General features: G+C 48.2%; 81 protein-coding genes and 4 non-coding genes across 85 annotated transcripts; 44 read left to right on the top strand and 41 right to left on the bottom strand.

Moving 5' to 3' along the window:
- Positions 1-408: 408 nt before the first annotated feature.
- BO70DRAFT_400530 (acetyl-CoA synthetase-like protein) lies at positions 409-3,186 on the bottom strand (the record flags this gene model as incomplete). Its single annotated transcript, XM_025546930.1, has 1 exon — positions 409-3,186. One exon carries the CDS (start codon positions 3,184-3,186, stop codon positions 409-411), a length of 2,778 nt encoding a protein of 925 aa, XP_025395164.1.
- Positions 3,187-4,020: 834 nt separating this feature from the next.
- Positions 4,021-5,137, top strand: BO70DRAFT_417721 (NAD(P)-dependent oxidoreductase; the record flags this gene model as incomplete). Its single annotated transcript, XM_025547427.1, has 4 exons — positions 4,021-4,065; positions 4,128-4,452; positions 4,510-4,609; positions 4,685-5,137. 4 exons carry the CDS (start codon positions 4,021-4,023, stop codon positions 5,133-5,135), a joined length of 921 nt encoding a protein of 306 aa, XP_025395163.1.
- Positions 5,138-5,752: 615 nt separating this feature from the next.
- Positions 5,753-7,557, bottom strand: BO70DRAFT_432894 (o-methyltransferase-like protein). Its single transcript, XM_025548366.1, has 4 exons — positions 7,058-7,557; positions 6,865-6,991; positions 6,241-6,801; positions 5,753-6,178 (listed from the first exon to the last, which is right to left on the bottom strand). Exons 1-4 carry the CDS (start codon positions 7,196-7,198, stop codon positions 5,862-5,864), a joined length of 1,146 nt encoding a protein of 381 aa, XP_025395162.1. The 5' UTR covers positions 7,199-7,557; the 3' UTR covers positions 5,753-5,861.
- Positions 7,558-7,888: 331 nt separating this feature from the next.
- On the top strand, positions 7,889-9,884 carry BO70DRAFT_345250 (uncharacterized protein; the record flags this gene model as incomplete). Its single annotated transcript, XM_025541494.1, has 2 exons — positions 7,889-8,026; positions 8,088-9,884. 2 exons carry the CDS (start codon positions 7,889-7,891, stop codon positions 9,882-9,884), a joined length of 1,935 nt encoding a protein of 644 aa, XP_025395161.1.
- A 763-nt stretch (positions 9,885-10,647) lies between these two features.
- BO70DRAFT_345248 (cation:proton antiporter) lies at positions 10,648-12,727 on the bottom strand (the record flags this gene model as incomplete). The annotated part of the gene is made up of 4 exons (XM_025541493.1): positions 10,648-11,538; positions 11,594-11,709; positions 11,739-12,413; positions 12,469-12,727. The coding sequence occupies 4 exons, from the start codon at positions 12,725-12,727 to the stop codon at positions 10,843-10,845; spliced, it is 1,746 nt and encodes a 581-aa protein (XP_025395160.1). The 3' UTR covers positions 10,648-10,842.
- Positions 12,728-13,453: 726 nt separating this feature from the next.
- Positions 13,454-15,272, top strand: BO70DRAFT_390435 (MFS general substrate transporter). The gene is made up of 4 exons (XM_025546154.1): positions 13,454-13,898; positions 13,958-14,172; positions 14,240-14,416; positions 14,488-15,272. Exons 1-4 carry the CDS (start codon positions 13,492-13,494, stop codon positions 15,129-15,131), a joined length of 1,443 nt encoding a protein of 480 aa, XP_025395159.1. The 5' UTR covers positions 13,454-13,491; the 3' UTR covers positions 15,132-15,272.
- Positions 15,273-15,668: 396 nt separating this feature from the next.
- BO70DRAFT_366221 (Isochorismatase hydrolase) lies at positions 15,669-16,957 on the top strand. The gene is made up of 2 exons (XM_025544284.1): positions 15,669-16,188; positions 16,258-16,957. The coding sequence occupies exons 1-2, from the start codon at positions 15,888-15,890 to the stop codon at positions 16,551-16,553; spliced, it is 597 nt and encodes a 198-aa protein (XP_025395158.1). The 5' UTR covers positions 15,669-15,887; the 3' UTR covers positions 16,554-16,957.
- An 870-nt stretch (positions 16,958-17,827) lies between these two features.
- On the top strand, positions 17,828-19,555 carry BO70DRAFT_366219 (MFS transporter). The gene is made up of 3 exons (XM_025544283.1): positions 17,828-18,510; positions 18,617-19,186; positions 19,251-19,555. Exons 1-3 carry the CDS (start codon positions 17,857-17,859, stop codon positions 19,503-19,505), a joined length of 1,479 nt encoding a protein of 492 aa, XP_025395157.1. The 5' UTR covers positions 17,828-17,856; the 3' UTR covers positions 19,506-19,555.
- Positions 19,556-19,905: 350 nt separating this feature from the next.
- BO70DRAFT_374505 (uncharacterized protein) lies at positions 19,906-22,326 on the bottom strand (the record flags this gene model as incomplete). Its single annotated transcript, XM_025544970.1, has 5 exons — positions 19,906-20,665; positions 20,721-21,159; positions 21,204-21,622; positions 21,680-22,120; positions 22,223-22,326. 5 exons carry the CDS (start codon positions 22,324-22,326, stop codon positions 19,906-19,908), a joined length of 2,163 nt encoding a protein of 720 aa, XP_025395156.1.
- Positions 22,327-23,081: 755 nt separating this feature from the next.
- BO70DRAFT_356276 (uncharacterized protein) lies at positions 23,082-23,648 on the bottom strand (the record flags this gene model as incomplete). The annotated part of the gene is made up of 2 exons (XM_025541929.1): positions 23,082-23,208; positions 23,266-23,648. The coding sequence occupies 2 exons, from the start codon at positions 23,646-23,648 to the stop codon at positions 23,082-23,084; spliced, it is 510 nt and encodes a 169-aa protein (XP_025395155.1).
- A 1,527-nt stretch (positions 23,649-25,175) lies between these two features.
- BO70DRAFT_390432 (class I SAM-dependent methyltransferase) lies at positions 25,176-26,331 on the top strand (the record flags this gene model as incomplete). Its single annotated transcript, XM_025546153.1, has 2 exons — positions 25,176-25,600; positions 25,659-26,331. The coding sequence occupies 2 exons, from the start codon at positions 25,176-25,178 to the stop codon at positions 26,254-26,256; spliced, it is 1,023 nt and encodes a 340-aa protein (XP_025395154.1). The 3' UTR covers positions 26,257-26,331.
- A 1,203-nt stretch (positions 26,332-27,534) lies between these two features.
- Positions 27,535-29,016, top strand: BO70DRAFT_432886 (phosphoesterase superfamily protein; the record flags this gene model as incomplete). The annotated part of the gene is made up of 2 exons (XM_025548365.1): positions 27,535-28,095; positions 28,142-29,016. The coding sequence occupies 2 exons, from the start codon at positions 27,535-27,537 to the stop codon at positions 28,937-28,939; spliced, it is 1,359 nt and encodes a 452-aa protein (XP_025395153.1). The 3' UTR covers positions 28,940-29,016.
- A 736-nt stretch (positions 29,017-29,752) lies between these two features.
- Positions 29,753-30,451, bottom strand: BO70DRAFT_400517 (uncharacterized protein; the record flags this gene model as incomplete). The annotated part of the gene is made up of 5 exons (XM_025546929.1): positions 29,753-29,787; positions 29,837-29,945; positions 30,017-30,155; positions 30,208-30,278; positions 30,308-30,451. The coding sequence occupies 5 exons, from the start codon at positions 30,449-30,451 to the stop codon at positions 29,753-29,755; spliced, it is 498 nt and encodes a 165-aa protein (XP_025395152.1).
- Positions 30,452-30,838: 387 nt separating this feature from the next.
- BO70DRAFT_400516 (Creatinase/aminopeptidase) lies at positions 30,839-32,262 on the top strand (the record flags this gene model as incomplete). The annotated part of the gene is made up of 7 exons (XM_025546928.1): positions 30,839-30,965; positions 31,063-31,299; positions 31,352-31,450; positions 31,564-31,624; positions 31,702-31,810; positions 31,858-32,037; positions 32,077-32,262. 7 exons carry the CDS (start codon positions 30,839-30,841, stop codon positions 32,260-32,262), a joined length of 999 nt encoding a protein of 332 aa, XP_025395151.1.
- A 360-nt stretch (positions 32,263-32,622) lies between these two features.
- On the bottom strand, positions 32,623-33,599 carry BO70DRAFT_390430 (uncharacterized protein; the record flags this gene model as incomplete). The annotated part of the gene is made up of 5 exons (XM_025546152.1): positions 32,623-32,670; positions 32,743-32,908; positions 32,969-33,143; positions 33,196-33,438; positions 33,470-33,599. The coding sequence occupies 5 exons, from the start codon at positions 33,597-33,599 to the stop codon at positions 32,623-32,625; spliced, it is 762 nt and encodes a 253-aa protein (XP_025395150.1).
- Positions 33,600-35,066: 1,467 nt separating this feature from the next.
- BO70DRAFT_417668 (uncharacterized protein) lies at positions 35,067-35,920 on the top strand. Its single transcript, XM_025547426.1, has one exon. The coding sequence runs from the start codon at positions 35,071-35,073 to the stop codon at positions 35,872-35,874; it is 804 nt and encodes a 267-aa protein (XP_025395149.1). The 5' UTR covers positions 35,067-35,070; the 3' UTR covers positions 35,875-35,920.
- A 475-nt stretch (positions 35,921-36,395) lies between these two features.
- BO70DRAFT_417664 (FAD-binding oxidoreductase) lies at positions 36,396-37,899 on the bottom strand (the record flags this gene model as incomplete). The annotated part of the gene is made up of 3 exons (XM_025547425.1): positions 36,396-36,544; positions 36,667-37,723; positions 37,771-37,899. The coding sequence occupies 3 exons, from the start codon at positions 37,897-37,899 to the stop codon at positions 36,396-36,398; spliced, it is 1,335 nt and encodes a 444-aa protein (XP_025395148.1).
- Positions 37,900-39,078: 1,179 nt separating this feature from the next.
- Positions 39,079-40,141, bottom strand: BO70DRAFT_382883 (copper acquisition factor BIM1-like domain-containing protein; the record flags this gene model as incomplete). The annotated part of the gene is made up of 3 exons (XM_025545556.1): positions 39,849-40,141; positions 39,690-39,761; positions 39,079-39,617 (listed from the first exon to the last, which is right to left on the bottom strand). The coding sequence occupies exons 1-3, from the start codon at positions 40,048-40,050 to the stop codon at positions 39,079-39,081; spliced, it is 813 nt and encodes a 270-aa protein (XP_025395147.1). The 5' UTR covers positions 40,051-40,141.
- A 1,485-nt stretch (positions 40,142-41,626) lies between these two features.
- On the top strand, positions 41,627-42,773 carry BO70DRAFT_366216 (uncharacterized protein). The gene is made up of 3 exons (XM_025544282.1): positions 41,627-41,969; positions 42,099-42,316; positions 42,396-42,773. Exons 1-3 carry the CDS (start codon positions 41,825-41,827, stop codon positions 42,558-42,560), a joined length of 528 nt encoding a protein of 175 aa, XP_025395146.1. The 5' UTR covers positions 41,627-41,824; the 3' UTR covers positions 42,561-42,773.
- A 497-nt stretch (positions 42,774-43,270) lies between these two features.
- BO70DRAFT_417662 (uncharacterized protein) lies at positions 43,271-45,044 on the top strand (the record flags this gene model as incomplete). The annotated part of the gene is made up of 1 exon (XM_025547424.1): positions 43,271-45,044. The coding sequence occupies one exon, from the start codon at positions 43,271-43,273 to the stop codon at positions 44,813-44,815; it is 1,545 nt and encodes a 514-aa protein (XP_025395145.1). The 3' UTR covers positions 44,816-45,044.
- Positions 45,045-45,451: 407 nt separating this feature from the next.
- BO70DRAFT_366215 (tannase and feruloyl esterase) lies at positions 45,452-47,466 on the bottom strand. Its single transcript, XM_025544281.1, has one exon. The coding sequence runs from the start codon at positions 47,352-47,354 to the stop codon at positions 45,621-45,623; it is 1,734 nt and encodes a 577-aa protein (XP_025395144.1). The 5' UTR covers positions 47,355-47,466; the 3' UTR covers positions 45,452-45,620.
- A 4,285-nt stretch (positions 47,467-51,751) lies between these two features.
- On the top strand, positions 51,752-52,687 carry BO70DRAFT_156688 (uncharacterized protein). The gene is made up of 2 exons (XM_025538245.1): positions 51,752-52,122; positions 52,195-52,687. The coding sequence occupies exons 1-2, from the start codon at positions 51,911-51,913 to the stop codon at positions 52,544-52,546; spliced, it is 564 nt and encodes a 187-aa protein (XP_025395143.1). The 5' UTR covers positions 51,752-51,910; the 3' UTR covers positions 52,547-52,687.
- A 111-nt stretch (positions 52,688-52,798) lies between these two features.
- On the bottom strand, positions 52,799-53,927 carry BO70DRAFT_345220 (zinc-dependent alcohol dehydrogenase family protein; the record flags this gene model as incomplete). Its single annotated transcript, XM_025541492.1, has 2 exons — positions 53,379-53,927; positions 52,799-53,325 (listed from the first exon to the last, which is right to left on the bottom strand). The coding sequence occupies exons 1-2, from the start codon at positions 53,887-53,889 to the stop codon at positions 52,799-52,801; spliced, it is 1,038 nt and encodes a 345-aa protein (XP_025395142.1). The 5' UTR covers positions 53,890-53,927.
- An 885-nt stretch (positions 53,928-54,812) lies between these two features.
- On the bottom strand, positions 54,813-56,864 carry BO70DRAFT_300978 (uncharacterized protein; the record flags this gene model as incomplete). Its single annotated transcript, XM_025539691.1, has 1 exon — positions 54,813-56,864. The coding sequence occupies one exon, from the start codon at positions 56,862-56,864 to the stop codon at positions 54,813-54,815; it is 2,052 nt and encodes a 683-aa protein (XP_025395141.1).
- Positions 56,865-57,969: 1,105 nt separating this feature from the next.
- On the top strand, positions 57,970-60,717 carry BO70DRAFT_417652 (beta-glucosidase; the record flags this gene model as incomplete). The annotated part of the gene is made up of 5 exons (XM_025547423.1): positions 57,970-58,113; positions 58,172-58,376; positions 58,423-58,494; positions 58,546-58,717; positions 58,769-60,717. The coding sequence occupies 5 exons, from the start codon at positions 57,970-57,972 to the stop codon at positions 60,699-60,701; spliced, it is 2,526 nt and encodes an 841-aa protein (XP_025395140.1). The 3' UTR covers positions 60,702-60,717.
- A 579-nt stretch (positions 60,718-61,296) lies between these two features.
- Positions 61,297-63,486, top strand: BO70DRAFT_417646 (sodium:solute symporter family protein; the record flags this gene model as incomplete). Its single annotated transcript, XM_025547422.1, has 3 exons — positions 61,297-62,202; positions 62,282-63,306; positions 63,379-63,486. Exons 1-3 carry the CDS (start codon positions 61,302-61,304, stop codon positions 63,484-63,486), a joined length of 2,034 nt encoding a protein of 677 aa, XP_025395139.1. The 5' UTR covers positions 61,297-61,301.
- A 1,822-nt stretch (positions 63,487-65,308) lies between these two features.
- On the top strand, positions 65,309-68,211 carry BO70DRAFT_432878 (OPT family oligopeptide transporter; the record flags this gene model as incomplete). The annotated part of the gene is made up of 8 exons (XM_025548364.1): positions 65,309-65,602; positions 65,653-66,213; positions 66,274-66,390; positions 66,520-66,801; positions 66,853-67,116; positions 67,174-67,351; positions 67,422-67,711; positions 67,876-68,211. The coding sequence occupies 8 exons, from the start codon at positions 65,309-65,311 to the stop codon at positions 68,209-68,211; spliced, it is 2,322 nt and encodes a 773-aa protein (XP_025395138.1).
- Positions 68,212-68,884: 673 nt separating this feature from the next.
- On the bottom strand, positions 68,885-73,621 carry BO70DRAFT_432877 (ABC bile acid transporter; the record flags this gene model as incomplete). The annotated part of the gene is made up of 3 exons (XM_025548363.1): positions 73,262-73,621; positions 72,408-73,202; positions 68,885-72,361 (listed from the first exon to the last, which is right to left on the bottom strand). The coding sequence occupies exons 1-3, from the start codon at positions 73,595-73,597 to the stop codon at positions 68,885-68,887; spliced, it is 4,608 nt and encodes a 1,535-aa protein (XP_025395137.1). The 5' UTR covers positions 73,598-73,621.
- Positions 73,622-74,352: 731 nt separating this feature from the next.
- Positions 74,353-75,106, top strand: BO70DRAFT_366210 (nuclear transport factor 2 family protein). Its single transcript, XM_025544280.1, has one exon. The coding sequence runs from the start codon at positions 74,424-74,426 to the stop codon at positions 74,859-74,861; it is 438 nt and encodes a 145-aa protein (XP_025395136.1). The 5' UTR covers positions 74,353-74,423; the 3' UTR covers positions 74,862-75,106.
- A 1,244-nt stretch (positions 75,107-76,350) lies between these two features.
- On the top strand, positions 76,351-78,292 carry BO70DRAFT_374489 (MFS general substrate transporter; the record flags this gene model as incomplete). The annotated part of the gene is made up of 4 exons (XM_025544969.1): positions 76,351-77,352; positions 77,405-77,578; positions 77,648-78,135; positions 78,265-78,292. The coding sequence occupies 4 exons, from the start codon at positions 76,351-76,353 to the stop codon at positions 78,290-78,292; spliced, it is 1,692 nt and encodes a 563-aa protein (XP_025395135.1).
- A 424-nt stretch (positions 78,293-78,716) lies between these two features.
- On the bottom strand, positions 78,717-79,753 carry BO70DRAFT_356255 (uncharacterized protein; the record flags this gene model as incomplete). Its single annotated transcript, XM_025541928.1, has 3 exons — positions 78,717-79,076; positions 79,132-79,588; positions 79,659-79,753. The coding sequence occupies 3 exons, from the start codon at positions 79,751-79,753 to the stop codon at positions 78,717-78,719; spliced, it is 912 nt and encodes a 303-aa protein (XP_025395134.1).
- Positions 79,754-80,131: 378 nt separating this feature from the next.
- Positions 80,132-82,076, top strand: BO70DRAFT_366208 (alpha-keto acid decarboxylase family protein). Its single transcript, XM_025544279.1, has one exon. It carries the CDS (start codon positions 80,150-80,152, stop codon positions 81,845-81,847), a length of 1,698 nt encoding a protein of 565 aa, XP_025395133.1. The 5' UTR covers positions 80,132-80,149; the 3' UTR covers positions 81,848-82,076.
- Positions 82,077-82,193: 117 nt separating this feature from the next.
- On the bottom strand, positions 82,194-82,480 carry BO70DRAFT_156610 (uncharacterized protein). The gene has a single exon (XM_025538244.1). The coding sequence runs from the start codon at positions 82,440-82,442 to the stop codon at positions 82,260-82,262; it is 183 nt and encodes a 60-aa protein (XP_025395132.1). The 5' UTR covers positions 82,443-82,480; the 3' UTR covers positions 82,194-82,259.
- A 3,056-nt stretch (positions 82,481-85,536) lies between these two features.
- Positions 85,537-86,155, bottom strand: BO70DRAFT_432872 (uncharacterized protein; the record flags this gene model as incomplete). The annotated part of the gene is made up of 2 exons (XM_025548362.1): positions 85,728-86,155; positions 85,537-85,639 (listed from the first exon to the last, which is right to left on the bottom strand). The coding sequence occupies exons 1-2, from the start codon at positions 86,117-86,119 to the stop codon at positions 85,537-85,539; spliced, it is 495 nt and encodes a 164-aa protein (XP_025395131.1). The 5' UTR covers positions 86,120-86,155.
- Positions 86,156-88,690: 2,535 nt separating this feature from the next.
- On the top strand, positions 88,691-89,760 carry BO70DRAFT_417630 (uncharacterized protein; the record flags this gene model as incomplete). Its single annotated transcript, XM_025547421.1, has 1 exon — positions 88,691-89,760. A coding segment is annotated over one exon (864 nt), but the record flags the coding sequence as incomplete, so codon positions are not given.
- A 1,830-nt stretch (positions 89,761-91,590) lies between these two features.
- On the bottom strand, positions 91,591-93,039 carry BO70DRAFT_323526 (uncharacterized protein). Its single transcript, XM_025540594.1, has 2 exons — positions 92,875-93,039; positions 91,591-92,794 (listed from the first exon to the last, which is right to left on the bottom strand). Exon 2 carries the CDS (start codon positions 92,552-92,554, stop codon positions 91,658-91,660), a length of 897 nt encoding a protein of 298 aa, XP_025395129.1. The 5' UTR covers positions 92,555-92,794; positions 92,875-93,039; the 3' UTR covers positions 91,591-91,657.
- A 660-nt stretch (positions 93,040-93,699) lies between these two features.
- BO70DRAFT_300894 (putative isomerase YbhE) lies at positions 93,700-95,066 on the bottom strand (the record flags this gene model as incomplete). The annotated part of the gene is made up of 3 exons (XM_025539687.1): positions 93,700-94,020; positions 94,148-94,631; positions 94,711-95,066. The coding sequence occupies 3 exons, from the start codon at positions 95,064-95,066 to the stop codon at positions 93,700-93,702; spliced, it is 1,161 nt and encodes a 386-aa protein (XP_025395128.1).
- A 1,110-nt stretch (positions 95,067-96,176) lies between these two features.
- BO70DRAFT_432869 (GMC family oxidoreductase) lies at positions 96,177-97,994 on the top strand (the record flags this gene model as incomplete). The annotated part of the gene is made up of 1 exon (XM_025548361.1): positions 96,177-97,994. One exon carries the CDS (start codon positions 96,177-96,179, stop codon positions 97,992-97,994), a length of 1,818 nt encoding a protein of 605 aa, XP_025395127.1.
- Positions 97,995-98,242: 248 nt separating this feature from the next.
- BO70DRAFT_390418 (transcription factor domain-containing protein) lies at positions 98,243-101,024 on the bottom strand (the record flags this gene model as incomplete). The annotated part of the gene is made up of 3 exons (XM_025546151.1): positions 98,243-100,755; positions 100,824-100,878; positions 100,937-101,024. 3 exons carry the CDS (start codon positions 101,022-101,024, stop codon positions 98,604-98,606), a joined length of 2,295 nt encoding a protein of 764 aa, XP_025395126.1. The 3' UTR covers positions 98,243-98,603.
- Positions 101,025-109,579: 8,555 nt separating this feature from the next.
- On the top strand, positions 109,580-111,757 carry BO70DRAFT_366204 (MFS transporter). Its single transcript, XM_025544278.1, has 6 exons — positions 109,580-110,759; positions 110,807-110,956; positions 111,002-111,310; positions 111,359-111,453; positions 111,503-111,580; positions 111,632-111,757. Exons 1-6 carry the CDS (start codon positions 109,754-109,756, stop codon positions 111,644-111,646), a joined length of 1,653 nt encoding a protein of 550 aa, XP_025395125.1. The 5' UTR covers positions 109,580-109,753; the 3' UTR covers positions 111,647-111,757.
- Positions 111,758-112,629: 872 nt separating this feature from the next.
- On the bottom strand, positions 112,630-113,961 carry BO70DRAFT_432866 (TauD/TfdA family dioxygenase). The gene is made up of 3 exons (XM_025548360.1): positions 113,829-113,961; positions 113,169-113,748; positions 112,630-113,119 (listed from the first exon to the last, which is right to left on the bottom strand). The coding sequence occupies exons 1-3, from the start codon at positions 113,920-113,922 to the stop codon at positions 112,687-112,689; spliced, it is 1,107 nt and encodes a 368-aa protein (XP_025395124.1). The 5' UTR covers positions 113,923-113,961; the 3' UTR covers positions 112,630-112,686.
- Positions 113,962-115,520: 1,559 nt separating this feature from the next.
- Positions 115,521-116,907, top strand: BO70DRAFT_390415 (glycoside hydrolase family 28 protein; the record flags this gene model as incomplete). Its single annotated transcript, XM_025546150.1, has 4 exons — positions 115,521-115,781; positions 115,827-116,249; positions 116,299-116,428; positions 116,479-116,907. The coding sequence occupies 4 exons, from the start codon at positions 115,521-115,523 to the stop codon at positions 116,799-116,801; spliced, it is 1,137 nt and encodes a 378-aa protein (XP_025395123.1). The 3' UTR covers positions 116,802-116,907.
- A 1,880-nt stretch (positions 116,908-118,787) lies between these two features.
- BO70DRAFT_300914 (NAD(P)-binding protein) lies at positions 118,788-119,369 on the top strand (the record flags this gene model as incomplete). Its single annotated transcript, XM_025539689.1, has 1 exon — positions 118,788-119,369. A coding segment is annotated over one exon (582 nt), but the record flags the coding sequence as incomplete, so codon positions are not given.
- An 805-nt stretch (positions 119,370-120,174) lies between these two features.
- Positions 120,175-122,020, bottom strand: BO70DRAFT_323504 (putative MFS multidrug transporter). Its single transcript, XM_025540593.1, has 4 exons — positions 121,798-122,020; positions 121,236-121,730; positions 120,488-121,155; positions 120,175-120,432 (listed from the first exon to the last, which is right to left on the bottom strand). The coding sequence occupies exons 1-4, from the start codon at positions 122,011-122,013 to the stop codon at positions 120,297-120,299; spliced, it is 1,515 nt and encodes a 504-aa protein (XP_025395121.1). The 5' UTR covers positions 122,014-122,020; the 3' UTR covers positions 120,175-120,296.
- Positions 122,021-123,249: 1,229 nt separating this feature from the next.
- BO70DRAFT_366201 (uncharacterized protein) lies at positions 123,250-123,862 on the top strand. Its single transcript, XM_025544277.1, has 4 exons — positions 123,250-123,388; positions 123,449-123,522; positions 123,586-123,630; positions 123,681-123,862. Exons 1-4 carry the CDS (start codon positions 123,308-123,310, stop codon positions 123,784-123,786), a joined length of 306 nt encoding a protein of 101 aa, XP_025395120.1. The 5' UTR covers positions 123,250-123,307; the 3' UTR covers positions 123,787-123,862.
- A 373-nt stretch (positions 123,863-124,235) lies between these two features.
- BO70DRAFT_432860 (tyrosinase family protein) lies at positions 124,236-125,649 on the top strand. The gene is made up of 4 exons (XM_025548359.1): positions 124,236-124,343; positions 124,397-124,522; positions 124,637-124,759; positions 124,809-125,649. Exons 1-4 carry the CDS (start codon positions 124,246-124,248, stop codon positions 125,518-125,520), a joined length of 1,059 nt encoding a protein of 352 aa, XP_025395119.1. The 5' UTR covers positions 124,236-124,245; the 3' UTR covers positions 125,521-125,649.
- Positions 125,650-126,037: 388 nt separating this feature from the next.
- Positions 126,038-126,790, bottom strand: BO70DRAFT_417603 (uncharacterized protein; the record flags this gene model as incomplete). Its single annotated transcript, XM_025547420.1, has 1 exon — positions 126,038-126,790. One exon carries the CDS (start codon positions 126,788-126,790, stop codon positions 126,038-126,040), a length of 753 nt encoding a protein of 250 aa, XP_025395118.1.
- A 415-nt stretch (positions 126,791-127,205) lies between these two features.
- On the bottom strand, positions 127,206-127,667 carry BO70DRAFT_374477 (uncharacterized protein; the record flags this gene model as incomplete). Its single annotated transcript, XM_025544968.1, has 1 exon — positions 127,206-127,667. One exon carries the CDS (start codon positions 127,665-127,667, stop codon positions 127,206-127,208), a length of 462 nt encoding a protein of 153 aa, XP_025395117.1.
- Positions 127,668-129,185: 1,518 nt separating this feature from the next.
- On the top strand, positions 129,186-130,409 carry mep20 (putative penicillolysin/deuterolysin metalloprotease; the record flags this gene model as incomplete). The annotated part of the gene is made up of 2 exons (XM_025547419.1): positions 129,186-129,405; positions 129,456-130,409. 2 exons carry the CDS (start codon positions 129,186-129,188, stop codon positions 130,283-130,285), a joined length of 1,050 nt encoding a protein of 349 aa, XP_025395116.1. The 3' UTR covers positions 130,286-130,409.
- Positions 130,410-130,886: 477 nt separating this feature from the next.
- On the top strand, positions 130,887-131,914 carry BO70DRAFT_356237 (uncharacterized protein; the record flags this gene model as incomplete). Its single annotated transcript, XM_025541927.1, has 3 exons — positions 130,887-131,118; positions 131,320-131,381; positions 131,693-131,914. The coding sequence occupies 3 exons, from the start codon at positions 130,887-130,889 to the stop codon at positions 131,912-131,914; spliced, it is 516 nt and encodes a 171-aa protein (XP_025395115.1).
- Positions 131,915-132,527: 613 nt separating this feature from the next.
- BO70DRAFT_400478 (uncharacterized protein) lies at positions 132,528-132,998 on the top strand (the record flags this gene model as incomplete). The annotated part of the gene is made up of 3 exons (XM_025546927.1): positions 132,528-132,573; positions 132,619-132,759; positions 132,826-132,998. 3 exons carry the CDS (start codon positions 132,528-132,530, stop codon positions 132,996-132,998), a joined length of 360 nt encoding a protein of 119 aa, XP_025395114.1.
- Positions 132,999-134,263: 1,265 nt separating this feature from the next.
- BO70DRAFT_156465 (uncharacterized protein) lies at positions 134,264-134,875 on the bottom strand. The gene has a single exon (XM_025538243.1). It carries the CDS (start codon positions 134,843-134,845, stop codon positions 134,411-134,413), a length of 435 nt encoding a protein of 144 aa, XP_025395113.1. The 5' UTR covers positions 134,846-134,875; the 3' UTR covers positions 134,264-134,410.
- Positions 134,876-136,091: 1,216 nt separating this feature from the next.
- Positions 136,092-136,879, bottom strand: BO70DRAFT_262392 (protoglobin family protein; the record flags this gene model as incomplete). The annotated part of the gene is made up of 3 exons (XM_025538932.1): positions 136,092-136,335; positions 136,401-136,671; positions 136,798-136,879. Coding segments are annotated over 3 exons (597 nt in total), but the record flags the coding sequence as incomplete, so codon positions are not given.
- Positions 136,880-138,963: 2,084 nt separating this feature from the next.
- Positions 138,964-139,976, top strand: BO70DRAFT_366197 (uncharacterized protein). Its single transcript, XM_025544276.1, has 3 exons — positions 138,964-139,164; positions 139,333-139,451; positions 139,575-139,976. The coding sequence occupies exons 1-3, from the start codon at positions 139,041-139,043 to the stop codon at positions 139,686-139,688; spliced, it is 357 nt and encodes a 118-aa protein (XP_025395111.1). The 5' UTR covers positions 138,964-139,040; the 3' UTR covers positions 139,689-139,976.
- A 336-nt stretch (positions 139,977-140,312) lies between these two features.
- On the bottom strand, positions 140,313-142,365 carry BO70DRAFT_345174 (sugar porter family MFS transporter; the record flags this gene model as incomplete). Its single annotated transcript, XM_025541491.1, has 4 exons — positions 141,940-142,365; positions 141,491-141,878; positions 140,648-141,429; positions 140,313-140,566 (listed from the first exon to the last, which is right to left on the bottom strand). Exons 1-4 carry the CDS (start codon positions 142,058-142,060, stop codon positions 140,313-140,315), a joined length of 1,545 nt encoding a protein of 514 aa, XP_025395110.1. The 5' UTR covers positions 142,061-142,365.
- A 1,590-nt stretch (positions 142,366-143,955) lies between these two features.
- BO70DRAFT_356232 (glycoside hydrolase family 11 protein) lies at positions 143,956-144,738 on the bottom strand (the record flags this gene model as incomplete). The annotated part of the gene is made up of 2 exons (XM_025541926.1): positions 143,956-144,421; positions 144,473-144,738. 2 exons carry the CDS (start codon positions 144,736-144,738, stop codon positions 143,956-143,958), a joined length of 732 nt encoding a protein of 243 aa, XP_025395109.1.
- Positions 144,739-146,307: 1,569 nt separating this feature from the next.
- BO70DRAFT_400472 (uncharacterized protein) lies at positions 146,308-146,740 on the top strand (the record flags this gene model as incomplete). Its single annotated transcript, XM_025546926.1, has 2 exons — positions 146,308-146,610; positions 146,690-146,740. 2 exons carry the CDS (start codon positions 146,308-146,310, stop codon positions 146,738-146,740), a joined length of 354 nt encoding a protein of 117 aa, XP_025395108.1.
- A 529-nt stretch (positions 146,741-147,269) lies between these two features.
- Positions 147,270-147,857, top strand: BO70DRAFT_400471 (uncharacterized protein; the record flags this gene model as incomplete). The annotated part of the gene is made up of 1 exon (XM_025546925.1): positions 147,270-147,857. One exon carries the CDS (start codon positions 147,270-147,272, stop codon positions 147,855-147,857), a length of 588 nt encoding a protein of 195 aa, XP_025395107.1.
- A 114-nt stretch (positions 147,858-147,971) lies between these two features.
- Positions 147,972-148,299, bottom strand: BO70DRAFT_366192 (uncharacterized protein). Its single transcript, XM_025544275.1, has one exon. It carries the CDS (start codon positions 148,285-148,287, stop codon positions 148,123-148,125), a length of 165 nt encoding a protein of 54 aa, XP_025395106.1. The 5' UTR covers positions 148,288-148,299; the 3' UTR covers positions 147,972-148,122.
- BO70DRAFT_366190 (carbon-nitrogen hydrolase family protein) lies at positions 148,205-149,793 on the bottom strand. Its single transcript, XM_025544274.1, has 4 exons — positions 149,271-149,793; positions 148,724-149,214; positions 148,350-148,655; positions 148,205-148,299 (listed from the first exon to the last, which is right to left on the bottom strand). Exons 1-3 carry the CDS (start codon positions 149,416-149,418, stop codon positions 148,404-148,406), a joined length of 891 nt encoding a protein of 296 aa, XP_025395105.1. The 5' UTR covers positions 149,419-149,793; the 3' UTR covers positions 148,205-148,299; positions 148,350-148,403.
- A 358-nt stretch (positions 149,794-150,151) lies between these two features.
- Positions 150,152-152,958, bottom strand: BO70DRAFT_432853 (putative C6 finger domain protein). Its single transcript, XM_025548358.1, has 9 exons — positions 152,771-152,958; positions 152,510-152,724; positions 152,284-152,458; positions 151,673-152,210; positions 151,588-151,626; positions 151,485-151,535; positions 151,131-151,399; positions 150,528-151,084; positions 150,152-150,468 (listed from the first exon to the last, which is right to left on the bottom strand). Exons 1-9 carry the CDS (start codon positions 152,857-152,859, stop codon positions 150,326-150,328), a joined length of 2,076 nt encoding a protein of 691 aa, XP_025395104.1. The 5' UTR covers positions 152,860-152,958; the 3' UTR covers positions 150,152-150,325.
- Positions 152,959-153,896: 938 nt separating this feature from the next.
- On the top strand, positions 153,897-154,367 carry BO70DRAFT_156189 (uncharacterized protein). The gene has a single exon (XM_025538242.1). The coding sequence runs from the start codon at positions 153,981-153,983 to the stop codon at positions 154,242-154,244; it is 264 nt and encodes an 87-aa protein (XP_025395103.1). The 5' UTR covers positions 153,897-153,980; the 3' UTR covers positions 154,245-154,367.
- Positions 154,368-156,437: 2,070 nt separating this feature from the next.
- BO70DRAFT_366187 (alpha-hydroxy acid oxidase) lies at positions 156,438-157,889 on the top strand. Its single transcript, XM_025544273.1, has 4 exons — positions 156,438-156,546; positions 156,617-157,500; positions 157,610-157,771; positions 157,826-157,889. The coding sequence occupies exons 1-3, from the start codon at positions 156,465-156,467 to the stop codon at positions 157,760-157,762; spliced, it is 1,119 nt and encodes a 372-aa protein (XP_025395102.1). The 5' UTR covers positions 156,438-156,464; the 3' UTR covers positions 157,763-157,771; positions 157,826-157,889.
- A 373-nt stretch (positions 157,890-158,262) lies between these two features.
- Positions 158,263-159,885, bottom strand: BO70DRAFT_345158 (FAD-dependent oxidoreductase). Its single transcript, XM_025541490.1, has 2 exons — positions 159,547-159,885; positions 158,263-159,474 (listed from the first exon to the last, which is right to left on the bottom strand). Exons 1-2 carry the CDS (start codon positions 159,866-159,868, stop codon positions 158,312-158,314), a joined length of 1,485 nt encoding a protein of 494 aa, XP_025395101.1. The 5' UTR covers positions 159,869-159,885; the 3' UTR covers positions 158,263-158,311.
- A 924-nt stretch (positions 159,886-160,809) lies between these two features.
- Positions 160,810-162,723, bottom strand: BO70DRAFT_366184 (CRAL-TRIO domain-containing protein). The gene is made up of 4 exons (XM_025544272.1): positions 161,838-162,723; positions 161,746-161,787; positions 161,599-161,698; positions 160,810-161,517 (listed from the first exon to the last, which is right to left on the bottom strand). Exons 1-4 carry the CDS (start codon positions 162,546-162,548, stop codon positions 160,988-160,990), a joined length of 1,383 nt encoding a protein of 460 aa, XP_025395100.1. The 5' UTR covers positions 162,549-162,723; the 3' UTR covers positions 160,810-160,987.
- Positions 160,846-160,920, bottom strand: BO70DRAFT_t290. Its single transcript has one exon. It is a non-coding gene; the product is annotated as a tRNA-Val (tRNA).
- Positions 162,724-163,406: 683 nt separating the features above from the next.
- On the top strand, positions 163,407-164,906 carry BO70DRAFT_345152 (cytochrome P450; the record flags this gene model as incomplete). The annotated part of the gene is made up of 1 exon (XM_025541489.1): positions 163,407-164,906. The coding sequence occupies one exon, from the start codon at positions 163,407-163,409 to the stop codon at positions 164,904-164,906; it is 1,500 nt and encodes a 499-aa protein (XP_025395099.1).
- Positions 164,907-165,529: 623 nt separating this feature from the next.
- Positions 165,530-166,816, top strand: BO70DRAFT_417584 (ankyrin repeat domain-containing protein; the record flags this gene model as incomplete). The annotated part of the gene is made up of 2 exons (XM_025547418.1): positions 165,530-165,773; positions 165,847-166,816. The coding sequence occupies 2 exons, from the start codon at positions 165,530-165,532 to the stop codon at positions 166,713-166,715; spliced, it is 1,113 nt and encodes a 370-aa protein (XP_025395098.1). The 3' UTR covers positions 166,716-166,816.
- Positions 166,817-167,261: 445 nt separating this feature from the next.
- On the bottom strand, positions 167,262-167,333 carry BO70DRAFT_t289. Its single transcript has one exon. It is a non-coding gene; the product is annotated as a tRNA-Gly (tRNA).
- Positions 167,334-168,369: 1,036 nt separating this feature from the next.
- On the bottom strand, positions 168,370-168,932 carry BO70DRAFT_400462 (uncharacterized protein; the record flags this gene model as incomplete). Its single annotated transcript, XM_025546924.1, has 2 exons — positions 168,370-168,466; positions 168,532-168,932. The coding sequence occupies 2 exons, from the start codon at positions 168,930-168,932 to the stop codon at positions 168,370-168,372; spliced, it is 498 nt and encodes a 165-aa protein (XP_025395097.1).
- A 1,426-nt stretch (positions 168,933-170,358) lies between these two features.
- BO70DRAFT_345147 (MFS general substrate transporter) lies at positions 170,359-172,463 on the bottom strand (the record flags this gene model as incomplete). Its single annotated transcript, XM_025541488.1, has 5 exons — positions 170,359-171,415; positions 171,471-171,611; positions 171,659-172,006; positions 172,056-172,153; positions 172,206-172,463. The coding sequence occupies 5 exons, from the start codon at positions 172,461-172,463 to the stop codon at positions 170,575-170,577; spliced, it is 1,686 nt and encodes a 561-aa protein (XP_025395096.1). The 3' UTR covers positions 170,359-170,574.
- A 1,179-nt stretch (positions 172,464-173,642) lies between these two features.
- Positions 173,643-173,732, bottom strand: BO70DRAFT_t288. Its single transcript has one exon. It is a non-coding gene; the product is annotated as a tRNA-Pro (tRNA).
- A 441-nt stretch (positions 173,733-174,173) lies between these two features.
- BO70DRAFT_417576 (arylamine N-acetyltransferase 2) lies at positions 174,174-175,358 on the bottom strand (the record flags this gene model as incomplete). Its single annotated transcript, XM_025547417.1, has 4 exons — positions 174,872-175,358; positions 174,517-174,777; positions 174,222-174,486; positions 174,174-174,185 (listed from the first exon to the last, which is right to left on the bottom strand). The coding sequence occupies exons 1-4, from the start codon at positions 175,294-175,296 to the stop codon at positions 174,174-174,176; spliced, it is 963 nt and encodes a 320-aa protein (XP_025395095.1). The 5' UTR covers positions 175,297-175,358.
- A 1,632-nt stretch (positions 175,359-176,990) lies between these two features.
- BO70DRAFT_300988 (MFS transporter) lies at positions 176,991-178,668 on the top strand (the record flags this gene model as incomplete). The annotated part of the gene is made up of 2 exons (XM_025539692.1): positions 176,991-177,275; positions 177,418-178,668. 2 exons carry the CDS (start codon positions 176,991-176,993, stop codon positions 178,666-178,668), a joined length of 1,536 nt encoding a protein of 511 aa, XP_025395094.1.
- A 4,014-nt stretch (positions 178,669-182,682) lies between these two features.
- On the top strand, positions 182,683-185,001 carry BO70DRAFT_300824 (uncharacterized protein; the record flags this gene model as incomplete). Its single annotated transcript, XM_025539686.1, has 2 exons — positions 182,683-182,872; positions 184,088-185,001. Coding segments are annotated over 2 exons (1,104 nt in total), but the record flags the coding sequence as incomplete, so codon positions are not given.
- A 916-nt stretch (positions 185,002-185,917) lies between these two features.
- Positions 185,918-186,412, top strand: BO70DRAFT_366178 (EthD domain-containing protein). The gene is made up of 2 exons (XM_025544271.1): positions 185,918-186,105; positions 186,192-186,412. The coding sequence occupies exons 1-2, from the start codon at positions 185,950-185,952 to the stop codon at positions 186,378-186,380; spliced, it is 345 nt and encodes a 114-aa protein (XP_025395092.1). The 5' UTR covers positions 185,918-185,949; the 3' UTR covers positions 186,381-186,412.
- A 66-nt stretch (positions 186,413-186,478) lies between these two features.
- BO70DRAFT_382845 (MFS general substrate transporter) lies at positions 186,479-189,190 on the bottom strand (the record flags this gene model as incomplete). Its single annotated transcript, XM_025545555.1, has 12 exons — positions 186,479-186,909; positions 186,958-186,968; positions 187,058-187,097; positions 187,164-187,354; positions 187,433-187,736; positions 187,787-187,950; positions 188,006-188,178; positions 188,226-188,324; positions 188,371-188,444; positions 188,491-188,690; positions 188,743-188,836; positions 188,888-189,190. 12 exons carry the CDS (start codon positions 189,188-189,190, stop codon positions 186,571-186,573), a joined length of 1,992 nt encoding a protein of 663 aa, XP_025395091.1. The 3' UTR covers positions 186,479-186,570.
- A 799-nt stretch (positions 189,191-189,989) lies between these two features.
- On the bottom strand, positions 189,990-190,829 carry BO70DRAFT_300916 (NAD-dependent epimerase/dehydratase family protein; the record flags this gene model as incomplete). The annotated part of the gene is made up of 1 exon (XM_025539690.1): positions 189,990-190,829. The coding sequence occupies one exon, from the start codon at positions 190,827-190,829 to the stop codon at positions 189,990-189,992; it is 840 nt and encodes a 279-aa protein (XP_025395090.1).
- A 1,413-nt stretch (positions 190,830-192,242) lies between these two features.
- On the top strand, positions 192,243-193,512 carry BO70DRAFT_390398 (alpha/beta fold hydrolase). Its single transcript, XM_025546149.1, has 4 exons — positions 192,243-192,609; positions 192,658-192,764; positions 192,823-192,923; positions 192,981-193,512. Exons 1-4 carry the CDS (start codon positions 192,278-192,280, stop codon positions 193,440-193,442), a joined length of 1,002 nt encoding a protein of 333 aa, XP_025395089.1. The 5' UTR covers positions 192,243-192,277; the 3' UTR covers positions 193,443-193,512.
- A 290-nt stretch (positions 193,513-193,802) lies between these two features.
- Positions 193,803-193,874, top strand: BO70DRAFT_t291. The gene has a single exon. It is a non-coding gene; the product is annotated as a tRNA-Cys (tRNA).
- A 444-nt stretch (positions 193,875-194,318) lies between these two features.
- On the bottom strand, positions 194,319-195,932 carry BO70DRAFT_390397 (sulfatase family protein). The gene has a single exon (XM_025546148.1). It carries the CDS (start codon positions 195,912-195,914, stop codon positions 194,391-194,393), a length of 1,524 nt encoding a protein of 507 aa, XP_025395088.1. The 5' UTR covers positions 195,915-195,932; the 3' UTR covers positions 194,319-194,390.
- Positions 195,933-197,428: 1,496 nt separating this feature from the next.
- On the top strand, positions 197,429-199,092 carry BO70DRAFT_390396 (hydroxymethylglutaryl-CoA synthase-like protein; the record flags this gene model as incomplete). The annotated part of the gene is made up of 6 exons (XM_025546147.1): positions 197,429-197,511; positions 197,561-197,663; positions 197,733-198,127; positions 198,160-198,696; positions 198,771-198,902; positions 198,955-199,092. Exons 1-6 carry the CDS (start codon positions 197,455-197,457, stop codon positions 199,090-199,092), a joined length of 1,362 nt encoding a protein of 453 aa, XP_025395087.1. The 5' UTR covers positions 197,429-197,454.
- Positions 199,093-199,750: 658 nt separating this feature from the next.
- Positions 199,751-200,401, top strand: BO70DRAFT_366174 (uncharacterized protein). Its single transcript, XM_025544270.1, has one exon. It carries the CDS (start codon positions 199,766-199,768, stop codon positions 200,276-200,278), a length of 513 nt encoding a protein of 170 aa, XP_025395086.1. The 5' UTR covers positions 199,751-199,765; the 3' UTR covers positions 200,279-200,401.
- Positions 200,402-202,834: 2,433 nt separating this feature from the next.
- BO70DRAFT_417537 (glycoside hydrolase family 28 protein) lies at positions 202,835-204,047 on the top strand (the record flags this gene model as incomplete). Its single annotated transcript, XM_025547416.1, has 3 exons — positions 202,835-203,047; positions 203,127-203,534; positions 203,589-204,047. The coding sequence occupies 3 exons, from the start codon at positions 202,835-202,837 to the stop codon at positions 204,045-204,047; spliced, it is 1,080 nt and encodes a 359-aa protein (XP_025395085.1).
- Positions 204,048-217,595: 13,548 nt separating this feature from the next.
- On the top strand, positions 217,596-217,769 carry BO70DRAFT_300899 (uncharacterized protein; the record flags this gene model as incomplete). Its single annotated transcript, XM_025539688.1, has 1 exon — positions 217,596-217,769. A coding segment is annotated over one exon (174 nt), but the record flags the coding sequence as incomplete, so codon positions are not given.
- Positions 217,770-239,448: the final 21,679 nt, after the last annotated feature.

Here is a 239,448-nt window from a genome sequence, read left to right as displayed (position 1 = left end):
CCTAAACCCTAAACCCTAAACCCTAAACCCTAAACCCTAAACCCTAAACCCTAAACCCTAAACCCTAAACCCTAAACCCTAAACCCTAAACCCTAACCCTAACCCTGGTTTTGAATACGCTGTATTTTGACTTATACAGTACAAAGTAAATATAGTATTATCGCGTGAAATTCTGGCTATTGAGACAGGGTGTTCAACATGGAACTCGTGCCCTGCTGGAGAGACCGTTCTTTATCATTTTTATTGACCTACTCCAAGGTATTGTGCGGCATCTCTATATATAACTTATATCCGACCATCTCCCGCCCAGCTACCGCGGGACAACACAGAACCCGGTCCGGCACAATACCGATAGCATTACAAATTCACCCACCCTTTTTAGATCAGGCCCGCGCCTGGGTGCCCTCCTCAAAGCCCCCGATTCTCCAGGGCCTGCCGCAGGGTCTTCTGAAAGCTGAACACATGCTCCGGCGACAACATCGTATAGTGGGCACCGTCCACGCCATGAAACCGGGGCGCCGAGCGGGTGAAGTCGGTCCACTTACTCAGATGCTCCTCGAGCCACTGCTGTTTGGACGAGGCCACCACCGCCAAGGGGATGCAGTAAAAGCAATCGAGGGAGGCCACGGACCCGGACGGCTCGTAGTCGACGGCCATGCTCTGCAGGCCGAACGCGAGGGTGGCCCATTTGAGCAACGCGGCCTTGGACAGGGCCAGCTGCGCGGCGCGGTGCGGATCCATGTTCTGCATCACCACCGCCAACGCCTGGTCCTGGGAGGCCCCCTGCAGCTCGCTGGCCAGCTCCCGCGCGCGGGCCTCGGTCATAAGATCAAGAAAGTACGACAGGTGGAGGAGACACTCCTTGAAGTCCAACTGGCGCATCCGGGCTTTGATGTGCGGCGGCAGGTTGAAGGAGCCGACAAACCCGACGGTGTCCCCGTTGCGTTCCAGGACCTTCCCGACCTCGAACGCCAGCATGGACCCGTACGAGTAGCCCGCGAGGGCATACGGCCCCCGGGGCTGCTGCTGCTTGATGGCAGCGTGGTAGATGGTCACGGCCTCCTCGATGTTGGCGAACGGCTCCTCGCCCGGGTTGAAACCCCGCGCGCGCAGGGCGTACACGGCGCGGTCCTTGATGAGGTTGGCCAGGTTGAGGAAGACGAGCACCTCGCCTACCCCGGGGTGCACCAGCCACAGCGGCGTCTTGGTCCCGGCGCTCTGCAGCATCACCACCGGGTTGTAGCCGCGCGGGGCCTGCAGCTCCCGGAGAGCCTCGCTGAGGGCCCGCACGGTCTGGTTCATCAGGAGGACGGTGATGGGAACCTCCTCGTGGAGCTTGAGTCGAGCATCCAGGTCTTTCTTGAGCTTGATCAGTTCGATGGAGGTGATCCCCAGGTCGAAGATGGGCGTCAGGACCCCGATATCCTCGTCCAGTCCGAGGGAATCGACGAAGATCGCCAGGACCGTTTCCTCCAGCTCGTCACGGGGTGGCTCGCGGGTGCGCTGCCGGAAATCCCTCACGACCTGATCATTATAATCCTGATGGGCCTGGTACTCGCCCCGCTCGTAGCTGGCCTTGATGCGGGCGCGGGACAGCTTCCCCAGGGCCGACTTCTGCAGGAGGGAGTCGTTGAGGGGGATGATCCGGGGCCGCGCGCCCGCAGACATCATCACCACGTTGGCAATGGCGTCGGTGGTCTGCACCCGGGCCTCGACGTCGTTGGGGTCGTACGTGGGCAGGTACACCAGGCAGATCTCCTCCGTCTCGCCCCCGGGGGGCAGGGAGGAGAAGCAGCAGTTGAAACTGGCCGCCAGGCCGGGAATCCGGGCCTCATCCAGGGCGATCTCGATCGTATGGGGATCGTATTTGACCCCGTTCACGATGATCGTATCTTTGGCGCGACCCATGAGGTTGAGATACCCGTTGGCGTCGATGAAGCCGCGGTCGCCGGTCTTGAACCAGCCATCACTCGTGAAGCACTCGGCCGTCACCGTCGGGGTGTTGAAATATCCCTTGAAGACCGCGGGCCCCGTCACTTCCAGGTTGCCCGTTTCGCCCGGCGCCACGCAGACGTTCTCCGGGGAGCCATCGGTGATGCGCATCTGGATCCCCGGCATACAGGTGCCCAGCGAGGCGAACTCGCGCTGCTGGGCCCGATCATACTCGGGGCACCACATATTAAAAATGGCCCCCGCACAGGTCTCCGTCATGCCAAACCCCGGCACGATCACATTCGGGGGCGCCCCGTACCGCACCAGCACGGCCGTGACGTCTTCGCACGTCCGCGTCACGTTGGCCTCCCCCCCCGAGTTGATGCAGTGCAGACAGCCGAGATCCCACCGGCGGGAGGGGGCCGGGGTGACCTCGCCTTCCAGGGCCGTGCGGATCTTGGCCAGGAAGAAATTGGGCGCAAACGTCCGCGCCACGCGGTGGGTGTCAATCAGGTCCAGGAATCGGGTGGGCGTTGTCAAGATGTCTGCCCCCTGGGCGTGGACCTGGTCCCCGCGGGCAAGCATGGCCAGCAGATGGATCTCGATGATAGCGGCCACATGGTCCAGACTGATCCAGTTCATGAAGCACCTCCCCGGCAGCGGTGCGACGGCCATCTTCCCGGCGATGGCCGCCAGGATCTGCCCGTGGCTGAGGCAGACAGCCTTCGCGCTGCCCGTGCTGCCCGACGTGAGCAGAATCACCCCGGTGTCGGCCAGGCCGGGGTTGATGGGCGTGTCGTCCCCGGGGGACACCTTGGCCAGATCGAACGACTCAATGGCCAGGGGCTGGATGGCGTCTTGGTGGGCAAACTCGGGGAGGATGCGTGCCCGGGTCAGGCACAGGGGCCCCTGGAGGGTTCGGGAGAGATGGGCCAGGTGGGCGGTCCGCACGGATTCGTTATTGGAAAGGGCCGTGGACATGACCGGGACGCCGCCCGCCAGCAGCACCGCCCAGAACCAGACGATATGGTCCCAGTGGGATGTGAAATGCAGCAGGACGGGCGATCCGGGCCTGATGCCGGCCGGGGCGGTGGCACGGAGGGCCCAGCTGGCACGCCGGGCCTCCTGCAACAGCTGTGGGTAGGAAGCCGAGCTGGGGCTGGTGGTGCTGCCCAGGGGGTAGCAGATGATGCGGCCACTGCCCCCCTCGGCGGCCACCTTCTCGAGCAAGTGTTGAAGGTTGCGGAAGGACATAACGGTAGGAGAATGTGTAGCGCGGTGATGGTTTGCAACAGCCGGTTCGCGTCCCTTGGGCTCCGGGACCTGCCCTGGGAAGATACTATATGCTTCGGGGGAGAACCGCAATTCCTCTCCGCCATGGCATCAGGGCTATGCATCCCTGAATACGAGCCGACAGATGGAAAGGGTGCCCTGCAACGTGCCGCATGTCACCGTTCCGAGGCCTCGGAGCGTACAGGAGGCAATTGACGGTGAGGCTGTCGCCTCGGGGCTCTTGCGATAACCACGTTCCATCCCACCCTGACAAGCAACGTGACAAACACCAGGATAATGCTTCCTGCCCCTTCGGACCGACACGAGCCCTGGATCAGGGTGGCCACGGTCATCAACCGCGCTCGGCGCACGTCATGACAACTTACGTGCATTGTATCCGCCGCTGCGACTCATGCCCCGGCGCCAATCGCCCCGTTATGAATCTCTACAGTCAGCCTGGCCAGCCGTGGTTGCACAGGGTCCATATTCAATAAAATCCAAGAGCCCCCTGATTCCAAGATCGGGTGGTCAGGCTTAATCCCGCACACGGACCGCCGGTGTCACAGCTACAAAGGGAGCAAACATTAGGGCCCATCCTGGAGCGATCCTATCACGCCTCGGTAGGACACGTCCCCCCCACGGAGAGAAAGCAATTCGCGCCTGCGCAAGCGCCTGCCCGAACGGTCCGCGAGCAGGTGTGCCGTCCAGATCGGCAGAGAACCCGGCCTGGCCGACCACTTGCCCATAAATTGCTCCCCTCGGAACGGGGGTACGTCCAGCGGATACTATCCAGCACACCCTCGGACGACCGCGAGAATGTCTCCACGACTCGCCTTCATTGGCCTGGGACGCATGGGCTTGGTGAGGGCTATCTGGGACGTCCTTCCCGGAACATTCGACAGGCTAACGCGCATCCTTTGCAGGGCATCTCGGAGAATATTCTTCATCATGGCGACATCGACAAGCCGCTGGTGCTCTACAACCGCACCATGGAGAAAGCCCTTGACCACAGTCGCCGGCTGGGAGACTGTCAGGTTGCCGAGTCAATCCCCGCGGCGGTTTCTGCGGCGGATATCGTCTGGCTCTGCCTGCAGGACCAGGAGGCCGTGGAGGAGGCCTTCGACCAGATCCTGACGACGGATCTCCACGGGAAGCTCTTTGTGGACAGTTCCACGACGACTCCAGACACGGCCAACTCGATCGCCCGGCGCGTCTGTGACGCGGGCGGCGAGTTCGTGGCCGCACCAGGTATGTCGGACAGGGCTCGTGCCCGTGCAGCGTGTGTCAGACTAAACCTTCCTGCAGTGATGGGGGGCCCCCCCATGGCCTTGACCCGGTCTCTGATCTGCATCGCCAGCGGGCCCGCGGGGTCTGTGGACCGTGTCCGACCCTACCTGAACGGCGTGTAAGTGCGATGCGAAGGCCCCGGGGCGGGAACTTGTTGCACGCTGGGTTGCTGACGGACGGACGGACGGGCCAGGATGTGTCGGAAGGTGGTCGACCTGAGCGGCGAGGATCCCGGCCGCGGGTTGCTGTTGAAGCTGATGGGCAACTTCCTCATCATGGCGACCATGGAGACGGTGGCGGAGGCGCACGTCTTCGCGGAGAAGAGTGGCATCGGCATCGACAACATGAACCGGCTGATGTCCGCGGTGTTCCCCGACCCGCCCCACGCCCTGTACAGCCGGCAGATGCTGACCGGGGAGTACCATTCGGGGACGCCCCTGGTGGAGGTATCCAAGGCGCTGACGCTGATGGACGAGGTGCTGGATCTGGCCCACCAGTGTGGCGCCTCCATCAAGATCTATGAGACTGCCCGCGAGCATATGCAGGCCGCGCAGGAGCTGGGGGGTCCAAATACGGACATCGCGGGGGTCTATGGGGCGGTGCGCGTGGAGAGTGGATTGCCTTTTTGGAACACCCCGGAGTAGCCGGTCGCCAGTGAATGATGGAGTAGTTAGGGTTACGCTGGGAGAGGAATGGACTTGTTTCCGCCCATGGCTGATGCCTTTGTCGACGTCCCGCCGCGGTCGACCCAACCCCTCTGGGGCAAGTAGAAGGTTGTACTGAAGCTGTGGGCTAACAGGTGCTCAGGCATGCAGTGAAAAAGTCACCACGAAGCTAATGTATATCGAGTCTGGCAGGAAGTAGCTTGGAAGACGGGTCGACAGCATGACCATCGTAGGAGCCATTCTCGCCATGCGTGCGTCGATCCGCTTCCTGCAACTATACCTGATGGAATAGATGGCCCTTTCAACACTTCGCTACATGAGCTCTTGAGGAGCTGTAGATCTGTAGGCCGTGGCAGTGACATGGCTGTTCTTTTGGTACGGAGCCTCGCTAGTTTCCCGTCACCACCAGCCATTCACCACCTTGATTCCGATTCCGATCCAGCGACACGACGTGGCGTGGGAATGGGTTCGTTCACCAGGCGAGTAAGAGAGTCCAAGGAATTGCAATTAGGGTTATTTTTTAATCAGGCCCCCGGGGGGGTACGGTCCCCGACACCGGCTACGGGAGAGGATATGTTTATTTCCAGCGAAGAATCCCGGCTTATAATTCATTGGCAATTTAGACCTGCTCTGACCATGTCTACCTCGCTGACCATGTCTACCCTCTAGCTAATCCATTCCGCGGCGATCGGGAGCTGTCCGCCATCAAACCGCCTTGGTGGTGACCATGATGGCCTGGTACGCGTCCAGCCCGTGCGAGATGATGTCGGTCACCCGCAGGCCCACCGACTCGAACAGCGCCAGCCACTGGCTGCGGGTGCGTTCCTGGGAGCCCAGATTGGCCATCATCTTCAGGTCCATCTTCGTCGCCCCCCAGTGGACGTTCTTGTCCGGCAGGACCATCTCGTCCACCAGGATGGACGACTCGGGCCCCATGACGGCCACGGTATTGCCGAGGATCGTGCGGGCCTTCTCATCGGTGAAGTCATGCAGCACGCCGCGGAAGTAGTAGAACTTGGCGCCTGGGGTCTGTCTGTTAGTCCCCGTCCGTCTCGGTCTGTATGTCTTCGAGGGGAGAACTTGCCTTTCACCGGCTGCGGCGTGAAGAAGTTGTAGCCCAGCTTCTCCACCCCCGGGATGTCCTTGGCCGCCTGCATCACCTCGGGCAGGTCCTCCACGATCATCCGGCCCTGGAGGTTGGGAAAGGCCTCGCGGAAGCGCCGGCTCTGGTGGCCCACGCCCCCGCCCACGTCGACGAAGAGGATGTCGCCCGGCACCGACTGCTTGCTCTGGACGAGGGCCGAGAGCTTGTCCCAGTTGGTGATGCGATCGCGCTGCACCTGCATGTGCTCATCGAAGAGCGCCGCCTTGGTGGGGAAGGCCTTGAAGTAGGCGAACAGGTCGCCCTCCCAGTGGAAGGCATCTTGCAAGGGGAGGTGCAAGGGATCCGTGGGATTCACGTAGCCGGTCCGCTGCAGGAATCGGGGCAGCTCGTACATGGCGGGGGCCACGAGCTCGTAATGCACCCGCACGTAGTTCTTGCCCTTGCGCGAGGCCAACACGTGCGTGACGCGGTTGGCCGTGAAGGTGTCGGCGTCGACCTCGGCCACCATGGCTACACTGGCCCAGTACCGCAGCAGTCGGCCTAGACGCGGTCAGCAGGGGGGGGGGGGCCCGTCTGGGGGGAATGGGCTCCATGTACACTTACCGAGCAAGACCGGCTCGGCAGACGTGGCCTCCGCCAGTTGGGCCAAGGGCAGGGGGACGGCGCTGGCAGCGAGGAGCTCGAAAACGCCCAGGTCGACGCCGATTTGGGCCGTGAAGGTCTCCAGCATCTAGGGAAGGCCGTCAGTCAGTTGCCTCGGCACAGGTGGACAGGTTTGGGGGGGGTGTCGACAGACCGCATACGAGATCCTCTCCACGGTGTCATCGGCATCCTCCAGGGAGACCATCAGGTCCCGCAGCTGAGCCATGAGCTTTTGGCGCGCGGCGCCATCGGCCTGGGCAGCCAGAGATTTGATCTGAGTGAGTGCTTCCTCCATGGTGGGTTGTTGCTTGCAAATGGCGATGTCCGGGAGGAAGGACGAGCGCAGTAGGGGGCGCTTTTAATGATCAAAGGCCTGCGGCAGCGCCGAAGCCCGGCGATCCTCATTCTACCCGAACAGCATGGGTTGGTCCCTCGGATGGCCCCTCAGGTATCGGTCGCACGAGGGTGGACACGAGCCTGTCCGACAAAAACCCCCCGGGGCATGCATCCATGCATCGTCACCGGTATTCTCCGAGGCAATACGGGCTGGTGGCACGGATGCAGTCCGGTTGGAAAGTGGGCATGGCCGTGATGGCCCGTCCTCGCATATGGGGCCCGGATGTGGCCCCAGACCGGTTGCACGAGGGCCCGAGGACGGGCTCCGGGGGGGGGGGGGGGGGTCAGGAGGGGGTAAGAGCATGGCCAGCCGCAACAGCAGAAACCACCGGATGCTGAGTCCGCACGCATTATATGGAATGCGGCAGGTCACGATCGCCGGAGTCGGTTGGGGATGGGAGGGAGGGCTCATGCATGGCCAGGCCGGGGTGGCACTGTGAGACGATATATCCCCCGTGCCACCTGCAGAGCCTGCCCTTTTCCTTCCTGCTCTCTGTCAGATCCTATCCTCGACTTCTCACGGATCACTACCACCCACGACTGCTCCCACCGACCCATCACGATGTCGGGGACCAGCACTCCGCTCACCATGAGCCGCGAAGTCGCGCTGGGCCGCCTTTATGAGCGTGCCCTGGCCACGCCCTTGCCGGATCGCAACCCCCACCCCCACCCCCATCCCCCTGCGCCGTCGTCCGAGGAGGAGAGCTACGAGGTCGTCATCGCCGGGGTAAGTGTCCCTCCCGCCCTTGCCACTCCCTCGGACAGCGGTTAACCGGTTCGCCCGCCAGGCCGGACCCGCCGGGTTGGTCCTCGCCCTGCTGCTGGCCCGGCAGGGGCTGCGCGACCCCCATGCCATCCGCTGCGTCGACCCCCGCCCCAGCCCGCTCCCCTGCGGCCGGGCGGACGGACTGGCGTCGCGCACCCTGGAGACCTTCAAGGAGTTGGGGATCTATGAGGAGGTCATGGCGATTGGGCTGGAGGTGGCCGAGTCGGTGGCCTGGGCGGAGGGGCCGGGGTCCGCCGGCATTGCCCGCACGGCCCGGTACAGCACCGGGCTGCATATGCCCTCCAGCCGCGTGCCGCATCTGGCCTCCTGCCCCCAGGGCCAGATCGAGCGGCTGCTGGCACGCGAGCTATTCCGGTATGCGCCGTCGGCCCTGGAGCGTGGGACCCAGGTGGTCGATGTCCAGGTGCACGAGGAGGATCCCGCGCGGCCCGTGCGGGTGACGCTCCGCGACGCGTCCGGCCTCGACCGGGCCGTCCGCTGTCGGTTCCTCGTCGGGGCGGACGGGGCGCACTCGACGGTGCGGCGGAGCGTGGGCATCGAGATGCTGGGCAACTCCAGCGCCTCGGCCTGGGGGGTCATCGACTTTGTCCCCGACACCGACTACCCCGATATCCGCCGGCTGGGCAACATCCACACCAGCCACGGCAGTGTCCTGCATTTCCCCCGCGAGCGCAACGTCGATGGCGGCTGGCTGTGCCGCTTCTACGTGAATATGAACGACCTGGACGAGGACCATCCGACGGGGGCCGGGGGGGCCGCGGTACGAGTGACGCCGGAAGGCATTCTGGCCCGCATGGCGCAGATCCTCGCCCCCTACCGCATGCAGATGAAGCCGGGCACCCAGATCGAATGGGTCAGCACCTACGAGGTCGGGCGCCGCATCGCCTCGCGCTTTGCCTGCCCCGATGCCTCTGGTCTGCCGCGCGTCTTTCTGGTCGGGGACGCCTGCCACACCCACAGCCCCAAGGTGGGCCAGGGCATGAACGTCAGCATCGCCGACTCGTACAATCTCGCCTGGAAGCTGGCGCATGTCCTCCGCGGTCTCAGCCCCCGCGCCCGCTGCCTCCTGGACAGCTACGGGAGCGAGCGCCGCGCGGTGGCCGAGCAGCTGCTCGACATGGACGAGCGCTGGTTCCGCTACGAGTACGATGTGAAACACGCGGACCGGCCGGACAACTACTCGCAGGGGCGGACGGAACTGCTGCGGTGCATCACCGGCTTTGCCAGCGGCCAGGGCATCCAGTATGAGGCCGGCTATCTCACCCATCCGGCCAAGGGCCCCTGGACCGCCCGCCCGGGGACTCGCCTGTCGCACGCGGCCCTCCAGCGCTTCGCGGACGGCCTGGCCGGGGATCTGCACGATGAGCTGATCCCCGACGGTCGCTGGAAGGTGGTGCTGTTTGCCAGCACGGATCTGCTCCGGACGGACGGACGCTCCGCGACGGCGTTGGCGTCGCTCTACGAGGAGGTCATTCCCGCTTTTGTCGCGGGCGTGCTCGTAGGGGTCACCATCCTGCCAGCAACTGTCCACGCTGCGGGGGCCACGGACACGGCCACCGATGTCCCGACAAATGACCTGGACTGGCGGTCGTTGCCCGATTGTGTCAAGCGGGAAGCGGAGATGAAAACATTCATCGCGCCGAGATCCACGTACGATTTGTATGGCATTGAGATGGCGGACGGAGCGGTGATGCTGATGCGGCCCGATGGAGTGGTCAGCATGCTGGTGGGCCTGGACGAGGTGTCGCCGAGGGGGAAGCTGGCAGACATGCTGAAGACGGTGATCCACACGCGTTGAGGTGGAGTCTGAACAGGTCATGACCATGTAGTTCCTGGATTGGGCCGCAGAAGGCCTTCGATACCCATCTGCGCGGGATCGGTGAGAATTGAAGCCAGTGTGATAAACTTCTACCTTATGAAGAAAGAAACGTAGCGTATCATGCACGATCTGAGTCAACATCCAGTGCGCGGGGGGGTTTGAAATGCGGTTTTTGATCAATGGTATCTGATTATATATATTCTTACCCTAACGGGATCCACCGCGAAGTCAGGGCAGCCGCCTGATTTACATTGCGCCACAAAGGCCCCCACCGCTCCACTGGGTTATGCATGACCATCCCAGTGACGACCCCATGTGTGATCACATACAGAAGGTTGTCTTATTACTCGCCGTGATGGTGGTGGTGGCGATGCCGGCTGACATGACCCGTCTGCCCCGATATCGCCACATGGTAACCCCGGGCTCGGGCTATCAGTCGCGGGCACCCCTCCCGGACCCTCCCCCCCGGGGGGCTATTGCCTCGCGGCGAAAGAGCGAGTGACGCAAACCAGCCAGCCCATGACCCATTTTCTGTTCCTGGCCCGCCGTCTGCGCTACTGGGTCGTGGACGAGGCCGGTCTGGCCACCGGATTCATCGCCCGGCCCGAGTTCGACGTCAACGGACAGCTGGCGGTGGAATCCCGCTGGTGGGTGCACGACGTGCTGCATATCTCCCCGTTCGTCCAGGGTCTCTGGCATACGACGTGAGAGATCGACCAGCGCTTCAATCGCCCCGGGGGGGGGGGATTATGATCTCCGACATCTGATGAGACATTTCGGGTAGCCCGCTGAGATCAACCCTTGCCCTGGTATTTCACAATCGCCCAGCGGCGTTCTCAGCGCCCCTATGAGGGTTCTCGGGGCGGAATATGATGAGACGTCTCCAATACATCCCCGGGCGAGCTTTGTAGATCCAGAGTAATAACCCGGGGGCATTTCAGATCCCCCACGCCCCCAGCGGGTCCACGCCGGAGTCTGCCCGCGCCTGCTGTAGCGTCCTGACCCGTCGGACCAGCGTGCCCACGGCGACGGGACCGACGAGGGTGCAGAGGGAGATGGCCCAGATGATAATCAGGTAGACGTGGGACGTGTCGCCAGACTCGTCCCGCGCGAACAGGCCCTGGCTCTGCGCCAGTGAGGCGATCAGGTAGCCCACCTCCCCGCGCGCCACCATCGCCAGGCCGAGGATGCAGGGTGGGTAGAGGGTCTGAGGCTTGGGGGGGAGGGACAGGGTTGGGGTCGCGGTGGATGGCTGTGGGGATTCGTTCTTCGGTTCTTCCCGACCAAGGGTGCGCCGCGAAGCTTCCCCGTTGGTAGTGGTCTCTGTGATGCCCGTGGTGCTCGCTGAACTTCCGGTGGCGGCGTCAGGAGCGGCATGTTGACTTTCAGATGACTTTGGTGGTTCCTCCTGTTTCCCACAGTCTGTTGCTTTGGACATGCACCGCAGACGAACGAGGGCAAATGGCCGGGTCAAAGTCCCCACCACCTTCAACCCCGGGCCCAGTGACAGTCGGACCAGCCACAGCCCCGTAATCATCTTGCCCAGGGCCATCAGCAGGGCATACACGATGCCGCGCCAGACCACCTCCCACTGGAACATCTCGGTGACGGGGATGGAGAAGCCGATCGATGCCTGCAGATCCATCCCGTCAGTGTGAGAATTGGCACAACGGGGTGGGGGCACTCACGAAGAACAAAGGAAGCAGAATGCGGTTGACGGGCTCCCGGTAATACTGCTCGTACACCCTCTCCCCGGTGGGTGTCTCCTCGTCTCCAATGCTGGACGGGTTTTCGGGGGTTCTTCCTCGTGGGAGTCCGTGCTGCCTCCCGAACTACCTCGATCCGAGGGTCCGGGTTCTTCTGGTTCTGCTTCAGAGACGGTCCGAGCCCCATGCTGTGATTGTTGATCCTCTGCCACGCACCCGTCCACCCAGGACACCAACAGACCGGCCAGATAGGCGGCGAAGAGGCTCGAGGCGCCGGCATAGGAGGCGCCAGCCACGATCCCCACGAGGCAGAGGGTCTGGGCTAGAAATGCCCATTGCTGGGTTTTCAGAGAGGACGGGACTTTGTCCTTTATCGCCAGCACCCGGGCGAGGACGGGCCTGAGGCAGCCGGCCGCGAGGAGAAAGAGGCCCAGGACGAAGGCGACGGACACCCCGATCGGTCGCAGGACCGTCCCCACGCGGATGCGAGAGCCCTCCCCGCCCAGGTTGGTGATGATCTGGACCATGACGAGGCCAATCACGTCGTCGAGCACGGCGGCGGTGGTGGTGACGCTCCCCAGGCGGGTGGCGACGAGGCCGGTGGTGGACAGGATGGTGAAGGTCGTGCCCAGGCTGGTCGCGCTGAGGGCGGCCCCCGCGGCGAAGGCCTGCCGGGAGCTGGCCGCCGTGAGGGCTTTCAGCACGAAGGACAGGCCCATCGGGGTCCCGATGCCGGTGAGGGCGACGGCCAGCGACAGCAGCCCGTTGGCCCGGATGGATCGGACAGCAGTGGACAAACCACCTGTCACTCGGTCAGTGGACGCGCGGGGAAAGAGGTGAGACCGGCGGGGACCGACCTTCGTAGACCAGCAGGATGAGGCCGAGGTATCCCAGCTGCTGGATGACGGATTCGGTGTTGCGGTCCAGCCAGCGGGCGCCGGGCGTGCCCCAGAGCACGCCCAGCAGCACCTGGCCGATCAGGCCGCAGGACAGCAGGCGGTCGAGGGCGACGCGGGCGAGGTTGAGGGCCAGCAGGAAGCCGGACAGGTTGAGGAGGGTGGCGATGGAGGGCTCCTGGTAGGGCAGGGCGGCGGACGATGCATCGTTGCCGGCCATTCTGCTGCTGTTAGCCTGTTGTTGACGAAGCTGCCTGCAGGGGAAGAGCCTGGCTGTCTGGGAGGGTGATATGTGTTACTACGAGTGGAACATGATTGTTCCATCTCCGGCTTACCAAGAGTGGAACATGATTATTCTATCTTTGACTAAGTATATATTTTAATATCTTATAAAAAGAGTCTGTCAGTAATCACTAGCTAGAATTAGAAATCCTCAAGTACTGATATTATTAATATCACAACTTTAAGAAGGATTATTTCTCTTATTAGAGACCTTCTGCAACGGTCATAGGCCGTGTACAGGTCAAGCGTCCGGAAGCCCCTACACCCCTGAGAATCCACTTCAACCGTGAATTGCCCTCGCCTGCCGTCAACTGGTCATCTTTCAACTTTCGGTGTATTTCCTTTCCTCCTTTCCTCCGTACATTCCCCGGGCATTTTTTGCAACCCGCGGAGGGACTGGAAGCCAAGGGGACAGACAGGTGATGGGAGGTAATAAACCCCCTTGCAGCGACTTGCAGCGACTTGCAGACTGAGACGCCCTTATCAGCGACCGATCCCCGATCCCATCATCCGCACCGCATCTCTCGCCATTAGTTATCGGTCAGACAGACTCGAAGAAATTCTTCGTGCCGCCTGGATGGCGTGTGGCCGCCTCCTGCTCCTCCTCCTATAAAGAACCAACCCCCAACCCCCAACCCCTCCACCCCTCCTCGCTGACAATCCCGTCGTGATCGACTGCCGTGCAAAAGACGAGACGATCCGATGCCCTCGACCCGCACCCGGCTGGCCATCGGCCTCTGGGGCCCCGACCCCCCCGATCGCGCCCTGCTGGCCAAGCTGGACTGCACCCTCCTGCCCTACTTCTCGCTCATCTGGTTCCTGTTCGGCGTCACCCGCGCCAGCTACTCGTCCGCCTACATCAGCGGCATGAAGGAGGCCCTGGGCTTCGAGGGCAAGGACTACAACTACATGAACACCGCCTACCTGGTGGTCTACGCCGTCTGCCAGATGCCCGGCACCAGCCTGCTCACCGTCGCCCGCCCCAAGTACGTCTTCGTCGCCGCCAACGTCACCTGGAGCGTCCTGACCCTCATCACCTACCGCATGTCCCACGCCTGGCAGGTCATCCTGCTCAACGCCCTCGAGGGCGGCTTCTCCGCCATCGCCTAGTACGGCCCCTTTTTCGTGTGGTTGCACAATATCGGGAATCCCCCGCTGACCGACGCAGTGTGGGCGCCCAGTTCATTCTTGGCTCCTGGTACAAGAAGTCCGAGCTGGGTATGCGCGCCGCCGTCTTCTGCGTCTTTGGCCAGCTGGGCACCATGGCGGGCAGCTGGATCCAGGCCGGGCTGCTGGCGACCCTCGCGGGGAAGGGGGGGATGCCCGCCTGGAAATGGATCTTCATCATCGTGTCGGTCATGACGGTCCCGGTGGCACTCTTCGGTGAGACTTTCTTGGTGATGCGAACGGCTCGACGAGACTGACTGACTGACTGACTGACTTCTCCCAGGCTGGGTGTTCATCCCCGACCTGCCCGCCCATCGCGCCGCCTGGTATCTCACCGACGAGCAGAAGGACCACGCCATCGCCCGCCTCGGGGCGGTCCGCAAGCAGGCCTGGGACCGCACGGTGTTCCGTCGCGTGCTGCTCAGCTGGCAGTTCTGGCTCCTGCCGTTCATCTTCATGCGTAGGCCTTCCCCATGAACCCTAATTACTCCCCCCCCCTTCCCCCCCCCCCGGCTGATCCGGTCAGTACAGTGTACTCCCTCTCCATCCAGATGCTGCAGAACAACGTCATGGCCTACTGGATGGCCTCGCGCGGGTACACCACCATCCAACAGAACAACTACCCCACGGGCATCTACGCCACCGCCATCGTCGGCACCATCGGGTACGCCATCATCTCCGACCGGCGGCAGTCGCGCTGGGAGGTGTCGGTGGCCATCGGGTTGACCTTCGTCGTGGGGTCGGCCATCCTGGTGTCCAGCCCGGCCACCGACGCGGGCTACTTCGTCGCCTTCTACCTGCTGGGCACCACCTTCGCCCCGCAGGCCGTCTGGTACTCGTGGATGGCCGACGTGACGAGCCACGACTTCCAGCTGCGCGCCATCACCACGGGCTTCATGAACTCGTTCGACTTCGCCTTTGTCACCTGGTGGCCCCTGATCTTCTACCCCGCCACCGACGCCCCCCACTTCCGCAAGGGGTACATCGCCAGCCTGGTGACGGGCGCGCTGACCCTGCCACTGGTCGGGGTGATCGCCTATCTCGAGAAGCGCGACACGGCGCGCGGCATCATCGGGCGGTTTCCGGGGGAGGACCAGCAGGGGCTGCGGGGGGACGAGCAGGGCAAGCCGGGGGAGGATCCGGTCAACGTGCGGGCGACCGAGGTCGATGTGTAGGTCCATCTGGGAGCAGTCTGTCAACAGAAGGGATGGGGTGTGGGTGCCTCACTTTCGTCCGACTCGGACTCGGACATGGCATCATTCCCCCGGTAGTCCGAGGGCGCATCGCGTCCCCCTTGCGCATACGCATGATCAGACCCTATTTTATATACCATCACCACCACCATCATCATCATCATCATGCTCCCGTGGCGTTGACTTCTGCACGTCCGCCTTTCCTCCTTCCAGACCGTTCGTAGCAATCACCTCTGCTGTCACGCCCACGTGGGGACGCGTCAATCCCCCATTCGAGGCACGCACGGAGAAACGCCTGTCGCCGTGATGAAAGTAGCAAGGATGGCGACCGACCTGTTCGATGCCCCCAGTCCGAGCCCTGTCCATGTGAGAGTCTGACGAACAGCTGTGTCACTGTCACATCCATCCATCCCATGTCGATCCCCCCCCAATTGCTGCCCGACCCTCCAACCAACTCCGATCTCCGACACCCCCCCTCTCCTCTCCCTTCGTTCTCCTGCCCTAGATGCATCTGGCCCTCATCCCTCGTCAGCACTAGTCGCCTTCCATCTGACCGACTCTCTGCTCTCCGCTCGTCAGCGCACACACTAGCTCCTTCCTGGAGTAGCTCCTTCCTCTTCTCCAACGGTCCAGCCGGGGTGGGACGATACAAGAATCCGCGCCCTTCCTCCCCTCCATACCCCCCTCCCTCTCTCCCTTCATCCACCCCATTTGACCCTGTGCAACCCCATCGCTACCATGGCATCCCGCAAGGCCCTCTTCGTCATCGACATCCAAAACGAGCTCGCGACCGACCCCAAGACCCGCGTGCCGCATGCCGCCCGGGTGACCGCTGCGACCGAGGGCATCCTCCAGGCCGCCCGATCGGTCATCGACGCGCATCTCGCGCAGGACCAGCGGTCCCCCTGCCTCATCGTCTTCGTCCAGCACGAGGAGTCCGGTGACGATGCGACGATGCTGAAGGGCTCAGAGGCGTGGGAGCTCGTCTTCACTCCGCGTCCGGAGGTCGGCGAGGAGATCCTGGTGGCTAAGAATACCGGTCCGTGATGACTCCTGGCCTGCCATCTCTGGGTCCGTCCCCCCTACTGACTCGATCCGCTGGCCACAGGAAACACCTTCAAATCGAACCCCGGGTTGGCCGCTCGCCTCCGCGCCGCGGGCGTCACGGAGATAATCGCGGTCGGGCTGCAGAGCGAGCGCTGCGTGGAGGCCACCTGCAAGGGCGCCCTGGCCGCCGGCTTCCGCGTCACCGTCCTGGCGGGCGCCCATTCGACCTACGACGCGGACGGGGCCACGGCGGTCGAGATCGAGCGCCAGGTCGAGCAGCGCCTGCACACCCGCGGCGTGCGCATCGCCCGGTGGGAGGAGGTGACCACGGCCTGGGTGCGCGAGGGCAAGGTCTGAGCACGGACATGCGGATGGGAATGGGGACTTTGACGTCGCGATGGACGTCTTGTTTATTAGTAGCCCCAGAAGCCTTGCTCCCCCGACGCGGCCAGGGCCTGGGTGCAGGGCACGGTTAGGAGGGATATCATGCCTGACGGAGATATACCGGACAACGGTTCAAGTCAGGGCTTTGCCAGCAGGTATGGGGGGAGGGCCCCGGGGAATCAGGGTTGTCCGCGGACCTATATCATGATATCTTCTCGACCGGACGCCGCACGCTTCGGAGTAGGAGGACATGCGGCTTAGCCCGGGTGATATTTTATAACTTCGTGAAGTCAGGGAATTCGCAGAGTAATATAAGAAGCTTGATCGGCCATCGTCCTGATATAATGCCCCAACGTGTGCCCGATAATATGGTAGTATGGCAGGAACCGGCAAGCATGGTTTTGTTCCCCTGTAGCGACACCCTGGTTGGCAACGCAACCCCTCCCTGGTGGAGCAGCTTTGCATGTAGATTCTGTACCGAAATCATAAACAACATTTATGTCCTCGTCCTGTGGATTTCCATTGTTCCAAACCGTGGTCCTTCGGTGCACCGTGGCCACTAGATACTCTCCTTGGAGATATGGACCGTTGCTGCGAGCTCTGCCTCTTCGGACCTTTTCGGACCCATCGTTACTCACCCAGATCCAGGTTGTGGGAGCTCTCTCTAGCCGTTTCATGAAGACGGTCGATCATTTTTAGGTATATGCTTTTCTCGCAGGCTGACCCTATATATACATATCCTATGGGACCGGAGAATGTACTTCTTTGGCAAACCTCGTTAACTGTCGGTTGATATTTCCCCGCAGTTTCGGTCGACGCAATATGATATATATCATGTTCGGCGGGAAGCGGCCAGCCCTAGCCCTGCCCTCGATGACCCATTTGTTTCACAAACCCCTGTATCCACTCTGCTATTATGCACAGTATCAGGATTTATGCGGTTCCTGGGATCGGCTCCTTCCGAGCCGGACCCTAACTTGGCCTGGTTTTCTGCTTGATCATGATCTGGATTATTATTGCGAGATTCCATCCGGCGTCCATCCTGATTCCAGACATCCTCGGCTAGCAAAGTGGGCCGGAACCACCAGGAACCGGCCCACCCAGGCCCCATGGTTCGGCCAATGGCGACGGACAAACTCCGGCATAAGACACTGTGCACGGGAAGAGATCAAGTGCATGGCATCCCCCTCCTGATCGGGGTCGGCTTTAAAACCCCCTCGACCCCGGGCATCGGCCCACCAGCACCACCCCGACAAGCCAAGACTCCATCCCCACGATGAGTATGGAGAAAGAGCCCAAGACGAGCGGCAATGACCTGGAGGCTGCCGCCGTCACGGTGCAGCAGAAGGAGGCCCCGTCCGATCCCTTCCTGGTGGACTGGGATGGCCCGGACGACCCCAACTACCCGATGAAGTGGCCCCTGCGGAAGAAGGTGCGCCAGCTGGCCGGCATGGGCTTCAACAGTCTCCTCACCCCCCTGTCATCCTCCATGTTCGCCCCCGGTGAGGCCGACGTCCTGGCCGAGTTCCACACCTCCAACACCACGCTGGGCTCCTTCGTCGTCTCGATCTTCCTGCTGGGATACGTGGTGGGCCCGCTGATCATCGCGCCGCTGTCCGAGATCTACGGCCGCTGTCAGCTGTACCACATCTGCAACTTCCTGTTCCTGATCTTCACCGTCGCCTGCGCGCTGGCCCACACCCTGCCGCAGCTCTTTGTGTTCCGATTCCTGGCCGGCATGGCTGGCAGCTGCCCCATGGCCCTGGGGTCCGGGACTGTCGTCGACCTGATCCCCAAGGAGAAGCGCGCCGGCGTCATGGCCATCTGGGCCATGGGGCCCATCCTCGGGCCCGTCATCGGCCCCATCGCGGGTGCGTTTGTCTGCGCCAACATCGGCTGGCGCTGGGTGTTCTGGATCATCGCCATGGCAGTGAGTGTCCCCATCCCATCCCTCCACGGTGTTCACGACCGTGGCAGGGTCCAGTCCATACTCCACCCAGTTCCTTTTAGGGAGCTTGCGCTGACTGTTCATGCAGACCGGCGTCATGCTGGCCGTGACGATGCTCTGCTACCGCGAGACATACACCCCCGTCCTACTGGAACGCAAGGCCGCCCGGCTGCGCAAGGAGACAGGCAACCCGCAGTACCGATCGAAGCTGGACCGCGGCCTGACCCAGCAGCAGATCTTCCAGCTCGCGGGGGTGCGCCCGTTCAAGCTCCTCTTCCTCTCCCCCATCGTGCTGCTGATGACCCTGTTCGGAGCCACCTCCTACGGCGAGCTGTATCTGATGTTCACCACCATCACCTCGATCTTCGAGAGCGTCTATGGCTGGCGGCAGGAGATGTGCGGACTGGCCTACCTCGGTTTCGGGCTGGGATGCATCGTGGGGCTGCAGGTGACGGGCTGGGTGGCTAACGATATAGCCGCGAAACACACGGCGCGCGGCTGCTTCGTGCCGGAATCTCGTCTGATTCCCTGTCTGTACGGCTCGTGGCTGCTGCCGATCGGGCTGTTCTGGTACGGCTGGTCCGCCGACAAGCATCTGCATTGGATCATGCCCATCATCGGCACCGGCATCTTCGGCTGCGGGCTGATGGTCATCTTCGTACGTTCTTTTACCTTCCACTACCCACGCGTGAAAGCGGCTTCTAACACCTCTCACATCGCAGCTATGCATCAACACCTACCTGGTCGACTCCTACCTCCGCTACGCCGCCTCCGTGACGGCCGCCAACGCCGTCACCCGCTCCCTGGTCGGGTGCTTTCTCCCGCTGGCAGGTCCCTCGATGTACCGCTCGCTGGGGCTCGGCTGGGGCAATTCGCTGCTGGCCTTCATTGCGCTGGTGTTCTGCTTCTTCCCCGTGTTCTACAGTCGGTATGGGGCGCGGATCCGGACCAGTCCCCGGTTCCAGTTGAATTTGTAGGGGTCGTTTCATTGTACATTATTTCTATCGCCACTCGCGCGTATCCCTGGTAGATCCGTCATATCAAAAAGATATTCCTTTCATTATTCGGTAGAATCGAGGTTGGGTGCGGCCATGGTGAGGACCGCTGGAGCACAGGGAGAGACTCTTTCCCATATCCGTTGGATGCGATAGATGACGGTGATGTGTCAAAATCTGTATCATTATCATCATCATCATCGCACCCCGGCTGGTATCTCGACACTTTTATAGTCGGTAGGCTTCCTTCGCCTGATGACTAGGACATGGTCGCGATCTCCTTTCTCGCGCTGCACCTTGGTTCCGGGAGGGGTCTGCACATCCCTCCGATATATTGCTTGCGTGTCTAAACTGAGTGGCTGTCCAGATCGTGTTGTCCGCATCAGCGGTAGAATCGAGTCTCGGAGGGCCGAGTGACCTCGTGTGACGTAAAGGTGCAATGGGAATATCCCTCGATCCGCTCGTCCTCCCCCGTCACCTCCCCCCACATCACGGCCCTCCGACCCGCGTCGAGATCGTCCGCGGGTGGGTGACAGGCGGCACTCAGCGCGACGCTGCAATGGGCCGCCAGCGGCATGGGCGCACGGAACCTCCTCGCCCCGAGCCCGACGAACACGACGAACACAACCCCCTGGAGCAGGAGACAGACGAAAATCGGGATAGGGGAGAAGCCTAGGCCGTGGATGGCCGTACTCGTCACGAGCTCCCCAAGGATATCGTACTCGAGGATATTGACATAAAACAAGCTCTCCGACAGCAGCCAGTGGAAGACCACCCCCACGATGAACAGGGGCACGCCGTAGCGATAGGGCACCGAGAGGAAATAGGACGTGCGCTGCTCCCCTCGCGGCCACGACACTCGCAACGGCTTGCGTTCGACCGCATAGTCGTTGTATTCGGCGGTGACCAGCATGCACGACAGGACACTGCCGCACAGCCAATTCAGCACGGAGAGGAAGAGCTGCGGGATGTTGCTGAACAGCAGCGCCAGGAGCAGTCCGACACCCCCAGAGGGGAACTGCAGGTTCGTCTTGTCGTTGGCCTGGCCGAATCCCAGCTGCCACTCCTCGGTCAACGACCAGTCATCATCGTATTGCACGTTCCAGTAAATGAAGCCGGTCAAGAAAATACAGAGGAGAAACCTGAGTCAGTCAGGGGATGGCCTCGTCAGCACCACGGGCGAAAGGAGAGACTCACCAGAGTACCGAGGACACCCATCGCGTCACACTCGCGGCCTGGAACCATCGCTTCCTCGGAGGGATATCGCGCGTCCGAAGCGGAGGCGTCAACATGCGTCGGTTCTCCGAGGACTCCCCCGGGGGGGTTGCTCGCCCTCGTCGGCGGAAGAGTCGGTTCCTTCGCGGCTCCGGCTGCCACTGATGCGGGCCCTGTGCCATGTCGGCCCGCGACAGCAGGCCCTGACCGGCGGTGGCAGGATCGGTATACGCCAGGAAGGAGGCGAGGGCATCGCCGACCCGCAGGAAGATCTCCGTGCGGCGTGTCCGGGCGGTCCAGTAAATGCAGACCACCTTGATCAGGTTCAGTGCCACCACCGCCAGCGCGATCGGGGGACTGAACAACAAGCGACAGTGCTGGGGGACCGTCTTGGTCATGCAGCGGGTGATGGTAACCCGACCTATCAGTTCGAGCCCGATGCATCGTAGGTGTCTCCCCATTCACTCACATCCCCCGTCCACGGCATCCCCTCCGCGGTCCAATTGCCCGTCCGGATCTGCCGTGCCGCCGAGACCTTGCCCACGTTCTCAACATAGTCGTAGACGGCGGTGTACCCGTGCAGCCGCGCGGTGAGGCTGTTGGTGTTGTTTGGGAAGTACAGCCGTTCCGCCAGGAAGACAAGCGTCCCCATGCGCGTGTTATACTCCACGTTGTACTGCTCGAGGCACTTGGCGTTGCTGACATTGCCGAAGGTTCCGTTAAACAGCTCGGCCTGGATCACCTCGGGCGAGCTGCCGACGGCCGCGAGGAATGCCTCGGCGCCCAGCGCGGAGACGAGAGATTCCTGAGGCGTCAGGTCGTCTGGGACGATGATCATCCCGTAGTCCAAGGATGAGCTGGAGGAGAAGATGGCCGAGTTGTATCTACCGACTGGTTAGCATGCCACAGGGAAACACGGGTCTCCCGTCGGGGTTCCGCACATCATGTGGATTGGGAGGGAGGTTCCCAGCAGAACGAGCCACAGCAACTTTCGCCGGACACTCATGACGCGGAAGTTGCGGACGCTCATGACGCCGATATCGAGCCAGCGGCGGCGACGGTGCGCCTGATCCACCTCGGTCCGGCAGGGTGCGGTCAGACATTGCATCGCGTAGCCCCCGGACTCGAACAGCGCGCTGGACAAGAGGTTGATGACGATGTGAAACCCGGTGGCCCAGTCAGTGGCACGGGTGCAGTTTCCGGCGTACAATTCCGTGGACAGAAACGCGCCGCGATTGACAGTTCGGGAGTAGCTCAGGCCCAGGGCGATGAGGGTCAGCACGATATTGAGGATCAAGACGGCCCCGACGACCCAGGCACTGCGCAGGACCTCGGGGATCCACGCCTCGTGTGCGTGCGGCTGCTCGTCGACGGATTTGTTTCTGGAGCGGCGGAAGGTGCGGGCGATCCGGGAACAGATTCTCGCCCACCAGGAGTTGTTCCCCGGTGATACGACATATGGGATGGGGTCCGAGATCTCAAACGAGACGACGTTGGCGTATTTGGCCTGGCGCGGCCATCCCCAGGCGGATTGGCGGGCCTCGGGGGTAGCAAGCTGTGGATGGCGGGCGATAAACCTGGGCCTCATTGTTGAATGCCAGAAGTAGGTGGTTTGTCGAGACCCCTGTTTACTCCAGTGGCGATGGTTTAACACTCATGGCGTGAACCACGGGTGTGACAGGAGTCAGATCCAGCAGATCGAGCAGATCCGTGCAATTCACGAGTCGCGGGTCCTAGCAGTGATGGTCTCTAGATAGTCTCCAGGCTCGGGTCGGGAGGAGTCGTCAGCGGCGGCACTCAGGGGGCTGATTGGAGACGGTCGAAAGAAAACCGGGGATGCCAAACCCAATGCAGCATCGCGGGTCCACCGAAGCGTCGTAGCCAGGCCCCGCCAACTTTAAAAAAGGAAAATGTGCTGGCTGAGGGGAGGGGGGTCAGGGGTGGTTTGTCCATCGCCTGTCCAAGGTGATTGCGGAGAGGACATGGTGGTTGTAGAAGAATGGAGAATGAGGAATGAAGAGGAGAGGAGAGGGTTTTCTACTCTGTCGCCAGGGGTGACCAGTTCGGTGTTTGTGACGTTTCGGGGGGAGAAATAGGGCGAGATACCTTCAGCGGTGGATGGAATGAGAGGTTAAACACATCATCCAGCCAGGAGCAAAGTCTAGGAGGAGTATGGAATCCATCAACCACTCTAGTATGGTTGCACATAACTCTTCCAGTTGAGGAAAGCCCATCCCGTCCCATTTCTGATTCATGGTGGCCCTTGGAGACATCCCTCCGGTCATCTCCCTACCAATGCCAACGCCTTCTGCCATCCTCCATTGTCGCCACTTGCCATCCCGGCTACTCGCTATGCACGGCCTCTTCGTACTGCGCCCAGGGGCAGTCGTCGCCAACCTCGTCTGGCCATTGCCGTCGGGACATGAATCGTGCTCGGAGCCAGTGCTCGCCATCCCAGGGGCCATCGGATCTATTTTGGCATCAGTCGCGCCTTTCCGGCCTTGCCAGTCTGAGTGGGGACACCCACCTGAGCTGGAACTCGGCCGGAGCCAGCGTGACGGCACGCAACAGAATGCATGACACGGCCATGTCCATATCGCGCCGCGACATGCAGACCACCCGAAGACTCGTCGGTCCGGTGCGGGTGATCTCGAGGTTGTCGCGGGCGCTGTCGCCGCGCCAGTCCACGAAGATGCCCTCGTCGCCGATGATGGGACGCTGTGGCAGCCAAAAAGAGAGGATTGCCTCGAAAAAGTTCCGAAGGTCGAGGACGAGGCGCGGCCAGGCGGCCTGCCACTCGGCGCTGGTCGGGTCGCGCACGCTGTAGTAGTGGTTGTATCGCGGTCCCGGGGGTGAGGGAGGATCGGACTCGGGGGGATCACACTCAGGGCGGTCCTCGGGGGGTGCCATGTCGTCGTGGAGCTCGAGTCGAGACGCCCCGGTGGAGACAAGCGGTGGCATGAGTGAAGTGGCCGAAGTAAGAGAGAGATGGGAAAGATTTGACACCAAATGAGCGGAAAGATGGAGGATTGGAGAGGAGGAGAAATGAGGGAGAAAGATGTCCCAGAGCCCTGAACATTCACTTCTTTCCCTCACTGGAAGGATATAGAGTATTCACTGGCACATCGCTCCCACAAAGCAGGCGCCCCCGGCATCTTGGACCCGGGCAATCAGGCATACGAAGAGCAAGAGCAGTAGTCTGGGATGGCCCGGTCGAGGGTGTTCACCGTTCCCTCCACACTAGACTGCCACTCAGGGGGGATTTCCAGCCCCTCACGGCGGCAAAGAAACTGACCTCCTTCGACAAGCCGGCTCGGCGGTGGCTCTTCAGATGTGGATGCCCGTTTTCCCGAGCCATCGTGGTATCAGGGTCAGAACAGACCGTTTGCGGTTAATAAGGGGTAGCTACAAATAGGGCGTCCGATGTTTTCTTGCAGCAGGATGGCAAGATATTGTCGGGAAACTCCAGTTGCAAAGGGAGTGACTCTACTTAAGCGGCCCAGTCGCAGTCATCGGCGCAATGAACGATTCAGTATCCTCGGCTGGACGCCTGCCCCTGTGGTAACCCGACCTATCAGTTCGAGCCCGTAGGAAGATTTGATTTTTTTTTTTCGCCAGTATGCAGTCGGTTCATCGATTCAACGGCATGGCGGAAGCGACTGCCACCCATGTACCTAAGCCGTGGGCTGTATGCGGAACTCATCTGCTTGCCACGGCGATGATCGACCTCATCGATACCCGGGAAGCGATAGTACAGGCGCATTTATCACATCTCCCACGCATAAAGGTTTGCTTCGTCCTGATCTCCAGCCTGTCAGCTCACGTCCGCCAACCTCGATTCGGCCACCGGTATACGTCTGGAAACCCGGGGCTGACCTCGCCGGCGGGAACGATGGGAGGATAGAAATGCAGATCCGCGGACGTCGTAGGGGAAATATATCTATTCTCGTTGGGATGGCCCCCTTTTCTCGGACAGCCGCAGGGGTGCGGCCCGATTAGGGCTGTGCCGGCAGTCAAGTGTCAACAGCGTGGCAGGGATGCGGTGGAGACCGTCCGACTGGCAGTTCTGCACGGCATTTCTATCCCCAGAGCCCTGAGTCAGTCTTGCCAGGACAAGGGAGCTCTTGCCCGGGGCCATCGGGTCTGGCCGGGGAGGGGAGCGCCGGGCATGACTCGAGTTGATGGATCACACAGGCCGGGGACGGCCGTGCCCTCGGCCGTCTGATTGCTCGGATGGAATTCCCCGCTGCTCGAAATCGCTCTAGTTGCTGCTAGTCTGGCCGTCGGGCATCCCACAGCCGATGTCCGGACCGCCTGGACCATCCGGCACCGAAGGGTCGTCACTCGTCCGCATCCTGATTATCCCCGTCGCTCCCTCCGCGGACTCCCCTTCTTCCCCGGCAACCCGCCCCTTCACGAGATCCATCGACATCAATCATGACGGCCCCCGCTAGCGACGACGGGGGCACCGGGCCCTCGGTGCCTCTGGAGGGCTCGGATATCGAGGCGGACCCGCAGCTGGACGACCACGACGGCCCCGACCCAGATTCCCTGTCCTTCACCTCCTCCCTGGCCTCCAGCCTGAACGACTACGTCTACGAGAATGGCCGCCGCTACCACTCCTACCGCCAGGGCGAGTACCTCTTCCCCAACGACGAGACGGAGCAGAGCCGCCTGGACATGCTCCATCACATCTTCCGCCTCATGCTGGGCGGCAACCTCTACATGGCGCCCCTGGCGGAGGCGCCGCAGCGCGTCCTGGACATCGGCACGGGCACGGGCATCTGGGCCATGGACATGGCGGAGGAGTTCCCCGAAGCCAGGGTCGTGGGCGTCGACCTGAGTGCCATCCAGCCGTACCTGTAAAAACCCACCCGGGCTCTCAGACACAGGAGCGCGCGCGCAGCTGACGGCATCTAGGGTCCCTTCCAACTGCGACTTCTTCGTGGACGACGTCGAGGATGAATGGCCGTATAGCGGCGACAAGGCGTTCGACTTCATCCACCAGCGCAACATGGTCGGGGCGATCAAGGACTGGGACCGGCTGTTCGCGCAGGCGCTGGAGCACCTGCGGCCGGGGGGCTACTACGAGATCCAGGAGTTCCGGGTCTGGTTCCACGCGCAGGATCCCCCGCTGCCGGACGACTGCGGCATCGCGAGGTGGCAGCGGCTGCTGACGGAGGGGTCGACCGAGTTCGGCAAGCCGCTGAACGTGGTGCAGGAGCTGGAGGCCAAGATGGTCAAGGCGGGCTTCGAGTGGGTGGAGGAGGAGGTGCTGAAGGTGCCCATCGGGATGTGGCCCAAGGACCGCAATCTGAAGCAGCTGGGCCAATGGATGCAGGCCCATGCCATCGACTCGGTCGAGCCCTTGACCCTGGCGTTGTTCCTGCGGGTGTTGGGATGGCCGGAGAAAGAGTGTCGCGAGCTGATGGCGAAGGTGCGTCAGGAGTTTGGCGATCGCAAGCAGCTCTACGTGTATGCGCATTTTATCCACGGTCGGAAGCCGGAATGCGATTGAGGGCCTGGAAGGAAGATTGCAAGCTGGAGAATATATGTTTGGGTTTACGAATATCCACCCAAAAGGAGTACGCGGGGGGGTTGTCGCCACCAGAGATGCAATGCAGACAGACAGGTTCAAATTTCATTGATTCCCTTTCGCCGTAGTACCATCATCATCATCATCATCATCATCTACAGAAGAAGAACGGCGGGTCGGAGATCATCTGGCATGGCCTTGAAGGTGGTGTGGTTTGAGGATGGGATGATTGGCTCGACCGGTCGGATGGTCCCGGAAGGTTGGGCGGCTTGCCCGATTTGGGCAACACTGCGGGGCGGGTGCTGCCGCCAACCCTTGCTGCCTTGCTGCCTTGCTGCCTGCTGCCTATGTTTGCAATGCACACAACTGACCCCACGTGAGTAGCATAAGTGTTATTATGCATGTATGATGCTGCATAGTATCCATGTGTATCACCTTTCTATGTGTGGGGGGGTGTTATATATGTGGGTGTCAAGCGGCAGCACTTGATATTCATGAGTCTGATGTGAACCTGAGTATGGACAGATTTATCGATTCAGTGGTGTTGGCAACCTGTGTGTTTGCAAGGGCGGCAAAGATATAGTACTATACTGAGACCCACCCATCCATCTCCATTCACTGTGATGGGAACACATTCAACATCCCAGGAGAGACAAGAGCTGCAACAACAATGGTCCTCTTGCTGGCACCCGAGCCAGGGTCTGCTGTGCTGCGGCCGATGATCTCCTGAGGTGCTCCCGCTCTGGAGTTGCCCTAACTACCCACCGACACCAACATAGCAGCGCAGCCACAGTGCAGAAGCCTGGGAGAGCATATGCGACAGACCATCAGGCGGGCCTGCCCGTCCGCATTGCGGCCCTCATTCTTGAGATGTCGCACAGAGTGATCATCCCGTGCAACCCTCCGGCTCTCGGAGCGGTCCAGCATGACTGTTCACCCTCAGTATTAGGCCGCCCATCCAGATGACGGCCCTTATCTCGTGGGACAGCTCGCCATCCCCGTGGCCCTGCAGATCCGTCCCATTGGAGACGGATCGTCAAGGAGGGCGGCCTGGTGGTGAGAACCGGCCTGGAGCGTGCGACTGGAAAGAGTCCTTTTTGGATTGGAGATGAGCCCCCCTGTCGGATGGCGGGGATGGGGAGAGGCACCGTGGCACGGGGCAATGGAGGAGCGGCAGCTATAAGAATTGCGGCCTTCAACGTCCCCTAACCAGGCACATGGTATTCTCACAAGAGCCCCCCCCCCCGCCTCCACACGACGATGCAGGCCAGTGCTCTCCTCGGCCTGCTGGCCTTCACGGCCGCAGCGGCTGCCATCCCGGCCACCCCCCGCCAGGCCCATTCCGATGCCTCCATCCAGAACCTCAAGACCCAGATCAAGAACGTGGTCGTCCTGGTGATGGAGAACCGGTCCGTCGACAATTTGCTCGGCGGGCAGACCCTCAAGGGACTGGAGAATCCCATCCAGAACGGACCGTACTGCAACCCGTACAACCTCACCAACCCGGCCGAGGGCACCGTCTGCAGCGCCTCCAGGGACTACGACTCCATCACGGACGACCCTGACCACGCCATCTACGGCAACAACTTCCAGTTCTACGGCTCCTTCACCCCGGACAATGCCCGCATCGCCGGGGGCCAGCTGACCCCGAGCCAGCAGGGGTTCGTCCACGAGCAGCTCCGCCTGTATAGCGCCGCCGCCAACCGCACGGAGCTGTCCACGCAGGTCATGAACTACTACACCGAGCAGCAGGTGCCCGTCCTGACCACGCTGGTGCAGAACTTTGTCGTCTTCAACCACTGGCACTCGGACATTCCGGGGGTGCGTGAGCCCGACCACTGCACCGGAAGATAACTGACAGACGCAGCCCACCGATCCCAATCGGGCCGCGCTGGTGTCAGGCACATCCTATGGCCACGGCAGCAACGACATGGCCTTTCTCAAGCATGCCTTCCCCCAGCGGTCCATCTTCCAGCAGCTGACGGAGACGGGGCACTCATGGATCAACTACTACGACACTGCGGGAGGCACCGGTCCAGATGCCGGGTTCTTCAACTGGACGTACAACACCAACAACACGAACAAGATCCGGCCGCTGAAGAACTTCTACAGCGACGCCGCCGCGGGCTCCCTGCCGGAATTCACCTACATCAACCCGTCCTGCTGCGGCGTCGGCACCAACTCGATGCACCCGAGCGGGCTGATCTCCGACGGCGAGCGACTCATCAAGAGCGTGTACGACGCCCTGCGCGCCGGTCCGCAATGGAACGACACCCTCTTTATCCTCAGCTTCGATGAGACGGGTGGCTTCCACGACCACGTCCCTCCCCCGCTGGCCCTCCGACCCGACAATCGGACCTACACGACCAGAACCCCGAGTGGGGAGAGATATACCTTCGAGTTCAACCGCCTAGGGGGCCGGATTCCCACCCTGTTGATCTCCCCGTGGGTTGGTAAGGGGTACGTGGAGCAGAAAGGGAGGGATGCGCAGGGGAAGATAGTCTCGTACTCGGCCTCGTCGATCTTGCGCACTCTGGGGTATCTCTGGGATTTTGCCCCGTTTAACGCGCGCGTGGAGGGTGCGCCGTCGTTCGAGCATCTCGTTCGGACGAGTGCGCGGAGTGATACCCCTGTTGTGCTGCCTATTCCGGTGCCGTTTAGATAGATGGAATTGTCATACGGTACTGGGACTGGTACTGTGTTAATGAGAGGGATCATTCATGACAAGAAGCGAATATTATCAGAATTCTACCGGTGTTGCGTCTACTGTTTCGTCTCGTATGGAAATGAGACTTGAGCTGCCTGGCCACGTATAATCCTATTCGTGTCATAGTAAGACATAAGTTTCAACAAGATAGTCGCTAGTACTGATGGAAAGCACCCGAGGCAAAACGACAACTCCTAGCTCAGAACTTCCCAGGAAGTCCGGACAGTACCCAGATTCTCAATCAATAAAAAGCCGAGTGTCACCACGGCACCTCCGAGTGCGACCAGCATACCGAGAGAATAGGGATTGGTGTGGCACATGAGCTTTAGCTGTCACGAGGACTCCTTTGTCCTACGATTGGTGTTCTGGGAGCCAGCCAGCTGCAGCCCTGCAGCCGTTGTGGTCATGTTATCCTGTCTTCATGTATGTAGCATAGCTGGCATGGCCTAACCACCAACCATTCCTCTCCTTAGTTCCTTGCTCCACCCCTCCACGTATTCGTGACAGGACTCACTGTGTCATCTCTACGGAGGTAGCGAAAATATCCAAAGTTACAGTGACCAATTATTCATGGGATCCTAAACATGAATACATGGCATCTCCCGACTCATAGCTTTGAACCCAACTTCATCCTGCTCAAGCCTGTGTCTCAGCCGTCGCCCACATCAGCCCATCCTGGTTGTGTCAAAGTGTCGTCTCGAATGAGCCATGACTGAGGTTGAGGCGAAAGAGAAGAAGTTGGTGATGGTCGAACCGGTCTGGTAAACAGGCCTAGGCAGTGGCCGTGACTCCGGATACCCTGATGCCTGGTTGACTCTCCGTTCCTCATCGCGATCGGGGACCGGAGAAGCTTACCCTTAACGGTGCCAACCGCCTTATCGTAGAAGTTTTGGCTCCGCTGTGCCTTGAGCCGACTGGGCATTTCGAGCGTCCCCGTCGACCGTCGGGTGGGATACGGCGAGTCCTGAACCGACGATCCGGGCGAGGCCGTCCCATTCCCATTCGCATTTGCGACGACCATCGACCGCATCTCACAGCGATACCCCCCCTCGGGGCGAAGTGTCGAGGGTCATCGAGTTGACGGTCATCCTTGAAGACGGACCCGCCGCCCTCCCCGTGCAGTCCGAAGGACGATTCCGCGGGCTTGTTGGCGGCTCTGGCAAGACTCCATGTTCTGGCGATGGTAGGCATGGTTGGGAGATTGAGATGAGACTGATGATACTGACAGATTCCTCTTGAGCAAGCTCGAGATTGCCGATGATGGAGGAGTTGAAGCCATCAGAGCCGATGGCGAGGCCTGAGAAGACGACCATCAGCAGAACGGACAGTTTGGAGGGAGGATTTCGGACGGGACGAGCCCTCGATGAATGCCGCATCATCCACAGCATCGTGAGCGGCTATGCGGACCTCCTTTTTCTCGTCCAGAGGCGATCTATCCTCCCCATCTGTGTCTGTGATCTCGATAGCCATGCTGAGCAGTGTCAGCTTTCAATCGCCGAACAGGCAACCCCATCATGGTTATATGGCCTGTCCGTATCGCTGCCCGTCGGCCGATCCTGTCTATCCTGTCTATCCGGCAGGTACTGACGATCATTGTTGATAAGCCTCGGACAGGACAGCCTATTTGGGACGAGGCGTAAGCTCTCCATCTGTCCGAGGAGGGGCATCGACCAGCCGCGGCCACGTTGATAAGCCTGCAGCCGACGGGAAAAGGCTTTGTGTTCCTTTCTTTCTTCCCCTCTCAAGCCCTCGTCAGCTTCTACAAGCGCTCGGATCTCTCAGACGGAAAAGAGCCCGCGCTCACAATAAAAACGACGGTGTTGGCCGATGGACGGTTCTCTCGTCCGTCGCAACACCATGTCTGAGAAACAAGCCTATTCGCCTGTGGTGCAGCCGACGCGGCCTCGGAATCCCTCGCGGTCTGCCTGGCAGTACGGGAGTGCGATTGCTCTCTGCCTCGGCATTTACACCCTGTTGCAGGCAGGTTGACTTCGGGCTGTCCAGACCAGTCTCCTCGCGGAGTTTATGAGTTTATATTAACAGCCCGCAGAGCTTTGATCCCCTCCGCCACCCGTATCCAGCTGCAATACCGCAGTACGAGGAAGTCGAGCAATGCTCCATTCGAAACCTCCACGAGACGGGATACTATTTTCTCAACACAGCTGCGCCCATCTCCGTTGATGCATTTGAGGAGCGTCGCAACCGTCTCGCGCGGGCTCTGCTCGCCGATGGGGCGGACGCCTTTGTGGTCGAGCCTGGGTACACGTTCAAGTACTTTGCGATCGTCAGTCAACTCGAATGGGAGGTCTGGGAGGTAGGTTTCACCCCTTTATATTCCAGCATTAATCCTGACGAATGCGTATATGTTAGGTCTGTACCCCGGATTGACGGAGAATGAGATCGCCACGGTGTTGGATAATACCCTCCGGTCGGCGGGGATGGAGCCCTTCTTTGATATTGTCTTGTTTGGTATGTTCAACTGGCTCATCTTACGGGAGGCGTGCTTGAGATAGGGACTCAGTCTTAGGGGGGGTGCATTGTTCCTGGTGGAATGGTGGATCGTAACAGCTGACAGCGTCTAGACGAGAACGCTGCCAATCCGCACGGCGGGACCAATGGCTCGAAGGTGCTCGAGCCGGAGACGTTCGTGCTGATTGATGTGTGGTGAGTGGACTCTGATGATATTTATCCCAAGCAGAATTAAGTAGTAATATCAACAGAGCCCACCTCATCGGGTACTCGTCCGACATCTGCCGCAGCTTCTTCCCGCCGTTTCTCGAGCAGCCGCCTCCGGATGCTGTGCCCGCGCATTTGCGCGAGACGCTGGAGGTATGTTCGTTTCCAGGAAGCAAAAAGAGGGTGCATTGATAACTCAGGTCTGGGATACCGTCTGCGAAGCCCAGACGCAATCCATCACACGATTCCAGGTCGACTCGAGCGCCGCCAGCATCGACATCGCAGCGCGCAATGTCATCACCGAAGCCGGATACGGCGATGCGTTCATCCACCGCGTGGGCCACGGGATCGGCATCAAAGATGAGTCACAGGAAATCCCAGTAAGATACAGATCATGCTGACAGCCACCAGCGCATGAGAGCCCCTACCTGAACAAAGGCAACCACGGCACCCCCCTCAAGGCCGGGATGACCTTCACTTCCGAGCCGGGCGTGTACCTGGTTGATCGGTTTGGGGTGCGTCATGAGGATATCTTTCTCGTCCGGGACGGGGAAGAGGCGGAGCTGTTGACTGGGCAGCGGGCGAAGGGGGCGTGGGATCCATGAGGGGATATACGTGTGTCGATTCTTTCTCGGGGGGTTCCACAGTAGGTCGAGTGAATGGATATGTTGAGGTGGTTTGATTCACCCCTGGGGCAGAATGAATCGAATTTTCATAGTTCTAGCCAGGATGTCATTCTCGATTCTGGATTTACCATCTCAGAACGGTCCATCTCCAATCCGTTGCATAGCCTCTCTGTTTTGTTTTGATTTTTTTTTTTTTTTTTTTACGGCATATCACAGCCACTAGCACTTTTATGTATATTTACCACGATATGACAGTCCCTTGGTTGTCTGACAGATATGTACAGGATTGCAGAACACAGTCACACAAGGACTCCCCTTACTCAGTTCGAGAAACTACTACTAGAAGATGGCCACCCCATTGGGAGGGCTGGCAATTCCCCCCGGAACCTGATTACGACGAAGGGATAGTCAGTAACAGATCTTCCACTTTTCCAGCAGGACTCACCTTCAACGGCACACTGCTGAAGCAGAACGGTTTCGACACTCCTCGCTCAGCTGCTCGGGATTGAACATCTCGCCGATGGGCAGCCCCCAGCCGGCCAGCAGCCACTCATGCAGCCAGAAGCGGGTGTCCTGGCACGGCCAGGCCTCGAAGCTGGGCATGTCACCGGCCACCGAGCATCGTCTGCGAGGATTCCACGCCGATGGCGGGCATCGTGGTCATCCCCAGCCGGTGCGGAGGAACAGAATACCACCCGTTCTCATCTCCGTGCCTTGCGTCGTGGCAATCTGCTCCAACACCGAGACTGGGATAGACTGGGAGGTGAAGGGCTGGATGGGGGCATCATTCGCCTCCGCCCCCCAGGCCGCATAGTCCAGCAAGACGCCGCCACCCACGATGCCACCCTTTTCCACCCACGCTGTGGATGATCAGGAAACGCTTATCCAGTTTCTCCGAGGAATAACACGCACCGTGAATCCCATTACCCTTGGTGGTCAGCAGATCGTCCAGGGTCCGGCCCTTGAAGTAGAGGGCCTGTTCCTGGTACCCGTAATGCCGCAGGCCGTCCCACTGGGAGCTGCTGTGGGGGTTGAACTGCAAGGATTCATCATTGACAGCCTCCGGGGCGTGGGTCAGGATGGCCTGGACAAAGGCAGCGCGACCAACGGCCGGCGTGGCGATGCGGTCGAACGGCCAGTCGGTGGAGACGCGCCCTCCATCGGCGGATCTCCCGCGCCGCGGCACTCGTGCGCTCGAGCGTCAACAGATTCAGCATCCCACACTCGTCGTCCGGGCCAAACAGGCCCCAGGCGTTGCCCAGTGGGCCCGTCTTGTCGAGGGGGAGGTCGTCGAAGGCGAGTTTGGCGAAGGGCATGGCGCAGGTGCCGGTAGAAGGGTTTGCGGGGGATCGTCCAATTCAGATCCCAACTCGTCGTCGGCAATTGATATCTGTCTCCTGCGGGGTAGAATCATCATTGCCATTAACCTGGTTGGTGTTTAGTTAGTGTCTGGTTGGTGTCTGGTTGGTGTCAAGTAGCCGACTGGCAACGGAATTCTCCACTTTTCCAAGTCTGGCACGTCGCTTTTTCCGCGTGGATCATCTATTCAGGGCAGCGACTGGGTTGAGCGAGAGGAAGACAGACTTGTCGAGACCAAATCGATGCAGGTCATTGCCTATATGAGAGTGAACATCCCTCAAGAGGACACAATCACGTGGTGCTTTTGCCATCCTGTCTGGGCTGGAATGCCCTCACATAATGTTTCTCCTTCGGTTCGCCTACCACGGCGACAATATCGCTACGGTCGCATTTGGCATATGGCAGGAAAGGCTACGTGAGGTCCAGAGTGTTCTGGCGGTGGCTCTGGAAGAATGCATGTAGAACCTTCCTCGAACCAGAGGATTGTTGGGTTGTGTTGAGTACTTAGGTTTGTATCCCCTGCGCTGGTGGCAACGGCTACTTCACCCCTGACCCAAAGCCAACCACAGGGGCCCGTCTTTCATGATCAACCTTCTGTCAGATCCGAGGTAGTCTGGGGGGGATTGATTGCCTTTGCCGGTAGTCAACTGTGAGAGTGTTTGGGCAGAAAAGATGGTCCCCACTGAAATAGTCGTCTGAATAGGGTCTCGATATCACACCCATCTTCACACCCATCTTCACACCCATCTGAGTGTCTAGTCGAGTGGTTTGTCTCACCATTGCATCCGTACCCTCCTCCTCATTCCTTTTCTTCGCTCATCATTGCCTGAAACAACCAGCCGGCTGTCGGGAGGGCTCCTCGTCGAGAGTCCTCGCCCGAGCATTGCCGCACCCGCGGGCCTGTCTGAGGCGACATTCTTCCTTCGACCTGGATGGCCTCAGCGCCACAAACATTGCCCTTCCCACGCCATCAGGTATGACATCTACGAGAACGACCACGAGGCCGTGCGCCGGACTGCTCTGGACGCGTTCCCAGCGAAGACGGCCCCGATCAGAGGCAGCAGACGAGGGGATCCTCCCAGCAATAGACTTCCAGTCGCCGGTGGCGTCCGAACCCTAAACGGCGACGGATCAGTGCAACACGACGAGGTCTGGGTTTCGCGCCAAACTCTACCCCAGTTTCCGGCGAGACGCAAACCACCCTGGTTGGCGCTGCAAGCGATATTCCGGGGGTCGTGTCAATCGATCCACGGTTCGTCGGGTCACCTGAGGACAGGCTCTCCCCTTCCCCCGGATGGACCTCCGACCTCGTCGTCCCTTGCCGATCCAGCACGCGATATATCCATCCCCAGGGGCACAATTGGGGAGGGAAAGCGTGCAGAGCATGTATCTGGCGGACTGCATCGCCACTCTTCCGGGCGCATCGAAATGGCCAACTACTCGGCCCCCGTCCAGGGCATCGCGGGGGCCTATACGGGCGATAGCCTGGCCATCCAGGCCACCCTGGCGGCTCTCCTGGGATGCGCGATATACGGCGCCATCGAGCTCGTCGTGGTCATCTTCTTCGCCTTCCACGTCTACCACGGCCTCTACTTCTGGAGTCTTCTCATCTCCACCGCCGTCGGCATCCTCCCGCAGGCCCTGGGCCTGCTGCTGAAATACTTCGACCTGGCCCCGATCGGCCTGTCTGTGACTCTCTCCACGATCGGCTGGGCCGTGATGGTGACCGGGCAGTCGGTGGTGCTCTACTCGCGACTGCATCTAATCGTCCGCAACAACCACGTCCTCCGCTTCGTGCTCTGGATGATCGTGATCGACGCAATCGTCCTCCAAATCCCACAGATCATCGTCTCCTACGGCGCCGTCTACAGCACGCCGCAATTTGGCTACATCTACAACATCTGGGCCAAGGTCCAACTCACCGGCTTCTTCGTCCAAGAAATCATCATCTCCACGATCTTCATCATCCAGACCTTCCGACTCCTCTACACCTACCCGCACCGCAGCAAGCGCCGCACCCGGATCATGGAGCAGCTGCTCGGGATCAACACCATGATCATCCTGATGGATATCTCGCTGCTGGTGCTGGAGTATCTCGACCTGTTTATCTTGCAGACGGTGCTGAAGACGTTTTTTTATACCGTGAAGTTGAAGATCGAGTTTGCGGTGCTGTCGAGACTGGTCTCGTTTGTGCATTATGATTATGAGCAGGACTCGTCTGCGTTTAGCTAGAATAGAACAGATTTGGTCTTCTGTGGAAGGTTTTGTTTGGTTGGGTGGTTAGTATTGTAGGATCCGAGTGGGTGTTGACTTGTATGGAAGGTTGGGTGGTAGGATACTACTGTGGAGAGGTGCGTCTCTGGAGCGAGACACAGCAGGAATTTAGCGCAGCAGAGAGTTGATCTCTATTTTACTGGAGGCTGATTTAGTACGAAGGCAAGACGAAATACAATTCCTAATAGTCACCTGCTACAGCTATAAACACTCAAACTCCCCTCGCATTGTCAAAGTATTACATCGTCATCCGTATCAGCCTTGATACATCACGACTTCCTCCAACTTCAGCAGAAGCCAATTCCACGTAACTAGATCACAACACTCATACTAACGTAAGCGACGTACAGGTCCGACCTCACCGTCGCAATGGCCCCCCCATGCTTTTCTTCTTTACCCGATTGAAACAATTTTCATGGACGGCTTAGACACCGGTTATGGCGATAGAACACTGACGGCTGATTTGAAAATCCAGCCATTTAATCATTGACTCCAACATGAAGGGGGTGAGTTTTGTTGAAGACGTTGTCCGGATCATACTCTGCCTTGAGCTTTTGCAACCTGAGCAGATTTTCCCCAAATAGTTCCCGCGGACTGCGATCACCCGCTATACAGATTCGAATCAGCACTGAGATAAACGGAGAAGCCAAAGACGCTTACTTTCAACGAAATTCGAGTAGACTGCGACGCTTTCCTCAGTAGGTCTTTCCAGATCCTGTGTGAGGCTCTTCAGGTGCCTAGCCTGCGCACGCGCTGCCACGTCCCTCTCCGGGTCGGTCCACCACATCCAGATGCCCCCGTTACGGGCGTGCCCGCGATTCGCAAAGGCCGTCGCCTCGCGCGGGACTGCGGCGATCCGACTGACATTGATGCCTTCGAACACGACAAACGATCGGATCAGGTCGGGGTCATTCTTGATGATCAAGGTCAGTTCTTCCAGCAACGTCCGTGCGGATCCTGGCTGGAGGGGAAGTGTATACGAGAAGCCCTTCATGGCCTTCCGATCACCGTGGGCCGCAATGGGATTGAGCATCCCGTTCACCTCGTGATACGGAACCCGGGTGACGGTATTCAGGATCGGCTCCAAGGCCATCAACGGGGCGAATCGCGTCTGGGTCTCCTCCTCCGACAAGGTCGAGAACACCACCGTCGTGATGGCCGGGTCGGTTTGTCCCGGGGGGCAGCCCAGAAACACATACAATGCAGCTCGGCCGTCGGTGTCGTCGGCCACCAATCCATTGGCGAATTCAATGACCTGCTCCAATTTGTCCGGGGGAAATACCACCAGTCCGGCGGAGACCTGGTCGGTTTGATCAAACGCCTGGAGGGTAAATTCCGTGACCACCCCGAAGTTGTGGCCAGCGCCTCGAATCGCCCAGAACAGATCCGCGTGTTCGTCCTTCGACACGGTCAAGATGCGTCCATCCGCGATGACAATCCGCGCCGAGATGAGGTTGTCCACCACCAATCCATACTGCCCACTCAGCCATCCATACCCTCCTCCCAGGGTCAATCCTCCCACGCCAGTGTGATTGATCACGCCCCCGACCGTCGCCAGATGGTGTTCCCCTGCCGCGCGGTCGACATTCTCCCACAGACATCCTCCCTGGGCGGTGATAGTCTTGGCCTTATCGTCCACCGTCACCTTTCGCATGCGAGACAGATCGATCAGGATGCCGCCCTGGGTAGATCCCGAGCCAGAGGTGGCATGTCCGCCTCCGACGACGGCAAGGTCAATATTGGATAGGTGGGCGTACTCGACAGCGGTCGATATGTCGGCTTCAGTGGCCGGGATGACCACCAGACCCTGTTCACTAGTTAGTGGTCTCACACGCGCTAGGCAGGAAGACGAACCGCCTCTTTCTCCGCGGACTGAGACCATCGTTTCACCGACGCAGCATAGTCAGGAGAGTCCGGCGTCAGGAGGACTGAGTCGGTGAGGAGAGCAGCGAGCTCCTGGGTGACTTCCGAAGTAACCTTCATTTTGGGTACTGATAGACCGTATATGGATGGGTATTGCCGTGGAGAGCGGGGATGACTGAATGGCAGCGGCGGGGAATATAAGACCGCGGTTGAGATGACGCAACGAGGATGTCTTTGTAATTTCCCAGCCTTCTTATGGCTCATCACGATGCTCCAGAGCGCTCTTCAGGGTATGGATGGGCTCTGTGGCGGAGGACCCCGCATTTGAGTGGTCGCTGGCATTTCCGTCGTGTTGGGTGTGGGGGGGGGACCCGGTGGCTCGAACACGAGGTTCGAATAAGCTCATCGACGGTGTTGGTTTGCATGTGTGTTTGTACCGAAGCGGTGGTGGTGGATGATCATCCGCTCAAAGGGGTGGTTGCTGGGGTTGGAAGTAATGGACGCACTACTAAATAGTTAATGGTAGTCGGTGGTTGTTGAGGTTGGTGTCCGGACACTCGTACTGTATCATAGAAAGTTGGACATCTTCTCCCTCTCTCTATTTAGTTATTCTTGATTTAGGCTTTTACCATGCCCGCTGTCACCGCTTCACAGCCAAACCGGAAATTAATCCACTGAAATCTACCTCCCGTTCCCATCAATTCCTCGCCAACCGGTGAATGTTCATGATGATCCGATCGAGGTGTACTATCTTTATTGACTCTGATTTTCTCAGTCCCCCTTTGAATATATGTATTGGAGAGTCGGTTACATGACAAGCAAAGATAGAAAAGGATCAGAATGAGGCCTCACGGCGGGACTCGAACTCGGCCGGTGATCGGATTAGAGTCGGGGGAAGGGGGGTCGAGTGCTATTGCATACAACGGTTCTGGTCTGTGATAAACTAGTTGGCTACTTGCTGTTCATCCACAATTACCACTTGTGCCTTGTAGGGGCGGGGTACGCAGTGAATGGGGGTGGGGCGGGTTCTATATGTTTTCAACTTCACCGGATAGTATATTCGGACAGGATTGGGAACACTTCTTTTCGCTCTTTCCTTCCCCCATCTCTGCTGACCCTCGCATATGATAACTAGTACTTCAAGCTTCTACAGTGATATCCACCGAGGGCAGACCACCAGAGCTACTCATACACGTGATAACATCGTCTCTCATTTCTCATCTCAGGCAATTATTCTATACAGATGTGATGTCCGGTCGTATGACACCGTCCCATCCTGAAAGACCAGTGCTGGTCCCATCAGACCTGCGCCGGCTGCTGCTGCCGCCCAGCCGTGGAAGCGGACCAGGTCTTCTGCACCGGGTTCATCATGTTCATGGCCACCGCATGATCCCGTTGCGCCTTCTTTTGCCAATACCGACCCACGAAAAACGCTCCGGCCCCGACCAACGCGGCTCCAGCAACCGATCCGACTACAATTCCCGCGATATCGCCCTTGGAGAGACTGCTCCCACTGGAGCCACTGCTCGAGCCGCTGCTCGAGGAGGTCGACGAAGAAGATGACGAGGAGCTGGTCAGATCACCCTCCGACACATTGAAGCACGGGATGTCGGTGGTGAACGAGCTCAGCGTCACGTAACTGATATCCGCGCAGGCATAGTAGGTCTCGTTGCCGTCGTTGTCGAAGTCGGACACATACTTCAGCTGCAGGGTAGCGTTCGCTCCGGAGGTGATGTTGGAGGGAGGGTTCGGGACCGAGTAGCACTCGTGGCCTGGTTCCAGGTCCGGGAAGTTCTTCCCCGATACGACGGTTGTGAAGTCGGCATTGCTGGTGGGGTCTGCAGAACAGATGTCAAAGGGATGCTCATGTACGGTGGACAGAGAGGAAGGAAAGGAAGGCGGAGACTTACTGTCTTCGTACGATATGGCAAGATTCACGGTGTACGACTCGGTTTGGAGGACTATAGCGACGGCACCGTTGGCTGAAAGAGTATCAAGTGTCAGTCATCCATACAAGAAGGGATCGCTAGCCGATAACACACACGCAGAGCGGAGGGTTAAAAACATACTCAGAGGAAAGTCAGTCCGGTTGGTGACGCCTGCACTCGAACCACATGGCGAGGTGGTGTCCTGCGCAGCTCCCCAGGCACGGTCCGGAGGCCACAGAAAAGCGGCAGCTCCCATGTCGGTCGCCTCCGCGGCATAGACGCCGCAGCCCATGAGGCTAGCTGTAGCCAGCAGGCCAGTGACAAGGGTGACAGGGGACATCATGATGAGAAAAGAGAAGTGGGAACCTTTCGAGCAATGAGATGCTGAATGACCTTCGACGAGGGATGAAACTTGTCAAACTGCTGGGAGGAGGATGCAGGGCTGGACGGATGATCTCAACCTGTTTCGTCCATCGCGAGAGCCCTTATATAGGTGCGAACAACCGGAAATTTTCATACCCATCCATCACTATCTATTGCAACCGCACTCTACCATGTCAACCCAGCGAGTACGGCTCGTCGACAGATCCAATCGGATCCTCGTCCGCATTAACAGTCACATGTGATCCATTCCACTTGCCCTCTCACTCTTCCAGTGCATCGAGTCCGAGCGGGCTTGCGAGCTGCTTCGGAGGACAGTGGTGGGAGGGTCACAATCCACTAACGGTGGGCTGGGTATCAATCCCTGGCCACTAGTCTGCCCTGTGCTGGGCCCAACAGGGCGCATCCACCGGCACGGCCAGCAACAGCATCCGGAAGGGGAAATTCCCGACATCAGATCATGTCAGATTGATAAGATCCGGGTCCACCATGACATCCGGTTGGATAAAGCACGTATGAGAGCAAAGATCCCGTCCCTCTAGTCCCAGGCTAGTCGGGTCAATCCCTGCGGCGAAAGAAACTTTACCCTTGGCATTTAGCTTGCTGGCAGGGAACGGACAGCTGACAGGGCAACTGGTGGCACCAGGGCGGCAGCAGTGGATCCTGGGTCAGGATCTGATAAGATAAATTGTGGGCCGGGGGGGGTCTGCGACCTCTCTTGCTGGCAGGATAATATCCTGGGCTTGCTTGCCAAGACGCCGGCCCTCACAATGACTCAATGGCCGCGGGAGGAGCGGGTTTCTCTCTTTGTACAACTCCTCCGAAAGCGAAGCGGGTTCCCGATGGCCGACTCTTAGCCGTCGCGGGTTCTATGAGGAGAGCATTTGCTGGTTGAATTTCCCTATACTCGTACCCAGCTAGAGTCTGTGGAGCCATGGACCAAGAACTCGCTTCGTCGCATGGCCTGGTACCACATGGAAGTGACCAGAGAGATCTGAAGGTTTGGCCCGAGTATCTATCGCCTCGAAGGATCCCTGCCTCTCGCACCATTTTCGTCCGCAGACAGGCTTACCTCCGATGACCGGACTATCTAAATTTTCCAGCTAAACTAGTACGAAGAGACAAATGAACGAGCTTGAGCTCGCATCAGCCCGAAGACACTAGTATCGGCTGCGGGATTAATCTAACAAATCCTCACCTTGCTTGCCAACGACCAGTTAACTTGACAAACTGTCCGTGCCAATTCTTCGATTCCATCGATAAGATACAGCCTAGCTATGACACTACCCGCCCGGATACTACGGCATACTGCCCTACGAAGGGCAGCAATTGACACTAGTGCATAAAGATTGACCCAGGGTGGTGCGGGCTTTGTCGGGGGAGTTGGCAGGGGCCGGAGGTCGGTGGTCTGACAGAATTCGGATCGTTGCCGCAAAAGCAGCGGTGGGTTCGGTCAGCTCTACGGTGCCCGCTGGATACGAGATGATTTCTGCTAGCCTGGAAGAAGCGACGGACGGAAATGCTTCGAAAGGCGTGCCCTTGGCATAACCTCTCATTTGGCAGGTTCTAAGACTATAAAACCACCGAGATTTCTGTTGATTAAAGGAAATCACCCTTGCTTTCTGACCTTCCAAGCCATTTTCAAGCCATCCGTTACAGTTCAAACTCAGCCATACATTACCTTCCTTCGTTCGAGTACCCGATCATCTAGTGCGTGTTGCTTGTGTTTTCCCCTAATGCACCGACTTGCCCTCTTCGTTTTGGCTATTGCAGCCTTGGCCACTTCGAGCTTTGCCTGGAGCTTCCCCCGCTCCTTTCCCATCATCAGAAGAGAATCGATCGAGCCCGGCAGCCCACTGTATGAGTGTCACGCTAACTGCGGTACGTAATATGCCCTTGTTAATACCGATGCAGCATTCAATGATCTGGGGAAGCTGCCAGGGGGAGGGTGGGCTATTGCTCTGTCGCTGTATAATCCCTGCGATTGACTGACGAAATCAAACTTTGTAGGAGGCGTTATTCTCATTTCCGAGGACAGCGACTACTGCTCGAACTCGACATACAAATCCGAACTGAGCGCTTGTCTCAAGTGCGCCCTGACCTACAACATCTGGCAATACTACGGCGACGAGGTGGCATCTGCAGCGGAGGCCTGCGGTGACAGCGCAACACCCAGCGCATCCTCTGCCACCGGCGCTGCTGCCACGGCCACGGCCGCCTCGAACTACGTATGTTTCAGAGACTGCCTTCCTAATTACCACCCCTGTCTATCTTTGGGGTAATCAGGCTAATCATCCTTTTCTGCAGTCGGCGACCAACACCGGTGTTCGGACTACTATCACATCCACGTCCACGGCCACGAGTAGCAGTTCCTCATCATCCTCGACGTCTACTTCGGGCGGCACCATGTATGGCATGAGTGGTGTCCTGCTCTTTGCCGCAGCTTTGGTTGGGATGGGAGCCTTGGCATAATTCACTCTCCTCACTCTATCCATGGCTGACAGTGCATGACCTGAAACCAGAGTCAGGATGTTTGCCCAGAGCACATGGGAGTGGTACGCGGTAGTATAAACCAGGCAGTGAATCCATCGGAGAAACTGATGGACTTCCAAACATCATGTTAATTAGACTACATCTCCAACCAATCCCAATCTGAAAACTGCATGTACCAGGTTTCTGTTGCTATGGCGTGAATGGATGTGAGTACTAATGTCGTCATAGCCCAATGTGAAAGCAAACTGTTTCAAAAGACAACCACAGAACGAGGCGGCTAAGCCCTCTGTCCATGCGGGTTGATGGCGGGAGCCTACAGCAATCCCATGAGACCGTAGCATCATTGGTAATAATGGCTGTCACTTGGAAATGGCAGAGGGAGGGAGAGAGAGCTGATGGCTGCAAGACATGCACAGGGCCGCGGAGGGCAGTCACTGCATGCGCCCACTGCAGGCACAGCCCAGCTGTGACAGAGACCAACACTTGCAGTTGGATGTCTGGTTTCACAGTCACTCCAAAGCGGGATGGATACCACTGAGGGGTAGCAACAGACATGCTTCACAGCCAGTTTGGACCAAGAGATAGCCGGGTTCATCCTCCGCTGAACCGGCGATCAAATCCCCTCCTTCTCAGCTCATGAGTTCTCCCATCCATCCTTGAAAACATCCACAACCTTTTGCAGGCCCACGATGGCGCTACTTACGCTCCCCAACGAGATCCTGCTGCAGATATGGGACGAGCTGGGCATTGAAAGTGACTTTCCTTACGCTGACCAGGCATCCCTGCTGCGCGTCTGCCGTCAATCCTACAACCTCTTCATGCCGGTCCTGTACAAGAAATTCAAAGTCGGGATGAGAGGGTTAGCCACCATACAGTCCTTCACGCAGCTGATTCTTCGCAATCAAGACATCGCCTCCTCGGTCCAGAAAGTCAGCGTGGAATGCTGGGGTTTCGGGAAGACATCGACAGAGATCCTCGGCATGAATCCGGTACTAATCAGAGAAAGGCTGGGGACCCTCTGTCTCCCTCCAAATGAAGAGTTGCCTTGGATGGTTGCGCTCTTCCTCGGGCAGGATGATGCCTGGCTTGCCATTCTCTTGCTGCACCTCCCCAACCTGCGCAGTCTGCGAATGAAGACCTGTCACCTCCCCGACGACACATGCACGTACAGTGATCGGGCTGCGCAAGGAATAGCCGCTCAACGCATCCCCCTCAACAGCCTGCAGCACCTCACCAATCTCGATATCAACCTTGCGCACAACCCCCACTTGCCATGGTTTCTCTCCAATGCGTTTCCGTGGGTGCGACTCCCATCCATGCGACGATTGCGGGTGACGTCCGCGATGGACTCCTACGATGAACGAGATCTAGTCATCCCACCCATCGGGCCCTCCGGCGTGACGCATATCAAGATCGACTCGAGCAACTGCATCAACACCCTCGCGAGCCTCATCACGTCCTGCGAGACTCTCAAATCGTTCAAGTACGACCACCAGGACGGACTCGTCCGGCACCCCGTCATCTACACGACAAGCGACAGAGAATGGACATCGACCGAGGTGCACAACTACAAGCTCTGGCGACGCAGGCAAGGCATTCTGGACCCGTCGCTCTTCTACAGCGCACTTTTCAACCGCCGGTCCACCTTACAGACACTCTGGATCACCCTCGCCTCGGACAGCTGGAGATACCCAAGTCTGCATTCTACCCGAGAGTGTCCGGCTCAGATTCTCGGATCCCTTCGCGAGTTCAAGGCCCTCACCCAGCTTCGCATTCGACTCCAGAACCTGCTCGAGTTCCCGGACGGAGATGTGGGCAGGACCCCAGTGACATCCCTTCTCGACACGCTGCCGGATTCTATCGAATACGTCTTCATCCAGGAATGCGCGAGACCGTCCCTGCCGATGCTGATCGACGAGCTGCAACCCCTCGCAGCCGCTGGAAACTCCCATCTCCCGCACCTACGCCAGCTCGTCATCCAGCAACCGTCCCATGAACAAGATCGCCTCACATATTCTCATCCCACAGGACAGCTCTACGACCCCAGAGAGGTGATGGAGGCTATGGATGGGAACAGGAAAGCAGAGGTGGATATTGAGCTGCATGTCTACCGCGGTCTGATGTATCTGAGAAAGGCGCTCGAAGACATGGGTGTTGATTTCGTCGTGCTGGATAAGAGTGATTGGAGGCTCAAGTTTCTTGACACCTGGCCCGATCGTGGTGTGTACTGGTGACTTCTGTTGTTCGGGAAAGGAGACTTTGGTCTTTGGACTTGAGATGCGGATGAACAGTGACGGGATGCTCACGAAAGTTTCGAAAATTGAATGTGGTTCTGGAAGGTTTATTATTTTCAAGCCAAGATATAATGGCTGTTGAAAATATTTGAGATTTGCTTGGACGGTGATGGGTACTGACAAACTTCGTTTTTTGGGATTCGGGCGATGGTTTGATTTTGCTTTCCTGTGGATTAAATCGATTTCGAAAGTTTGTTCAGTGGTGATGGGTACTGGCGAACTTTCCGGATACTGGGGGGGGTGTGGGTGTGGGGAGTTGGTTTTGCATTTCTGGATAGGACGGATTCGGTGTCGGTGCTGTGATGCGTTGCAAACGGTGATGGGTACTAACAAACTCAGTGAATGCGGATGAGTGCTTTCTTCTTTCGTGCGTTTGAGATTTGGGCGTTGGTTTTTTTCTTGATGGATAAAATAAATAAAATTCAATCAAACCTCTCAGAAGAATATCAAATGAAGCTTTATCAAGACCCCAGAGGGACGAAGATACTACTTTTTTGACATTACAGTACCGTGATCAACGGAATCTAACGGCGTAGATATGAGTTACGAGAATGAAATGCAGATAGCAAATGTTTATATTGTAAAGAAAGCAGTGCTATCCCGGACACTCATCCGGGGCACAGTCAGATCATCGCTACAGCAAACATCTATAAACAGCGAGTGGGGGCACAACAGTAATGTACAGGAATCAAATCGTCGTGTCGGAGGGACCGGAGGAAGCCTCGAACGGTCAAACTAAGCAAGCTTAGTAGAGAGGGACCTTGTAGGAGTCAAAGGTGTAGTTCCAGGTGTCAATGGAGGGCTGGTCGTAGACGCAGTTGAACTGGGTTCCGTTCTCGGTCCAGAGAGGGCGAAGGGGCCAGGCGCAAAGCTGGGCGTTGTCACCCTCCCATTCACCAGCCAGGTGGGTGGCGTTGAGGGTGGTCGGGGTGACGCCATTCTCGACCCAGTCGATCATGACAGCCAGGTTGGTCTGGGGGAAGGGACCGTTGGCCTGCACGTCGTTGGTGGCGCAGTGAGCAGCGCCCGGAACCATGTACAGGCGGTACCAGTCACCCATGGCATCGACACTGGCGTTGTAGCCCAGCTCGGGGTACATGATGCTGCGGACAGACTCGTAGAAGTGAACCGAAGAACCGGTAGGGATGGACGGGTCAGATTCACCGTGGAAGGTCAGGATCTTACCACCGGCCTGCTCGAACTCGGAGAGATCGGGCCAGGTGGTCTGCAGCACATCCTCGTAACGCTTCCAGCCCAGCTCCATCCAGTCGCGGAGGACATCGTAGGTCACGTTGGTGAGGCTGGACAGGTTGTCGGCATCGATGAGCTCAAGGAAACGGACGATCCACTCACCGCCCGTGGAGGCGATGTCGAGCTCATACTCGCCAGTGGCGGAGTTGTACTCGGTCGCGGCATCAGAGAACGAGGCACTGGGCTGGTAGGAGATGTACGCACGACGGCCCTGGGAGTCGTGCAGACCCTTCAGAATCTCGCTGGCGACAGCAACACCTTCGGCAGAAACGGTACCGTTGCTGGCAGGGTCGCTGCGCTTGCCGAAGCCAAGGCCAATGCCGCTGGAGGAGCTAGCGGCGCAGGAGTAGGAGAGACCGATGGTGGAGTTGAGGTCGAAGTTGAGCATGCAGAGGTCGGTACGGGCAACGACGCCATCGACCTTACCGTCAAGAGAGTCGCAGGCGTCGATGGTGGCGTTCACGATGCGCTCCAACTCGCACGAAGGGGGGTAGTATCCAAGGGTCTGCTCGACAACGTTCGAGTAGAGGTGGTTGGCTTGCTGCTGGCCGTAGCGGATGGCCGGGGCACCGGGGATGATGCCGTCGTAGACCTGAGGGTACTTCTGGACCTGGGACCAACCGGCACGGCCGCCCTCGGAGCAACCCTGGTAGTAGGTGTAGAGCTTGTTGTCATCGGTCATGTTGTAGAAGTTCTTGGTGAACTCCTTGCCGACCATGGTCATCTCGCCGATACCGTGGTAGCCCATGGAGTAGAGGGCCTCGTAGTTGATGGTGCCGTTGGCGAGCAGGAAGACGGTGTCCAGGGAGCCTCCGAAACCGCCATCGGTGGTACCGGCGACGGCGCCGTACATGACACCACCGGGGAGGTAAGCGGAGCCCGCGCTGATCATGTAGGCCATGCCACCGGTAGCGAGGAAACGGTTCTCGAAGCTCTCGGGGGCGGGGAGCCAGTAGGTCAGGGCAACGGTGTCATCGCGGCCGTTGTGGGTGTAGTTGAAGGTGACACCGCAGTAGTCGTAGGTGGCATCGGGGAAGAAGACCTCCCCGCTGGAGGAGGCGTTGTAGACGGGGGAGGCCGTGACGGAAGAGGGGATCATGGTGAGTCCCTGGATGGCACCGGAGGCAGGCAGGGCCGCCTTGACGTTGGAGGTGGTGCAGACATCGGCCAGAGAGGCCGCGTAGGCGGTGGTGGCACTGAGGCCGGCTGTCAACGCAGCACGACGCATGATGGTCCTGTTGAAAGAGTGACAGGAGTGGAAAGCAGGACAAGGAGAGGCAAGATGCTCTCAGGAAAGAATGGGCTGTTTGTTGTGTCTGGAGAGGAGATCTCAGGGGGGGGGGGGTGTGATGCGGCCTTTATATAATGACGAAGATCACGAGCCCTGATCGGACAACCATCCCTGGGCGGAGGTTGGAAGTGCTGGTGGCGGCAGAGTGCAACCCATTGTTGGATCCACCAGAGGCACTGGGTTGGCCAAGAACGCGTGCGTGTCCCGGCGGATGGCAGCGAGCGGTACTCCAGACTGTGTTGCCGGACAAAGCATGCAGAGGTGCAGAGGAAGGGCGGAGAAAACTGGGGCAAATTCGTCACGGGTTGTGGCGAGGCTGGACTGGAACTTCTGGAGGCATCCCCAATTAGCTTTGCACGCCGGCGTCTCCTCGGAACCAACTTTGCCTGCAGGGCTGAGTGGATCTCGGGACATCGTCATCATCACTTGGCCCTATCAGGCTGGAACGCCCAAGAATCTGTGTCGGTTGGGTTTGACACGCCTCATGACATACGTCGCGGAGATTCAATACGGCGCATCGCTTTAGGGACTGAGTGAGGGTCGAGTGAAGCCGTTTTTGCATCATCTGCCTGGACTGTAACCGGAGAACATTTCCCCGCAGCCATGGCCGCTACGTAACTACCTACCACCGTGCCAGTAGGAGGTCGGAATCGGACTAGACGATGATCTCGTAAGCGGCAGTTGCTCAGCTGTGGAGACAGAGCTGCAGATACCAGATGCAAGACAGATCTACGTATGGTCGGGTGGATTAGTGAACCTAGTCCGGAATAGTCCCTCGCAGGAATGTAAATCATCGCAAGAGAAAATAACGGTCCAATGGAGAGTGTCCAGCAGGGGCAAAGCACCGCCTCAAACGTCGATCCCTACTGCGATGGGGATGGGCCGAGCTTAATCGAAAAAAGCTCTTCAGGGTCCACGCGAACTCTCTTCAGTTGAAGGCATCCGGGATGTCGTGGAGGAAGAACAGCCCACGACACCATCATTCCTTCAGAGCGACTTCGTCTTGAGATCCTGAACAATGCCTCTAGACATGCTGCACAGGTGCCAAGTGCCAAGGACCTTCCAACATAGGGTCCCCAAACCCTGCCAGATCCTTCATCCGGGACATACGTAGGGCAAAATCCCGCCGATCACGGATCAAGACCCGTGATGGACCGGGATATTCAGGGGGGGGTGTCATTCCCAATCCTTCCCACCGCCGCGTACTCTGCAAACGGTCTCAGATCTGGCGCACCTCACCAGCCACACGGCCTCGACCGCAAGCGGAAACATCCCCGGTCAGACCCGGCCGGACTCGCAATCGGGCCCGCCCATGAACAGCCACGATTATGCTTAATGGGTAGACGGCGCAGATTTCACAGGGTCGCGCCGGGGAATTGTCCCTGGAATGATCGGTAGGCTGCAAGATTTTGATCTGGGATCTTACGCGGCTGTCCGTGGCTCGTGGGGTCCTGGATATGAATTTAAGCGGGCGGAGCGGCCGGCGAGACAAACCATGGAACTTTCTTCTTGGCCCTGATTCTCGGCATGCATTATTGGCGACGCAGGAAATTTCTGGCACCCGGCCGAAGCAGTGACATGGTCGCGATGGCGGCAACCTTTCCGGCGAAGAGATGTAGGAACAGATTGTATGGTGGCGGATTCAAACACAAGAATGTAACCGATGCTGGACTACTCGACTGTTGAAGTGCACAATGTCTGGCCTTTTGGCGACAACCGACCATTCCTCTCAGCTAATGCCAAGTTTTTCCGTCGGTTGGCTTGGCCAGGCTCTGACACCGGGCAAGACGCGCAGGCACGATCCTGTCAATGTTCCGTCAGATGCTGCTGTGACAACTGTCGGGCATCGTTTCATCCACGGGACAGAAACAATGGGGATGTTCGCGTCTCACGATTGAACGCCTTTTCCTTGACGCAAACCTCTAGATGGAAGGTCGGGTGGGCCCTCAGCGTCATCCTGGCCAAAGTACAACCGGTGCCAGGGATTTCTGTCTACTATGGAGTCGGGATTCGCGTTCCTGGCCATAGAACAACGGGACACCCCCCTGGTATACGACGTATCTCTGTTCAACAGTGTTGGATGAATCAATCAATGCTCCCGTCTCCGAACCACGGATGACTGCGCCACGATCCAACCCTGCCGTGGGCAATCTAGTAACGATCTCAACTGCATCCATGTCGAGAGGCACAGGCTTCTAATGGAATTGACGCTTGCTTGCATCAATATCCCAGCTCACAAGTCATGTCCGGCATTCCGAACATCATCAACTGCGATGCTGCAGCTTGGTATCCAGTAGTGCCGACCCGGCAATCCGCATACGCACCCAAAATGGAAGATTTTGGCGAGGACCTCACACGACGCCGGCATCGCCCGGCAAGCAGAGCAACGTAGTCACTGGGGTATGCCTCAATCGCTTCTCAACATCCAGACAGCACCAAAGCCAATGCAGATGTGGAGCAGGTTCCGCTATCGGATGCCGTATAGCTTCAATCACAGTGTATACACACGTCATGAAAGCCTCCTACAACTCCCGTTTCCTTGGCCATCGCACCAGGTTCAGGCAACAGCATTCTTCAAGATGCTGGATGTGTTGCGTGCAGGGTGCATTCTGTAGTCGGACTCAGATTCAGGATATGATAAGATCCCCACGGCTTCGCTGGACGCTACTGGCCGGGTGGGACGCAGGATACGTAGACCCCAAGCCACCTGTCGCCATCATACGTCCCCACCGGTTGGGTGATGATAACAAGGCGTGGGTCCAGCCATGGCAGCCGACATTCTGCTCTGGTGGGGGTATGCCTAAAGGGTAGCCACCGGCCCAGAAGATCGAAGTGAACGATCCAGCTATCATCAGGGACGGCTTGCGTGGAAAGGATTATTTTTGTACGATGCCGTGCCTCCCGCGCGCCTTCAACCGGGGACTGCTGTGACTGCTGTCATCGACCAGCTACCTGGATTGGGGTTTGCACGGGACGGGACATGGTTCCGATTCCTTCGCTGGAGGAAGGTGGGGTGGGGGGAAAGTGCTCATGAAGGGAAGGACGACGCAGGATTCAGCATTTTAGCAAAGTCCTTCTTGGGTCAGGAGAGAGGCTAGGTTCGAGTGATCCCCATGAGCTCCCTGATGCTAGGCAGACTTTCCCAGGATCATCAATATTGTTCGTATATCACACTACTTTCAAGCAGAAAGATCCGAGATAGGCTAGAGACTGGGTGGTATATTGGGCCAGCAAGATAGTGTCTGGACTATTCGCGGTGATCTGCATTCCCTCGCAGTCCCTGCAGGGCAGATATTGGGATCAGCAAGACGCATGGGAACGGCCAGGAACGGGCGCGAATCCGCCATTGCTGCTATTTTTGCCGTCCACGGTGACAGCTGAGAGTGATGTCTCACCCTCAGTTATCTTCATCCTTCCACTGCTCGCCAAGTCTGTCTGTCTCGGTTGTCTGATCAAGCATGTACGTCCGTCGGACATGTCCCAACGGCCCATCATGAGATGCGTATGCGTTGTGGGAGATGCGGTTCTTCCTCCACTGCTCTGCTCCGTACACATTTGTGCTGCTTGCAGGGGCGTTTCCACTAACGATGGGCTACCGTCTAGCTTCGAAGCCTCACACGTCGATCTGACCGTGTGGGAGAAGAGAAGACGAAGGACTCGACGCTGAGTCAGGACGGCCCATTCTCATCCACGCAGGCTGAAACATCGACAGGACCGTCTCAGGCTGTCTGGAATCTGGTCTCGATCTCCGACGACAAACTTGAATCCCGCCCAAATCAGACGCAAAAGTCTCATTGGGCGTCGGGGAATTTTCGGAGGGAGACAGGGCTCAGGCTCCACAAGGGCGACGTACGGTGGCTGGCAGGCTGCGTACCCCTTCAGAAGTGCCAGGCCCGTCAGCATGCCCCGTTCTAATCAGATCAGATCATTCAGGTCAGTCGTTTCTTTAGAGGGATCAGGGTAGGACCCTGTCGGGGTCCAGATACAATTCGGTCACGGTCCAACTGAGAACTTATTCGACGAGAGTGAATCACAACCAGATCGGATGATAGGGTTGTGGTTGTTTGTTGACGGAGGGCGCAAAACGACCCGCGCGACTTCCCCGCAATTCTCCAATTCCCCAAATTCCCTCCATCCACTCCATCAACCTCGCCATCAACACCATCACCCGTCATCCTATCGACCCTCAACTCTCAACCCCAGCTGCCCCCTGCCCCTTACATCTCACCTAGACTCTTCTTAACCCCCCATCTTTCACAACAATCCCGACCGTACCACCCCCCACCATGTCCGTCGCCGCGACCGAGAAGCGACCGGAGATCATCGAGATCGCCCGCGGCCTCAACCATGTCCCCCTGTGCGAAGAATACGAGCGCATGATCTCCGGCATGCTGTGAGTACGATCACTCACGGCCTCGAGCTCCGTCCAGGCATGGTCGCATCGCGAGGCTGACCCCTTCCCCCTCAGCTACAACCCCCTCGTCCCCAAGCTGATGGAGGGCCGGCACCGCGCCCGCGGCGTCGCGCAGGACTACAACAACCTCGATGCCAAATCCGTCCCCTACGAGAAGATCGCGGACGTGCGGTTCGACCTGCTGCAGAAGATCGTGGGCCACGTCGGGTCGGGGACCTTCATCGAGCCCCCCTTCAACCCGGACTATGGCTGCAACGTGAGCATCGGTCGCGATTGCTTCTTCAACTTCAAGTACGCCCACCGACCCACCTCACCGTTCCCTTTCCATCCGATCTGACCATGCTGACCATATCAGCTTCACAGCCCTCGACACCAGCCTGATCATCATCGGCGATCGCGTCCAGTGCGGCCCCAACGTCAACATCTTCACCGCGGGCCACGACGTCAGCGTGCTCTCGCGCCGCAAGTTCGTCGAGTTCGGCCATCCGGTGCGCATCGAGGACGACTGCTGGATCGGGGGAAATGTTGTCATCCTGCCGGGTGTCACCATCGGTCAGGGCTCGACCATCGGGGCTGGGTCCGTCGTCACCAAGGACATTCCCCCGTTCTCCGTCGCGGTCGGAAACCCATGTCGCGTGCGAAAGACTGTCCCCTCGGCGGAGGAGGAGGAGCAGGATCCGAACAATCCCTATCGCAATATGGTGCGAGAGGATAGACAATAGATGAGGGGGGAAGGGTGTTAGACCTGTGCACTTCAAGCCTGCGAGAATCACGTTTCACGATAAGTAGAGCAGATTATATCTTGTCTATATCTCACGGATCGATAGAGAAAGCATAAACTGCATTATACCTTGCCAACCCCTAATGATCGAGAATCCTATAGACAGAGCATAAACCATATTCTATATATCTATACACCAATCAAGCCAAACAACTCCCTTCGATACCATGAAACGACCATGCACCCTCAGAAGTCGATGCAGACCTTGCCCACATGCTGTCCACTGGCCAGATATCCCAACGCCTCCACGACCTGATCGCGACCGAAAGCGAAGGTCTTCTCGACGGGGATAGCCAGATCCCGAGCGCCGATGAACTGCACGGCTTCCTCGAGCAACTGCTTCGAGCCGATCATGATGCCGCGCACCACGGCGCCCTTGCCGATGACCAGACCGGCCACATCGGGCATCTCCTCCTGAGCGGCGGGCGAGAGGAATCCGATGACCGAAATGATTCCACCATACGCGATCGCCTCAAGGGACTGCTTGATGGTCCCGGAACCGCAGGTCTCGAGGATATAATTCACACCGTTCCCGCCGGTGATCTTGTTCATCTCGGCAGCCCAGTTGGGGGTCGTCTTGTAGTTGATGGTGTGGTCGACGCCGTACTTGGCCTTGACGTGCGCGAGCTTCTCATCGGAAGAAGACGTGATGATGGTGGTGGCCCCGGCCGCCTTGGCCAGCACCAGGCCGGTGATCGACACACCCCCGGTCCCTGCGTCGTCAGTGACAACACCTCCTCTCAGATACAGACACCGCTCGACTCACCCAGGAAAAGCACCGACTGGCCCGGCCGCAGAGGAAGGTTCCCATACAGGGCATTCCACGCCGTCGCCCCCGTGCAGACGACACTCGCCCACTGGGCATAACTCAGCGTGGACGCCTCGGGAACCCTGACAACAGCCTGCGCCGGCACGGCGATATACTCCCTCAAGACACCATCCACGGGCCCACCCAGCCCACTTCCCCAGCCCTTGATCGGGCCATACGCGGTGGCGAGATCGAACGCCACAACGACCTTATCCCCCTCCGCGAAGCCGGCGACACCCTCGCCCACGCAAACGATATCTCCGGCGGCATCAGAGCCGGGGACCACGTCCTCCTTCACGGGGAAGGGGTACTTGCCCACGGAGATGGCAATGTCGCGGAAGTTGAGGGCCACGCTGCGCACTTTGACGAGGACTTCGTGCTTTCCCGCGGTGGGGGTGGGTTCCTGCACGGAGACGAGGTTGTCCCATGTCGTGCGGGTGGTATGGCGGAGGACGGTCTGGGAGGACATTGTCAAGTGGGGGATGGATATAGTATGTATAGCTCGGGGAGATGTGTATGAAGAGGACGCGTACAAAGAAATATGTTATTCAGAAGCCGATTTTATAGATACTCGACAACAATATGTCCATCCATCCAGCCAGTTAAATATACTCACCACCTCTACCTGCTGCTATTATTATTATTATTATTCGCCATTTCAACCCCAACCCCAACCCAACTCAAACACACCCACCGAGCGGCTTAACAATCACCACGTACCCATAGTTACCGAATATGAGATCACCATAATATATGGATCCTCCATGCGGGCATTGATATTTCTAAGCCGTGGTGAACCAAACCATAGCGATCGAATCCACGAAGCCAAGAAAACCGGTGGATAGAGCATGTTGGGGTAGAAATTCGTTTATTTCTTCTCCAATTATAATGATGAATGATGACGATTTCAAAAGGGGGGGGGGGGGGGGGTTAATGGGGATTCGAATCGGGGATGTCGCGATTTTCTCTTTTTGGTTCTGCTTTTTGGCCAGATTGTGAGGTTGTGGGGAGGGGGTCTCTTTTGGAGATAGGGTATGTAGGGTTATTAATTATCGTGCTTTATGATGGGGTGGTGAATTGTCGTCTAGTCGGTCTACGTGGCTCTGCTGTCCCGTTCCACTTCACCTGCTTTAACCCTCTGCTTTCTCTACGGATGATTATTTTTCTATATCTAGGTATTCACTCGGTCAATTTTAACTGCCATGGTCTCTCTCTATTTCTATTTCCGAATCATGGTGGATATCAATCCCGAATATATATCCGTGCCCCACAGATCTTCGAACCACAACGTCATCCGATCAAAATCGGATTTCGAAATCACCATAGCCCACCATTGATATAACAATCCAAAGGATTTTCTATCATGATAGATAATTGACCTGCTCGCTAGAATCACCGCACAAGCAAATGTTCCAACGCATCCGCAATGCTCGACAACGACGCCCCAATCCGATGGACAATGTTAAAGACATGAATTCCACCGGAGATCTCCGCCCACAGCCGCGCGGTCGCCACGGTCAGACAATCCAGATTGACAAACTCGCCATCCTGACCGTCCATGAGAAACTCCAAATCGGTCTCCTGAATCAGATGTCTTGCCATGGTGATCAGCTTGCGCTCGTCCCCGCGGAGCGACGCCATGCCGCCCATAGCCACGGCTTTGGAGATGGTCTGCATCCAGCGCATGAGGAGGAAGGCGCACTCGAGATGGCAGATGGAGTGTTGCACGCTCCAGTGGAGGGTCTGCGTGCGGGAGAGGTAGGGGATTCCGACGCGCACGGGGATGCTGAGGGCGTGGATACACTGCAGCACGGCTCTGTCGAGGGAGGGGGAGCGGGAGAGACAGTCGAGGTGCGAGTCCGAGACGAGGGATTTGAGGCGGATGGGGTCGCCGGACAAGAGATCGTGACAGAGGCCGGAGTGGCAGTTCAGACGGATGTACGCGAGACGGAGCAGCGCGGTGGCGTTGAACCCGAGTGGACCCTTCGGAGAGTACGGATCTAAAGTCGACTCCCAGGTTGCTTCCCAGGAACACTGCCAGCACTTCAGGGCGGTCTCGATATTCTCCAGAGACTGGGGGCGCATCGGGAAAGTCTGCTGGGGGATGAAGTCGGCGGCTTGGCGCTCGAAGTAGATCTTCTGGACGAGGCCGTGGATGAGGATGTAGTTGGAGAAGGGCGAGATGAGGCCGCCTTGCGTGATGTCTTGGCCGCAGAGGAGTTGGTTTAGGGTTGCGGGGAAGGAACGCTCGCCGAGGGCGGACACTGCGCGATGGCGCTCCCAGGCTGCTGACGACGAGGCCTTCCATTCTGCTTCACACGATGGGAGACAGAGGCCGACCTCGCTGGTGGGGATCATGGGGGGGATGTTGAAGATGATGCTTTGGAGGTTGAACAGGGAGTATGCTACCAGCAAGGTACGGCGTCGCTGTTGGTGAGCGATCCATGCTCGCCACGTCAGGTTTTCATTACCGCAGCTGTCGGGCCGCTGGATTCCGAGGGAGCGCGCGAGAACCGCCAGTTGGCTGCTCATCGCCAAGCTGTCCGGTACGAGAATCTCATCCCCCCAGGCGCTCATGGCCATGAGGATGATCAGCGACTGGGCCTGTTGGAGATAGCCCAAGGGTGGCCCTGGATCGGAGGGTTGGGACTCGCTGGGGCTCACGCTGCCGGGGGTTGTGTGACTGTGCGAGGTGTTGGAGTGGGAGGTAGCGGGACTCGCGGTCCCATATGAGGGTGGCCGACGTGCCAGCTGCCCGACCAGATGTCTCCGACGGTGCTCGGCGCCTTGATCGATGAGAGATCGCGCTGCCATGTACAGGCCGTGCCCGCGGACATGTTCAAAGCGATGTAGCGCACCGACGGCGGCCATGGACAGGAGAAGCTCCAGCTCAATGGTCTCGGGGTGGAAGGTCGGGACATGGATGAAGGGCAGATGGTCATGGAAGCCGCGGAAGTAGCCTTCGAGGTAGCGGACGAGGGCACATCGGGACGGGAGCGAGAAGTCTGGTAGAGCCGATCGCTTGTGGGCGACCTTCTCCAGTATGGTCTTGTAAGTGGCAGCGGACAGTGCCCATGGATTGCCGGGGGTGTCCAGTTCGGTGTCCAGCCCGGTCTTGGGCAGTTGGTCGTCAATCGACGGTAAGCGCCGCGGCACGGTCTGGGACGCATCAAAGGGCGTGGGATCCTCTAACGAGGAGAGGTAGTTTTGTTTGGATTGCAATGGCGACTGGAAAGGGAGCTGAGGCTCCGATTCCTGGGTGGGGAACTGCTCCAGGAGATCGGAGAGTGAAACGTCCGTGTCCAGGAACTGGGACGGGATGAAGTCGGGGAAGGAGAAGGCGAAATTGTCCCACCCAAAGTCAGCACCCGGGGCAGCCGCGGAGGCATCTATGGAGCCGTATTCGGTCGCTGATTGGGGGTGGGGTGGTCTCTCCAAGGACATGGATGTGAGAAAGTCCGGGAGGTGAGCCGGATGGGGGTCCAGAACGGGCTCGGGAGCGATGCCATTGACAAAGCTGGTGGACCCGTCCGGGGTTGAACCATCCAGAGCTTGGAGAGGACCACCAGGAAACGTGCCCACGGGCTGGAGGAGTGAAGCATCAAGCCTCGAGTCGGCTGCCTCCGGTGGCGGATGCGACAGTCGCTCGTGGCGGCTCAACAGGTCCCTACAACGGTCATTCAGACGCCATTGGCGGGCGGGTCAGGCCGGGGCTTACTGTCTCGAGAATGCACGACCACAATGACATTGGAACGGCTTCTCCTGGGTATCTGCGACGGTCAGTCTTTCTTCCCCAAGTCATGGGCAGGATGGAGTGGAATATGCGGGTCCAGCTCGGGCCACTCACGCGTGCGCTCATGGCGCTGCAGGTGCTCCAACCGCTTGAACTCCTTCCCGCAAAAGCGGCATGGAGCAATGTGGGATCTGGGTCTTCCCCTCGCCATGGGAACGATAGCTAGCTGGAGTGGATTGTATGATGGAGGTGCTCTACAGCGTCGTGGTGCGAGATGAAGAATTCGGGGGGGAATTGGGGCAGAATTGGGGTCGAAATTAGTCAGCCCGGACTGTAAGGAAGTACCGGTTTCTTCCCCAACTTTGCAGCAGTCAAGTCAGTGGCCATCTTCGAAGACTGCATGTCATGAGTGAGCATCCTGATTCCTGAGCCAATACACTGTCCAGCCCTCGAAGATTTTCCCCAAGAGGGAAAGTTTAGGATTGTTCTAGAGCGGAAGCCCTGTCACTTACGCCACAATGATCGCCGCTCAAGAGCCCGCCTGCATCCGAGCACCTGTCAGATGTAGCTGTCACACCTGAGTGGTGTAGTTAGTTTTTTTCCAGCCTGTCTGTCTCCCGATGGCTACGCCAGACGGGCGGGTGCCCTAACTCAAGTAGGAGTGGTGCGGAGTAGCCAGCCGTATGCTATCAATAGTCCCCACCCGCGAGTGCTCAATCATGGCCGAGATGACGAGCTCACGAGCTGGGGGTCTGGACTGCCATCCCCCTGCCTGAGTCCCTGCTCGGTTGGACTGCCCCTGAGACACTGCTCACAATGGCATCGCAATCCCAATCTCCCGACATTGAGGTGCTGCTGCACAAACTCACACAGGAAGAAAAGGTCTCTCTGCTGGCAGCGAAGGATTGGTGGCGCACCCCGGTTATCCAACGGGACGAGGTCTTTGTCCCACACATCAAGGTCAGTCTGTCCTCCTCTGGAGTCTGTCGTCCTCATTTCACTGACCCCACCACTCCAGTCGACCGACGGCCCCAACGGCGCCCGCGGGGAGAGCTATGTGAGCGGGATCAAGGCCGCCTGCTTCCCCTGCGGCACCAGTCTGGGGGCGTCCTTTGACCGGGAATTGCTGTATCGCAACGGCCAGGAAATCGCCAACGAGGCGCGGACCAAGGCTGCGAATGTCCTGCTGGCACCTACACTCAACGTCATCCGCTCGCCGCGAGGTACGTCTGTAATGACAACGCAGAACCGGTGTTGACGGAGTATCAGGTGGTCGCAATTACGAGACATACTCCGAAGACCCGTTTGTGTTGGGGGTGTTGGGAGCGGCATTTGTTCGAGGTGAGAGCCAGTCAATCTTGAGATAACAGGGCAGTCACTGAATCTGTGCAGGATGCCAGTCTGCTGGCATCGCCGCCACGCCCAAGCATTTCGTCGCCAACGACACGGAAAACAGTCGCCAGGTTCTCAGTGCCGAGATCGACGAGCAGACGCTGAGGGAGATCTATCTGCTCCCGTTTCAATTGGTGATGAAGCTGTCAGATCCGTGGTGCTTCATGACGAGGTGAGCCTGATAAGAGCGGGTCAGTCAAGAGCAAGACTGAACAAGATGCAGCTACAATCGGGTCAATGGCACGTACGTTGCGGATGATGCTCGCCTGGTCAACGGTGTTCTGCGAGGCGAATGGGGGTTTGCGGGCTCGGTGATCTCCGACTGGATGGGGGTGTATTCCACCGCGGCGAGCATCAATGCGGGCGTTGACTTGGAAATGCCCGGACCGACGAGATGGAGGGGCGAGAAACTGATCCAGGCCCTCAACGATGGTGAAGTCCGTCCGAGGACCGTGGATGAGTCGGCCGGGCGCATCCTGGAGCTGGCGCGCCGCCTCGGACGCTTCGACAACCCTAACGAACCACCCGAACGGGCCGTGGAAAATGCCGACCGCGATCGCTTCATTCGTGATGCGGCCGCAGAGAGTATGGTTCTTCTGAAAAACGAGGGGATTCTGCCCTTGCCGGGCAATGCGACCGTGGCACTCATCGGGCACCATGCGTTGAACGCCAGCCTGGGCGGCGGGGGGAGTGCCCGCGTGGATTCCCTGCACGCCGTGAGCCCCGTCGAGGGCCTGGCGAAGGCCGGCTTTGCAGTGAATGCATCCCCCGGGATCCCCGTATTTGGGGCCCTCCCCCACGCGGATCCCTCTGTGCTTGACGCATCCGAGTCGGTTCGCGTGGAATGGTTCAATGGGAGAGTCATCGGGGAGAACCTGGTCCATCAGGAGTGGAAGGCGCTTCCGGAGTACATGATCAAGGAACAGTGGCCATCCTATCTCACAGCGGAGTACTGCACTCGCATCACCTTCGACGTCTGGCCCGTAACCAGCGGTGACCATATCCTCTCCGTCATCTCCACCGGGCCGGCCATCGTCCACGTCAACGGGGAGAAGATCTTTACCCGACCACAGGAAACAGACCTCAGACCAGAGTCCTTCTACTTCTTCAAATCGAAGCTGGAGCGCCGCTTCACCCATCCCATGGAGGCCGGCAAATCCTACACCCTCGTGCTGGAGAGCTGGAATACCGACCCTGCCATCCTGCACGCGAAGCCCCTCTTCGGTCGCATGTTCCAGGGCTCCTCCCTGCGCTTCCACGAACACATCGACGTCCCTGCTCGTATTCACGCCGCATGTCAGGCCGCCCAGCAATCCGATTACGCGATCGTCTGCACCGGCACCACAAGCGAGATCGAATCCGAAGGTTTCGACCGAGACACCATGGACCTCTCATCCCATCAGTACGAGCAAATCCTCGCCATCGCGGCACATAACCCGCGAACCATCGTGGTGAACTTCTCCGGCGGGCCGGTCGGACTGACGCAGTTTCTCTCGCTCGTACCTGCTGCCATCCAGGCGTGGTTCCCGGGACAAGAAGGCGGCCATTCTCTCGCTCGGGTGCTGAATGGCGCTGTGAATCCCAGTGGTCGGCTTCCGTTTTCCTGGCCGCGAAGGGATGAGGATAATCCCTCTCATGGCAATTTTCCCTGCGACGACAATAACATTGTTCGATACGAGGAGGGGTTGGCGGTGGGATACAGGCACTACGATCGTAAAGACAGCCCGGAGCCTCTGTTTCCGTTTGGGTATGGTCTGTCGTATACCGAATTTGACGTCAAGAATGTCAAGGTAGTTGAGGGAATGTTATCCGGCCCAGGTGATACAGTCTCTGTCGTCTGCGACGTGGAGAATATCGGCGATCGAAGCGGTGCGGCCGTGGTGCAGTACTACGTGGAATTCCCCCCCGTCAGGATCGGCCACCGGAGGCCCCCGAAGGAGCTGAAGGAGTTTCAGAAAGTCAGGCTAGATGCCGGAGAGAGGAAGGGAGTGGCCATCACTCTCGATAAGTACAGTGTTAGTTTCTACCATGCGTCTGAACGGTGCTGGCAGGCGGTTGCTGGGAAGTATAGGGTGCATGTGGGCCTCTCGTCGCGGGAGATTTGCGGCGCTGTTGATCTTACGGTCACTGAAGACTTTCAATGGACCGGGGTTTAGATATGGGGTTGTGATGATGGGAGAATACAACAGAAAGAGGAAGCAAACGAGGCCGGAGAGACTGTTGGATGCGAGGTGGCGAGCTAGGGAGCCAGAGGAGGATGGAACTGACCGGTTGGAGTAGCTGGTCCGTGCATCTGGGTGTATAGTATCTTGCACGAACCCGGAATCTTCTCTTCTCGATAAACAATGTGTGGAATCCCCGACCACTATCTATCAGACTATCACGACCCCACGACTCCAAGTCCGAGGGGTAGGCGTGGCCGTGCCCTAGAACAGCCACCGTCCGATAAAACAGCATGGTTATCAACCAACTGATCAACCGGACAGCATCCGGGTTACTCCAACTGCACGACCTCCAAATGATGTGACAGGACTCGTCTCCAACTGCTGATAAGAGCGATCCCACCGTCTGGATTGGCGCATGCGAGCCAGGATGCTGCGTAGCGCCTGTGCATCCCCTCCCTTCGTCTCCCGCCCCGATAAGCCGCTGCATCTCATGCAAGGAATGCAATGCAGCCGTCATCGAACCATTTTATAAAGAAGGCCACACGGGGAATTCCCTTCCGCAGTGATCACCCGCATCCAGCTGAATCCACCATGGCGCACGACCTCCAGGTGCTTCCCCCGGGCGCCGGCTACGGCATCGTGATCGGCATCGGGGGCGTCTTCGCGCTGTTCATGATGGGCATCTCGTGGCTGCAGAACCGCTACACGCAGTTCTCGACCCATCGCGCGGAAGAATTCAACACGGCGTCCCGCTCCGTCAAGCCGGGTCTCATATCCTCGGGCATCGTGTCCTCGTGGACCTGGTCCGCGACGCTTCTCACCAGCTCCACCTTCGCGTACAGCTACGGCGTATGCGGACCGATGTGGTACGGCGCCATCGGGACCCTCCAGATCCTGCTCTTCGCCCTCATCGCCGTGCAGATCAAGGCGAACGCGCCCGGCGCGCACACCATGCCGGAGATCGTCCTCGCGCGGCACGGCCCAATCGCACACCTCACCTACCTCTACAACGGGCTCGCGACGAACCTGCTCGTCAGCGCCATCCTCGTCCTCGGCGGCGCCCAGGTCGTCTCCGCCTTAACGGGGATGAACGTGTACGCGGCCAACTGCCTCATCTCGGCCGTGGTGGCCGCATATGTCATCGTGGGCGGACTCCGCGCGACCTTCATCGCAGACTACACGCACACGGTGATCCTGTTCATCGCGATCCTGGTCTTCGGGCTCCTGGTGTCGGCGACGAGCGATCTGATCGGCAGCCCGGGGAAGCTGTACGACCTGCTCAAGGAAGCGTCGCGGCAGATGCCGATCGCGCGGAACACGGACGGATCGTATCTGGCGTTTCGGTCCGTCGGGGGATTGATCTTCGCCGTGGATCTGTTTGTCTCGGGCTTCACGACCGTGTGGCTCGACCAGGCGTATTGGCAGCGGGCGATTGCGTCCCGACCCGAGAGTTCGGTGAAGGCGTACCTGCTGGGCGGGATTGCGTGGTATGGTGAGTAGCCCTGCTTCTTCCTCCTTCGCCCTACACTCTGGAGTGGAAGACAGTTGAGTTTCTGATGGTGGTGATGCAGGCATCCCCTTCGGCTTCGCGACCGCCATGGGCCTGGGCTGCGCAGCCCTGACCCACAACCCGGCCTTCCCAACATACCCGAATCCTTTGACAACCGAGCAAGTGAACGCGGGTCTCTCCGCACCAGCCACCGCGATCGCACTGATGGGCAAAGGCGGCGCCGTGCTGATTCTGATCCTTCTCTTCATGGCCGTCACCAGCTCAACGTCGGCAGAACTCATCGCCGTGTCCTCCCTTCTCACCTTCGACGTTTACAAGACGTACTTCCGCCCGGACACAGACTCCGCAGCCCTGGTCCGCGTCAGCCACTGGGGCATAGTCCTGTACGCCCTGATCCTGGCCGCCTTCTGCTCCATCCTCAACGTCGCCGGACTCAGTCTCACCTGGTTACTGACGGTGCTGGGGGTGATCGTCGGGGGGGCTGCAGTACCGGTGGGGCTGATTCTTCTCTGGAAGCCCATGTCGACGGTCGGAGCGATTGCCGCGCCGTGGATCGGGTTCGTGGTGGGGGTAATCGTGTGGTTTGTGACCTCGTGGAAACGGTCCGGGGGGATCAGCGTGGCCACGACGGGCGACGTGACGAATGCCGTGGCGGGGAATCTGGCGTCGTTCGGGGTGGGGACCATTGCGGCGGTGGTGCTGAGTCTGGTGTTTCCGGGGAAGCACCCGGTGGAGGATATCATGGAGACAGAGGCGACGAAAGGACGTGAGACAGGTTTATCAACCCCCCCAGCCACAGCATCAGCATCAGCATCATCATCCACAGCCACACCCCCAACCAAGAACGAGATGGTCGAATTCCTCGAAACAGAACAATCTGCACCGATGGACCCCACGCAAGTCCGCAAGGCAGAGCGCATCGCGCTATCCGCGAACCTGTTCTTCATCGCCGTCGCGGTGATTCTCGTCCCGTTTACCCTGTTCGGGACGCGCTACGTTTACAGCAAGGGGTTTTTCACGGGGTGGGTGGTGGTCTCGTTGATGTGGATCTGGGCGAGTGTGATGATTTGTGTGGTGTATCCCGTGGTAAGTTTGTCTTTTTTTGCATAGTGTTGGGGGTAGGTGTGTGAAAGGGTGGTTGTTAACAGTCAGGTATAGGTTGAGAGTGCGGGTGCGTTGCGGGATATTTCCGGGGGGGCGTGGGCGGATATCCGGGCGTTGTTGGGGAAGAGCAAGGGGAGGGTGCAGACGGGGGGGTTGGTATAGTACATGGGGTTTGATTCGACGGGTTGATGTTGTGGTTCATGTGTTTAGTTGCCTCGGCGTTTTCATCTCGCTGTTAATATTTCTCCCTTTGATATCAAGACAGTACGCCGATAATCCAATCCACGGTGGGATTAAACGAGGTCTCAGTGGCGAGCTCGCTTCGCATTAGACTCCAGGCCAGACATCTGGTTGGTTCGTTAGCGTTTGAAAAATCCTCGCCAGACATGACCGCTCAGAATGGCGTGCTCGCTGCGACCAGCCCTGTTGGGGAAGTACGAGGAGAAATATTCATGGAGGGAGGAGAGGGGAAGAATGGAGGAGTGTTGGAATGAGATATCCAGATGACCTCTCACGCGATTTCCGGTGGTACTTGCGTGTTATTTACCGGAAGTCCCTGTCGACATTTGAAGCCAGAAAGAACTACTAACCCTGATCCAGTATGTGAAATGGTCTGTTTGTGATTGACTCTCTGGTTTAAAATAATCGACATGGTGCTGCGGCAGACCCTTTCCAGGACCACATCGACTTAGCGAATGGATAAACCAGGCCTAGCAGCCAGACCCATGTATGGAAAGAACATGTCTCAAAATCAGACACCACAGTACATGGCCTCGTCCACCCAGGACCCGAGTCGAGAGAGAAGCTTTTGCGCGAAGAAAACCGTGCTGACCGGTACAACGCTCGCAGCAAGGGCATCCGTCCATCCACGTGGGTCTCCGGCAATGACCTGCAGTTGGGACTTGGGAGAGTATCCGGTGGAGACGAGTCCCGTCACGCGAGCGACCAGGTGGGTAAGGGTTTCAGCGATATCTAGATAGTCCTTCGCGCTGTGATGGGTGCTGGTGGGTATCACATTTTCCCTTCGCCATGTAACCAACCAATTAGTATTGTGTTTTGCTGGAGAGGGACGGCGGCGAACCTAGCCTCCCTCCAATACTATAACCAACCCCTGTCCATTTGTGTAGTAAACCTGTTCGCCGGTGGGACTTGACAGTCCAGGACATGGGACCGTCAGGTGTGACCGCCATGGTAGGAGGCGGTAGTAGCAATTTAGGGTAGACATGGCGTTATCGGAGACAGCCGCGGACGGAGGGAGGGTTACAACAGAGGGAGAGAGTGGTGCGACCCCTGGAAAGTGGCGCTGGGACTCCGTGGGAGCTCCGGAGCCAGCCGATGCGTTGCGTCCAGACCCCCCCGCCTGTTGATAGCCATTCATTCTCTTCATCCTTGCCCCTCCGGGTGTCCTTGCCTGTGTACCCTCCCAACGGATTCAGACCAACCTCGCTACCCTGACTACCGCGGATGGCGTCAGAGTCCCTCGCGATGGCATTCGCGTCAACCCTGACCACTGCGCCCGACTCGACACCGTCGACGACTTCTCCGTTCACGGTTCATGTGTCCATGGGCGGGCTATATTGTTGCTGTCTACGGAGTACCTGCGAGTACAATGATCCTCACCCCGCTATCAGTGCACCTGCTAGGAGGGGTAGAGGCCCTGGGAGCCAGAGGCAAAGTCAATTGGAGGATGCGGGGGGGGGGAGATAGGACCAGAGCTAACGGCGCGAGGGCCTGCTCGTGGGGGGGGGAGCCACCACGCACTAGCACCGCTCGGCCTGTGGCGAGGAGACCCTCGTCGCTTCGTCGCGATGCTCATTATCGGGAAGGGGGGGTGGTATCATCCCCCCCAGCGGATCACATTGGCCCGATAAGGCAGGTCTGTGGCACCCCTGGCATTATAAGAGAGGCCTCCAGGGTCGGAGGGTATCCAGCCTGGGCGACCAATTCGACGAGCGTTTCCTCTCCGTAGCCCGCGGCATCCAACATGGCGATCTTCAGCTCCAACGCGCCCATCGAGGGCGAGGTCACGGTCTCCAACCAGGAGGTGACCGAGAAGACCACCGTCACGGTGGTGGACGGCAAAGATGAGGTCCAAGTGACGGACGGGGAGATCAGCAACGATGACGGCCAGGGAGACGAGATCATCGTCACTGGGCAGGACGCTGCTCGCTACCTGCTGCCTCTCCGGGATGACTTCGACCGGTCATTGACCTTCCGGAGTATCGTGCTGGCCTCGGGTCTGGCCTGCTTCCAGGCCGTCATGAACCAGATCTACAACGTACCAGACCTATTGCGCTGACACCTCCCCCCTCTGCTGACCCCATCCAGTTCAAACCGACGGCGGTCACCATCCAAGGGACCTTCATCGTGCTGATTGCCTACTTCGTCGGCAACGCCTGGGCCAACTTCCTCCCCCGCGGCGACAAGTTCGAGGCCCGGTGGCGGGCGGACGGCGGGCAGGGCGAGCTGCCATTGAAGATCAAGATCCTCAAGTTCCTGAACCCGGGGCCCTGGACGCTGAAGGAGCACTCGATCTGCGCCATCACGGCCACGTCCGCGTCCAACGCCTCCGACTCGTCGGTCGTCTTCGCGGCCCAGAACCTCTTCTACAACATGCCCCTCAGCGCCGTCACGGTCGTCTGCAGCACGATCTCGATCGGCCTGTTCGGCTACGGGCTGTGCGGCATCATGCGGCCCATCGCCGTGTGGCACGTCGAGGCGGTTTACTGGAGCACCCTGCCGACGATCAAGACCCTGCAGGGTCTGCACTGGCAGCAGGTCAAGAACTCCAAGCCGCTGCGATACTTCTGGTATGCCTTCACCGGCATGTCGCTGTATGAGATCATCCCGGCCTATGTGTTCCCATGGCTGAACTCGGTCTCCATCCCGGTCCGTTGCCTGATTCTGGGGGTTTATGTTTCGAGGAATGTCGCTGATCAATGGTAACAGTGTCTGGCGGCCCAAAAGGCAACGGGGAGCACGGCTGATGTTCTCACCAACGTCTTCGGTGGAGCCTCGAACAACGAGGGCATGGGGCTGTTCTCCCTGAGTTTTGACTGGCAATATGTAAGACTCCTGATCCCCCCTGGCCAATGCAGCCGTGCTACTTCTCTGTATCAAATAGATCTTGATACACTTTCACCTCCCTCCCCCCACCTCCCCCCAATGAGATAAGCAACAACACTGACCACGTAGATCACCTCCTTCCAAACCTCCCTCCCCCTGAACCTGCAGGTTCATCAGGGTCTCGGATTCGTGGCATGTTTCATCGCGATGGCGGGAATCTACTACGGCAACGGCTGGAACTCGCGATCACTGCCCTTCATGTCGACGGATCTGCTGATGGCCAACGGCACGACATACCCGGTCACCGATGTGTTCCCTGGCGGAGTGCTCGACAAGGCGGCGCTGGCCGAGTACGGGCTACCCAAGCTGACCGGCACATTCGCGTTCTCGATGTTCATGGCCAATGCTGCCGTAAGTGCTGATTGAATCTGCATCCCCCCATCTCAAACTGACTCAATCTAGATCGGCGCCCTGATCATGCACTGCATCCTCTTCTGGGGCAGCGACATCAAGCGGGCGTACAAGAGCGCCAAGGAGGGCAGATACGACGATCGCCACCACGAGCACATGGCCAAGCACTACAGGGAGACGCCGTGGTGGTGGTACGTGGCCGTGCTGGTGATCAGCTTCGTGCTTGGGCTGGTGGTGGTGCTGAAGGAGGACATCTCCCTGCCTGTCTGGGCGTACATCGTGTCGTTGGTGGTGGGGATCATCGTCGCGCCGTTCGTGAGTGTCCAATACACCACCCCCCTGCACTAGCTGGCCCATCCTGACAATTCCCAGAGCACAATCCTCTACTCCCGCTACGGCAACGGGATCGCAACCAACAACCTGTCCAAGATGCTCGCGGGTCTCATGATCCCCGGACGACCCGTCGGAAACATGTACTTCGCCGCGTGGTCGCACAACGTCATCTCCAACGCCGTGAGCCTGTCCAACGACCTGAAGATGGGCGAATACCGTAAGCACCGGAGCACCCTCTTCAGCTCACCCTTCTTATCCCCTCCCCCAATACTGACCGACATATATAGTCAAAATCCCGCCCCGAGTCATGTTCCTCACCCAAATCTACGGCACCATCCTGGGCGGCTTCATCAACTACGCGGTGATGATCTCGATCGTGTCGGCCAACAAGGCGCTTCTCGTCAACGGCAACGGCAACTCGTCGTGGAGTGGCGCGACGATGCAGTCGTATAATACTATTGCGACGTCGTGGGCGCTGGCGGCAGACCTATATAAGGTCGGGATGCAGTACGCGATGGTGCCGATAGGGCTGCTGATTGGGGCTGCGGCGGTCGTGGTGCATCGGATTTTTTATCAGGTGAATACTTACTTCCTTACACCTACTTACTTACCAACTATCCACCTAACCCAATCAACCCCCCCCCCCCCCCCCCCCAACGCACTACTACACATCCCACATCAACCCCCGACTCATCAACTCATCAACACGGATTACAACCAGAAAAACTGACGTACACCCAGTTCTACCCCAAAATCAAAGGCTTCGACGTCTCCGAAGTAAACATGCCCCAATTCATCCAATACGCCGGCTACATCCCCTACAACCAATCGCAAACGTGCGTGATCTTCAGCTGGGTGATCGCGGGCTTCTTCGTGCAGTACTATCTCCGGAACTGGCACCCGAAGCTGTTCAAGGACTCGTACCTGATCACGGGCGCCTTGGACGGGGCGAGTCTGACGGTCGTGTTCATTCTGTCGTTTGCGGTGTTTGGGGCGGCCGGGGCGGCGCATAATATGCCGTCGTGGTGGGGGAATAATGAGAATGGGAATTACGATTGGTGTCCGGTAACGGATTAGATGGGTTTGATGGTGAGGGAGTGAGGTGAGTAGGGGGGGGATACCTAGGATACAGGGTAGGGGGGGTTACCTAGGGTACAGGATAGGGAGTGGAAGGAATTATGAGGTTATCAATTGGAATGACTGTTTTGATTAGTATTCCTTGCTCAAAGAAAGAGCTGTTCACAGGTCGATGTAGACGATAAACGAGCCGAGTTTACTGAACCTGCATCTAGTTATTAGTCTGGATTTTCGAACCATCACTCCCCTGAACTGGACAGTGGACGCGTTGAAAATGCTCCAGACACCGAGACTACTCTATTTTTTTTTTTAAAAAAAAAAAAAAATGAGAATGAAAAAACCCCGCTTTCTTGTTGAGCAGAAGCTGCAAATCCCCCCCCCATCGGGCGTTACCAGTCAAACCGCAGGCCAAGGAAGAAGAAGGGGCCAAGCTAAGCCGTGAAATCCAAATCATCTATTATAAACCCTAATTAAACATTACAATCTGCCAAAACATGTATCATCATCATCACACCTCACTAGGGGTCTGGTCATTTTAACCCTAGTCAGTGGGTCTATCCCATGCACTTAATCTGGCAGGAAGACCGCTCCGGCGAAAGGAGCGTCAGAGGCCCGGTTGAGCCTTCCAAAGCCAGGCAAGCTAGCTAGCCAAAGCGGCTGCAACTCTCTACGTCTATTCCTCACTCACCAACATCATCTGTCTCAACTTCTCCTCCTCGCCACTCTTACTGACCATATCCTGGAACAGCCCTCCCTCGGTGCTCACCAACTCACCCGGAGTCCCGAACTCGGCGGCGGCGCCTTCCTTCATCACCAAGATACGATCAAAGTCGGCCACGGTGCTCAGTCTGTGCGCAACCACCAGCAGAGTGGTGTTGGAGAACGCCTCGCGGATAGACCGCTGGATCAGCAGATCGGTGGCCATATCGACGGCGGAGGTGGCTTCGTCGAGGATGAGGATCTTGGGGCGAGAGAGGATAGCGCGCGCGAGACACAGGAGCTGCTTCTGGCCTTGCGAGAGATTGGATCCGCCGGTGGTGATGGGAGAGGACAGCGAGAGGAAGATGTTGGTGTTTCCAGAGGTGGTTTCGGGGAGAGGTTGGGGCGTCGTGGTTCCGCTTGCGCTTCCGGACGGGATCAGATGGACCCGGGTGAGCGCTTCGCGGACTTCGTCGTCGGTGAACTGGTTCAATGGGTCGAGGTTGGTCCGGATAGTGCCGGAGAAGAGGACCGGGTCTTGCGGGATGATGGCGAGGCGGGTGCGGAGGTCGTGCAGTTTAATCTTGCTGATGTCGACGCCGTCGATCATAATGCTGCCCCGGCGTGTATCCAGGAAACGAAACAGAGCCAGAGACAATGTCGATTTCCCGGCACCTGTCCGACCGACCACACCGATGCGCTGGTTCGGCTCCGCGGTGAAGGTCAGCCCCTTCAGGATGGACGGCAATCCCGCTGCGTAGCCAACTTCGATCTCGTTGACCTCGATCCGGCCGTTCTCTGGCCAACTAGCCCGCACGGACTCTCCGTCCTGAGGCTCGATCTGCAGGTCTCGGTATTCGAACACGCGCTCGGTCGCGTTCATCGAGAGTTCAACGCGGGTGGCGATACGGATACCCCAGCTAGCCGAGATGCCGAACTGCAAGGCAAACGAAAGGGCAAATCCCGCGAGACCGGCATCGACGTTGCGGGAGGTGATGACGAAGGCCGCCACCACCGCGGGAAACAGGCTGGCGATCAAGGCGATGCGCAGGTGGAGCCAGCCCCAGAGGAGACGGTCGCACCACGTGCAGGCGGCATACGTATCGATCAGTCCGTACATACGCTGGATGAACTCGGGGGAGGCCCCGAAGGCCCGGATGGTGGAAAGACCAGTCAGTGAGGCAGAGAAATGCGAGATCACCGGCGACCGACTGTTGGACTCCAGTCGCTTGACATTTCGGGCAGCGCTGACGTAGCCTCTCCCAAACAGAACACATACTCCCAGAAGGAAAAGCGCAACCAGGACCATGAACGGCGAGATGAATATGGCGGCGCCCAGAATGCCCATGACCTCCCAGAAGCATCCAGCAAACACATAGAAGACTTCAGCCAGATTCGAGTCAAGTAGGTTGAAATCACCTGTGAAGCGGTTCAGAACTCGTCCGGTCGGGACGGTATCCAGCCAGCGTAGAGGGGCTCGGAGAACACTGTTCAGCATGCTCTTGAAGATGGCCCGGGATGCGCGGATAGATCCCGAGTAGATGGTGAATAGCCTGCTGACGGACAGGGCAACAGAGATGGTTGAGATCAGGCAGTACATTCCCAGGTAAAACTGCAGGCTCCGGTGCTGGGTTTCAATAGGCAAAGAGACCGCGCCGGTGACACATCGCGAGTTGGTTGAATAGCCTCCTAGCTGGGTCTGCATGGCGTTTTGATAATGGCATGCCGCGTACTGCGAAGAAACCTCTGGTTCCCCAAAGGCAGTGGTCCAGATGCGCACCCAGTAGGTCCGACCAACGGTGAAGGTCTGGGATATGACAAAGAGAATGCCCAAGAAGGCCCAGAATGGCCATCCGCCACATGCGTCCAGATACCCGGCGTATACCGACGTCTTCACGCGTCCCAACTCTACTTTTTCATCTTCGATGAGCTTCTTTGGCGGAGGTCGAGGAGCGGCATTGACTTCGGTCTGTGAAGCGACGGGGGTATCCGAATCGGTCAGCTCTTCATCCTCGATCAGGACCTCTGATTCCTCCGTATCGGACGTCAAGTCCACCTTTCCATCAGCCTTGAGTTGCTCGACGAAGCCCGCGTATTCGAGTGTGCCATCCGCAGCCAGGCCTACCGCGTATGTTGCGCCCGACAAGCACAGAGACACGTGGTGAGTGGCCAGAACGCGTGTTCTTCCATTTGCCAGCTGACCCATGACGGCATTCTCGTAGACGTGCTTTCCGACGTGGGCGTCAAGGGCGCTAAACACATCATCCAGAACGAGAATTCCAGCACGGGAATACAGAGCCCGGGCCAACGCCAACCGCCACTTCTGGCCACCACTGAGACTGATACCCTGCGCGCCGACTTCGGTCTGGTCACCATCCTCAAACAGAGCCAAGTCCGCGGTCAAAGCGCACGCATGGACAACCTTATCATACCGGACCGGGTCCAACGGGAGACCAAACAGGATGTTGTTCTTGATCGTGGCGTTCTCAATCCAGGGAGTCTGTGAGACGAAGGCGAGTGCCGTCGGGAGTATCCAGTTCGCCGCGGTGGCATGTGCATCAAAGCGCTCCTGGGGGACGGCATCGCGCGGAACATGGATGTAGCCTTCCAGCACCTCCACCTCTCCAAGGATTGCTGCGAGCAACAAGGACTTTCCCGACCCCGTGGGGCCGGAGATGATGCTCAGGGCGTTGTTTGGGAAGTCCAGGTTCAGGCCGCGCAGGGTGAACCGATCGGCCGGGGGGTTGAGCGAGACGGAAGGGAAGCTGACAGACGCGTTGTGGAGTGAGATGGCCTCACCGGGGTGGGTAGTGACTTCTCTCTCGGGCGACCGCAGGAACGTATCGAGTCGGTCGCAGCTGACCTTGGCAGTGATGGCGGTGACAATCAAATATGGGATGCGAGAGACAATTCCTTCAAGGTGGAGGAAGACGCTGATGGAAGTGAACGCAACAGACGGCTGAAGAGCGCCATGGATGTACGAATACGTGGTCAGAGACATGGCAGTCAGCACGACTGGCGTGAACTCGGATCCGATGGTCATGTAGAGATTGTCGAGACGAGTGCTCCACAGCGTGGCTAACTCCTCTTCGCGCACGGCCTCCAGCTTATCGGCCCACTGGTCTTCCGCAGCGGAGAACTTGATCTGACGGATCCCTTGCAGGGCTTCGGTTGTGATCGCAGCTCGTTTGTCCCTCACCTTCATCAGGAGTTCCTGCTTCTTTCCGTACCGCCGGGCCAGGGCCTCGTTAACGGGGAAGACGATCAGCAAGCCTAACAGGCCAGCACCCAGGCTCTGCCAGCCGATCAAAAACCACAGGAATACCACCGACACAACCATCTTACCGAACATGTTCACGTACTCATTGCTTTCGTTGCCGAACATGGCCACCTGGTTGCAGTCTACGGCGAACATGTTGATAATATCCTGCTGGGACTTCGATGGGCCATTCTACTGGAATTAGCAACGGCACATGCGCGAAGGAGACCGCAAATACCTCTTCACCCTGCTTATCCTCCGATGGTCCACTGCTTAGCTTCATTCTCAGCAGCTTGGTATACATCAGCCCAGTGAGAGTGGATCGAAGAGGAGGAACGATGTAGGCTCCTCCCCACCACATGAGGCGAGAATCCCCGAGGGACCACCACGTCATGGCAAGGGCAATGGTAACAACATATTTCCATGCTCCCATATCTCCGTCCGCGCTCCCCCGGGTTTCCAGATACTGCAGTAACTGCAAGTTGGCCAACGCTGGGGCCAAATCGCCTAGATTAGATATCAGGGTGCCTATCCACTGGCGGGCCAGTTCGCCGCGAAAGTGCCAGGCAATCCGAACCCAAAGTGGTGTGGTGTCCTGCAAGGCTTGGGCGATGAAGGTATCGGTGACTTCCTTTGAGCGAACGCGATGGTTCATGCCCGGAAGGTCTGCCTCGTTCAACTCTTCCTTCCTGCCACCAGCAAGCAAGGGTGCAATCCATCCGAATGTGTAGCGAACCCACAGGCTGCCCGTCATTTCCGAATCCACCATCCTGCCATCCGGGCGGAAGACCGCGGGGCGGCGTTTCACGCACCAGATGACGGCCACGAGAGCCAACGTGTGAGCCAACTGCAGAATAACCAGGGCCGTGGTGACGACCTCCTGATCTCCGTAGTAGTTTTCATGGCCGGCCAGCGCTGCGCAGGCAATCGCTCCGATCAAGACCATCGGGGCCTGTTTCCAGAGGGCACTCTGGAACCTCGCGGTGTATCCTTCCTGGAAGCACGTCTCTACCAGTTGCATGAACAAAAGCCCCTGAAACCGTCAGTAACCTCGCTCGAGTTGTGGTGGGTCCGCAGAAAGGCGCAACCTACCCATGCGGGTGGCAGCAGCCAAATGGGGCCCACGGCGCCGAAGCTCTTCCCTTGCAGGGTGGTGGCCAAGGCAAAAATGAAGTTAGTAAATGCGAGACTGAAAGCAGTCAGTGTCAACCCGAGCAGAATGGCGAAATGGGTCCGATTGTTGGACCACTCCGCCATTGACTCCTTGGTTGCCGTGCCATCCTCGTCCTCATAGCGCATTTCGTCTTCATGCTGACTCGGGGTCATCCATCTTATGTGGAAGAGTCTTCTCACGGGCGCAAGGGAGCCCAGCAAGAGCAGAACGAAGAGCAGCACGGCCACCTCCCCGGGGAGGATGGTATGCTCCATGGTTGTGCCTGTGGAAGAGGGTCGGGGGGTGGAGTCATGGCGGGTGGCGGCTCAGAGGGCACAAGCTTTTTATAAATAATTCCAATGGCGGCTAGACCGAAGTCCGATAAGAAGCTGTGGGGGCCTAAGCGGACAGTCGGCGTCCGTTTTAGGACAGGCCCGTCGGAGAGCGTCGGCTTTGGCTGTGGTAGGCTGTGAGGCGCTTTATCTACATAGTGTAGTATCTAGTACCCGCTGAGGAGCCTGCAGGGCATTCCCGGCCCACCTTCTGTATTGTGAAGGGCGTAGGCCTGGTGAGCCAGACTGGCAGACTCGAGTCAACTTGCCCCTGGAGATTCAACACTGGCTTGGATCCGTCTCGATGATCGACTTCACAACCATAACCACTGCAATGGATGGATCGAGCTGAGCAACGCCGTTGACATTCAACTGTTGTGATGCGGAGTAGTCTATTTCCGGGCTTCCAGGCAGGCATCAGGCTTCCACGCGGCCAGGGCCAGGCTCCCATTTGGACGAATCCTTCAATCCTTCTTTCTGAAACAGTCAGTCTGAAGGGGCGGTCGGGGCGATGGCAGAATGTCCATGTTTAACGATGCCCCACTCCGTAACTAAAAGCAAAGGGAGTTGGGCCATTCGATTTGTAAGCGATGGATGTGTCAGTCGCATGCTGTGAGATCAATGAATTAGTTAGTATCTAGTCGTCGGTATAAGTTGCACCTGCATCTCAATTCTCATGAAAGAAACACAACGAGGCACGGAAGTCCGATTGCAGCTTACCCTCGATCTCACATCATCCCCGTCCTCTCTCGTCTCTCCACCCCCCAAAATGGGATCCTCCAATCACACGGCCCGCTCCATCCTGGACGCCTTCTACGCGGCGGAACGCGTCTACATGGCCTCGCCACCCGACCAGCGCGACTTCTCTCCCCTGGCGGCCACCATCGCCCCGACCTGCCGCCTCGAACAGACCTCCGCCCTACCCTATGCTGGCACCTACTTCGGCCCTGACGGCATGCAGGACTGGTCCCAGCAGATGGCCGACCGGTTCTCCGTCGTCGACGTCCAGAACCCCGAGATCTTCGAACGCCCCGGGTCCGACCGCATCGTCGTGGTCTCGACGATACATCTGAAGGTGCGCAAGACCGGCGAGGAGCTGGACTTTCCCTTCTGCCAGGTGGTCACGGTCGACCTGGAGAGGGGCCAGATCACCGAGATGAGGCCATTTTACTGGGATGTGGCGGAGGTGAATCGGGCGTTGCAATAGGGTGTCGCTGGTCGGATAATTCCTCGCACGTCGATCCCGTTGTATATAAGTGAACCGTGATACAAGACCCATCGGGTGGATCCCAGAATTTCCCCGCATCGAAGGTGGGAGGCTGTGGTGGGGGCCTGAGATATTCGCTTAGCACAAAGTCCGCAGAATGCCCACTCAGTCCTCCTGTCAACATACGCATCTCTTCGTACTTTTATCGCTATGTGGACTCTATCTGAGATGAATGGTCCTCTTTGGCCCATGTTCAGGGCTCGCGATTCTCCTTCTGTTCAAAGGCCCGCCTAGATTTGGAGCGTTGCCATACAAAAAGACGTCTGCTCAACGGCTCGTGGGCGTCTCTTAGCATTTCTGCCAGGGGAAAATCAGTCCGGCAAAGACAGTACATCCCAATCAGGTCTTCCAAAAAAAAAAAAAAAGAAAAGAAAAGTCCCTTAAACGATTTCGGCCGTGACGCCATGCAGAGCGAAGTCGTCTTTCGAAAACGCAGTTTGTAGCGAGCATTTAAAATTAAATGCATCACCTCGGGTGCGCACGACAAAAGGGCTCTGGAGACTGGTAGTCTACCAACACTTAGCCTCGCCTTTTTCAGTGGCCATCGCTGTTGCTGCTAGCAAAGTCTGAAGACGGCTGAGCTTGATCAACAGGGGCAGGCCAGCATTTGAGCCCGAAGCCGCGGTGATTTTTCAGCATGGAAAAGACTCCATGAGACGAAAACCGAGTAACGCCGCGCTGTTGCTTGTTGATTGGTGTCAACCCCAGGTCAGGGTGAAACAATCTTCGCCGACGCCCACGATGTGTCATGTTGGCATTACTGAGGCTAAGAGCTGGAAACCGAGATCTTTGATAGCACGTGGCAACCTCATTGGCGGTTTTTGACACCAATCCCCTGTATATAATGCGGTGCCTGTAAGTCACAGCATTTGTGGCGTCCGGGAATCACCCTAAATAGGCACTTGTTCCCGCAAGCGTCTCGGTTATGCAGGCCTGGCTGTTGGTCAACAAACAACAATCGTATCTTGGCCCCGGACTGGTTCATCTCGTGGTAGAGCTTGTTTGCTCTCGGTCATATCCGCCCCACGAGTGCCAGGGCTCGTTCCGCGATTGGTCGAGTCAACAGAATGAGACATGGGTGGCGCCCTAAGATATCGCGGCTCAGAGACTCGTCCAACATGCATTTACCTAGATAGGTCACCAATGATCGAGATGATATCTCCTGGCCGAATGGACTATCCCCCACCCGACGCTGGTATCGCCGATGCAGTGGGCAAACAAGGATGCAAGACAACTATCATCGCCGAACGAATAACAGTTACAGTCGTTTTCCTACACCGCCAGTCTACCTGTTTCTTCTGGTGACCTCTCTGCCGATGCCGACTATATGAAGGCATTGTCCCAGGCTGCCCTGTCGGCTGGTGCCCGGTGCTAGCAAATCGGAAAGTTGCTTGCACTTGAATACACGGTTTGATTGCTGTACACCATCATGAGCTGCCAGGAAATTAAGGCGGGTGGAGGGGTCACCTCTTCTGTCTTTGAACCCTCTTCCGACAGCGAGAAAGATGCAATTGGTCCCCAAGATGCTTCCTCTGTGGAGATATCCCCTCCCAAGTCCCTCCCATTCAAGCTCACGATGTTATTTCTCTCCATTGTTACGCTAGTGGCATCTATGGATGCTGTCATTGTTGGCTCCTCTCTCGCGGCGATTGCAGAGGACCTCGAAACGACCAGCGTGGAGGCCTTCTGGGTGGGGACTGCCTTCTTACTGGCACAAACCGTCACCATTCCCTTCTACGGCGCCACCAGCGAAATCTTTGGCCGCAAGCCTGCCATCCTTGCCGCCCTCTCGGTCTTCACTTTCGGGAGCATCATGTGCGCCACAGCTCGCAATGGAACATGGCTCATCGGGGCCCGGGTGGTGCAAGGGGTCGGGGCTGGTGGCATGCTGCAGTTGGTTCAACTGATCATGTCGGATATCACCACCATGAGCGAGCGGGGTTTATACATGGGTTTCATGGCGCTTTCCTGGGCTTTTGGCACGAACATTGCGATCCCGATGGGTGGCGCAATCAGCTCGCGAACCACTTGGCGATGGATATTCTGGATCAATGTTCCAACATGCGTCCTCTGTATCATCGGGTTGGTTTCCTTTTTGCATCTTCATCGGGCCGTCTCTGCCTCTTTCATGGTCAAGCTGGCAACGATGGACTGGACGGGACTGATCATCTTCACCTGTGGCACGACCTTGTTCTTGGTCGGCCTGACCTCCGGTGGGATCTCTCATCCGTGGAAGTCGGCAGCCGTCCTCGTGCCGTTGGTCTTGGGCTTCTGCCTGTTGGTTGCCTTTGTTCTCACTCAGTGGCGTGTATCCCGCAGGCCGATAATGCCCCTGCGCATCTTCCATGACCGGTCAGCAATCGTCGGCTATACGACCAGCTTTCTGCATGGGTTGGTGTTTTGGGCTGTGGCATATTATATGATTATATTCGTGAGTCTGTGAGAAGCATCTAGTCTCGGGGAAACACTGACACCGAATCCAGTATCTCGGGGCCCTGCAACACGGTATACTCCACGCAGCGTGCGAAACCATGACTTCCATCGCATATGCAGCTCCTGCAGGGTTTGTTTCCAGCATGGTCATCAAACGAACACAGCGATTCAAATACATCATCGTGACCGGTTGGGGACTTCTCGCGGCCGGGCTTGGAACCAATGTACGTGTCTCAAAGGACTCTCGGTATCATCACAGCTGCTCCATTTCAAGACTTACGTACGGTTCTCAGGTTACCATGCACCCCAACAGCAGTCCGGCCATGCTTTATGCCCCGCGGGTGCTTGCCTCACTCGGGGGAGGCCTTTTATTCCCCACGCCACTCTTCGCCGTCCAAGCCCGTCAAAAGGACCAGAACATCGGCATCGCCACCAGCGTGCAAGTATTCATGCGTAGCCTCGGTGCGGCATTCGGAGTCGGACTCGGAGGGGCGATCTTCCAGAATCAATGGACAAGAGAAATCCACCGGTCGGTCAGCGCGGGAAATATCCCACACGACCTGGTTATCCAAAGCAACGTCGCAGAGATGGCCTATACCATGATCAAGGCTTTTCCCCGATCCGTGCAGGATGAGTATCGGTGGGTGTATGCGCGTAGTCTTGCGACGGTGTGGTGGGTGATGATGGGTCTGTCCTTGGTCGGATTTGCCATTAGCTTTGTGGCGAGGAACGATGTTGTCAAGGGGGGATTGTCGGGGTCTCAGAACTTTCGCGATACGATGTCGTCTCAGGAGGATGACTCGCAGGATGAATCTGCCTTGCCGTGAGAGGTTCGTTTCTGTGCTTCATAGCCGAAGTCAGTCTTCGTCTGATAGCGATATATTTAGAGCACAGAGACCAATAAGAACAGTGACTACCTCAGCGAGGTATCCACGTAGGGAAGTCGGGGCAAGCTGGTAGATTGACCGCGTATGGCAGGAAATACGAGCGAGGCAATGAGAAGAGTTGATGAAGTCGAAGTCGAGGAAAGACGCGCAAACGAACGCCGGTCACATGATGAGGGGCCAGCGGGGAGGGAGGGAGGGCTGCAATATATTCTCCACCAGCCACCGTCCACTCTGTTTACATTTCCCTCACTTTCTCGGCGGCCACAGGATGTGTTGCTTCTTTATATTTCCTATCTTTGTGGGACGGAAACTGTGGCGATATTTGTCTCTAATCAGTCGTGCCGCAATATATAAAGTATCTGACCATGCTTAGTCTCACCCCAAAGACCCTGCTAAGAATCAAAACAAACTGTTTACTGCTTTTGAAACAAGACTTGTCTTTCCTCTGGCTAAAGCAACGTACAAACAAGACAAGTCAATCCCACGTCCCTTGCCACATTTTGACTGTGGTTTCCCACTCGTCACCCAAGGTCTGTGGCGTCAGACCCAGCGATCGATACGACGCCTGGATCCCGTCCACCACCTCCTGATCATCACACTCAAAGTCCGAGTCCGAGCAGCCACGCGCGAATATATTCACCAACATGACTTCAGGGATCGGGGTAATATCCAGCCACTCTCCATTTTCATAGTATGCATGATCGTTTGCGGATTCCTCCGACCAGAGCACATTGACATCTTCAAAGGTGCGTGTAAGGGTCTTATCCAAACAGAGCAGCTCAAAGAGCATTGCCATGCGCGCGCCGTCCTGCGCCTTCCGATCCTCTCTTATTTGCTATATCTGATGAGTGTTGCGAATTGGAGAATTGGACACCAGAACACAAACGTACCAGAGCGACATACTTGCCACCGAAGCCGAAAGGGCCGAAGGAAGCACGGTACACGCCGAGAGTTCGGATGGGAGGCTGCTGCACCAGCATCCGGCGCCAGCTCGCCTCGGGACGCAGGTATGCCGCCTTCCTCGAGGGGTTCTTGATCATATCCAGTTCGCCCAGGGTACATCCATCGTCCTTGCACTGCGGGTAGACGGTCTCATTGTTTCGGAAGAAGAACGGGAATACTTCTGCGAGGATTGGGTTGACACTTCGTTCAACCGGTGCATGCTTGAACGGCTTGAGGAAGAGAACTTCTTGAAAGAACGAAGAATCCCGAATCTGACTGTTCCAGGAACGACAGACCCGCTGAGCCGAGAACAGTGCGCGCCAGTGCAGCTGCCGGAATATCAACTCTCGGAGCTCCGGGGTGGCGAGAGCTTGCCGAGTTGCTGTGGAGGGATCCATCGAGTTGCTATCGCACACCACGTCACATTCTTGGGGGTTTCAGGGGCGCAGATGGGACCCTTTTGTACTAGACGCACTAGTACTTGTTGTGAACAGGGAGTCGCCCTGCCTCTTGTCCTCGCGTGGCGGTAGCCCCGTTGGAAACCGAACTGTCCATTATACCCAGGGTCATGTTGGAGCACGGTTCGCTCTATTATATGCACTTTTAGTGTAGCTTGGAGGCTCTTGCACCCCTTGGATGCACCCAGGAACAGGAAGGACATGGGTCACAGCCTGAGGTCGGGGTCCCTGTTCGGTTTAGCGTCGCCGTGGACCCTGGACCCTGTACGGCACGTGCTCTACACGCGATTTTAACTTGAGTGATGTCATATCCACGGGTTAAAAGTGGTTAGCGTCGGCCGACGGAGCGCTGCGGAGAGACGGCGGAGTAACCGGAGCGGAGCGGCGAACCGGCGAACCGGCGAACCGGGCAGGTGCGATAAGGACAGCTGCGGGCGAGTATAAATAGCCTAAGCCCCCGACAACAATGCCTACCCCGCCATTTACACCCCCTCTCCTCACTGCCATCATGTCCATCAAGGTCGCCGATTATCTCTTCACACGCCTGCGCCAGCTGGGCATCCAGACTGTCTTCGGGGTCCCCGGTGATTACAACCTCCGCCTCCTCGACTTTGTCGAGCCCTCGGGACTCCAGTGGGTGGGCACTTGCAACGAACTGAACGGCGCCTATGCCGCCGATGGATATGCGCGCATCAACGGTCTCTCCGCCCTGATCACCACCTTCGGCGTGGGTGAACTCTCCGCCATCAACGGCATTGCGGGCGCGTATGCCGAGAAGGCTCCCGTCATCCACATCGTCGGGACCCCCGAACGGGCACTCCAGGATAACCGGACCTTGGTGCACCATACGTTGGCGGATGGGGGAGATTATGGGCGCTTCGGCGCCATGGCCTCACATGTTACAGTCGCACGGGCAGATCTACGCGATCCATCTCTCGTGCCGGACCAGATTGATTCAGTGCTACGACAGGCACTGGTCCACAGCCGACCGGTGTATCTGCAGGTACCGGACGACGTGGTAGACGCTCTTGTCGACACATCGAATCTAGCCACCCCCATCACCATCCCCCAAACTCCAGCTCCTGCAAACCAGCCCACAGTCCTGGACCGCGTGACGGAACGCATGTACGCCGCGAAACGGCCTCTGATCCTGGTCGACGGGGATATCAGGCCGATGGGCATTGTAAAGGAAGTGGACGAGCTGATTCGACTGACTAACTGGCCCACCTGGACGAACCCCTTCGGCAAGGGACTCGTCAACGAGAGCCTCGATAACGTCTACGGGATTTACCACGCCTCATTCGGCGACGCAGCATGGAAAGACTACTTCACCTCCGCGGACCTAGCCATTGTCCTGGGCCCTCACTACACCACGACCAACAGCCTCGCCTTCACCACCCTGCCTTCCCAAGATGTATCCATCCTTCTCTCACCCTCAACTGTCCAGATCGGCAAGGACACCTACCGCGACATCTCTCGGGACTTCCTCCGCCAACTCATCTCGCGCCTCGATGCCCCACAAATTCCCAAAACCACCGGACCCCCCAAACTCCCCATCACCACGATCGACTCCCTTCCACCATCCGACCCGATCACCCAAGAACACTTCTGGAACGTCGTCAACCCCCTCGTCCAACCCAACGACCTCGTGCTCGCCGAAACAGGCACATCCGCGCACGGAACCCGGCATTTCACCCTCCCACCCAACACCCCCTACTTCACCGCCGTAACCTGGCTGTCAATAGGATACATGCTTCCCGCTACGCTCGGCGCGACAATCGCACACAAACAACTCAACAAAACCTCCAAACCCAGTCGGGGGATCCTCTTCGTCGGCGACGGGAGTCTCCAGATGTCAGTACAGGAACTCAGCACGATGATCCGCGAGAAACTCAACCTGGTCATCATCGTGGTTAACAACGACGGCTACACCATCGAGCGGGCAATCCACGGCCGGAAGCAGAGATACAATGATATCGCGCCGTGGAGACACGCGCTGGCGATGAGTTTCTTTGGAGCGGAGGAGGAACATGCGCGCGAGAACTACCTTGTGGCGAGGACGTGGGGCGAGTTGGAGAAGGTGTTGGTCGATAAGAGGATCACGGAGGGTGACGGGATCCGGGTAGTTGAGGTGTATATGGAGAAGGAGGACGTGCAGGGCATTTTGCTGTCCTTGTTGAATAAGCAGATTGCTGCGGAGCAATGATACGTTCGGATACTAGATAAGAGAGACGATGCGATGATTTTATTTTGCAAATATACAAAGATTTGAACAAGTTGTACTACACACCTCGTGGTTCTGTGAATGGGTGTCTCTTCAATCGGTATATATCTCGATCTAGAGTTCAACCTCGCTTATATCTGTGAGGTACTCGACACAGTCCCGAACACCTCAACTGGCAAACAATGTTCATACTCCAACAAATACAAACCAGTGTTTATAAAGATTCAGATAAAGAATCGCAGAAAAAAAAAGAAAAAAAAAAGAAAAGAACCCACGCCTGGAACCCGAAATATGGGCATCAATGATAGCAAGAGTCTGATGTGCACGAGATTAAACCTCCGAAGCCCTGAACTTGAAAACAACGCTCATGATCCAACAGAATGCACATCACTGTTCAGAGACTTGCGCATAAAGAAGCTGAAAATGAAGGCGCGCTTGTAATCCAGAACACGACCATGCTCGCCAGAAAGAGTGACATGCAAAATTCATATCCTCCGACCAAGCCCTGAGAATCCGAACTTGCTAACAGCCTTGATGTTGAATGAAATAAGAAATCACCAATCATGACTTTGCCCATAACAATCCTCAAAGAAAACCCCTGTTGTAATCCGAGAGACACTCATCCCCCTTATTCGGAGGCCGAAGAATATCTTCTCCTCCCCCCCCTTCTCCCACTACTATCATTCGAACCGCCCCTCTTCCAGACACGGATCTCTTTGGTCAGCACTCCATCAATCTCGCTGTAGTCCGTGTTCCGTTCACCCTGGGGAATAGCGCGCAAGTAACAGCGAGCATTCATATCATGTGATCCTTGGCCCCGCCTTTGCCTCGGGCATTGCTGTCCACGGACTATCTCAACAGGATTTGCACCTTTGCGAAGCAATTCTTCTACCATGGTCAAGCTTTGCAGTTGGGCGGCAAGATGGATCGGAGGCAGCCCTGTAACTCCATGGGGACGGTCCTTGTCGGCCCCTTTGGAGATAAGGCGATCCAACAGTCCGACTTGCGAGTGGATGATGGCCTGGTGCAAGGGTGTATTTCCTTCGCTGTCGAGAATGTTGTTGTTCGCTCTTTGGAGGGTGTAAAGAATATCGGCAGCATGGCAATGCCCCCGTTTGATGGCCTCATGCAGGGCAGGTTCAAAGTCCGTGTTGGAAGGGACTTCGGTGGCGAGGGATGGATTATGCTGACAGATGGCCCTAATAAGTGCCACGTTACCTTCCCGAGCTGCCTTTGATAGTATGGGAAAGCCGAAAGTTGCGGTCGAGGAGTGTTGTCTCATGGGGAAGCCGAGGAACGGTAGGATCATGTTTTTCTGTAATCTGTCGTTGTGGGATATCTCCGGCAAGTACTCCAGTGGCACCTTGCCAGCCTGGTCTTTGATGCTGGGCCGTGCCTTGAAGGACAACAGGACCTCTACGATTTCGGGGTTTGCGGACCTGACTGCGTAGTGAAGCGGCGTCTGCCCTTGTTCATCCCTGACATCGACAGAGGGCATTCTCTCAGCTAAAGCCTCGATAACCTCATTCCTGCCCGTGTGGACCGCATAGTGAAGCGGTGCCCTTCCATCCCGATCTCGCAGGAAGGCAGCTGTCTCATCGAAAACCAGCTCGATTATATCCAGGCTTTGCCCTTCGACGGCATAGTGCAGCGGCGTTTTCCCGTTCTCGTCCAGAGATGCCCTAGAAGCCCCATTCTCAAGACAGAGTCGAACCAGTTCCTCCCTTCCGGCGATCACTGCGAGGTGCAGCGGGGTCTCTTTCTTGTGGTTCTGGATTTTGACTAGGCTCCTCATCCGTTGAAGGATTCGTCTTGATACATCGTATCGGCCATCGGAGATAGCAACGTGCAGTTCCGTATTGCCATTATGGTCCGTACCCACATTTTGAGGTTGCGGGTGTACGGGTTCCGTGAAGCCTTCCTTGTGGGCGCTCTCGACGATGACTCGGATGATAATGCTTCCGTCTGTCTTGGCGGGCAGCGTGATGGGATACTGCTGTCCAGACCCTACCGGTCGATCGTTGAAATCGCGGGCTCCTTGGGGCTCCATATTGGCGTTGTGAGCTAGCCAAGGCCTCGTTGAAGAGTGACAGATTGCTGCCTCCGATGAGTTGGCGTGACCACCGAACTGAATGGGTCGATCAATGTGCGGTCTTCGCTGTATAGAGACCGGGCCTGTGGCAACATAGCCTCTGCTGAATCCATGAAGTGGGAATAGAAGGGAGGTGAAGACGATGTCTTTCAACTGATAGGATTAGGAGTGGGGCTTTTGATCTTATGTCATGAACACTCTTGAAGAAAGGTGTAGGATCTGGTGCAGCGAGCGCTGCGGGGTGGTTTTGATATCGGTGTTAGGACCCAGTACGTGACTTGTTGTCGATGCTGACAGTCCAGATTTTGTACTTTTCTTTTGGCCGAGTTGGTACAATGATTGGGGGCGTCGTGAGACAATAGCACACCAGATGTCAAGACTTGGGGTTGTGGTTGGGAGTGGTGGTGGTCGATGGTGGTGGATGAGGGTCAATTAGGAGGGATGCACCGCGAATGGAGATTCGCGATGACAAAGCGTTGGACGTCAGGACGGCTCCTTTTATTGTTCCGACTTGGTGTAACCTTTTTGTCCTGTATTGAGGGACCTGCCAGCTGCCAGCTGCCAGCATGTCCGCGGCTGGGGGTCACTAGGAGAAGGCTGCATAATAATATCCATGGATGCTTTATGGGCTCGCTAGGCTGTCACTTACTGTCTGGGACCGAATGTCTTCTCTTCCATCTGATCCAAGATAGCCAGAAGCTACCGAGTAGCAGGTATAATGTCCCTTACATAGGGGGTGATCTTGACCAGAGCTTAGATGTGCTGAAACTAGACTCATTATTCGTCCTCTTGTCAGGCTCGAGTCCGGTATAGACAGAACAGCGATGCCAAACCCGTACGTATATCCAAACGCGCCTCCTGCCAACCATAGAATCCGCATGTCAACGGTCTCCACAAGACACGCGCGCCAGTCGTGCGTTTCAAATGCATACGGCCTGCAACCGTGGGCTCTCGCATGAGCTAGGTGCCAGGGAATCCAGATGGCCAGGGTCCAGCCTACAGGGCCACCAATAAAATTATCACAATGACGCCGTAGTAACTCAGAGAGCAAAGCTGGGGAAGAAAAGATAGCCCAGTCGTGGTAAAAGCAGGGGCCTGAGAAGGACCACAATAGTTTGAACTTCAACATAAATATTGACAATCGCCGATGGGAAATCGAAGATGTGTGGGTGCTAAACTGCCCGGCATGACAATCCTCCCTCTGGCGCCGAACAGATGGCGTAGTCGGGATTTATATGTAACAGCGTTCGATGTCTCGGGCTGATTATGGTGACAATTTTCAATGAGCCACACCCATGAGCTCTATTACAATTCCAAAGCCCTTAATTCAGAGTATGTCAGTGTATCCGCGGGACATTCTACCAGACACTCTTCCCCGCAGTACTTTGGAAATGCCTCCATGACAAAAAGGCTCCCATTCAAACTGGATCGGACAGAATCAACTTACCCTTTGCCCCCTGGTCGAAAGAGGCCATTTTGATAGATACCACGGAGTTCTCTTGATCCGAAGTCTTTCAACCTTTGAATGAGAGACTCTCTCTTACCTCAAGCATCTGCCTCTTCTGTACCCCTGTTCTGTTCATCTTGCAGTCTTCGAGATCGTGGCACCTTCTGCATCATGCAGAACCCTGAGCAGATATTTCCGAGCTGTGCAGATTCCCCTTCCACTCCTCATTCTCTCCCTATTGAAGTCAGCCTCGCAAACCTCCAGCCCGGTGTGACTCGTCTAATCTATGATTCTATCATTGATCATTGCGACTGCAAACGCACGTGTCATGTGACTCGCCCCCTCTTTCCTCCTGCTGGCGTCTTCCTCGTTCTTCTCCTTCCCTTTCTCTTTCTGCCTGCATCGAAATCAGCATCTCTGTGATCTTGTCCGTCCCCGAGTGTTTCGTCACCAAGCACTCGTCTGCTTCCGGTAAGCCCCTTTCAGTCAAGGGGTTGTTGAGGGTGTAAATGTCGGTCTTCCTGATCACCACGACGCGCGTCGGGATAGGCCGCGCATTCCCAAGACCCTCGACTCCCGAAGACATGACGAAGCCTAATCTCACCACATACGCACGATGAAACTCAGACGGATACGTAATACAGCGGCCGAAGCCATCAGCAGACCGAAAAGACGGGCTCTCAATATCAAAGTCGATCCAATCATGATTGTTCATCTATATTGCCCAGCCCTCCAGAGCCTTTGTTTTGTGAGATGGAAGCGAGATTTGCGGTGCTAGTGATAGCATGTTGTCTCCGGCAAAAAACAACTCCCCGAGGTGTCCCAGGCTCGGGCGGGTGGGCGCCAGTCCAGGGAGCAGTCATGGGTGTTGGAATGGGTCTAATTAAACCGAACTAGTCAGCGGGGAAAGGGATCGTTGTCAAAGGAGATACGCCCTGTCAAACCCTTCGACAACACCAATTTAGCCTATGTTCGGGTGGAGGTCTGTCCCTTTGTTAGGAGCGGTTGCTAGGTGCGGGAGCGGTGACGCATCCTTATGCTGATGTTGATAATCTCTAGGAATCCGAACACCAAGATTGCAAAGTTTCAACCAGTCGAGTACAGTTTGCTTCGGTTCACAGTTGCCATTATCTCGCCATTCGGGTGTGGATTACCATACAGTACTCGGGACCAGCACACCGTCGTACTCCCCGCATTCCTCACGCCAAATCAGGGTCTTTTTATACCAAAATTACTCTATCAACACACATAGTCTGCGAGCCTGACCTCAGCATGGTAGTGATCCTTGTTTTCCGCTCGGCTTCCCCCTCTGATTTCTCGGTCATATTGATGAACAGACATGAAATCACTCCCATGAGACTGAGTCCGAAATATCAACCACGCCCCCTGTTAGATGAGTTCCATAAAACGCGACCATACTGTGCTGGTCGGCTTCTCGATTTACTAATTGAGTACCACGACGGTCAGTACAAGACATGGCGGACGGTCGATATCCAAAGGTATAAACAGTAGACGGAACACCCAGTGACGTCATTTCAGTGGCGATGCGAATCGTTATTCGACGGCACAAGATCTACCGTACACAGTATCAATCCTCACTTATTCTGAAGCAAGGGACGGGAGACTGGAAAAACCCATATCCCTTTCTCGGGGGCGCTTGCCCACGTTGCTGTCACCAAGCAGACGACAGTATACGCTCCTTCCTGTTGTCCGATCTGGTGCCTCCGATTGAATCAATCCTCATTCCCAAGTCTGGCACGGACCAGTGGACGGGCACCAGGGGTTCAAGAACACCCTGGATCGATGCGGGATTTCTCCTGCAGGCACCCATCTCCAGCCACCAACGAGCTTGGAACCAAGTAAGGCTGGAAGTAAGGAAATGCAAATCCGTGGCTGGCAGCTGTCTCCCTGCCTTGCCAGTGCAAATTAAGTGAAACAAGCCTGATCACGGACGGCATGGTAACCGTCGTGCAGATCTCGCGCACCCACCCTCCAACCGAGGATGATCGGCAGGAGGCCGCGCCAGCTGCCCCCATCCACCGCCAGAGCAACCTCCACTCGGGCTGGTGAACCGGAACCGGATCTGAGTCAAGGCATCGTGGGTCGATGCGCCCAGGCCTGCCTCTACATAGTGTATGCGGCTTTTCAAGACTCCATAACAACAGCGGTTGTGTGATCCCGACTCCCCATGACCTCAGGGTGTCTCCACAGCCCCAACCCCCAAGAAAGGGTTTCGATTGCGTTCAATCTTTCAGGGTCTACGTGCTCTGACTTCATTTCGGCTTGGTCCAGAACTGTCATATCGGTTAGCGTAGCGTCACAGAACCCAGCCCGTAAATTGAAGCACCAACCACTGCAACCCTCTGTCGACCCTCCCCCATCGCCGTTCTCCACTCTACCTGGGCTGTTCAAGGACCCTCAGAGCCACCCTCACAATAGCCAAGCATATTGTACGGGGTGGATTGACTTGAGTCATAAGGGGTATACATCCCGAATAAGGTTAGCATTAGCCTTGACTTCTTCGTGCCGCACATTCTAGCGCCAGTCCGGTCCAGGCACAAGTGCAGCGGCCCTCTTCAACTGCAGCGATGATCCCCCGGAGGCCGACTTTCTGATTGCTGAGAGATTATCGGAGTGATGATCTTGATCCACTACGGTTTCCCGCCGTTTCCTAGCCCTGGAAATAATAATGGCTAGAATTTTGGTCAACAAGGTCGGTCCGAATCTCGACCGTGATGATATCAACACGCTTTCAACGACGAGAGCCTTTTTACCACGGGAGACATGACGCTGGGCGGCGTTAATTGTCCTACGGTCAATGGCAACACTCGTCAGATGTTCTGATCAGGTTGAATGGCTGTAATGTGTTGCCACTTGATTGTCATGGTGCTGTGTTTTGGCAATCCCAGATCCACATCAGACCCTGCGTGTGGGAATTTTTTCCACGGAGTAGACCATTTCCGGCCCCATCTTCTAAGCTCAAGCCAGCTGATGGCGGATTCCTGAAGCGTCCCACTTGCCTGCGGATGAAATGCCCATGTAGGTCAGTCCATTCGGCATCGGCAGTCTGTGGATGCCCCAACCTCACTCCTGCCTCCTTGATTCCATGCCCCAATCGTTCCGACGTCGGAGGCAAACATGCACATGTCCCCATCTACTTGCCTAGCCAGCGTGCAGTAGACTGACGATCCCATAGAGCGGTCACCGATCGTCAAGGCGTTGTTGCTGCATCTCTGCAGGTACTCCGAACATTATAAAAACGTCGTGCTTTCCACCTCTTCAGTCTCTATCTTGTACAAGTCAATCAAACTGTGCAGTGAATTCGAACTTTACTCATTCTCACTCATTTTCAATCCAATTCTCTTCAAGACTCTTCAAAATGAAGCTTTCTGGGGTTGTCCTGACCAGCCTCGTTGGCTGCGTCGCTGCCATGCCCCAATTCTTCGGCCGTTCTCCTGCTGCTTCGAGCACTCCTTCGTTGCCTCTTCTTCCCAGCTCAGCAGCTGGTCCTCCCCCGTCTGTTGTCCCTGAAGGCCAGCAGAATCAAGACTTCTCCACCCCGCCTGCTCCGTCTGGCACGCCCTTGCCTTCTTCCGAAGGAGCTGAAGGCTTTGAGAAACGCCAATTTGACGGTGCTCCCTCTGGCACTCCTTCCGGCCCTCCTCCTTCCGGCACCCCTGGTCCCGCGGCCTCTGGCTTCGTCTCCCACCAGGTTGGTGGTCCTGCTGAGTCCACCCCTGCTGGCCCTCCCCCCACCGCGACTCCCTCCGGTCCTCCTCCCTCCGGCACCCCCGACTTCGAAAAGCGTCAGGTTGGTCCTGTTGATTCCACCCCTGCCGTTCCTCCCGCCACTCCCTCCGGCACTCCTCCCTCCGGCACTCCTGGTCCCGCGCCTTCTGGTGCCCCTGAAGGCTTCGAGAAACGCCAGTCCGCCCCTGCTGGCCCTCCCCCCACCGCCAGTCCTTCCGGCCCTCCCCCCACTGCTACTCCCTCCGGCCCTCCTCCCTCCGGCACCCCCGACTTCGAAAAGCGTCAGGTCGGTTCTATTGAGCCCACCCCTGCCGGTCCTCTTGCCACTCCCTCTGGCCCCCCTCCTTCCGGCACGCCTCTCCCCGGTCCCACCCCTAGCGGTACCGTTGGTGGCTACTAAGCCATTTTTTCATCGAGCAGGGCTCATGAAATCACAAATTGGCTTTTTTGAACCCTGCAACAAGCCATCCGTGATGGTAATGGGGTGGTTCAACGCATTGTGAACGCCCCGTCGGGTGTACGGTGTTGAACACCCGTCGAATATTCTTGCGAATCGGAACATCATGGTTATGGTCCGAATAATGTTATGTTTATGTTGATTTCGCTGTATTATGTTATATGTCCCTCGTTGACTCGAGTTCATAGATAGATGGATACTATTTATGACAGACCAGTTTATATCACTTTAGCCCTTCGGTAGATCTAAACTATACATCGTAGTTGATCCATGATTCAGCCACAGACGGGCGATCGGATGCGATAGGGGGATCGGAACTGAGACTGTGGCCCGTGGGGCAAGCTATGCAGCGTGGATCTCTTCCGGTTCGTCGATGCTTTGTTGATGCGAGGGTTTCGATACCCCTTGCTTCGGGATTTGAAACGGGCTGCTCTTTTTTTTTCTTTTTTTCTCGGACATGCTTGAACGACATGTGATGGATTTACCAATGTCCATGGTTTTTTCTCAGCTACTAGATATGGTGAAGTTATCTCAAAGATCCTTGTGAATACAAAAGAGGGATTCCCGACGTGTTGGTTGATATTGTCAAGATGAGAAGATAGTTGCACAAGGAGTACACAAACTTATTACTACCCAGTAGCCGCATGCACAATGGTGCTACGAGGAATACCCCTGGTCGATCGGGTGGCCATCGATACGGAGTCAGAGGAACACTTGGTAGTTGGGAATAACGGGGGCGTTCTGTGTCTTCAAGATGTCGGGAATGGGGTTCTTGTTGGGTTTCATGGAACTGTGGATGAGGAGTATCTGCTTAGTCTTTGGGTGGGGGGTTGAAAGGGGGTAGATGCGATGAGTTGGTGGGATGGAAGTACAAAACAAAAAGAAACGGCAGTCATGCAGGTCATGGCTTTGGGCTAGTGGTGCAATACTTGATTAGGACGGAGTATTTTACCGGCGCAGGTACACATCATTCTTGATCGAGCAAGATAATCTTTTGACTAATGCGAAACCAGACAATTATTGCTTTTGCAGGACCTTGGAATTAATTGTGGTAGTGTGACGTTGTTGTCTGGTTGCTGTGACTTATAGCCCTAAGCAGTCACCGAGGAAGCCAGAAGCAACCAGATCATCGTTCCTATTTGAAGGGTTGCTGCGTCTACAATGCGATGTTCTATTGTATTCTCGGCTCGGTTACAAGTTGCGACAGTTCGTTTATTCAATACCATTCAAATTGTAAACGATGAGGCTTCTGCTGTTGAAAACCCTGTTCATTGCCAGCGTTTACGCTGCTCCCAGTCTCATTGCCGTGCGAAGTGCCAATTGCGCCCCTATCAGAAAGTTGCCTGGTTTGCAGAAAGTAGCTTTGTTCTTCATATGTCGCCTCAAAGCTGATCTCTTTTCAATCACTTGTATGTCCTGGCATTATAGACGCAATTTGCAGGCGATGGCTAATCTGCAAATGCACAAAGAGGTGAGTGGTTGATATATAGTACACATTCGCGATATATATCTCGGGTAGACAATTTGCCTCAAAATCCGTGGCATCAGGCTTGTTTGGCAACGTAAGGATCAGAGCAGGGACCAGCTGCTTACATGTACTTCGCCTAAATGGTCTTCCTACCTTCTAGATTATTATATTAAACCTGCCGTTGTCCCAGGGTCCGTGTATGAATTCTCTAGATTGTTTTCATCTGCTCACATTGTTTGAGTATACCCCCCCAAGGCTACCTTTGGAACAATCTTTGTTTCATAGGCGCTGGAACTACAGTCTTGAACCCAACACTCTGACCACCAAGGGATATATTATTGCTGGCATTTTAGAGGGCTCGAAGTTCGAACATGATTTGCAGACTATGTTCTTGCCGAGTTTTGATTCCAGCCCGTTTGGTGATTCGCGCGTGGACAATAGCCAGGATCATCACGGCTGTTTGATGAGCAATGGGGGTTTTATCGATCTCTTCGATGTTTTGCTGATAAATGCTAACTGGAAAAATGTCATCAATTTGTTTCATATAAAAGCTAGTTGTAATACATGTAGACACTCGATCATGAAGTTAGCCTTGCGCCAAGCACCTGCTCAGATGCCCAGCTAATATGAGGTCGCCAGTCAGAGTCCAAGATTGCTATGATATCTTCCATGACCTCGCGGCCCCAGGACCCCATGCACCAATTTTCTTGCCCCAGATGCAAAAACACACAGAGGTGTGCGAGTACCACCAATGCAAGGGGTTTTCGGCTCTTCAAATCATCAAGATACTCTTCTGGAACTCGCATGGCCCATCCACCGGCCAATGTCATCGATGTTGGTTCTTTATACGTATATGAGATAAGGCGTTCAATTGTATTGATTGCCGTATTATACGGTCTAGGATCATGGTCAGGTGAATGCAAACTGTACCGATCGTGTAAGTGCTTGAGCCGGTCAAGAGCCATCAAGACATCCTCCGGAATGGTAACTTCCGGAGGAGTCATGTTGAAAAGAGGCGCGAAGCTGCTTTGATGTATATAAGTTTCCTCAATGAAGATAACCGACTGTATTCCACGAGCTAGAACGAACACATTCGTGAGCGCTTCGAGTTTCGAGCCCTCCTTGGTAACACCCATTTTCAGAGCGCTCGCAAGGCCGAAAGCAAACGCCATACTGGCAAAGCTCATCATTGCTTTCGCGTTGGATTGGCTGATGTTGTTCAGCTGCTCCGAGAATATAGATAAAGCGGTGTTTTTATGTGCGATGGCTATATCGAGCCACATGACATGTCGCCCATCTTCTCTTAGATGGGACAGGTGTAGAGCGGACAGGGCCAGGATGCCGTGCAACAGGAACGGTGTATTGAGGGCTTCCTGGAGCACAATCTTCTCCCAGACCTTCCTCGTCTCTTCATTGCGTGCAAAGCACTTGTGAGTGTGGTTGATCCACTCTAGTGTGAGTTCGAGCTGCGTCATATCCAACGAAGGCGCACCTGCCGTTGATTGCGAGTCACCTGAATGAGTGCGTTTTTGTAAGATAAGATTTTGGCTGTCGGGTAATGAGTTCTGAGAGCTATGATTTCCGGTCGACGGCGATGCCCGTTTTCAGGATCGTCTTGTCGGTCTTTCCGCAAAGAGATACGGCCCGGGCGCCGTGTAGGTGCATGTCTCTTCTCGCAGGCTACGGTTGCTGCAGATCGGACGCTTCTCATCACACTGAGTACGAGATTAGCGCATGAAAACTGGCGGAGAGATAAGAGGCTCGTTATTTGTCATCGGGATCTATGATTTTGTACCTTTACTCTTCACTGCTTGCACGTGGTGCACCCATGTCGCGACTTTTTATGCGAGCAACGCAGGGGCATGTTGCCGGGTGCAGCTGGATTTAAAGAGAGGCAGCACGTGAGACCATCGGGCTGAGTAGCGCTATACAGATAGATAGCCCGGAATCTAGTGTAGTGATGCAAGGCATGTCACTTGGGAGAAGAAGAAGAACCCGTAGGCAGTCATAAACCCGAATACGAGTGGCCCGTGGGACGGACCGGGTGTTCTGATTATCCGATTGGGCTGAAATTCTAATGCCCCGAGCCCTGTCGCCGATTGGCTCCTTGGTCCCTGACCGCTCCCGAAATAGATTAACCGCGGACCCTGTAGCAGCCTCAGGCATCATCAGGCTACAACATGCATCAACTATATGCTGCAAACTAGTTGCAGATTAACAATGTGGAACCGTATCGTGCAATTAGGCAGGATACATTTGACATATTCCGCCTCATGACATGCAGGCAGACATACTGAAGTCCCTACCTGCAAGCAGATTGATGTATTCGCTATGTAATATTGCAAAGCTAGAGTTGTATACTCGTTTGCTCTGAATGCCTCTAGGCAACATGACTGCCTATTTCCCTCTGAAGAACTCGCCAGTCTGTTGACTAACTCTGTGGGTGGTTTTATTTCAGACACTGCTTGTCTACAGGTTTAGAGTGTCAAAGTGAACTATCTTCATAATTGCATCGGAGCCTCTTGACGAATCAGTCTGTCTGCACTGGACAACGGGGCGAGAGCACATGACCTCCATTCCCCAGAACACAGGCAGCGGCACGCTGGAGATTCTTCCCTCGTCAATTATCCCAGACAACCGCCACAACCTCTCCCTCCAGAGACTTTCTCGCAAGAAGCGGTCCCGGCTTTTCAGCTTCTCCGTCCCACCCAGTCACTGCCACCGCATGACTGCTTTGCAATGCCTCTGCGACAATTCCAGTCTGCGTGGCCATCTCGAACTGGCGGGGGGTATTTCCGTACGCAGGGTACAGACCACCGAAGGTGACATTGGTGGGGAAATGGCCACTGGCGTCGGCGCAAGTGAACACCCCAATCGAGTCATTCCCAGCCCCAAATGTGTTATCGCCCCGGTTGCTGACCACGATGCGGTTGTTTTCAGGCTAGTAAGCGAGCGTCAGCGTCAGCATCTTTAGCGTCGATCTTACGTGAGATGGAAAGCAAAGCTACTCGGAAAAAGTATCCGGAAACTCAGATAAACATGCTGCCGCATATTCCGGGAGAACTTACCGAGATGGCGACCTCAGCAACCTTGGAGCCATTGGGAGGCGTCAACCCGCCGTACGTGTTCGAGGTGTAGAACTCGTCAAACGAGATGGTTCGGTTGGTCGGATACGTGACCTTGTACCCGGTGAGATGATTGCTCAGCTCGGATGTGAGATAGAAGAGGACATCCTTGGTCTGACTAGTGGCACCCTTAGGGGTCCAAAACACGCCGTGTCTGGGACCAGACCCTGGTGCCGCGACGAGGGGTTCCTGCGGCTCCAGGAGTCCGGTATACGGATTGACGCGAAAGATGCGAACGAGATCGGCTCCAAGGTCAGGGACCAGAACAAATTGTCCGGTCGGGTCGACTACCACCCCGTGGCAATGGGAGGCATCTTGTCGATCCGGGACCGGACCGGGCTCGGCGAGTTCGTATGTGAAGGTCTGCGACCGATTGAAGACACCGGTAATCGGGTCCAGGGAGTATGAGGTGACGGCTGATCCTTCGCTGAGAGGGGTCAGCTGTGAGATAACAGTTAGGCTGCAACACCAACGCGATCACATACTAATGAGCCACCGCGAAGAACTTCCGATTGGAAAGTCCTGGGGCTGAATAAAAGTGGGACTGGACCGGACCTGCCATGGTCTCCATCTGGGTGATACGGGCCAATGAACCGTTGGCATTGACTGCGAACGAGGTCAAAGTACCATTGCTCTCATCCACAGCCTCGTCAAGGCAGTACAAAACACGGTGGTCTTGGTCCAGCATCAGCCACGAAGGATTGATGCCGCAGTCGGTCGATTGAGCGAGAGTGGTCAACTCAGCACCCCCCTGAGACTTAGTCAAGGAGAGGGTCGTCACGGTGCCTGCATAGGAGGCAGCATAGAGTCTGGATGCCACAGCCGTGGTCCCAAAAATGAGGGGTATGATGGATGGTTTCATTTTAGGCACTGGGTACTTTTGGAAGATGATAGCGTATACTGGCAGATTTCAGAGTACTCCGAACCCGGCTTATGAAGACTTCGTGAAGATACGCCAGGTGTGTTGGATCCGGTTGTCTGGATGTGGCGAGATTGGTAACGAGATGATTGAGGGGACTGAGGAGATTTGCAAGCAGAAGGTCCAGAACCTTGGATGATATAATCGCCTGCACTAGTTGATTGTGTGCTGGTCTTTACTGCCTTGCATGGATCATCACTTGGCAGGATGTCTATACCGATATAGTGCCTTCTCATGAAAGCAGAGGCCGTTCTCATTGGGCGATACCCTGCCATCCCACGGCGGGCTTTCTGGGCGCCAATACCCTAGTCTCGGGTCCAATCTTGGCCCACATGCCGTGATCAGCAGCAACCACGGTTCCGACTGACGGACGGCAGATCGTTCAGGCTACTATGCAGATATCTGAAGAAATACTATCCCAACATCGGCAGGCGACAATATGATGGCTGTCACTTGTTCATGCTTCGTTACATGGTTGTGAAACGGGCCGGTGACGCCCCTGTCACCTGTCAACTGGCGCACAAACTCGATCGGCTTTTTCGAACGGCGAACCAACCATCTCCGAAGCCGTCTGCGACCAGGAGGACCCTTATGGTTCTGCACTTGGTAGGAACTTACCGGAGAACCTATCGGGAAATGCCCCTCGACGAGGTCGGCATCCCGGAATCCGACCTTGGCGCCAAGCTGATATGCACTGGGTGTTCGTTGGAACATCATCTTGCATGAATCCAATTATCGACAGCCATTCAGACATGCCAGGGTTGCTGTTAGCATGATGCACATTATCGTAATGGCTGCCCAGGATGCCAATCCTTCGTTCCACGGAGCTAGATCCTCTGACTACCATTCAGGCTGCCTACACGATGCCTCGGATCAATGTGGCTGAGACTGTGTATGCGATGTACAGCCTCTATCAGAATGATTTCGCATCAGGGGCGACAGAAACATGAAAAAGATGAGTCTCGACCGCGAGAATGAGGTATATATAGCGCCATCTCGCCACTCTGTATCCTCTCATCACACCCGGTTCATCGTCTTCATCATTTGTTCATCATGAGGTCTCTCATCTTCAACTCGTTCCTCATTTCTGCAGTTTCTGCCCTGCCTCATTATGCAAGACGCAGTCTCCTTGAAGCAAACCTCCTGACGGATCCCTCGAAGGTGGCCGAACACACGGTCGACTACATCATTGCTGGTGGAGGTTTGACAGGGTTGACAGCCGCGGCCCGTCTCTCGGAGAACCCAAATATCACGGTCCTCGTCATCGAGACTGGGTTCTACGAGTCTGAGCGCGGTCCAATTATCGAAGACTTGAACACCTACGGGGACATCTTCGGCACCACTGTCGACCACGCTTACGAGACAGTCGAGCTAGCCACCAATAACCGAACTGAAGTGATCCGGTCTGGTAACGGGCTTGGTGGCTCAACCTTAGTTAACGGTGGAACATGGACACGTCCTCACAAGGCTCAGATCGACTCCTGGGAGAGCGTCTTCGGAAACGATGGCTGGAACTGGGATACCCTGGTGGCCTACTCTCACCAGGTTGAGACCGTCCGCGCACCCAACGAGAAGCAAATCGCGGCTGGCCATTATTTCGACCCCTCTTGCCATGGCCAAAACGGTTCTGTCCATGCAGGGCCCCGTGATACGGGAGAGTCTTACTCTCCGATCATGAAAGCACTCATGAGCACCGTGCAGGACCAAGGCGTTCCCATCCAGCAGGACCTCTCATGCGGCAACCCGCACGGCGTCTCCATGTTTCCCAACTCGTTGAACGAAGAGCAAACCCGCTCTGACGCCGCGCGCGAATGGCTTCTCCCCAACTTCCAAAGACCCAACCTCCAGGTCCTGACCGGACAGCGTGTCGGAAAGGTCCTGCTGGACCAGACGGGCGAGACCCCGCAGGCCGTGGGCGTGGAATTCGGCACCCACAACAACACCAAATACAACGTGTACGCCAATCACGAGGTCCTCCTGGCAGCCGGATCGACCGTCTCTCCCCTCATTCTTGAATACTCCGGTATCGGCATGAAATCCATCCTCGACAGCGTCGGCATCGAAACCATCGTGGACCTCCCCGTCGGCCTGAACCTGCAAGACCAAACCACCACTCCGGTCACATCGCGCATCACATCCGCAGGAGATGGGCAAGGCCAGGCCGCGTACTTCGCGACCTTCAACGAAACCTTCGGCGACTACGCACCCCAAGCGCACGAGCTTCTCAACACCAAACTAGCCCAGTGGGCCTCGGAGACCGTCTCCCGCGGCGGCTTCCACAACGTCACCGCCCTGACCATCCAATACGAGAACTACCGCGACTGGATCGTGACCCACGACGTCGCCTACTCGGAACTCTTTCTCGACACCGCCGGCTCCATCAGCTTCACCGTGTGGGACCTCCTCCCGTTCACCCGCGGGTACGTGCACATCCTCGACAAGGACCCGTATCTGCACCGCTACGCCTACAACCCGCAGTACCTGCTCAACGAGCTCGACCTCCTCGGCCAAGCCGCAGCCTGCAAGCTGGCCCGCGAGCTCTCCAACTCCGGCGAAATGCAGACCTACTTCGCCGGCGAGGACGTCCCGGGCGATAACCTGGCCTACGACGCCGGATTGGACGACTGGGCCGAGTACATCCGGTATAACTTCCGTCCTAACTATCACGGCGTGGGCACTTGCTCTATGATGCCTAAGGAGCTGGGTGGTGTGGTTGACTCCACGGCGCGGGTGTACGGCGTGCAAGGGCTGCGCGTGATTGATGGCTCGATCCCGCCGACTCAGGTGTCCGCGCACGTCATGACGGTGTTTTACGGAATGGCGCTGAAGGTGTCTGAGGCGGTGTTGGAGGATTACGCTGCTTCTCTTTAGAATGAGGTGAACGCTAAAGTGTAGCTGGATCATTCGATATTTCAATGTTACGGCCATTGTTGCTAGAACCCGATATCGATACCGATACATAAATAGGTTAGTTAGTTACTGTTGATAGATTGGATAGAATGCAAGTTTTTTTTTATGCGTCATTTACGCTCATGTCTCGTCGGGGAAATTCCAGGTACGCTAGATGCTGGATAGTATAGTTACTACTTCAGAAATGATTTACTCATGATTACGCAGCACAGCCCTCGTGCAACATGACACGCCTTAAATGGTCTGATACGCCTTATGCTTGGGCTTTCCCCGCAAACCATTCGCATGAAATATACTGCTGAGAGGTACGTAGGTGCATTGCAGCTAGTTATGTCCGAACAGGGAAGGTACAGAGACTGCAGCCATGAACGGGGGATGTAAACTGACCGCTATTGTCGGGCAGCAATCTCTCCCCATAATCACAGCCACGACCACAACCACCAATCAATCAATGTCTGTAAGACAGGGTATCGAGAACACCTATACAAAACAAGCATCCCCCAACCAGTCAACCGGCCAACCGGCCAACCGGCTACCTAACCTAACCTAACCAAGTATAGTATATATCCACTACCCATCCGCCTCCAAAATATCAGCATACCGATTCAACGACCTCCCAATCAGATTAACCAACTGCCAGATATAATCCGCGGTGAACAGCCTCGCCCACAGCCTTGTAACAGTCGCACTAAGTCGAGTATTGTTAGCGAGCAACCAGTCGCGCGAAACACCATGTTGAGCCTCCATGACCATCTCGAGGACGAATTCGAGGAGTTTACTTTCCTGCTCGGTCAGACCCGGGGCTGGGTTGGAGACGGTGGCCACCTCGAGCCATTTGGCTAGTAGGACGGCGCATTCGAGCGAGCAGAGAGCGTACTGGTTAGACCAGGAGACGACGAGGGTGCGAGCGACGTAGTTGATGCCTAGTTTGATGGGGGTGCTGAGGGCGTGGGCGCAGTGAAGTGCAGCGCGAGTGAGACGGTCGCTGCGCTGGACGGAGAGGTTGTCGCGGAGCGACCGGGCGATTATATCTGGGTTCCAGGTCTCGAGGCGGCGGGCGGAGCTGAAGTCGGCGTTGAGGCGGATGTAAGCGAGTCGGAGGAGGGCGGTGGATGTAAACGATAGCGGGCCGTGGGGGTTGAATGGGTCGATGGAGGATTCCTGGTTATGTTCCCAGCATTGACACCAGTGTTCGAGGGCTTGTTCGAGGGATGTGATGACGGACGGGGAGAGGAAGCTGCCGTTGGAGACGGGGAGACGGCTCGCCTTCTGGATGAGCCAGATGTTCTGGATCATGGCGTGGATGAGCACGTATCCGCCCATGGAGGAGAAGGAGTCTAGGCTGTTTTTGGCGGACTGGGAGGGGGTGAAGAGGGAGTTGAGGGCGTCTTGGAGCTTGAGTTCGCCGCGGCTTTGGTTGCGGCTGCGCTCCTCGCGCCATTCGCCTGCGGTGGTGGCGGTCCATTCTTTCTCCGTGCAGGGGAGATCGAGCGCGAGTTCCTCGGTCAGGATCAGCGGGGGGATGTCGAACACGATGGTGTGGACACTGAAGAAGCAGAAGACGATGAGTTTGGTCCGCTTGAACATCTCGTTGCGGATCCAGCTTTCCCATGACCCGTCCTGTGGGGGGAGATCGTTGAGGCCTCCTTGACGAAGGAGGGTTTCCATGAAGCTGCGGATGTACAGTGCTTCGTAGTGAGGGGGGTCTCGTTCGAACCAGCACGAGACGGAGATGAGGAGTAAGAGCGCCTGCACGGATTCGATGATGTCCTGACTCCTAGCGGCCGGATCGACCGGGCCCTGTGCTTTGGGGCTGATACAGCCCCACTGGAGGTCTCTGCGGATGTGTTCGAGGGTAACGGCTTTGGCCACTTTGTATAGGCTCATGCTGGCTTCGGGTTCGCGACAGTACTGGGCGCCCACGGCAGCCATGGCAAAGATCAGATGGAGCGGCATGGAATCCAGGTCCAGGGTTGGGACGTGCATGAACGGGTAGTGGTAGTGGAAGTTGGTCATGTATCCACCAAGGAACCTTGACAGGGCGTGTCGGGATGGGGAGTAGGGGTGGGAGATGACGTTGGCGTATTCTGGTAACGTTGCGATGATGCGATCGCGACATTGCGCCGTGAGGGAGATGTGAGCGCCCGGGTCGCGGGATTTGTAAGGGACGTGGGCCCCTTCAGGCTGGAGCGATGGTAGCTGGGTCCCATGTCTGGGGAGAATCGAGCTGGAGGGGGTTTCGACGTCGGTGCTGGCCTTTTCGACGGGCTGGCTGTACTCGGATGTCGAGTCGAAGTGAAAGGCGGGAAAGAGAGGGAGTGGTTGGTAGGTCGGGGAGAAGGGGTGACTGGGGAGGGGGATGCTGTCTAGAAAGGTCGTGAAATCGTCTCCATCGTAAGAAGTGACTGGTCCGTATCCCACAAAGGGTTCACTGAAGCCAGTTGGTACCGGAGGCCCTGGGCCTGGCGGGTTTGGGGTCGCTATCGGATGGCCCACTGTGGGTGCCAACTGGGGAGGGTAAGGCCCAGGAGGGCCGGGGAGTAAAGGCTGGGTCCCTGGCAGGGTGGAAGTAGAGGCGGAAGAGGGATGGTCGGTGACCGCTGAAGCCAGGACATTCAATCCCTCGAACTGGACCTGTGGGGAGGCCGAAGCTGGCGACGATGCTGGTCCGTGTGCGGGCGCGGCACCATGGGCGAGGCGCTCATGGCGAGCCAGGAGATCTCTAGATATCGGGGTGACTCAGTACAGATCTCAGTGGAGGCAAAATACCATTGGCTGATGGACGCGTACTTGCGAGTGAACGACTTGGGGCATTGATCGCAGAGATACGGCTTCTCTTTGGTGTCTGGAATTGGGGTTAGCAGGATTCCCCGAATCATGCGAGCGGGGATCGGGGATCGTACGCGACCGGTCATGACGCTGGAGATGTTCCAACCGCGCAAAGGTTCGGGAGCATCGTTCGCACTGGTACTGCTTGAGGGGTTTAACCATGCCGGGAGCACTGCTCGACGGACAGACAGGTCCAGATGATTGTGCGACGGGAGGGGATTGTAATTGTGATGTGCTCGTGGCGATGCTGACCGATCGCGGCCTCGATCGGCGCCAGGCCGCCAAGCCCGGCCTGAATCCCGGGGCGCTTTCCGCATCGGGAGGGACACGAGGGTACGGAGTACAGTAGAAAGAAATGTGCCACTACTACTTCTCCAGCACATTACATCCTCTACAGTGCATCTTCCTACCCCTGTTGACATATCTTACTACTGTCTAGTGCACTCTGGTTCTCTGCACTAACAACCATCTTTCCCACCTTCTCGGCCGAGAAATGGCTAGCCTCGGAAATATATATCCTTATCTCAAGCAGAGACCTATGCTACATCAACTGCAGCCCATCAGCTTTCCCATGTGGGCTGAATACTCGTGAGATGGCGGAACGCCTGGAGATGCCAATCCCTGCGTGGTAGAACTACAGATAGAAAGGATCTGAAAGAGCTGGAGCAGACCACGCGATTCCAATCTGACCTGATAATCCCTGTAGCTTGGCTTCCAACAACCTAGAGTGGCTTAACCTGACTGTTATATCTTAATCTTAACCTGGCCATAACCTGGCGGTCAGGTTAAGATATAAAAAATTTTTAATTATATAGTTAAGATCAGATTAAGATATAACTGTTACTATAACTATTTATATCTATTAATTAGAAAGATTAGATATAGTAGATAAATTAATAATTATAGATTAATTTATAATATATATATTCTTTTTATATAAATAATATATAAAGTATAATATATATTTAATTACAGTATAAATATAATAATATTCTTTAGATATAGTCTACTGCTTAATCTACTTAATTAATTATATTAAGAAATATACTATACTCTAAAAAAGACTTTTATAAAATCTAATATAAAAGAAATAAAAAAAAATATAAAATATTTATTTTTTATACTGTTTAGAATAATAATTATAATAATATAGAAATTATAAAGATCGGGTCTCTATCTTTATCTAAGTATATATAATAATTAAAAACTTAGATAAGACTAGTTCTTCTAATTTTAATAATAATTTATTCTCTGAATTATCTTCAAGATTATTTATATTCTTATTTTTACTAATATAAAAATAGTAATTATCTTATTCTTTTTTTATTTTTTAGATATAAAAATAATTAAATCTGAATTAAGATTATTAAATATATTCTGATATTTCTTACTTATAATAAAATAATTAATATATATTTAAAGTATAACTGCTTTAATTATATTAGAATTAAGATAGTTCTAATAATAGTAACAGATATTTTAAAAACTATTAAAAAAATATTTAATACTGATATTATTAATTATAATTAAAAGAAAATCTTTAATTATTTAATAAAGAATAGAAAACTAATTATAATAAAATTTTTAATAAATAAGAATATTAATATACTCTGTAGTATCTAGAATTATATTAGTTTAATTAAAGATATCTTAAGAAACTATATATCTTTAATATCTAAATATATCTTAAGTTCTTTATATATCTCAACTGCGGGTGAGGATCTCTAATATTTAAAAATATTATAAAAGATCTTATCCAGATCTAATAATAACTCAAAGACTATTAATAATATATTAATTATTAGATTTTAACTAAAATAGAAAGAGAATATTTTCTTAAAAATAATTTAATATTTATAATATTAATTAATATTCTTATTCAGCTATATATTTTTCTTAAACTTTTTAAGCTTTAATATTAGATCTAGAATAATTATAATTATATAAATATAGTCTTCTGTCTAATAAATATAATAATAATATTTTTAGAGCTTTTAATATATATTATACAAGCTCTTAAGAATCTTCTTCTTTCAGAATATTTATTTTCTTTTTAGTCTATTAATTAAATAATCCAGATAATTAAAGAGATTGTTATAAATATTATAAATTTTATAAATAATAGACCCACTATTTTCAGAGAGATAGAAAATAAAAAAAAAAAGAGATATAAAAGCTTAAGAAGATATTTTATTTATTTTTATTTTATTATAATAAAACAAAGATAATTAATATTATTATATTTATAATACTAAATAAAACTTTTAATTGCTTAATAGAGTTTAAGTATCTAATAAATTATAAGATAGATTAAGTTCCAGCAGGTTTTATAGTTAAGAAAAAAATAATAAACTAAGCTAGATTTAAATTATTAAGTAAATAAAAACTTCTTATAATATTAAGAACTTGTATTTATAAATTATATAATCTTTTAAATCTATAATTAAGAATTAATATAATAAACTAGCTGATAGAAGACTTCTAGAAGCTCTTTATAAAAAAAGATTCTGTATTAGTCTTTTATAGATAATTTTTAGAATATATTTTCTCAAGAATTCTTAAAATATTAAAAGAGATTTTAAAACTTCTATTATTATTTTTTTATATATATTTAATAGTACTGTTTAAGGCCTTAATCTAAAGTTTCCGCAGAAGAGTATTAATTATAAACTAAATTATATAAATAAAACAGAGAATATAATACTAATTTTAAATAATCTTTAAAAAATTAAAATTAACTAGAATATTATAAAACTAAATACTCTAGCTAAGTTAAGTTCGAAGTTCAGCTGAGATTATATTAAATATTATATTATTATTATTAATATTATTAGTTATTATATTTAATAATTAATAGACAAGATTATATTTATATAAGACTGATAGAATAATTATAGCTAGATTCTTATTAATATAAGATTTAGATATTAATCAGAAGTCTAGTAAAATCTTATAATAGTTTATATCTTTTATTAAGAAGTATTTAATTAAATTAAGAAATATTTTCTAATTAAAACTAATTTAATAATCTATTATAATTAATATCTATCTAATATTTAGAAACTTTAATAGCAGCTGTATATATATTTCTTTAGATAGTTTTATAAAATATTTTTTAATTTATATTTAATTAAAAGAACTTAATTTTCGGTAGAAAAATAAAACAGCAAGATTAATTATCTATTTAAATTAAATATACTTAACAGTTTGAAATAATAGATAATAAATAATTATAAAGTATAAAACTTAATTCTGAAAATCCTGTTTATTATAAATTATAAAAGTCTAGAGAAAAATAATAATTAAAAAAGATTTATCTTAAAAGAATAAATAAATATCTGTAATAGCCCTTTACTCAGTATCTAACTAATTATTTATTTAGATATAACTAATAATAATTTCTTCTTATAATTCTTATAAAGATAATAGCTTATAGAACTAGTTTCTGAGTTTTTAATTTCTAAGTATTATAAGATATAAAAATATATAATATAATAGATATAAGAGATTTTATTAGAAAATAATATATCTTTCTAAAAACTGTTCTATATTATTAATAATTTTTTCTGATTAAAATAAAATAGCGGTTTTTTAGTTTATATATAATCTTTAAAAAAAATTATCTTCTATTATTAATTCTAAAAAATAAAGAGCTTTTTTTAGAGAGCTAAATATAGAATAATCTAGAGTGGCTTAACCTGACCGTTATACCTTAACCTTAACCTGGCCATAACCTGGCGGTCAGGTTAAGGTATAAAAAATTTTTAACCGTACGGTTAAGGTCAGGTTAAGGTACAACCGTCACTATAACCGTTTATACCTGCCGGTCAGGAAGGTCAGGTATAGCAGGTAGGTTAATAACCGCAGGTTAATTCGTAATATATACATCCTTCTTACATAGATAATATACAAAGTGTAATATATATTTAATTACAGTATAGACATAGTAATATTCTTTAGATATAGCCTACTGCTCGACCTGCTCAACCGGTCGCCTTAAGAGGTATACTACACTCTGGAAAAGGCTTTTACAGAACCTAGTATAGAAGAAATAAGAAAAGATACAGAATATTTATTCTTTATACTGTCCGGGACGGTGATCATGATGGCGTAGGAATTGTAAAGGCCGGGTCTCTATCTCTACCTGAGTACGTGTGATAGTCGAAGACTCAGGTAAGGCTAGTTCTCCTAATTCTGATAATAACCCATCCTCTGGGTCATCTTCAAGATCATCTATATCCTCATTCTCACTAATATAGAAGGTAGTAATCACCTCATCCTCCTCTTGCTCCTTGGGTGTAAAGATGATCGAATCTGGATTGAGATCATCAAGCATATCCTGATACTCCTCACTTATAGTAAAACAATCGATACACATTTGAAGCATAACTGCTTCAATTATATCAGGATCGAGACGGCTCCGGCGATAGTGGCAGATATCTCGAGAACTGTTGAAAAGACGTTCAACACTGACACCATTGGTTGCGACCGAGAGGAAATCTCTAGCTATCTGGTAGAGAATAGGAAACTGATCACGGCGGGACTTCCAGTAAGCAAGAATATCAGTATGCCCTGTAGTACCTGGAATCGTATTAGTTCGATCGAAGATGTCTTAAGAAGCTACATACCTTCAATATCTAGATATGCCTTAAGTTCTTCGCACGTCTCGACGAGAGCTGGATATGGGACAATCTTCCGATTCTTCGCGACGCGTGTAATCTCGAGATTTGGGGGAGGAGGAAAGATCTGACTTGAGAAGCTTATCTCAGTTTGGGCATTATCATGGTTTGTAAAGGTCTGAGAAACGGAAGAAGAAGGCTCGATAGTATTCTCTGAAAATAAACCAGATGACTGCAATTGACTCATGATTCTGAAGCTGTTCTGCAAATAATAGATATAGAAAGATAGAAGCAGAAAACTCTGCAAAGGCAGTTTGTTTTGCTTCAAGACACGACTTCGCGTAAATGTGATCTATCATATTTTAACATGCAGCTGAGGCGCCCGCCGTATCTTATTCATTTCAGTAGGCCTAGCAACCAGGAATTCATATCTGGAGCCCAGAGTTATAGAATAGTCCCTTCTCTTAAACAGAGCTGCTTAAGGCATAATAGACTAGGGTAGAAAGTAGATATTCATAGGAGAGGTCTGCAAAAGGCTTTTACAGGATCTTCTATAAGAGCTGTAGTATCACAGTGCAGACCTAGTGTACCCTGTTTACCTGTTCTACCCGTTCGACCTGTTTGACCTGTTTGACCTGTTTGACCTGTTTGACCCGCTCTACCCCAACAACCCGACTGTCCGCAACCTCCTTAACTGCCTGCCAGTTCCTGATCCTGTTGGTAGCTCTTCGAGCTACATCTTGTCTATGAACCTGAGGATAGCCTGACCCAGGGGAAATAGTAGAATAGAAGCAGTATATTTATTCCCAGTATTCTAATTAGTAGTTAATATATGGTTTTTCTAGTGTTCTATGATATGATTAAGGTGTACGGCTAAAACGGAGCGGTAATTATATATCTTTACACATGTTTCTCGCTGTAAGAACAATAATTTTATAAAAAGCTGAATTTTATCAACACAACTAGGATTTCCTTATTATTTCCGATGAATAGTGATAAAGAAGATACTAATTTCTTTCTCAGTTATATTTTTTTAATCTAAAAAGCTTCTTTTTATATACTTTTAGGCGACGGTGAAGATGGCCAGGTTAATAACCGTTTAACCTGGGTATACCTTAACCGTGCTAGAGCTTAAAAAGGTATAGCGGGTAGGTCTTGGCGCCAAGAACGGTTAAGACGGTTAACCGCCCGGTTTTTAGCTATACCGCGGTCAGGTATAAAAATTTCCTTAACCTGACCATAACCTGGCGGTTAGGTATAAAAATTCCAATTAACCTGACCTGACCTGGCCGTTAGCCACTCTAATAAAGATCTAAAAAACAGAAGAAAAAGGCTTAATAATATTCTTTAAAAATAAATTAAATAATTATAATTAACTTATAATTCTGAAGCTGTTCTATAAATAATAAATATAAAAAAATAAAAGCAGAAAACTCTGCAAAAATAGTTTATTTTATTTTAAAATATAACTTTATATAAATATAATCTATTATATTTTAATATACAGCTGAGATGCCTGCTGTATTTTATTTATTTTAATAAATCTAATAAGCAGAAATTTATATCTAGAGTCTAGAATTATAAAATAATCTCTTCTCTTAAATAGAGCTGCTTAAGATATAATAAACTAGAATAAAAAATAGATATTTATAAAAAAAATCTATAAAAGACTTTTATAAAATCTTTTATAAGAGCTATAATATTATAATACAGATCTAATATATTTTATTTATTTATTCTATCTATTTAATCTGTTTAACCTGTTTAACCCGCTCTATTCTAATAATCTGACTATTTATAATCTTCTTAACTGCCTGTTAGTTTCTAATTCTGTTAATAACTCTTCAAGCTATATTTTATTTATAAATCTAAGAATAGTCTGATCCAGAAGAAATAGTAAAATAGAAGTAATATATTTATTCTTAGTATTTTAATTAATAATTAATATATAGTTTTTCTAGTGTTTTATAATATAATTAAAATATACAATTAAAACAGAGTAGTAATTATATATCTTTATATATATTTCTTACTATAAAAATAATAATTTTATAAAAAGCTGAATTTTATTAATATAACTAGAATTTTCTTATTATTTTTAATAAATAATAATAAAAAAGATACTAATTTCTTTCTTAGTTATATTTTTTTAATCTAAAAAGCTTCTTTTTATATATTTTTAGACAATAATAAAAATAGCCAGATTAATAACTATTTAATCTAAGTATATCTTAATTATACTAAAGCTTAAAAAAATATAGCAGATAGATCTTAATATTAAGAATAATTAAGATAATTAACCGCCTGATTTTTAGCTATACCGCGGTCAGATATAAAAATTTTCTTAACCTAATCATAACCTGGCGGTTAGGTATAAAAATTCTAATTAACCTGACCTGACCTGGCCGTTAGCCACTCTACAACAACCTGTCCACAATTTACTTCCCACGTAGACAGTATCCAGTAACTACCCGCGGAAAGCGCTTCGATTCATTCTAGCCGCGTCAGCATAGAAAGCAAACGGGTGCCCAACCCTGTATAAACCTGCGCATGGTTGTGTTTACCGCAAGTTCGCACGGCGACAGAAGTAGACAGAGACAGAGTTTCTTCTTTATCGAATTTTTCCAAGGTACGGATGCAGTTGGAGTGCATGCATGCTACTTATCTACCTACCCGAGGACAGATGTGGAAGTATACACCTATATACTAGAGAGAGAGAGAGGGAGAGATAGCTTGGACAAACAACCGCAGTTTTCATGACTCGATAAACCCCGAGATATGGTACTTTGAACATGTCAGATCTGACTCATGACTCAGGGATTTCTTCCCAAATCCCATAGCTCGTACAGCTTACATCTGACACATGACTCACTACAAAGTACTCGGGGAAGAAATCCTGTACTCCGCAAATAGACAGATTCATTTTCAGAGGATTGACGTGCTCATCCATCAGTGGATTGATCATTCAGCTTGAGTCAACGAGATCTCATTGCATCTCATACTCCCACCTACAGTACACGATAAAAAACAGCCCGGAATGCATCAGTCTGGCCTATACTCTGTTGTTTTACCTAGTGCACCTTTATGACTAGAAAGGATGTCGAGACACCTTTTAGTCTAGGGGGGGGGGTACCGGGCGACTTCCAACATCTGTAGACTCGTCATATAGACAGGTACTCCACCAGTTCATTGAGGGGTTGAAGTTTTCATGAACATCAACATGAACATACTCACCCACCCACCCCGGAGTTTCAACCCCCTCCCCGAGAGCGATAAGCGCTTGGGCCGTACGTATCCAACTGATCTCCTCCGCGAATCCGCGACGCAGCAGAGCACCGAGCATCCAGCCATGCTATACCGTAGGGCGTGAGCTTAAGACTCATCATCCACTTCCCCGAATCCCCATCCCCATTCCCCAACCCTTGTTTAACTTTTACACCCGACCGGAAACGTCAGCGTGGCGGGCTGGGCTCGGATGAGTCAGATCACAGTAGTTAGCCGTAGCCGTAGCCGTAACCGGTAAGTAGTTATCTATCCCGCAGCCCACTAACTTGGTACCCACTAGTCCGTAACCAACCTAGTGCATAACTGGTCAGGGTTAGCAATTAGGGCACATCTCCAAATTGGAGAAAGCGACAGTGGGGGAGGGGAATTCCCGGGCTTTGCTTTCGAGATACGGAGTAGTCGCTGGGTTTTTGCTTCCCGCCATTTTTGGGGCCGGCTCGGAATGCATCCGTACACTAATTGCAAGTCTCCTCCTCACAGACCAGACCAGGGTTCGTGTTTACAGTTTTACTGTTTACGAGTCGGGGTTGTCTTTCTGCTGGCGGAATCTAGAGGGGATAGGCTCTAGGTCGTACCCTGAGCGTTGAAGACTATAGTACGTACTGAAAGAGAGAGTCTTCTAGTTAGTGGGAGGGCAGCAGCCGAACCGAATCGGCCATAGCCACGGGGGGAAGCCCGGGTGGCGACGATAACGTTGACACAAATCTCGACGAGATCTACAAGAGGAGCCTCATGAATAATCCACCCGTGCGTTAATCTAATTCTACGTACCGACGTCGCGGGCCGGACAAGAATGGATTCCTCGTTTCTCCAATTTCCTCCCCCCTCGGCACTAAATTCCCGCCCAGGGCGACGCTAGGTCAGCCTCTTTATTATAAACCGCACCGTCCCTGCGGCAGATGACCCAAACAATTCCACTGAGAGAGCCTGTCCGTTTTTTCGGCAATTCGATTCCTCACGGCGCCAGTAGGGCCTGTTCGACGCGGGATGCATATCCACGACGTTCCTCCCCCGAGTGAGTCGGGCTCAGCAGACACCGTCTACTCTCCCGAGTCGGGAATCCCGAACCCCCACCCTCAGATCCTCGGGCAGCAGAAAGATATCTCAGCGCAAGACATCGAATACCTTTACCTCGAACTCGAGACACCCCTCCCGACCCCCCTGATCACCGCGCCCCCGGGCCCCGGACAGTCGCCGCCCCCCGACGCCCCGAGTCTCGAACAGTACACCTCCCCGTTCCTGTGGCCGAAATGGCGCAAGTGGATGATGACCTGGATAGCGTGCGGGGTGACGGCCTTGGCGGGTTACTCGGCCGGCGAGGACAATGCGGCCTCGTCGCTGCTTACGGCTGAGTGGGGGATCAGCTCCGTGGTGTTCAACCTAGGCATCACGATCTTCTGTATTGGCTTTGCGCTGGCACCCATGGTGCTGGCCCCATTCTCCGAAATCAACGGGCGGCGGCCGATTTTTGTCGCGAGTGGGGTTTTGTTCACTTCTTGTATCATTGCGTGCGGAGGCACGCATGTATTCGCCGGATTGCTCATCGCGCGCCTGCTCCAGGGCGTGGGTGCTTCGACGTTCTCGACCATGGTCGGCGGCGTTATTAGCGATATCTTCCATGCGGATGACCGCAACACCCCCATGGCGTTGTTCTCGGGTGCAGCTCTCTTCGGGACCGGCCTGGCACCGCTGATCTCGAGTGTGATTGTGACTCGCACCAGCTGGCGTTGGGTGTATTGGTCCCACGCCATCGTCTCGGCTGTTTTCGTGATTATCATATATTTCTTCTTCAAGGAGACCCGAGGCAGCGTGTTGCTTAGTCGAAAGGCCACGGCCCTGAACAAGTATTATGACCAGCTCGAGGAAGCAGGCCACTTTGGTGTGATCATGGGAGAGAAGAACGAGGCCAAACGGATCCGATGGAAGGTGAAGAGCGATGAGCAGCGGGAGTCTCTCATGCAGATGATCAGCATATCCTGCTACCGGCCTTTCCGTGCGTATTCCGCATCCCTCACATGAATTTTACTCTAACCTCATCAGACATGCTCATCACCGAGCCCGTGGTCTTCTTCTTCTCCCTCTGGGTATCCTTCAGCTGGGCTGTTCTGTACCTGCAGTTTGGCTCCGTCCCGCTGGTCTTCGAGACCAACCACAACTTCAATCTTGAGCAAACCGGAGCTGTCTTCTCCTGTAAGATCTCTCCATATGGACCCGGATGATTGCTAACAGACCCAGCAATGTGCGTCGGCGCCATCCTGATCACCATCATCAGCATCTACCAAGAGAAGATCGCCAACCGGTACGGGCTCCTCCCAAAGACCCCCGAAGCGCGACTGTACTTCGTATGCTTCGAGGCGGTCCTCATGCCGGTCGGACTATTCTGGTTCGGATGGACCTCGTACCCCTCCATCCCGTGGATCTCGCCGACACTGGCCATCGGGTGCGCCACGATGGGGATCTTCGCCGTGTACCTGGCTGTCTTCAACTATTTGGCGGATACGTATCATCGCTATGCCAGTTCCGCCATTGCGGCCCAGTCATGCTGTAAGTGGCTTGAATTGGTATCAAAGACACATCAACTAACCTGCGCAGGTCGAAACCTACTCGGTGGCGTCTTCCCCCTGGTTACCAACGCGATGTTCACGAACCTCGGGTTTCCGGCGGCCTCGAGTCTGCTGGGTGGAATTGTACGTTGACCACTCCTACTCGACATGTATTGTGCTAATCGACGAATAGGGAGCTGCTCTCACCCTTGTCCCGTGGATTTTGATCTTCTACGGACCTCAGATCCGCGCGAAGAGTAAGCTGGCGAGTGTAAGTCTTCACCAAGCGGTGCTGTATCAGACTGTATGCTAACGGAAGCAGGAACTTGCGCATTGAACATGAGACGACGAAAGCGATGATCGATGATCTGTGGATACCAAAAATTAGACTTGATATATAGTAATAATAATTAGACGGGCTGTAACGCAGTCCATGGACATACAGTTGCCCTCAAAGTGGGTTTGATGATGATGAGGTCCCGCTAGCGGGCTATAAATGTGCATAATGTAAGTATGGCTTGAACGGTGTTGCTGTACTCGATTGGGGATAATAGTAGAGTGCTTGTAGATCCACCGGGAGTAGGCCATGCGGACGTCGCGTTCCGGAACCGATACACGTGTGGGTCATGCCTATCATGGAAAATTGCCATGTGCCGCAACTTGGACAGTCTAGCAACACCCGCAACGAGAGGCTGGCTTGCCGGGGTGATTCCAGACTGGTCGAGATGTAACAAGAGGGTCGTTTCTGTTTGACCTGCGAGGGGTAGCAAGGCAAATCTGAGGATCGGTGGTTGTATGTACCGTCATGATGTAACTCGCTTTTATAGAAAACGAGAAAGAGATGATAAACAAGGTCGGTGAGCGGGGGCATTCGGATTGGGTTAAACTCCAGGCGAGCCGTGGCACAGAGGGTGGGTAGCCTGATTGGGAAGGAATCCACGGGAGGGAAGGTCTTGTTTGTCGCGTTCGGGGAGATGCCGTTCCAGGAAGGAGCTGAACTATACTGTCTGTCAACTCGAACTGTCCAAGAAGCTTGATTCGGAGACTGAGTGATTCATTCCGCCTATAGAATGGGTTGGGGGTGTGGTCCGAAGCCGACTTGCTTGCTTGTGAGTGGCTTGACACCCGTGTTGTTGTCTGTAACAGGGGGTTAGTACTAAGTACTAGTACTTTGTTCAGTAATCGAGAAATCGCGGCAGAACCCCGAAGCTACACATTGCTAGCACCGCCTCCCTTTGCGGTAACAGACTGTCCATCTACATGACCATCGTTGAGAGTTGTTCGCAGTGAGCCGAGTTTATGTTAAATAAAACAATCATAATTCATGAATCTAGGGGAATCTATGTGGTCTAGGTATCATTCATCCCAACTGAACGCTCACTCATACGCCAGAGGCGCCTCGCCCGCAGCGAGATTGCACTGGCGGAACAGCCGCACCTCATCCTTGCCAAATGCGCCCACCACGGAGTGGATCACACCGCGGTTGTGGAACAGGACCAGATCACCCTCCTCCCAGTCGTGGGGGTACACATGAGGGGGGCTGATGGCCGGGCGCTGCAGCTTGTACACGATGGCCCGGACCCGAGCCAGGTCATCGATGACCGTGCCGTCCTTGAGATGGATCTTGCGCACGGCCGAGGGGTGGATCTGGAGGGCGGGCTTGCCGGTGAGAGGGTTCTTCCAGACCATCGGCAGGACCTGGATCTTGGACTCGTCGATTGGGGGGAGTTCCGAGGGGGGTAGTTCCTTGTTCTCGGAGTAGAGGCCGAGGCCTGTAGGGAGGGCGCGCGCGGGGCTCATCCAGATGTAGCTATTGAATTCGTCAGTTTACATCACGAATTGCTGGGGACAGGACATACGGATGAGGCGCATATTCCACGCGACTGCTGAGGACAAACTCTTTGTCCTCTTCCGACAGCATGTCGAACATCCTCTCGCCGCTGACGAACGCGGTGGTTCCCAGAGGCACATCCAACGTCTCGTCCGACCCGTCATCGTACCGCAGAGTCTGTCTCCGGCCCTTGGGGACACGGACCGCCAGCAGGGTTGTAACGCGAGGGGGGTAGAAATCGTAGAGCGCGGCGTCGATGTGCCACCGGTAGAAACGGGTGAAGTCGTAGTCCTCCTCGTCGGGGATGGCGTCGCGATGGAAGGTGCGGTGGTGGGGGTGTTTCAGCTGGATGTTGGACAGGCCCTCGTAGGACTCAACGAAGCCATGGCCGATGACCTGGACCTGGGGTTGATGGGGGACGGTCTTGAGGTCCGGGTGCAGGATACTGCGCTTCCCATCGATGGTCTTGCCGTGGCCGTACTGGGAGGCGGAGGGGTCGAATCGCCGGGTGAGCTCGTACTGGGCCTTGGGGGAAAGGTGGTGTTGATTCTTCACGACGACAACGAGGTTCTCGTAGAGGGCTTTGTGGATGATGGTGAAGTCGTCATCTACCGAATTGGATTGAGAGTCAGTCCTGAGTACAATTGCAGTTGGTCAATCCAGTCGGTGTGCAGCTGGATGCACTCACCGGTCAAGTTCTCGAGGTCGATGTTCTCGATCACGGCTCCGAAGTCGATGTCGGAGCCGGGAGGAGGAGGTAGGGAGTGAACAGTAGGGGCCATGATGCAAATCGTCCAGAAGCGGTTCGGGGGACAGCATAATTGCGGGGGGGGAGGATGATTTTAATAGCAGTTGTCGCATTCGTCGGCGGCGGGCAGCCCCGGCCGCGGAAGAGGCCGACTGCCTCCATCCCGCGGGCGAGCCACCCTATCTGGCCCGCTCTCCCGCAGGGCAATCCACCTTCCTGAGGCCACAAGGCCACAAGGCCATCACTATGGCCGAGGCCGGATGGCTTCGTGGGCCTTGCCGGTATGAGGCCTGAGGCCGCAAGCCGGCAGTCAGTGTCGGTTCCCGGACTAAGGGAGCGAGAGCCGACAGCACCATGCATGTTGCCTCAGGTGTCCATGTTAAGTGCAGTCCTCCAGTGACCATCATTATCACCATTATATTGCCCGGGTTTCTTGATTCCCGACTATCATTGCTGAATTGGGTACCATGATTGAAAAATATTGCTTTGCAAATCGAAGAAGAGAGATACACATGGAATTCCTTTGAATGCTCAGACCCTTTTCTGGATGAGCAACCCGCCAGACAGCCTGAGGCCGAAATCCGGCAGATGCGTCTTGGTCCCTTCTTTCTCTCGACGCGTCTTTGACTTGACAACACCCCGACATCAAACCATCGAGTCCTGTCATGGCCAACTTTACCAGGTTTCCGGTCACTTCCGCGCCAGCCGCCCTTTCATTTCCACTCAGTGTCATCTCGAGCACCGTTGCCTCACAGAGCTACTCACTGGCTACTAAGTTAGTGACGTGATGCTAGCTGCTACTCCGCACTAACTCACGGCTAACTAAATACATAGTAGTTGGTGTTAGGGACGGGTCGGCAACGGGCAAAAATATAGCCCTTCGAACAGCAATATTCACCATCATCGGAGATCTTTGGTTGTCCCGTACGATATAGCCAATTTCATCGATCTAAACACTTCGAGACATACCTCCGACCAGGGGGCCAACTGCTGCCTTTAACGGGGACAAGTTTCGGTCAGGTGTTTGGCAAAGGACAATCGACCCACCGCTGCTGGCAATCGGCTGGGAATATACTCGGGGGTTTTCTTCAGACGGGAATTAAGCTTCCTACACCCACTTTTGTTGCGGAGATCGTTCCCCTCAAACTCCACCAGTACCCTGGGGGATGAAGGATAAAAGCGATGCCTCCAAATCGAGCCCCTGTCGTACCCCCGCCGGATAAGAGCAACATTGACACGGCGCCACGCTCACGAACGGGCGCTTCAGGTACAGTGCGCTGATGTCGTTTTCCCACCACTTATCGCAGTGACCTCCCCGAAGGCGACAAAGCCATTGCGCGTCAAACACGGGAAATATAGCGTGGCGTTCTCTGAAGAGAGCCATGCGAAGCTTATGCAGGAACTATCACATTATCCCGTGCGCTACGGTAATTCTTCCGACGGAGCTGCGGCACCCTGATCCGTATTCATTTGCGATATCCCACCACCGAGAGGTGGTATGTTCATGCGGTAGAGGCTGGCAAGGCTATAAATAAGACGCAATGCCAATGTCAAGAAAGCTCATCCAAGAACAAGCCAAGAGGTTAGCAAAGCTTGTCTCCATCTCGACAGTCTACTCGCTTTTTATCCACCATGACTCCTAGCTCGGTGATTGCGCTGGGTCTCGCCCTGTGGGCCTCGGTGGCCAGTGCCGTCCCCGCCGATCCCCTGGTCACTGCGGCCCCCAGTCTCGAAGACCTGGAAAAACGGGCGACCAGCTGCACGTTCTCCGGCTCCGAGGGTGCCTCCTCCGCGAGCAAGTCCAAAACCTCCTGTTCCACCATCGTTCTGTCCGACGTGGCTGTCCCGTCGGGCGTCACCCTGGACCTGACGGACCTGAATGAAGGGACTTATGTGGGTATATGCACCCGAGCACGTCGCAGAAACTGACAGAAACAGGTCATTTTTGAGGGCGAGACCACTTTCGGCTACGAAGAATGGGATGGACCTCTTGTTTCCGTCTCCGGAACCGATATCACCGTGACTGGTGCCTCCGGTGCTTATCTCAATGGTGATGGTAGCCGTTGGTGGGACGGTGAGGGAAGCGATGGCGGCAAGACGAAGCCTAAGTTCTTCTACGCGCATGACTTGACCTCCTCCTTGATTAGCGGAATCTACATCCAGAACTCGCCGGTGCAGGTTTTCAGCATTGATGGGGCCACGGACCTCACTCTGGAGGACATTACCATTGACAACACTGATGGTGACGATGAGGGGGCCGCCAATACCGACGGGTTTGACATCGGGTCGAGCACGTATGTCACCATCACGGGGGCCAATGTGTACAACCAGGACGATTGTGTGGCAATTAATTCGGGAGAGGTACGTTTCCCAGATTTATTGACCTCGTGATACTGACCGGATATACTAGAATATTTACTTCTCTGGTGGTGTCTGCTCTGGCGGACATGGTCTCTCCATCGGGTCCGTCGGCGGACGTGACGACAACACAGTCAAGAACGTGACATTCTATGATTCGGAGATCAAAAGCTCACAGAATGGTGGGCAACCCCCTTTGTCACAATATGCTGGAAACCGCTAATTCTAGTAGGAGTTCGCATCAAGACAATCTACGGCGACACCGGCACCGTCAGCGAAATCACCTACAAGGAGATCACCCTGTCCGAGATCACCGACTACGGCATCGTGGTGGAGCAGAACTATGACGACACCGATGAAAGCCCGACCAACGGAGTCACCATCTCGGATTTCGTCCTGGACGGGGTTGTAGGTACGGTCGAGGACACCGGCACCAATATCTACATTCTTTGCGGATCGGATAGCTGCACGGACTGGACTTGGACGGACGTTGATATCACTGGAGGAAAAACCAGTTCGGATTGTGAGAATGTGCCGGACGATATCAGCTGTTAAGCCTTCCGACTGTGAGGTGGCCAACAGAGGTCAGGTGGAGGTTTCTTCTCCCCGTGTAACCAATCAACCAACCGACCTACCATGATCTTGGATTTTGACCCACTGGCCTCCCCCCCCGGCCTTGCTTCCCTGCGCGGTGAACCTGCCTGCAATGTATACCCGGTCCTAGGGGCCTCGACTTGCTATGCAGCGAACTTCTAAAACTAGTAAGAGCTCCCTATTACGGAATGACACCTGCAAATATCCCACCGATCTAAGTGCCACATTGGCTTGAACTGTCTTTGTGGTCGCACTTTACGTACGTAACTCCATAGCCTGGTACGTCTATCCTAGAGCCACAGGCTTCGTCTGTGACTCGCCAGACTCAAATCGATACTGCTGCTGCTGCTACCACCGTCCTGGATCAAGAATTTCATCCGGCTCCTTCCCGTGCCGCCTTGTCATTGTTGCACATGCAGTTGCGTTGTCGAGAAACTCAAGTTAGGTGCCGGAGTAGTCAAAGTGAAGACAAGGCGATGCTATGACGTCCAGTTTACCTTCTGATCGACACGCTGGCAACTGCCTTCAGTGGTTGCGACGACGATCGGCTGTAAATATTCCAACGCTTCACAGAACCCACGGGAGTCTCTGCCAGTGGCGGCGCACAGATCGACCGACCTGTTTCCCTTCCCAGACAACCCCAAGACTGAGAAGTGGTTCGGCCGAAGCTACTAAGATTGTTCGATTGGTGGAGATAATTACCTGGGAGTGGTGCCGCCGGGATGCACGCCACGGGGAAGGTTGACCGTTGCACAACTGTCGCAACCTGCATGGCCCCGGTAGGGATGACAAGGGCAGCTGTGGATTTAAAAAGATCGGCCTATCGATCAGCACTGGTATTTGCAGCTGACAGATCTTCGAGAAGGTTCCAAGAAATCCAAGGCTCTGTCATGGACAGCAACAATAACCTGCCGCAACCCCGTTAGACTTTGTGGAACCATGTTCCTAGGTGCTGTACCCTGGCCAGACCGACAGACATCCAGGTGCCCAATGCGGCAGGAAGAGCAGCCTTCCAGCCTTTGAACTCAATCAGCCTACCCGTGAACTATATCCCTGATCAGGGTTCGGCGCTTGCTATGCCCTGATTCGGCATGAGCGAAGCATATCCCAGGCATGATGTCACGGCATACCCCTTCAAGGAACAATCTACGATGGATCAGCGCGGGATGCTAGCCCGACTATGCCCGTGTGAGGTCCTGCTTCATATGCGGGAAACCGGATCACCATTGGCCGGCCGGAGTATATATAGGATGCGACGCGGCCATGTGTCTTATCAAGGCACTTGTGGCATCAGATATAGACAGATCATTCAGCATGGAAACATATCCGTGTCCCCTGCATCCCGACAGCCCTGAGCCTGGCAGCGCTTGGTCGCTATCCCCTGAGCCAACCTGTCTTCCAGTGACAAGCTTCCCCTCGTCGACAACCCAGATTATATCGCCACAGCCGGTCTTTCAGCCGATATACACCCCATCCACAGCGCTCCAATACCGCCAGGGGATCGCACCTGGTCCTACGCCTCATTCCGATTTAGAGCACAGACCTGAGCTAGCCTTCTCACCACCGGCATTACGACCTGCAACCCCCATACCGTCATCCATCCAACCTCTGCCTCAAGCCCCATCCTACCGGCTTCCGACTCCCCCAATCGCCTCACAACTGGCAACACCGCAACTCACCTCCGATATCACAACGCCTCAATCAACTCCTCCGTACTTCACAACGCCCGAACCAGTTCCCTCCCAAACACTCAACACTCAACCCACAACCTCGCAACGATCACAAGATGAAACTACGCCCTCCCACCTCCTGCCCGCAACATCCCAATCCACAACCCTCATCCACCAACCACCCCACCACTCCCTCCAACCCCATACCATAACCCCGACTCCAACTCCCCTACCCCACCACACCCTCACAAACTGGAACCCCCTCATCTGCGGCCCCCGGCCAATCGCCATAATCGGCGCGGGGGTCTTGGGCCGACGGATCGCGAGCGTCTTCTCCGCAGCAGGCCACACAGTACACCTCGTCGACCCCTCCTCCCGGGCGCGCAACGACTCCCTAACCTACATCTCGACCCACAAACCCGAATACGAGCGATACATCCTAATCCCGCGCAAAGAAGGAGCATGCGACACGTTCCACGACCTCACCCGGGCAGTCTCCAACGCATGGCTGGCCATTGAAACCGTCCCAGAACAACTCCCGCTCAAAGTGGACGTAATGGGCGCCCTCGACGCAGAAACACCACGAGACTGCATCCTCGCCTCGAACTCCTCGTCATTCAAAACAAGCTTCATGGTCGAGAAGGTATCCCGTCAGCGGAGACCGCTGGTGTGTAATATGCATTTCACGATGCCGCCGCGGATTCGCGCCGTGGAGTTGATGACCAACGGGGAGACGTATCTGGAGGTGTTGAGCTTTTTGACCTGGGTGCTGGATGACTGTGGGATGATGCCGGTGACGGCGAGGAAGGATGAGGGGACCGGGTTGGTGAGGAGTCATTGTTTGAATACGGTTAATTAGGGGGTTTCTTCTCACTGGTTCACTGGGAGGGGGACTGGTGTACCGTGTTGGGGATTGAGTTGGTTGGATAACTAGGAGAGATAACTAGGATGGACGGACGGACGGAGGGGGCGGATGCATCCCCCTTAAGCAACTGGGTAGGAAGTAATACTAGGCGTTATGGATATCCGGTTCATGGCAGGAGCATAATATCTCTACGGTGTCAGGATACCTTTTTATTCGCGTTACATGAATTCAATTCATTATTCTATTCGGCCAAACCTAAATAGATATTGTTTTTCTGAGTATGTGATCATCTACAGGGTTGCTTTCTGGTTCCTGACTACCCATTTCTGCAAGTCACCAAACACTGTATCTATAGAATATCGGGTTAGTTGGTTATCATCAAAATTGTCTGTTGACCAGCATCCTGCATACTGCCTAAGGCAGACAACGGCACTGTCTACAGGCAAGACGAACACGTGACCGTCGGGCTTGTAGTCAGGGGACAAAACACAAGGGGCTGAGCAGAGTCCAAGTATGACTTTACTTTGTACTAGTATCTGGGGTAATGGGGCTTCGGGGCAAGGTGAAGCTTTTTCATATATATAAAGGCTAGTGGCGAGGGGTCTGGGGGTAAACACCATGCTTCGCGGCAGTATATGTATATATATGGCGAGGGAAAGCCTCATCTCTGGGGTCGAGAGAACACCTGTACAGCGGGCCTCAATGGGCCGGCTATATCAGGTTAATGAATACTACTACTACTACTACTAATACTACCATGGGCTTGTATTGGCTACGTCGAGCTCAGAGGGGAAGGGAGGTACTGAGATTAAAGTATTCCGGTTAGTTGAAGTTGACTAATGTAAAGAAAAGGATGAGAAGGACGAAAGACACGGCCTTCGCATTCCAGAAGCAATCATGACCTGCGTCACTATCATGCTTCTAACTGACATCTTTCCTCCACTTCCGACCTTGCCACTGAAGGACAACCGTAGGAATAAAGCTCGCGCCCATGATCAACGCCGTGACGACACCCGAGCTATTCGCGATACCTACGCTATCGAACATATCCGGGAACCTGGAAACCCCCATTAGCCGATGTCCGATGACAATGATGAAGATGGTGGACGCACCAAAACGGCCCAATAAACCCCCAGGTCGACCTCACAAAGTTAATAAAAACGCCCACACTCCCCGCATCGACAGGATACGTATCCACGGCATAGGTAATCAAGACGGTCGTAACGACCTGATTCCCGAACGCGGCGATGCCCGTCCCGATAACAGGAGAGACGGTCCACTTCCCCTCCGTCGCGTTTTCCGTACATACCAGAAAAACAACCATGCCTGCGATGGTAAGGAGATACCCGATATAACTCAGCCAGAGGCGATACTCCGGCTCCGGACGGTGACCTATCCGTTTTGCGCGAATGTTCATCCAGGTGTCGGATAGAACTCCGCCAAGCTGTTCGCCGAGAAGTGAGCCGATGATCAGGCCGAGGAACTGTAGTCCGAGTTGTTCGGCGTTGAGGCCGAATTTGACCTGGAGGAGCTGGGGGACCTCGACGGAGTTCATGACGGAAGCGAAAAGGAAGACCATTGCGTAGGAGGCTGCGGCGATTGAAACGGGGATGTTGGTGATTAAGGTGAGGGGGTGGTAGAACTCGGAGATGCGGAATGGGGAGGGGTCGATTCGCTTGAGGGTCAAGTATTCGCGGCGGAAGGCGGAGGTCGTTTCAGCGCCGATATAACGGGTCTCGGGGCCGAAGAAGATGTAGAGAATGAGTTCGACGCCGTTGGTCTAGATTGTTAGTGTTTGAGTACTTTCCAGTCGGATCTCCAAAGGAGGTTCTGACAGGTTATATGTTGAACCGAACGTACAATTGCCAGGGTCCAGTAGATCCAGCGGTATCCCACCCGCTGCGTCACGAAACCAAAGATTAGAGGCCCTATGGGAACACCCAATGTGACCATCACCGCCCAGATCCCCATGTACTTTGCGCGCTCGCGCCGGAAGAACGTCTCCGTGACGACGGCGCTGCCGATGGCCATGGCGGGGGAGATGAAAAACGCCACCAAGGCCCGACACGCCGCCATGGAGGCATAGTCGGGGCTCTTTGCGCAGCCGATATTGCAGACACAGCTGAGCAGCAGAGAGAGAAGGAAGACTGGGCGACGTCCGAATCGGTGGGAGAGGGGCTTCCAGAACAACGGGGCGCCGCCAAGGATGGCTATCTGAAGGGATGTGAGGTAGCTCGCGCGCTGGAGGGAAACGCCAAGATCGGCCACAATGTCCTCGTAGGCCGGTATGACTGCAGCGGCGGTGAAAGTGCCCATGCAAGCGTGGAAAGCGACCAGGAGGAGGTTCATGATTTTCTGTCTCGTTAGCCGCTACAGCCAGCGATCGGTCCCGCTAGACCACACCTGGAGTGTTCGCACTCACTTTGAATAATGGCCAGTTGTATGGATCCGCTGGATCCATACTGGGGACTGGATCGAGGTCCAACGTGCCATGTCGCTGCAACAGGTAGGTCTTATGTTGTTGCGAGAGCGTACTGCCGGGCTCGTCGCTGAGGCCCAGTTCGGTCTTTTCGATGTAGTCGGGCTGGGACTTCCCGGAGGCGTCCTCGGGGTACGGAGTTGGCTGGATGGATGGCATGATTCTGATGATGCGAAAATCGTACGATGGACTTCAGGGCTGAGCAGGAATATATTGACCCCGCGGAATGGGGCCTTCGTCATTGACTCAGTCCAGGTGGTCGAGGCCCTGACTCAACTGCCGGCGGGCCAGATAAGGGCACCCGGGGTATTGTGGGGACCCCAGAGACCAGCTCATCATAGCCCCGTCAAGGGTCCGGTGGATCGCCGGGAGTTGACGACCACTCGGACTGCCGAAAACCGCGATGCCGCAGCAATCCAGGGAGATTGACAGTCGTTTTATAACGGTCACCCTGGCTTCTCCGCACTGGATCCAGCCGAGCCGAGGCATCTTCTGCCAATTGCCGACCAGCGTTCCGTGAGTTGGCGGGAGCCTGCAGATTAGCTTCAGATGGCTGAGCCCGGACATGGCCTCGTAATCCGTATCTTAGGTAGCAAATAAGCGCGACAGGAATGCGCTCATCAACGGATTTGCAGCAGGAACTGTGGGAGGGTTGGAGGTAAATTGGAAAGATGGGTGTGGGCGGCGCAGCGACTCATTCATGTCGACTCCGGAATGGCATGGAAAAGCCTGCAAGAATATGAACCCCTTATCACATCGATGTCCATTCGCTGGCACCTGATAGGAAAGTAGTATTGTCTGACGACATCCCGGCGTGAAACCACCCACCACCTTCGAGTATGTATGGGTATTTGTCTTGGAAGCTGCTTGTCGCTTAGTTGCTGCGATTCCCTCACATTCCGGCGCGACCTTATCGGGTTCATCTGACTCCAAGACGCTCGATAGAGGTTCCTTCATTTGACAGGGTGATTGTAAGGCTGCAAGAAATCGAAGAGCTTTCTCAAACGATCCTAATCAGCCACGAGCCTAGCATGAATTCAAAACACACCCTCAAAGTCGCGAGGGGTTCTTGGCAGTGAGCCTACCTACGAAACATCCTCGAAGGCTATCAACCAACAGTTGATTTCAAGCCGTGTCTGGGAATGAAGACCCTATTAAACGATGCCGCGATCTCTCACCCCGCGATCCACGCGCATCGCAGTGACACCCTCTTCATCAAGCCATTATGCCCAGCCGCCCACCGTGAAGACGAAACGGGATCCGCGAAGGGTCGCGTCGAGAATGCGACCTGACGCAAGGGATGAACCGCCACCGAACACAACAGCTGGTCTCTGGGCATTGGACCCTTAAATACGCGTCAGATGCGATTGCGCTATTGTGTGATCTGTCCATCTTCTTCTCACCGTTGTCTGTTGCCCATCCGTCCAAGTGCCGAGCCCCCACCACATCCACGATGTATTCCCTCAAGCCGATTGCCTTGTTGAGCGTGCTGCTCCTCGCGGGCCTGACTAGCGCCGAGAAGAGGACCACGACGGTAAGTGCGCGGTGCCTGGTGTGGTTGCGACGCGTGATATGCTGACTGATCGGACGGCAGATTGGAATCGAGACGCTGGAGGGGAGCAAGCAGGTGCAGGTGCCGTTTAACGACTGTCATCATATCGAGGAAGAGTGAGTGAGCTGAATGGAGGAACAAGGGGAGAGAGGGAGAGAGAGGTTAACGTGTGGTTGCAGTGAGGTCCGGTCGGTGTTTCTGTCGCGGGAGTGTCGCTTCTTCTCGTAAGTCACGTTTCCCTGTTCGGTCCGACTATAAGACTGACCAGAATCAGAGCCATGGGCTGCACAGGACGCCAGACGCTGTTGATGCCCGGCGAGCACTCGTCCTCGGAGCCCGTTCCCGTCAGCAGCGTGTATTGCGAGGATAAGGTGTTCTGAACGGAGGAAAGCGAGACCTGAAAAGGGGCAATACCACCACCCATCTGATGTATAATATGTACAACGCCGAACTAATGGAAATAATCAATGAATCCTTGACTGGTGCATACCCATGCTCATACTCCGGTAAAGCCGCAATCTTGCAGGCTTCCAATATTTCCCCACTGTTTTCCAGGTGACTGCGTGTATGCAACCTAGTTTGGTCGCGAAGCAGGAATAACGACGAACGACAATGGCAAGATCGACATGTTGCGCCTCCACTCGAAGCATGTTCCTCGAGTCGTTGTGTAAACACGAACTCTAACCCTACCTGCTCCTCAATGGGGACTGATGGGGATACAGAGCAATTGTCGGTCAGGTCAAAGGTCCGAGAGGACGCTTCTCTAATCCGTATAAGAAGCCGTCACTCCATAGCCATGGTTCTCGATTCGAACCATCTCCGTGCTCAGGGCAGACACTATGCGGCTTCTAGTCGGTCTCCTGCTCACAATTGTGGTGGCCCTCGCGGCACCACAGCCACGATGCCGTCCTGAGCAGACCACCGTGCGAAGAGATTGGTAGATCTTCCCACATTTCATCCCATTGCATTGCACAGACCTAACAGCTCCAGGGCCGATCTGAGCAAGCAACAACGGACCGACTTCATCGACGCCGTGTGGTGCCTGCGACGCCTCCCCTCGACGCTGCCCAATGACCAGTACCCCGGAGTGCGAGATCGCTACGACGACTTTGTCGCGTAAGTCTCACACCAACAGCCTGTCGGGTCTTCAGCGGAAGACCCGGGCGGGGAGTACTCCTTTCGCCTCAGGTATCCATTTTCAGAACCTCACTCACCACTAGACCATTCCAGAACACACATCAACTACACCCTCGTCATTCACAACAACGGCCTGTTTCTCCCGTGGCACCGCGAGCTGTCCTACCTGTTCGAAAAGGCCCTCCAAGACGAATGCGGCTATAAAGGCGGCCTACCGTACGCTCCCCCCCTCATGCAAACCCCCCTCCCCTCACTAACCTCACAGATACTGGAACTGGCCCTCCTTCACCTCCAACCTAAGCGCCAGCCCAGTCTTCGACGGCAGCGACACCTCCCTCTCCGGCGACGGTCTCCCGGACCCCACAGCCCCTCTCGCCTCACCCCCCTGCCCCGAAAACGTAGCTTGCTCACCCGGCCACGGGGGCGGCTGCGTGCACTCCGGCCCGTTCACGAACTGGACAATCCACATGGGCCCGATCAGCCTCTCAGACGTAAAGTCCTACGCGCCCCTCCCGTCCAACGCATGGACCTACAACCCGCGATGCCTCACGCGATCCTTCAGCGAGAGCTACCTTCTCGCACAGAACACGCACCAGTTCCTAGACGCGATGATGGCAACGACCAACATCATCGATTTCCTCGAGTACATGGACCCGAGCGGGGAGGGATATTTCGGGGCGCACGGGAGCGGACATCGGGCCGTGGGCTCGACCATGTCGGATGTGTTTGCTGCGGCGCAGGACCCGTCGTTCTTTCTGCATCATTCTATGGTGGATCGAATGTGGACGATCTGGCAGGGGAAGGACCCGGCGACGCGGACGAATGCGTTGAACGGGACGACGATTATCTATGATCCGCCGGGTAGTCCGGACGTCACGCTGGATACGGTGGCGGAGTGGGGGGTCGTGGGCCGGGCGAGAAAGCTGAGGGAGGTGATGGATACGACGGCGTATGATTATTGTTATCGGTATGAATAGGGGTTGGTGAGAAGTGGGTGTATAGAGGAGGAGGTGTATCGATGTAGTGTATAGTGTTGGATATTGTTTGTGGGCAAATAGATGGGATTGAGAGGACCAGGGCATTCCGGTCAATCTAGTAATGGGAACGAAGCATGTTGATCGGTATAAATTGACCTCTTGACAGACCGTAGAGTTTACCAAAAAAGATGTGGATGCAGACTGGAATAACAGGCGAAGCGTGCATGCTTCTCAGGGGGGGACGATATCAACGCGCACCGATATATCCCCAGCTGTTGCTAAAGACGGAAAGAAAGATTTTACCCAAAAAACCATCACAATCTGAAACGCAAGCTACACTCAGCAAGGTATCATCTCAGCCGCTGGAGCATTAGATTGTCAATCTCGCAAACGTATTATTCGAGAATCTACCTGCATATGCCACATGTCAGCAATATATATCTTGCATACTATTAATATATCTACGGGATATCCCACGTATTCCCACACCAACTACCACCGAACAGACGGACCTCGATCAATAAACATTCGCCTGAGCATCCACATGTCCCGAGAAAAGCTCATTCTTTCCCGGGTCCACAGGAAACTCAATCCCATAGAACCTCCGCAGGACATCGCGAATAGTATCATAGCAAGCACCGTACCTCACGAGCTTCATATCCCGGAAATTGATGATAGTCGACGACGCCCGTGGATTGCTAAAAGTCCGCCGTCCGTAATCAATAATAATATCAGCCGCCGCTTTAATCTCACTCTCAATATCCTCAACCAGCACCTTCGTTCCCGTCCCGGTAAGATTCGCAGACGATCCAAGCAGCGGCACCCCAGCATCAGTACAAAGCCGTACCAACTCCTCCTGAAACGGCCCCCCATTTACAAGCATAGATATGGTCCCGTCGACGGTACATCGCTCCAGAAAATCAGACCCAAGGGTCTGGATGAGCGGATTATCATGGCGGAAAGGAGCAACGACGCCAACAGGCAGGTCAAGATCGACGGTCAATGTGCGAAGGATGGATGCTTCTCGGGGAGGAAGGATATGGATGCTCTGCTGGAGGGCGTCGGAGCCGAGCATGGCATGTTTCTTGTGGGGCTTGCGGCGTTTGGTGGTGAAGAGGCGGTCGAGGGCAGAGGGGGTGGTGGCTACAAGGCCGTAGCCAACGCTGGCAGGGATAATGGCGATGCCGCCGTTCTGCAGGGTCAAGAAGACGCGGCGAGCGTCGCGGGGGATGTCGATGTCAATGTCAATGTCGCTGTTTATGGGTGGCATTGTTAGTGCTTGGGTGGGTGTTAGATGAAGATGCAAAAGATGAGAGGGAGAGGGGGGACTGAAGGAATACTCGCCGGGTCACATGAAGATAGAATGATACACGGTGCAACATTGATGCCTATTTGTGCCGTTGGCGGGTGAGTGAGAGGATGTGCAGCCACGACAGCCGATAAGAAACAGACAAAGTCCCCGGGTAGCGTGTTGGCTATGGACCATTCACTGAGAATTATGCAAATAATGTCTGGTACAGGAATTTAATCTCCCTTACTTGATACCTTTACCTCCCAAAGCCTGTCGAGCGAAGGGATCTGGGTATAGCCAAAATCTGAACCTTGCGGGTAAGGAAAAAGAGATTGGCGCACTGAAAATAAAATAAGGAAGCACAAAACGCAAGAAACCCGATACAGAAAACCCCCTAATCCAAGAACAGAATCCCGACATCCGATTTAAACTCGCCAGTCTCAGCTAGCGAGAGATTATCCAAGTGGTGGCTCGTCACGCTCTCAATCGGCCCATCCCACAGGGCATGCCAGATCCCCTTCGCTTGTATAGAATAGACATGGTTCTCGGTAAGCGCCAGGCGCGGCATAGTGACCTCGGTTTCGATGCAGCCGGCGCCGGGAACTTCGACAAGATCGTCGATGAAGGGGGCAAGGCGTCGAGAGATCTTGAGGGTGGGCAGTTGCACGGCCTTATTGGTGGTTTCGTCGTTCATCTCAAAGACGCCTAGAATGTCTGCATGGGGGTCCAGGGGGGTGGACCAATTCAGAAGGGTGATAGGTGTCTCGTTGGAGTTGCTGATCGTGATGTTGATGCAGACGTACCCGGAGTCGTTGATGTTAGGATCCAGGTGGATATGGAGGGCAGAGGCGGACATTTCATGCAGGGCAGTATGAAATAGCTGTAGAGGGGATAGTATTCGCATGTAAGTTATAGCAGGGAGACCGAGAGAGTAGTTTGTGTGGAAGATGGAGGGGCTGAAGAGGATCAAATGTGTAACAAACACCCATAGGAGGAAGGTGCGATTCACCAATTGATACAAAATTACCAGACCAGACAGTCTGCCATTGAAAGTGTTAGATGAAAAAAAGATCCATACCGTTATTAGTCTTTCATCTCACGCTAGTACTCTCAGAACCAGAGAAGAGACTTAACTACCATCTTCACACCCGCTGCTTTGAGACCAATGAAGACATTGGCTAAGAAATAGCGCGGCAGCGCCAAACAGCCGGCATGTCAGGTAATTGTGACTTGGCCCAGATATCTATCTCTTCTTACTAGTGACCTGTTGTCCTGCTGCAGGATCCAGAAAGCTTTCAAAGAGGGCCTATCTGACGGTCATCACCGCGTATGACTTCAAAATAATAACTGGTCGCTTAGAGGCGTCTAGAACAAAGCGATAAAGTAGTCAGCACGCTAGACTTTTGGTGTTTTTTTATACTCGGGGCTACCCGCTCCAACCAACCCCCAGTTTATCTTTCTTATCTATTTATCGAATAGACTATACTCAGAGTACGTCCTGTATATTCCTACCTACTCACCTATGAGAGCTTTACTCCACTATAAAAAGATTTTCTACTATACTCTTCTAGAACCAGCCAATTAGAAAGCCGTCATATGAGATAGCTACGGACCCACCTGGTACAACCAATCGTGATAGTGACGAGTGCCACTGCGGCAAAAGGAGTACCCCCCCCGCATGGCGCTCCAAAAGAGGGACACCTGCGGTCCTGACAGATAGAAGCCCTCAGTTCGCATATGGTTCATTGAATAAAAAAGAAAAGAAAAGAAAAGGAAAGAAAAAGCCGCTGCAGTGGCTTCAGCCTTCACACTCACTCGCCCAGCAGCTTTATCTACCGACTTGTTTGATTGCGTCCCAGCTGACCTACAATCTCGCATAACAATATCACCTGCGGCCTTACTGCCTCCACCTCTGGACTGAACTCTGGGGAGCGCTCTACTAAAACATACCATTGCATGCGCCTGAACTAACCATCTTCAAGACTTTATGAGTAGAATACCCAAAAGCATGCTCCATGATCGGAGTGTTGATTCCCCCCCCCCCCCATGTTAGACTCTCTATCTTCATCCAAGTCCTGAGGAGTTTGGCAAGGATATGAGCTCTCGTCCAAGACAAAGCTGCGGAAAACTAATTACTTTATTGTATCAGGGACAAACGAATTACTTATTGTCTGTGACCAGTAACAAATTCCTATCTTGCCCCCAGGCGGGATAGCACAGCAGGCTGGCTATTCACTGCTCCCTGCTTCTCCCTCCCTGTAGAGAAAAGCGATGGCGGCCTCACTTTTCTCCCATTTCTTCACACTCTCAAATCTTTTCGCACAAACGAATTCTGTTCTTGCCACATGTAATTGCAGCATTGCATATTTTCATGATGTTGCTTCCTGTTCTCTTCTGCATTCTCGCGGCCATGATGCACTGCATCATGGCAATCCCCTCCAACATGCCTGTTCTGACCGTCACTCTGAGCCAGGTGACCAACACGCGTATCAAAGCAGAAGTGAAAAATACCGGCGCTGAGGACCTCACTATCGTGCACCTGAACTTCTTTGGAGATACTGCGCCAATCAAGAAGGTTTCTGTCTTCCACAATGGTAATCAATCCCATCCCTTTGACAAGAACTCCAATTTTGACATTCCGTAGAAACTGAGCTCAGCTTCAGTGGCATCAAAGCGCGTCTGTCCTTTGACAATCTGACCCCAGACGCGGTGACCACTATCCCAGCCGGCCAGATCCTCTCCGACGAGTTCGATCTTGCATCCACCATCGACATCGCTCATAGTGGAGACGTCACGGTCTACACCTCTGGATTTGTGCCCGTCACTACCGACCTTCAGGTCACTTCATACCTGCCGTACTACTCCAATGTGCTGAAGATGACCGTCGACGCAATCAAAGCTTCGACAATTCCAAAAGCGCTGAGCCTTCTCCGCGAGCGCACCGTCGTCACAAGCTGCACCGCGGAGAAAAAGGCTAGCATGCACACCACACTGCTCGCAGCCGTCCACCTCAGCCTCGCCGCAGCCAACGAGTCCTATGCCGGCCCTGCCGCTCGCATGGAAGAGTACTTCAAGAGTTCCGAAAAGTCGGTCCGGGACGCAGTGACAAACAGATACCTGCTCATCGCGTCGGAGGCGTCCATCGAAGCGGACGGGAAGACAACGATATATTGCGAGGATCCGTATGGGGTCTGTACCGATCACATCCTCGCGTACACTTGGGTCGACACGAACACTGTGGTCAGTTGCCCGATATTCTGGAGATATCTAATTCCCGTGAACTCCTGGTGCCATTGGCAAGATCAGGCTACTACACTTATCCACGAATATGCCCATTGCCCGGCAGTTTGCAGCCCCGGGACGGACGATAAGGCGTATGGCTATAACGCATGTCGGCGGCTGTCAACAGAAGAAGCACTTCTGAACGCGGACACCTATGCCTTGTTTGCAAATGCTGTTTATGCGAAGTGCTGATAATCGCCGATCGATCTAAGAGAGCAGAGGAGGATCCGATCGTGTATGTACTGTACTCATAGGAGGAGTGAGAGGCTTCGTCTGATAAGAATAATGGAAAAGAATGGTACAACAGAGAAGAATAAAATTTGATTTTTTTATCGCAAGGGAGAGTACGAGTGATATGAGAAGAAGCCCCAGGGAGAGGGTTTTAGTAGGTAACAACAAGGAAGGCACCGTGGGACATGTGACTCGCGTCACCCCCAGGACTGGATCCACATATCCAATCTGGTCGGTAGCCAGTACAGAGATTTACCATGAATTACGTTGCCGCTGGCTGCACTGAAGGGTGTCAGCTAACGCTACAATCGATATGCCTTAACGCTTCGCCAGAAACGACATGTATTCCCGGGGACCTCAAGATCTTACCTATTTTAGCCAAGGCTTGCAAGGTAGAGCGCTAGTTGCTTATATAGACGTAGCTTGCCAGTGAATGGCACTAAGTGTATTATTGTTGTTGATTTTTCACTCCCACTCTCTTCCGCTTCTCCTTTATTTATCATTATTATCGTCTTTTTCTTCTCCCCTGTTCGAATACTCCCAACCGCGTCAGCACTGCACCATGACTCCTGTTACAGATGAGGATAACAATGCTGCCTACGACGCCGACCGGAACTTTCTTCCCTTTGTAAAATCCAACCAGGTCACTTTTCTCCTCAATCGCCCACAGCAGATACGACTGGAGTTTGTGCGTGACCCGGCGACTGGGGCGGAGAGAATTCGGTCCATCAACAATCGGCGCTCTTACCAGGCGGCTCTCGGATATACACGTGGCGAGATAGTTCCGAATCCCTGTGAGCTTTGCAGCGAAGGCTACGGAGCGTTTCCACAATGATTCGTTGCGTGTGGACGCAATGGGCGTATGATCGATGCGGGCTCTTGTGGTTGCTGTGTGATTGCGGGCAGGGGTGCATATTGCACTTTCCGTGAGTAGTAGCCTGCTATTCTTGACCTTGGCTTACCTTTTAGCAACTCGAGTTTTAATTTATTATCAGATATTCTGGATTACGGGTTGGATTCGATGGCGACTGTTACCCTGTCGGAGGGCGAGGGCGAAGTGAGTAACTCCCTTACTCAGGATTGATCCCGACTAATCATCTTGTGCTTGGGCAGGTCGAAGCGTAACCCTCCTCTAAGCGTAAATCTTCCAAGCGTAAACGTTCCAATACGATGGAGATCTCGTTTGTGCCAGTCCCCTCCCCTCTTCTCCCAATCATAAAAGTGCGGTGGGCCGTGTTAGTTAATTCTTTGCGTCTGTTTAGTCATGATTCAACAAGTCGTTTCAACTCTCACCACGAGGATTCCCTCGCGGACTCGACCGTTCCGCCCCGTAGACTCAGATCGAATCTATCCAACATGAATCTGCAGGCTGTAGGCTCTACCACACGCAAATCTGGACAGATTGATGCCAAGGATCGGCTGGTGCCTCGCCAATACCGTGCGTCGGATTTGAAAAACCTGGAGCTCCTCTATCTTTATGAACGGGGCCTGTTGCATTGGCCGAGGAAAGTGCAACGCGGAATAAGAATATTCGAACAGGAGGAGACCACTGATGAAGAAGCAATCTTCAGGGCATTCCAAGATGACTAGGAAGCTACAGGCTTTACATTGCTCTGAGACTTGGGGAGTATGATCGGAGGTATTGCTGGTAGTGTCAGCGGTGTCAGAGATTAGAGCCTGCTGGTGGCCTGGAATTGCATTTTCTTCGCTCTTCTTCACCAGGCATTCAGATAGACGAAATATCACTTATTACTCAATGATAGTCACCGGAGAGTATAGCTTCGCGCTTCTCGTCTTGAGGCGGCTCCTAGTGGCCCTAACACAGAGTCTGTTAGAAATACTGCTCGCCCCCCTGGCAAAGGGTCTATCTCATCCTGATCTGTTTATGGCTACTTCCAGAGTTTGCCTCTCGGGCCAATCAAACCATGCAACAGATAGCAAAGTCATCAACCATCTCTTGGTTTCCAATCGGACTCTTTTCCATCCCAGAAGTTTATCGCTACCTCAATGGTCGAGAACATCGACAGGATGAGTGAAACGCGTTGACTAAGGTGTAGTTTTCGTCCTGGACCGGACGATGTAGCATTCATGCGCCAGAGAGCAACCCGTCAGGTATAAGTATCAACCAGGTCTGGAATGACACTTCGCATCCCGAGTCGCAGCTCCTGTTGTATCCCGACCAAGCAACTCACCCATCAACACGATGCACTTCAAGACCTTGATCGCCTGTATCTTCGTCACCCTGAGCAGTACATCTCCCCCTCTTTACAAACGACCCCACTGACAACCTCCAGCCGCTCAGCGGAATGCCACCAACACCACTTGCGGTGCTACCCGCTGTCCCTCCGGTCGCTTCTGCACCTCTGCCACCTTGACCAGCCCCTCGACCATCACCTCCACCTGCGTGCCTACCCCGACCTGTCTGACCGTTTCCTGTGAGCCCCCTCCCCCCTCCCTATCTTATGTCAACATGACGACGTGGCTAACTGGCACCGACACAGCGGACTGCTCCTCCGGCGGTTCATCGGCATGCTGCTCCGGCAACTGCACGGCGAGTCGGTGCCGCGTTACCGACCCGAACTGGCCGTGCAGCGAGGACGGCGGGGTTTGTAGAACGGATGACGACTGCTGCTATGGGAATGGATGTAGCCGTGGACTGTGCCTATCGACTTAATGAAGGGCTGGAGCTGGGCTAGGGCATAACATCTGTGTCGGAGGATCTAAGTCGATCGAATCGTTCTGCGAGTTTCGCACTCTTGGTCTTCCAGACTGGCAGCACGTGGTGTAATGACAGATCACTGTGGAGCGGAAACTGTAGTATGGAAGAGCAATGAATTGGACTTTGGCAATAAGGGTGCATCCTTGAGTAGAGAATGGATACAGATTTTGTTGTATTGGCGATAGGTGCTTTGCTGTCTGCATGGGGGAAAAGGATGAAGGTGGCTGTGGAGCCGGTCATCTATGGCAGGAGAGAATGCCAGTTGGGGTGCTTCTTCCACGCTCCTGTGGTGGCTAGAATAGAATGAGGCCTTTCGAGAGATGCCACAAATTCCAAGTCTTATAAGGCTAAATATTCCGTACAACTAGCAAAGACTCCAATACAAGACGGTATTTCAACAGCTTAAGCTACTAGTAAGGGCCGTGCAAAGTAGCAACCAACTCTACACTACAAAATTACCCAACAGGAAATAATGAAAAGCATAAAAGTAAAACCACACTGCTCGCAACATGACTGGCCATGACGAATGCTTCATTTCCTAGCCGCGATACCGGCTGGAGATTTGTAGTAGATAGATACCGAGGATAAAAAGTGAAAAGCGTGGGTATTCGACCATCTTGATGCCTTCCTCCGCCGTCGTCAGCAGGGCTATTAATATTGACATGCTTACTCGAGTATGACTCCATATCGTGCACCAGTGATGATTCTATGACCCGATATTATATCGTGCCGCTATCACAACCCATTAAAAAGTCTGCATTCCGCCAACTCACGTTCCGCCTGTTCAACCTATAGCGCCTCTCCATCACTTCCCATCCCTAATGATACACTTTCGACTAAACAACACCGGAAGTATCCAAAATGCCGCTGTGGTCCAATACTAAAAGTCGTCGGAGAAGGCAAAGCAAAAGGAACAAGAGAGGGAAAAGTACGAATGCAAGCGCCGGTTTGAGAAAGCCGAAGATGAAATGCTGGAGGGAATCATGTATCATTGGAAGTCAACTTACTTGGCTGAAGAGGCACCGTGCGGAGGAGTGCGCTTGCTGTATCAAGTTCCAAAAGTGCTACAGTCCTCATTCAGAATTTCCGCCCTCGAAGACGAGTCTGTGTTAACTTGTGACGACGAATATTTCATCTTCTTTTTCCTTTTGGCTATAAAGGTGTCTCCAACCATACATTTCTGCGTTTCCTTGGCACCAAGCGCTGTCGTTAATCATGAGTGCTTATTGGAATAGATCAAGAATTCCTTGGCTTCAATTGAATATCTTCTCTCACTAGATACATCCATTGCCCGTTTGTAATCCACATCCTATCACTTTCTCCGCATACTCCAAGCTTCCCAGACTCAAGCTGTAGATATCAAAAATTCAAGAAGTGAGTGATCCAAGTGCATCCATCAAAGCGGCAATAACGCGGGTGTAGCCTTCAATGTCCTCCTTGTTCACCGCAACGAGCCCGACAACTTTCTCGAAGGTAGCCAGGTAAGGTGTCAGTACTTCCTTTTCTCTAAGGTTGTCCCGCAGGCGTTTGACCTCATCCTCATCGTCTTCAATCTGATACTGGATAAACATGATCTCATCCTTACGCTCTCGGATAGCATTCTTGAACGCCTTGATCTCATTTCTCAGACTTTGCTTTTCTTCGGAAATCTTCTGCTGCGCGCTTCTAGCTTCCTCTATAGAGCCGAGAGCTGTTTTGACCCAGTCGTCAGTCGCCGGTTTCATGGTCGGTCCCGATCCATTTTCAGCGATCATCTTCTCAACATGACTGGCAAGCGCGTTCAAGACGTATTTTTCGTTCATAGTGATGTGAGGATCGGTTTGGTGGGATGAGGAAGAACTAGGGGTTGTGAAGCAGTTGAAGTAGGTAAGAGTCAGTGGCAGAGAGTCAGTAGAGGAGAGTTAGTGGAGGAGGGTGGAGCAGGGTGGAGGAGAGTTGAGGATAGTGAAGGAGAGTAAAGGAGAGCTAGTAAGATAGAGGATGAGGGAGAAGGCAAGAGGGATGGTGAGGGAGCTCCTCTCACTCACAGCTTGTCCTCCCATCGTGCTTGATTCCTGCCTCCCTGACCCGTCTAACTTTTCTCGCTCCTTTCTGAACATTTGAATCATCTCGACTACACCTGTCTTCAGGTCGAATTGGTGCCCAGTCAATATTTGCACAAGTCATTCCAGCGCTCCGATCGCCACCAAGTCTAACTTTCCTGCGTCTTCTATCAAACCGACAGGTGCCTCCAATGAAACAGCCAAACATCCAAACTCTTTGTCTCAAAACCCCATCCCAATTCAAGCCATGGCAGATGGTGGAGGAATGCAAGCGCGTGATGGAGGCTTTGGAAGACGGGGTTAATTACCCGGTATCCTTGGGCTATAAGGAACCTGTTGGAGCCAACCGGCAACCGTGCAGATGTGACTGCTTCGCCTCTGCGAGGTGTTATCCTCTGCATCCTTTACGTAACCTAGCTAGCATCACCTCTCTATCAACCACCAACCAATCTCTCTCCTTAATCAATTGCTCGTAGGCTCCATAGAGTCCTGATAAACCTTCTTGAAAATATCAAATTCATCGTGTAAAAACCAATCTTCATTACCTATATTAAACTCCAGATCCCCCTTCGTGATGGTATGCATAGTACCTAGGTATTGCGAGTATCATGACATCAAACAAAAAGACCAAGAAAAAAAAAAGCAAAGGCGTTGCCAACGGTATCACACCGACACGCTATGAACTGTGCCTATAAGCACCCGGCCCGGCTTGCTGCTTCGCATTCGACCAGACCTTTGTCTCGAACGACTGCTTGATGCTAGCGTGGGAGAAGGGGCAGGCGGGCCGCTGTGAGCCGGGGGTGGCGATTTGGGGGTGGGAGGGAGGGGGTATTATTGAGGGGGTGGAGGTGGTGTTGAAGGTGTCGGAGAAGACGCTGGTGAACTCAGAAGAGCCGGCTGAGCTGGCGGTGTTGGTCTTGACACAGGAGGCGCCTTCGGTCCGGAGGTGGGTCGAGCTGGGTCGCGGGGTGACGGCGGCGCTGGAAGGCTGCGAATGCCCCGAATGGATCGACTCGACCTCGTCCTGGAACTCCTCGCCGTCGTAGGACCGCCATCGCGCAAACAGGTCGTTCTGGATCCAGAGCACCTTGCCCAGCGCCCGCACCAGCGATATCCGGAACGGCAGCGGGAGCTTGTCGTAGCCGAGCACGGCCTCGAGGAGGACATCCTGGATGTAGCCGAGGCAGGCCCCGATGTGAATATATTCGACATTGAGCGCGTGGAGACGCTCCTTTCCGTAGTGCATTCGCCTGGAGTTGCGGTTTAGTAGGGGGGGTAAGGGATGGTTGGCCAGGAGCAGGGGGGAATCACGCACCCCACTTGGTTGAGATACCGCCAGAACTCCATCTTGGAGGGGTCAGAGCACAGTTTGGTCATGTACCAGCGCAGGAACTGGCGACGGCGCTGGACCGGCGGGCTTTCCAGCACCGGCCAGTTCTCGATTTCTTCATCGGAGGCAGTGTCTCGGGTACGGAAGACCTTCGCGGTGATGTCGTAGCGGAGGATCCTCTTGTAGATCCGATCGACGACGGTCGGGGCGAGGGCCTTGATGTGTTTGGCGCCGGCGATCAGGGTTGCGACGTCGTCTGGGGAACCAACTCGTTAGCCTTTTGCCCGTCTGGAGTCTGGAGGGTGCACCGAGGCCACGCGCGGAGGTGTATCTCCGCGGAAAGTCAAACACGAGGTGGGGAAGCCGGGGGGGAGAGACCGACCGGCGTTAAAGTCAAGAAATCTGTGCAGATAGTCGATTCGGGCCTCCAGATCGGTGTGCAGGGCCTTCCGGTCGACGTGCCGGGGCTGAGGTTTGGTCGGCTCCGGAGTAGGTTCCGGGGCAGACATGGTTTACGGGGGGGGGGGCGAGGGAGGAGTCGGGAGAAGATACCAGATGGTAGGAGGGGTAGGGATGGATACGGATAGTTATATTTGATGTGAGCGCGTCGCACTCTTGGGGGCGACCCCGACCCCGGCCGGGTATATACCTGATTCCCTGGGCCCTCATGGCAGCAGCTGGCAGGAGCAGCCGGTTGAAATGAAACCCCTCCTTAGTCCCAGTCCCTCCATCAGTCGATTGGGAAACGGGACAGCAAATCGGTGGGGCGGCCGACAAAGTCGGTGACTGTGTGACTGTCTGCCACTGTCACTACGGCTGACAGCTCGGCTCCGCTTCGCCGTCAATCTTTCCTTTTTGCTGCTCGTCCTCGACTCGTTGCCTCACAACAGCCCGCGCCCGACGCTTCTAGAATCCAGATAGCGCAGGTCTTTATATCCATTCTGTCCCCAACCCTCATCGCTGGGATCTTGGCGCTACATACCCAGTTCAGAGTCCACTGCCGACTGCCCTGCCCTGCCCACTGTCCACTGTCCACTGCTCATTGCCCACTGAAGTTAACCCTGCTTACTATTACTAGGCCGGTGCTTGAATCCGAGAGGATCGCACGATCGGACATTTTTCATCCAATCTCACCTCGCTCGTCACACCATCACACATCGAGGGATGCATGCAGCGGTGGCTGCCTAGGCGGCTAGTGCGTCGAAAATTTTCAACCTGTCGCTGCCATTGGCTTTCGGCCGGGAATTACTCGGGGGATGACGATGCATTCGGGTCGGATGGAGACCGGTGGAGCTCCCTCCCGTCGCCCCTTGGGGCCAGGGGTTGGAGTATTGGAGATCCAACAGAACATTTGTTGAGAGCGTGGGGGAGCTTGGAAATGTCAGGGGAAGGGGCCGAAGTTTGGGAACCGCTCGAGGGTCGTGGATTTGGATGTGATCGGTGTCATTCCGAGATAGGCAGGGTTCGACCGACGACCGGTGAGGAACTCAATAAGATGATTTAATATGATTCTAACATCCTCTGCGGTGTGCTAAGGGGGAAAGGGGCACGCTAACGAGCCGGAGATAATTAAGGTGTAATCTAATCACAGGAACTCTATCATCATCTTCATCAAAGTGGTTCGTGACCATCCCCTCCACCCCCACTGGCTTGCAGGGATTCGGCAAATCTCTCGTGGTGATCGGGTTCATCGCACCGACTAGGCTGCTGCTCCAGGAGTTCTTCTGCGAAGCACTCGCAGAGGATGGGCCCCCGGCATTCCCAACTGGGAGAATTGCGAGCGACGGATATGAGCCTCGGCCACTCGTCTTTTGGGAGCATTCTCCGTAGTTTGGAGTATAGTGGCGCCGATGTGATACATCTCCCTTTGTTTCTCATCTCTCCTCCCTAATTCGTGCCTCGTCGCCGCGATCGGCGGGTCAGGGTCAGGGACAGGGCGGCCTGTGTCTGAAGCATCATAACCATGTCACCAGTAGCACACAAATCCACCAGTGAGGGTCAGGGAAATTATCAGCAGTTACATTGCGGAGTACCGTTTCAATTTACTTTGTGCAAACTGATTATTGTGACACCGTCCTCGGCCAATCACATCGGCATTCTTAATACTTTGCAGGTGCAGGGGTTGATGATACGATGTAGAGGTATCGCATTGACTGCTGCTTCTGATGTATAAGGTAGTACCATGATATGGATGGCACCTACGGCAGCAAAAAAAAAAAAAAAAAAAGAGGCCGCAGGGTCGTTGTATTGATGATGGTGATAGCTAGCTAACTCTGGCGAGGAAGAAGGCAAGAGTAATCTTCTTGGACCAACCAGGAACCCAGAACCCTCCCACTGCCAGAACAACCAACCAACCAACCTTCATTTCACCTGTCAGGCAACCAGGCTTCTGCTGTCAGGCTTTCCCGCCCTTCAAGGCTTCCACTTGCAACCGAGCCCGCCCACTCCACCGCCCACCGCCAATGACATCACGACCCATCATGCCTCGCCTCCTCCCCATATCCCCACCATCACCATCTACTCCACTTCATCCCCAGACTCCATCAGGACTCCATCTCTTCTCCGTCCTATTATCGTGATCTTCATCAGCCTTCAACAATAAGCACCAAAAACAAGGCAGCAGCAATGTCTTCAACTATCTTCCGCCGCTCGTCTGCCCTCCTCCGCCCCGCCTCGTCCGCTCGGCTCGCCCGCCCGGTAGTGTGCTACTACCACCCGCCCGAGGTCCACAGCACCAAGGATGAGGATTGTATGTGCATCCATCTCCATCTCCATCTGTCATCCCTCACCTCTCTCATACCTGACACCCACTCCATTGCTTGTCTCACTCTCACAAGCACAAGACACGCCCCACCCCCTTTCCCCTCCCGTGCCAGATGATCAAACTAATCTAACTGGAAACGGCGGACAAATCTAGTCTTCATAGCAGCCTCCTTCCCCGACGACTTCGAAAAGCCCCCTAGTCTCGTCAAGCACAACCAGAAAGAGAGCTCGGGACATTGGGACGAGCTGCACGCTACATGGAGTGAGGTTTCGGTAAGACTCTCTTTCTCCTCTTTTCCAACCTTTCCCCTTTTCTTATATATCCGCTTGTCTATTTGGCCATGTTTCCGTTACAAGGCAAGGAGGCATTACTTATTCCTCTGTGATGACATGTAGGTGAAAGCCGATCGCGGCGACATCAACATCCAACAACAGAAAACCAAGAAGGGGCATTTGGACGACACATTTCAGCCGGAGTCGGATCTTGAGCCGAAGATCGATGAGATGTGATATTTCTTGATTGTTCTTGATCCTTCATCGATGCTCTTATTTTAGCTGACGATGGGTGATACTGGTGGGCTTAGTGTTGATCTTCTGCTTTATGCTTGTGCTTGATGTCGGTGTTGTGTTGATTGGAGTTGACAGGTACAGATTGTATACTTACGTCGGGTGTCTGGTGAGTTTTTGTTCTGGTTCTTGCTTGTTTTATATTTCTCTCGATGTGGCCGGTCCAGACTGTCTTACGTTGTGCTTTGTATCTTGTACGGTATATGAATATTGATCGTGATTTTTTTTACATACTATTACCGAGAAGAAGAGCTAAGACTAGGTGAAACTTGAGATTCAGGACGATTGACCAGATACAGGGGAGTGGGAAATTGAGGAACTCTCCAACCTTCCCAGCAACGATCATCAGGTCTATGACCATCGTCAAGAAATGGTGTTCGGACTGCATGGACTTGTTCAGCAAAGTTAGGCTCAAGGGGTAGGTCGATTAGTGGCTACTCCACATACAAGATGGGAAGAATGGCGAAGCCTAGCCACATGATCTTGCAGATATACAGCTCAACGCCTATACCGGACAACCTTCAACGGATACCAAACGTGGTTATATATCATTCACGGATTTTGCACCTAAGCAACCTCAACCTGTTGCACCGTCCCCTCCATCTTCCGATCGACATGAGCCTGCAACGCATGCTGCCCTGGAGCGACAGTCCGTCCGCCCTTCGAGGTAAACACACCACCTGTGAGCCCACCCTTATGAAACAGGAGGGGGATGTCCTCCAGCTCTATCCCCTTCGTCTCGGGGTAGAAGAAATATACCATGGGGATAAAGACAGCGTTTAGGATGGCGAAGATAACGAAGGTGCGCCAGCCGATGTTATCTACCAATCGAGTTATCGGCCAGGTGGTTCATATATAATGCGGCAAGGAAAGATTCTGTGTGGGAGGGATAGGGAACTCACCAAAAGCGATAGGGGTTATCTTTACTACCGCAAACACCGCCATCCAGTTCCATCCTGACGCAATCGCCGCCATGCGCGTCCGCACCCGGGTCGTGTTTATCTCACTGGGGTAGAACCACGGCACGGGCAGCCATCCCACACCATAGAATATCTGAAAGATGAATATGAAGGCGGTGGCACCGTATGCGCAGTCCTCACGGTCGAAAGAGAGCAAGATCGAGACCATTACGAAACAGAGGCATAGACCGGAGGAGCAGATCATCAGCAGAGAGCGACGTCCAAAGCGATCCATGAGTAAGACCGGAATGGCGGATCCGACGAGGTAGGTGCACTGCATAGCGCCACCGAGGATCAGCGCCAGGTTCCGACTCATACCCATAGTATCTTCGAACATAACGGGGCCGTAGTAGTTGATCATGTTGGATCCAGTGAACTGCTGGCCCAGTTCGATGGTGATGGTGATCAGGAGGCGGCGGAGGTTCTGGATCTCCCCCCAGCTGAAGAGCTCTTTGAAGCGGAACGGCCCGTCTTTTTGTTCCTCGTCGAGGACGACTTGGATGTCGAGGATGGACTTGGTGATGCGATGGTCGTGTATATGCGTGTTTTCGATTGCGGCGAGCACAGCGCGCGCCTCCTCGTGACGGTCGTGCTGCACGAGCCAGCGGGGGGTTTCGGGGAGACCAATCAGCTGGAATATGAGACAGATTGCGAACAGGGACTGGAAGGCGAGCGGGAATCGCCATTCAAGGGATGATTCGGTAAAGCTGGTGCCGTAGTCCATCCTGCGGTGGGTTAGCCAGTTGCGCGAGTGCGATACAGTCTGATGGGTAGGTGTAGACTAACCAGTACGCGATGACCACGCCCAGAATCGTGACAGTTCCCTGCAGGGTGAGCAAGGCACCGCGATACTCTGCAGGAGAGCATTCACTCTGATACACCGGTGCAGTGGACGAGTTCATCCCATTGCCTATCCCGGTAACAATTCGACCAACAAGCAGCTGTGCCAGACTAAACGACGAAGCCAGCAGCGCCGATCCCACGATCATAATCGCCCCACCAGTGATAAGCATCGTCCGTCGACCCATCCTCTCCCCGATAAAGTAGCACGCGATAGACCCAAACACGCATCCAATATCGTAGAGCCCGGTAATATTTCCCTGCATAGCCGCGTCAGGGTTGTTGAAGTCGCGCGCGAAGCGATTGTTCGCTCCCACGATACCGGACATGACGCCTACAGTAGATCAGGAGTTAGCCCATGCCAACCACCATGAAATCTTGAGTGAGTGACAAACCCTGGTCAAACCCCAGCAGCAGAAAAGCCTGGCAAGAGGCCATAGTGATCGCAATGATCAGGGACTTGCCCCGGAACTCATGTTTCCATAGCCGCATATTGCTCGTGAGCCTCTCTGGCATCCAACAGACCGTGTAAAAAGAAGGACAGAGAGAGGGGAACAATCAAGCTCAACCAAGCCCTGTTTCTACGGAAGCAGCACTCTATATCTAATCCCGAACACGGCCTAGCATCCGACAGAGGGAGGACATAGTCCCCCTCGCGGGATAATACCCCGAGCAGCGTCCACCCCAGCACAAGGCAGCAGCAGCTTGGCGGAGACGAGTTGGGCTGGGTTGATCTGAGCTTCTGAGTGCCACAGTCAGGAATCGACGGATCGGGGCATGTCAACGGTTTGGTAGTCGGGGGATCATCGTGCCGAAATGCGGGGTGCCCCGTGGGACGTCCGGGGTGGCTTTATTCAGCTCGGATCGTCATTGGCATCCCTTGCTTGGGCTTGATAGGCTCCCCGGTGACACCTACACGGGTGTGGTCATCGGGATGAGGCGGGGTTGACTGTGGGAAGGGTATGCATAATGTATGCTGTCTCTGGAAAAGTAAAGTGAACGAGAAACAAGGATGGCAATAACTATATCTTCTTCCCCGGGGGAGATATCCAGGGAGCTGACAAGATTAAATAGTAGCCTATTGGCCTGGCTAGAAGAAGGTAAAGATGGCGTGTGGTGGTGTTCATATTTCTGGCCAAACTGCGGTCACCACCCGCTCTTCTGGAAAGGGCGTGAAATCACCCTGATTATGTCCGAATCCGGCTTAGCGCCTACTGGATGGCCATAGTATCGTCTTCGCTCCTGTAGGATTGCAAGATACACTCGCCTTTTCTTCTTGTCTGGACACCTTCTCCGTCGATGGTCTTGTTTAGCCGCCCGTCTTGCAGGCAAGTTCACGTCTCTTAGGAACCCCATTCTCTCCTGTCGGGTATAGAGCACCATACCATTGATGTCCGGTCGCCTTTTCAGTCTACTGTGAGTGGATCAAGTCCCCCTCTCCAGGCCTGGAACCTGAACTGACACTGACTTGACACTGACTTGATATCGATTTTATACTGACTTAATATCGAGTGGACACTTAACTACCTCAAACTGACACTCCCAAGCTAGAGTTACATATCCTCCCGGCCACAACCCACGATCCTCCTTCGTCCAACCATCCAACCATCCACCTAACGCTCGCATCTCAAACAACAGCACTGCACCCCCCCCCCCCCCAACTAAATAAAGTCCCTCATCTCCTCCGGCATACTAACTAGCTATCCTCAATGACCAATAACGTCAATATAGCACACGGATCTCACAATCCAAGATGACAATGCCTGCTGCCGGATAGTGAAACACGGGACTTCAAATTCCAGAATCTGAAACAACGGTGGCGGAATCCTCCTATTTATCACGCGTTGCAGTTGCTTGGATGGGCCTCAATGTCACATAACAGGGATAATTGACTGGGAGAGAAGGTTGACATGAGCCAGCGGGGATACTGGTGGCAGATTATAGGAGTCAATGAATTATATATATTGATTGGTATGTTCATCTCCTGGTGGACGGGGTGGTGGTCCATTTTCAAGAAAGTAATAACGAACGGGAAGTGTCACTGCTGACTTGCGGTCTATCTAAGCCAACTGCGAAGTGAAGAATGCACCGACGGTCAGAATTTGGCATTCTCTTGATGTCATAACAGACACAATCTGACAGGTATCAGACCTGCACGGACTCTACGGTTGGTGCATTACTTCAGCTTCGCTACTACAGAGTTGTTCTTCGATGTCATGATCTCTTTCATTGTGGGTTTCAATGCATGTGATCGTTAGGCAACATTGATCCGGGCATCAAAAATACTCCATACGGTATCCGCTGACAAATAGCAACAGGTCGGTCGAATGGCGAAGCCTAACCCCTAATTCAAGTGATACAAGAATCTAAACCGGAGACCGGGAAGTTATATACAGAAGAGATCCGACATCTTACTCGCAGTCCTCCTCGGTGGAGTCAGTGGACTCGGTGGTGTGAGACTCAGTGCTCTCGGAAGAGCTCTGGACGGTGATGGTAGCAGACCCGCTGCTCTCGTAGCCCTCAACAGCAACGATCATGTAGTTGAAGGTACCCAGCTCAAGACCCAGGCTCTCCCAGGCGTCGAAGTGGTTCTTGGTGGTGACGGTACCGCCGATACGGCCCTCGGTGCGCACGGACCAGTACTGCTTGAAGGTGGAGGTGCCCTCGACGGAGCTGGCGTCATCGCGGGTGGTCTGGTAGATCTTGTAGGTGCCGTCGTCGCTGTCGACGGTGCCGAGCTCGGTCAGGCCAGTGGCGGGGTCGTAGTCACCGTACTTGTCGACGATGTAGAACTCGACCAGGGGGTCCTCGGTCCAACCGTAGACGGAGAGGTAGGCGTTGGCGGTGGTCTCCCAGGTTCCGCTGTAAGTGACGTCCCTAGAAGATGTTAGCACGAGTACATTCTGCTAACGAACAACAGATACATACAAGTCGCTACCGGGGTTCCAGCCCTTTCCGGCGACGAAGTCACCGCAGTCGGTCCACTCAACGGTGTACTCGCCGGCGTCGCCGTTAGTGTAGGTCACGTCGCCGGTGCCGTCAGACCACATAGAGTAGAAGAAGCCGTTGTTGGTGCCCTCGGCGTTGGGAGTGACGCTACGCTTGGCCATTTCCAGCATGGCCTTGCCATTGGGGAGGGCGAAAGCGCTAGAAGCCGCAGAGAGGGCGAGAACGAGGGACGAGAAAGCGACCATTGTGGTGGTGATTCGAAATCTTTCAAACGAAAAGTAAAGAGCGTGTGTAGCGGTTGAAACAAGAGACAACCCGACAGGCCGACCGGATCCACGGCGACCTTATAAGAAAAACCCTGAGTTAGCGCGACCGTGCACGGCAGGCATCGCAGCAACTCGCCTCGCCTCGTGAGACATCCATCAGTCTGTCGTTGATTAAACCGGTGTCGCGGGCCCCTGGCGCGTTCCTGAACAAATCTTAAATCGGCGTGGCGTTTCACGTTAATGTCGCGATCCACTTTTCCTCCGGCGGACCGACCCAGCCAGCCCTCGCCTCGGCCACTCACCAGGCTGCATGTTGGCATGAGTGGTGCGATTCCAGGCTCGCCAGCATGGTTCTGACGGTGGATTCGGCCGTTTTCCCCAGCCAGAGGAGCCGCCGATATTGCCGGCATCCCTGGTCTGGCGGTAGTGTCTTGATAGTGCGCTCTCGGACTCCGTCGCGCTCCACTTTGCTCTTATTTTAGCAGCAGACTTTGGCAGGAGGGTTAGCGCCCGGTCGTTTTCTCAGCTTCCGGTGGATGAAGTGACCGAATCGGGCGGGTAAGTATATAGTGCCTCTTATCTCCCTGGTGAAAAATAGTTGGGTTGGTAGCCGAGGCTGCAGGATGCAGGATGCAAGATTCGATGCTGGAACTGCCGTGACGATGCGCTTATTCAAGGCCTCCTATTAAGCTAACTAACGGACGTAGTGGCGGACCTGACTAGGGGGTCACCTTTTGGCCGAGTCGGACGTCCCCTGAGTCGGCAAAGATGACGTCATGGCCATGCCTATACGCCGTAAGATCGTTGTAATGACGATGGCGATGGCTAGCTAACTCTGGTGAGGAAAAAGAGGCAAGAGGGGGTGGCTACCGTCAGGGCCGCGGCGCAGGCAGTCACTGGCAGAAGAGATAACCTCAGGCACCACTGACAATGCCACCGCGCTTGAGACATTTTTGACTCGCCCACCATCCTTGATGTCCTCAAGGCCTGTGATTCCTCGTTTTCAAAATGTGTCGGTTCTACTCCATCGAGAGAGCCAAGGTAGCCTGGAGAAAAAGGGCAAGGTATGTTGGGTCACATCAAGTCTGAAATGAAATCCACTCGGACCCTCTCTGATATGTACGATACTCGACTTAGTTTGCGCGCAACCGTACCTTTACTCCCATCCGGGTGATCTGTTTGATCATGGCTGGTTTCTTGTGGTATCAACGACATAATGAACCCAACGGACAAACAGCTCAGCAGCCACGTCGAGACAGGGCGACTGTCATACATCCTCCAAGAAGAACTATTAGGCCATGCCCGTGGCATGCTCGCAGACGCTAATCTATATTACTTCGCTGACTGGTTTCCCGGCTCTGTGATGGATACTTGAGTCATATAAAGGTGAGGTGAGGCCTTGACGTCAAAAATATGGGAGTTGAGCGTCATTGTTCTCGTCATTATTTTCGCACCCTTGCTAGAAAACAGAAGAAGGAACAGACCAGTCCGCCCGCACTACAAGCACCCTCCCCAATATCCCAATCCCAACACAAGATAAAAATAAGGATGAAGCTCCTTACCCCCCTTCTCGCAACAGCAGAAACAGCCCACTTAAGTGTCCCAGCAGGATGGGTCTCCTCCGTGCAAAGCAAGGATGGCTGCTCCAATGGCCTCGACCTCTGCTACACGCTGCAGGGATACTCGCCGGAGGGTAACAACATCCCTGACCCTAGACCCACAGAGCTCGCAAAATGCGATGCACAATACACGCTGTGCTACGAAACCTGCGACCTTTACACATTAGTGCATGAAGATGATGCTTCTCATTCCTCTGCAAGCTCAAGGTCAAGGCCTGACAAGGCTGTACCGGTATGTTGATGCTTGACCCGAGACTATCCAGTCTATAAGACAGGATATGGTGAGTTGGATGGATGCTGATTACGAGTAGTGGATTTACACGGGTGTGGGCACGATTTATGCTTTCTGTCTGGTCGTGTAACTGCTCTGTTGGGAACGATCTGATCAGTCTGACTATGAGGAAGACGAGGAGTCTTTTTTAGGGGATGATGATGGGGATGACGATTTTCTGATGGCTTAGCTTGAAGGGTTGCGGTTGCTACTGAAGACATTTCTGATATTTTTCTTTCCTTTTGATACCTGTACCTACCAGATAGATGTTAGATCAGATACAATGTAGTCTACTCCTCCTACTGCTCCTATTCCCCTACACCTACTCTCACCTCTATTACCTCACTCCTACCAGACACACGCAGACGCAAAGCCTCGCCAATAATGCCAACATTACACTATCCTGCCACAAAAGTCACAATGATGTATGTATGTATGTATGTATCTCCACCCTCTGTGCCTCAGAAATCCCCCCCCAAATGTCGTCATTCAAGTCAAACCATTCACCAAGAACCAACTCTCCAACCACCAACCCCCAACAAAGAACCTCCTCCCTTCTCCCCACCACTCACACCCACATATCACCACAACCACCAAAACCACCAATTTTTCAACCCATCATGCATATCCTTACTCCCCTCACATCCTCCTTCATCCTCTCTCTCCTCCACATCACCACGCACATTGCCTCCACCACCGCCGGCCCCTTAAAAGCGCACTCCTGCCTGAAAATATGCTCCACCGCAAAAGAATCATGCTACACCCACGCTGACGACAACACCAACACCAACAGGGACAACCCCCCCTCCCTCGAACTCTGCGATACAATCCACCGCGATTGCCGAAGTAGTTGCGTTCGACTCTTTCCCCCTCCACCACAGCACGAAACCGGGCACGAAGATCCCAATGAAGATGAAGGAGATATCTGGAAGTTGCTGCTGTCGGATCCCTGGTCATCGATACCACTACCTCTGGAGGAGGAGGAGGAGGAGGAGATGCAGATATACGTGGGCGAGATGGAGGATGTTCAGGGTGGGTATGACGATAAAACTCCGGAGGGGGGATATTCTGGTAGGGATACGTTCCGGGGGGTGATCGTGATGCTTACGGCTGGAGGGTTTGTGTTTTGGGTGATTTGGGGCGCGGTGGGGTTGATGTTGTTTGATGAGGAGGTCGATGGTGGAGGTGTGTTTGAGTGTGTGGTTTAGTCTTGTTGGCGCTTGGGATTGCTGGTGGGCTGTGTGGCTGTTGAATTTGACTGATGGGGATCATGTGTCTGGTATTTTGCTGTTGTGGGGGATGGATATTTTTATTCTTGAAAGGTTGTGATCTGTGTTGTCTGGATTTTGTTTAGCTAGCCTTGGACCTTTTTTTTTTCTTGGCTGTTTCAGCTACATAGCTATGATATTATACAAATCTAGAGATAAATCAAACGAATATAGACAGAGTGGAGATAATAACGCGGCTGAAGACTCAGTTCTCGGATTCAGTCTGAGCATTCAGCACATCTAGAGGAGTCGAGAGCCCAACCCGATCCAGCGTGCGTGTGTATTCCACTCCACCGTGGACGCGGTCCTCGCGAACTATCAGATCCTTGCGGTTGGTGTCGACGAGTAGACGGATCAGGTCAGGACGCATGTAGTGGCCGCCCTAGGATGTGTTAGCAAGGCTGAGTTTGACATTTGATCAGGTAGACTTACAAAGTCAGCCAGGGACTTGGAGAGCTGGCATTCATCCAGGTCGATCTGTACAAGTCAGCTATTTGCCTGTATCCTGTTCCTGTAAATACTTACGTCCACGAACAAAAGACCCTCAAAGTCTTTATCCGGGTGAGGAACCAGGTTCTGGCCATCAGGTCCGAAGATCCGACCGTGTCCGTTATAGATGTGAGGGTCTTCCAGCTCCTTACCCGGGGGAGTGTTCAGCTTGATTCCCTCCGCGGTGATCGTCTGCCAGGGCGCGAGCGTGAAGGTGCCGGTTTCGATCGCGTAGGCGGGAGTAACAAGCTGCGGCTTGATCAGCCTCAGAATCACAAGATGTGAAAGGAGAGATTCGAAGAAAAGGGGAGACTTACATCGCAGTTCGCCTCAGCCACGTTGGTGAAGGGGTCAGGATACTTCAGAGTCTCCTTTCCGGGGTAAAGTGGCCAAGCAGCAACGTGGACCTGCTCTCCCAGGGAGGCAGCATATGCCTTCATGAACGGGTTCATATTTTCCCAGCAGTTGAGATGTCCAACGCGGCCGATATCCGTCTGGATGACTGACTCGGTGGTGTCGCCGGTGCCGTCGCCAAAGACTAAGCGCTCAACGTGAGTGGCGCGGATCTTGCGACGGTGGTTGAGGATGTCACCCGAGGGGGAAATCATCACCTGGGTGGTGTACAGGCTGGCCAGGTCCACCTCAGAATATCCCAGAGACACGTAGATCTTGTTGGCGCGGGCGGCGTTGCGAATCTGGCGCATCTCATCCGAGTCGGAGGGGAGGCTGTTCTCGCGATACCTCTTCAGTAAGGGGAGGCTTTCCTGGTAGTTGACTTTCCAGGCCCAGTAGGGGTATCCGGGGATCCCTGTCTTCGTTAGTATGACCCGTTGGAAGCATTTGCTCTAGTTGAGGAAGACATACAGAGCTCGGGGAAAGCAATGAACTTGCAGCCCGCCTTGCCAGCTTCGTCAATCCAGTGGATGGTCCGGCGGACGGACTCCTGCAGGTCGAACCAGCCAGGCTCAGCGTTGACTGCTGCAGCCTTGTACTTCTTGAGAACGGGAGCCATGTTGAAGGGAGGTGGTGTTGATGATGTAGAAACCGTGATGTAGATCAGATTGATCGTGTTGGAGATGAGTCTTCTGAATGCGCAACAATTGTCTCTTTATACCCTCCACATCCACCATTGTAGTGTCACATCAGCAAGACTGATCATTTGATCCGGATGCCACGGAGAACGGTCTTTGCTCTTTCCTGCAGATCTCACTCGAGGCGTTCACAAGCAATCGGAAACACCGTCTCATCACGTATCCGGGATTTGGCGTGCGGAGGTCATCTTTCACTGACGGGAGAGGCCGTGAGGGGTAGAGGATCAGGTCAATCTCGGAGACATCTAGAATGATTGTGGAGTAAGCTGTTTAGTTTGGTCTGCAGTGTAACGGGCGGGATAACGGTGAAGCTGCTTAGCAGACACAGCATTTGGTCAAATCCCGTTCCGCGGACGGACAGTCGGGCGAGAGCAGGAGTGGAGATTGATCTCCGCGGCAGAGGGTCAGAGCGCCTCATCTTCACGCGGGTGGGTCTGGTCGAAGCAAACCCCGGACCAGCAGGATGGGATTTGCTGAATCAGGCCACTTCTCGGGCGGCAATTTCGCCGGCTTGCAGATGTCGGATACGAGGCCGAGCCTCGAAGCCCGGAGGTTGTGGTCGAGCGGCAGGTGGAGGAAGGAGCGTCGGTTTGGCGCTGTTTGATAAAAGCAGCGTGTATGTACCTCATAGACCCTTCAACGCTGCTTGCTGCCCGCGAGTTGCGCGTCGATTAATGCGTGATCTTTCTCTCTCCCACAATTCACTCTTCATATTCTACGTCAACACAAGCCGCGAACTGAGCCTTGAAGTCAGCACGATAGATCTATTTCAGTTTTTTCTGATTAGCTGATAGTGAAATATTCTTCTACTGCTGATTCATCATTAACTCAAATAACGTCTCTAGCATTATCATTAATGGATGATAGGTCTTTTATACTTTCTACTAATTCCGACGAGATCTGCGGGTCAATATTTCCCTCGGACGAGGCATCATTACTAAATGCCCACTCAACTGATTGAGTAATTTCGTCTGTATGCAAGCATCAGTCGATGAGACAAGATAGGAAATTGAGGAGGAAGCCAACTCACCCCTCATCCCATTCAACGCCTCGAACGCGATGGAGTAGTTCCCCAGAGCCTTCGAGACAAGGCGCAGACTCTGACGCACTTCATCCAGAAATCCGCTCAATGGTCGGTTGCTCAAGGAGTCGTCAGCCGTGTCGTGCATTGCCCGCGCCTTCAGACACAACATCAGCATCGCGTAGCTGGATTGCATCGCGCAACAGGCAAAGGTCGGCATCATCCGGGGGATCTCCACCCGAGCATTTCGGGACAGGTACGGTGGCCGAGTCAACGGAATCTCATTTGTCGGGTTTGGGTACGGGAGGTTATCAAGAAGACTGACAATGTTGAGAGCGGCGTGGAGGCAAATTTTAGAGGATGCATGTGAAGAGAAGGGGAACTCAATCGTTGATGATTCGGATAGCATTGACGAGAAGTAACTCCCGGGTGACGGGGGATTACTTGCTTCGAGTACCTGAAGACGACAACACTCGGGACCTGCAGTCGCATCCAAGTCACAGTGGCGCTTGCGGAAAACGGGGATGTCCTGGAAGGCGCAGAAGCGGTGGGTCTTAATCCGTGCACTGAGAGAGTCAGTTTTAAATTCTTCAGTTCTAATCGCGAATTCACCTTTGTAGTTTTATTTCTGCGATCTGCTTCAAAGTATGCAAGGCGACGACGTCGGGTGAGTCCAGAGCCACGGGCGGGAGGGGGTTGGAGGACGGGCAAGAGGTGTTTCTGCACGGATCCAGCAAGCAGGTTATCTGGTTATCGAGCTCCATCATCCGCTGGGAGATCCACGATGCATTGAAATGGGACTTTGTTGTCAAATCCAAATCGTGGACGAACGTTGTGGCTTCGAGGATGGTTTGCTGAGCCTCGATGAGGAGTTTCCATCCCTGTAGCAACCGTCAGGCTTTACAAAATTGAGAGGTTACCACTCAGAATATCTCGCTGCACATGGAGAAGACAATGCTTACTTACCTCGGGATAGGGCGTGACGAATCGGGGGTCGTATGGGTTGATTGCAGGAGGCTATACTCATATGTGAGCAAATGAGTGGATATAGATGAAGGCCCTTGCATACCCTGCCGCTCACAATTGATCCCTGGCAGACCGTCAAATACTAGATGATGTCAATACATTCCATATTGATCCGGGTATTGTCTTACCGTAATCCACCAAGCCCTCCGGCGAGACTCGGAAAATCCATCCTCGTCCACCATTTCATGCAGTGACATGCTCATCGCAGCCGTCAAGGCCTGGCCTGCTCGATTGCACATCTTGTTGATATTTCCTCGCTGAGCATATTCGTATACACTCAGCAGGACCAATGCCAGAACAGCTTCCAAGCATATGGGGACTTTATTGTGAAAGGCTTGCCGTCGGAATTGAGAGACACCATCTGAGAGAGCCTTGGACGGGTCGGATGAGGAATCGAGCAATTCGAGGTCTGCCTCTACGCCTTCCAGCGCGGATTGTGCAAATGAATGCGCCAGTTCTCGGCGGAGCTTGACGTACTCTGTTCGAGAGGGTTGTTTCACATTAGGATGTGGTATAAGGGCTAGGATGGCTGATATAGCAAGACTCAAGGGACTCGATGGTCGAAATGTCGACCTTTCGTAAAGCGGACGGTTGCGCGCGGGGACTCGTTCCGGAGGAGGCAGCACAGGGTAATAGATATGAACAAAGACGTAGTAGGCGTCAAGTCTGTACTTTGAAGATTAGTCTGCCATACATCTTGGCAGGCCCCGATGAAGTTGGTGGTGGAAAGGGATCTCACATGTCCGCATCGCTTGCATAAGTTTGCAACAGGTCCGGCACCGGCTCAGCGAGCTCGGGTATGATAGTCTGTGTGAAGATCGAGTCAAAGATCTGTTCCATTTCCGTCACGGAGCTCTCGATTCTGCGAAGCCCGGCCCCTGGTGCACCTAGGCTTAAAAGCTGGTTCAACCAGCCTGGAAACATCAGCTTTCACCCACATAGCAATGAGATTTGATGCGACGTACCATCTTCATCCAAGTTTGAAGACGTCTCCCCCATATTGTCCCGATCATCCTTTGCATCTGATATGGTTGTGGGTGGTGTCGAGAGTCGTTTGCGCTTGCGGTTCTGGCAGTTTCGCGGGCCCCCTCGTTTGCTTGGGAGATAGGAACATGGGATGCCTTTGGCGACACAGTTTGCACACGTCTCCTGGCCATCGCAGCGGACTCGCAACGCGCGACTGACTACTATGAGCTTGAGTTAGATGGAATCAGCGGAGAACATACCAGGACAAACAGGCAACCTTGACGGGGGGCTTGCAGAACTTGCGGTGCCCGGGGCGAGTGACGTCAAGGACAGTCTTGGGAGAGGCCATGGCGTAGAAATGACCCTAGACCGGTTGGAAGTCCCATTACTAGTGAGGGGAGCTGTCTCGACAGTGGAATAGATTTATGCAAATGCCGTTTTCGCAAATCCCGGACCAGCAAACCCCGGGATACTCGCCCGAGCCGCTGCGCCGGTTCTCATCTTATCGAGATCCAGCGGGAAGATCGTATGATCGAAACAGCGGCCGAGTAACCATGGATGACCCCAAGGCTGGCGGCAAGTCCCGATGAAGCTGGTGAAACGTCGGATGGCACCACCTCCAATTGGAGGATTTGGTCAAGACTGGCGCGTTTTTAGCCTGTTGAAGCGCGTTGGGATGTATACGAAACGGTTGGATCTTCCCGCCGCCAGGGTCGGCGAATTCGGCGGGTCAGGCCGTGGTGAGCCGGGAGGCTAAAGATGTAGAAAGTCAGACTGTCTAAGTGGTATATAGGCTTGAAAACAAATAATTCAATGATGATATTGCTAGGTTGAAGAACTTGGCAAATCCGAGAAACAGTAGTAGTCAGTTGGTTGTTGGTATAATAAGTTGAAACAGGAAGCCAGGGCCAACGCGGAGGGAAGCTACGCGCCTTGTCGATTACATTAGCAAGCGCTCGACATAGATCCTTTCACAGCCTGGGTGAAGCTGCATGGTCTTTCGTGGAAAACCAGCAAATTTATGTAATTCGGAGGAACTTTCAGAGTGTGTTGATCTGTAGAATGTACTCTGTACCTAGGTTGTCAGATCCAAAAGCCCACGGTTGCTGTCGGCCGAAGCAGCCGGTGGGGGGGGCAGAATCTTGCCGCCCGGCCATGGATATGTATCGGCTAAGCGGGTGGAGGCAACCGCACAATTCACAAAAGGGGGTCGACAGTTTAAGACAAATCCAAAATTGTCCAAGGGAACACAATCAAACATGAGAAGTAGACAGATGAGTCCTTCTTTACTCTATGGTTAAATTCTACCCATCAAACAATGCCATAAATCGTGCTAACATTGTTTGCAGAAAGTGATGGAGACGAGGTTCACCCATTCCCTGCGAGGGTGGCTCCGGGGCATACACGAGCTCGAGATCCTCTTGCACCCACTATGCTCCGTCTACTGAATTACATGGAGCCACCAGAAGCATGTCTTCTTATATGATGGCAACATCTGGTGTTCTTACTGCAGTGACTGAGGTGAGGTGGTTGCCAATACTTCTTCCGCGGCTCCCCTACCATATCCCGCAACCACCACCACCTTCTGTATACACCCCAGGCTCCTGCCTCTTTTCACATTCACTCCCCCCTCCCCCCTCCCCCCCCCCACCACCCCTAATTGGCAGTCAGGCAGCCAGGCTCTCAGGCCCTCAGGCTCTCAGGCAACAAAAATGGCCCATAAGTTCCCATTAAACGGAGTCCTGGTACCCAGTGAACCCCATGATGGCCCAGTGGGCTTGAGGACTTCAATTCCATTCCCGGAACGTCCAGTAGTGTTCTTCCTTCGTCCTCTTCCTCGTGGAGAGAGAGACCTACGTTCGAACCACAGGGCCGGCTTTCTTTTCGAAGAAGTTGGGTGGTATCGAGACCTTTCGGACGGACGTCTTCCTTGTGCGCCCCTTCGGGGGAGAGTGTAGATCCCGCCGGCTATGCTCGCTCCTAAGCACGAAGACTATGTGGATTGGAGGGCGAGTAGCTGTGGTACCGACGTGTCACCGGCCTCTCTACTTTTTTTGCATATTTTGAAGCTATACAACTTTTACCTACTTGCTCAGTAACTAACCACCTTAGTGGTTGTCTTGAGGCACCCAGAGAGGTGGGATCCCTAGGAATGAGGCTATACGCGACCATTCCTGCCAGGCGAGTACCTACAATCTATTCAGGGCGAGGAATCAGTGCAAGCTCTATTTTCTGCAAATGGTGAAGCTATACAAGTTCCACCTACTTACCCAGTAACCACCTTGTGGTGGTTGTCTCGAGGCACTCAGAAGGGTGGGATCCCTACTACTGTAGCCAAGCTATCCGCGTCCATCCCTGCCAGGCAGGTACCTACAATCTATTGAGGCAGGTAAATTAGTACAAACCCATCTCGTCTGGTTTGATGCTATCCAAACTGTCACCCCAACCCACCCTATTCACTCCTTTCCTTCCCCCCCCCCCCCCCCCCCTTCCCTTCCCACCCAAACTCTTGCAGCGCGTTTTTCCCAACCACGGCTAGTCTGAAGCCATACAAAGTCTTTTTTGCGTTGATGCTCACGCCATCCTCAAATTGCCGACTTGAATCCAGTACCAGAATTTTGCAAATCTTAACCGTAAATTGATAATTTAGTTTTGCTCAAATGCTACTACCATGAGTATTTTTTTTACACGCACTCTCACGTATTTCCTTTTATTTCTCTTACCCCCGACGCGTATTTTCTATCTATATTCCTGACGCGACAGGAAGGTGCCCAGATGAAGCAATAGCACCCACCTCTTTTTATTATCCCCATCCAATTTCCGCGTTTATCTTACGGGCGTCCTAATTGACTACTTCTTAGAACGCGTCCATAATGTTAGACTTTCTGCGCTGATGCTTACCTACCTGGATATTACAAGCTGCGACCGTTCCTTATGCAATGATAGTGAGTTGAAGGATACTACCCAGTCTTCATGTTTCAGTCATTCCTATTGCTTGTACCTCAGCTAACTAACCCTCTAAATCCATTAAGATCGATATCTTCCTTGTTCACGACGAGAAGACATCACCCATCGCTAAGCAACAAAAATGCACACAACAGAGAGCCAGCCACAACATACTTGTACGATTAACATATACCATATTTCCATCCTGATTGAGCATAAAACTATATTGAACTAAATTCGAGTTGAATCCCCGGGCCAGACAACTTGGCGTCATCATAACCGTATCCGACCATTAGCTTATCGATCTCGGGTGGGTCGCGTGGCCGTTGCTTGGCATCGTGTCCCAGGTTTGTTAAACGGGCAATAATTACTGGGGGTTTCGGGTTAGATACTTTGTTTGGTAAGAGTGGAACGGTATCCGTTTGCTCTCATCGGATAACTAAGGCCGACAGACAACCGTTCTCTTAGCCACATCCCCACCTTCTACCTATTCCCCGCACTCGTCGATCGCCGTCTCTGCGGATAACTGCTTCGAGAAACGAAGGAAGGATAATAACGGAAGGCTGTATAAATGGTACCACATGAAGGCTTCAATGTAGCAATCCTGCATTTAGTCGACATCGTCAGCTTGCGGTACAGCCATGGACTAGAAGGACTTCAGCGGTTCCGCGTGTCGCATAGGCATACCAGATCGATCAGCATCGCGAAGTGCTGTAGACCGCTAGATGCTACAGATCTCACACGAATTCCATGTTGTCCCAAAGCATAATACTCCAGTACGCGCTGCCTGTCAAAACTGGGCACCCACGCATGAGACTGGATGTTCAACTAGGGAGGACCATTGGTGGGATCTCGATCTGCAAATGCACGGACAAGTCATCACCGGTCTTCTTGCCGCACCTCGATTAAAAAAGGTTAAATAAGACGCGACACCAAGAAGAGCGTCAGCGAGAGACTCGTCGAGACAATTTTCGCGCTGCACACATTTACGCAAACAGCAACGGCACCATGGCCCCTTCTCCCGACCTGATGCTCAGCATCGAAGACATCAAGATAGCTGGGTCGAAGAAGCTTCCTCTCATGGCACGAGGTACGTCACTCTCTATAAACAACCCCTCTTTCTCACTTCTTCGCTGACGCACGCACACAATCACCACCAGAGTTCTACAACTCCGGCTCCACTACCCAAGTAACCGTTACCGAGAACTCCACGGCCTACAACAAATACCGAATCCGCCCCCGAGTCCTCGTCGACGTCTCCAACCTGGATCTCACTCTCACGCTCTTTGATCAGACCCTCTCCTTTCCCCTCGGCCTCTCCCCAACCGGCATCCAAGCAATGGCGCACCCCGACGGCGAACTCGCGACGAGTCGCGCTTGCGCCCGTCGCAACATCCCCATGGCCGTCTCCTCCTTCTGCACATACCCGATCGAAGACATAACGCACGCCTCCAAAACCATCAACCCAATCCCCCACGCCATGCAACTATACACTCTCCGCGACCGCGATCTCCAAAAACAAATCATCCAGCGTGCAGAATCTGCAGGCTGCAAAGCCATCTTTCTCACGGCCGACAGCCCCGTGCTCGGCGTACGATACAACGAGCAGCGGAATGACTTTCGCACTCCGGCTGGCCTATCCTGGCCCATGATGGGCGTCACCTCCGAGGCAATCCAGAGCCAGACCCACGACGCGGGGTTCGTCGCGACAAACTCTGACGCGCATTCCTGGGCGAGGGAAATCCCCTGGTTGCGATCTGTCACGCGCATGCAGATCTGGATTAAAGGTGTTCTTACGGCAGAGGATGTACTGTTAGCAAGGGAGTACGGATGTGAGGGCGTGATTGTAAGTAATCATGGCGGGAGACAGTTGGATGGCGTTGTTCCGACCATCGATGCACTGCCTGAGTGTGTCAAAGCCGCGGGGGGGAAGCTGCGCGTACACATCGATGGGGGGATTCGGACGGGTGCGGATATGTTCAAGGCGTTGGCTTTGGGGGCGGAATGTTGCTGGATCGGGAGGCCCACGTTGTGGGGGCTGGCTGTGAGTTCTTCTTCTCTTGCTTCCTTACCCTTTCACTTTCCGCCCCCTCTACCCCTGTCCCTCTTTCTCCCTCTGTGTGTGTGTGTGTGGAAAGTACTAACCGAGTCAGTACGACGGCGAACAAGGCGTAACCCGTGTGCTCGACATCCTATACGATGAATTCAAGCGCTGCATGCAATTGACGGGGTGTCGTACTCTAGCGGACATCTCCCCCGCGGCGCTGGCGATCATCCGGACTGATGGGCCTGTGGCGAGGCTGTAGGATGGACGGGTGAGTATAATTACGTAGTAGAAGATATTGAACTGACTTGTGGAGAAAAATCAGGATGATGTTTTTTTTTTTTGAGATTTAGCTAGATCTATAATCACTTGGGACAGAAGAGGAGGTGCAATGAAGAATTCAGTCCTCATCTCGCAATGAAATGACACGCAGATGGCCAACGGCTAGATTCTAGAAAGGAGCACTTATTGATGTAAATCATATATTCACCATCATCATTTGCCCCTGCAGACAATGGCTACTGTGTATACTGTGTCTCATTACTATGTGAAGGAAGATAATGTCATGGTACTGGTAATTGAAATTTGTTACTTAGTGGATATGTACGAGGGATGGCGATCTCATCAGTTTGATAATTTGCGGACAAACTCCTTCGAGGCCTAACAGTTGGAACAACAATGGGAGGGGGAGGAAGAAGAAGAAGAAGAGGCCATCCACCAAATAACAACAAATACAAGGAGAAAGAAATACATAGATTAGTTAGAAAATTATGTACGAGTAAATACATCCCAGCTCATCTCACCCGTGATATCAAGCTGGCAAAACGCCCTGCGGATTATGAAAAACATCGGTCGGATCATACTTCGCCTTAATCCTCTCCAACTCGGGCAGATTCGACCCCCAGTAAGACTCCCTCGGATTCTCCAGTCTCGGATCCACATACCCCGGATAAACCCCGATGCCCAGACCGGGCGTATTTTCCCGAATCACATCATTGACGCCATCGAGGAAATTGTACGTCGTCTGCGACACCTTCCCCAGCGTCACGGCATACGACTGCATCCAGAAGACGGTATCGCGGTGGGCATACCCGGTCGCGTTCATGGGGACATCGTTGATGGCGCCGCCTTCGAGATCGAAGATGACGAACCAGATTAAGGACCCCGTGTGGGTATTGTCCAGGTAGGTGAATAACTTGTCGATTCCGTCCGCGGAGATGGGCGTTTCCTCCGAAAAGGAGAGACATCGGGCGTAGAAGTTCGCAGGAATGCCGCCGGTCAGGTCGAGGAGTGATTGCTCTGCCCAGTTGGCCACCAGGCCCAACCAGTCCGTAAAGACGATCACGCTGGAGTTTGTCATTCCGGGGAACTGTTTCTCCAGGCCTAGCGCGTCGAACTCTGTCCTTGTTCCGAAAAATGTGCCCGAGACAACCACGCTCCCCTTCAGAATGGTGAAGATAGACGCGAACTTCCGACTCAGAGAGGGCTGCGTGATGAATGTTTGCCATTTTTTGAATATACTCGCGCGCGACGCCGTATTCCCGAGCCCGAAAGTAAACGAATACTGTACGGCCTGTCCGGGTTCCTTTTCGGTGCGGAGAATGAATTCTGTCACGACGCCGAAGCTCGCGCCCGCGCCTTTGATCGCGAAGAGGAGGTCCTGGTTCTGGGTGGACGAAGCGCGGGCGATGGACCCGTTGGCGAGGACGACTTCTACTTCGAGGACGTGGTCGAGTTCCATCCCCCATTGTCGCGCTGTGGGTCCGAGTCCGCCGATTGTTGCGTGTCCGCCAACACCAATTTGTGGGGACGTGCCGTGTGCGACGGCGCGGTTGCCTGCATTGTGGAGGTATTCGTCTAGCTCACCGTTGAGCATCCCGGCGCCGACGGTAGCGTGGTAGTTTGTGTAGTCCATGCTGAAGGATTTCATGTTTTGGAGATTGATGTTGATTGCACCGTTGGAGCCGCCGAGGCCTGGGTAGAGGGGAATGTTAGTGGGCGGTTTAGAGAGGAGAGAGAGGTGGGATGGAGTAGGATGGAGTATACCGTAGTTTGCATAGCTGTGGCCGCCGCTCTTGGCTTGCACTTTGTAGTCCAGGGATGCGGCGCAGCTGACGATGGCGGCGACTTGCTGCGCAGATTTGGGGAAGGTGACGGCTGCGGGTGTGACGGGGTAGTTGAGGTTGTAGACTTTCACGTCGAGAGTCTGGTAGAGGAGGTCACCGTTCACTGCGACGAGGGTCGCGTCGTTCTGCACCGCGGCCAGGAGACATTGTCGCAGAGATGAGGCTGAGGCTGTGGCTGTCACTGCGAGGAAGAGCAGAAGGAAAGAGAGAGGGCGGAGAAGGGCGTCCATGTTGGACAGCATTCCATGCGATGAGGTTGAGTACCGGATTGTCAGGGAGAAGTGAGGGGAAGGCAGACAGATAAATATCGCGTCACAGGCAGGAGAAGGGAGATGGAATGTCAGCCGGTCCACTGCCTAGAGCCCAATCAGGACACAAGGAAACTTGGAATTAGCAGCGATTGTCTTACCCCGAGTGAGCTGGGCTCAGCTGGTGCTACGGCTAATCGATAATTGCCTTTAGTGGCATTGGCGACCGGGGTCGATGGCTTGTGGTGATGGAGCTGATCGGGAGAGACTGCCGCAGGCCTAGGGGCTAGACAGCCCGATTTAATCTCCTGTCGCAAATCAGAGGAGAGGGTGCCTGGATGGCTGCGAGATCAGGCAAGGGATCGACGAAGGGTCCACTTGCATAGAACCCACGATGGCAGGTGCATGACCGATAGATGGTCATCTGAAAGAGTGCGGGGGATGACGGGCAGGGGTACAGAACCCTGTCAGGATACTGGATTAAGAATTTCGGTGCATTGGCCTTTGGAGGACCGTCGTCCTTCACCTGCTCGACCAAAATAACCAGCATGATCCGATGAAGGACAGGGAAGATCCGCATACAAGGAAGTGGTTCGTAAAGCCCTGAAGGATCAATAGTCCCGGATGGTCCGAGTTAGCGGCGGACGGGACCCATTGGACAGAAAGGGGGGATTGGCTCATCCCGCGGATGGATCCGACATCGGCTCCACGGCGCAGAGGTTGAACTACTACAGCACAGTGTAAACATAACAATTCAGACATGCTGCATGGAATTGGGATACTGCTTAATGGTTAAATTGATTGAGCCATGAAGTTCTAGGCTTAGAAGAAATAAGAACTGTCAAGTAGAACTCCTATTAATTAAGTAAACTGTGATGTACGATAATCGCGTCCTCGATGCAAGGTATCTTGATATCCAAACGAAGCGACTCCTCCCACCAGGATATAAACAAACAAACAACACCAAAAAATGACCAGTCTGGGACTCGAACCCAGGACCTTGTCCGTGTTAAGGACACGTGATAAACCAACTACACCAACCGGCCAGTTGATGGAGCAAACGCCGCAAACTAGCCTACATGATCCTACACATGCCAATCTCTCAGCAATTCATCACAAATCGACGACCTTCAACTGCGTGCGCTCGAAGTGCCCTACCTCCAAGGTCTTGGCCGTCGCGGAGTTGGATCGGAAGTTGGGGCTGGGGTAGAAATCAATCGTCCCGCCCTCCTGGATGACTCCCACCCGGTCCAGGTACGTGCGCCCGCGCACGTAAGGATCCAGCTGCCAGTAGTTCTGGCGCAGGGATTCGATCGTCTGCGCCCGGAGGTTCTTCGTCGCTGCGATGCTGTCCCGGTCCTTCTGCTCGCTGGCGGTGATCCACGCCGAGGTGCGCAGCAGCAGGTCCTCGCCGATCCGCAGGCGGTCGTTGTAGATCCGATCGCGCGTCTCCGTGTCGGCCATCCGATCGTTCTCTCCCTCGACGGGCTCGGCGAATGAGTAAGTCCAATCCTCCTTGCCCTTCAGCTCTTTCATGATCTGATCGGGAGCGATGAACTTCTCGAGATCGGACACCTTATTGGTGAATTGCACCTTGGAGACAATCACCGGGTCCATCCAGCCCTTGATAACCTTCCAGATTCCTGGGTCGGTCAGCAATGCGAGCGTGGCAGATAGAAAGAGTAGGGGAAATGGAGTCTAGGTAAGGCGAGCAGGGAACTAACCAGAGAAAACCCAAGGAGCATTGTGGATGAGCATGTTACCCAGCGACTCCGGGTAGTTCTCCTCGAAACATTTGATGATGAACTTCACCGGCGCGTATTCCTAACCTTGGTTAGTATTGATTCAAAAATATCGAGAGACGGACATACCATATTCGAGAGCCCGAAACCAGTCATGTCAAAGATAATAGTCTGCCATGGTCAGTATGGAATACATTCTTGAAGACACCGCAGATACGTACGACTGTCTCACTCGGAGGCGCCAGCAACAACCGGGCCGTCTCGATGGTATGCAGGATAAACCGGTTGAGCACCTCCTCGCTCTGCTTGGAGGGCTGGTGGAGTCGCACTCGGACCACCAGCACGGGCCGGCCCTGTCGGTCGGTGCCATGCATGTAGCACTTGCCCATGCGCAGCTGCTCCAAGAAGTCCTTGGCTGCCTTAGCAGCCGGGGGGTTTGCTGTGTTCTGCGACGTGGCGACCGCGTTCAGCTCGGGGTTGGCGATCACCTGGTCGTCAACGTGCTGTTCGTGGACCCGCCAGACGATCGCCCTCAGCATCATTCCAAAGGCCTTGTTGACATCCCACTTCCTGGCCCGCAGGAAGCGAAGCAGCAAGACGTCAGGGGAGTCGTGCTTGGATGTGTAAAGAAAACCCGAGCGGAGGTCGTCAATCGAGCTGTGGCCCAGGTTGTCGCGGATCGCTTTGATCTCGGCGGGAGTCATGCCGCTATCGCGGAGGACTTGGGACAGGTCATCCGTGAAAGCCGTGCCGCTGTTGGCAGAGACGGCCGTGTCGGCGCGGGCGAGCGAGGATTGCACTGGGTCCCCATTCTGAGGCTGGAGGGATTGGATATCAAGGAGAGTCAGGACAAGAGACCAGAGCTGCTGGAGTTTGGCTTCCTGGTCCTGGGACAGGTTGCCGATGAAGCCGGATGGAACGTTGGTAGTCATGATGGATGGTAAAGAATGTCAGTCATGGGATTGTTGGTTTCAGCTGAGGTGAGGGACAGCGATGGCTTATATGTAGGAATCGGTTGCCGCCGAGCGCGTCGTTGCATATGAAACCCCATTCCCGCCGGCGATCGGCAAACCTCGGATCTCGATGGTGATTTCCAGGCGTTTCAGGGGCTTCAGCGACCGACCCTTGGGTCCTCCCAGGCGATCGACGAGGGACTGTGCGCTTAGACTGTGGGGGATGTTCCCATTTATCAGTGCGTCTCATTTGATGGGCAGTCGCCTCCCCTTTAATATTGTTGCAGCGATCGGAACGTGATCTGGCCACAGCCCTGGCGTCGAGATTGGTCGAGGATATCGCGACCGCGAGAATAAGCGTGTTCGGCGCTCGACTTTGAGTCTGTAGGCCATCCTGGCTTTGAGCTGGTGGTTTCAATCCTCCGTATTGCCCCATCCTCATCCAGCGCGACTTCTTTTAGACTCTGTAGACTGATCCCTGGAAAGCCGGTGCAGGCAGGACTCCTTTTCCGCGCCAACCGCGAGGTCGGGACATGTAGCATCTTCAACATCCTATGCGAGTATTTTTTTGTCAACTGGCTTGTTTGCTTTTGCTGGCCATGGTTCAAGCCCAGCCATCTTAGTCAGACCACCCTGACCATCCTTATCACAATGTGTCCTCACCGCTCGTGCTTCCAACGCGGATCGGCGAGGCCAACGGTCTGGGAGTGACCGAGACACGATGATCGAGCCGGAAAATGGGAAATGCAAACTCAACACGACTTTAGTCAACTCTAGGGAACTGAAGCATCTCAGAAAGATACACTCTAATGATAGTCGAGGTGTCGCCGTTTCACCATGCCATTCTCGGACACCGTCAATGTCTTAGCTCTCGTGGGCCTCATTCTGGCCACGGTCGCTGTCCACCGACTTACCCTGCATCCGCTCTCACATGTGCCCGGGCCATGGATCTTCAGCGTATCTTCCCTCCCTCAGTGGATCGCCGTCTTCCTCGGGATCGAACCACAGACCCTTGCCCGCTACCACCGCCGCTACAACACGCGGGTCCTGCGCATCGCCCCGAATTTGGTCTCGATCTCCGATCCCAACGCCTTGACGACCATTTATGTGGCTAACGGGGGCTTCCTCAAAGATGGGCGATACTGCAACTTCGACGTCAACGGGGCTCCTACTATCTTTTCCGCCATCGATAAGGCTTATCGCGATGTCCGCGCAAAGGCCGTCTTGACGCTGTTTGGCCCAGCCACTATACGGGCTGGGGAAGGGGCACAGAATGTTCAGCAGCATGTTGAGAGATTCGTCGCGCGCTTGGAAGAGGAAAAGAGGCGGGCGCTGCGGTCTGATTCAACAGCGTTGTATCGCGTCGACATCTTAGACCTCGCTTTGCGGCTCTCGATGGACGTCATGACGGGCTATATGTTCGATAGGCCGTATGGAGCACTATGTGAGAACGCAACGCCGGAAGCTCGCTCGCAGTCGCCAAAGTTCACGGAGAGTCCCTGGCTGCAAGCGATCGCAGCGTTTGGGTACTACTCCATGCTCCCAAACTGGCTATTTTCCCTGGTGCTTGCTGTCCATACTTCCCTTTGGGATCCCGCCCGAGGGGCAGCCCTGGGCCGAGTTGACGCATTCGTGCAGTTGCTCGTGGCCGAGGAACAGATGAGACCATCCAATCCCACATCGCCTACCTATCATGGCCGTTTGCGCGCGGCTGGGGCGACAACGAACGAGGTCATCGGTATATGTGAGGGATCGCTATTCGCTGGGACGAGCTCGACCGGACAGACCCTGGCGATTATCCTATTCCACCTTGTTCGTCAGCCCAATGTTCACGAAAGACTCGCTCAAGAACTCGACCAGGACTCACCGAGTCAGGCTGGTTTGTCCGACATACCAAACGTTCCGTACTTGCGCGCAGTAGTTAGTGAAGGCCTTCGGCTCGCTATGACCAACCCTGCGCCCCTCACCAGGACTGTTCCCCAAGGTGGATGTCTTGTAGATGGTGTCTATCTTCCCGAAGGCGTCTCGGTAGGTGCCTCAATTCACGTACTGCATCATGATCCGGAGGCATTCCCTGATCCTCTCGCGTTTCGACCTGAGCGTTGGCTGGAGGGGTCTGACAAGAGAAGGCGCGATTTATGCTTCTTTCCATTTGGTCTGGGGTCCCGATCATGCATCGGGAGAAATCTCGCACTGGAAGAGCTGTATGTGGCTGTTGCAGCGACAGTGAAATCTGATGTCCTGGAAGGGGCGGTCACATGTCAAGAGAGGATCAAAGTGAACGGGTGTTTCAATGGAGAGGTTGAGGGGCATACCATTGGTATTAATTGGCGTTAATAGAAGTCCCAGGAGAACTACAACAGCAAGAATATTGAAAGCTAGTAGCTACCCCCCACGGTTGTCCGGTCAGGTGACTGTTGGTGAAGTGATGGCCAGCTTCTCCCTTCTTCCTCCACATTCTTATATCTAGTAATCAAGCACCCACCAACCAGCCGCGAAGTGCAGGGTATGGCCTCGTCCCCACTCAAGGCTCTCCGAAGTTAATGATCAAGACTAGAAATCGCTCTCAGCTGGATATGAAACCTCAAAGCCACATATCTACAGTGACTCGACGCCTTCAACCATGGTCCGTTATAAATCAACCGGTATGAGGCAATGAAGGTGGAAGTATAAGAACCACAGATGGATAAACAACTAGCCCAGCTTAGTGCAGTATTCACTGTTGGCGCGGAGATGTGAATGGTATCAAGCGGGTATCAGACAGTCATAAGTCAAAGGATTGTCTGGTACTCAGTGACAAGATTCACTATTCAATCTGTTTAGTATTCACGCACTCGAGCTTGGTTGGTATATATAGCTGACAAGTCTCTCTACGACTCCATCATCTTCATCTCTCCGCAATCTTCATCTCTTTACAATCTCCGTCTCCCTGCAACATATCTACCCACGCTTCGACCGTCATGCCTCTCGCCAACCTTCCACCCGAGTTGATTCTCCAGATTTCAGGTTTCCTAGGACACAAGGACTTGAACTCTCTGGCCCAAACCAGCCGAGTCAACTATCAGTTGCTAAACCCATCCTTGTACCGCTCTATCCTCCGAAGCGATCAGTCCCGCGCACTGGACCGGGCCATCTACAGAGGCCACGTCTCGACGCTCAAAAGGCTCATCGAGTATGGAGCTAATGTCCCACCAATCTATAGCAGTGATTATCCCTCGCACCAATCACACTCGAGGCAGTGATGAGTCTGACTGACATGCAACTGGCATAGTTACAGGAGAAAGTCGGATCATCATGGCTGGCCGTAGAGGTCATGTGGCGATGGTTGCATTTTTGATAGATCGCGAAGGGCCCGGGGGAGTGGAAAAATACTTTCTGTATGACATCGCAGTCAGAACTGGCAATGTGCCCATGCTCCAGATCCTAGTCGAGCGTGGTCTTCGAGTCGTCAACCCCGACTGGTCTCTTATCGCCGCAGCAAAACGCGGACATCTACGTATGCTGGAATACCTCGTATCCCAACACCGAGATTTCAATCGTTCATACACGATTATGCACGGGGCATTGTACTGGGGAATCTGTCGCAGACGCGTTGCCGTGGTCAAGTTCCTGCTGAGCAAGGGGGTCTCTCCAAATGGAAAGCCGAGCCAGAGAAAATGCGAACCTCTTCTGAACATCGCAGTGGCACGCGGAACCCTGGAGATTGTTCGTCTGCTCCTAGATCACGGTGCTAGACCATTCAAGGAAGAGACCCTCCTACTTGTTGGTGAGAACCTCAGCCAACCGATTGAGATCGCACGTCTCTTGCTGGCGCGGTTCCCCGAGTTAAAATCTCAACTTCCAGGCCTCCTGGTGAAAGCCGCAAGACATAGGTCTGGCTATTCCAGTCTGGTGAGTTTCGTCTTGTCCCAGGGCGTTGACCCGAATTACGCAACTCCGGGCGAAAGGAAGGTCCTTTCGATCGCAGTGGTACTTGGCAACGTCGGATGCGTTAGAGCCCTTCTCGGCGCAGGCGCCAATCCTCTTCTTCCAGACATGGACGGGGCAACAACACTGGACCTGGCTAAAGAGCGGCCCTACAGAAAGAACCATGTTATCCTTGGCTTGATCCTTGAAGTATCACGGCGTGTGGCAGGATCAGGATGAAAGTGAACGTTGTTGTGTGTTGTGTTTTGGTATTGGGTACACTTTCTGGTAAATTGGATGGGTGGGTGGGAAATGAAGCCTAATGATTGACGAACCACAATACGGCATGGACATATATGTCCTACCTTTCGAAGTGGGATATTCTGGGTATGTTGGAGATCGGCCGAGGAGTTGTTTTGGTTTTGGATACTTGACTTGCCACGACGGATTGGATGAATTAAAAATGGAATCTGGAATTTGATGATACATGATTACTTTGACTTTATTTCTTTTGCGTGTGGTGTTTCCAGGCATTATTATATTTAAAATCTGTCACAGTAACAGAACGACACACTGATTATCAAAATAAGAAATCCTGGTATGTGTTTTCCATCGCAAGTAGAACCCATTTCCAAACGCCAAACACCAACAGACCCACAAACCCAGATAAACAAGTAAAAGGGGGGGGGGACTTCGAAGCTGTCAAAGAAAAAGCCAAACCTCGCCAAAAATGAACTTCTGTACCTGGGTGTCATTCCCGGCAGCAAAAGAATAAATGATTCAAGTTGCGTTAGCTGGGAGTCGAACCCAGATCTAGTGCTTGGAAGGCACCAATGCTAACCGCTACACCACTAACGCTGTTATTGATTAATAAGCTAGTAGACGGGCATAACAGCGGAAAGAAGAATTGGAAAATCATTAATTCGAGTAGTTGCCTGGAGGAGAGGTTGGTCGGATTTATTTCGGTGGTGCTGAAATGGAGTGGTTGATATTGGGGATGTTTTCCTGGCATATGTTGACCGGTCAGAGCTACCCGAACCCGAACAGTTGCGAAGTCTGGTGACGAGGGCAGTAGGTTTTTGGCGTTGGGGTCAGGTAATTGTTCCAAGGTGGAAATGAAGATGGGATTGAGAGATGGTAGACGAGGTGGAGATAATTTGAAAATGAAAATGAATTTTGAAAGGCAGGCCTCGGATTTTAATGGACTATTGCCATTATTCCAAACCAGCATGATGTGATCGAGCAAATAATGACTTTAATTATTCTTTCCATGCTAGGAGATGCCCATGATGATGAGGCGATCTTGTCCCCTAATTGTCTTTTGCAACCCTCAGTACGAAGCATCAGCGGAACAACTTAACCAAGCAATCCCCGTTCTGTCTGCTCCAACAGCCAAGAAGAAACAATAGATTATGAGCAATAGCTCGAATAACGAAAATATATACAGACGAAAGAGCACCATTTGAGGCATCAGGACCCCAATTCCGCCTGCGGAATAGGAGCATCCAAGTTAATCTGCACAATACATCCAAACAACCCAGAAGTCTACCAGTATTCAATAGCTCTTTGGCCTTCACGCTGGCAATGTACAACCCTATCACACCCTGCAGTATGTCAATGACTCCCAGGCAATTCATGTCTTCCCTGATTCGGCGCAGACATGAGCTCCGCCGGCATCGTGTGCCCGTCAAGCTCGCTGGGCTCCGACGTGCCCGTTATATAGCTGTATTCTGAATACGGCGGCTGAGAGGTCTGTGGCTGTAGCTGCTGCGCTTCTTGTTGTTTCTTGGGGCGTCTGAGGAAGAAAAAGAGGAGAGCCCCGATGGCAGCAGCCCCGACAACACCACCAACAACACCACCAGCTATGGCACCGGCATTTGTATGCGACGAACCGCTACCAGAACTCGAGCTCGTGGCAGTTGGCGCGGATGTTATACTTGAAGCGCCCGATGTGGCGGTCGACGTTGATATCGTTGAACCTGTGGTACTCGCTATCACAAACATGGTCAGCCACACACACTCACACTCATACCTCTCACGCACAATAACCGCATACTAACCCGTCACAATCTCCCTCAGGGCACTGTAACTCGCATTCCCCGGCGAGTCCGGCGCCGAGCAGCCCACCCAAACCGTATCCTTAACCATAAACCCATCGTCGCTGCTCGGACAGCAGAAATACCCGGTATAGTTGTACAGACCCCAGCTGTTGTCTGCGCAGACAGGGGGATCCTCGATTTCTGACGTGCAGTCCGTCCAGCTGGGACAGCAGACGTTGTTGGGGATAGAGATCTTCGACCCGGGGCAGTAAGACCCGCTCGGACAGCACGCGTGCCAGGTCTCCCAGGTCGAGCCGCAGCTGACTTCGTCGCTGAGACAGGAGTTGTTGCGACGAATGGCGAAGCCCTCAATTACGGCTGTGGAGGTGGCGCTGGAGGTGGAGGTGGAGGTGGCCATTCTCGGGGGTGTTCAGAACTTCAGTCGGCTTGAGAGATATGAAGCAGGTGAGACAGTTGGAGGGAAGGGAGGTGGGGAGGAGAACGAAGAGGACAAGGAAGGAGATGCGCGAGGCTGAGTGAGCCTGGGTTTTACCCGACGCACGGAGGCACATTCCAAGAGATGTTAGGTGGGGAAACATCCCGCGTGAAGGATTCGGATTTGATCGGTGTGGTTGGACTTGACTTCATGTTGTTTCTTGGTCTCTTGGCTGCTTAGGGCGATTGGGTTGATTGGGATCGACTAGTGTTCGGGCGGGTTTGGGTTGGGTTTAGGGTAGCAGGCGTGGAGCAGGCGGGCCCGGACCCTGCACCCCCGGCGCGCGCGTGCCTGTCCCTGATGCCCCGGCTTGCAAAGGGGACTCGAGTGAAATCAAAGGGTCTGATGGGAAATGTCCAACCAATTTGTATGGGGTACGCGGGTATTTCCACATGCTTCAACAGTATAAAAGTCCAAAAGTCTTCGATGTGATCTGCGCCCTCAAGACGGTTCCTGGGCTGGCAGCATTTAGAGGTCCACTTCTAACAGCGACGATCTTTTAAGTTTCAACGAGCTACAAGCTTACAGCTTAGGTATATACAGCGTCCCACGGTACGGATACCACGGTCGCTTTTTACCTTACCCGAGACCCATAGTTTTCTCCTACTGAAACACTAGGTCATTTGATGGCGCATATAACTAGCTAGTTCATCCTCTTTCCAATGTTCTTGCTCTGCTGATCTTCAAGATAATTTCAAGATATTTGCGCAATGAGGTGAGTGTCGGCTTCTGGGGAGAAGACTATATCAATCTACATGTATACTATGTATTTGCGGTCTTATAGGTAGCACTCCGTGCGATGGTCGGAAAAGCGGCAGAAGAGCAAAACAACTTGGCTGCGCGGTGGCGGGGGCCGTAGACGATCGGCGCATCTTGACATTCTTGACAACCCACAGCACCCACCTTCCTTGATATTCCCCTCATCGGGCTTGGATCCGAACAGGCTTTTGACCACTGCGAATATACAGCAAAATAGCGTCTCGCGTTGTCCATGAATGGCACGTATTCTTACTGCGACGGAGCATTTCATAGACCAGCCCTCTATCTTTATCTCAATATTGACCTCCGGTTAACTCGCGAAAGGCCTTTCCCTAGAATATAGCACCTTATATCAACCTCACAAACCGCCTCAGCGGCTTCACCCACTGAATCTCTGGATCGAGTCCTTGATGATCTATGATCGCAGATGACATTGACCTCACGGAGTGCCTCGGTGCCTCCGCTGCCCCCGAGAAACCTCATTGATTAAAGGACTCGCTTAAAACGATTACCACCATACTCTTTACCACCATAAGAACCGGCCCTAGTAGGCGGCAACCTTGTTTAACGACTTGAAAAACGCCACGAACTTGATATTCACCTACTTTTCCTGGCGATAAGTTTTCTTCTATCATAGATTTGGCTTCACTTCTTCCTGTTTCGGCTGCAGATCTAGGGGGCGGTGTTGTAGCCAACAAGCAGCCCTGCAGTCGTTCTATCATGTGACTCTGGCTAGAACCAACTCTCTACCAACCACCAACCTTCTTGATCATTGCTCCTCTCCTCCACGTCATCGTGACAGAAACTAAGGCCGTTCAACCGGAGCCGGCCACTCGGCTCCAGTAGCAGCGGCATGGCCGGTCATCTCGAGCGCATCCGAATTAGAGATGTCACGATCATCCTCGTGCCATCCCTCGCGGTCATCTTTGACCATCCTAACAAAGCAGATATCCAGCACGAGAGCCACCGCACTAATCGCAACACCAAAGTACAGCGCAGCGCGATACCCTGTGATGCGATCCCCAGAGCGCTGGGCGATCTGATCCTCGATTGTGGAGGCGAAGCCCAGTCCGAGACTGTTACCGTAGAGATTCAGCGTGCCGATCATGGAACCGGCAATGCCTTGCTGGTGTCGACGGACGGAGTTGCTGGCGATGATCTGTGCGGCGGTGTACACAAAATCCGGACAGAAGGAGAAAAGAACAATAGATGGGAAGATCTGTGCCCAGTAAGTTTGGTGAAGAGGGACGGTAGCCATTAATGCGTTGGATATTAGTATGGTGACCGTTCCGATGGCAAGGATCCATTGCGCGTCTAGTCGAGGGATGAGCCATGCGGCTAGACAGGCTGCCCCGGTGGCGCAGATCACGAAGGGAGTCCATCCGACCGCGAAGTGAAGCGGAGACCAGTGCCACACTTCTTCCAGCCAGAGGATCTGGTACCAGATCAGAGTCCCCACGGCCATGTAGTTGAAGAGAACGACTAGAAGCAGTGTGAGGAGTGAGGGTGCTTTGAAGATCTCAAGCGGCATGATTGGATGATCGGTGCCACTCTTTTCCCAGAGAAGAAAGGCTCCAAATAGAATGAGCGACGTGATTAGAAGGGCGATTTCGTACGATGTGGCCCATCCCACGCTTGGAGCTTGACTGGGCAGAGATGGATTAGCCCATGTCTCACGATGGACAGGCAGGCCGTGCTTACTTCCAGACAAAATTGAACAAAATCAGAGAGCTCGTTCCAAGAGCCGACCCGATCCAGTCGATTTTCCCATGCGTGTCAAGGAGAAGCTCTCGCGAACTGAGCGCCCAGAGAGGGACAAAAGTGGCAACGCCGAGACCGGCTCTACAGTGAAGGTTAGATTTGATCTGCCATTTCTAAGGACAACCTACATGAATACGAAAAACCATTTCCATTCCGCCTTCTCCATAAAGGCGCCCAAGAAAAGTGCGCCAAAGTAGCCTCCCGTGGGCGCAGATGCAGCGAAAAAGCCCAAGCTGAGATTTCGGACGCGACCTGGGGGGTTTGTGCTGGCAATCATAGCCACGACATTAGGCATGACCAAAGCACCACCCAGGCCTGCGAGGGCTCGCATGGTGACAAATGCGTAGAAGCTGTTGCAAAAAGCGCTGATCAAGGTGCATAGGGAAAGCCACGCCCCGCCTGCCAGTACGAGTTCTCGATGTCCGAAGACATCGCCAAGCCGACCGCTTACAAGGACGAATGTTCCTTGTGTCATTCTGTACTGTGTTAGGACATTTAAAACACCCATCAACGATGTCATCTTACCCATAGCTGGCACCAATCCAGGAGGCATATGTTTCCTTGGCCCCCAAGGCATCGCTAAGCCGGTTTCCACCGGCATATCCGGCAAAGTTAACGGTCATCTGCTGCGCTTTAGCATGGAAGCATCCACTGGATAGCTCGATTGGGACGTACCTGCACGAGATTCGCTAGCAGAAGAAGCACAGTGATCGCTAACCGACGGGACTGGGTGATTTGAACCGATGGTGCGCGTTGAAATACCGTTCGGCCTGCAACGGGCGTAAGGTTTCGCTCAATGCAGCCATTAAGAGGGTCTTGTAGGTTCTCTGCAGGTGTTGGGGGGATGGAATGGAGCGGGGAAGGGATTGCCGGGTGCGACAAAGATGATGCGGGGGCAGTGATCTCGTAGTGAAGACTCTGTAGTAAAGACATGGTGTGTTGGAGATTGCAATGGACGACACAACAATCTAGTGCGAAGATGGGTTTAAATGCCGTAGCGGCTACGCCATGTCAAGTGCCGCAGAGGGTAATCGGAAATGCGGAGATTGAAGTCCGGTCCAGAACCAGGAAGCAGGCAGGTTATGTGAGCAATCAAATCTCCAAACTAGTCACAGGCTTAGTTGCTGGAAATTAATCATCCCCGCTGCAGCCGAAGAACGAGTACAGAGCCATGACAGCGTTGAGAGTGGCCGAATGGAGTGATGATATCCGCCTCGCTCTTCTCCCCGAGCCTTTGTGTCAAACCTAGTATCATTCAGTATCACACCTACTTAGGTGTCTGGACACCTTTTTAGTCGAGTGGTCTGTTTGATTTGTCACTTTGTTATCTTGGCTACTGCCCCCGAACACGTCGCAGCCAGGGATTGAGCCGTTGGCTGCCCAAATGCATGACCGGAAGAGTAGTGCTTGCAGGGGCTATGGCTTTCAAGATATCGCAAGGCTAGTATTCTGTGCAACAACTGTCCATGACATGCATCGAAGGGGTCTAGCCCCAGAAGACTCGGGGTTTGCGCCCTTGACTGTTTATCCCAGCTTTTGCTATTGGTCAATCTACCCCACGATTAGTGCTGCATGGCGGGGAAGATTTAATAATCAGCGCGGGGTCTGCATTAGCATCTTTTATCAAGACTATCGGCCAAGGTCAGTCACTTCACTGCCTCGTATTGCCTTTCCTCGGTGGGATTCTCGTGCTGACACGTTGGATACTATCTATCCCCAATGACCCACCTGACGGCGTGGAATCTGCAAGTGATGGTCATATTACTTTCTCACAGATGATATGTAGTTTTTTATGTGTTGATGAGTCGCAATATGAGATTCTGTTGGAAAGAGATAGATATGTTCTGAAGAATTGTTGCCCTAATGTGTCCAAAGGCTGGACAGGCTATGGGTTAAAGTGGTTCAATCAAGCAAGACCCTGTGCGTGTCGCGCGCTAGCGGGAATTGAGGGGATGGAGCCAGAGAGGGGCATGATTAAAGGAATATTAAGACAATGGATGCTGCTAGTATTCTTGCTAGGTGTAAGGAAACCCTACTTGCACGACCATCCGCTACTTATCTCCATCCATCCACCACCCTCCGCAAAAGCAAAGGCAAAAAAGAAAGTGTCAAGGCCCGAGCCGCGGATCGAACGCGGGACCTCTCGCAGATATGCTTGGGTTGTAACCCTAAGCGAGAATCATACCACTAGACCACCCGGGCTTGATATATTAATAAGCATCAAAACAGTGCAACATGAGGTTAGTAAATACGGGAAGTGAAAAAACAATGGTGAGTTGGCGGGAAAGCTAATGAATGGTAAGCGCTTGGAGAGGTCTCTCTTAGGGATTTCTCTATGTAAGTAGATTGCTGTTTATGCTGCTACTGGTGATACGAAATTTCCGTCTTTGAATTTGAACATGGTTCTGATGGTCCATTAATTACTATATCAAAGAAATCTGTCTGCGTGCTCTCTTATATATATCTTTCTACGGGATGGTTCCTCAGTTTGGAGTAACAGAGGAAAAGCCCTGTAGTTTGGGAAAGTGTATGTGAAGGCAACTAACTCTAATACTTACCACACCGCTCTAAACCATCAATTACAGTCATACCATATCATCTCTATCCCCAAACATTATAAAATGCCCCCCACATATATCAGGATCAACCAAATTGCTTAAGCTCTGTATCCCATCCCCTAATACTCCCTACCTCCTCATCCGTCAGCTCGATACCAAAATACTCCCTCAAAACCCTCACTCTCTCCACCTCCGAGTCAAAAGAATGCACCACCTGCGTCTTCCCCCCTAAATTGACCTTCACAACATTCTCCACCAGTATCACCTTCCCCACAATCCTCACCTCCCCATCCCGTACCACTCCTGGACAATCAGAGAACCTGACCTCCTCGCCCTCCTGGAGAAACCGCACCACCATGACCGTCGACCTATGCAGGCCCTGATGGTTCGCGAAACAACTTAGGATTTCAAAGTCACCCTAGAAAAACTCCGTTTCAGTGAAAGAGTAAAATGAGTTCCACTCTTTGTCTGGCCCGTTGCGGTACTGGTAGATCCGGTATTTGGGACCTCTGAGGCGTTGTTTGGGGAGATGGTCGAGGATGAGACGGACTTCTTGGAGTCCGAGGTTCTTGATTACTTGGCCTGGGTCGTCGAGGGAGAGGGGGCTGGTGGGACCGTCGCCGCCGAAGCCCACGTCCATGGAGAATTTCTGGCCCGTGGGGAGGTGCACGATGTTGTTTATGTGGGTCCTGTTGGGTTGGCGTCTGAGTATGAGCATTATATTGCTTTGTCCGAGTGAATTGGGAGGGGCATGTGGTAGAGACTCGGGGGGTAAAGACTCACAGTCCGGTATATTCTCCCCCAGGCACACCATCAACTCTGGGGCGGTTCCGAACCCCCGTCATGTATGTCTGGAATCCTAATCCGCAGAGCATGTGATGGAAGAAGATAGTCAATTCCATGCAGTAACCGCCCTTTCCGGTCCCGCCGTCTCTGTTCGGACCCATCATTTTCTCGTAGAGAATGCCAGGGCTCACAGAAACGTTATGTGCCGGGGAGTAGTGTAAAGAGAGGTTCTCGAATGGGAACCGCGAGATCTGGCATCTCATTAATGTTCGGAGGGAGTCATAGGTCTTTGGGAAGGAGGTGGGGGTTTGGATGTATTGTGTGTAGGAGTTTGGGAGGCGAATGTGGTGAAGCCATGCAATGACTTCGTCTGTCGTGTAGGCGGATGCCTCAACGGTGATTTCGGGGTCTGAATTAGTCATTTCGGGGGCATTGGAATTGTGGATGAGAGAATTGGTGGAGACGGTGCCTGTTTATCTTCGAGATTTGTACTAGATATACATTGGTCGGTATGTGTTGGTGACTCACTGTGTAGTTAGATTTAATTAACCCGCTTCCTTTCCATTGGCCACGGGATTGCCATACTGTTCCTTGTCTAAAGCCGGGATGTGATTGGCAGTTGAAGATCTCGGGGTATGGAGTTAGCCACAGGATCAGACTCCCGTTTAATCTGGGTCGAGGTCAATATGGGATCCCGTGGCTGGTACTCTGTATTGGTGTTTTGAAGATGGTTGATATCTTGCACTTTGTTATTTGACTCAGAGTCCATCCATCATCCATGACCCATGCACACCTTTGACTCCGTTACTCGGGATGACGGATAGGGGATTCCTGGATACTAAAGCAAACAGAAGGAATTTCAGAGCCTAATACAGGCTGTAATAGAAAGTAAAGAAACTAGATCAAACATTTAGCCCACCCAGACCCTCGCTTGCTCTCTATAGTACATGATTTCGATATAACTGTCATGTGATCATACGAGCTTCACGTTCAAGATTCACAAGACATAAAGGGTCGGTACCATATGGTATTGATGTAATTGAACAATCAGAGGCCAGGAAGGTCCCCTTTATCCAAAATGTGATAGAGATGCAGGGTCTAGCCTTTTATCGGCGTCCGTGTAGTAGGGAAGCCTCGGTGAAATTTCAAAATATAAAACTTTATTAAAATTTGCTTATATTATAAAGCTGTTGAAGCCTGGAAGGGATGATATCCGCGGGGATATGCATACTCTTACAAGGATAAAGCCCACCTCCTCCCGGGTGTAGTACTTGAGTATATATCTGGGATTCTAGGGGTCCGCAGGTAGTAACTGCGGGTAATGTTAGCCTTCATTTTTGGCTCAGTGGCAACAACTCCCCTAGGTTGATGTCTTACAGAGATCTAATAATTTTATACATATATATATATAATCTAATATAACTAATCAATTAAATTAAATAATTTTAAGAGATATTTTTTAATATTATCTTTTTTTTTAAAGATTTACTTGATGGCCACACTTTATTGAATTTGTCAAAACTTCATGAAAGATAGCATCCCTACCGTGTAGCACAGAATATTGAGCACAACAGTCAATTCGGCTCATCACTTCCGGTGGGCCGATTTCAAGGTTAGCGCGGGCAGGAGGCAGGAACACCCTTGTCTTGACTCATGCCGGTCGCGGTTCCCAACCAGGCGGCCATCACAATCACATCGCCTGCTGCCTAGCATCCTCTTAGAGATCGCCCATCATCAAGAAAACGAGCTTACGGTTTGCTGTCCACTGTATCAAATGTCATATCAACGACTGTGAGAACCCATATTATCTACATAGTAAGTTCCCAACTCCACAGGCAAGATCACAATGGAATGGCGCCTTGTCAGAACAACACACCATTCGCCAGGACGACTCTGGCCCCACTTCCGGCCCGGTCACATTCCAGATACAAGGGCCATGGATGGATGGATTCAGAATACTCGCGATTGCCTTGGATCCACTGCCGATAACGCAAAACAAGGAAGTTGAAATCTTTGCTTCTTCCATCTGTTGCGGGGATATATGTCCGTTTCTCTCCCCGATGAACGACCCAGAGGTAGCACTCTTACCCCAAGTTTTTTTGGAGTGTAAGTCCATATGGCAAAATCAGTCGTCAACGAGAAACAAAATGCGGATTTCTCCGCTGAAGACGTCTCATCCGCAACAGAGGTGTCTCAGGATGCCAAGCCATCCGCTCAAGACGATGAGGAGGTCTACACCATCTTCAGCAAGAAGGCCAAAATATTGATCGTCATGACCGCGTCCTTTGCCGGCTTGTTCTCGCCATTGTCCGCCAACATCTATCTCCCCGCGCTCGACACCCTGGCCGATGAGCTCCACGTGAGCGACACCTTGATAAACCTGACTGTGACAACATACATGGTGCGTGGACTTACATCCCGATCAGGGCGACCCGGGAAGAGCCTTTCAGGGTGCTGCACTCCGGTGTAATACAATAAAAAAAATTATCGATCAATGAATTATGATACATACCGATCAGGGAGATAGTCTGACATCGCTTTAGATCTTCCAAGGCCTAGCACCAGCCATTTTTGGAGGACTCGCAGACAGTGCGGGTCGACGCCCCGCATACATCATCTGCTTCACGATCTATATCGCGGCCAACATCGGACTCGCTCTCCAACGGAACTACGCCGCCCTGCTCGTCTTACGCTGCCTCCAAAGCACCGGTAGTAGCAGCACTATTGCTCTGGCCAATGCCATCGTCGCAGACGTGGTCACCTCCGCCGAACGCGGCCTCTACATCGGATACTCTTCCGCGGGCAGCGTCCTCGGACCCTCCATCGGCCCCATCATCGGGGGAATCCTAACGCAATACCTAGGATGGCCGTCCACATTTTGGTTCCTGACCATTTGTGCGGGTGTATTTCTCATTCCCCTCGTTATTTTCCTCCCTGAAACTGCCCGCAAGATCGTAGGGAACGGCTCCCGCCCCCCACCACTATGGAACCTGTCCGTCCTCCAACTCATCGCCCGGCGTAAATCTGTTGAACCGACTGCACCACCAGTCAAAACCCGCATGCACTTCCCCAACCCCCTTACTACCCTCGCCATCATTGCCGAAAAAGAAGTTTTCATGATCCTGCTCGGAAACAGCCTCGCTTTCGCAGGCTACTACGCCGCGTCCACGAGCGTAACCTCCCAATTCGGCAGCATTTACGGCTTCAACGACGTGCAAATCGGGCTGTGCTTTATCCCGGTAGGAATCGGGTGCTTAGTAGCAGCCTACACGCAAGGCTTAATAGCAGACTGGAACTACCGGCGCCACGCGCGACGGCTCGGAATCACGGTCTCCAAAACCCACCGCCAGAGTCTGGACAATTTCCCCATAGAGCGCGTTCGCACGGAAATTGTGTTTCCCATGGTCGTCATCGAAGTCGTGAGCATGATCGCCTACGGCTGGGTCCTCCACTACGAGACTAACCTCGCTGGGCCGTTAATCCTGCTCTTCTTCATCGGGTACACCTCCAGCGCGGTCCTGAATATCATGAGCGTTTTGATGGTGGATATTTACCCCGAGAGTCCGGCCACGGCCACGGCAGCGAATAATATTACGCGGTGTTGGCTGGGGGCCTGTGCGACGGCGGTGATTCTTCCCATGATCGAGGGAATTGGGAGGGGGTGGGCGTTCACGGTCGTTGGGCTTTTTGTGCTCTTGTGTATGCCGGCGTTCATGGTGGTGTGGAAATGGGGCCATGAGTGGCGGAATCAGAGACATCGGAGGGAGGAGACGGTCTCGGAGAATGCTCACTAATACTGAGGTCTGCTAGCGCACCTCACGACAGATGTGCCTGTCTTGGTCAACAGGTCTGACACAGATTCAAGCACATGAAATGTAATGTTTTGAGTGAACGGGGCTCGCCACGCGGCACGAAAGTCCTCGGAGATCCGGCGATATGAGCTTTCTAGACTCGCTAGCAGTCTAATCTGAGGACTGTAGTCTCGGACGACGCCGATGCGGCTTATGATTGCGCTGTCATAGATTAGTATGACATTAGGCCAGTGGGCTTTCAAGAAGGCTTACCTGACTGCTGACCCTATTAGTATCGGGCTTGTAAGACTGATCAAGCAGGACTTGAAACCCCCCGTTGAGGGGTCGCTCAGGATGCTTACACGGCCGCGTCAGCTTTTCATCAAGTCAACCTTATCGCAAGTCGGCATTTGCATTATGCCTTCCGGAATCATGCTGGAGTTTGCTTTCTTTGGAGATGTCATGTTGGGGGTTAGATTGGATGCGGGGGAGTGCCCGACCCTGCATTCTGGATGATTCCGTCAGATGGACTTGCGAGGGGCAGCGTCCGGGGTATGTCAATCAAGAAGACATGTAACCCAAGTTGAAGGCAATTGTGAGAATCATCTGATCAGATCAAGGTTGTGTTTGTTGCTTGATGCTTGCTTGGGCAGGAGGAGGCGGTGTTGTTGGCTGACGGTGGGCCGGGGTGGGGGCGGGACCAGCCGGGCTCAAGCACTGGGAAAGCCTTTAACCCTAGCGCGAACGGGTGGATCGAGAGCACAGCTTAGTAGTTAGTATCACTATCTACTTGGGGGCGATGGGGCCAAAGGGGTCTCTAGCCTGGAGATCACCAGGGGAAAGGCATCGATCGGGCTAGCCTGTGTGCCCCGTGAGGCTTGTTGGTTAAGGCCTGATCAACTATAAGGCGACTTTGTCCAATATGACCCGCAGCAGTTTGTTGGCTCTAGATCCTGGCTCTGGATAGGATGTTCTAGCGTTGCGAGTTTGGCATTTGGGGGTTGTGTGACGCAAACGTGTGCGGGTGTAGTCGATTGTTTGAAATTCGATGCAAGGTGGAATGTTGTATGGGGAATGGGGAGTTTACGAAAGGCTCGCTGAGATGGAGTGATTCCAGTCGGGGGCAGAAAGATTGATATTAAACGGGGTAGATATGATATGCACCAGCTGATCCATGTACGTATACAACAGGCTCTAATACGAAATTAACAGCTTCCTTTAGCCCCAGAAAATGCCATGAAGGGCACCCAGTCCCACCGTCGGCCTGTTTGCCATTGGTATAACCCGTCCAAGCTGTTTCGGTGGCTCGGTAATTCGGTCGACAGATCCTCAAACACCAATGGCAGGCATGGAATCCCACCCTCGGGGCCGCAGAGCAGACCCTGTCGACTTTGTTTCAGCATGCTAGCGTTGCAATCAGATGCGGCTATGCCAAAAGGATGGTCATATAAGGGGGGATTGCTCTCCCAGACCGATGCATCCCCAACCATTCCGAGCAGCGAAAGTGGCACTGACAGCGACAGCGATCATGCCTGTCACCGTCAGGAAAACGCTGCTGCTGGCCCTGTGGGCCGGCGGCCTTTTCTCTGGCTCCTTGGCTGAGACGTCCACCACCGGTGCGGTGGACGTCTCTGACCCGACTGTGACCCCCGCCCCCGTGCTGGACTCCTATCCTGGTGATTTGGAGCCTGCCGGTGACGTTGAGGTTGAGGTGGATGATATCGAGACCGTCCACCTCGCGGAACGGAAGCATAAGAGCTCATCGAGTGGAAGTCGCAAGGGTAGTGGGGACTCGGCGAAGAAGAAGTCTTCTTCTTCGAAGAAGGAGGAGAAAACCTCTACCAAGAAGAAGACTACCACAAAGGAGGAGAAGAAGACTACCTCGAAGGAGGAAGAGAAGACTACATCGACCACGGAGGCAAAGACCACCAGCACCAGCACCGCCGAGAAGACGACTCACACCACCGAGTCCAAGCCCACCTCCACCTCCACCTCAACCACCCACTCCACCACCAGCACCACCAAGACTGAGCCCAAGACTACTTCAACCTCCACCACCAGCGAGTCTCACTCCACCTCCACCGCCGAGAAGACCACCACGACGCCTCACACCACCAGCACCACTGAGTCTCATTCAACCTCGTCTACCTCTACCAGCGAGAAGGCCACCACGACAACCGAATCCACCAGCACGAAGGAGGCCAAACCCACCTCGTCTCACTCGACCAGTGACACCACCACCCACACCAGCACCACCACGACCGCTGCCGCGGAAACTCACAGCACCACCACCCTCGACACCGACAAAGCAACCAGCACTATCGCTGTTGCCGGCGAGTCTCACACTGCCTCTACCTCCTCCATCACCCACAGCGTCTCGACGCGTGACACCGACAAAGCAACAAGCACAATCGCTGTCGGCGCTGGAGAGTCCCACACTGCTTCCACCTCGTCCTCCTCCAGTGACGCAGCCGTCCACACATCCTCTGGCACCGAGGAGACCACACACAGCCCGACTGTGACTGCGACTGAGACATCCCACACCGAGCAACTCACCACCTCTCATGCCGCTACCCATACTTCTCAGTGAGTGACTTCTCGTCCGCTATATAGCCATGTTACTGACAAGATAACAGCACTGAAAGCTCTACCGTTCACCATGAGACCTCAACCGCAAGTGGAGGTGAGTTTGTGGAGACGTCGGCCTCCGCCTCCACGACAGCAAAGACAGAGTCTCCGGTCGTCAGTTCGGAAGTCTCGACCCAATACGCGGCTACTGGCACGGAATCTCATCATATCACTGAGAGCACGGGAGCTCCGGCTGCTACGGAATCTCACGCTGTCTCGACTGGTGCTGAGTCTCATCATGTCACGGAGAGCAGTGGCGTTCCGGCTGCTACGGAGTCTCACGCTGTCTCTACTGGCACTGAATCCAATCAAGTCACCGAAAGCACCGGATCCGTCGCCGTCCCGACTGCCGCTGAATCACACTCTCTGACAGAAGCAACTGGAACCCACTCTGTTACCGAGTCTCATCACCTCACTGATAGTACTGGATCTCACACTATTGCTACCGTTACCGAGTCTCATCGCCTCACAACTGGCACTGAATCACACCATCTCACAACTGCTACTGAGTCTCACCATCTCACTGAAAGCACCGGATCTCACTCCGTCCCAACTGGTACCGAGTCTCATCGCCTCACAACCGGCACGGAATCGCATCATATTACCACCGGATCCCAGCCTATCAGTACCGGCACTGAATCTCATCATCTGACAGAAACTGGATCGCATACTGCAACCGGAACCGAGTCTCATGCCCTTACTGGCTCTCACTCTGTAACCGAATCCCATCACCTTACAACCACTGGATCCCACGCCATAACTACCGGCACCGAGTCTCATCGCCTGACCGGAAGCACCAGTATCACAAAGACCGAGTCATCTGCAATCATTCACAGCACCGGGGCTGTCTCGAGCGGTACTCCTACTAGCTCTGAAGGCGCCAAGCCAACTGACGATGGCTCCGGTGATGACTCCGGCGATGATTCAGGAAGTGGCTCCGGCGATGAATCTGGGTATGACTCGGGTACTGACTCTGGTAATGACACCAGTAACGATACTGGAGATGATACTGGGGATGATACCGATGATGATTCGGGCGACGACGACGATGATTCGGGCGACGACGACGATGATTCGGGCGACGACGACGATGATTCGGGCGACGACGACGACGACGACTCGGGCGATGACGACGATGATTCGGGCGACGACGACGATGATTCGGGCGACGATGACGATGATTCGGGCGACGACGACGATGATTCGGGCGATGATACTGGCGATGACACCGGAGACGACACCGGAGACGACACCGGCGACGACACCGGAGACGACACCGGCGACGACACCGGAGACGACACCGGCGACGACACCGGAGACGATACTGGCGACGATACTGGCGACGACACCGGAGACGACGCTGGCGACGATACTGGCGACGATACTGGCGACGATACTGGCGACGATACTGGCGACGATACTGGCGACGATACTGGCGACGATACTGGCGACGATACTGGCGACGATACTGGCGACGATACTGGCGACGATACTGGCGACGATACTGGCGACGATACTGGCGATGACACCGATAATGATACTGGGGATTATACTGATAATGACTCTGGCGACGACTCAGGTGATGATAACTCAGCCACTGCTACATCAACCAGCGCATACCAAGTTGCCACATCAACCGCCGCCACCCCTGCTTCTAGTTCAACCGCCGCCGCTGCATCTGGTGATGATTCTGGTGATGAAGCCGATGATTCGGGGGATGAATCAGACGATGAATCCGGCTACTCTGACGATGATACTGGAGACGACTCGGATGATGACACTGATGATGACTCCGGCGATGACTCTGGAGATGAAACTGATGACTCTGGAGATGACACCGACGATGACTTGGGCAGCTCAACCGTAGCTACCGCAACTACTTCCTCGTCCATCACCACGTCTACTGCCGCTACGCCCGCCACCACTTCCACCGCTGCCACTACTGGTGACGATTCGGGAGATGGCTCTGGAGATGATGGCTCCGACGATGTCTCCGACTATAGCTCCGATGGTTCTGATGATTCTGGTGATGATACCGGCTTGACTGTTGCCACTGCAACCAGCTCATCCGTTGCGACCTCCACTGCTGCTACCTTGACCACTCCTTCCAGTGCGGCTACTACCGGTGATGACTCAGGAGACGACACTGGAGACGATACTGATGACTCCGGTGACGAATCGGGAGACGACTCGGGCGATGATTCGGGTGAATTGGGTGATGAGTCGGGCTCAACCAGCGCCACTGCCACTACTTCCTCATCTGTTACTACTTCAACTGCTGTTACCCCGTCTTCCAGCTCTGGCGCTGTTGCCTCAGGCGACGATTCAGGCGACAATTCAGGAGACGAGTCGGATGATGAGTCGGGCGATGATTCTGGTGACGAGTCAGGGGACGACTCGGATTACACTGGTGATGATTCAGGTGCTGCTACCTCAACCGGTGTCGCTGCAACTAGTTCCTCGGTTGTTGCCACTTCAACTGCTGCCACTCCAGCCGCTACATCCGATGTGGCCGCCTCAGGCGATGACTCCGGTGATGGCACTGGCGATGACACTGGCGATAACTCTGACGATGGCTCAGACGATGACTCTGACGCCGGCTCGGACGATGGCTCGGATGATGACTCGGACGATGGTTCGGACGATGGTTCGGACGATGGTTCGGACGATGGTTCGGACGATGGTTCGGACGATGGTTCGGACGATGGCTCAGACGACGATTCTGACGGCGATTCTGGCACAAGCTCCAGTTCCACTGGCTCTGGCGATGCTACAACGACCACCCCCTCCCCAGTCGCCAGCTCGACGTACGCTACTCCCGCTACCAGCTCCAGCGCTGCTGTCTCGGACGATGAGCTGTGCAGTCCTCAATGTACTGAATGCATATCCAACGACCTGACCGATACTTCTAGCGCATCATCCAAGCGATCCAACTGGTTCGACCGAGGGCTGTCCAAGAGAACCTCGGACTATCTCACATGGATGCTCACCCAGATGAGAACCGGCCCGCTTCTTACCAAGGACGCCAGCGGCATGACAACCTCCGAAACGGTCGTGTTCGACAACAGCGCCATCAACTTCAGTCAGACCAACATTCGCGGCTGTACCGTTGTTATTGTCGTCTCCAAGTATGCTGCTTACCAGGCTCACATTTGGGAAGACCCCGGCTTCGTCTCACAGACCAACGACGCCACCACGGCTGTCTTGAATGAGGCAGAGTTCCAAAACACCGTCCTCACCTACCTCACCAACGACTCAAATCTCAAGATGCCCCAACTCACCGGCTCGACCGCATACCCCGACCCCGGAACCCAGGTCTACATCGGCACTCCCCAGGCTCAATCCGGCAAGAACACCGCTAAGTACCCGGCCCAGGTATCCAGAGTGGGAATCACTGTCAACGAGGTCCTTGGCCTCAGCGCCGCACCAACAGAGTACTACTACAGCACCGAAGAAACTGCCGGCGAAGGCAAATGGCTATTCCAATTCCCCAACTCATGCGATAAGCCCTTGTGGCAGATCTGGTACGGAGACGATCCCAATAGCGCTCTATGGGCCTCCAGCCAGAATGGCGCATGCTCATCTGCACCCGCACCCGCTTCTGCATCTTCGTCTGTGACGGCTGTCAGAACTCCTCCATTCCCCATCTTTACTGATGCTTCAACATTGATTGCGCGGCCTAGAACAACCACTCAAGCTTACTTTTAAGCACAACAGCCATACGGCACTTTCTTTTACTAAGGCCTTTTTTAGCCTTTGAGCACTCTCACTGCTGTCTATCCTTTCTTTTTTTCCCTTTTTGTGTGTACATTATACTACACTATCCTTCTGATTGATTTCCTTCTGTGTTTGTAAATAGTTACTACTGTCAGACTTCAGACAAAGTTCTTTCAATTCTTCTTTCTTTCTTAATATCATTGTTTGATATGTTGCATGGTTTAGACTTGTAACTGTAGACTACATCATGCTGTACTCCAAACAATATTCCCTTAGATGGGGTTGCCACCGGGCTCTGGTTTGCAAAAAGAAAAAAGATACCCATTGCTTCAAATGCGACTAATACTATAATTTTACTGGAGAACATATTATCATATTTATTCGTCCTTGGCCAACTCTGATGGTTCATTTATGTAGTACTTCAGTCTGCCCAAGATAACTGACAGACCGCATCCAAGATTTCTACAACCTTGATTCCAAGCCTCTGGTGTTATTTGAGTTGTGGAGCCACATTTTCGAGCTCCTTTGCGTGATTCATGCGAGTTTTGAGGGATTTGGGTATCAGGCACATGGAATCTAGTTCCTGCTTCTCTCGAGAAGCGCCTACATGACTAGCATAATTGTCGGGCTCAATTACTAGGCTAACACAACTTGGATTGGATCGAATCGAATTTATTCCAAGCTCCTCGAAATCCAGTTCCGTTCTGCTGCGGATGAGGGGCGGAGGCCAAGGCGCATGCAGCTCCAGCTCATCAAGCACGTACATGCCAGCATACCTTAATGTATACCCAACATTCCACCGCGAGCCATCTTATCAACAGCACCCCCCCACCTCACCTCACCTCACCTCACCCTCACCACGCCACCCAACTCCAATCCGCCCCCTCTGCAGCCAAAAACCAAGAGCCAACCAAACAACCAAACAACCAGACCAGAACAATGACAATCTCCCTCCTCCTCCTCGGCACCCGCAACCCCACCATCCCCCCCTCAACCTTCAAAGCCCACCTCGAATCCCACGTCGAGCTCATAAAGCGCCTCACTGGCGACGCTTTCCCCCTCGCCCACCGGCGGAGCTACATCCTACGCACGACAGTCGAGGACGCGTCCGAGAACGCGCCCGGAGGCAACGCCCCGCAGCCCGAAATGCCACCACTCCCGCGGCCGTCCTCGTCGGTCAGCAATCGGATTTCGAGTTCGACTCGGTCGCGGAATTGACGTTTGAGGATCAGGCGGCGTTGGAGAGGTTTCAGGCGAGGGTGAGGGCGCCGGAGGCGGCGAAGCTGTTGAAGGAGGATGAGGATCGGTTTTCGGATAGAGGGAGGCTTTGTATTGTGCGGTTGGGGGAGGTGGTTGAGACGAGGAGATGAAAGCGAAAGTCGGGGGGGGAGGTGGATGAGGGGGACAAGGGCGAGGGGAGGGCGGGGGAGAGCGGGGGAGGGGGGGGTTTATAGTTCTGCGCTGGAGATACGCTGCCTGAGGTTCCGAGTGGGGTTCTCAATGACAGTACCGGAAAGAGGGAGGCTGGATAATCCCTTCTGCCTGCCAAAAGCTAAGTAACTACGAGGTTGAGGTTCTGTCGCTGCCTTCATCGAATGCCTTGCGAAGGCGATAATCATAGTCCTCTCTGTCCGCGAGTTTGCGGGTCAATGTTCCTATTGTATCTCTTGTCCAGTACCATGGCATTATCTGATGGAAGGCTTCATGGTCCGGGCATTTCTCTGTCATGATCGGTTGGATCTGCTTATCGAACAATGCAAAGAGCCCGATTGGGCTGGAGAGCGCAAGACTGAACCAGAATGTACCCATATCCCAGACTTGTTTCATGATCGAGGATAGCTTTCGTGGATACGTATCCTTATCATCGATCTCCCGCTCTTCGTCTCCCAGAATGTCCCTCTGGAAGATGCAACTCGCATTAGATGCACATATTCACTTGCGTCATACCCAGTACCCTTCTGAAGATCGAGGCCAATTAAGACAGTTTGATAACATTATCCACACTGCAGTAGCAATCAATGCGCAAACCGAAAGTCCAGCCTCTTACTCCCAGTATCTTGCGTGGTCTGCAGATAATGCTGCCGTTGCTATTTTCATTGAATTAGTCAAATCACTCAAAGATACCGCCAGGGAAAAGGGAAAGAAAAACTTACCTCCTCCGTCATCCCACTCCACACGCGCTCCCTCTGCTTATTCCTATAGACATAATACACCTTTGTGAAGATAAACAGCAAGATAGCAAGGATGTTAATAGCAATGAGAGCTGTGTTTCCGCGATGGTATTTCGGTTTATCATCTGCTTGATAGATATTGTTTCCGATGATGCCGCCCACTTGGACGAACACTATTTTAATTATTCCGTTAGCCTTGATGAAGCAACTTCATGTGAAAGAAAAACGAGAGTGGGGTGGAGATGGCATACTGTTGTATAGGGCCGCCGAAATCGTCCTCGTCCCGACATTATTCGAGTTCTTAGAACACCATCCGACTAAGATAGCATGACAATAGGGATACGAAAGCATTACCGTCACGATCGCATACGTTCCCCATGCACTGACCATGGTTCCGGGCCAAAACCGCAAGACGATAACACATGGGAGGGTCCAGATGTTCTGGATCATGGAGACGAAGGTGCGTTCATTGAGCCACTCGCTAAGGCGTGTGAGAGCCAAGAGGCAGATGATGTGACCAACGTTGTAAGGGATGTTGAGAAGGTTGGTTTCAAACTTGGTCTCGGTTATTCATGGGTACAAATAGACTCGTAATAGAAACTTACTGTGCTGAATCCGACATCTTTCAGGGTGAGAGTGATGTAGGATGTTACTGGAGTCATGGGTATATAGACCACCAGACCGAGGAGGTAGATAGGCCAGAGGTCGTAGTCGCGGATAGAGTTCCACAGTCGACGGGGGGTAATGGCTTGGCGGTTGTGCATGTCCCCTTTGCTTTCTGTCAGTAGTTGTTCTTAAAGGGGGTAATGAATCAGTTGGCTTACCCTTGGAGGGATCATCGCGGAGGATGCGGTTGACCACGATGCTGATCTCGCGGTCGGTGAACCAGCCCTTGGGTCGAAACCATTTCTTGGTGTCGACTGCTGAGGCGGGCATGCGGAAAAAGGAGGCGAGACCGATAATTAGAGTGATCAAACCTTCGATGAGGAAGAGCCATCTATGATCTGTTAGAGGGTGTGGACCATAATGAGCAATGATACGCACCTCCAGCCGGCCATGCCTTGCACGCCGCGCATGTGGAGAATTCCAAATGCCATGAACGAGGTTATGATCGTTGTCCCGGATAGAGCGGTCCAGAAGAGACTATTGGCGTTAGGAGGGATTGACAGCATCAGGTGATGGAGCCTACCTGAGACGAGTTGGGAGTTCTCGACTGGTATAGAAGTAGGACAACCAGAGCACAATGTCGGGGATGAAGCCACCCTACATGGGTCAGTTGGGTGTATCAATTGTGTATCAAGAAACATACCTCGAGTACTCCCAGTAGAGCTCTCGTCACATAGAACGACGTTTTCCCAGTTAGTCCTGCTTGTGCTGCTGCAACAATGGACCAAATGGTCATCTGCGTGGGAATCCACCGATCAGGGCCAATTTGCTTGGACACCAGTTGCGAGGGCAATTCGGCTAAGAGAAAAGCAACGAGAAAGATGGTGTTTCCGGTATTGTAGTCTGCGCAATCCAGTTAGCTATGTCAGTGAAAATGGCGACGGGGTAGTCTCACTGTCTGTTGTCAGACCAAGATCATCAAGCAGATTATCCGACACAGCTTGAACGAGATTTCCTCGGTCGACCTGGAGACCGAAAAACATCACACACTAGATACCATAAGCCATGCCATCTGGTTTTTTCTCAATATGAAGACTTACCGCCCATAAGCACACACGCCAGTCCAGCTTCCGCACGAGTGCTTTCTCCTCTTCAGGAGTCCATGTCAGTGTGGGGTCAAACACATGTCGACACTCGTACTCCGCCTTCTCGTAGATGAGGGCATAGCGCTCTGCGACCTCGGGGTCCGCGAAGGGATTGTCGGGGTGCGTATCGGATACATCGCACTGGTGGGTCTCAACCTGAGACTTGTCCTTGAATGAACCCTGAGGCGATGGCTCAGTGTACGACCGACGGTCGGTTTGGTCAAACAGCCTCTGGCTGAGATCTTTAGAGGTAGCCATGTCTCTTCCAGGAATCGCACAAATCCTGTGGCGATGATCTGATACTACCCTTGTAGGAGGCAGCGACCGGACACTTTAAAGACATGGAAGCGACGATATCGCAAGCATCTGCCCAGGCACGCCATTTTCAGGATGGTTGCGTCGTAGATAACCGGCCGTCAAATCAAGGCTAACAGGGATCATTTTCACTGTTGGCCACTCAGGGAAATTAATTCACGCAACATGAAGCTAAAAAGCTAGCAGGGGCTTGATTATGCATGGCTGGGTCGGGCGGAGGCGACTTGGCCTGGGCTTGGCCGCATCTCGCAACCTTGACCTTGAATTGCTTCATCGCAGTGTATGTATGCGGGCTCTTTATGTTGCAACTCGGTTTGATTGACGAGGATGCGATTGTGGGCGGGATATTCAGAACTTAAGGCATTCCAAAACGAATGCCGCTCTATTTTCAGATAAATTGATTTATCATTCCCAGATAAAAGAGATATGCTGCGATATGTTGATGCCTTGTAGGGAAATGGCGTCATTTGGAGGGGTAGCGTTACGTGATGGTAGCAATGGCTTGCGAATATCGCAGCGATAAGAAGCATCAAAATTCCCCAGACCGGACAAAACCAATGAGCACGCTGATTCGCGCATGTGACCGCTGTCGACAGTTAGACCTTTTCCCTACGGAAGCCAGCAAATAGGCGTAATCATATTTGCCATCCCTAGCGGGGTGGTGCTCATATTGGATTCCTTTTCAACCTAAAAATGTACTCGTCCCGAGGACCTAGAGCCGACCCTTCACATACCCATCAAGTCAATTCTCCTCATGTACCCATCCTAGAAGCTTGCGTGCCTTGTCAGATGTGAAAAACGACCGGTTCCCCGAAAGGTCGCCCCGGATCTCGACCTTGGGATAGTATTTCTTCGCCAACTCATGTGACGGCGTGTCCTGCGTAGTCGTAGGCGCAACAACATTGAATATCTCGCATCCCTTGAGATTGTCGCTCTTTTCGACTGCCAGCAAACAGGCTCTTGCCGTTTCCTCCGGATTCACCCACCCCCACAGACTCTTCACAGCCGAGTCATCCCAGTTCTCCTTGTGTCCCTTCTGCGCCTCCGCCCGAGACGCCACGGCATGGATACGCATACACGCGATCTTCGTCCCAGGGAACCACCTCACAAATGTCTTCGCCTGAGTCTCGGCCTCTTCCTTCGCAAGAGCATATGAATCCGTTGGGCGGGGTGTGACTTCCTCATCTACCGGGAAGTATTCGAATTCGAGCGGTTTCGTGGCGTACTCGAGCCCGATGGCATTGACGGATGACGCATAGCAGAAGCGTTTGATGCCTAGTTCTCCGGCAGCGAGGAATCCGTTAAAGGCGGAGTTCACGTTGTTGTTGTGCACCTTGTGGTCGTCCTTGTCGACCGGGTCGGGGATAGCTGCGAGGTGGATGATCGCGTCACATCCTTTGAACGCTTTCACGGTCGCTTCGTAATCGCTGGCTGTGTCGGCGGTCCTCATCTCCGAGTTGGGCGTACCGTCATACTCCTGGTCGGTGCGGTTGACCTGAACCGTGGAGTGGCCTTGGTCCGAGGCGATTTTGACCACAGCGCGTCCGACGGTGCCGCGGGCACCTGTGATGGCGATTCTCATCTTGCTGTTGTTGGTGTTGGATATGGAGAAGTTTCTGCGCTGGAGGTGGAGGAATTGGCAGGTAGGATTCCGAAATAACGGGCGGAAAGAGGAAATTCTGGCCGGAAATTGCAGAAGCATGGGTGCTTTTATTGGGGGTTAAGGAAGTGCGAGAGACTACATGATCATGGTGGTTGACTTGATTCCATGACGTGCATATGATGATAGTGGGCTGGCTTCTTGGCCCTCACAACCACAACCTGCAACCTGCAATACTCATGACGCCAGACTGACAGCTTTGTCTTTGAGAGCTGGCATATTCTGTTAGAACCTGCAAAGGTTAATTTATCAATAGCATGAAGACCGAAAACAGTGCTCCGTGTGTTATGGCAGAAGAAGCGGCCGCAGGAGGTGTGATGTCATCCGCATGTGACTTCAAATGTCCTCGCGAGAAACAACCAGTTGCTGGCACTTCAGATTTTTGAAGCACTCCAACACAAACGAATTTTTCATAGCAATTATAGAAGCCTGTCAGAGCTTTGGCTTTTGTCGTCAAAGTTGGTGTTAGATGGCATTGAGTGTTTGGAGAGGACGATCGGCGGAACTTCTCCGTCAGGCCTAGCCTTGTGTCTATTATTCACTCAACTGTCCTTCCGCCGGCTTTTCGGGATATTCCAACACCCTTTCTTTCCATTTTCAGGTGTTTGGATCACACCTTATTATCGTCTTTGTCCAATATTCTCGAGTGCCGGTATCAAAGCTGATTGATTCCCACGCAGTTCAATGTCGCCCTGAATGGAGACCATAAGACTACCTGTTCAAAACACCACGGACGATCCTACAAGCATCAATATGCGCTTCAGATTTAAGCAATACGCGATGGGGTTCGTTGATTATCCCCCCTGGAGTCAGAAACGGCGACAATACTTCTTGCCAACCATCCAAACGCGTCGGGTGAGAACACCGAGCCCACGTTAGATGATCCTAGATCTAGCGGATCTCTCATAATCTGCTGATATCACTCAGTTTGGAATCTTCGTATGTTTACGTATTCCAATCTTATGCTTCATGAGGCTGATCTTATGTCCTCATCAAGTCCAGAAAATGGGCCCAGACATCTACGGCAAGTGGGGTAGAGCGGGCGATGTTGGTTTTAGGCGGCAGACCACATCGACGACTGGACAAAAACAACGGCCAAGGCTGGCTGGGTATTCCTGAGAGAAGGATCCGCGCTAATGGCCCCTGCAGCAACGATGATTTGTCTGTCCGACGATTTTTGTCCTGAGTGGAGCAGAGGCAGGACGCTCAGTTGAGTCCACGTCGATGTCGTTCCACGACGGCGCCGATATGGCCGATATCTCACGTCCTTGGCAGGCTGAGTTGCTACAACTTCGTGGGATGAGTAATTTGTAATATAAATAAGACCCCTACTCTCTTTAATCTTCAGTTTCACCCTCAAAACCGTAATCATGGCATCCATCGCGTTTCCCTCGTTGGCCAAAAAGGCCACCCTCTCGGACGGCACCACATACGGCTACGTAGCCATCCCCGCTGTGTCTGCTGACAAGAGCACTTTTGTGCTCATTCACGGATACCCCTCGACCTCGTATGACTGGAGACTTCAGATCACTGCTCTTCAGAAGGAAGGACATGGGGTTATTGTTCCGGATCTCCTAGGATATGGCGATACCGACAAGCCCCTTGATCTGAAGGCGTATCGCTTGAAGACCATGAGTAGCCAAGTCGTCGAGATCATGGACATTGAGAAGGTGTCTCGCGCTGTTCTGGTGGGGCACGATTGGCACGTTCTTTCTCTCATGACTGTGAGTTTACCGGCTGACTGAACCAGGGGTGTCGCTCTTGCTTCTCGCATGGCGCTGTTCTATCCTGAGCGATTCTATGGACTCGTGACCGTCGCCGTTTCATATACCGAGCCAAGTGCAGGGTTCAGCATCGGTAAGTCGATGGACCAGACGGCTATCCCCTTGAAATCTGCCACTTCTAACATTCCCAGACGCCATCTGCGAATTGACCCAGAAACTCGTCGGCTACGAAACCTACGGCTACTGGAAATGGCACAACAGCGAAGAAGCCGCAGCCGAGATGGAGGCCCATGTACGTCCACCCCCTTCTATACAAGACACCACCACCAAAGACACTAACAAAGTATAGCCCGCCTCCGCCTTCAACCTCATCTACCCGCACGACCCCCTCCTCTTCAAGACCGACCTGGGGCCCACTGGCAAAGCCGCCGAATTCGTCCGTTCTGGCCGCACCACCCCTCTTCCCTCCTGGCTCACCCAGGAGGATTACGAGATGCATGATCGCATCTTCTCAAAAGGCGGGTATACAGGCCCGCTATCGTGGTATAAGGCCGCGATGCGTGGGATGAATTCCGAGGATGAGGCGGGCTTGACGGCAGAGCAAAAGGTTTGTCCCGTGCGGAATTTGTTTGTGGCTGCGACGCAGGACTATGTCTGCCGGGCGGATCTGCAGATCAAGCGTCAGGAGATGACGGGATGTGTCCCTAATGGTAGAGTCGAGTTGGTGGATTGTGGGCATTGGGTGCAGTTGGAGAAGCCAGAGGTGTTGAATGAGTTGATTCTTGGGTTCGCTAAGGAGGTTGTGAACTGAGGGGAACAGGGAACGTCAGCGTTAGCTGAGTTGGTTAGAAAAAAAATATTCTTTGCGATCTTATTGAATAAAAAAGGTGATCCAATATCACACTGTACCTGGCCCCCATTGGGGTCCATCAAGTCGAGATATTCTCTTACATGGCGTGAATTAAAAATGGTAAGAAATGCTGGTCAAGCGCACTCTTGATGACGGCGCGGCCACAGTGTAAAACACGCCAAGACTACACGCCAAGACTCGACCTGTTATCCGGACCTCGAAAGAACCTCGGCTGACGACCACTAGACCATGGAATGAGCCCCTCATTATGCAATAATGACGGTGGCCTATATACCGTATGTCAAAGGCCATCTTCAACAAGGATCGGTAGCTCAGTGGTAGAGCGCAGGATTGCAGATCCCGAGGTCACGCGTTCGATCCGCGTTCGGTCCTATTTTTGACTTTTGCTTTTGCTCTCCCGTGATCTGAATTGGCATTTCAACTGGGACTGTTGGTTTTTATTTTGGCATGGGTTTGTTGTACAAGCGAGATACTATTTTGTGGGGTTCAACAGACACTTTTGAAGGGTGTCACACAGCATGTACGTTGAAAAGCTGTGAAACCACAAAACTGGATAAAGGGACAGTGAATGTGGACTGGAAATATACTATATACTACCGCCAACATCCCAGGAACACCTCTCTTCAGTCTTCTACGTCGTTTAGCAGAAGCAACATCCAATCGAACCAGAGATCTATTAAATGTGCCGAAGTCAGCAGAAGACCACGCCGCCCTCTTTGCTAGCCTTTCCTTTCCTACAAGCGCCCTTCTATGTCAATGAACCTTCAATTCCTCGAATCAAGTGTCTTACACTTTTTTTCTATCGACTAGTTATATCGTGTTCTTTCTACCCCCCACACCTCAAACCGACAGCAAAATGTTTTTCTCAACCGAAAGAGCATACACAAGTCAATGCACGGGGGTATCACCAATCTCCAACATCTTCTCATCCAGCAGCGCTGTCAAGTCCACCACCACATCCGCATACTCCGGGAGCGCATACACGTTAAACAACTCCAACGGATCCTTCTCGCAATCGAACAACTCCCACTCCCTCGGCTGCCCACCTTCTCTCGTCCCAGGAAGCTCAAAATCCTCCGCATACCAATAAATCAGTTTATACCGCTGGTTCCTCACCCCGTAATGCGCATATGCGTTGTGGATCGGATCCCGGTGCATCCAGTACCGATGGTATGCGACCTGCTTCCAGTCCGGCGGCGTGGCACCCTTCAGTAGCGAGACGAAGGAAATACCCTGCATGTAGGACGGAACCCTTAGACCCGCAAGATCGAGCCACGTGGTCGCGAAATCGACATTACTGATGATGTCGTTGCAGACGGAGTTCGGGGCGATGAGATTCGGATACCGGATGACGAAGGGCATTTGGAACGATTCCTCGTACATGAACCGCTTGTCGAACCAGCCGTGCTCGCCAAGGAAGAAGCCCTGGTCGGAGGTGTAGATAATGACGGTGTTATCGGCGAGGCCTTCGTCGTCGAGATAGTCCAGCAGTCTGCCGACGTTCTCGTCGACGGAGTGGATGGTGCGGAGATACCGTTTCAGGTACCGTTGGTACTTGAATCGGCGGAGCTCTTCGCCAGTCTTAAAGGTGAAGATCTCCGCAGTGTCTTTGTCGATGAGACGGAAGTTGTGGATCTCCGCGTCGGAGACATTGGGGATCTTCCGATCGATATTCGATCCGCCTGGGATGAAGAGCTCGCCGACCTCGGAGCCGCCGTCTGGCTGGACGAGCCCGAGATCGAAGTACGTGATGTCGCTTTCGATGCGCATTTTTGCGACCTCCACGGCCTTGGCACGATTCTTGTAATCGTCGTCAAAGGTATCCGGGAGGGAAATGTCGTCCTGGTACAGATTCTTGTGGTCGGGGTGACACTCCCATGAGCGATGCGGCGCCTTGTGGTGGCACATGAGGAAGAAAGGTTTCTTGGGGTCGCGCTGCTTCAGCCAATTAAGCGATTTGTCAGTGATAATGTCGGTCGCGTATCCCTTTTCCACGATCTTCTGGCCCATCTCGATGAATTCCGGGTCGTGGTATTTGCCTTGGCCCGGAACGACGGTCCAGTAGTCGAAACCGGTGGGCTCGTGAGGGGCTCCCTCGCCGAGATGCCACTTGCCGACCATGGCGGTTTGGTAGCCGCCTGTGCGGAGGTGCTTAGCTACGTTGGGGAGATGCTTGTTGATCTTGCTGTCGAGAGTCATGACGCCGTTGACGTGGTTGTGAGTGCCGGTGAGGATGGCGGCGCGGCTGGGGGTGCAGATGGAGTTGGTCACGTAGCAGTGGTTGAACTTCATGCCTTCGTGGGCGATGCGGTCGATGTTTGGGGTGCTGTTGATGCCGGCTCCGTAGCAGCTGATTGCTTTAGAGGCATGGTCATCGGCCATGATAAAGATGAAGTTGGGTTGGGACGTCATATTGGCGGCTGGTGTGACGGGGAATCAGGGCATTGAGGGGATTGAATTCGGGTCTGGGGGAGGATCCCCATTAAGTACGGCTTGACTGAGGGGCAACTGTCGCATCTCTATACCAACGGAGGATGCCCTCATTGGTTAATTAAGTGGTATGAGGGGTTATCAATCGGCGGTGGACCGAGACGCGTGGGTTCCTGGCGCTAATGGTTGCGAGATATTGCTTGTTGCTGACGCCATCGGAGGTGGTGATTGCACGTTGATCTTTGGCCCGCACTTAGTGAAGCCGACACCGCAACAGTACTAACTACTGTGTAACTACTCCGTGGCAGTAGCATAATGCGGATCATGCAATAGATCCCCGAGAATTATTCCGTGCGGCAGACCCCGGTCAAACATTAGATTAAGGTTGGTCCCTGTGTCTGTTGATCGTTGCCTCGAATCAGAAACATGTCTTGAACCGGAAACAAGGGTACGCTTGGGTCGCAGTCGCATGGGCAATAGAATGATATGAAGGGAAGCCATGCCATTCTACTATTCTCAGAGATGACTTATCGATCATCAGAGCAAAGGGTACCTTATTCCAACTTATAAGAGTTTTTATTAACGTGACGGAGTAGCATTTCTTCTAACATATGGAACCCAGAGATCCCTTTGCTATCCCGACACCCCCTACGTTTCCTGAAATCCTAAAGCGGCTTAGCTCCAATGGAATTTAGGCACATTGGTTAAAACGTCATGATCTGCTGGCATATCAAAAGTCAGGAACTCTCTACTGAGTATAGCTTCATGCTGACCGATTAAATCTCTCAAAGACTTGGAATGAGTTAAAAAAGGGTGATCATATGAACTTGAGTTGATCGCATGCATCTTTGGTCTATACCGCTTCGGGAACTAAGGGAGTCGGTACAGCAACACCCCAACTGCATCAAGTCAACTATGGAGGTGTTAAGGTGTGTTTACAACAAATCTTGCCCAACTCGAATTTCTTCGGATAGGACTTGAATTTTGGCCGCCCTCATCGATAGTAAGTACGGATTCTGGAGCAAGTCGTGATAATTCCGAGGAGAATTATTGGAGGGTGAGCACTAAATTGATTGGGATACAAGCAGATAGCAGGGATCTGCCCTGAAAAGAGCAAAGCGACCTAGATATTGCCCAGGATCAGTGAGTTGGTCTGGAAAGTACTCCGTATATTGCATCCCAAGTGGAGGGAGTGAGAAGAACAGGCAACCATGTAACATCCGTCCTCTCGGCGACTAGAAGGCGGCGCTAATGCGCGGCCTGGGAAGTACTCGGTATACTTGATACTGTTCCCAGCTTCACCAGGTAGCCTGCTATGTAGCGAAGCCTGATTGTAGCATTCGAAATTTATGATCTGTGGACAGGATGGCTGTGGATCTGTGCTGGGATTCCAGGTGAATTCATTCCAGGATTCGGGACAAACTCAGGTCCTCTATATTTAAACCCTCGGTTGTGCCATCAAACTCTCTCTTTTGCACCCATCTTTTTGAGAATATCAAAATCTCAGAGAGACACTCACATCATGGCGTACCCAAAGAATGTCGGCATCAAGGCCATGGAAATCTATGTCCCAGCACAGGTAACACCGTTCTTCATGTCCATACATTCCTTCGACCTGATAAAAATAGTGCCTGGACCAATCTCTCTTTGAGAAACACCAAAGTGTTTCAGCCGGAAAATACACCATTGGACTGGGCCTCCAGTACATGAACTACTGCACCGACAGAGAAGGTAAGTTCCAAGTAACCAGGAAAAGAGCGGACACCAACCAAACCAGCCCCGAACTAACATACTACGCAGACGTCTGCTCTCTAGCCCTGACAGCCGTGTCTTCCCTACTCCGCAAGTTCAACATCGACCCCACCTCCATTGGACGCCTAGAAGTAGGCACCGAATCCCTCATCGACAAAGCCAAGTCCATTAAATCAGTCCTCACAACGCTATTCGAGCCATCGGGCAACACAAGTCTGGAAGGAGTTGACAATATACACGCCTGTTACGGCGGCACTAATGCGTTATTCAACGCCGTCAACTGGGTGGAGTCACGGTCTTGGGATGGTCGGGATGCAATCGTTGTTGCCTCGGACATAGCCCTGTACAAGGAGGCATCCTCCCGCCCAACCGGTGGCGCGGGTTGCGTCGCCATGCTTGTCGGTCCGAATGCGCTGCTTTCTTTTGAGCCAAGCCTAAGAGGTGTTTATTGACCCATACTTACGATTTCTATAAGCCCGATCTCAAAGTGGAGTTTCCCATTCTCGACGGTTATGGTTCTATTGTCTGTTACCTCAGTGCTGTGGATGGATGTCACAAGGACCTGCTCCGTCGTGCCAATGCTGACAGAAACAGGCTCGGAAGGAATAAATCAAAAGGTGACTTGAAGGGTGAAGTGAGAAATGGATCGAATGATGAACAGAAAGTCCTTGACCTCTTTGACTACATGGCATTCCATACCCCAAACTGCAAGCTTGTCAGCAAGTCGTACGGCCGACTCAAGTACAACGACTGTCTGAATGATGGTGACTGGGAGGGAATTCCCGACGAACTTCAAAAACTCGGCTACCAAGAGTCCCTTAAAGACAAAGCACTAGAAAAGGCGCTCGTGGCTGTGACGAAGAACCAGTTCAAGGAGCGAGTGGAGCCGTGTATTGTTGCACCCTCGTTATGCGGCAACATGTACACTGCCAGTCTATACTGTTCACTCATCAGTCTGGTAAGCAACATTGATCTCGAAGACGCGGAAGGAAAAACCATCGGGATGTTCAGCGTAAGTAGTAGCATTCTTGCTCATTGAACCCTCTCTCAACGAGATCAAGCTGACCAAAATGGATGGCGCATCAGTATGGAAGTGGAGCTGCAAGCACCCTTTTTGGCCTAAAAGTCACTGGTGATCTCACGGATATGGTCCAGAAGATTGATCTGATGAATCGTTTAAAGCAGCGACACATTTCGACCCCAGAGGAGTACGAGGAGGTAAGCTCTGAGATCAAAGACTGTTTGTGAAAGTGGCTGACATAGTTCCAAGGCCTGCGCCCTCCGAATGAATGCCTACGGGAGCAAGAGTTACAAGCCCGTTGGTGATGTAGCGTCCCTGGTACCTGGAACATACTACTTGGAGAACATCGATAACGCATACCAGAGAACCTATGTGATCAAGCAATGAAAGGGGGATGTAATGGAATAGAGCCCCGGGAATTCATCAGTAAACTGTGGTTACGCAAATCATTGTCCGAGAAAACGACAAAGCAAAATGAATGATAGCGCAACTTCTTGCTAGTAAAAGTCAATTATGAACCGAAGAATAACATGGGTGTCATTCCAGCAGCCTTTTGGTCTAATACTCAATCATCAAGTGTAATTTCCGCTTAGCATCCATGACGTAGCTAGTAGTACAGATAGCGATCTGCACAAAGAAGCAATTGAAGATACCGTAGCACGAAGCCAATGTCAAACGCAGGACTGTGTTACCAAGGATTCGGTTTCGAGGAATATATCCCCCCGCAATCTTCTTATCTCCAGCAACTCCCTCAGTCAGGCCTCATACCTGACATTACTTCTCAAGTTCTGTATCAGCAATTTTCAACGATGCGAACCAACAGCCGACCGCCAACCCCCGGGCGAGACGAGGCCCCATATGTACCAGCCGAAAAGTTGACCCGGCCCCGGCGATAGATCGGATCCTGTTCTTGCGTCACAGCGTCTCTGTCTGGGGTTGGCCCTCTCGCGGTGGACTGATCGTGCTGGAACATGCGACTCCGCTAGACTTCGAGTTTCTCGTATTCGACCCCGTCAACCCCCCACTATTCCGAGACCGAGACCATGATGCAGAAGACAAGATGTGCCAGCGCCTCTTGCTCCTGGGTGCCAGATGGTTCAACAGTGAAGACCGCTATAATTTTATTCAAATTCTCGAAGATAAAGAAGGGGCATATCCCTCGAGGATGAAGAATTGGCGGGTCACTGCCGCAACTCGGATGGAGAGGCGTTGGGTAAGAGTGGGCTGGCCGAGTCGGGGTCCTGGATTCTGGATTGCGGAGTTTGATGCCGACTGGGAAAGGTATGACAAACATGCTGTTAAAGATGAGCCCATTGTGCCCGACGAGGCAACACAAGTTCTTCTTGCGAGAACGATGGACGAGAGATGTGAGATCTTGAAGCGGATGGGAGGACGGTTTTTCGCGAGCTTGGAGGAATATAAGTACGGGGGTGGCGCGGCTTGTTTGACGGCATGGGAGACTAAACTGAAGGGCGAGGTCGGACCGTTGATTCAAACACCACTTGAGGAGGAGAAAGAAGAAAAAGAAGAAGTACAGCAGGGAGAGGAACAGGTGGTAGTGGTGGTGGAGTGATGCTTGAAGCCTCTCGAATTTATTTATGAGCTGTTTGTTGCCTTTTCTGTCTCTGTCTGTGGTTAATGCTTGCCCCGTGTCTCCATACAGGCAAAGCAAACTTCGATGCTACCAATTAAGCAGATTGTATAGGAAGCTATCATTTATTCAAGCACCTGGGTGTAGTATACGATGGCTACTGGTCTGGCATTTCGGAACCCGGGTCCCTTTTCTATGGAATCGCCGCTGTGCACAATCATAATGACTCCAGCTGGCCAGGTACAGATAGCCCTCCCTTACCATGTCCAAAATGAAACCTTCATGTGGTTTTCTAGCGTCCGGAAAGTGTTTAGTCGAGGGGATTTGCTTCGCAAGAGCTCACTTGGGATGTCGATGCGTGGTCAAGTGGAACTGGCAGCGCCTTGTTGGCTTGCGAGAAGCAAAGCAGAGCGCGACAATGGCAAGGGATGGCGGGAAACGATCGACGAGAAACCTGGGAGATGGCGCGGGCGAGGGGGGGTTTATAGGAATCGAGAACACACGGCGCCTTAGGCAGACGGCGTTAAGGCCTGAGATAGCGGGGTCGATGACAACAATGCGGGAGAGAATGGGACTCGAATTACTGCCTCATGTGCTTACCAAAAGAACCCATCGACATGACACCTCTGAACGAGCAACTGCATCTAATGATTGAACTTTCTATACCATGCGAATTTGAAGCGCTGAGCTCTACCTTCATTGACGGCATGCGGACCAGTCTCGGTTTCGTTCCGCACCGAATCCACTTCTACCAGGTACCGCAACCACATACGGAGTATAATGTTCAGGAATCCAAGTCTAACGGTGGTGGTAGGTCTAGTCGTGAAATGTCCAAGGATGGGCCTCTTCCGGGTACGAGAACCTAGCTGCAATCAAAACAAAGACCCTAGCAAGCTGCAACGCACGGTACTTTATTTGGGGGGGCGATTCGGTGAAACAGAAAGTAAGCCGAGATATCAGCGGAGCATCAGGGTCCTTGAAGCGCGTGGCAGCACCGTAACGAGGCATTTCCACTTTACAACTGCATCGAATGTTTGTTGCCTAGATGTCGAGGCTATGTACCCGGAAGATCCAATTGGATCAGGTCACCCTCCACTTTCTACAAGAGGCGGGGCTTTCAAACTAAGAATAGCTGGCGAACATGAGAATATCGAGGTAAGCCTTTTGCATAGCTCTTAAATGCGTGCTGTTGTGGTTGACGAGAGTCTTCAACTTCCGCAAAATGTCATTGTCAAAAACGGACCATAATAAACTGCGGGCATATGTACTCGTGCAGTGCGGTCGGGTGAATTTCTTCGATGATGAACCGCGGAGCCGGACGGATGGAGCCCTGAGGGTCAAGCTTTTCTAGCCTGGCCGGTGGGGCCTTGGGACTCGGTCAGTGGGCCTGAGGATTTATTGCCATTAAGAGCGTCTGCTACATGCGGTGTCCACACTCAACCGGTATCATCCATTCTGGGATAAAGTGGTAGCAAAGAGTATCAGTTGGGGTTTCTCTTCACCCAAACACCCTATATCTCTACCAGATTGACGATTCTCTTGAAATTACAGTTCATGAGACATGTGACTACACAGTACAACAAGGCAACCCTCAGTGTTTGAAGAGGGACATCTGCACTTCACTGGGGCATGAAACAGACGCCGAATGCACGGAGATTTCTCTATGACTACTATATTCACTCGGAGACCCTACTCGGACTTCCGACTGAGATTGGTAAGATCGGCACTTTGAATCTCGACAGAAGACTGTCGCGGGTGCTCTCCGATCTGGACGGAGCGCCCCCGCGACGGATTCTTCAGGCTAGTCCTTTCACCTCGTGGACCCGAGAGCATGTCGCCGTACGAAATTTGAAGACTGCATACGTTGATGGTTAATAGTCGGTTTCCAAGTCCATATCAACCATGTCAGACCGTATGGCCAATAGAGGCAGCCTGATTTGTCGGCATCGGGGCGCATCTATCAATAGATGGGAAAGGAAAAACTCCATCCGACCGCCAAGTGAGACTGGAAGGGAAAGCCTACCGTTTCTTCGGTAGTTTAATGAGAGTGAGACACGGCATCCGCAGCCAAGCTACTGGGAACCGGTGATGCCTGGTCCCTGCTAGTCGCACCGCCCCTTCCCCCACACATCCGACGGTCCGACCAGGCCAGCACCAGAGCTGGACACGCCCTTTGGTCGGATGGCACGAAGCACAATATACTGCAGAGAGCCAAATCCTGTCATTTGATATAGAGCTCCGTCCTAGTGTCATCTCATCTTTAGCTAGAGGACCCATCGTCGTTAGAGAGTAATGCCCAGGTGGATCGGATGGAATGTTCTCTTCCTTCAACGAGAAGCTCATTTCACACTCTGAATAAGTGACAGCAGGTCAGCATGTTGCTTTCAAGATATAAAGGTCCCGAGAAACCTGCTGCCGTTCAAATACTCAACACCAGCAAACACATTTCACTCTTTTACCCTTCCTTCCGTTGACCAGACCTTATTCATTCCTTGATAAACAACTCGTTCTGTTGACCAGAGCTATCCACCAACGACAATGCACTCTTTCCAACTCCTCGGTTTGGCCGCGTTCGGCTCTCTCGTTGCCGCGGCTCCTACTTCTGAGCTCGTCAAGAAGTCCAGCTGCACCTTCACCTCTGCATCTGCCGCTAAGGAGGGTATCTCCAAGTGCTCCGATATCATCCTGAAGGATATCGAGGTTCCCGCCGGAGAGACTCTCGATCTGGCCAAGGCTGCCGATGGTGCCTCCGTATGCTTCCCTCTTCGATAAAAGTCCGATGAGAAGATAGTTTTGGCAAAACGCTAAATACATCCACATCACTTTCGAGGGCACCACTACCTTCGGCTACGAGGAGTGGGATGGTCCCCTGATCCGCCTCGGTGGCAAGGGTCTTACCATCACCCAGGTCGACGGTGCCCTCATCAACGGCGGCGGTGAGCGCTGGTGGGATGGCAAGGGCACCAACGGAGGCAAGAAGAAGCCCAAGTTCATGTATGTCCACGATATCGAAGACTCGACCATTAAGGGCCTGCAAATCAAGAACACACCCGTTCAGGCCATCAGCGTCATGGCCACCAACGTGCACCTGACCGACCTCACCATCAACAACAAGGAGGGTGATAGCAAGGGTGGCCATAACACCGACGGTTTCGACATTAGCGAGAGCAATGGTGTTTACATCACCGGTGCTACCGTCTACAACCAAGATGACTGCCTTGCTATCAACTCTGGCGAGGTATAGTATATATCTATTCCTCTCCCACTGAGCGCATCTCTAATCACAGTACAGAACATCCATTTTACCGGCGGTTACTGTTCTGGTGGCCACGGTCTCTCTATCGGCTCCGTCGGCGGCCGTAGCGACAACACCGTCAGTAACATCCATATCGAGGACTCCCAGATTGTTGACTCCGCCAACGGTGTCCGCATCAAGACCGTCTACAAAAAGACTGGCGATGTTGACAACATTACTTACTCCAATATCAAGCTCTCCGGTATTTCAAGCTACGGGGTTGTCATCGAGCAAGACTACGAGAACAGCAGCCCTACCGGCTATCCCTCTAACACCATCCCCATCAAGGATGTTACCCTGGACAGAATCACCGGCTCCGTCGATGACGACGCCACTCGCATCTACATCATCTGCGGTGACGGCAGCTGCTCTGACTGGACCTGGAAGGATGTTGAGATCTCTGGTGGCAAGAAGTCCGACAAGTGCGAGCACGTTCCCTCCGGCGCATCTTGCTAAATCCGCGTGTGATTGAGGGCGTCCATAGGACGCGTGTACATTAGTATGTGTTGACTTCACATCCACAAATATATTTAATAGAAAATTAAGCTTTGCTTTAACAACTGGCATTTCACTCGATCGTAGACTAGATTCTATTGCAGCCAGTGACTGTAGGTTGCGAATAATGGTGAGTGGCCCCAGGGAGTGAAGTCAAGAGTCAGGGTGAATCGGGGCGGCGGGCAGCTATAACAACCCCCCTAGACCCCGATCCCACTCCATCTCCATCTTCTAGTCCCGCCTCAACCTGACATGTCTTTCGGACTCATGCAATAAGAGTTTAATCTATTTTTTATCCGGCGAACTTTCAAGATATATGGCCATATTCTACTCCAGCAACCCCAGTCATCAGTCATCAGTCATCATGACTAATTCCAAGATACTGAGCTGCTATAATGTCAAAGTCTTCATAAATCTCTACCCAACCCCACACAATATTCTACAATGATGGCGACAGCTCTTTGCATTGTGTGGTTGCTGCAAATGCTATGTGCGGAAGCCTGTGTCCCTGTCAAGATCGAATTTCAGGCTCCTGGGTGATTACCCATGGACAACTTTTCTTATTCTGGAATATTCATCCCGGCGCATAACCTCTCGAGGTGGTTTCATGACCAACATATCGAAGATCATGCTACAACTTGCTGGGGTTTAAAATGCTGCTCCAAAGTGGCTTTTTTATAACAAAGAAACAAGCCGCGACAAGCTTCCACGGATTTATCAAAAGAATACGCAAAGACGCCGATCAGAAGACGAAATCAAGGGGAAGATGCGAATCTATCTCAAGCCTTGGCCTGGATGACGTGGAGGAATGCCAGGAAGATCCCACGCTGCACGATTATGGCGCCGGAGTACATCAAGGCCTGCGAACTCTTAAATCTTCGCCTGGCCTTCCTTACACATACATCGTGCACTCAATCCAGTCCGCTTCTGAAGCCATGGCAAGTGACGGGGGTGGCGTGGATGATGGCTCTGTTGAGCTTCCAGGCAAAGCGACAGTCCCCGCCTACCCCCTTTCCGGCCAACACTGATTCTGTGCCCGGCTAGTCTATCGACACATGATTGGGTCAGACCATACGTTACTCTCTGGGGACCCGATGTTCCTGGACCGCCCCGGTATATGCCGCGTGCCACCGGCAGGGTATCTGACGGATTCTAAGGGCGCTCGGAATTTTTTTCAGCTCCCTGCGGATAGCTGGTTAGACTGCCGTTCATAGAAAGCAGAACAAGCTTCCTCATAAGAGTTCTAAGAGATTTTCTGAGAGATAAAAAGTGCCATTCATTAATGGAACTTGCAGGACGGAAATTTGTTCAAATCCCTTCGCTAAACAAAAGCGGGTTGCGTGATTTTGGAGGGTTATCCTGGGTGCGGAAGGGTCATTGTCCTGACTGATCTTGTAATCTTCTTTCAACGTTGTCGATTAATCATTCTCTTAGTTGACTCGAGCAACGAAGCCGTGAATGTTTTGGTATATGAGATGAAAGGTTTAGAACCCGCCATCGACTACATTCGTGTTCGCCGGGGCGAAGTCGAGAAACGGGCGAGACTTACAGCAAATCCCCAAGACAGACTTAATTCTGAATCCAAGGAGCATGAAGGCATCGAGGAACATAATTCTTTGCTTCCATATCGCTTAAGACACGTGTATTGGCAAGTCACGGGGGAGAATCAGAAATTCCTGATCTGAAAAGAATATTCAACTCTATCCAGAAAGCCGATGCTGTCTCGGTCTCATGTCGCCAGAAGTGGGAATCAGACTACACTTGACCAATTTGACACCAGTCCAAGGAAGAATTTCATGAAACTATCGCCAGACTTGAACGGAATGAAAACGTCGAAGACATAGAGGATACAATGTCACCAAACGCTGATTTACCCCGGAGGTTTTTATCAGATTCTCCAAGTTGGACAATCCAAAGTATTAATTGAAGAGGCCTAGGACAAACTGGATCTAAGCTAAGAGTGTCTCCTGTTGATGCTATCTTGGAACTGCGTCTTCACAAAAAAGAAGTCAAGGTCGAGTTTCAATGGTCCACGAAAGGACTCAATACGCCACGCATCTACATATTTCAAAACCCGACAAATGATGGGTGAAGTGGATCCTCAGGGGTGTAGGGGCTTCCGGATGCTTTACTTGTACACAGTCTAAGGCGCAGGTGCAGGATGCTAGTAATAAATAGAATAAGTACTTCTTAGAGTTATAATATTAATATTCTAAGTATTTAGAGATTTCTATCTAGTATTTATTAATAGACTTTTTATAAGAATTTATCTGTTTATATACTTATTCAGCTAAAATAAAATAATTATATTTTATTTTTAATAAATCAGAGTAAAATTATCTTTTATTTATAAATTTAATTATATTATATTACTCTTTTTTATTTAACATATAATTAATTTTTTAAATTAAAATAATTAAAATAAGTATAAATTAAAAATATATGAAATATTTAAAAGAATTTAAATATATTAATATATTAGAGCTAATTTTTTTACTTATTTAGTTAAGCTTTAAATTTTTAATAAAATATATCTGACTAATCTATATAATTATTTTTATTAATTTATTTATTATTATATTTTTTATAAATAAATAGATTATCTGAATCTTTTTATTTATAATATAATTATAAATAATATAATATTAAATAAAAATATACTTTATTTATTAGTAATTTATTAGATATTTTATAATTTTAATAATTTCTTGATTATCTTTATATAATATAATAAAAATATTTTAATATATAATATTTTTTTAATTATATATAAAAATATTTATATTAGATTATTTATTTAATTATTTTAATAATAATAATATATTCTACTTTAATAAAGCTCTGAGTAATAATAACTTATTTTTTATTAATTTAATAAATAAATAAATTATTAATTATTATTATATATTTAATAATTAATCTTTTTAATCTTATATTAATATATACTAAATTAATATATATAATAAAAATCTTTTTTTTACTTTTTTTAATAAAAAGTATTATTTTATAATTTTTTATAATTTTAAGATATCTTAAAATATACTTTATAGCAGATAAATAAATCTAACTTAAATTAATAAAATATTAGAATAATTAATTAATTAAAAATGTAATATCTAATTATATTTTATATATTAAGAATATTAACTTCTTAATTATTATTTTAAATATTTTATAATTTTTTTTATCTAGTTATAGACTATTAATATTAAATTAGATATTTAATTTTATTAATATATTAATAAACTTATAATCTATTATTTTAAATTTATTAAATATTTATTTAATATAGATTTTCTAATCTATCTTAATTAATCTATTTTTTTTTAGATAAATCTAATATTTAAAAGTTTTTAAATTAAGCCAGAATTAGTTATTAAATAAAATCTTTTTAATTTTTTCTTAATATTATAGATTTCTGCTTTTTTATAATTAAAAATAAGAATATTATTAATATATAAAGTAATAATTATTTTTTATATATTAATAAAAATACTTAGATTAATAATAGTTAATTTAAATCTAATTCTTTTAAAAATATTAATTATTTTATAATTTTAAAGATTAGCTAATTATCTAATTTTATATAAAAATATTTTGAGCTTTAATATTATATTTTTAGTTATTTTATAATTAAATTCTTAAAATTCTTAAAATATTTTTATATAGTTAGACTTATCTAGCTCTAATTTAATAAAAATATTTAATATATCTAGAAAATAAGTTTTATATTCTAACTTTATTAATATTATTATAATAATTCTGAGACTATTCAGATAAAATATTAAAATAAATATTTTATTAAAATTATTTTCTAATTATTTATTTTCTCTAATTATTAATCTTATTTTAAACTAATTAATTTTTTATTAATATTAATCTTAATATTAAAAATTTAGTATATAAAAAAAATAATTGTTTTTATTTTCTTTCTTAAAATAATTCTTTAAGTTCTAAAGCTAATTAATATAAAAATTTTTTTTATATAATTTTAATTTATTTAGATCTATAGATCTGATTATTAATTATTTTATTATATAATCTAGATATTTAAATATTTGATTTTATAAGAGCTTTTTTTATTATTTTATATTTATAATCTTTTTTTTAAAGTTTAGAAATAAAAATAAGAAAAATCTTAATATATTATATTAAATAATTATCTATATTTTCTCTTTCTGTAGCAAAGTATTTAATATTTTCTTTAAAATTTTTATCTATTTTTTTAGATTATAAACTTTTTAAGAGTCTCGCAGATAATTTTTATAAATATTTATTATATTTAGATTAAAATAATTTAATTTTTAATTATTTTTTTTTTAGAAGATTTATCTTTAAGAGTTATGATCTTTTTCTTATTTTTAATATTATTATTTAAAATAATAGAATTATTTTTATTAATTATATTATTAGTTATAAGATTATTCTTATCAGTCACAGTAACTGATAGTTTTAAGAATATAAAATTAAATGATTTAATTATTAATTTAATTTTTTTTTTAATAAACTTATACTTAAGTCTATAGCTATTAATTAAGATTTTATAATAAATTTTAAATCTAAATCTATAAATTAAAGATTACTTAGAGAAATAAGATTATTTAATATAATATAAAATAATTATTATTCTTTAAATAAATTATATAATATCTAATTAATATCTGAGTTAGAGTGGCTTAATCTGACTGTTATATCTTAATCTTAATCTGGCTATAATCTAATAATCAGATTAAAATATAAAAAATCTTTAATTATATAATTAAGATTAGATTAAGATATAATTATTATTTTAATTATTTATATCTGCTGATCAGAAAGATTAGATATAATAAATAAATTAATAATTATAGATTAATTTATAATATATATACTTTTCTTATATAAATAATATATAAAATATAATATATATTTAATTATAATATAATAATATTCTTTAGATATAGTCTATTACTTGATCTGCTTAATTAAATATCTTAAGAAGTATATTATATTCTAAAAAAGACTTTTATAAAATCTGTTTAATATAAGAATAGTAATCCTTATAATCCTTATAATATAATATATTATAAAAAATATTTATACTGCGGAAATAGTTTCTTGCAAAGTAATTATATTAATATAATATATAATTTATAGAATTCTTATAAATAAATATATCTGCGAGAGAGACTAGATAGAAGATTAGTAATAATATTTTAAGTAATATAAATATTATTTTAATTTTATAATAAATATATTTTCTTTATATTATTTTATATATATTTCTTATAATCTTATTACTTAAAACCCGCGAGATAATCTATTAAAATTATATTTATATAAAATATTAGATATTATATTTATAAGAATTTTTCTGATTTTCTGAAAACTAACCGCGAAATTATTATAAAAAAATAATTAAAATAAATATAATTTTACTATCTTCTGAGAATTTTTATAAGTAATTAAATATATTTTAATAAATTATAGAACTAGAGCAGAGACTCAGAATTTTTATAAATAATAAAAAAATTTATAAATCTCTAAATAATTCTGATATTCTATTTATAAAATTAAAAAAGACTAATATATATATATATATTTTATAAAATAGTAAATATTATAATATTTATAATTATATTATTTTTTAATTATTTATTATTTAATAAAAGTCTATCGCGGAGATTAATAACTAAAATAAGAATTAATAAATATAAATTATAATAGTTTATCTAAATTATATACTTAATAATCTATAAAAAAATAAAATCGCGAAGCTCTTTTAAAAAAATAATTAAATAGATTTTTATAAATTTTTTAAGATATAGTTAGATAATCTAGAAAATTATAAATAAAAAATATAATTATAAATTTTAAAAATAATTTTTTATAAAAAAAAAGAACTTTGTATATTTATAATATTAAAAAAAAATAAAAATAAAACTAGATTATAAAATATAGAAACTAAATATTATATAATTATATTTATTTTTTAAATTATTTTTATAAAATATAAAATAAAAAATCTGTAAGTAGCCAGATTTTTCTATTATTAAATAAAATCTGATTATACTACTTATAAAACTAAGACTAAGTATTAACTAATAAAGTAAAAAAATTAATTATATATAAAAAAAAATTATTATTATTTATAAATTAAATAAAATAATCTAATAATTAAAATTATTATAAAAGATTTCTATAGAAAGATATTTTATAATTAAATATATTAAAAATATTTATTCTGCAAGATTTTATATTAATATTTGCAAGAATAATAAAATATTTTAATTATAATAAATAAAATTATATAATAAAGAACTATTATTAATATAAAAATAAAAATTCTAAGAAATAACTTATAATTTAAATAAATTATAAAAAGCTAATAAATATATCTTTTGTGATATATTTTATTTTAAGACTATAAAAATAATTACTTATACAGAATAAGATTAATTTACTTAAAAAGATTAATATCTTAATTAATATAAATATAAAAGTAAATTTAATATTTATAATATTAATAAAAACTATAGAATAATTAATAATACTCGCGAAAATTTTCGCGAGATTATTAAATAATAATAATATTTAATTAGAAAAGACTATAATATTTAAAATAGATTTTATAAATATAAAAAATAATTATAAAATTTATAAAAAAATTATTATTATAATATTTAATATAGAGAAAATTATATTAAATATATTATAAATTTAGACAGAGATCTCTATTATAGAGTTTAATTAATATTATTTAAAATTTTATAAAAAATAATAAATTAAAATATAATATATTATTATAACAGAGTTTCTTATAAAAAAATTAGAGATTAAATAATTATAAATAATAATAATTAGATCTATCTGTAAAGAGATAGATTTAGAAATATTATTAAAATAGCTTTATAAATTTAAAATAATATTTATAAAAAATAAAATAATAAATTATTTATTTTTATAATCAGATATTAATCTAAAGATTAATCTAAAAAAAGATTATAAATTAAAAATAAGATTAATTTATAAAATATTATCCGCGAAGCAGAAAGTATTCTAGAAATATTTATAAGAATATTTTATATATAAATAAATTTAATATTTAAAATTATTTATTAAAATATTAGTTCTCTTTGCGAAAAAAAAAATAAAAATTTATAGATATATATTAATTATTATAAATTAAATAAATAAATTATTAAAAATAAATACTTATTATTATAAATTAATAGCTGTATTAATCAGCTTATAGAAATATAATAATTTATATAATTTAATTTTTATAAAATCTATTATAAAATAAGAATTATAATAGATTATAAATAAAAAACAGCTTTCTAAATAAAATATAATCTGTTTAAATATTTAATTATATTATTTAAACTAATTAATATATTTATAGAATTTTAAGAATTTATAAACTTCTTATTTACAGAATATCTAGATAACTTTATAATTATTTATTTTAATAATATTATAGTATACTCGCAAGATCTAGAGATATATAAAAAATAAATTTATAAAATTATATAAATTTTAATTAAAATAAGACTATATATAAAATTAAGTAAGTACTATTTTATATAAATAAAGATTAATTTTTTTAGTTTTATTATTAGCTGTAAAAATATATAAATAAAATTAGAATAAATTATAATAATCTATAAGTAGTCAGAGTTATAGAATATAAGAGATATATTATAATTTATAAATTTATAAACTAATATTAATAATTTATTTAAAAATATTTATAAATAATAATTTTATTTATAGATTTTATTAAGAAACTTTATAAAAAAAAAAGAATCTAATATAAAATTTTTTATAGCTAATATTTATAAAAGCTTTAAACAGCTAAAGATAATATTTACAGAAAATATTATAATAATTTACTTTAAAAAAAAGAGTAAGTATATATTAAAATAAATATATTTAGTTTTATAATTAATAATATATTATTATAAAAAATATAAATAATTAATAAATTTTAATTATATTTTATTTATAAAAGATAATTATAGCAGAAAGAAATTATAGAATTTATAATTAAAAATTATTTATAATAATAAAGTTATTTAAAAAATAGTATTATTAATTAGAGAAAATAGATCTTATAATAAAGATATTTATTAATTATAAAAATCTTAAATACTTTATAATAAATTTAGAGCTGTTATAAAAATAAATATAATAAATATAATAATTTATAATATTTTAATTCTATCTTATTTATTATCTGAATATATAAAATTTTATAAATATATTTTTATAATTCTCAGACTATAAAAAAAAATAGTAGTTAAAAATTATAAGAAACTAGATAAATTAATTCTATAATAATTATTTAATTTATTTAAATTATAAAAATCAGAAAATATAAAAATAAAAGTTTTATTTATAAATATTAAATAAATTTTTATTTATAGATATTGTCAACAATATGGGCAGACTGGCCAGTTCGCTGCCTAAGGCTCGCCAGTTTGCTGCCTAAGGCTCGCCAGTTCGCTGCCTTAGGCCACCAGTTGGCGGACTAATAATTCCGAGTTCTGTCTATCCCGCAGCGGAGCAAGAGATCTTACTTTTATTAATTATTCTAGTCTCTATTTAATCACTGATTCTATTGTTCTTGGCCCTATTCTATTTATATAATTTTATATAATTTTTATATAATTTTATATATTTTTATGTGCTTTTAATAGCCAATTGACTATAAATATAATAAAAAGATCTCTTAGTTTTTAATTAGTTTTTTAATAAGTTTTAATCAAGTTAAATTAATTTTTAGTCTTTTTCTTATCTTTAATTTTTCTTATTACTTTTTTTATCTTTTTCTTATCTTTCTTTTATCTTCATCTCACTTTCACCTTATTTTTATATTTAATTTATATAAGAAAGTAAGAGTTCAGTAAGAGTTTAGTAAAGTCTTTTTAAAAGATTAGAGAAAAGTTCTTATTTATTTATCTAATTTTTAATTCTTCTTATTTTTTTACTTCTTTTATCTTTCTCTCACTTTCATCTTATTTTTGTATTAAATTTATATAAGAAAGTGAAAGTTTAATAAATTCTTCTTAAGAAAAGTTCTTATTTCTTAAGAAAAATTCTTAGTTATAAGCCTGGTTATACTCTTATATTAATTTTTTATTAATATCTCTAAGACTCTTTATATTCTTTTATTCTTCTTATTTTTACTTTATCTCTGACTTAAAATTTATATAAGAAATTATAAAATTTTTAAGTAAAAAGTAAGATCTATCTGAATTCTCAAATTTTTTTGACTATTTCTTTATTATATCTCAAAATCAGTAATTTAAGAAAGTTTCTATTATTCTTAATAATTAATCTGATTGGTTTCTTTGAATTAATTAAATTTAATTATTTACTATTAATAAGAGTATCTGAAAATATATAAATCCAGATTTGTCTGAGAAATCTAACTACTTTATTAAATCAGTTACTATATTTATTTCAGATTTTAATTATTATACTATTTTAATAATAAATCTTAGTAAATCAGACTGTCTTCTATATCAGGAAATTATAAATTAATTTAATTATTAATTTAAGAAATAGAAGGAAATTATCTCTGGACTAGTCTCTTTAAGTTTATTAATAAATTTTATATTAAGCAAGCAAAATCAGCATGCTATACTTAATTTAGAAAAACTTTATTAAATTTTATAAGTTCTAAAGAAGAGAATTGCCTCTATTAATTAGTTCTATATAAGAGAAGTTATTAATAAATATTATAAGCTATAATTCTCAGGAACAAAGGATTTTATTAAGAATTATATAATTTAATAGAAGCTTGTTTATTTAAAAGCAGTAAAGCTAAAATTAAACAAGATTACTAGTTCTATTTAAATAATCTATAACTTTCTTAAATCAGTTCAGGAAATAATAGATAATTTTGTAATAATTTAATAATCAAAATTAATTAATAATAAGAATAATCAGGAAGAACTATCTGAGTTTCTTGAGATAATATAAAAAATATATAATTAGATTTATCTAAATTCTTAAATTAGATAATTTATTAAGTTAGTTAATAATAACAGTGACAGAATTAGTTATATCTTCTTTCAAAATCTTTCAGATAATTCTAAATTAACTGTTTCAACAACTATTTTAATAATTAAATTAAAACAAACTTTTTAAAACAGTAAAATATTAATAAAAAGATAAAGATTTAAGAATCAGCCCTGTCCATGCAAATCAGACAAAAATAATAAATTTTATAACTTTAATAATTATTTCTATATTAATAAGAAACTAAGAGATCCTGAATAAAAGTCTGAGGCCGAAATCTTAAATTATTTTAGAAATACTTTTAAAAATAGTCTTAAACTAAGATATTTCTTTGAATAATACTGCCAGACTTATTAAATATTATTTTTATTTAATAAAAATAACAAAGCAACTGTTAAGACAGAAAAGATCTTCTTAGTAATAAATTAATAAACTGTTTATTTAGAATAATTATTAATATTTTATTTATTTTAATAAATTTTTGATACTGCTTCAGATGGCTATATCTGTAATTTCTTAAATTTTTTTATTAATTATACTTTTATTATAAATAAAAATAGATTAATAAGAGTAGGAGATACTGCTTTAATTATTTAAGACTATAAAATAATTATTTTTTATTTTACTTATCTAAATAGAAAAGATCTATATTTTAAACTTAAAAAAGTGATTTATATTTCTTAATTTTATATAAATATTCTCTTAGCTGCAAAAGCTGATAAAAAAAGGCTATTTCTAAATAGAAAAAATAGATTTCTTGAACAAGCAGATAAAACTCTATTATATTAAATTAAGAAAATCAAAGAAATATACTATATTTAATAGAAATAAAAATCTAGTTCTGCTATAGTTATTACTGCCGAATTAAGCTAGTTAGCTATCTCAGACTCATCAGTTTATAATCTCAAGCCAATCAAACTCTCAGAACGCCAATATATAATATCTAGAACAGTCAAAGAATAATATAAAAGATTAGAGCATTCTAATAAGAAAGTTCTAAATTATCTAAGTAATTTAGTTTAGAGAATTAATATTACTAATTTATTAAAACAGGCTAGCTCAGATAAGCTAAGCTAAAATAAAAAATATCTTATATATAAAATTAGCCAATCAGAGAGGCAAATTTTAAGATAAAAATTTAAGAAAAAAAGTCAGATATTTGAATTAATTTATTAAGACTTGATTTATATAATAAATAGAATTAATAAACAGAGATATATCAGTTATTTTTATTATTTCTATTCAAAATTTTATCTAGGGCAAGTCCTAACTTTTAAATTAGATATTTCAGAATTAATTATTAATATAATTTAATTAATTATTAATTAATTTAGAATAATACTTAAGAGATTTTATTCTGATTAGAACTAGAATCTTGATATTTTTTTAATCTAGACTAGTATTAAAGATTTACTAATTAATTATTTATCAGTTTATCAGCCAGAGCAAAATCTATATATAGAAAGATCCAGAGCTCTAATTACTTTTAAGATAAGAAGTTTATTAATTAATTCAGGGCTTCTTATATTTTTATAATCTGAAATAATAGATTCGGCTATTTTTATTCTAAATAAAATATTAAATAAATAACTAAATTGAGAAATACTATATAAAACTATCTAAAAAAGTCTTTCATAGTTATCTGGAAAATCAGATATTTTCTATTTAAGAAAATATAAATTATATATTTATATCTAAATTAGTAACTTATTTAAAGAAGATAAACTAGGGCCCAGAGTTCTAATTAATTATCTGATTAACTATCAGACAACTAATATTTGATAGATCTGAATGTCTATTTTTAAAAGAGTAATTTCGGCTTGTGATATTATTTTTAATAAAAATTTTAATTATAAATAATATACTGAATTTAGAAATCTATTAATAAAGCAAGAAATAATTAAATTAATTGATTCTATTTAATTAGAATAATCAGATATCTTTATTTCTAAAGAATCTAAAGAATCTGATACAGATAAAAATCTTTCTAATTTAGAAATATTAAGATAAATATCTGAATCTTTATTAGATAATTAACTGGAACAAGACCAGTTAATAATCCTAAGTCAGTTAGCTGCAGAATTAAGTCAGTTGACTACAGAACTAAGTTAGTTAGCAGTCTCAAGCAATCAGTTAAATATCTCAGTCTCATAAAATAATAATATAATTATAGAGGATTTACTATCTTCATCGCCTAATCTATCTTCTTCACTGTCTCAGATTCTTATTAATAATTTAAATATTAATAAGCTAATTAATAAAACTGAGTTCTTAGATATTAAATTAATTAGAGATCTGAAACAGACCTGCTCAGAATTATCTGATTCTAATTTTAAAAAAACTAGACTTATTCTTCAAGTTATTTAAATAATAATTAATTATATTAATAAGAATAAAATTCTCTATATTAATTTCTTATTACTTTTATCTCCGCCTATTAACTAATAAGAAATAAGAAATTATATATTTTCAAGCCAATTTACTCAGGCTGCTAAAACTGAAATTAATTAATTAAAAGTTCTAAATACTTAGAATATATATTTAATTTATAAAACTAATAAAGCTGAAGTATTATTATTAAAATAGATATTTTTATATAAATTTAATAAAACTAATTATCTAACTAATTTTAAAGTCTGAATTTATATTAGAGATGATTTGCAGATATTTGATTAATTAAAAATATATGCTAGTATTCTTGCAGCCAGATTTATACAGATTTTTTTGGCTCTAATTACTGTGTTTAATCTAGAAATTAATTAACTAAATACAATCATCATCTTTTTTAATAGTCTTATTAAGAAGAAAATCTATATAGATTTAATTTCTAGATTAGAAAATAAATAAACAGTTTTTCTATTACAGAAAGTTCTATATAGATTAAGATATTTATTATTTCTTTGATAAAATACTCTGAAACAGAGACTAATAGCCCTAGAGCTTAAGTCTATTCAGAAAGATTAATATATCTTTATTAATAAATTTATAATTTTGATAATTTTTATAAATAATATAATTTATGTGTTTTATAAATTAAATTATCAAAAATTTAATAAATTCAAATAAGAATTAATAATATTATTTAAATTCAAAGATCTTAAAGAGATTAATTTATTTCTTAATATTTAAATCTTATATAATTGCCCAAATAGGAAGTTGTGAATTTAATAATTAAACTATATTAATAAGATTATTAATAAGTTTAATTTAGAGTAAAGAAAAAGCTCTAAATCCCTACTTCTAAGCAAGAAATTAGTAAAAAATCTACTTTATCAGATCACTGTCAATCAAATTTATAAATTTCAGCAGAAAATAGGATCAGCTTTATATTCTGTAATTTAAACTAGACCTGATATTATCAAATTATATCAGTTAATTTTAGAATATCTAATTAATCCAAGTCCTAAACACCTAAGGGCTGTGGATTATTTAATCTTTTATTTAGAAGAAACAAAGAACTTGGCTATTAAATTTAGCTCTAGTTCTATTTTATTTTATATAGCCAGTAATACTAGTTTTGCTAATAATCAAGATCGCGCTAGCTTAATAAGATATATTATTTATTTATTTAATAACTTTATTAATTGGCTAAGCAAGAAACAGTATTATATAATTCTTTTAACTACTGAAGCTGAATTATTAGCTCTAATTACTATAGTCAAGCAACTTCTTTGATAAAGAAGATTTTTTAAATAAATAGGATTTAGTTCTAATCAATACTTCTTTATATTATATAATAATTATTAAACAGTCAAAATTCTTACTGATAAGAATTTCCTCTTTTGGATTAGTCTGAAATATATTAATATTACTAATTATTAACTAAGACAAGAAGCCCTGAATAAAATAATTAATATTTAATAAGTATCTATTAATAAAATATAAGTAGATGGCCTGACTAAGCAGTTTCTTGATCAGAAATATACTTAATTTATTAAACAGTTGAATATAGTGATTTATTAAATCCTATTATTATTATTTTCTATTTTAGCAATTTGTTTACTCCAGTTTTTTCTGATATTTCATCTCATCAAAACTGCGGGGGTGTGTCAATAATATAGGCAGACTGGCCAGTTCGCTGCCTAAGGCTCACTAGTTTGCTGTCTAAGGCTCGCCAGTTCGCTGCCTTAGGCCACCAGTTAACAGACTGATAATTCTGAGTTCCGCCTATCCCGCAGCGGAGCAAGAAACCTTACTTTTATTAATTATTTTAGTCTCTATTTAATCACTGATTCTATTGTTCTCGGCCCTGTTTTATTTATATAATTTTTATATAATTTTTATATAATTTTATATATTTTTATATACTTTTGATAGCCAATTAACTATAAATATAATAAAAAGATCTCTCAGTTTTTAATTAGTTTTTTAATAAGTTTTAATCAAGTTAAATCAGTTTTTAATCTCTTTCTTATCTTTAATTTTTCTTATTACTTTTTTTATCTTTTTCTTATTTTTTTTTTATCTTTATCTCACTTTCATCTTATTTTTATATCTAATTTATATAAGAAAGTAAGAGTTCAGTAAGAGTTCAGTAAAATCTTTCTGAGAGATTAGAAAAAAGTTCTTATTTATTTATCTGATTTTTAATTCTTCTTATTTTTTTACTTCTCTTATCTTTCTCTTACTTTCACCTCACTTTTGCACCAAATTTGTATGAGAAAGTGAAAGTTTAATAAAGTCTTCTTAAGAAAAGTTCTTACTTCTTAAGAAAAGTTCTTAGATATATTTTAAATATATAGAAAATTATAAAAAAAAAGATAGCAGATAATATTATTATTATAAAAATTTTATATTATAAGAATTCTTCCGCGGAGCTGCTAGCCGCAGTATTTATAATATTAATAAAAAATTAATAAATATAAAGAGTCTATAAAGAACTAAGAGATTCTAAAGATTTTAAGTTATAAAGAAAAAAGAAAATAGATAAAATTTTATAATAAAAAAATTATAAAGATCTTTTATAGAGAGTAAAATAATTATATATCTTAAATAAGTATATTCTTAAGCTTTAAATATTTATAAAACTATATAATAATTCTATTATAAGCTATTTTATAAATAAAAGAATATTAATATTAATATTATAATAATTTTAATAATCAGAAATAGATAACTTTATAAATAAATATTATTAAATTTATAAAATATATTAAAATAATAAAATAATTTATAGAAAATAGTAAGAGCTGCTAGAATTTTTATTTATATTTATAAAATTTTAGAAAAAAATAATAATAAACTTTATTACTAATTTATCCGCGAGCGCTAGTATTATTAAAAACTTATAAAAGATCTTTAATAATATTCTAGTAATAATAGATTAATATAATAAAATAATTTATTTTATTTTCTTATAAAAAAGTCTTAATAAGAAGAATCTTATAAAAATCTTTATTAAAAAGATTTTCTGTTTATATAATATATCCGCGAAAATTATTATAGATTATAATAATATTTTTATAAAGAATTTCTAATCTGACTTTATCTATATATTTATAATAAAAAAAAAACTAAATATAACTTATTATCTACAGACTAATAATTAAATTAAAAAATTAAATACAGTACTTGCAAAATTATATTAATTTTAAATAAAATAATTAAATAAATTTTCTGTCTATTACAGAGTTTATATATAATAATATTTTATAAAATTTTATAAAAAAATTATTCTTTTATATTATTATAATAAAATATCTGCGAGTAATTAAAATAGATTTTTATAAAAAGAGAGAAGTAGAGATTAAAGTCTCTAAATAAATTAAATATATTTAAAAAATCTATATTAAAATAAAGAAAAATCTAACTTCTATTTATAAAAAATAAAAATAATTTTATAATTATAAAAAATAAATAAAAAACTTTATATTAAAAAAGATAATTTAATTATCTATAAAGTATCTTTTATAAAAATAAACTAATAAAAAACTAGATCTATAAAACAAAGAATTTTATTATATTATTAAATAAATAAATTTTTAAGTCTATAGACTGAAGTTATCTACAGAATTATAAATATATAATATATTTTATATATTATTATTTTATAAATATTATAAAATAAATAGAATAAACTCGCAGAAGTACTTTCTTATAAAAAAGAATAATTATAAATATTATTTAAAGATTTTATTAATCTTATAGAGTTAGAATAAATTTTTAAAAATCTTAGTTAAATAAAAGAATTATTCTAGTAAGAATAATATCTAAGAATTAATTATAAATCTATATTATTTACAGCTTTATAAGAAGTTTATTTGCGAATATAATCTTTATTTAAAAATAAAAAAAAAATAAAATAATAAAATAATAGAAAAAATTATCTATAATAATCTTTATTTAATTATAATTTAAAATATAAAATATAGCAAGCGCTTGCAGAAATAAAAATAAATAAATTAATTATTTAATTTATAAAAAATAGATTTTATAATTAATTTAAAAATAGTTATTATATCTCTAGCTGCAATTATTATTAATATATATTATAAATATTCTTAAGTCTAAGAGATTATAATATATACTATATATTTAATTAAAAAAAGAATATTAATTAGCTCTAGTTATAAAAAAATTTTTATAGAGCTAGATCTAGATTTTTAGCTAATAATAATTATTAAATTTAATAAAGAGAATAGATTTTATTACTAGCTATATAATCTAATATTTTTCTTAATTAAATAAAAATTATAATTTTACTTAAAGAAAAAGATCTAGCAGAATTATTAGTATATTTATAAAAATATTAATAAATTAGTTTATTATAGATAAATCTATAAACTAAGTCAAAGTCTAGTTTATAATTCTAATATTTTATAAAATAGATTAATTTCAGACTACTCTGAGTATATTTTTTTTAAAAAAAAAATAATCTATCTATCTATAATCCGCGGGTTGCAGAAATAATAAAAATATTATTAAATATAATAATATTATTATAATAATAAATAATAAAAAAAATATAAAAAGATAAAACTGCAAAAGACTAGACTATCTTAAAAATTTTAACTAATAAAATAATAAATTATATATAAATTAGTTTTATACTCTGTAAAAAAAATAAATATTTATTATAAAAAAAAAAGAAGAAAAAATTACAGTAGTAATAATAATAATATTAATAATAATAATAATATTAATAACAGAGACAGCAGCAGCAGCAGCAGCAGTAATAATAAAAATAATAATAATAAAAAAAATAATTATAGAAAGAAACTAATCTAATTTTATAATTAATTATAAAATATAAGATAAATTTCTTTAAGAAATTATTTATTATAAAATCTTATAAAAAGAAAAATAAAAAAAAAAAATAAAAAAAAAAAGCAAGAAATCTATAATAAATATAATAATTTTATTATAAAAAAAATTAACAGATATATAATATAAGAAAGATATTAAGATAATTAGTTATAATATTTAGATTAGATTATATATTTTAAACTCGCGAAGTAATAAATATCTATAGATTAATATAAAATTATAAAATATTATATTTAATAATCTAATATAAACAGCCGCAAAAGTATAAAATAGCTGCGAAAATATAAAATAATTATAAAAAGTATAAAAACAGTTATAAGAATATAAAATAACTATAAAAATATAAAATAATTATAAAAAATATAAAAATAACTGCAAGAATATAAAACAGCTATAAAAATATAAAATAGTTGTAAAGAGTATAAAAACAGCTATAAGAGTATAAAATAGCTGTAAAAATATAAAAATAATCACAAAGATATAAATAGTTATAAAGATATAGATAATTATAATTATAAATAATTATAAAAATTCTTTAGATAAGTACTTACTAATAATTAATAGTAGTAATAATTAATAATAATAATTAATAATAATAATTAAGAAAAGAAAGAAAGAGCTATAAAATAGAGAAAATTAAAAAACAAAAAAAAAAAAAAAAATTTAAAAAAAATATTTTTTTTTAAAATTCTAAGTTCTGAGTTCTAAGTCCTGATTTATAGCTGAATTAAGAATATTATATTATATTTATTATTTAATTATTATTACTGAGACTTAAAGTATAATAAGAGATAATTTATTATTAAGACTTAAAATATAGCAAGAGATAATCTATTTATAGCTATATAAATAATTATCGCGGCGGGCTTATATAAAGTAGATATTATAAAAAAAAAAGAGAATTATTTTTTTTTAATTAATTTTTTTATAAAGAAGATTTTACAGCAGAAGTTTTAATAATATTTAATTTTTTATAAATAATAATCTTAAGAATTAAGATTCTAGAAAAAAGAATAATTATAAAAATAATAATTCTTATAATTCTTATAATATAATATATTACAAGAAATATTTATACTGCAGAGATAGTCTCTTATAAAGTAATTATATTAATATAATATATAATTTATAGAATTCTCGCGGATAGATATATCCGCGAGAGAAACTAGATAAAAGACTAGTAATAATACTTTAAATAATATAGATACTATCTTAACTTTATAATAGATATACTTTCTTCACACTATCTTATACATATTCCTTATATTTAATCTACTTAATTAATTATTTTAAGAGATATATTATACTCTGAAAAAGACTTTTATAGAATTTGCTTAATTTATATAATTAATTATCTTAAAAACTATACTATACTCTGAAAAAGACTCTTATAAAATTTAATATAAAAAAAATAAGAAAAGATACAGAATATTTATTCTTTATATTATCCAGGATAGTAAATATAGTAATATAAAAATTATAAAAATTAGATCTTTATCTCTATCTAAGTATATATAATAATTAAAGATTTAAATAAGACTAGTTTTTTTAATTTTAATAATAATTTATACTTTAGATTATCTTTAAGATTATCTATATTTTTATTTTTATTAATATAAAAAATAATAATTATCTTATTTTTCTTTTACTTCTTAAATATAAAGATAATTAAATCTGAATTAAGATTATTAAGTATATTCTAATATTTTTTTATTTATAATAAAATAATTAATATATATTTAAAATATAATTACTTTAATTATATTAAGATAAAGACAGCTTCGGCGATAATAGCAGATATCTTAAAAACTATTAAAAAAATATTTAATATTAATATTATTAATTATAATCAAGAGAAAATCTCTAATTATTTAATAAAAAATAAAAAACTAATTATAATAAGACTTTTAATAAATAAGAATATTAGTATATTTTATAATATCTGAAATTATATTAATTTAATTAAAAATATCTTAAGAAATTATATATCTTTAATATCTAGATATATCTTAAGTTCTTTATATATCTTAACTATAGATAAGAGTTTCTAATATTTAAAAATATTATAAAAGATTTTATCTAGATCTGATAATAATCTGATGATTATTAATAATATATTAATTATTAGATTTTAACTATAATAAAAAGAGAATATCTTCTTAAAAATAGTTTAATATTTATAATATTAGTTAATATTATTATTTAGTTATATATCTTTCTTAAACTTTTTAAGCTTTAATATTAAGTCTAGAATAATTATAATTATATAAATATAATCTTCTATTTAATAAATATAATAATAATATTTTTAAAGCTTTTAATATATATTATACAAGCTTTTAAGAATTTTTTTTTTGAAATATTTATTTTCTTTTTAATTTATTAATTAAGTAATTTAGATAATTAAAAAAATTATTATAAATATTATAAATCTTATAAATAGTAGACTTATTATTCTTAGAGAAATAGAAAATAAAAAAAAAAGATATAAAAATTTAAAAAAATATTTTATTTATTTTTGTTTAATTATAATAAAATAAAAATAATTAATATTATTATACTTACAGTGCTGAATAAAACTTTTAATTACTTAATAAAAATTAAATATCTAATAAATTATAAATAAATTAAGTTTTAATAAGTTTTATAATTAAGAAGAAGATAATAAATTAAGCTAGATTTAAATTATTAAATAAATAAGAATTTTTTATAATATTAAGAACTTATATTTATAAATTATATAATTTTTTAAATTTATAATTAAAAATTAATATAATAAACTAGCTGATAGAAGATTTCTAGAAACTTTTTATAAAAAAAATTTTATATTAATCTTTTATAAATAGCTTCTAGAAGCTCTTTATAAAAAGAAATTTTATATTAATCTTTTATAAATAGTTTCTAGAAGCTCTCTATAAAAGAAGATTTTATATTAATTTTTTATAAATAATTTCTAGAAGCTTTTTATAAAAAAGATCTTTATATTAATCTTTTATAGATAGTTTCTAGAAGCTCTCTATAAAAGAAGATTTTATATTAATTTTTTATAAATAATTTCTAGAAGCTTTTTATAAAAGAGATTTTTATATTAATCTTTTATAGATAGCTTTTAGAATATATTTTCTTAAAAATTCTTAAAATATTAAAAAAGATTTTAAGACTTTTATTATTATTTTTCTATATATATTTAATAATATTATTCAAGATTTTAATTTAAAGTTTTTATAAAAGAGTATTAATTATAAATTAAATTATATAAATAAAACAGAGAATATAATACTAACTTTAAATAATTTTTAAAAAATCAGAATTAACTAGAGTATTATAAAGCTAAGTATTCTAATTAAATTAAGTTTAAAGTTTAGCTAAGATTATACTAAATATTATATTATTATTACTAATATTATTAATTATTATATCTAATAATTAATAGATAAGATTATATTTATATAAGACTAATAAAATAATTATAGCTAGATTCTTATTAGTATAAGATTTAGATATTAATTAAAAATCTAGTAATATTTTATAATAATTTATATTTTTTATTAAAAAGTATTTAATTAAATTAAAAAATATTTTCTAATCAGAACTAATTTAGTAGTTTATTATAATTAATATTTATTTAATATTTAAGAATTTTAATAATAATTATATATATATCTCTTTAGACAGTTCTATAAAATATTTTTTAATTTATATTTAATTAGAAAAATTTAATTTTTAGTAAAAAGATAAAATAGTAAGATTAATTATTTATTTAAATTAAATATATTTAATAGTTTAGAATAATAAATAATAGATAATTATAAAGTATAAAATTTAATTTTAAAAATTCTGTTTATTATAGATTATAAAAATCTAAAAAAAGATAATAATTCAAAAAGATTTACTTTAAAAAAATAAATAAATATCTATAATAACTCTTTACTCAGTATTTAATTAATTATTTACTTAAATATAATTAATAATAATTTCTTCTTATAATTCTTATAAAGATAATAATTTATAGAACTAGTTTCTGAGTTTTTAATTCTTAAATATTATAAGATATAAAAATATATAATATAATAGATATAAAAAATTCTATTAAAAAATAATATATCTTTCTAAAAATTATTTTATATTATTAATAACTTTTTTTAACTAAAATAAAATAATAGTTTTTTAATTTATATATAATCTTTAGAAAAGATTATCTTCTGCTATTAATTCTAGAAAATAAAAAGTTTTTTTTAAAAACCTAAATATAGAATAATCTTTTAATTCTTTATAATATATATAATCTTAAGATTTAAGAAAGAAGAAAAAATCTGACTTAAAAAACTTATTTTAGTTTAAGTATTATTATAATTTATAAAGATCTAAGAAACAGAAGAAAAAGACTTAATAATATTTTTTAAAAATAAATTAAATAATTATAATTAATTTATAATTCTGAAGCTGTTTTATAAATAATAAATATAAAAAAATAAAAATAAAAAACTTTATAAAAATAGTTTATTTTATTTTAAGATATAATTTTATATAAATATAATCTATTATATTTTAATATACAGCTAATATATTTATTATATTTTATTTATTTTAGTAAATTTAGCAAGCAGAAATTTATATTTAAAGTCTAAAATTATAAAATAATTTCTTTTTTTAAACAGAACTGCTTAAAATATAATAAACTAGAATAAAAAATAAATCTTTATAAAAAAAATTTATAAAAGATTTTTATAGAATCTTCTATAAGAGTTATAATATTATAATATAGATTTAGTATATTTTATCTATTTTATTTATCTATTTTATTTATTTAATCTATTTAATTTATTTAATCTATTTAATTTATTTAATCTATTTAATTTATTTAATCTGCTCTAGTCTTTATTTTAATAATCTAACTATTTTTTCTAATTATTCTATATATAATCTATAATCTATTTTTAATTCTATTAATAGCTCTTTAAGCTATATCTTATTTATAAATCTAAAAATAGTTATAAAAAAGATCTGCAAAAAACTTTTATAGAATTTTTTATAAAAATTATAATATTATAATATAAATCTAATATATTCTGTTTATTTTATTTATTTATTCTATTTATTTAATCTATTTAATCTATTTAATTTATTTAATCTATTCTAGTTTTTATTTTAATAATCTAACTATTCTTTTTAACTGCTCTGTATATAATTTATAATCTATTTTTAATTTTATTAATAGCTCTTTAAGTTATATCTTATTTATAAATCTAAAAATAGTCTAATCTAGAAAAAATAATAAAATAAAAATAATATATTTATTTCTAGTATTCTAATTAATAATTAATATATAATGTTTCTAATATTCTATAATATAATTAAAATATATAGCTAAAATAAAACAGTAAATATATATTTTTATATATATTTTTTATTATAAGAATAATAATTTTATAAAAGGCTGAATTTTATTAATATAACTAGAATTTTTTTATTATTTTTAATAAATAATAATAAAGAAGATACTAATTTCTTTTTTAATTATTATAAGTAATATATATAAGATAGTATAAAGAAAGTATATCTATTATAAAGTTAAGATAATATTTATATTACTTAAAGTATTATTACTAGTCTTTTATCTAGTCTTTCTTATAAATATATTTATTTATAAGAATTTTATAAATTATATATTATACTAATATAATTATTTTATAAGAGACTATTTTTATAATATAAGTATTTTTTATAATATAATATATTATAAAAATTATAAAAATTATTATTTTTATAATTATTTCTTCTTCTAAAATCTTAATCTTTAAGATTATTATTTATAAAAAACTAGATATTATTAAAATCTCTGTTATAAAATCTTCTTTATAAGAAAATTAATTAAAAAAAAAATAATTCTTTTTTTTTTATAATATCTATTTTATATAAGCCTGCTGTAATAATTATTTATATAATTATAAATAAATTATTTCTTGCTATATTTCAGATTCTAGTAATAATAATTAAATAATAAATATAATATAATATTTTTAATTTAGCTATAAATTAGAACTCAGGACTTAAAACTTAAGATTTTAAAAAAAAATATTTTTTTTAAATTTTTTTTTTTAACTCTTTCTATTCTACAGTCTTTTCTCTCTCTTAATTATTATTATTAATTATTATTATTAATTATTATTATTAATTATTATTATTAATTATTATTATTAATTATTATTATTATTAATTATTAGTAAGTACTTATCTAAAGAATTCTTATAATTACTTATAATTATAATTATTTATATCTTCGCGATTATTTATATTCTTACAGCTATTTTTATATTTTTATAGCTATTTTATACTCTCGCAGTTATTTTTATATTTTTATAGATATTTTATATTTTTATAGTTATTTTATATTCTCGCAATTATTTTATATTTTTATAACTGTTTTTATATTTTTATAGCTATTTTATATTCTTTATGTCAACAATATGGGCAGACTGGCCAGTTCGCGGCCTAAGGCTCGCCAGTTCGCTGCCTAAGGCTCGCCAGTTCGCTACCTAAGGCTCGCCAGTTTGCGGTCTCAGGCCAGTTGGCTGTCTTAGATTATTAATTAATAGATTAATAATTTTAAGTTCTGTTTATTCTGCAGCAAAATAAAAGATCTTATTTTTATTAATTATTTTAATCTTGATTTAATTACTAATTCTATTATTCTCGGTCCTGTTCTATTTATATAATTTTTATATAATTTTTATATAATTTTATATATTTTTATATACTTTTGATAGTCAATTGGCTATAAATATAAATAAAAAGATCTTTTAGTTTTTAATTAGTTTTTTTAATAAATTTTAATTAAGTTAAATCAGCTTTTAGTCTTTTTTTTATTTATTTAATCTTTAATTTTTCTTATTACTTCTTTTATTTTTCTCTTATCTTTCTTTTATCTTTATCTTACTTTTATCTTATTTTTATATTTAATTTATATAAGAAAGTAAGAGTTTAGTAAAGTCTTTTTAAAAAATTAAAAAAAGATTTTTATTTAATTATTTAATCTTTAATTTTTTTTATTTTTTATTTCTCTTATCTTTTTTTTACTTTTATCTTATTTTTGTATTTAATTTATATAAGAAAATAAAAGTTTAATAAAGTCTTTTTAAAAAAAGTTTTTAATTATAAGTCTGATTATATTCTTATATTAATTTTTTATTAATATCTCTGAGACTTTTTATATTTTTTTATTTTTTTTATTTTTATTTTATCTCTGACTTAAAATTTATATAAGAAATTATAAAATTTTTAAATAAAAAATAAGATTTATCTGAATTCTTAAATTTTTTTAATTATTTCTTTATTATATCTTAAAATCAGTAATTTAAGAAAATTTTTATTATTCTTAATAATTAATCTGATTAATTTCTTTGAATTAATTAAATTTAATTATTTATTATTAATAAAAATATCTGAGAATATATAAATCCAGATTTATCTAAGAAATCTAACTATTCTATTAAGCTAGTTACTATATTTATTTTAGATTTTAATTATTAAGCTATTTTAATAATAAATCTTAGTAAATCAAACTGCTTTCTATATTAAGAAATTATAAATTAATTTAATTATTAATTTAAAAAATAAAAGAAAATCATCTCTGGACTAGTTTTTTTAAATTTATTAATAAATTTTATATTAAGCAAGCAAAATCAGTATACTATACTTAATTTAGAATAAAGAAAAGAATTGCTTTTATTAATTAATTTTAAATAAAAAAAATTATTAATAAATATTACAAGCTGCGATTCTCAGAAACAAAGAATTTTATTAAGAATTATATAACTTAATAAAAGCTTGTTTATTCAGAAATAGTAAAGCTAAAATTAAATAAGATTATTAATTTTATTTAGATAATTTATAATTTTCTTGAATTAGTTCAGAAAATAATAAGCAATTTTATAATAATTTAATAATTAAAATTAATTAATAATAAGAATAATTAGAAAGAACTATCTGAGTTTCTTAAGATAATATAAAAAATATATAATTAAATTTATCTAAATTTTTAAATTAGATAATCTATCAAGCCAGTTAGCAGTAATAATAATAAAATTAATTATATTTTTTTTTAAGATTTTTTAAATAATTCTAAATTAACTGTTTTAATAATTAAGTTAAAACAAATTTCTTAAAATAATAAAATATTAATAAAAAAACAAAGATTTAAAAATCGGCCCTGCTTATATAAATTAGATAAAAATAATAGATTTTATAATTTTAATAATTATTTCTATATTAATAAGAAACTAAGAGATTCTGAATAAAAGCTTAAAATTAAAATTTTAAATTATTTTAAAAATATTTTCAGAAATAATTTTAAATTAAGATATTTTTTTAAATAATACTGCCAGACTTATTAAATATTATCTTTATTTAATAAAAATAATAAAGTAACTAACAAAGTAGAAAAGATCTTTTTAATAATAAATTAATAAATTATCTATTTAAAATAATTATTAATATTTTATTTATTTTAATAGACTTTTAATACTGCTTCAGATAATTATATCTGTAATTTCTTGAATTTTTTTATTAATTATACTTCTATTATAAATAGAAATAGATTAATAAAAATAAAAGATACTGTCTTAGTTATTTAAAATTATAAAATAATTATTTTTTATCTTATTTATTTAAATAAAAAAGACTTATATTTTAAATTTAAAAAAATAATCTATATTTTTTAATTTTATATAAATATTCTCTCAGCTGTAAAAGCTAATAAAAAAAAGCTATTTCTAAATAAAAAAAATAAATTTCTTAAACAGGCAGATAAAACTTTACTATATTAAATTAAGAAAATCAGAGAAATATATTATATTTAATAGAAATAAAAATCTAGTTCTATAATAATTATTACTGTTAAATTAAATCAGTTAATTATTAAAATAAATTAGTTAATTATCTCAGACTTATTAGTTCGCGATCTTAAGCTAATTAAACTCTCAGAATACTAATATATAATATCTAGAATAATCAAAGAATAATATAAAAAATTAAAGTACTCTGATAAAAAAACTCTAAATTATTTAAATAATTTAGTTCAGAGAATTAATATTACTAATTTATTAAAATAAATTAGCTCAGATAAGCTAAACTAAATTAAAAAATATTTTATATATAAAATTAGTTAATCAGAAAGATAAATTTTAAGATAAAAATTTAAGAAAAAAAATCAGATATTTAAATTAATTTATTAGAACTTGATTTATATAATAAATAAAATTAATAAATAAAGATATATTAGTTATTTTTATTATTTTTATTTAAAATTTTATCTAGAACAAGTTCTAATTTCTAAATTAGATATTTTAGAATTAATTATTAATATAATTTAATTAATTATTAATTAGTTTAAGATTATATTTAAGAGATTTTATTTTAATCAGAACTAGAATCTTAGTATCTTTTTAATCTAGACTAGTATTAAAAATTTACTAATTAATTATTTATTAGTTTATCAGCCAGAGTAAAATCTATATATAAAAAGATTTAAAACTCTAATTATTTTTAAAATAAAGAGTTTATTAATTAATTCAGAACTTCTTATATTTTTATAGCCTGAAATAATAGATTTAGCTATTTTTATTCTAAATAGAATATTAAATAAATAACTAAATTAGAAAATATTTATATAAAATTATTTAAAAAAGTCTTTTATAGTTATTTAAAAAATCAGATATTTTTTATTTAAGAAAGTATAAATTATATATCTATATCTAAATTAGTAATTTATTTAAAAAAGATAAACTAGAGCCCAGAGCTCTAATTAGTTATCTAATTAATTATTAGATAACTAATATTTAATAAATCTAAATAGCTATTCTTAAAAGAATAATTTTAGCTTATAATATTATTTTTAATAAAAATTTTAATTATAAATAATATACTAAATTCAGAAATCTATTAACAAAGTAAGAAATAACTAAATTAATTAATTTTATTTAGTTAAAATAATCAGATATCTTTATTTTTAAAGAATCTAAAGAATCTAATATAGATAAGAATCTTTTTAATTCAGAAATATTAAAATAAATATCTAAATTCTTATCAGATAATTAATTAGAATAAGACTAGTTAATAATCTTAGGCTAGTTAATTACTGAGCTAAGCTAGTTAGCAGTCTTAGATAATTAATTAAATATCTTATAAAATAATAATATAATTATAAGAGATTTATTATTTTTATTATTTAATCTATCTTCTTTACCGCCTCAGGTTCTTATTAATAATTTAAATATTAATAAGCTAATTAATAAAACTAAATTCTTAGATATTAAATTAATTAAAGATTTAAAACAGATCTACTTAGAATTATTTAATTTTAATTCTAAAAGAGCTAGACTTACTCTCTAAGTTATTTAAATAATAATTAATTATATTAATAAGAGTACAATTTTTTATATTAATTTCTTATTACTTTTATCTTCGCCTATTAATTAATAAAAAATAAGAAATTATATATTTTCAAGCTAATTTACTCAGATTATTAAAACTGAAATTAATTAATTAGAAGTTCTAAATACTTAAAATATATATTTAATTTATAAAATTAATAAAGCTGAAGTATTATTATTAAAATAAATATTTTTATATAAATTTAATAAAACTGATTATCTGACTAATTTTAAAGCTTAAATTTATATTAGAGATAATTTATAGATATCTGATTAATTAAAAATATATACTAGTATTCTTATAGCTAGATCTATATAGATTTTTTTAATTTTAATTATTATATTTAATCTGAAAACTAATTAACTAAATATAATTATTATTTTTTTTAATAATTTTATTAAAAAGAAAATCTATATAGATCTAATTTCTAAATTAAAAAATAAATAAATAATTTTTCTATTATAGAAAGCCCTATATAGATTAAGATATTTATTATTTTTTTAATAAAATATTCTGAAACAGAGACTAATAGCTCTAGAGCTTAAGTTTATTTAGAAAAATTAATATATTTTTATTAATAAATTTATAATTTTAATAATTTTTGTGGATAATATAATTTATATATTTTATAAATTAAATTATTAAAAATTTAATAAATTTAAGTAAAAATTAATAATATTATTTAAATTCAAAGATCTTAGAGAGATTAATTTATTTCTTAATATTTAAATTTTATATAATTACTCAAATAGAAAGTTATAGATTTAATAATCAAACTATATTAATAAGATTATTAATAGGTTTAATTTAGAATAAAGAAAAAACTCTAAATTTCTATTTTTAAGTAAGAAATTAGTAAAGAATCTATTTTATTAAATTATTATAAATTAAATTTATAAATTTTAGCAGAAAATAGAATTAGCTTTATATTCTATAATTTAAACTAGATCTGATATTATTAAATTATATTAATTAATTTTAGAATATCTGATTAATTTAAACTTTAAATATCTAAGAGCTGTGAATTATTTAATCTTTTATTTAAAAGAAATAAAAAACTTGATTATTAAATTTAATTCTAGTTCTATTTTATTTTATATAGCCAGTAATACTAGTTTTACTGATAATTAAGATTGCACTAGCTTAATAAAATATATTATTTACTTATTTAATAGCTCTATTAATTAGCTAAACAAGAAATAATATTATATAATTTTTTTAATTACTAAAGCTGAATTATTAGTTCTAACTATTATAATTAAGCAATTTCTTTAATAAAAAAAATTTTTTAAATAAATAGAATTTAATTCTAATTAATATTTCTCTATATTATATAATAATTATTAAATAGTTAAAATTTTTATTAATAAGAATTTCTTCTTTTAGACTAGTCTAAAATATATTAATATTATTAATTATTAATTAAGACAAGAAGCCCTGAATAAAATAATTAATATTTAATAAATATTTACTAATAAAATATAAATAGATAATCTGATTAAGCAGTTTCTTAATTAAAAATATACTTAATTTATTAAATAATTAAATATACTTAATTTATTAAATAATTAAATATAATAATTTATTAAATTTTATTATTATTATTTTCTATTTTAATAATTTATTTACTTTAGTTTTTTCTGATATTTTATCTTATCAAAACTGCGGGAATATATTAATAATATAGATAGACTGATTAGTTTATAATCTAAGACTTATCAGTTTATTATCTAAGATTTATTAGTTTACTATCTAAGACTTATCAGTTTGCGGTCTTAGATTAATTAGCTGTTTTAGACTATTAATTAATAAATTAATAATTTTAAGTTCTGTCTATTCTACAGCAGAGTAAGAGATCTTATTTTTATTAATTATTTTAATTTTTATTTAATTATTAATTCTATTATTCTCGGCCCTGTTTTATTTATATAATTTTTATATAATTTTTATATAATTTTATATATTTTTATATACTTTTAATAGCTAATTGACTATAAATATAAATAAAAAGATCTCTTAGTTTTTAATTAGTTTTTTTAATAAGTTTTAATTAAATTAAATTAGCTTTTAATTTTTTTTTTATTTATCTAATCTTTAATTTTTCTTATTATTTTTTTTATCTTTCTCTTATCTTTTTTTTATCTTTATTTTATTTTTATCTTATTTTTATATCTAATTTATATAAGAAAGTAAGAGTTTAGTAAAGTTTTTCTAAAAAATTAAAGAAAAATTCTTACTTAGTTATCTAATTTTTAATTCTTCTTATTTTTTACTTCTCTTATCTTTCTCTTACTTTTACCTCACTTTCGCACCTAATTTGTATAAGAAAGTGAAAGTTCAATAAAGTCTTCTTAAGAAAAGTTCTTACTTTATAATTATTTTATATTTTTGTGGCTGTTTTATATTTTTATAATTATATTATACTCTCGCGGCTGTTTATATTAGATTATTAAATATAATATTTTATAATTTTATATTAGTCTGTAGATATTTATTACTTTATAAGTTTAAAATATATAATTTAATCTAGAAATTATAATTAATTATTTTAATATTTATTTTATATTATATATCTGCTGATTTTTTTTTTATAATAAAATTATTATATTTATTATAAATCTTTTATTTTTTTTTTTTATTTTTTTTTATTTTTTTTTCCGCGGGATTCTATAATAAATAATTTTTTAAAAAAAATTTATTTTATATTTTATAATTAATTATAAAATTAGATTAATTATTTTTTATAATTATTTTTTTTATTATTACTGCTTCTGTTATTACTATTACTATTATTATTATTATCTTTATTATTTATATTATTATTATTATTAATATTATTGCTGTTATTATTATAATCTTTTTTTTTTTTATAATAAATATCTATTCTCTTTACAGAGTATAAAAGCTAATTTATATATAGTCTATTATTTTATTAATTAAAATTTTTAAAATAATCTGATTTTTTATAGTTCTGTTCTTTTATATTTTTCTTATTATTTATTATTATAATAATATTATTATATTTAATAATATTTTTATTATTCCTGCGATCTGTAAATTATAAATAAATAAATTTTTTTTTTTTAAAGAATATATTTAAAATAATCTAAAATTAATCTATTCCGCAGAATATCAGAATTATAAACTAGACTTTAATTTAATTTATAAATTTATTTATAATAAACTAATTTATTAATATCTCTGTAAATATATTAATAATTTTATTAGATTTTTTTTTAAATAAAATTATAGTTTCTGTCTAATTAAAAAAAATATTAAATTATATAATTAATAATAAAATCTATTCTTTTTATTAAATTTAGTAATTATTATTAATTAAAGATCTGGGCCTAGTTTTATAAAAAATTTTTATAATTAAAACTAATTAGTATTCTTTCTTTAATTAAGTATATAATATATATTATAATCTCTTAGACTTAAGAATATTTATAATATATATTAATAATAATTATTTTTAGATTAATTATAAAATCTGTTTTTTATAGACTAAGTAATTAATTAATTTATTTTTATTTTTATAAATACTTACTGTATCTTATATTTTAAACTATAATTAAATAAACATTATTATAAATAATTTTTTTTTATTATTTTATTATTTTATCTTTTTTTTATTTTTAAATAAAAACTATATTCGCGGATATATTTTTTATAAAATTATAAATAATATAAATTTATAGCTGATTTCTAAATATTATTTTTATTAAAATAAATTTTTTATTTAACTAAGATTTTTAAGAATTTATTCTAATTTTATAAAATTAATAAAATTTTTAAATAATATTTATAATTATTCTTTTCTATAAGAAAATATTCCTACAAGTTTATTCTGTTTATTTTATAATATTTATAAAATAATAATATATAAAATATATTATATATTTATAATTTTATAAATAATTTTAGTCTATAAATTTAAGAGTTTATTTATTTAATAATATAATAGAATCTTTTATTTCGCGGATCTAGTTTTTACTAGTCTATTTTTATAAAAGATATTTTATAAATAATTAAATTATTTTTTCTAGCGCAAAGTTTTTTATTTATTTTTTATAATTATAAAATTATTTTTCTTTCTTATAAATAGAAATTAGATTCTTTTTTATTCTAATATAAATTTTCTGAATATATTTAATCTATTTAAAGATTTTAATTTTTATTTTTTTTATAAGAGTCTATTTTAATTACTTGCAAGTATTTTATTATAATAATATAAAAAAATAATTTTTTATAAAGCTTTATAAGATATTATTATATATAAATTTTATAATAAATAAAAAATTTATTTAATTATTTTATTTAAAATTAATATAATTTTATAAATATTATTTAAAAATATTATTTAATTTTTTAATCTAATTATTAATTTATAAATAATAAGCTATACTTAGCTATTTTTTTATTATAAATATATAAATAAAGTCAGATCAGAAACTCTTTATAAAAGTATTATTATAATTTATAATAACTTTCACAGATATATTATATAAATAAAAAATCTTTTTAATAAAGATTTTTATAAGATTCTTTTTATTAAGACTCTTTTATAAGAAAATAAAATAGATTATTTTATTATATTAATTTATTATTATGATTAAAATATTATTAAAGATCTCTTATAAACTTTTAATAATATTAGTATTTATAAATAAATTAATAATAAAATTTATTATTATTTTTTTTAAAATTTTATAAATATAGATAGAGATTCTAGCAGCTTTCATTATATGCTATAAATTATTTTATTATTTTAATATATTTTATAAACTTAATAATATTTATTTATAAAGTTATTTATCTCTTTTTATTAAAATTATTATAATATTAGTATTAGTATTTTCTTATTTATAAAATAATCTATAATAAAATTATTATATAGTTTTATAAATATCTAAAATTTAAAAATATATTTATTTAGAATATATAATTATTTTATTTTTTATAAAAAATCTTTATAATTTTTCTATTATAAAATTTTATTTATTTATTTTTTTTTTATAATTTAAAGTTTTTAAAACTTTTTAGTTCTTCGCGGACTTTTTATATTTATTAATTTTTTATTAATATTATAAATACTGCGGCTAGCAGCTTTATAAAAGAATTTTTATAATATAATATTTTTATAATAATAATATTATCTGCTATCTTTTTTCTATAATTTTTATATATTTAAAATATATTTATAAATAAAAATTTATTTAATATTTATAAATAAGACTTCTGTCTCTATATTTTCTAATTTTTATAATTTAAATAAATTAAATAATTATTATAAAATTAATTTATCTAATTTTTATAATTCTTAGTTATTATTTTTTTTTTATAATCTAAATATTATAAGAATATATCTGCAAGGTTTTATATATTTAAATTATAAATAAAATAGAATTAAAATATTATAAATTATTATATTTATTATATTTATTTTTATAATAAATCTAGATTTATTATAAAATATTTAAGATTTTTATAATTAATAAATATCTTTATTATAAGATCTGCTCTCTCTAATTAATAGTATTATTTTTTAAATAATTTTATTATTAGAAATAATTCTTAATTATAAATTTTATAATTTTTTTTTATTATAATTATTTTTTATAAATAAAATATAATTAAAGTTTATTAATTATCTATATTTCTCTATAATAATATATTATTAATTATAAAATTAAATATATTTATTTTAATATATACTTATTTTTTTTTTCTGAAATAGATTATTATAATATTTTTTATAAATATTATTTTTAATTATTTAAAGTTTTTATAAATATTAATTATAAAAAATTTTATATTAGATTTTTTTTTTTTTTTTTATAAAATTTCTTGATAAGATTTATAAGTAAGATTATTATTTATAAATATTCTTAAATAAATTATTAATATTAATTTATAAAATCTATAAATTATAATATATTCTTTATATTCTGTAATTCTGACTACTCGCGGATTATTATAATTTATTTTAATTTTATTTATATATTTTTATAATTAATAATAAAATTAAGAAAATTAATCTTTATTTATATAAAATAATACTTATTTAATTTTATATATAATTTTATTTTAATTAAAATTTATATAATTTTATAAATTTATTTTTTATATATTTTTAAATCTTATGAGTATACTATAATATTATTAAGATAAATAATTATATAATTATTTAGATACTTTATAAATAAAAAATTTATAAATTCTTAAAATTCTGTAGATATATTAATTAATTTAAATAATATAATTAAATACTTAAATAGACTATATTTTATTTTAAAAACTATTTTTTATTTATAATCTATTATAATTCTTATTTTATAATAGATTTTATAAAAATTAAGTTATATAAATGATTATATTTTTATAAACTAATTAATATAGCTATTAATTTATAATAATAAATATTTATTTTTAATAATTTATTTATTTAGTTTATAATAATTAATATATATTTATAAATTTTTATTTTTTTTCTTTGTAAAGAGAACTAATATTTTAATAAATAATTTTAAATATTAAATCTATTTATATATAAGATATTTTTATAAATATTTTCAGAGTATTTTCTACTCCGCGAATAATATTTTATAAATTAATTTTATTTTTAATTTATAATCTTTTTCTAGATTAATTTTTAAATTAATATTTAATTATAAAGATAGATAATTTATTATCTTATTTTTTATAAATATTATCTTAAATTTATAAAATTATTTTAATAATATTTTTAGATCTATTTCTTTATAAATAAATTTAATTATTATTATTTATAATTATTTAATCTCTGATTTTTCTGTAAGAAACTCTATTATAATAATATATTATATTTTAACTTATTATCTTTTATAAAATCTTAAATAATATTAATTAAACTTTATAATAAAAGTCTCTGTCTAAATTTATAATATATTTAATATAATTTTTTATATTAAATATTATAATAATAATTTTTTTATAAATCTTATAATTATTTTTTATATTTATAAGATTTATTTTAAATATTATAGTCTCTTTTAATTAAATATTATTATTATTTATAATCTTATAAAATCTTATAAATATTATTAATTATTTATAATCTTTATTAATATTATAGATATTAGATTTACTTTTATATTTATATTAATTAAGATATTAATCTTTTTAAATAGATTAATCTTATTCTATATAAGTAATTATTTTTATAGTTTTAAAATAAATATATTATAAAAAATATATTTATTAGCTTTTATAATTTATCTAAATTATAATTATTTCTTAGAATTTTATTTTTATATTAATAATAGTTTTTTATTATATAATCTATTTATTATAATTAAATATTTATTATTTTTATAAATACTAATATAAAATCTTGCAGAATAAATATTTCTGATATATTTAATTATAAAATATTTTTTTATAAAATTTTTTATAATAATTCTAACTATTAGATTATTTTATTGAATTTATAAATAATAATAATTCTTTTTTTATATATAATTAATTTTTTTATATTATTAATTAATTTAATCTTAATTTTATAAATAGTATAATTAGATTTTATTTAATAATAAACAAATCTAGTTACTTATAGATTTTTTATTTTATATTTTATAAAAATAATTTAAAAAATAAATATAATTATATAATATTT

This window comes from Aspergillus heteromorphus, assembly GCF_003184545.1.
Source record: "Aspergillus heteromorphus CBS 117.55 chromosome Unknown BO70scaffold_39, whole genome shotgun sequence".
NCBI lineage: Eukaryota > Fungi > Ascomycota > Eurotiomycetes > Eurotiales > Aspergillaceae > Aspergillus > Aspergillus heteromorphus.
Note: the sequence above shows the minus strand (reverse complement) of the source record. Positions and strands in the feature narration are given on the sequence as shown.

What these genes read in the sequence shown, in the direction of transcription:
- BO70DRAFT_345158 (XM_025541490.1), bottom strand. Translation starts at nt 159,868, where the DNA reads ATGCTGTCCAACATGGACGCCCTTCTCCGCCCTCTCTCTTTCCTTCTG. An exon ending in CCACAGCTATGCAAACTACG is followed by an intron (nt 159,475 to 159,546) that starts GTATACTCCATC and finishes CCCTCTACCCAG; the next exon opens with GCCTCGGCGGCTCCAACGGT.
- BO70DRAFT_366201 (XM_025544277.1), top strand. Translation starts at nt 123,308, where the DNA reads ATGTATTCCCTCAAGCCGATTGCCTTGTTGAGCGTGCTGCTCCTCGCG. An exon ending in TGTCATCATATCGAGGAAGA is followed by an intron (nt 123,523 to 123,585) that starts GTGAGTGAGCTG and finishes GTGTGGTTGCAG; the next exon opens with TGAGGTCCGGTCGGTGTTTC. An exon ending in CGGGAGTGTCGCTTCTTCTC is followed by an intron (nt 123,631 to 123,680) that starts GTAAGTCACGTT and finishes GACCAGAATCAG; the next exon opens with AGCCATGGGCTGCACAGGAC.
- BO70DRAFT_366192 (XM_025544275.1), bottom strand. Translation starts at nt 148,287, where the DNA reads ATGCGTCCTGACCTGATCCGTCTACTCGTCGACACCAACCGCAAGGAT.
- BO70DRAFT_432853 (XM_025548358.1), bottom strand. Translation starts at nt 152,859, where the DNA reads ATGGCCTCTCCCAAGACTGTCCTTGACGTCACTCGCCCCGGGCACCGC. An exon ending in AAGGTTGCCTGTTTGTCCTG is followed by an intron (nt 152,725 to 152,770) that starts GTATGTTCTCCG and finishes CATAGTAGTCAG; the next exon opens with TCGCGCGTTGCGAGTCCGCT. An exon ending in GATCAATTGTGAGCGGCAGG is followed by an intron (nt 151,536 to 151,587) that starts GTATGCAAGGGC and finishes ATATGAGTATAG; the next exon opens with CCTCCTGCAATCAACCCATA.
- BO70DRAFT_156610 (XM_025538244.1), bottom strand. Translation starts at nt 82,442, where the DNA reads ATGGGCAAAGTCATGATTGGTGATTTCTTATTTCATTCAACATCAAGG.
- BO70DRAFT_390435 (XM_025546154.1), top strand. Translation starts at nt 13,492, where the DNA reads ATGCCCTCGACCCGCACCCGGCTGGCCATCGGCCTCTGGGGCCCCGAC. An exon ending in GGCTTCTCCGCCATCGCCTA is followed by an intron (nt 13,899 to 13,957) that starts GTACGGCCCCTT and finishes TGACCGACGCAG; the next exon opens with TGTGGGCGCCCAGTTCATTC. An exon ending in GGTCCCGGTGGCACTCTTCG is followed by an intron (nt 14,173 to 14,239) that starts GTGAGACTTTCT and finishes GACTTCTCCCAG; the next exon opens with GCTGGGTGTTCATCCCCGAC.
- BO70DRAFT_323526 (XM_025540594.1), bottom strand. Translation starts at nt 92,554, where the DNA reads ATGACGCAGCTCGAACTCACACTAGAGTGGATCAACCACACTCACAAG.
- BO70DRAFT_366184 (XM_025544272.1), bottom strand. Translation starts at nt 162,548, where the DNA reads ATGACTACCAACGTTCCATCCGGCTTCATCGGCAACCTGTCCCAGGAC. An exon ending in CGCCTCCGAGTGAGACAGTC is followed by an intron (nt 161,788 to 161,837) that starts GTACGTATCTGC and finishes TGACCATGGCAG; the next exon opens with ACTATTATCTTTGACATGAC. An exon ending in GTTTCGGGCTCTCGAATATG is followed by an intron (nt 161,699 to 161,745) that starts GTATGTCCGTCT and finishes AACCAAGGTTAG; the next exon opens with GAATACGCGCCGGTGAAGTT.
- BO70DRAFT_366215 (XM_025544281.1), bottom strand. Translation starts at nt 47,354, where the DNA reads ATGCGTCGTGCTGCGTTGACAGCCGGCCTCAGTGCCACCACCGCCTAC.
- BO70DRAFT_366208 (XM_025544279.1), top strand. Translation starts at nt 80,150, where the DNA reads ATGTCCATCAAGGTCGCCGATTATCTCTTCACACGCCTGCGCCAGCTG.
- BO70DRAFT_366197 (XM_025544276.1), top strand. Translation starts at nt 139,041, where the DNA reads ATGTCTTCAACTATCTTCCGCCGCTCGTCTGCCCTCCTCCGCCCCGCC. An exon ending in CAGCACCAAGGATGAGGATT is followed by an intron (nt 139,165 to 139,332) that starts GTATGTGCATCC and finishes GGACAAATCTAG; the next exon opens with TCTTCATAGCAGCCTCCTTC. An exon ending in CTACATGGAGTGAGGTTTCG is followed by an intron (nt 139,452 to 139,574) that starts GTAAGACTCTCT and finishes GATGACATGTAG; the next exon opens with GTGAAAGCCGATCGCGGCGA.
- BO70DRAFT_323504 (XM_025540593.1), bottom strand. Translation starts at nt 122,013, where the DNA reads ATGCCATCCATCCAGCCAACTCCGTACCCCGAGGACGCCTCCGGGAAG. An exon ending in ACAACTGGCCATTATTCAAA is followed by an intron (nt 121,731 to 121,797) that starts GTGAGTGCGAAC and finishes CTAACGAGACAG; the next exon opens with AAAATCATGAACCTCCTCCT. An exon ending in TCTACTGGACCCTGGCAATT is followed by an intron (nt 121,156 to 121,235) that starts GTACGTTCGGTT and finishes CTAACAATCTAG; the next exon opens with ACCAACGGCGTCGAACTCAT.
- BO70DRAFT_432860 (XM_025548359.1), top strand. Translation starts at nt 124,246, where the DNA reads ATGCGGCTTCTAGTCGGTCTCCTGCTCACAATTGTGGTGGCCCTCGCG. An exon ending in ACCACCGTGCGAAGAGATTG is followed by an intron (nt 124,344 to 124,396) that starts GTAGATCTTCCC and finishes TAACAGCTCCAG; the next exon opens with GGCCGATCTGAGCAAGCAAC. An exon ending in GGCTATAAAGGCGGCCTACC is followed by an intron (nt 124,760 to 124,808) that starts GTACGCTCCCCC and finishes CTAACCTCACAG; the next exon opens with ATACTGGAACTGGCCCTCCT.
- BO70DRAFT_390397 (XM_025546148.1), bottom strand. Translation starts at nt 195,914, where the DNA reads ATGACGTCCCAACCCAACTTCATCTTTATCATGGCCGATGACCATGCC.
- BO70DRAFT_432866 (XM_025548360.1), bottom strand. Translation starts at nt 113,922, where the DNA reads ATGGCCCCTACTGTTCACTCCCTACCTCCTCCTCCCGGCTCCGACATC. An exon ending in CGACCTCGAGAACTTGACCG is followed by an intron (nt 113,749 to 113,828) that starts GTGAGTGCATCC and finishes CCAATTCGGTAG; the next exon opens with ATGACGACTTCACCATCATC. An exon ending in GTGGAATATGCGCCTCATCC is followed by an intron (nt 113,120 to 113,168) that starts GTATGTCCTGTC and finishes CGAATTCAATAG; the next exon opens with CTACATCTGGATGAGCCCCG.
- BO70DRAFT_417668 (XM_025547426.1), top strand. Translation starts at nt 35,071, where the DNA reads ATGGCCAACTACTCGGCCCCCGTCCAGGGCATCGCGGGGGCCTATACG.
- BO70DRAFT_366219 (XM_025544283.1), top strand. Translation starts at nt 17,857, where the DNA reads ATGAGTATGGAGAAAGAGCCCAAGACGAGCGGCAATGACCTGGAGGCT. An exon ending in TCTGGATCATCGCCATGGCA is followed by an intron (nt 18,511 to 18,616) that starts GTGAGTGTCCCC and finishes CTGTTCATGCAG; the next exon opens with ACCGGCGTCATGCTGGCCGT. An exon ending in GCGGGCTGATGGTCATCTTC is followed by an intron (nt 19,187 to 19,250) that starts GTACGTTCTTTT and finishes CTCACATCGCAG; the next exon opens with CTATGCATCAACACCTACCT.
- BO70DRAFT_390398 (XM_025546149.1), top strand. Translation starts at nt 192,278, where the DNA reads ATGGCATCCATCGCGTTTCCCTCGTTGGCCAAAAAGGCCACCCTCTCG. An exon ending in GTTCTGGTGGGGCACGATTG is followed by an intron (nt 192,610 to 192,657) that starts GCACGTTCTTTC and finishes TGACTGAACCAG; the next exon opens with GGGTGTCGCTCTTGCTTCTC. An exon ending in AAGTGCAGGGTTCAGCATCG is followed by an intron (nt 192,765 to 192,822) that starts GTAAGTCGATGG and finishes TAACATTCCCAG; the next exon opens with ACGCCATCTGCGAATTGACC.
- BO70DRAFT_156688 (XM_025538245.1), top strand. Translation starts at nt 51,911, where the DNA reads ATGGAGGGCCGGCACCGCGCCCGCGGCGTCGCGCAGGACTACAACAAC. An exon ending in GATTGCTTCTTCAACTTCAA is followed by an intron (nt 52,123 to 52,194) that starts GTACGCCCACCG and finishes TCAGCTTCACAG; the next exon opens with CCCTCGACACCAGCCTGATC.
- BO70DRAFT_366190 (XM_025544274.1), bottom strand. Translation starts at nt 149,418, where the DNA reads ATGGCTCCCGTTCTCAAGAAGTACAAGGCTGCAGCAGTCAACGCTGAG. An exon ending in CATTGCTTTCCCCGAGCTCT is followed by an intron (nt 149,215 to 149,270) that starts GTATGTCTTCCT and finishes TAACGAAGACAG; the next exon opens with GGATCCCCGGATACCCCTAC. An exon ending in TGGCTGAGGCGAACTGCGAT is followed by an intron (nt 148,656 to 148,723) that starts GTAAGTCTCCCC and finishes ATCAAGCCGCAG; the next exon opens with CTTGTTACTCCCGCCTACGC.
- BO70DRAFT_156465 (XM_025538243.1), bottom strand. Translation starts at nt 134,845, where the DNA reads ATGAACGAAAAATACGTCTTGAACGCGCTTGCCAGTCATGTTGAGAAG.
- BO70DRAFT_366204 (XM_025544278.1), top strand. Translation starts at nt 109,754, where the DNA reads ATGCATATCCACGACGTTCCTCCCCCGAGTGAGTCGGGCTCAGCAGAC. An exon ending in AACCGGAGCTGTCTTCTCCT is followed by an intron (nt 110,957 to 111,001) that starts GTAAGATCTCTC and finishes TAACAGACCCAG; the next exon opens with CAATGTGCGTCGGCGCCATC. An exon ending in CATTGCGGCCCAGTCATGCT is followed by an intron (nt 111,311 to 111,358) that starts GTAAGTGGCTTG and finishes TAACCTGCGCAG; the next exon opens with GTCGAAACCTACTCGGTGGC.
- BO70DRAFT_366187 (XM_025544273.1), top strand. Translation starts at nt 156,465, where the DNA reads ATGGCCCCTTCTCCCGACCTGATGCTCAGCATCGAAGACATCAAGATA. An exon ending in GCTTCCTCTCATGGCACGAG is followed by an intron (nt 156,547 to 156,616) that starts GTACGTCACTCT and finishes AATCACCACCAG; the next exon opens with AGTTCTACAACTCCGGCTCC. An exon ending in CCACGTTGTGGGGGCTGGCT is followed by an intron (nt 157,501 to 157,609) that starts GTGAGTTCTTCT and finishes TAACCGAGTCAG; the next exon opens with TACGACGGCGAACAAGGCGT.
- BO70DRAFT_366216 (XM_025544282.1), top strand. Translation starts at nt 41,825, where the DNA reads ATGCACCGACTTGCCCTCTTCGTTTTGGCTATTGCAGCCTTGGCCACT. An exon ending in TGAGTGTCACGCTAACTGCG is followed by an intron (nt 41,970 to 42,098) that starts GTACGTAATATG and finishes CAAACTTTGTAG; the next exon opens with GAGGCGTTATTCTCATTTCC. An exon ending in CCACGGCCGCCTCGAACTAC is followed by an intron (nt 42,317 to 42,395) that starts GTATGTTTCAGA and finishes CCTTTTCTGCAG; the next exon opens with TCGGCGACCAACACCGGTGT.
- BO70DRAFT_366174 (XM_025544270.1), top strand. Translation starts at nt 199,766, where the DNA reads ATGTGCCAGCGCCTCTTGCTCCTGGGTGCCAGATGGTTCAACAGTGAA.
- BO70DRAFT_366210 (XM_025544280.1), top strand. Translation starts at nt 74,424, where the DNA reads ATGGGATCCTCCAATCACACGGCCCGCTCCATCCTGGACGCCTTCTAC.
- BO70DRAFT_156189 (XM_025538242.1), top strand. Translation starts at nt 153,981, where the DNA reads ATGTCTTCTTATATGATGGCAACATCTGGTGTTCTTACTGCAGTGACT.
- BO70DRAFT_432894 (XM_025548366.1), bottom strand. Translation starts at nt 7,198, where the DNA reads ATGGAGGAAGCACTCACTCAGATCAAATCTCTGGCTGCCCAGGCCGAT. An exon ending in TGGAGAGGATCTCGTATGCG is followed by an intron (nt 6,992 to 7,057) that starts GTCTGTCGACAC and finishes GGCCTTCCCTAG; the next exon opens with ATGCTGGAGACCTTCACGGC. An exon ending in TGCCGAGCCGGTCTTGCTCG is followed by an intron (nt 6,802 to 6,864) that starts GTAAGTGTACAT and finishes GACCGCGTCTAG; the next exon opens with GCCGACTGCTGCGGTACTGG.
- BO70DRAFT_366221 (XM_025544284.1), top strand. Translation starts at nt 15,888, where the DNA reads ATGGCATCCCGCAAGGCCCTCTTCGTCATCGACATCCAAAACGAGCTC. An exon ending in CCTGGTGGCTAAGAATACCG is followed by an intron (nt 16,189 to 16,257) that starts GTCCGTGATGAC and finishes CGCTGGCCACAG; the next exon opens with GAAACACCTTCAAATCGAAC.
- BO70DRAFT_366178 (XM_025544271.1), top strand. Translation starts at nt 185,950, where the DNA reads ATGACAATCTCCCTCCTCCTCCTCGGCACCCGCAACCCCACCATCCCC. An exon ending in GCTACATCCTACGCACGACA is followed by an intron (nt 186,106 to 186,191) that starts GTCGAGGACGCG and finishes CTCGTCGGTCAG; the next exon opens with CAATCGGATTTCGAGTTCGA.